This window comes from Pseudonaja textilis, chromosome 1 (assembly GCF_049901715.1).
Source record: "Pseudonaja textilis isolate UNSWEBS1 chromosome 1, rPseTex1.2, whole genome shotgun sequence".
Taxonomy (NCBI): Eukaryota; Metazoa; Chordata; class Lepidosauria; order Squamata; family Elapidae; genus Pseudonaja; species Pseudonaja textilis.
In genome coordinates, this window is record NC_141990.1 from 155,020,284 (window position 1) to 155,308,641 (window position 288,358).

Below are 288,358 nucleotides of genomic sequence, written 5' to 3' on the forward strand. Positions count from 1 at the left end.
TCGAATTAGAACGCTACAGCAAGTGAAAGTCGGGCGCTGAAGCCGCAGCCGCCCGCGCCGCAAAGGAGCGCCAAATTCAAACCGCTGTCGTTTGAATTCAGCCACTCAAGCGGTTCGGCACTGTAGCCCACAGTCGCCAACGCTCTCTAGGGAGCGCGAAATTTGAACTACTGTCAGTTACGGCGCTGTAGCCACAGCCTCCAAACGCTCGCAGAGAGCGCGAAATACGAACTGCCTCCTCGAGGCTGGAGTCACTGAGAAAGTTAAGGGCGCTGCAGCCACAGCCGCCAACGCTCCCGGTTAGCAATAAGACAGGGCCACGCACACCCAGTGAGACAAACCAGTCTGCCAAGAGACTAAGTGATCCATAATGAATGTCAATTCGGCATTCCCACCGTTCAAACCTGATGAAGAAAAATGGGATTCGTACAGGAATCGCTTCAACCACTTTATCGATGCCATCGGATTGGCTGATGCTACAGAGCAGAGGAAGAAATCCTACTTCCTCAGCTACTGCGGGCTGCAGTCTACGATACCGCCACAGCACTATTGGCACCTCGAGAGATCAAGAACGTCCCATGGTCTGAGCTGTTGGAAACACTTTCCAACCACTATTCACCTAAACCATCCCAGATCGCTAGACGTTTCGCATTCAGAATGAGGAAGCAAGCCGAGGGGGAAACCATCAACCAATACATGGCTGCCCTGAGGACAGCAGCTCTTCACTGTGAGTTTAAGAACTATCTGGATGACATGCTGCTCGATCAACTCGTCTGTGGGGTAAGAGATCTTAGGCTCCAAAGACGGCTGTTGGCCAGGAAAGATTTGAACCTGCCCCAGGCCGTTGAGGAAGCTTTAGCTGCTGAACTCTCAGCCCAGTCCGCAGCTGAGATCCAGGGCACTGCACCCAAGCCCAGCACTTCCTCCATACACTCTGAAGAAGTGGTGAGCGAAGATGACCCTACTGAATACTCTGACATTCATCGCCTCAAGCCGGTGAGACAGTCACAGGTAGGAACCAGGCAGAGAAACAACAGCGGCCCGAAACAGACTCTTCTGTGCCTGACCTGTGGAGGTTCCCATGCCCGGGCATCTTGCAGGTTCAAAAACGCCAGCTGCCACAACTGTCACAAGAAAGGCCACCTCACAAGAGTCTGCCTAGCAGCGCGCGTTTTTCCACAAAAATCTCCTCCTTCTCCTGGTTCCCAAAGGCAAGTAGAGAGCTGCTATACTTGCTACCACGCTAATCACACGTTTCATACCCCCAATAAAATAACACTTTCTGTCTCCTTAGAAGGTAAACCCTGCCGCATGGAGGTGGACACGGGGTCAGCGCTCTCAATCATCTCTTGGGACACGCTTAAGGAGATCCGGCCCAGGCTGGCTAGGAAGCAACTACAAAGGTGCAGCCTCACCCTGAGAGACTACCAAGGAAAGAACATCCCTGTCCTCGGGAAAGGCAAGTTCCTAGTCCAATTAAAACCTTTAAAGGCCATCTGCCTTTGGTGGTTGTTAAAGGTGCCCTCCCTAGTCTTTTGGGGTTGGATTGGTTCCCCTCTCTTGGCCTTAGTGTAACGGGGTCCATGCTGTCTCAACTTCCGATACTGACTCCTTATTCTCAGACTACGCTGACATTTTTAGTAGCAAGTTAGGCTGTTATAATGGCACGCCCATTTCCTTCTCAGTAGACCCCAGGCAACTCCCATCCGCCTAAAACCACGTAGGGTACCATTCGCCATCCGCCCAAAATTGGACGCGGAACTAGACAAACTCCTCGAACAGGGGTGATTGAACCCACTGATTTCGCCAAATGGGAGACCCCCATAGTCACCCCACTTAAAAAGACGGTAATTTGAGAATTTGTGCTGATTACAAGACATCAATAAACCGTTATTTACAGGTTAGCGCATATCCTGTTCCAGTTATTCAGCACCTATTGCACACATTCGAACCCGGCAACATTTTCGCCAAACTGGACATGTCACAAGCGTACCAACAGTTTCCTGTTGACAATCAAACAGCTGACTTGCAGACAATAGTAACACACAGAGGAGCATTCAGGTGTAAACGCCTCCAGTTTGGCGTAAGTGTAGCCCCAGGTATTTTTCAATCGCTGATGGAGCGTATACTCCAAGGCCTCCTGGTGTAGTGCCATACTTGATGACATTTTGGTCTCACCCAGAGACAGACCCCAGCTCATCCAGAGGGTCAGAGCAGTGTTAGAGAAGTTCAGGCAGCATGGCCTCAAACTAAAGCGGGAGAAGTGTGCCATCGCCACTAGACAGGTGGACTTTCTAGGATACAGGCTAGACGCCTCAGGCATCCACCCGGTGGAATCTAAAGTCAAGGCAATCCATGAGGCGCCCACGCCCACCAACAAAGCCGAGTTGCAAGCCTTCCTGGGTTTATTGAACTTCTATGCTTCGTTCCTCCCACACAAAGCCTCAGTCGCGGAACCACTGCACAGGCTTTTAGATAAAAACTCACCATGGCATTGGGGACATAAGGAAAACCATGCATTCGAAGCAGTAAAGTCCCTACTCACCTCTGAGGCTGTCTTAATTCAATTTGACCAGCGCCTCCCCCTCATACTTGCTGCAGACGCATCCCCTTTTGGGATAGGAGCTGTCTTAAGCCACAGACTTCCCAATGGCTCCGAAGCTCCAATTGCCTTCTTTTCACGAACCCTCTCGGCGACTGAGCGTAATTACGGCCAAATTGATAAGGAGGCCCTGGCTGCAGTAGTCAAAAAATTCCACGAATTTTTGTTCGGACACCATTTTGAACTAGTAACAGACCACAAGCCTCTTCTGGGCCTGTTATCCGGGGACAAGCAAACCCCCCAGGTGTTGTCCCCCAGGATGACCAGATGGACCTTGTTCCTGGCAGCTTACTCGTACAAACTGGTCTATCGTCCTGGCAAAAATCTGAGCCATGCAGATGCCCTCAGCCGCTGCCCTTTGCCAGCACCAGTCGAGGACCCAGCTCCCGTACATGCTATTTTCGAGATCAACGAGCTCAAACTGCCAGTGACTGCCGATGACATCGCTGCCCATTCAAAAGCGGACAAAACAATCGCCCAGGTTCTGGACTGGGTGGGAGAGGGTGGCCGAAACTAACTATTCAGTTGATTTCACCCCATTTAAAACTCGCAGCAGGAGCTATCCAAGCTGCAGGGATGCCTGTTGTGGGTACCAGAGTCGCATCCCAACCACCCTTCGCACTTCCATCCTGAAGGTGCTGCACGAGGGCCACCAAGGCATCGTGCGGATGAAGGCGTTGGCTCGCAGTTACGTCTGGTGGCCAGGCATGGGCGACCAGATCGCCAAGTGGGTAAGCTCGTGTCGTCCCTGTCAGGAATCCAGGGCAGCCCCGCCAGCCGCCACTCCCACCAGGTGGGAAAGTGCCAATGCCCCATGGTCAAGGCTTCACATCGACCTAGCCGGGCCAATGCATGGCAAGACCTTCTTAGTGGTCGTAGACTCGTACTCTAAGTGGATCGATGTGGCATTACTTCCGACGACCACCACTCAAGCAGTTGCCAAAGCACTGACTCGTTTTTTCGTGACCCACGGACTTCCTGACACCCTGGTCTCCGACAACGGCCCCCAGTTCACTTCAAGTGAATTTAGCAGGTATGTCACCAATCTGGGCATCAGACACGTCCTCACGGTCCCCTTTCACCCTTCTAGCAACGGGCTGGTGGAGAGGGCAGTCAGATCGGCTAAGGAGGCTCTGGCCCGGTTCGGCCAAGAGGACTGGCACTCTAAACTGTCTCGTTTCCTCCTGAGCCAGCATACCACACCGTGCACGGTTACTGAACAAATCGGCCGAACTGCTTATGGGGAGACGCCTGAGGACCACTTTAGACAGGCTACACCCCCACTACTGCCCGGGCACCCTTTGGGGTCTGATAGTCTGGCCAGGGATTTCGCATTACAGGACCTGGTGTTTGCCAGGAACTACGCGGGGGACCCACTGTGGGTGCCGGGGAAGGTCGTAGCTGTCACAGGTCCGAGATCTTATCGGGTCCAGCTAGAAGACGGTCGTGCATGGCGGAGGCACCTGGACCAGCTGCGGAGACGACGAAGCAGCCTGACCACCCCAGATCCGTCTCCACCGGACAGCCCTCAGGTTCAGCACCCAGGTCCAGCCGAGAACTCCCAGGGAGACCAGCCGCCTCCAATGGAGCAGAGGGAGCAGGCAGTAGACCGGGACTGCCAGCCGGAGACGCCACCGTTTCCCCCCAGCGATGGCATCCGCCATTCGGGCAAAGACTATTCTCCAACCCAGCCCGAAGGCAGAGACTTTCCCCGGGGTTCAGATCCTGCACCGAGCCAAGCTCGCCACCCTATGTACTCTGACCAGGACTCCACGAACTTGTCATCACCCAATGACTCTCCCGAGTTACGTCGCTCCGGTCGCCAACACAGACCACCGGCGTATCTCAAGGACTATACATGTTCCCATCTAGGGGGAAGAGGTGTTATGTCTTGGGGACCGGTTGGGGTTTCCAACCAGGTCCGTTCTTTAAGCGGAAGCACGAGCAGCTCCCATTGGCTGGCTCTGTTTGACAGTCGGCTATAAAAGCCGGCTGTCGGGCTGAGCCAGTTGTCGTTCGCTAGCCAGGTCTGCCTGTTAGTAAGCAGACGCGACGACCCTTTATTCCCTGAATAAAGCCTGTTCCACTTATGCTCTGGTCTAAGCCTCTCATTACTTCGATTCACAACACTTTGTGAGTTTTATTTCTGTTTTTATGAGTGCTAGAATATAAGAGGCTCACTAACTCCCTAACTGTAATCCAGAATGCCTACATTTTACCATTCTTATACTGTGAAAAAATGGATATAGTAAGTTTCTGTGTCTCTATGGACTTGGATTGGTTGAAGTTTTTTAATGAATAGTTTACTGGGCAATTGTCATGAAAATATGAAGGCAGCTGCAGGATTTACTATGTTTATGGGCCATCAAAGTTGTTTTGGAAGTAAGAAGGAGAAGAAAATCTGTCAAGCATTCACTTGTATATAACAGAAAAATGCTCACAGCAGTTGTGTACATGTGTACGCCTAAAATCAAACACACAGAAAGCTAAAAAAAACCAGCCTCCACAAAGACAACACAAGGACGTTCCATTGGTATACATAATATACAGACTATAATTCCTGTGGAAAAATTTGACCCTCTTTGGACTCTGGAAAATGCTATAGCCTTGATTTATATTTCCATTCTTTTGAAAAATTAACTTTAGAATCAAAATTCACTATAAGGAATAGATTTAATTCAAAAGCTAATAGGACTGAGCATGTTGTTTTTGGAAGCTTGTGACTACTTTGTCAGTATCCATGCTATCCATCTCTCAAAATGAAACTATCAGCCTTTTTTTTCTTGTTGTTTAATGCCCAGTTATAATATTCTTTCGGTTTGTGATGTCAAGAAGTTTAAAAAAAAGAAGTTACTGAGAAGGATTGTGGCAAGTCATTTACCTCAGTGTACCTTAACACACAGTGCTGTGACATTTCTGTCTTGGAGTGAAGATACCACAGAACCCCAAATACTAACGAGAAGTTGCTTGGTAACCTTCTACACTTAGAGACAGGACTGAAGAAAAGGAATAAAAAGTACAATGATTTTACAGTTATCATTGTGACAGAAAAGGAAGATACTTCAGTCTTCAAAATATTGTTCTATTCTATATGAAGTGCAACTTTCCAGATTTAGGGATTTTTTTAAAATCTAACTTGAAAGCCCCTTCTGCCTAAGTGTGGATTATTATTAAATTGCTGCTGTGTGTAGCAGAATAATTGAATAGCTCAATAATGATATAATTAATATGCTATTTTTTTTCATTGACACCTACCAAATAAGTTAAAAAAATGGTTTGTTCAGAGTTACTTTTCTAGTATAGTAATTAAACAATTTAATCAATTAAGTATCCTATTCTCTATTGGGAGCCTATCTCAGGAAAAAAGTAAAGTGACATTTTTAAATTAATACATGAGGGCTTTCTCAATTTATTCAAATTTAGATGTTTATGATATATTTGAAAATATTTGTTTCCTTGTCAATATATTTGTTAGAGGTTCTTTTTAATAAATTATTTTCCATTCCTGAATTGAAATGTAGATTCTGTTCTAACTGAAAGCCAGAAATGTAACTCTTCTCTTGGAATTTGATTCCCAAATCTGATATTTTATATTTTGTATTGGGAAAAAAGCTTTATCTAGTACTTCATCTAAATTTAAATGCCTAATAGATGCAAACAGGGAAAAGCTAAACTCAATTTAGTAATATTCTAAGAATTTAATTTAATTTTGAATGGTGATCAGTTTGTTTTACTATGGCCTGAGAAGAACAACTAATGAGCCCTTTTGTAATTATTATTTGTTAATCTAAGAATGTTCTAAACCAGGGGTGTCAAGCTCAATTTCATTGACGGCTATATCAGGATTGCATTTGACCTCGGGGGGGCAGGGGGGGCATGGCCTGCATGACATCACTCATGTTGGGGACGCCTGTGGTGGCCCAAGTGCTCTGACAGCAAAAATGGACTCCTGGGCCCCGTTTTTGGCAGCAATGGCCTCCTGCAGCCCTCTGCCAGCAAAAATTGAGCTTCATTTTCATTGGCAGAGGTTGTAAGAGGTTGTCGCGGCTGAAAACAGAGCCTGGGATAGCTGCACATGGCATTCCCGATCTCCATTTTCACTGGCAGAGGCATCGTGGGCTGGTCCTTAACTGTTTCCAGGGTGGACCCATGTTTCCAGATCTAAACACCCCATGATTTGGCCCGCAGGCCTTGAGTTTGGCACCCCTGTTCTAAAGTATATCCTTTCAAAGCAATGCTGATATGACAAACATGGCAGAAATTACAGGATACTTCATCAGAACAATTGTCCAGCAGCTGCTTCTAAATAATTTATTTATTCTATGTAAGAGTGATGTCTTATATAGAAGTAATGACTGGTGTCTTATTTATAATAGACAAAAAGAGTTGTTTCAAATCTCACCCTATTTTATGAATTAAAGGGTCAAGATATAAGTTGCACTGGAAGAAAATCCAATGAGTTGGAACCATTGCTGACAAGGCACATATTGAACTGCACCATCAGACAGTGAGTGTTGACTTTTGTTTCAATAAATAATAATCTGTAGTTGTCCTATGGGGAATGGTAGGTTTATTTGAAATAACTAATTTTGATATTAACCTAAGATATTGGGAAAATAGTCTTCCTTTGAAGCTAATTTCTGTATAATTTGCAATTATAGCACAGGAACTATGAGATACTTCCCAAATGATAACTAAAATGTATATATTTTGATGTCATGATCCTATTTTGTAGAATTTTGATTTTGAAAGCAGCTACGAAGTACCATATGTAGATTGAGCACTGCAGGATAAAAATAAGCACCTCTGTACATTAAGAAATAAAAAACTACACAATTGAGATTAGTGATTAGTCATGATATGTGGCTATTAATGTGAAAGCAGCTTTGTTTATTATTTGAAGCCAAACAATGTCATGAGAATAATATAGAATGGAGCAAAACAATGAATCTGAATTTATTTCTTTGTGTTGATTTGTTTTACTCTCAAAAATCCATTAGACTTAAGGAATACTTCATTCTTACCCAAGTGGGTGGTTCCAATCAGTGGTCTGGGAGGAAGGGAGGGAAGCCCCTGAGTCTATGTGAGCTACAATGCAGAGTTCCACAGAGCTCAAAACTCCCTCAACAGGAAGTCCCTAGTTGCTAGTAACCTTTGCTTCCAGTAGTTATTTGTGTTGGGATTGTTCTTCGCTTAAAAGCAATAGTCCATGACATGAACAACCTCCTGCTCTTTTAACTCCTACTGTTTGCCATTTGCAATCTTATCTGGATTTGGATGCCTTGACATCACATCCTGATCACTACTCAAACAGGACTACTTCAATGTGCTATACAAGCACATTGTATAGGTCGCCTTTTGAGGTGACCAGGAAGTTGCATCTGGTACTGTACAACATACAGTGACTAGATAGCTCATAGAACCCATAACGATAACATATGGATAAAGTCATTGGAAAGAGTTACAGACTCAATTGAAATTGTTAGTCATTGCCTTTAAAGCCCTACATAACATAGCACCAGATATACTGTACCAGGCAATGCCTTGATGAAACTGAATATGGATGTCCAATTCAGTTACCCAGTCGAGAGTGCTCCTTTTCTCTAGGTATATGGGATATAGGCAAAACCACAGAACTTTTGTGTGGCGGCTGCCATTTAGTGGAACATTGGGGTCCAGAATTGTTGACATTCCAAAAGGAAGTTAAATCTATATTGTTTTAATGACATGTCACCCCAGATGACTGCTAGATGGCATTATCTGTTTTTTTAATTGAGGCTCTTTCGTTATTAAAGGTTTGTTTGCTTTGCTGTTGTTTTCCCAAATCCTTCAGGATTGTGGCAGATTACAAGCATTGTTAAGAAATGAATAAATTATTGGAAGATAACAAGAATGGAATAAAACATAATAATAGAACATTTAGACTTAGGATATAATTTTTCTTTGATATTATTTTTATAAAACTTTATTAAGATAGATTTGGTATGATCTTACGATTCATTGCAAAATAAATTAAGTAAATTATAGTTATCTCGTTAAAGTATGAATTAATAAAATTATAGATAAATGATTTCTTAGTGATGATATTAGGTTATACAATTATTGATTGATAATATGAGTTATTATGTAATATAATTATATTAGCATTTAGGAAAGGGATGCACAAAAAAAAGTGGTAAACCAACCGATACACTGTTTGTAAATTTATGAAGAAGGATGATGTTTTTATGTTTTATGTTGTATGTCTTATGTTGTTTTGTTTGTTGTTAAAATAAAAAACTTTTTAAAAAAAGAATGGAATATCATTAATTAGCGCACAATTAAACATTTCACAGATTCTAGGTGTTGCATACCATCTTGCATGGATGCATGAGTTAATTCACTTATGAAAGACCTTTCCTGTTGTTTTTTTAAGGAAGAAAGGCACTATAGGATAAGATGTGATTCTTCCTCTGGTTTTACTTCTTTAGAGTATGTACTTCAGCTCTCCACATACATTCTGAAGAAATATGTTTGTTTTACTGTTTGGGACTAATTAGATCTGCTAGTGACTCCATCATACTGCAACTCCCTAGATGCTCACACACTTTATCTGAATACAACACTCAGAGTGCATCAACATATAAGGTAAGGCTTTACAATCAAAGTAAAGCATTCAATTTTTCCATCTAGATTTTTTTTTATTTGTAGACAGAAAAAAGAGGGGGAAAATAATAGAAAACCCCAAAAGAATAATAAATGGGAAAAAAAAATATTTGGACCACTATCCTGTAAATTTCTTTGCATGGGATAATATAAAGCCTCAAATACCCCATAATAGAAAATTTGAAGATTAGTATCCCATAACAACAAATAAAAATGAGGCTCGTGGTAAGCTCTCTGCAGTCCCCTGGGCAGTATATTCCCTCTAAAAATTAATGATTTAAAGCTTCAGCCCACGTATGGCATCATCCAGGGATATACATCAGCACTTATGTGGGATGGCTGGCAGAAAAGGCTAGCCTCACTGCAGGAAAATTTTACATATCCCCAGAACCACAAGGCATCCCACATAACCCTTCAACTGTGCTTCATAGTCATTCCCTTCAGAGTGCTAAGCATCATCATTTGTAGTCGAGGCTTTCCAGACACTGGAAAGAAGGGTTGCTATTCCAATATGATCTTGGAAATTATTGGGAAAAGATCGATGCATTCCCATGATCATGGCACTTCGAAAGAATCCAGGCAGAACACCAAATCATGACTACTGGTGCTTTTATTGTAAGGTTGCAGGAGTAACAGGTTCTTGCAAGTCTGAAAGCACTTTCCCTCCCCTGACTTTATGCTCCAGTGAACTAGAGAAGGTCAATTCTGAGATGCTTTCAGTCCATCTGGCTCTTCCTCCAGTCTCCAAAGGTTAATCTTATAGTCCATTATACTTTTGGCTTAGAAGCTCCTAAGAAAAGGGTGCGGCTGGGGTAGCAGCACGGTCCCTCATCTGGGGTGGGAGGGCAGTGTGATGCAAATATCTGTGTACCATATATCAAGATCCAAGTGATCATTTACATGATTCACAAAAGTTCAGGGCTTCAAGGGCTAGAAGCTTATCTACACTGTTCCAAACAAAATTAAGCAAAAGCTCTAAGAAGAAATGCTAAAATCATACATCTATAGCGCCTCTAAGTGCCTATGTTGCCACATAAGTGTTAAAATAATGAAATGATGGGGATGATGAACAGATTTCCAATCTGTTCTCAACAACAGCATGGAACTCCATCCACAGTTCTGATAATTGTACTCGTCATGAGTTAAATATCTAGGTATATATTCTTCTGCTCCTTTGTCTTTGCATTTCTTTTCCAACTTTAACAAGATTGTTTGCATGCCAGGTGCTTGACTTAACAATTTACATGGCATGTGCTAGAAGTTTGGTAGGGAAATGGAGCAGAAGGGATGTGAAATTTAACAGCTTGTAAAGTTTTAAAAGTGAAATGTTTAGGGGTGGGGGAGAGAGCACATTTTGTTCATTAAGAATGAATGAAGAATGCAGTGTCACTTCGTAAAGAATGTATAAGGCTAGGTGTTGCCTTGAAATTTGGATAAAGACAAATGTAAAATAAAGTACAAGGTCAGCCAATTATGAGTGACAAATGTTCTAAATGGTCAAAAATTCCAGTTTAAACTTTGGTTTCAGCATAAGAAATGAAAATGTGCATATTATATACAGCTAAATACCCTTGTTTCTTTAAAAGGGATCTGGGTTTTTAATACTGTGAAAATTAAGAATTCAGATTGCAAAGTTCTTGGGAAAAGCCAGAAAAAGCTTTAAAAGACAAGTTAAAGCTTGTATTATAGTTGTGTCCTGTGAGCATTTCAAAATTATACAATATTCACATAAATGTACAGCTCAAGCTATATCTACTCGTTTCAGTTTGCATATAATGAATCACCAATCCCCCCTATCATTTTTATTTGCATCATTCTTTTTTTTAAAGCAAGATAATTGTCACCGAATCTGCCTATAACATTTCTTAATAAATGCGTTTTATGTGCATTTTTCGCTGAATATAAATATTTTTATCTGCTGCTTATTATATGCAACCAATTCAATGGTGTTCCAGCTTGCATTGGTTGTTCAGAGTATTTAGTTTGTCTTCCTTTCAGAAGCCATTTTTTCAGTGAAATCAATCTACATAATGAGCTGGCAATCACTGAACATATAGCAATTCTTTGATATGTGTGTATGTATGCTTGTGGGTACATGTAAAAAACAGTCTGTGAGGAAATGAATAATATAATTAACATAAGAATAAATAGGCGAAACTACCATAGAATAAATACTGGTAATATGTGTCCAAAATCAAATATCCTATTTATCTGATAACAAATATCCTTTCATTAGTCTTCATTCTGATAGATAAATACCATAAAATACTAAATGATTAGGTATAAAACACTACATTGGTTTGTTCGTTTGTCTGTTTGAAGTTAGGCACCACAAAACAATGTTTGCGTTTTGATTAATTTTAAATAGAATCATGTTCAAAGCTGGACTGGTTCGAAAAATTCCAAATGAAGCTACAGGTAATAGAATACTGTCTGTATGCCCAGGGGTGGGATTCAAATGTATATATGGGGAAGATGGCTTGATATTTTTATGTTTTGTTTGTCTATGTTTGTTTTAAAAACCAATAAAAATTAAAAAAAATTTAACAACCAGTTCTGTGGGCATGGTTTAGGTGGTGGGCATGGCTTGGTGATCACGTGACTGGGTGGACATGGCTTGGTGATCATATTATTGGCTGGGCGTGGCCAACTCAATATCACTCACATCAAGACACACATCTCCTCGCCTGGCCTCTCATGATTGTGGGGATGCTGCAACAGTCGTAAGTGTGAAAAGGGGTCATAAGTCACTTTTTTCAGTGCCATTGTAACTTTGAATGGTCACTTCACACAAGCAAAGTACCAGCAAAGGAGGGGGAAAAAAACCTCCAGAGAGCTTCCTGAGACAGGAAGTCTAGTCCTGCCAAGAATGTAATAGGGGTTAACGGAGAGGCAGTTTCTGTAAGCAACACCAGAATGTTTCCTTCCTGCCTTCCTTACAGGATTAGGCCAGTAATTTCTTCTAACAACCTGTTCTCCGAACTGCTTAGAATGTTAACAACCAGTTCTAGTGAATAGTTGCAAACTGATAGAATCCCACCCCTGTGTATGCCTAAGTGAGCAAGCATGTGTCTGATTTTAATAAGTGGGAAATAAAAGCCTCCGTTCATCTTGCTGTGATATTTTTAAAGACACCTCTCCTGGCATGAAGGCACTCCGAAACAAAGGTGAAAATGATTGCATACCATCACACTGAAATATTCACACTTCTATGTGGAGCCAAATGGGGACAGTGATCTGTGAATGACTGAGCCATTGTGGAACACCATCTGTAAGAGAATTCGGAACAGCAACAAATGACACTTACAGTCTGACACTTTTTTAAAGATTTTTTTGGGGGGAGAGCTGGGATTAAGGGAGAGCTACTACAACATGAGTAACAGAGAAGTGTCTAATAGTGTATGTATACAGTACTAAAGTGTATTATTGAAGACAGATGACAGAAAGTCTTTATGAGACTATGGATTTCCTCCTCACTTAATCTAAATTTTACAGGATTGGACAGGATCAGAGATTATATGTATGAATGCTTGACAGTGCTTGTCTCTTTTTAAAACACAGGTCTTTGTGTATAAGTTTACTTCATTGTAAATCTTTGTTTTTCATTGTTAGGCTCATTATGATTTTATCTTTATCATATTTCATAGCCAGCATCAATCAAGTGAAACTGTCATGGTTTCTCAGGTAGCTTAGGTGCTCTATACAAAGTAGATGATTCCAGATTCCAGATGTGATATGTTGTCTCAGCCATGAATATAGCGTCTAAAGCTACATAATACAGGGTTGAAAAAATTCATGACAAAATTTTCTCAGGTGTGTATAATAGGAACTATGTTCTAGTGTAACCTCCGTCTTTCATGGTCTTGTTATGACAACATTACCTTGCATGCTCGATGAATAGTTTGAAATGTGTAAAGTTGGGGGGTGGAAGACATTTGTAATAGAGACACTTAGGGAAGGACATCAGTTAGAGAACTCCCTATGGTTGGGGTGGGGAGGGGAAATTTCTGCTGAACAAGATTCTGAGGTGGTCTTTGCTGTGCCACCCTTCCTTCCCTTCCTTTAGGGACCCTTCCATTGTTTACAATAAGAACAAGGCATCTGAAAAGCTGATGGCCTGCCATCTTTTTTTTCTTCCAGAGTCTTGCTGACTTCACATTCACTGAACAAATCCTGATTAAGGGTAAATCTTAAAAAAATGAAACATTAAAAACAATATCACCAAAGAACAAGGAAATCAGAGGGAATAACGGGAGGGAAGGACAAAAAACCTTGAGGGAGGTTTCTGGATATATTAATGGTAAATGGCTACTGATAGTATTCATGGTTTTTATTCTTGGAGAAATATATATATTCTTCACTAGTAATGGAAGGGATATGTTTTTGGCATATTCTTAAATGTTGCCAAGGCAACATGGAACTCACTTCCAAGTTCAAGCAACATCAGCCATGGATTTGACTTAGCTTTTCCCCACCCACCCCTCCAAATAGTATATTTTTAAATAAGTATTTTTTAAAATAAGATATCACAGTAATACAGACAGACAAGGTTTTTCTTCCTAATTTTCTGATTTTCTAATTAGAAAATTTCTAATTTTCTTTTTTAGAAATAAACCATGTTAAATTCAAAGTGTATTTGTTGTGTTGTAATTCAGCTTGAGATATGTGCTCAGTGTAAATGATTAAACTATGATAGAGGGTGATTACATCAGAAATGAATCAATGTGGTTCACTCTGAGGATTGGTCTAAATTTTTGATGGATACAATTGAATCTTCTTTGAGTTGGACTTGAGCTGGACAGATCCTTCTGAGTGTATTTTGACCAGTCTTGCTCTGTTAGCTGGGAGAATTTGAGCCTATAAATCTCTAATGGAATGTTCCTGGGGCTGGGGATCTACTGTATTTGTTAGATACATGCAGGGATGGGATCCGACTGGTATAAGAGTCACATGAGTCGTGCAAGTGCAATTTACAACCTGCTGAGCTGCCCGGACAGCTGAGCAGCACTGCATGCAAGTGCTCAGCAGTTGGAAAAGCCCTTTTTACCTGCTTTTTCAACTGCAGCTGTGTTGTGCAAAGCAGGTGAAGTTGAAAAAGCAGGAAATAAAGGTCAGGTAAGAGCCTGGGTAGGCGGGTGGGCAAAAACATCAGCAGACATAGAACCGGTTCTGTTAGATCTGGGAGGATGGTTCAAGAACGGAGGCAAGACTCAGATAGCAACAACAGCTCTTTATTTGTGACTTCAGATCTGAGCAACTAACCCCAGCCACAGCAGCCCCTTATATAGGGCTGGCTGCGGCTAGGCAGCCAATGAAGGCGATTTGAGTTTGCCACTCTTGGCAGGGCCAATCGCGGCAGCCCATTTACTGGCCAATCGCATCAGTCTATGGCGACCAATCACGATCGGCTTTCAGCAGGCCAATCAGATTTGCAGGCTACGAGCCTGCTAGTCCGGAACACCCCTCCCCTCTCAGTTCCGCTTAAGGGGTGGAGTAATATAGTCTCGCAGGTAGGCAGGTCTTCGCACCTGTCTGCCTGACTTACACAGTTCTGCTTGACCCTGTTCAAACCCGGATTCAGATGGACTGCTTGCTGGATCAAACAGGAACAGTGAACCGGTGTCATGGTTAGGGCTCTCCTCTGGTGCCCCGGGTGATGGAGTCCTCAGCCTCGCTGTTACTGCCATGGCTCCGGGGCTCGCTGAACCAGCCTGGTTGCTGCTTCTTGGCGAAGCGCTCGACTGTCCAGTCTCAGCTGCAGCTGGTGAGCGTTGCCAACCATGGTGCGGTGATCTCGGTGTTAGCTCGGAATAAACAGGTGTTGGTTCTAATTCTGAGTTCACTGCTTCCCCTCCCCCCCTAGTGTCAAAGTTAGGGTCAGGGTTGGAAGATGTGGTTAGTCTGGAGCGCAGTTGGTCAATATGGCGTTTCCACACTCTGCCATCAGTGGTGAGTAGACGTAGGAGCGGGGTCCCGTAACTTGAGTTACCTGGCAGGAATCCAAAGGGGATCCCCAGAAAATTTTTTTGCGAAAACAAGGTCTCCTACCTTGAAAACACGGTGCTTGCTGCTGGAACCCAGAGGCTTTTCCGGGGTGTAGGCAGGGTGCAAACGATCTAGAGGTGATCTGAGTTTCCTGGCCATCAGAAGTTCAGCTGGGCTCTTGTTGGTTGTGCTATTTGGTGTGATGTGTTGTAGGAGCAGCATTCTAGTGACTTTATCGTGGATGTTGCCTTGATCCATTTTCTGCAGGGTTTTCTTTGTAAACTGAACCATTCGTTCAGTCCGGCCATTCGCCGCAGGATGAGCCGGCGATGTGAGTGCGTGTTGGATGCCCCGTTCCGCTAAATACTGTTCAAAGGCTAAGGCAGTAAATTGGGGCCCATTGTCAGAGACCAGGACATCTGGTAACCCGTGTGTGGTGAAGAGTCTGTTCAGTTTTTTAATGACCGCCTCAGTAGTGGTTGCTTTCATTTTATTGACCTCAAGCCAGTTTGAGTATGCATCTACAGTTATTAAGAAGATGTGTCCTCTCGTAGGTCCCACAAAGTCAATATGAATGCGAGACCAAGGACCCATGGGTGTTTCCCATTCTGCTGGTGGGGCTTTAGGTGGAGCTGAGTGGTTTTCCTGGCATTTGTTACAAGAGGCGACCCAGGTTTCGATTTGTTTGTCCATACCTGGCCACCAGGTGTAACTTCTTGCCAGCGCTTTCATACGCACGATGCCCGGGTGTCCATCGTGTAGCATTTGCAAGACCCTTTTTTGTAACTTAGTTGGTACAACAAGTCGGTCTCCCCACAAAACGCACCCCCTTTTGTGAAAAAAGTTCCGTTTGTCTGTTTTTAAATGGCTTAAACATTTCCTTAGTGTCGTAATCTGGCCATCCCCTCTCCACCCAGCCAAGAACTTGTGCCAAACAAGAGTCTCTTTTGGTTTCAAAGGCGCTGTCTTGAGCCGTTAGTGGAGGTGTTGGCATTGTCTCTATTTGCAGTACCGGGAGTGTGGGAGCTGGGTCTTCCTGTGGCTCGGGTAGTGGTGAGCGGCTCAAGGCGTCTGCGTGGGAAATAGATTTCCCCGGGTGATACTTTAATTGATAGTTGTAGGCAGCGAGAAATTCTGACCATCGCATCATTCTGGGGGAGAGAATGTGTGGAGTAGGTTTGTCACCCGCCAGGATCCCAAGTAGTGGCTTATGATCTGTTATAATAGAAAATGGTCTCCCATAAACATATTCATGAAATTGTTTTATTGCAGAGACAATAGCAAGGGCTTCCTTATCTAATTGGCTATAGTTTCTTTCTGTTCTTGATAGAGTTTGTGAAAAAAATGCAATTGGTGCTTCTGAGCCATTTGGTAGGACGTGGCTCAGGATGGCCCCTACCCCAAATGGCGAGGCATCACACATGACAGTCAAAGGTATTCGTTATACTGAATTAGTACTGCCTTTGAGGTAAGGAGGTCTTTTACTTGCTGGAAGGCGTGTTCCTCCCGCTGTCCCCAAATCCAGGGTGCCCTTTTATCGAGTAGTCTATGAAGGGGCTCAGCAACAGTCGCCTTCTGGGGTTTGAAGATGTTACGAGGAAGTCCCAGGAAGGCTTGGAGGTCGGTTTTGTTTTTGGGTCTTGGGGCATTTTTGATAGCTGCCAAATTTTTTTCTGTGGGGTGGATTCCTTGCTTGTCAAGGAGGTAGCCAAGAAACTCCACCCTTTCTGTGCAAAGCTGGCACTTTTCCTTCTTAACTTTGAGGCCAGCGTTTTTGAACCTCTGTAGGACTGTTCTGAGGCGTTTTTCTAATTGGTTTTTTGTGGGTGCTGCTATTAATACGTCATCAAAATAGGCACGACCCCTTTTATCCCTTGTAATAATCTCTCCATCAGGCTTTGAAAGATGCCTGGGGCTACGCTTACACCAAACTGGAGCCTGTTGCATTTGAATGCACCACGATGTGTGACTATAGTTTGGGCTTCTGCAGTCTCGGGATCAACTGGCAGCTGTTGATACGCTTGGGCCAGATCTAATTTTGCGAATATTTTGCCACCCCAAGTGAATGGGAGATGTTGAACAACTGGTACTGGGTAGGCGCTCTGCTGTGCGCGTGATTGAGGGTGGCCTTGTAGTCACCGCAGATTCTTATGGACCCGTCAGGCTTTATGAGGGTGACAATTGGTGTCTCCCATCGAGCGTGGTCAATAGGTTCTAACACGCCTTGTGCAATTAATTTGTCCAGTTGCTCGCCAATTTTGGTTTAAGAGCAAAGGGAACTCGCGTGGCCTTAGGCGAATGGGTGCTATGTCGGGCGAAGATTAAATGAAATAGGGGACCCTTGTACTTGCCTAGGCTTTCGTTGAACGCTTCTCAGAAATCGTGGATGAGAGCCGCCTCCCAGTCATTGTCTTCAGTATGATGGATGCCAGCCATTCCGATTCCTAATGGCGCAAACCACTGAAGACCCAATAGACTTGGCCGGTCTCGGTCTACGACGGTGAGTGGTAGAATTGCCTTATGTCCCTTGAATGAGACCTGCACATGCCGGGTACCTGCGACTGGAATCCAGTTGCCTTGATAGTCTTTCAGTATGAGTCTCTGACTGCTGAAGTCTTGGCGTCGGATGTTGGGGATTAGCTGTTTGAGTGTTCTCCAGGATATCCTGGATAGTGATGACCCAGAGTCGACTTCCATGTTGCAAGGTTTGTTTTCAATCGTAACCTCTACTCGGATCTTTTTAGCATCAAGTGATGAAGCGTGGCCGATGGTGATGGTTTGATGAGCCTCTTCTCATCTGGGGGTGTCGTTAAACCTTCGGGGTCTGCTGTACCGGTTCCACTGGTTGCTAGGGCAGTCCCTCTGTGTGGTGGTGTTGCCATTATTTCTCATTGGGCTGCTCCCTCTCCGTCTGGGGCTGGAATTTCTCTTGTTTCTGCATACCTTCGTGATGTGTCCCCGTTTCTCGCAAAAATGGCATATGGCATCTAAGAATCTGCATTCGGATCAGGGATGGTTTCCCCCACATCCGGCGCATTGGTAGTTGGATTTGCGACCCCGCTGGTCCCGTTGCTCACGTTCTGACCGGAGCCTGTGGACTTCTTCTTCCTCGCTGTCTGAGGATGACTCGACGTCTTCGTGATGGGTGGTTGATGCGTACTTGTCTGAAGGTTTCCCAGCATCGTTGGTGGGTTGGCGGTTGGTCCCGCTGGTTCGACGCATTCGTGCTGCCGATTTACGAGTGGCTTCGGCTGCTGTGGCGTCTGCTATGGCATCTGCAAGCGAGATGTCTCCCTTGGCCATAATCTTGCTCTGGACGGTTGGGTCTCTGAGGCCAAGGTCGATGCGATCTCTCATGGCTTCTTCGAGGTTGGCGAAGCCACACAAACCACCCAGGTTCCTCAGGTCTGCCACAAAATCCCCAACACTCTCACCTTCACGTTGGTCCCTCTGGTAGAACTCATGCCTGTGAATGAGAGTTGGCACGGCGGGGGCGTAATGGTTGCGCAGGATGGGAGCAAGGGTGTCCCAATCCATGGTTTTAACTTCAGCTTAGCCATCTTAAAAACGGCTGGTCCACAATGGGTTAGAAAAACGGCTGGTCCACAATGGGTTAGAAAAACGGCTCGTTTCTTGCTGGGTGTGGCATCTTTGAGGTTGTTGGACTCCAGGAATATTTGAAATCTGTCCATGTATGAGTCCCAATCTTCGCTAGCTGGATCGAATGGTGCGGGTGGTATAGCGCTGCTGGCCATGTCGCCGTTGTTGCGCTCTGTCAGCCACGTGCTCTTTCGGCTAGCTCAATTCAATAGCTTCTGTTGCCTCCGCATCCCATCCTCGTCGCCAGTGTTAGATCTGGGAGGATGGTTCAAGAACGGAGGCAAGACTCAGATAGCAACAACAGCTCTTTATTTGTGACTTCAGATCTGAGCAACTAACCCCAGATGCAGCAGCCCCTTATATAGGGCTGGCTGCGGCTAGGCAGCCAATGAAGGCGATTTGAGTTTGCCGCTCTTGGCAGGGCCAATCGCGGCAGCCCATTTACTGGCCAATCGCATCAGTCTATGGCGACCAATCACGATCGGCTTTCAGCGGGCCAATCAGATTTGCAGGCTACGAGCCTGCTAGTCCGAACAGGTTCTATGTTTGCTGCTCTTCAGAGCAACCAGTTCTACAGAGGTGGACAGAACCGGTAGAAACTCATCCCTTCCTGATGGTCAAGGCCCTCTGGGAGAAGATATGTGGTTGGGTCCAAGAAACAGTGAATTCATCTTTGAGTGAGGAAATGATCTTGCTTGCCTTGGATAAAGTGATGTTATATCTCCTCCTCAAGGAACTATCATTGAACCCAACAATGCTAGTCTCCAACTTCTCTTTTTAGGGAAGATTGAAAAAAAGTCTAATGGTCACTTAAGTGAAATGGGTGGTACAGAAATTTAATAAGTAATAAAAATAAATCCTTACAAATTTGGGAGGCTCTGGATCCCATCAATTCCATGCTATTTTACATGACTTAAGAGTTATGTTTTCTTGGTTGTTGTGCCTGCCCTATAGAGCTCCATTTGGTCCTACCCTGGTGATCTTCAGGAAGGAACTCATAACCTGGCTACAAGTCTTAATTGTAGGTGTGATTCTAAATTAGGTGTGATTTTACTAAGCACTACACCTGATTCATTCCTTCCTGGCATGGTTGTTTGTTAAAGCTTAGTTTTATTGTTTTAACCCTCTGTAAGCCATTGTCAGTTGTTGACAAGATATTGAAGAATGCAGCTAATAGAATAAATATTATCAAAATAGGGTATGCATTACAATTAATACATTTAATAATAATTGATTTAGCAAGTCTCATATGAAATATCTATTCCCACATATGCTATAATGGATTTTTGAAAAGGCCATTGTTAACAGTAAGAGAAGAAGAAAAAGGAGAAGGAGAGGGAGGGGGAGAGGGAGGTAGAGATGGAAGCAAACATGTTTCACACAATACCATGAGAATTTCTTTTGATTGATCAGAAATTGAAATGAAAAACCATAGGTTAACCATAAATGCAAGCCATTTCAAGTTCATACAAGATACTAAATGTTAGATAAGCTGCAAAGAATTCCAAAAGTATTGAGTGGGATATGGTAAGATGATTGCATAATATTAAACCTTGGGATGGCTGCTCATATCATACAATACAAAAATTCTCAGATTGATCTTCCTCTATTTCTTCCCAATCACCTGCTGAAAGAAGTCTACATGTTTATCACCCTACCTTGATTTGACAGGCATTATTAAACAAGTACTTTGCTTTTTAGATGATCTCAGTTGTTATATCATCAACAAATAACTTTAGTTTATTTGATTACTTTTGCTTTCTATTGCAGTTTATTTTAATTATTTTTGCTTTCTATTATTTATTAATAATTTATATATGTATGTATAACATATGTTATTAATCAGTTACTTAATTTGATATGCTTGTTGTTCAATTAAGGTTTTGAGACAGCAATAAGAATTTATATATTTTGGCCTACAAATCACCCTTGACCTATAGCTACAAGTCCCTGCAGTTTTCTTGACAAGGTTTACAGAAGTGGTTTGCCCTTGCATGCTTGTCAGGGGAGGCAGGCAGGCAGGCAGGCAGGGAGGGAGGGAGGGAGGGAGGGAGGGAGAGAGAGAGAAAGAGAGAGAGAGAGAGAGAGAGAGAGAGCAGGACTGGAATTCATGTTCTCCTGGTTTCTAACCTGGTACTTTAACCACTGCATCGAACTGGATCTCTAATAAGAATTTAGACATATTATTCATCCTTCTGTTTTTCTGTGTTTACAGATCCAGTCTTGACTTTGTTCAGATTTAATTGGCTAACCTGAATCCAACACAAATTTGGGGATTCAGATGAAAGAAAAAATGGATTTCAGCACCATAGCAAACAACCAAAATTCAAACACTTAAACAATAATATGCTGATGTTCTATAGAAAGTTTTTATAATTCATGGCTATGAAATTTCCCTGACACCCCCACAAATCATAATTCTTATTAGAGTGATTAATCCTAAAATGGAATTGATACTAAAATGATGTAAAATGGCAATACCTATAATTATTTAATTGTAAAACCAGATTTTCTTTAAAGAAAGGTTCAATAAATTTGGAAAAATTGAACTACAAAAATGTAGTGGCTTCCAATAAAGATGACAATCATATTACCCTAAGAATTAATTTGATGCCCCAAATTGCAAGCATCTAATTAAAAATGTATTTACCTGGAAGGAAGATGACCTTGAATTGTAGACAATCCTGTTTACCAAAAGGACGAATAGACAGGAGGAGAAAAAAAAAAAGCCTTATCTCTCTCCATTTTCACATTCTCAGAGAATCTAAAATGTTTCTCCTATTTTAAAGGTAAATTATTTTGGAGGAAAGGTAGCATTCCTTTCAAGTCAATGCATTACCTTGGGAGATAGAGGTGGAGAGAAGTCCTCCTTTAGAGCTTTCTCACCTTTCAGGTTTCAGAAACCAAAAAGTCATATGACAGACAACTGCCTGTTAGGATTTCCCATTAGGTTTGTGTGTGTGTGTGTGTGTGTGTGTGTGTAAGACATACAAAAACCTATTCATATTTTTTAATAAACACAGTCACACGATAACCGAAGGAATCCATTAGCCTTTCAAAATAAAGTATGTGCGATTGCCTTAATGGTGCCATTTTAAAAGCCTTATGCATTAAACATTATGGAAGGGAGTAGAACAGCTCCAGTTCAATCTATGACTTGTGAGCTATCACAGGGCCTCTGACTCAGGGTGGTGAAGAAATGTTCACTGACTGTCACAGCAAAGGTAGGAGAGGGAGACTCCCTAAGGACCAATTAATGGGAATGGAAGAAAATTCTGGTGGATGGGATGCCAGTCGGGAAAGGCAAGGGAAGAATGCTGAGGAGTAACTATGTTTGTGGTTTACTTATTAGTTCCAGATACTGAAAGAAAAAAAAGTACTGGATGCCAAATGAGAGATAACGAAAGATCCTTTATAAAGACCACTTTCATTATTTAAAGAATGTGTGAATAGACTGTCATAATCATTCCGTTTTCCTCCCTCTCTTGCTCTCTTCCACCCACCCGCTTACCCACTCACCCACACACAATAAGGGCTTTATTGCTAATGAACTCCAAGGTCTTGCTGTGTATCACAAGTTAGTAGTATTCTGCTGCAAAGGAAGTTTATCACTCCAGTTTCTTACCACTTCTAGCCTTTATTCACTGCTGAAATCATGGCAGCTTCAGATAGAAGTACTTGTAATGAGATTTATTATTTGGGGCTGTTTTCTCTTTTTAATTTTTTTAAAGTGCTGTTGTAGCATTTTTCTCTAGCTGAAGGTCTTAGAACTCCTAACGAACACTAATTCATTACATTACCTGACACCTGTCTAAGTGCAACTTGCTGAATGAAAGAACATTATGTTGGAATCTGACAGAAGATCATTTTGTACAAAATGAGCATTCTGTTGTTTTGTGTTCATCTGGTTGTTTATGTACATTTTGATCCCAACTTTTCCGTGATGTAATTTAGTGAGGTTCTTTGTCTCAATGCCAGAAATGGTTTAGAATATGTCCTTCACTGATGTTCTCAGTCAAGCTAAGAAATTATTCTTCACTTAACTCAATTTAACCTCAAAATTAGAAATGTCCAGTTTTTGGATTTGGTTTCTTTAATCCTTTGAGTGCCTTCCTCGCACACAAGTCATTAACTTCTCATTCTCTTGTTCCCTTAAGTGTGCCAATGAGAATAGCGTGGAGCAATCTGCATCTGTTATAGAAATCAGTTGGGAAGAGACAGGAGTTAAAATATAAAAATGTGAGAACTCGGAAGAACTATGATTCAAGCTGTATCCCACGCCCTGTATCTATACAGGCTAGAATTTTTATATCATGCCTGGGTTTACAGAATGAACCTGAGTCATTTCATGATCCCATGCGTTGTATAAACAATGCACTCAACTACTACAGGGGCAAGAGAATCTATTTCAACCCTAAACTGTAGTGGATCAATTAGGGGTCAAATTGTGCTCCCTCCCTTGTACTTACTTAAGTCCCAAACAACACTGAGTATCTGTTGTGGCCGCCAGCATCCAGCGAAGCTGGCAGAAGACTCGGAGAGTGAGGAGGTTGGGGAGGAACATGGGCCATCCGGGAGTCTGGGGAAGGCTCTGATGAGGGTTCTGCATCGCAGGCAGAGTGGGGCCAAGGCTGTCCGACAGTTGCCTTCGGAGTCGAAGATCAGTGGGGCAGAAGAACAGCTGGAGCCTTTTCCTGATGTGTGCATGTGCAGAGCTGCCAGGAGAAGGGAACAGTTAAGGAACAAGGGTCGACATGGAAGTAAAGGCACAGGTGGATGGTGAATGGCCCCTCCCATAGGGAATAAAGAGGAGCAAAAGGCAAGTGGTGTTTGCAAGAAACAATTAGTTTGTTTAATTAGTGTGAAGATTTGTTTATGACTCTCAGAGACTCTTTGCCAAGAATTTTCTTGTACAGTGTTGCATTTGGAAGTTATCGGCCTGGCAACTCTCCAAGCCTGATAAGGTCTGTGGTTGTAATTCACCCTTGAAAGACTGCCAGGACTTTGCTGGATGTGAATGATAGGAATTCACATTAGCCTAATAAAAAGGGGTTTTGTCAGGACAAGGAGTCTGTTTCATGATTTTGTGAAGCCTAGGTCAGAACAGTATCCAAGGTTCACTTAATCATTCATTTTAGAAAAAAAGACAGGAGTCTACAGCAGCCATGGGACATATGTCAGCCTAGCCAGGTTGTCCAGACAAGACGCATGACCAGATGGACTAATTCTCCTTTATTTTAAGATTATTTTCACTGAATCTTGTAAGTCTGACAGTACCTTTCTCCCTTTTCATCTATACAATGCAAGGAACATGGAAGGGTTCCTTCTGAGACATTTGCCTCATCCACATCAGTTAAGTTTCTTCTTGTCCAACTGGTCCTCTGGCCATGGCTGCTCCTCATGTCTCCCAAGGCCATTCCACATACAACTACAACACTTCCTTATAAGGCCTAGAAGCCACAGAATATACTGCCTAAGCATTGCTTAGAGGAGCACACCCACTGCTTCCTGTTTGGCCAAGGGGAACGGGACATTGGTGCAATGAAGTGATGCAATACCAGATAGACAATAGAAAATAAGTGGGCATTTTTGTTTCTCAAACTGCAGAGCCTTGACTCTGTTAAGATTCTTTCAAAGAAGCCACCAACAGCCTTGACCTTCCGGAAGGCTGTTGAAACCTGGCTTTTCCCCCAGGCATTAAGGTGGAATCTAATATACATGTATCTGTTTTTGTGAAATTACTATATAGTGCCTCAGGTTTCCTCGCTTGCATAGGATTGTTTTAATTTGTTGTGTGATGGGTAAAGGAAAGGAAGGAGGGATGGATAGATGATTTTTGTAAGAATTGTTTATTACCCAGAGTTACATATTTAAGATGGGAGCTATTTCATAAATAAATGTAAATAAATAAAGTTGCTGCCACATGAAGGATATAGTCACATGACTATGTGAATGCTGGGACAGCCAGAACTTTGGGGACTTATCATAATCACCCATACAGCACCAGTTGCTGAATAAATGATCCTATACTGAGCACTACCAGTATGAAGATAATTTTAATTCTATCAAAGTCAAGCAATGTGTCTTTACATATGTACAAAAAAGTTTGTGATGGTAAGTTTATGTCCAGAGTACTATTTTGTATCATTGTATCACTGACAATATGATGTAAAACATGGAAATAAACTAACAACGCACATATCCCTCAACAGGTGGATGAACCAGTTTCGTGGAACCACTCTGCATCAGGAGATCACCACATGTGCTCCGGATGGCTGCTTCTCATGAGAATACTTGCAGAACAGTGGTTTTCTGTGCATTTTAGCACTGGGAAATGATGAGATTAACCATCTTGTTCATAACCACAGCAAACATTTAAAGGATAAATTTAAATTTGCAAGCATCACTTTCTAATCACTTTCATAAATTGCTCATTAACTACTTGTAAGCTATTGGAGATTTTTGAAACACAGAGTTTGAAAATGCCATCTGAGTTTGCCCTCAGTCCTGAATAAAAGAAAACTTTAAATTTTAAGTTTAAAATTTTTTAAAATCTGAAATAAACAGCAAAAAAACTAAATACTTTGATCTTGGAATGTTATAAATGAACTAAGGGCCCAGATAAAATTGGAAAATTGAAACTTTTACAACTTAATTTTGGAACTAATTATAAACGAAAAACTTTGTGTGGGAAATAGATTCTATTTGGCATAAGAAAGATAAACAATGTAATGATTTCAAAAACTGGACACTAAAGGGGACAAAAGATTTTACACAGATACATAGACCCGCAAAATAATATAAACCATTATAACAACAAAAATATTGAAGGATTTGAAGAGTGGATTTAGAAAATAGTAGCCACAATACTGACAATGCTAGTACTGATATCTGCTTCTATGGTTAGAGTTTGACATAGATGTTCAACTGTGAGATGTTCAACTAAGAGAATATTGGAGAAATGACAGATGTAGTACCAATTTTATCTGACAAAAGAGAGATAGTATTAAATGAATATTTACAACTAACTGGCCAAGAGAATTATCTAGAAAAGAATGTTTCACTGGATCTACAAAATAACCTGGCTAAGGTTTCAAAATTTAAAAGAGAAATACAATAACAAAAGAAGAGTCCATCCTGGATAATTTTTTCCTATTGGATTTATAAAAATAAGGTTTGTTAAAGCCTTGAAGAGCTGTGTATAATGGCACAAAGAGAAACTCAAGAGAAATTAAATCCTATAACGATATTTGAATAAACTAAAGTTTAAGACTGTTACAAGTAAAAGGAAGGAAAAGTTCAGTTATTTGATTGAATTTAAAACGAACTATGTTGTTACTTCTGCCAACCATTTATGGACTTTCCACTGATACAAGGATTAAAAAGATTGTTTGAGGAATTTGCTTATAGAAAAGAGACGAGATATTGGTCCTTGGGTATAAAACAAAATGCAAATGTTTAAAGTAAACCCAATAATGTTTCATATTATATTATCCCTAAAACACAAAATTAAAGCATAAGGAAACCTGATTTAAAAGATTCTTCAGATGCTTTTAGAAGTACGCTGCTCAAAAAAATAAAGGGAACACAAAAATAAGACATCCTAGATCCGAATGAATGAAATATTCTTATTAAATACTTTGTTCATTACATAGTTGAATGTGCTGACAACAAAATCACAAAAATTATCAATGGAAATCTAATTTAGCAGCCCATGGAGGTCTGGATTTGGAGTTATGCTCAAAATTAAAGTGGAAAAAAACACTACAGGCTGGTTCAACTTTGATGTAATGTCCTTAAAACAAGTCAAAATGAGGCTCAGTAGTGTGTGTGGCCTCCATGTGCCTGTGTGATCTCCCTACAATGCCTGGGCATGCTCCTGATGAGGGGGCGGAGGGTCTCCTGAGGGATCTCCCACACCTGGACTAAAGCATCCCCCAACTCCTGGACAGTCTGTGGTGCAACATGGCGTTGGTGGATGGAGCGAGACATGATGTCCCAGATGTGCTCAATTGGATTCAGGTCTGGGGAACAGGCGGGCCAGTCCATAGGATCAATCCCTTCATCTTGCAGGAACTGCTGACCCACTCCAGCCACATGAGGTCTAGCATTGTCTTGCATTAGGAGGAACCCAGGGCCAACTGCACCAGCATATGGTCTCACAAGGGGTCTGAGGATCTCATCTCGGTACCTAATGGCAGTCAGGCTACCTCTGGCGAGCACATGGAGGGCTGTGCAGCCCCCTAAAGAAATGCCACCCCACACCATTACTGACCTACTGCCAAACTGGTCATGCTGGAGGATGTTGCAGGCAGCAGAAGGTTCTCCACAGCATCGCCAAACCCTGTCATGTCTGTTACATGTGCTCAGTGTGAACCTGCTTTCATCTGTGAAGAGCACAGGGTGCCAGTGGCAAATTTGCCAATCTTGGTTTTTCTCTGGCAAATGCCAAACATCCTTCACAGTTTGGGGCTGTAAGCACAACCCCCACCTGTGGACGCCGGGCCCTCATACCACCCTCATGGAGTCTGTTTCTGACCATTTGAGCAGCCACATGCACATTTGTGGCCCACTGGAGGTCATTTTGCAGGGCTCTGGCAGTACTCCTCTTGTCCCTCCTTGCACAAAGGCAGAGGTAGCGGTCCTGATGCTGGGTTGTTGCCCTCCTATGGCCTCCTCCACGTCTCCTGATGTACTAGCCTGTCTCCTGGTAGCGCCTCCATACTCTGGACACTACGCTGACAGACACAGCAAACCTTCTTGCCACAGCTCGCATTGATGTGTCATCCTGGATTAGCTGCACTACCTGAGCTACTTGTGTGGGTTGTAGACTCCATCTCATGCTACCACTAGAGTGAAAGTACCACCAGCATTCAAAAGTGACCAAACCATCAGCCAGAAAGCATAGGAACTGAGAAGTGGTATGTGGTCACCACCTGCAGAACAACTCCTTTATTGGGGATGTCTTGCTAACTGCCTCTGCTTTCCACCTCTTGTCTATTCCATTTGCACATGTGAAATTGATTGTCAATCAGTGTTGCTACCTAAGTGGACAGTTTGATTTCACAGAAGTGTGGTTGACTTGGAGTTACATTGTGGTTACATTGTGTTGTTCCCTTTATTTATTTTTTTGAGCAGTGTATATTATAAACAGATGAAATACAATTTTTTAAAAAACATACATCAGTAAATCATTCCAATAGAAGTTGCCACCTGGAACTGAATATTTGTTTTCTGAAATAAGAAGCCAAATCTCTATTTCCTAAGAATTTTGATGATCAGTATGACAAAACTCTGATGAGTCATAAATCATGCAAATTTATTTCAACCAAATAATTATTTTAATTAAACTCCTAGCACTAAAGTTATAAATATGTTTAGCTTTTGATTTAGTATCCTTATTATACTGGGAAATACTATTTATTTTAGACTAAACTTATTGCTTGGAATCCAGAGCATTGATTTTCATGATATTAAAAGAGGTTTATCCCCGACAGCAGATTTTAGGAATTAAAATACTAATCCTAATCTCTGGTAACTGGGATAGATTTATTTGTTAGATTCCTTAGCAATGGTTGGATTGCTAATTGTACACCATGAAATGGGTTATTCTAGCAACACAAAAGTTTTCCTTGCAAATACTGAAGCCTAGGAAATGTCAGGATTAGCCTTATTACCATTGACAACCTGAAATGTGTAAATATTTTTCTTTTCAACATTAAGGAGCTGAAGACAGAACCTTGAACATGAAGACATTGTCTGTTCCTTTTCTCATCTCCACTTAAGATTGTTCTGTATAATGGCGATCCAGCCTTTATTATTATCTGCATCATCACTTAGTTAACAAAATAATTTGTAAAGCTATTCACCTCATGTGTAATTATTTCAAATTTAATTAGCCTAAACAATTTCTTGATAATAAGGAAGGCATTTATTTAATGATAAATGATAAAATAAAAAATAAACCCAAATCTACAGGAAATCTTAATAATTTTACTGAACAAGTATGGTATACACACATAGAAAAATCCTCAACCCTCCTCTAAATCTCAGTGGTTAAATTATACAGAGTAATAACTGGAAAATAATTAGCTAATTTATTACTGCCCAAGAATCTAGTAGGGACCAATAGCTTTTCTGTGCTCATCTCACTGTCCCACATCAAAATGCATGTTTATGTTATTTTGATTGAAAGTTAAAGAACTGGAAATAATTGTAATAGGGTTGGGTTGCAAACTGTGAAGTAAGCACGTTCTACTCAGCTTATTAGATTATGGCAGTGACTGCTTTTAAAGCTGTCACAAAGAAGTGGCCCATAGGAAGCAGAAATACTGCAATGGTTATTCATTTTTCCAACTACTATAATTTCAATTATATCTTAATTCATTCCTGGCCATTTATCCTTGCTTCACCCATTACAACAACCTCCTGTTGGCCAAAAGAGCCATCTGGAACATGTTCATGAAGGGAATATTGACTGTTGGGAACAGTGCTTGTTGCTCCCTGCCTTGCACAAAAGCTTTCCAAAAGCTTCAAATTGCCACAATTAGAAACAGTGCACTGTTCAATGTCAATTTGCTTGCTAAGACCACAAACCACCTAAAAAGAAGCTGGTTTGGTGGCTTGGCAAGGAACACCAAGCTGACATGTGCTGACCATTTGATAGACAATGCTAATTGATGCTAAAAACATATCCAAACAAGTGGATTGAAAACTAAGAAGATGTGGAATCAAAGTCCCATGATCAGATCAGATTTCTCCCCATTCTTCTTCATATATCATCTGAATTTCACAGATGCAGGAGTAGGAACAATTTCTGTTTTATGAATCAATTTACCATCAGACAAATAGCGCTTGTTTGTTTGTTTGTTTGCTTGCTTGCTTGCTTGCTTGCTTGCTTGCTTGCTTGCTTGCTTGCTTGCTTGCTTTTAAGAATTCAGGCTTGGTCTTAAAGATAGTTCACAACCAATAAGATTTCCAATACTGGGATATCACTGAAAAACTCCAAACTTAAAGGGGGAAAACTCTCTTTCCTTCTGGAACCAATCAACCAACTTCTGACTCCGAGATAAATCAGAGAAGAAGATCAAGTTTAATGAGGTTAATGAGTGGCAGGTTCAAAGCAAAGTCATTAGAATCATAACTTTAAAAATAGGGAGCTTAAACCTCTGTGGCTGTATTTTCTTCCTTGTTTCCATTTTCCTGAAAAGAGTTTTTCAGTGTTGTTGGAACACAAGAGGATGTTTACAATGTTGTATGTTCAATCGCACTGGTTGCTCAACAGTATTCTTGCTTCTCTTACTAAAGAATTTTCTTGGTCTATATAACCCATTTAACCATATAAATGCAGCTTGCGTTTATATTATCATTTGGCTGACACATTTATTTTGACAACATTACTGCACTTCCTGCATTTTTCCTTTCCTTCCTAGAACTCTGTTTTTCCCCCCAGCCCTCTTTTGAAACAATAATGTGTTCCTGCAGATGCTGCAAAAGATCAAAAGCTGTTTACAGCGCTAAAGGCACAATGTGTGTCCCTGTAAATGACATGTAAATTACGGGATGAGGATCTAGCTTCAGTCAGGTTCTGAGAATGAACTGAAAATCTACTTTAGCTGGGAGATATGGTTATTCTGCTGCTTGTACAAAATCAGCTTTAATTCCCTTTAAATGTCATTCAACAGGTTCTTGCTGTTCAAAAGATGCAGATGATTTGTCTTTAATATTTTTTTCTACTTTATTTTTCTTCCAGAGAACAGAGAGTTTAGGAGTAAATTAGATATAGAATTGCCAGGCATTAAACAGGTTAAAAGAGATTGTGGGAAATTGTTCTATTGGCATTTTAGACACTTTGGAACAGCTCATATTTGATTACTTCTTTTGTGTTCCTTTTCTTGATGGGACATCTAAGCATGTTAGTGTTAATAACCAGACTCTGTGAACAGTGATTACCATCAAACTGGAACTGAATACCATTAAAACATTTAATTCTTTTTAGTATCTACATTGAGATGGAGCACTCGTAGTATATCACACAGCCTTCTCTAACTTAGTATCTTCCAGAAAGTGAGAATAACAGTTCTTAAAATTTCTAGGCACACTAGCTGAGAAATTTATCTCAACATATCTGGAAAACATTAAGTTGGAGAATCAAAGTTCGGGATATGTTTCAAGAACTCAGATTTTTCTTTTTTTTCACTTAAGCTTGTCCATCTTTTAGCTGATGAAGCATATGCCTTGTAAGCACTGAAAGTGCACTTGAAAATTCACTTGGAGAAATTTCCTCCAAACAAATGGAACAATATCAGTCATAATGGAGTTGGTCTAGATGATTATTTCTCTTTTACAAATCAGCTTTCTATATATGACTATATGAAACTCCCATGTGTTACTATCAGAAAGTAACAGACTATTCTTTTACAGAATATTGGAAGTAATTGAAAATAATAAAACAATAGATTTCTAAACCATGGCATAGAAATTAAAACATGCTTTTCAAAACTTTATCCGTTCTTTATGCTTTATTTTATTTACATTTCAAGGCAGATCTTAACATGCAGAACATCCTAATCTTACTGGGAAAGCCATCCTTAGCCCGATACTTTCATTTTGATATGATGTGACCTGGGTTTCTGCCCTCTTATCTAGTCCATAAGTCTTTCCATGGGGAACTCTGAATTCAAGAAGCATTTTGGGGTTTTAAGAGGGAAAGAAAAGCACAACAGTGGGATTGAAAAAGCTTCAGGGCAAGTGCTGAGTTTATTCCTGCGTATTCAAATGTCGAACTCCTCTCTCCCTCCATCTCTCTCCCAGATATTTGGAAACAAATCTAGCACATTATACCCAGAAGCCAAGGAAGGAAGACCTGCATTCCAGTAAATCAGGGGCTTTCCACCTCCATCAAACTCTACTACCTCCAAACCAGCAGTTGTGGCAGGATAACTGGGCAACAGACAAATGAGCCTTGTAGAAGGGGCAAAGCCCCAAGGCTTCCCAATCATTGTAGAGGGTGAATTGACATGCCTGAGGCAGTAGACTTTGAGATATCTTTAAATGCCAGCAAATTGTCATTTATTTAACGCTCCAATGAGAGAAAGTGTCTGAAAAAGCTGAAAGGCAGGGAAAAGAGCCTGACACATGAGGAGGTCTCAACATTTCATCTAACCATGGTATTATCTTGCTCCCTTTATTTTGTTCCTCTTTACAACTACTGGAGTCATCATGAACTATCTCATTCAGCAGTTTTAACTTTGGCAGTTTCCAGAGAAATCCCTTTCAGTGGTGGTTTATTTCTAAGCAGGTGTTCATTCTTGGCAACTTTAAGACTTGTGGACTTCAACTCCCAGATTCTCAGAATTCCTCAGCAAAGCTGGCTGAGGAATTCTGGGAGTTGAAGTCCACAAGTCTTAAAGTTGCCAAGGTTGGACACCCTGTTCTAAAGTATCTTTGGGGGGGGGGGCAGGGGCTTAGTACTAACTAACATGAATGAAAAACGTGACTCAAAACATGCAGGATAATGCATTGTGCTAGACAGCATTGTGCACTGATCTGGGGAAAAGAAACATTTGGGTCTATCTGAATACTGTTCATTTCTGTTTTCTCAATGTCTCACAATGAATGTAGCTAGAAAGGAATGAAATGGCATTAGGGGAATCCTAATGCTCCTTATACAGTGCTGTCTGTATAACTGTTTGAGAACTTGTTTGAGAATTTTCTTAACAGATGTTTTTATCCACTGTTAATGTATTATAATGTATCAGTATTTCTTACGTATATTGTAAATAGTGATGTCTATTGCTGGTCTAAGACCGTAATAAAGTTATATTCATTCATTCTTATACAGTGCTGTCTTTTTTTTTTTTTTGATCCACAATAATAAAATTAGATTTATAGGTGACATTCTTCTGTCAATGCTATTTTTCCACACCTGGCTCTGCTTGGCTTGAAGGTGAGATGGTAGCAAAGTAGAATTCTTGGAATAGGAAATCTTCTCCCAGATGTTCTCTCTGAGACCCATCTGATACTCCTTCTGCTGTTGCTTCAGAGGTCCATAGCAGTGTCTCTCAACCTTGGTCATTTGAAGATGCATGGAATTCCCAAGCCAGTTTTTCCCAAGTTCTGCCTGTAGATACAGGAAGACTAAAGCTAGGACCTTTTATACCAGACACGTGCTTTACCACTATATCGTGGTTATCCTTTGCTACCAATGATCCTTAGTGAATGGATTATTTTTAGAAAAGTGTCTTAAGTAGCACTGGGCATCCAGCATCCTGGCATCCTGATTATAATTTGACACAATTATTGCAAATGCAAGATAAATCATATGTGGTGGCTGTGTCAGTTTAAGATGTAAATATGTTGGAAAGATGAACAATATAGGGAGCCTCAGTGGCGCAGTGATTAGAGTGCAGTACTGCAAGCTACTCCTACTGCAATTTGGCAGGTCGAATCCCACCAGGCTCAAGGTTGACTCAGCCTTCCATCCTTCCAAGGTGGATAAAATATGGACTCAAATTGTTGGAGGCAATGTGCTGACTCTGTAAACCGCTTAGAGAGGGCTGGAAAGCACTATAAAACGGTATATAAGTCTAAGTGCTATTGCTATTGCTAAACAATGCAAGATGAATAGATAATTAAGAAGATACTAGACTATGCAGAAATGGACAGACGTATTGAAAATCAAACAGAAAGAAGACACAGAATATTATCAAACTTGGAACTTATTTTACCAATGGTTGGAAAAAGGGGGTGGAGAGTAAGAATGCCATTTGTATTGTTAAGCAAATTAAATACTCAGACAACACGATGTCTATTAAGCACTAAGAAATGTAATTAATAGAAAATTAATAAAATTTATTTTTCAAAAAAGATGTGAATATTGATGAGATTGCATTAATGCTCAGAATCTTGCTCAAATTCAGTGTATTAAACAGCTGAATATCCTTTATGTGAAATTTGGGGAGGGGAGGAAAAGAGGAGTTACTAACTCTCCTGTGGTAAGATGGTGGAGCAACAGCCAAATTTCCTAACATTCCAAAACTGTTCTAACCACTGAGCTCCACTGCCTCCCTAGGCAACTTTTAGAGATCCCTAGAATAATCAGTCAGAGTCAGTCTGCTGTAGGGAACAGAAGATTTCCCCCAACACCTTTTGTTTTACTTGAAAAGGCCCTTTGATATTTCTATGCCATTGGTGAGCATCCAGCTCATTTTTTTTAAAAAAAGAAAAACCTCTTCCCTCTGGATATATGGGATATATTAATATGATCCTTATAACGAGCAGCAGAAGAAATAAAACATCTAGGTAAATACGGCAAATGAGATTAAAACCCTTAGCTTTCTGATCAAACTCTGTGACACAGAGTTTCGAACAAATTAAACTAAATGTGCCAGTATTTAACGACTAATCCCTTTAAGTAGTTTAATGCCCAAATGAAGATTTCTTGGGTGGGGGGGGAGAGGGAAAGCATATGTGGTTTCCGTTAGAGCTTGCCTCCGGGCGTAGAATTGAACAGATTGCTCCTCTCTTTCTTTAGCTCTCTTAATTAATATTTCACCGCTTTTGTTTTTTCGCGGGCAAGCACCACGTGGCTGTCTGGTTCTGAATGGACAGCTCCCTGCTGAAGTGGGGCTGACAAACAAGAGGCCATGTGCTGCAGAGGGCTGGGAAGTTCAATAAAGGAATTGCTCCTGAAGAAGCCCAATGGGGCTTGTGGGAGGGAGGCAACAGAGGCATCTTCCAACGACAAAATTTAAAGGCAAATACGCCAAGCGGACTTCCATCTACCTAGCTACCAACCAATTTGCTTTTCCATAAATCTCAACCAGGGGTTTTTGGAAGGCCATGAAAGGAAACAACTTTTCACATTCTGGGAAATATTCTTCCGGAAATGAAGTGACTTGATGGAGTCTCAAAGGCAGGCAAGGGTGTTCCAGAATGAGCAGATTGCAAAAGAAGAAGAAAAAAAGTGGAGGGGGAAGGGTTTTGCACACTGACCTTTTGTTTTGCACTAGTTAATTAGAAGTAAAGTTGCTTTTCCCTAACCATCTCTAATCAACAAAGCAGGAGAAAGTAAAGGGGTTGGAAGAAACTGGTTGTCAGATTAAATTATCCACAGCTTGACTGTTGCAGCGTGCTCTGTCTGGGGCTTCTCTTGAAAAGTCCCTGAAAGTTGCAATTGGGGGGAAATGCCATATGGCAAGTTGGGCTGCTAATTTCTGCAAGGTAAATTGTCTCATGAAGTCTGTTCCAAAAGATATGCACTAGTTATCAAAGGTTTGTCAGGTACAATTTAAGATTATTGATTTGAAAGGTGAGGTAGAAATCCAAACCATAACAGTTGATTCTCTTGAGAGTTCCTTTTTTCCTTCTATCTTTCCCTTCTTCCCTTCCTTTCCTTAAGCTTTCTATTGTTAAATGATTTCGCTAGCAGTATTGCCTTAGTTTTAGTGTGTGGGTGTGTATTTGATAGTTTCCTTGAGCAAATGCTACAGCAGAATTGTGGTTTATGAATTAAATACATAAATAAAGGAAAATACATAAATAAAGGAAAATATGGACAATTTTAAATTGTATGAATTTGATTTTTGCTAGGGACAAAATGAATACCTACCCCCACCTCTCTCTCTCTCACACGCTAGGGACAAAGTGCACCCCCCCTCTCTCTCACACACACACACCAGAAGCATGTGATTTTATCACTTATCTCCCAGTTCACTAAGTAAACCAAATTTTGTATTCCCAAGTACATAAACTTAGGAGCAGGTTTATACTTGGTCTGAATAATTCACAATGACTCACTCTTGAGGAAAGTGTCACAACATTTCCATGGAATTAATGTAGACAAAAATAACACCTGGTTTTTAAGTGCTATGTTGTTGTTGTTTCATAGTGGGAAACTGTGGACAATTTAGCTAAGAAAGCATTTGTGTTGGTTGAAATATGAATCAAAACAATCATCTTGAAAATGATCATGGAGCTTTCTTTAATTTTCATCCATTAGCATGATCTAATTTTTTTAAAAAATTCATTCACTCTAATTCTGAACTGTAAGACCACCTTCCCATGCACATTGGACACACCATGTAAATAAAATATAGTCATCTGAATAGATAGTCTGTACTTATGATAATTCTAGGATTGCACATGTTTATCTAAATTTCCAAGCTTTATTAAAAAGCTGGAGTTATTACCATTTAAGTGAGAAAGCTACAGATTTCTAAATCTGTATTAGACACAGAAATTACTAAGATTGCATATTACTTTTGCTTTTAAGATAGATCTAAAGGTAATTCTATTGAATCTTAGAATCAAATTGACTTTCCAAATCAGATCAGTGAATCAAATTGAACATTCTCAGATCAATGTAATGATTCAGAGTGGTTTTGTGCATATGCAAAAGATCCTTGTTAAAATCTATTTGAAAAATCAAATCACTGCTTCAAATTGACTCAATTTCTAAATCAATTCAATTCAAATCAAGTCAACAGTTAAGATTAAAATGGAGGCAATCCACACATCCTTAAAATTATAACATCTTCCAAAATATTTACCCAAACTGATTCTTTTTTCCCCTTGGTGGTCACTTCAAGTGGTAAATGAATCGGAATGTCCAAACACTACCATAAAATATTTTCTTTTCCAGGTTTATAAAAGGCTGGTAAAACTTTAATGCTGATTATTTTGGTAGGAACTATAGCTGTCTCTAGTTTATAGCTCAGAATTGTAATATATGCGAAATAAGTACCCTTTTCCCATTTGGAATGTATTATCTTATGACATTTACATTTCTTAATGTCATATATATCTTTGTGAAATACCATCTCTGTCAGTAATGTAATTTTCTCTCCTATGAAAATATTATACTATGTTCAAAGCAAACAACTTTTCTAAGATGGAAGAATGCATCTGCATTCTCAGTTGCCATCTCAAGTGATACACTTTTAAATATACCTATAGCATAGGAAATTAGAGATCAAATATTTCTGTTTGTGTGTACGATGTAACCTGTTCTCACCAGATGGCATCATGTAAAATTACTTCCAAATGATGCGCCTGATCTCCTTAAAAATCAATTTCAAATATTTATTTTCTATTTCTTCATTCATTCTAGCACAGAATCTCAGACATGTTTGGGACCTCATCTTGACCCCATCTCAAATCAATGGAAAGAATTCTATTTAATATGAGCTTTGGCCAAACCCTTCAAGACTGAGATTTCTAAAGATTTAAATTTTGATCATTCAGCCTTCATTCATGAGAATCCACCATGTTGTCAACACAACAATTGGTTTATTTACTGACACTACAGAACTGACTCCATAGTATGTGTTGTCAGCACACACAGTGAGATATTAGATGTTAGTTATTACCAAAAAAGGTTATTTTTGAAATTCCTCCTTTCTTCCTGTTAAAACAAAAACTCACATTCAGTAATGATCACTTGCTGATTAAAAATGAAATTTTATTACCCATTTTATTGCTCAGTTGCTGAAGATGTGGTTTTTTCCATATCATATTTAATTCTTAATTTTAAGCGGTAATTCTCAGGGAATATCTTGATTTTATTCATGAGTTATGATCAATGGGGAAATTAAAATATGTTTTAAAAACATAAATACATATCCCCTGATGGATTCCACTATCTCTGAAGTAGCTGGTTTCAGTCTGGGGAATGCAGCATATGCATTTTAATAGAAAAAAGTCAAGGAAAATATGTGCAATATATCTTGGATTCTTGAGTCAATAAAAGCCTCATGTTTCAAACCATGAATAAATATGTATTCAAATTTTGACAAAAACACCACCTTAATCATAGATTTATTCAAGCTGCTCATACCCTTGGGAGAATAATAGCTTAAAAATATTAATAGCATTGCCCTTCATGTAGTGAGCATTTACTGACAAATCCTAGATCTAGAGCAAAGCTACAAAAATCTGGTAAAATACATCCTTGTATGAAATATTGCAAATGAGTTATATGCAAATTGCAACTATTTATCTGAAATGAAGAGAACTCTGAATTTAAGGTGATCCTCCAAATAAAAGATTGGACAGGAAACTGTCAATAAATACAGACAAAAATCATGTACAATGCCTATCAACTTCATCAACTTAGCTTGGCCAACTTATGTTACATGTGTGATCTGATGTCTATTGAACCTATAACAACCTGTACTTGTTAGAAGCCACTGTCCAGAGAGAAGAGAGATAGGGAAGGAGAGGAGAAGGGAGGGAGGGAGGGAGGGAGGAAGGAAGGAAGGAAGGGAGGGAGGGAGGGAGGGAGGGAGGAAGGAAGGAAGGAAGGAAGGAAGGAAGGAAGGAAGGAAGGAAAATTGACTTTAAAATAAGACAGCTAATTGATAAAATTAATTAATCCCCATCTTTCACAAACCTGGATTACTCTTACCAACAGAAATACACCAAGACATTGTATTCCTTTCTTCTAAGAGAAACAGCAAAAGCAACAAGGAAGTGAGAGGAGGGTGGGAACCCAGAGGGAAGGAAGGAGCAGCTGCAATGAGAAAGAAAATAAAGAGAAAGGGGAGAGCAAAACTGGATGGAAATGAGGGGAGAGAGAAAGTTAGTTAGATGGAAATGGAAAGACAAGAGAGAGAAACCCTCTCTTTAGGGATTACAAAAAGGGTTAAAATTCACTAGGAAAGCAACCATTCCCAAGCAAGGGCTAATCTTCAAGCAAATCTTCAAAGGCATCTATGCTTTTCATCATCTTTGCACTTACAGCCCAATCCTTTCTTTTAAATAGCTTCTCTATTCTTATCAGGCAATGTAAGATGACCCCCTTTCCCCAAATCCAATTCACAGGTGATTGGGAGGGAAAAAAATATTTATATGGCAATATCAACATTTACGGGTGACTGATAATCTCAGACAAATTATGAAATCATAGCATTCTTTCACTTCTCAAACTGGATCTCAGCTACTAGATTTATATTTAGGTGGATCTAATTATTCACTGAGGTTCCTTTGATTGCTACCACAATCACCTGCAGTTGCCAACAAACCTTTGTGAGGGCCAGTGCTGAGCTTTATCTTCAAATGAATTATTTTAAATTGATGCCATAATGTTGATGGTGTATAAGCATACCATAGTGCTATGAATTTAATTAGGTGTAAGGTTTGTTATTACTAGTAGGCATAATTCTCAATAATGTAAAGAAACTGATGTTAAATCACAGTTTACAGATGTTTTCCTTCTAAAATACCACAGAAAAGTGTAAAAATTGGATCTTAAAATGCATCTGGAAAAATAACATAAGTCTAGTTTTTTTTTTAATGAAATAACAGCTTGTCATCCAATCTGATATTTTTTTACAGAAAAATTTATTATGAGAAGCATGATCAGGTTCTAACTGAGAACTTGGAAGAGTCTGTGTGGAATCTTTTGTGATGACCCTTTGTCAGTTTTTCATTTTTGAGCAACTGGGCCATTTTTTTCTTTCTTAGTGAATATTAAATAAGTCAAGATAAGAGCAGGTTCTCCCAAAAGAATTGAAGGCCTTTCTAAATGAAGGTCTTTGAGAATTTAAGGACAGTGAATCACCACATCAGCATCCACAGATCAGTTTCCTCTGCTCTTTCTTTCTAGGTAAGTATGGATAATGTCAAATTCTTTTATTAGTTGATAATCTTGAGTGACACTTTCCCTTCTACAAGTATAGCTTATGGATTGGTATAATGGAGGAAGTAGTCATCCATTAGTGGGCTTCTTAGAGCATGCCTATGTGAAAATTATGAAAAAGACTTCCATATTTGATGTATATGGACCTTCACAAACCTTGAGCAGATCCTCTGTCATTCATCACTATTCCAAGCCTCAGCTACTGGATAATGATGTCAATCTGTTATGCAAACTGAGAAATGTCAAACTCTTCTATGACTTGATAATCTTGAGTGACACTGCTTTTTCTACAATTCCTCATGACTTGGCATAATGATTTGCTATTCCAAGTCTTATCTTGCAAATTTTGGACTGACCTGCATTTAACACTGTCATAGAAAAGGCTACATTATGAATTCAAGGGAGTATGATTTAGGTTCTGTGAACAGATTACCAGTAGTTTCTTAGAACCAGTAATTTAGAACCTTAGGAAATATTCCCAAAGTCCAGAAGATTGGGATATATTTTTAAAAAGTCTTATGCTGAAGGAATGGAGTCCTTAGACAACCTTCGTAGAAGATGCCAAGAATCACATGTAAGATGAACCATGAAGATATGCACACCAATATTTGCAGCAGAAGAAAACAGTTCAGGGTCATTAAAAGTGAAGTAATTTGACAGTAGTTTTAAGGAGGGGCCTTAAATAATACAGGTTAAGCAAAGCAGTGACATAAGCAAGCAAGTTAATCCAACAATTGATATAGATGGAAAGATGAACAAATGCAGTTCCCCACCAGCAACATCTATGTAGCTGCTGTGAAACCATGATAACAGTCCTAACACACTGAGAGGGCATTAGCATGGGGAAGGTTGAGCAAATGCACAAAGGAAAGATTTTTCTTTACTTTTCTATCATTATTATATCTGAAAACTATTTCTGTCAATCCAATCTGCCACTGCTTTAATGTTGATTTGCATTCAGGAATAGAATTGTATTTTAGCTGTTATCCATGGACTATGCTTATGTCAAACCTGCAGGAGAGAGTAGATGCTAACCACAGCCAGCATCAGGCCATACATTCTGGATCTCTCAATATTCCTAAGAACAACATTGTTGAGAAGCACTCTAGAAATTCCAGACTAAGAAGAAGAGCTATAACCAGCAGAGTAACAGATGAAGAGATACGGGTTAAAATTGTTTGTTTCTTCACTGATACATTCAGTGTGTTGGAAGTTTAAAGTGTATCTTCTTTGATTCATTGTAGTTCCATTCCTCTCAACCATTTTTTCTTTCTCTATATTGCATAGACCTTCTCAGTACACCACACACCGTCCAGTGAAACAGGCCCACCTGATATGAATGTTTTCATTTCTATGATGGCTCTAGTTAGATTTTATATCCTGCATTGTTTTGCTCTTTTTGTGGGTCTTGGCTTTATTGTGCACTATTCTCATCCATTTAAAAAAAAAATTCTCCAGTTGTTGACTAGAATAAGTAAGCCACAAACAAATAAATAAATACTGCCACAAGTGATGATGTGTGTTATTTTCCCCCATAGGGTGAACTCATGGGTCTGTGCATTTTATTTAACTGAAGCAAGATCTGTATAGAGTAATTTCATTGTAAAGCCTATAAAATAAATTCCAGATGTGAATGACCATCAATCTTAGCATCACGTTTCTCCACATCACATTCTCAAAAGAATTTTAACTTTACTGTGCATCATAAGTCATGCATGTCTTTCAGTGAAGTACTGTAATTCATACATTATTCCATTTGTTCATCATACAGCATACGATGTGACATCCCTTTGTGAACAGTCTGTGAAATACTTGACGTAGGGCAGAGATAGCAATAGGTGAACCTAAAGAAAAATACTGATTTTTCACATACCTATCCAAAGAAGAACAAATGTTATTGCGAAGGTATTCATAAGTTACAACTATTACTCCTAAATAAGATATTACTGATATACTAGTAATAATTAGGAGAGAAAATCCCCTTTTCTTTCTTGGAAAAACGGAGGGGAACAGTCAGCTGGGGAGGAAGAATAATCCAACTGTAAAATATAAAGTTATTTTTCTAGAGTTACAATTAATTTTATTTCTAATCTTTTCTCTACTAAACAAACCTCACTTTTCTATCATAACTGCAAATATATATTTTCCCTTCCATTCAATTGTGTCCTATTTTCTAACCAACTGGAAAGGATCCTGCAGTTTTCTTGGCAAGGATTTTCAGAAGTGACTTGCCATTGCTTCCTTCTTAAGGCTGACAGAAAGTGACTGGCCCAAGGTCACCCTGCTAGCTTTGTGTCTAAGATGGGATTAGAACTCATGGTGTCTCAATTTTTAGCTTGATGCCTTAACCGCTACACCAAATGTGCTCTCCAAATGCATTTAATGGGACACATATTTCACCAAAGACATTTGCTTAAAGAGAGAGCTCATATATGTGACGTTATTGAAATGGTGAAATCTAGAAGGGCCTTAGGGCTAGATGGATTAAGTATGGAGTAGTGGAGAAAATTTAAGGAGAGAGTGTACCCCCTCTAGTGCTGGAGATACATCAGGTGTCTTTTCAAAATGAAATCCTGCCAGTTTCATATTATGAAATTCATATACTTGTAATTTTGAAATAGATCGTTTAACGGATTATCAACAGCCTCGATAAGAAAATTGCAGAACCTATTACCTAAATTATACATCTGGTATAATCTGGTTTTATGAAAGGGACATCAAAACTCATATAAGACTCTTGGGCTTTAGAATACCTTTTTTCCTGCTAAACGTGAATCAGCAGTTTTAGCATCACAGAAAACAGGAAAAATCTTTCAGGTGTTAACAATTAACTTTTGGGATGAAGGGACGATGAAGTTTAAATTTCTTATGTATTTTATTTCTCGGATAATAATAACTCTTCCAATCCCTTTATCTGAGGATTTCCTAACAAGACTATATCATTGCTAATCAAACTGCATTATGAAATAAATCTACAGTACCCTTTATCTCCTTTAATTTTCAGTTTGGTGTTCAAGCCTTTGGCATGCCTAATAAAGCCAATTGGTGGTAACTGGAAAATAGAGGTAGCTGAATTTAAACATAATTTGCTGCCATACGCAGACCACATTTTAGGTCTTTTATATCTCTCCATAAGGGACGCAATGGCTCAGTGGCTAAGATGCTGAGCTTGTCGATCAGAAAGTTCGGCAGTTCGGCGGTTCGAATCCCTAGCACCGCGTAACAGAGTGAGCTCCCATTACTTGTCCCAGATTCTGCCAACTTGGCAGTTAAAAAGCACATAAAAAATGCAAGTAGAAAAAAAGGGATCACCTTTGGTGGGAAGGTAACTGTGTTCCATGCACCTTTGACGTTTAGTCATGCTGCTCACAGGACCATGGAGATGTCTTTGGACAGCGCTGCGCCCCTTAGAGCCAGAAACAACTAGCACATATGTGTGAGGGGAACCTTTACCTTTATATCTCTACATAAAACCTTCCAAAGATCTTTACATAAGTTTATAATTTCTGTTTTTAAATGGCTGGTTTTGCTTTTTTTTCTTTTAATTGTTCCCAATCAAAGCATATTTGCCAGCAGATTAATGGTCGCCATTACAAAAGATAATAGGAGGAAGCCAGTGGACCTGTTTGCCTTCTTTTATTGGAGTTATTTTCTCTTGGGCAGGGTGCTTGGATGTGCTTAGGCCACCACCCTTAGACCTAACTTTCTTTTCCTGGATATTGGTCAGGAGGGCTCCCTTGAGGGAGGCCTCATCTTTGATTTTTTAATGCCTCCTTCAGTCAAAGGAGCCTGCTATGTTCTCTGTTGAAGGGCATCCTTGAATCCCTCCCCTCTTGACAATTAAAACGTGGTTTCAGTTTTATTATTCTTGGTGAAGATGGCCAAGCAGAAGGTGAATGCACTGCTCCAGGTAATTCTGGATGAAATGTCTGGAATGATCTTTTAATATCCTGATTTCTGGTCAGGGCGTGGTACGGAGCAGCATTGATCAGGTGGACATTTTTGTTCAGAGAGTAATGTGTCCTGACCCAGCTCCCCAAACATGACAAACCCTCTGACATGAGCTCAAAAGGTTCCTTTATTAGGAATGTCGGCAGCCCCGGCAAAAAGTTTTCTCGCAGGCTAACAAGTCCGGCCAGCTGGAAGATAAATAGTTGTCTGCCGCGCCTATTCATCTCCACCCCCTGCCTTTTATCCCCAGAGCTAGGGTGGGGCCTTGCTAGCAGTGGTAGCTCTTCCTTCCCGAGGATCGGCCCATGGCTTACCACTACTCTACTCTCCTCTGCCTTCTGCACAGCTGCACATCAGGTATTGGACCCAGCTGTTCCTCCTCTTCCTCATCAGTCACCTCCAGACCTGTTAACTCTCCATCTGAGGGCTGACAGATGGCCAAGGCTCTACCCTCCCCGCTCTCCCTCCCCCCACCCTCTCTACCAGCTCCATTCCCTCTTCCCCTTTGGAGCTCCCAGGATGCCCTGCTGAGCCTGACTCCCATACCTCCTCCTCTTCCTCTGATTCGGCTGCTGGAGGGGCTGCGGCTGATAGGCCACAACAGTATGAAAGTGGTAGTGTTTTCTGGCTTGTGCTTGAAGCTATTCTTCGGACAGCTTTGATACCATTGAGTATAATATTCTCCTGAATTGTCATGTGGAAATGTGTTGCAGTTAGCTGGCAGCGGGTGAAGATGGCTGAGGAGAGCGAGGACTCAGATGAGGGGCCAGGTCTATTAGGGAGTGGACTGCTGCCTTCAGCGATTGTGGGGGCTAGCAGCAACGATGGGGTTCCAGAGGAGCCTGTGCCAAGTGCATGTGCACGCAGGATTGCTCACAGGAAAGAACAGTTGCAACAGCACAGGCAACTCAGGAGTAAGGCTGCAAGGTAATGGCCCCTCCTTCAAGAAGATAAAAGGCAGCTGTGAAGTGAACGTTCTTTGCAGGAAGCAAAGACGTTTTGAAACTCAGCCTTGTGGACATTACAGTTGGTATTTGAAGACTCCGGTGTTGTAAAATATTTCTTATCTGCTGTTTTTTGGCAGCCTTGCAAAAACTTGACAAGGCTCTTTCTTGTTGGAGCTAATTAGTTGGAAGCAGCCCTTTATCTATGAAGAAACAGATTCATAGATGAAACATTAAAAGGTTGTGCTGCTGCCTTTTTCTTGTGTTTGCTGTCTTGGAACTAGGTTTGGGTCAGAACAAAATGTGTGTGTGTGTGTGTGTGTGTGTGTGTGTGTGTGTGTGTGTGGTTTTATAATGATTTAGCTTCTTCCATGAGGATAGGCTTTCTGATGGAGAGGATCACTGCTCCACAGTCCTTGAACCACAGAACCACAAGCTTCCATCCTGTCCCACATGCTTTTTAATAACACTATGAAGCTACTGGAAGTTGTTAGTGTGGATATAGAGTTGTGTGCCATTTGTACAAAGATGACTCTTATGTCTACTCTATTCCATCTGAATTACAGTAAGTATGGCAATTGTTAGCTGGGTCAGCATGAGACCATGACTGGTTTTCTGTAGCAGACATTAAATGAACACAGCATTCATTAAACAAATGTGGTGATCATTAAGGAAATGCTGCAGTCATTAAATGAATCCATCTTATCCAATGGCCCTTTTTGGCTAGAAACAGGGAGTAAGCACCGGAAACTGGCAAAAGTGCAGAAATCTTTTTTTTTTTTTAATGTTCATCTGATACTTTTAAGTTTGAAGCGATTTAATGTATTGTCTTGATATTGCTATTATTTATGGATTGTGTAATGTAGTCTAGGGTTGTATTATATCTTCATAATTTTTGAACTTGTAGGAACATTTTTTATTTAGGTTGCTAATCTTCTCAAGGAATCAGTTATTATAAAGAAACATAATAATCAGAAAGGAAGCAAAAGTAATATTTTCCCCACTTAGAAAGACTACTTAGATCTTCCTTTGGTTGTATGTTGATGTTTGTTTGTTTGTTTGTTTTATCTTTATGTTTAGTTTATCTTTATTACTTTATAAATAATTGAAGGTGATGAACATACTTAAATATGCCTTCCTCTTCCTATTTTCCCCACAACAACAACAGCCCTGTGAGGTGGATTGGGACTGAAAGAGTGACTGGCTCAAAGTCACCCAGCAAGCTTCCATGGCTAAGGTGGGACTCAAACTCACAGTCTGCTGATTTCTCAGCCAACACCTCCACCACTACATCAAACTGGTTCTCACACGTTGTTCTGATAAGAAAAAGCACACCAATGCCCTTTTCCTCACCAACAACCAACACCTTGTCACCTTGTAGCACAAGACTCATACCTGGACCATGCTGCTTCCTTCCTCATCCCTTCAAAATCCTTTCTCAGAGGATGAAAGCTGTGAACACTTTGGGAGAGGTTGCTCTGAAGTAGGCCACTCATTCATTACCTCCCATCATGTCCCAGTTTTACAGAACTGCTCTTGTAAGCCAGGACAGCACAGAAGGGAATCAATTAGCTATGTGAAAACTGTGATTAATTTCTTTAGAAAGATGGCTTTGAGGTAGCGAGTGAGAAGCCATTCTACCATTGTGATTAATTAAATACACTTGGATGTGGACAATTTTTGCATGGGGGGAGGGGAGTGTGTATGGGTAAGTTTGGATGGTTTCCTTGAAAAGGTACCACCAAGCACGTTGAAAGCATGGTGAATGCAGTTGGCATAACAGAATCTTCCTGTCCTCTTCAAGAGCCCAGATTATTTGTTTCAACCGCTGATTTCCCTGATGATGGAAAGAGGCTGTTGCTCTGCTGGACCAAAGGGGTTACACTCGCTGGAGGAATCTGTCTTTTGCCAAGAAAGCTGAGGAGGAGATTGGCAAGGTCTGTGCACTTCCTCTGCCTTGTTTTGGCTGCAGGGAAGTGAAAACTGCTAAGCAGCCTAAACGAAAACAAGGAAGATTAAAATGTAGCACTTTCCCACTTCCTTTCCAGTTGGCCCTTTCTTCTCCCAGCTCCCCCACCCCTCCCTCCCTCGCTTTTCTGGAGGCAGAAGGAAAACTTTCAGTGACAGCAACGATTGTTATCGGAATCAAATTGAGAGAAAGCTCAACTGCAGGTTGGGGAGCAGATTTCTTCTTCTTAGAGTTGCAAGGACGCCGAAAACGTTGGGGCACCAGATTTAGTACTCTGGTGGTTTCATCTGATCCTACTCCCAAACCTTTGCTCTTAAGGCCATCTTTGGGTTGATCTGACAGGGTTTCCTTTCCATTCTAGTTGAGAAGGAAATCGGAGTATAACCGCCACATCCCGAGCTTTATTTTCACATTTCTTTTTTTTTTTTTGGGGGGGGGGGAAGGAAATTCCTTTGAGATAGATGGGGCTTCTTTCCAAAGGGGAACAGCTAAGCGTCGGGGATTTAACTCCATATAAGATAGCACCTCTATTTAGCCAAAGAAGGATTTACAAAACTGTATGCAAAGTTCGGAATTTCTATGAATTCAGTCAGAAGAAAATGCTTTAAAAAAAATCAGTCTGGGCTGGGGAGGAGAAAAGCCATAGGAGGCTGAGGTTTGAGTTGGGGCCCTTTCAGCTTTCCAAATTGGACTGTGGTACCATTGTCATTATTCTGAGAGGCAGGTGGCTGCCCAGGTTTGGAAGAGGAGGCAATAAGAAACGAGTCCGCGCCAGGTCGGGACGGGGGCGGGGGCGCTGCATTGTGGGACTGAAAGAGCCAAGGACCTTTACACGGGAGCAAGAGGACCCAGGGGTTGTCCGCTGGAGAAATGTGCAGAAAGTGGCTCTGCTCGCAGAACACACAACGGCCGTAGAAGCGTCCTAAAGCAGGACAGCCTTGTCGATGCACCGATTTCTTCGCTCGTCTTTATCAGGCGAAACTCGAGCGAGCGCCCGAAGGCTGAGAAACGACCGTCGGCGTCTCATTAATACATAGCTTTTCAAGATCAAAACGCGAGGCGGTCTCATTGTCTCGTGTTTTTTTTTCTTTCTTTCTTATTAAGCGAGAAGTCCTTTCGCCAGGATCTTTCTTCGGAGAAGTCTGGCGAAGCTTTAAAAGGGTCCTGCTTGGAAAGGCCCCGTCTGGAAACTCGCCTTGCCCGTTTCCCGACAACGCATTGCCATTCCGGTCGTGTGCCCGGGTCCATTTGTAGAAAGAAAAGCTGTCTTGACTGACAGCTCCTGTTAGCCGACGCAAACGGATAGCAAGAAACCCTCCCCTACCTCGGACCTTCAAACAGAGCCCACCTGTCTCTTCGCCCGCGGCTTCTTGAAAAAAAAAACACCAAAAAAAAAACAACCCTGCGCGGTTTAAAACACTTAAAAGCCAAGGAAATTAAATGGCAATTAAAAACCAGTACCACCCGCTCCTTATCGCCACGGCTGGCAGTATCAGCTGGCCGGCAGCAGAAGGGAGACGCCAAGGTGCCCAAGCGCCTGCCTTCTCGCCCAGGCGCGGCGACAGCGCTGAGCAGGCTGGCAGGCGCCTCGACGGGGCTGGGGTGCTTCTGCCGGGCTACCTCCCGAAAGGAACTTGGCCGATCGTAGTAATAGGGGGATTTAGGGGTGTCGGGGAGAAGCTTTGATTAGCGTTCCGCCAAACAATATAAAGTCTGTGGCACTGCCGGGATATTTGTCCCGTGGAAAATGTCCACCTTTCTCTTACAGGTGTTCCACGTCCCGTGTTATTTCCACTCTATGTCAGCGCGTGTGAGACTGCATGTGCAGTACATAAATAAAACGCACCGCAACAGCAAGCACCCAGGTTTCCGATAAGTTCTTCCTCTGAAACGCTTTCTTTCAAAAACAAAACAAAAACAAAAGACGATTTCATTTAGGATGCCCCACATGAAAGGGTTTGGCTGTGGTGGGGGCCTAATTTCGATTCTGTTCTTTTTTAAAAAAAAAACACCAGCTCGACTAATTGGTTTTCTGTAATTTGGGGTGTTGGGGGGGGGGAAGGAAATTCAATTACGCACAAAACAATTTTTTCCACTGTTCAAAAGTGTGTGGAGGATAGATACCCAAATACAAAGCAAATACAGTGCGCTAAAAGAAGCAACTTACCAACTGAAAAAGATAGTTTAACTTAAATTCATCTATATTACTTGGTTGTAATAGATCTAGATCTTCCCAATAATACGAATTTTAAAAGACCGGTATGGAAGTGCTGAATGTGGGGATCCCACATTAGCCTAAGTACGGGTGAGAAAAAAGCGTTCTGAAAGAGCGAAGAGGAAAATGTATAAAAACGTTGAAAGAACCTCCAGTTCCTTATTAGGCGAAGATACAATATTTATTCCTTGTCTCCTGGGATGAAGCTGCTCTATCTATTGTCCTCCCAGTTCTCAGTGCTGATGCTTAATTTTCAAAACTTCTATATTACCAAGGGACCTACGACATCAGCCAAAGAAATACCCAGCAAGTACAAAATCTGATCCGGGGAGCCGCTTTTGTGCAGAGGGGGAAATTGTTCCTACAGGTTTTTAAAAGGCTTGTATGGCGGAAAAACGGGCTGGCGATCTCGACAAGCAGATTGGGGAACACCTTTGCATTTAGACAGAATATATATGTGTCTCTGTTTTTTTTCCACATTTGGGGGAAACGGGAGACGACGGCAATTTTCCTAATTTTTTTTTTTAAAGAAATTATTCTTGGTTTGATGGTGGCTTTGGTTCTTTTCTTTCCTTTTAAATTTGGAGAAGGAATTTAATTTTACGCCTCGTTCGAAGAACGCAAAATGTCAACTACCTTTCCAGGACTCGTCCACGATGCGGAGGTATTTTGGGGGGAGCGCGGGTGTGTGTGAGTGTGTGTGTGTGTGTATGCTTATTGCATGTGTGTGTTCGAATGAGCCTCTGTGCGCGCGTGTGTATGGCTGGGTTTTCTTCTCTTTCTCTCGCGCACGCTTTCCTTTTTTTGTGTGTGTATGTATGTTAATCCACATTGGACCGTTACATTTAATTATAATCCGGCTTCAGAAAGAACTTGGGGAAGTAAAGGGCGAAAATTCGTTATGACATCTGTCGCTGGGAACAGGCAAGGGGGCAAAACCACCGCCGCATTGAAACGGCTGCCCGGACCAAAACAGACTGAGCGGCGCGAGAATGTGCTCTGAAATGTTGCCAACGCTGGAAAAAGTAGTCCAGGAGACAGCTGGGAACTTGGGAGCTCAGCGATCCACAACTCCCCTTCAGATTGTCGGAAGGGGAGCTTTGGGTATGGGCTTGTTTACGGGACGGGACGGAGATCTTTTTAACCAGAAAGGGTAAAAAGACGCGTCGAGAGCCTCGATGCGGAGCCGTGGAACCTGCGCTCCGAAGTGAGGGGCCTGGGGTCTTTAGCCGAGGAGTCAGGATCCGAAAAGGTGCCGCTTTGCGTCTGACACCGACGGGGAACGGAGCGGCTTTTGTGTGGGGCGATTTCGCCAAAGCAACTACGGCGAACACGGGGAAAGAGCGACTTTGGGGCCAGTCGGTGTTGATTCTCGCTTTCAGGCGCAGGTTTTACTCCCCTTCTCCACCCCCACCGCCCACCCCCCCCCAAAAAGCAACAACGCTCACACTTTGGTTTTATCTCCCTCCTTTAAACAAACAAGAAAGAAAGAAACCAAAGCAAAGGGTAGCTTAGAAGCTGCCCGGCACCAGCCCGAGGTGTAGGCGAGAGGGCCAAGCCTAAGAAAAGCGGGCTGGGGGCGGGGAGAGCGTTAGGGACAGGACGGGGTACTTCGGGCCGCCCCGCTTTTTTCCCCCATGCCCGGCCTGCCAATTCTGGGTTACCTTTTTCCACCCTTCTGCCTTTACAGATACGCCACGATGGATCAAACAGTTACCGTTTGATGCAGCTGGGATGCTTGGAGTCTGTGGCCAACTCCACCGTCGCCTACTCTTCCTCGTCTCCGCTCACTTACTCCGGCACCGGCACTGAGTTCGCCACCCCCTATTTCTCGGCCAACCACCAATACGCTCCCCTACACCACCAGTCCTTCCACTACGAGTTCCAACACAGCCACCCGGCCGTTAACCCCGACGCCTACTCCTTGAATTCGCTCCACCACTCGCAGCAATACTACCAGCAGATCCACCATGGAGAACCCACCGACTTCATCAATTTGCACAACGCCCGGGCGCTCAAATCCTCCTGCTTGGACGAGCAGAGGCGCGAACTGGGATGTTTAGACGCTTACCGCCGGCACGACCTCTCTCTTATGAGCCATGGCACCCAATATGGGATGCATCCAGATCAAAGGCTCCTGCCGGGACCAAGCCTCGGGCTGGCGGCCACGGGAGCGGACGATTTGCAGGTAAAATGGCATGCGCTTCCTGGGCCGTGCGGAATCGCCCCGATTCTTCTCCACTAACTCTCCTCGACGCCTCGCCTTTCCTGCCCTGCCCTGCCCAGACAGACTAGTCCTCCCTCGTCCGCAGCCCTCGCTCCTCCAGAGAACCCAGTGTAAGTGTCAGGCAGGGCAGCGTTTCCCAGAAAAGGGAAAGGGGGAAAAAAAAAATCGGCTTTCCTCCAGGGAACGTTAAACACAGGAAGGCGGATTTCCTACTGAGTCCCGAGATGAGGAAACCGCCAAAGATTACAGAATAAAACCAGAGGTGTAGCTAGAAGTAGCTGGGAAAGTCGTCCCGGGTGTGAGTATATCTGAACCCACGTCCAGTTCATTTCTTTTGCTTTTAATCTCCTTCCAGGCCTTTACGGCGAGGGGAATTTACTTCTATGGGCGCTTAGGTAAACAACAAAGACTTCTCTAAGTTTAGGCTTACCTCTCAGCTCTGCCTATCTCGAAGCACACGATTATTTTTCCTTACAGGAAAATATTTTTCCCGCCGTAAAATGTTATTTCGGTACGTACAGAGATGGGGGGAGGGAGGGAGAAAGGGAAAAGCAGGTTTCGTCAAAAGAATGATTTTCCCGGCTACCTCTGATAAAGTGAATTCTGGTTACCGCTCTTGACCACCGCGATCGTTTAATCTCCTAGTTTTCTTGTCACGGTTTCTTCCCTCAAACTATATAGGTTATAATATCTTTACATTTAAATTATTCCTTCTAAAAGTGTTTAAAAGTGGTTTTGTCTTTTCAGTGAAAAACAGAAAAGACTTTTTAAGCCAAAATTGAAAACCGACGGGTTAACTAAATGCTAACTGAACGAGAGCCTCCCACACGCCTCATACAACACGGTGGAATCTCCACAAGAATAAAATCCTCAGGGGCCATAAACTCCTTAAAACCTGACTTTCTGCACTGAAACTCACTCAATAATTTTCTACACGTCTGTTGCCCCCTTCCGACCCACCCACCCCCGTTCCGTTTTCAACAAGAGCTTCCCTTATGTTCCTCCTTCTCTCAAATCTGCCATTCACTGTTTAGCTTCACTAAGACCTATTTACTCCCCTTTTTTATAACCACGTCTGCTGCTGATTTTTTTAGCTGTACATTTTTTTTCTACGCCCAAGCACAAAGCCTTGTATCTTTTTTTTTTTCAAAAGAAGGGATTAGCCTCGTTTGCAAGGAAACCCACAATGCGTAAATCCTGTGCGAGAAAGCACCATAGTTTATCCAATTTTCGACTTAGTGCCATTCAACTGGTCACTTGTGCAATGTCATCCGACCAAACAACGTTCGCCCCCCCCCCTTGACCCTCCCTTTTCCCTCTCCAGGCAGGAAACAGCAGATTCGTTTTGAAGAGAATCATTTCCATTTTTTTAAAAAAAAAAATAAGATCAGTCTCCTCTCCTTTAAATAAGTATACTTCTCTCTCTTTCTCTCTTTCTCCCTTTCTTTCTCTCTATGTGTATGTATATGCATGCGCTCATTGGGTGTTTGACTGTGCAAGACTGTTAAAAAGATCAGTTCAACAAAACGTTTCTCTGATTCTTCCATTATACTTGCAGCCTGGCCAACTTTTTAATAGGGTATCCAAAAAAAATGCTGGTTTGTTTGGATCATGCCATCATGGCTACTTCCTTAGTTGCAAATCAGGAATAGAACTATACAGGACTCCTGTAACTTATTTATGCAGTTCTACCTTATTGATGCTTTGTTCATTTCATGTCAAGGTTTTATAGGAATAGATGATCAAATGTATGACCCAAAGTGAAAGGACCACTCTAGAAGAGTGTTACTCTCAAGCTTTTCAGCCTCTTTCTTTTTTTTTTCCATCTCCTCCCTCCTTTCTTTTCCACTTTCCTCATCAACATATGTCTCATTTCTAATGCAACAAATGTAAATATACTTTCCCCTGCTCAGAATGTTAAGTGAAAGTCTAATAGTTTGGAAGGCTGTTTAAGTCAGCCTAACAGATGCAAGGATTCTTGGAACCATAGTGGACATCTTTCAGTCCCCTAAAAAGATTTTCCATGGGCAACAAAAGAAACTGTCACACCTTTTCCCATCATTGCTTTAATTTATGCTCAGTTGCCCAGTTTTGTCCATATTGATTTCATAATCACTTTAAGGCAGAACATTTAAACTCAAAAGGGGCCTTGGAAAAGGAGGGGGCTTTAGGCCAGCATCGAGAGGGTGAAAAAAGAATGGGGTGAAGGGCCATAAAGATTGCTTTTGTAAAAGGGTTTTTTTTTTTCCAAGGGGCGGGGTATTACGATGATTATGTACCAACTCTTTCTCCACATGAACTTAATTCATCACAGACTGCTGTGTAGGTGAAACACCTTTAAAGAGTTATTCCATACTTAAAACCTCATTTGTTTGTGGAGGGAAGTGTGTGTGTTTGTTTAAATTTGTAGTACTGAAAAAGAATTGGAAGATGTAGCTGGACAGAGCGTATAAGAACACATCATGCACACACATAAGGAAAGGTTTTTTTAAAATAATAATAATAATAATTCAGAGTTCTCCCTTTCATCTTAAGACAGGCAGTAATGCTCACTTTATGTACTTCTGTGGCCAGTACCTAACAGGCCTTGGTCATTTTCCTATTCAGCTTAAACTAGAACTATATTGTTTAGTTAGAAGCATCCATTTTTATATGGGTACATCCCTCCAACTTAACTCCATCCTCAGATCTGTCCATTGTCTTTCTCTAATTTGATTCACTGGTAGCAATTTTGTGACACAGAGATGCTACATTTCCAGGGGCCGTGAATATTTTATATGCAGAAATAGGCAGAGTGTCACTTTCATTTTTATTGTTTCTTTCTTTGTTTTCCATGTGCCAAATATCCCTTTGGCAAGTTCTGTCTGTGTCCATGCTACTCGCTTCCTCTTTGTCTGCCTGCCAATCAACCAGTCCGTCAAAGAACTGTCATATTTGAGAACAGGGGGGGAAAAAAGAAGAAAAAATGAAGGGCTTATTTGTTTTGAGCACAAGCTGTGCTTTTCTAAGGTTTCTCCTTCCCATCTCACAATTCCAAAGGAGAGTTATTATATCCATTGCAAAGACTGCAGCTTCTACTAAAATCCCAACCATTTCAGCCTTGCAGCCATGCATTTTACCTGTGTGGATTTTTGAATCTGTTTTTCTCTTCTTTATTCAAGGGTTCGGTGGAGGCCCAGTGTGGACTAGTATTGAATGGACAAGGTGGGGTGATAAGGAGAGGTAAGCACTTTTAATATATATATATATATATACTCTTCCCCTCCCACTAAAAAAAGAAAAATCAAGTTGTTTGCCTATCACCTGAAACTTGGGGCAACCTTTGTGGGACAAGCCATGTGTCCAAAATTTAGTCTTAAAAAGCGTTTGGGGTTCTTGGCTGCCTTTTGTATTCCTGTAACACTCTCTCCCACTCCACTTCCCATCGGTGGAATCTTGTAAGGAACCTCAGCAGTCATACTGAGGGAAGAAGCAGGTTTAAGTGATCTGTGCTGCTTGGAGGGCTTTTGAATTCAGACATGGCCATATTGAAGTGGAAAGTTCAAGAATGAAAGACATGGTCTCTTTGTGACTTAATGGTGATGTTGCGTGAACCTTTTCTTGCCTGCTGACTACATTTCACTGTTTGGTAAGTGTCTTGTAGCCTTTCAGCCATGCTTCTGGTTGGAACAATTTGCACCAGAAAACAGAAAGCCAGAGGAGCAAACATGATGGCTGTTAGCAATTCGATCAATTCTGTTTAAAATCGATGGTGGTGTTTGCAATGAAAACACTGGCAGGTGCAGGAAAAGTGCAGCAACGGAGACCAGTTGGGGAGTTTTCATAGTCTAAATTCTATATTCTTATCATAATGATTTAAGTGTATAGAGATATATTTGTTTGAATGGGAGGTGTCAGTTTATGTTCCTATGTCACCATTATTTCAATAGGCACAAGAGTTACTTTGTCAGGATCAGAAGGAAAATACCAGGGGAGTACCTTATTCAACTTTATCATGATGTGAAATGTATGAATGAATAGACTAAACTGAAAGTAAATGATCAGAAATACGTATGTTGCTTTATCGTGACCTCCATTTGGCTTATGTATACAAATAAGTGAATTCCAGTTTTGCTTTTGTACTATGTATGTTATGCGTTCAGTTTAATGTTATGGTGGAAGAAATTAGTGGATTGAATTTTAATTTCTACGAAGAGTGGGCCACAATGAACAAGAGGAATATTGGTTTAATGTATAGATTTAGATCTATGAAATTATGATCATTCATAAAAATAATATGAACTATGTTATTCTAAAAGAAGCACAAGCTGAGGCTGGCAATTAAATCTCCTTTAAAACCGTGGAGCTGGTTCCAAAATCGCATTGATTGGGGAAAGACCATCGGGATAGCTTTTGGTGCTGAAATGGACAGCGCCTTGACTAGATATTCTCTGTCGAAGACCGGTTGACGGCTTTGGTAAATAAGCCTTCAAAGTCGGAGTTTTATGGGTCTCTCAGGTCTCTCCGCTTTAGTCCTTGGAACAGTGGGAATCTACAAGGCTTATTTCTAAGTATGTTATGGCTTGCATGTTTCATTTCCCTAACTGTAGGCTGATGGAACCATCCATTCTAAACCACAATCTCAATTGTAAATTCCTTCCTTCTTTCTTTTGATTTTTCCAAAGACTTCCAAAGACTTTTGATTCTTCTGACTCTTCTGCATCCAAGTTTTTTGTTTTTGTGTTTGGTGATCCACAAATAATTTTATTTGTACATCATGCTGTTCAACTACATGAACATTGAAAATCAATAGGAAAAGGGAGTGGCTTAAGAATAAAATACTTTTTCCAAGGGTTAGTTGCAGTTTACATGTGAAAGAAAGGGTCATTTATCTGGCATAAGCCACTTGAAATAATTAAAAACGACTTCGTCATTCTCAGTGAAATAACTATTTCCCACCACAGGAGGGAATTTTGAGTTTCTAGGAACTCAATATATCAGAGATAAACAAATGCTTTTGTCTTTGGAGCTAGATCATTACTGCCAAAAGAGAAAGAAGTTGTGTTGCCTTCAATTGAGGTGCTGCGCTTGTAGTGCTTGACTGCACTCTAATCTCCCATCTGAATGAGATTTTTCACGTTGAGTCCTTCGGATGCAATTTCTTTAAACTCTTTCCTGGTAATTACTGGAGCTACTGGTTGCAGGAAAGAAAAACTGTACTCCTTCTTTCTCTCTCTCCTCCCTCTTCCTTTTAAATGGTGTAACGAATGATAATGAAGAAATCCTGTCTGAAAATGGAACGCTCTTTCTTGACTAATCTTAAAAGTTCATGCTCTGGCTCTATGAGCCATCCATCTGCCTCGCTAAGGAAGACAGCTCTGTATGTTTTAAATGTGTGCTTAAAAAGCATAATAAATACTGTATACCTTTTTTAAAAACATGATAGAAATAATCATAACATTTAGACTGCTCGTGACATTTTCAGTATGGAATCATTCAGATTGTCTTCACTCTGGCCACTAATACCTTAAAGCATATAGATGGGGTGAGGGGGCACCTTATATTTTGAACTCTTTGTTAAAACTCTCAAAGGCAGGTTAGGATTATTTGAAAGAAGGAAGGTACTGTAGGCTTAGAAGGCATATGGTAGGAAAAAAAAGACAAAAAAGACAATGCTTTCACTTAGAAACCATCAAGAGGAAAAGAGAGGGAGAGAAACATCTTGTTTGGTTTAAGAAAAACAAGTAAATTGAATTCCCAATTTGAGGTGGGGGGGAGAGGAAAGAAGGAGACAAAGACTTGGCTTTAGAAACGAATAATTATTAAACAGATGGGGGAACTGACAAGAGTGAAGCATAAGCTGCTCATGCGAAATAAAATGGTGGGATATGATAGATAGAGTGGAGACGACTTTTCCCCTGGATTTATCTTGGCTCTGGGCTGCTGCACATAAGACTTTCCTGGGTTCTTGGAAACCCGTTTTCCGGGGGCCCCAGCACCGCCATCCCACCCAAGAAGTTGCCTCCTGCCTGTCTCATCCTCTGACTTGGCTGCTCCCGGTGGGCAATTCCTGGTGGGTTTTTTTATTTTTTATTTTTGGCATGGCCAGTTTGTTGCTTTCATGAGAGTCGGGACAGGAGGATGTTTTCTTTTTGAAGATTGCAATGGGGGAGGGGCGATAGGGACGGCAGGGCTTCAGCGTTGGCGAGCTAATTACCAGCCAGCGCCAACAGTAGCCAACTAGGTGGCCCAGCTCCCACCCCTATCACTTCCAGTTAATGACGTGCAGGATTTCGCCTGGAGCTCCGCTCCTTGCACCATCGCAACCAATTATCTTTACTTTACCTGCTGCGGGCCTATCGATAGCTTCTCTAGCCTCAGGCATCAAGCTTTGATATGGTAATGTTTCTGAGGACCCAAATTCTGCAGAGATCATATTAATGTTGTACATACAGATTGGCGCAGCTTTGCTTTGAAAGTTGAATATTCAGATCGGTTGTTTCAAAAGGAATCACTTGCAAAGATACGAATTTCCTATTTACAGTGGAGGGGTGAAAATATATATATATATATATATAGTATTCAGCTTTGTTCGGGTATTTTCCCACATCATTGTAGTTGTGCTTTTAAAGTTGTAGCAACTTTTCGGCAGAATCTCATCTGCCATCATCAGGCTTCTGTATAGTGTCCGCCTGATGATGGCAGATGAGATTCTGCCGAAAAGTGCTACAACTTTAAAAGCACAACTGCAATGATGAGGAAAATACCCGAACAAAGCTGAATACCATACAAAGCTGAATACCATACCGCGAAAACTTAAGAAAACATATATATATATATATATATATATATATATATATATATATATATATATATATATATATATATATATATATATGTGGATCTTTGGTTGTTCGGGTTTTCTCCCATAAGATTCAAAGTGTCTAGGCAACGTTTCGATGAAGTCTCATTCATCATCATCAGGCCTCTGACTTTGGCTCTTGCTTTTCAGAGTGATGTGAGGTTGCAACCTCACATCACTCTGAAAAGCAAGAGCCAAAGTCAGAGGCCTGATGATGATGAATGAGACTTCATCGAAACGTTGCCTAGACACTTGAATCTTACGCGGGAGAAACCCGAACAACCAAAGATCCACATACAAATACCTGAGAACCTCAGAAAACATATATATATATATATATATATATATATATATATATATATATATATATATATATATATATATATATATATATATATATATATATATATCTCCCCTTTCTCTTCTCTTCCCATTTTTTTAATCTTCTCATTATAAATATAAGTGTGTGTGCTCATGCACACACATGGTTATTTGTCTGTTTGTCTTCCTGTTTTCCCTAACCTTTTCCTTGGTTCTGTTTTAGTTCTTCTGTGGAGCCAGTCTAGGAATGGGCAACCAAATGCACCAAACTAGTAGTCTCTTAAAGAAAGAAAGAAAGAAAGAAAGAAAGAAAGAAAGAAAGAAAGAAAGAAAGAAAGAAAGAAAGAAAGAAAGAAAGAAAGAAAGAGGAGGGGAAGACAGGCCAATGGTGATACTTAGCCCTCCTGTGTCGTTTTATGGAATGGCAATCTCCCTCCCCCTCTCCTTCCCCAAAAAAGAAAGGGGGGGAACCCTACCTCTTGTTTCACTTTGTGATCGTCTATCTTTCCCTGCCCCAGGCTAATTTCAGCAGCTTAAATACTGCTATCGCCTCTGGGCCATAAAAGAGGGACCGGGGCTATCCACACTGCCTCTTTCCCGATTGCCGTTGGCAACGTGAAATACAAACTACTTTGAATCAAAACATTTTGGAGAAATTAATATGATCTGAACTCTTCCAGTTTTAAGAGATCTTGAGTTTGTCAAACCGCTTAGAGGTGACTGACATGAAAAAGCGGAGGTATTAAGGCAGAGCTAGGAGCATTGTCAGATCTTATTTGATTATAACTATCTTAAAAAAAAAAGAGGCGTAGAAAAGGGCTGCCCGCCAATCACCAAAAAAAAGCAGGCTACCCAATAAAGCTCCTCTTTTGGACAGCCCCTTCTCTCCTGCCTTTGATGCGTTTACTGAAGGCGCAGCCTATTCGGTTTTGATTGTATATCTTTGATCTGCAATTTTAATTCGAGGCACTTAATGATGAAAACTAAGCCTAATGGTTATTCGGGATGGGGGTGGAAGGTTGGAAGAGAGGGAGAGGAAAGGGAATTAAGGGAGTTTTTCAGCACGGGGTGGACTAAAGCTCAGGGGAGGGGTAATATCTCAGACCAAGCATTTTATCAAACTTTTTTTTTTTTTGCTTATGCGTTCATTCTGATAGGATATAGCGCGACCATGCATTGCATATGCCGCGTGGGGGTGGGGGGGAAGAACTCCGCTTCTCCTCCCGGCCGCCCCCACGAAGCCCGGGCGTGCAAGAAGAGAGGATTAAGAAAAGGACGCAAGGAAGGGGCAGAAATTCGTGGGTTTTCACCGAAACTTTCCAAAGAAATTTGGGCGCATTTTCCCCACCAAATCAGGGGCTGGAAAGAGGAGGACAGCCGATGGCGGAGCTGAAGTTCGAAGTGACCCCTAGCTTGGCCTGTTTTCTCGAAAGGCTGTGCCTGGTTCCTCGCGAGTAAGGCGGGGAGGGTCAATTCGCGCAGGTACACCAAGGCGCCGCCTGCCGCCCTCTATTCAGACTCCTTTTACTCTCAAGACCCTACCTACAATCTGTGTGGGCCGGCCTTTTAATGCCCGCTTTACTGAACGGTTTTGTAAGGAATGGTCTGTCTCTCTGCCTGCCTGCCTGCCTGCCTATCTACCTACCTTCCTACTTACCTGCCTACCTGCCTACCTATCCATCTATCTCCCCTCCTCCCTCCCTGTTGTTGGGTTGCGCGCTTTCTCTTCTTCTCCCGTCCGCGACCCCGTCTTTCCGTTTCCTCGCCTTCCAGTTTAGCGCCACGCTCAGCCGTCAATCTAAAAGCCACGCGGGAAACAGCGCCGGTGCCCTGGCTGGACTTCCAACTGAGAAAGCCTGCGTCACCTTTAACGGCGAGGGCCCGGAGCTCTTTCCCCTCTCGCCGTAGGATCCAGGGAGCAAGGAGGATCGCCGCCCAGCTCTTGCTTGCGCTGCCAGGAAGGTTTAGTTACGACTCGGCGGAGGCCAGGAGGAAACAAGGACCCTGCCCCACTAGTTCCACGCTTTAAACTGTAGCCTTTGTGCCTGCCATCCCGATTCCCTCCTCCTCTTTTCAGCTCTTGGCTACCCGCATCTTGATAATCCCATAATAATACAGTAATTGCCCTTACTGTATTGTCCTTAACGCGGCGGCCTCTTTTTCAAGAAGCTATTAATCTGCGTCCCATGTGGGCGGGGGGGAGCTTAATGCTCTAGGTTAATTAATAGCTCCAGACGAGCAGGTTTCAAATGGACTCACACAACAAGGCAGGCAGAAAAAGAGGGGCGTACGGGGAACTGACCGGCTGTTCGTGGGGGTGGGTGGGTGGGAGGACGGGTAAGACGAGGAATGGAGGACGACCTTTGCGAAGGGAGCGGGTGGCCGGCTACGATGCCGCTGCTGGAAGTTTCCGAGGTGGTTGGGCTGGCAGGTCAGGCCAGGTTGGTGAGTCACGTGGGCCTTCTGAGTAGACGCGGCTGATTCATTGGATCTCTTCTTGGTATGTAGCATTTCCAGAGAGGCCTTTTCACTTTTGAGCCCAAGGGTCTAGGGCTTTTCCGCTCTAAATCCCCTTATGCAGGCAAGTCCGTCGTTGGAGGGTTGCAACCTGAAGCGAACCCAACGCCTATCAGAATTCTAGCGCTTGGATAAATGACTTTCCGAACAAATAGACCCTACTTCATTCACATTTAGTGTGAGCTGGTCGGGGAGAAAGCATTCTGTATATTGTGTGTCTGTATGGTTATAGATTCATATATAGTATGTGTATATAGCTAAGAATGGAAAATAAACCAGATGCTTGTTATCTACAATATATTCTCTTGTATGGGAGGAATTCAGAGGAAATGTCCAGATAAATTTCTGCTAAAATTAGTAAAATAAAATAAGGCGGGGGGGACACACTCAGGGAGTTCACCATGCTCTCTACTTCCACCCCCCCTCCAAAGTACAGGAAACTCTAATTTCTAAGAGTGCTTGATTTCCATAGGATTGAACCTTCTCTAAATATTGCCCAATAAAATCTTAGAAGTCAATAGAATTTAATTAATGGCAAGGCTGCATTTAAAATGGAGGGTTACAAACTTTATCAAGAGGCAAGTTACGAAGGAATTGATTACACATTCAACCTAATTTGATGCAGGTAGGATTCACTTTGAAACAAAAAAGACGCCACATTAGGATTCAACATTAAGGTTGAAATCTATGCACTGTTATTCTGATCCACGGTGCAACTGGGGTGGATGAGATCAGGTCATATTAGGTAGCAGCAAATACCTGCATGTATAAATGTCTATATCCAACCTAGAGAGGCATGCTTCCAAAATTCTCATCTGTTTTTGTTTTCCTTCAAATGTAAAAGTTTGGAATGAGATGGACTACTGCTTTGTATTTGAGAAAAAACTTTTGCTTATTCCAAAAAGTATTCCACAATTTTTAACAGGTTCCAAGTCCTTCAGGTCCCACATATCTTGGTATGCATTTCATTCCACGTGTGCATATTGATGAAGCACGGCAAGAAATAATATTCATGGCATTCAACTATGTATGATGTGTACCAGCAGGTCACAGCATAAAAAGAACCTCTGTGCCATCACCAAAAGATCATATCAAGGCTGTTCCAGACAGTATTTCATTTCTGTTTGCCAGTATATAGCTGGAAGGGATCTATGATATTACACCCCACAGGCTAAGTCCATTTAAGGTGATCTCTACTTTTAAAAAAAAAGGAATAGGAATATCACAGGCAGAGAAAGAGTCAGAAGGAAACAATTTTTTAACTGATCAGAGCATTGAGTTCTTCCTTATAAAGTAAAATCAAGAGGTCAATCCTTTTTATTTAGAATAGAGTTGAGGATTTGTGACCTTCCAGACATAGTTGAATTTGACATTGTTGAATGTTGAGTTCCCACTATCTTGCAGTATTGCCACAGTTGATTGAGACTGTTGGGAGGAGAGTTCATCCACTCCTCCTCACCCACCCACCCCAAAGAATGATCTCAGTCTTTATTGAACTGTTTTGTTATTACTCTAATAACCACAATGCCCTTTTTTCCTTCTGCTGTCTCTCTCTGTCCCCTGGATCAAAGGGAGACAACAAAGTGAGAGCAAACATATTTTGCCCCTGCAAATCCTGATAGCTGTGATAAAAGTTTGAAATAAAGATCGGAAGCATCTTTCTGAGCCACACAGGATGCATCTTTGTGCCTGATCAAGGTGATCTGGCATTGAATGGCCTCTTTCCCATATCTTGGCGGAGGAGGAGGAGGAGGAGGAGGAGGAGGAGGAGGAGGAGGAGGAGGAGGAGGAGGAGAAGGAGGAGGAGGAGGAGGAGGAGAAGAAGAAGAAGAAGAAGAAGAAGAAGAAGAAGAAGAAGAAGAAGAAGAAGAAGAAGAAGAAGAAGAAGAAGAAGAAGAAGAAGAAGAAGAAGAAGAAGAAGAAGAAGAAGAAGAAGAAGAAGAAGAAGAAGAAGAAGAAGAAGAAGAAGAAGAAGAAGAAGAAGAAGAAGAAGAAGAAGAAGAAGAAGAAGAAGAAGAAGAAGCAGCAGCAGCCTTTGCTGATGCTAGAGAAAATTTCAAGGGCCAGCTAGGCTTGGGCAGAAAGTAATGCATCCACTGAATTAAGTTTCATACTTAATTATCATTTCAGTTAATTATTATATCAGTTTCATACTTAATTATCTATTTCTGGGCATCCTTATTGGCAGAAAAAAAGTCTGGCACAAACAATGGTGGATGTAGAAAGCAACAATGTCACTTGTAGAGATTTCTGCCACAATCTTTTCACTCATTCATCCTTTTTATTGTTTGTAATGCTGTGCGCCAAAAACATAAACTGAAAAAAAAACCCAATTCTTAAAAGAAGTGATTGAGGACTATTGCCAAACAAATAACAATAAATTTGCAGTCTTAATATCACATTTTAATTCACCCAATTGATTCATTATAGAATATTTTAAAAGACTTTTCTAATTCCTTAAAATGTATTGCCTTCCTAAATATACTTTCCTTTGGAGTAACTTTAATTATAGTAATTTATTTCAAGAATTCCTTAACGATGTTTATTAGACATGTATGGCTGCCCCGGTTTGTACTCTTAAATGGGTGTCCTTACAAATCTTTTAACTAAAAGAAATAAAACAACTGTAAGCACTAGGTGATGCTATATAATTTAACTTCTATTCATCATTTAAGCTAATGTGAATGTGTGTCTTAGAGTCAGCTTGATCCCCAAAAGTGCTTGGACAAATCTGTGCAGTTTTCTTAGGAATGGTTTGCCATTGCTTCCTTCTTAGGGATGAAAGAGAGGATCTGATCCAAGGTCACCCAGTTGGTTTTGTGCCTTAGGTGGGATTACAACTCAGGGGCTCCTGGTTTCTAGCCTGGTGTCTTAAGCACTACATCAAAAGGACTCTTTCTTTTAAATTAGTGCATTAGCAAAAGTAGCATCTGACTTTGTTTGCATGAAGAAATTATCTTTCTCTTTACTTCTCCTCTCTACATATCTACCAACTGGATGTAGAGGAGAAAGTAACTCTTGATAACAGAGGACTGGATGGGACAGAGGTGGGACACTGCCTTTCCATCTTTGGTAACAAAAGCAGCTCCCAGCAGGGATCAATTCCATCTTATGGAAGGGTGAGCTGCTCCATTGGGCAGGAGATGATGGAAAATGGTTGCTTCTGTCACATTAGTTGCTTAGAAGCTTCCTGCTTAATTCAGACACCTGAGAGCAAACATAATGGACTTCTGATGAAAACGTGTGAAAGGGCAGAAGCGTTAGGCAATGCAGGAGGTTGTTGTTGGCTATTAGGCATGCGTGGTGGAGATGCTGTGTGAACCCAGTCACAGCTGGTGGAGGAATCTGAAGCTGAGCCTACTGCACAAACCTGATTTGAAAGTGCTCCACAGGGTGGACTGCAGCATTTGGAAAGGATAAATCAGACGTCATTAAGGGCAACTTGACAAAAGTCCTGGAATTCTAAGAAACTCAAGAAACTCAAATTCTTGTTTCTTCTTTCATTCTCCTCTCTAGACTCAAGGCAAGGCCAAGAAATGAAAGTGATGAAGCTGCCTAATGGAGTGAGCATATCAAAACTGGGATAAGAAACCCCTTTGTGAATCAGGGAGGTAGGGAGGAAAACAATTAAAAAGCAGTAAAAAAAGATCCCCATAGAAAATATCTTTATAGAAAAGTCTGCATGCTTTTAAAATAAGGCCACTGTATATATTAGCATTATTAAGAAACAATCATTTACTGTATCTCAAAACACTGTAAGAAATAACTGGAATTGTAATTTAGAGAACCATAATGTCCCATTCCTTTTTCCATTTCCTTCCCTCCAACACTTCACAATTTTTCTTGGGAATGTAGGGCTACAACATTTGATTAAATATGAGTAAATTTTATTTTATTTTTGTCTTCCTCCACTGCTTTTTTTTTTTAGCATATTCTAGTTTGATTAAGGTTTCTAGCGGATTCAAAAATATTATTTTAGTCAGTTATAATAAAGAATTGAATGAACTGGAACCCATATTAATTAGAAACATCATTTGGAATTTAGAAAATGTGTTTCAGTTGAGCTTGGCTATTTAAGAATAGGGAATGAAATTAAAAAATGTATTGCAACATAGTAAGCAAAAGCAGATGCACTGACCATTAGGGAAAAATCCAAAATATTTTAGTAGACAAACAGAAAATTTAGAAAATAGCTATAACCTTTTGAATTTCCAAATGGTATTGATTACAATTAATTGTCTTTGTCACAATTAAAATCCAGGAGACCAAGAGCTTGGGGAAAAGTTTATGATGACAATTACTCCATAAGATGGAAGGCACAACTGAATGTTTCTTTCTTTCTTTCTTTCTTTCTTTCTTTCTTTCTTTCTTTCTTTCTTTCTTTCTTTCTTTCTTTCTTTCTTTCTTTCTTTCTTTCTTTCTTTCTTTCTTTCCAGTTTCTTCCTTGTATGTCTATTTCTTATTTTCTATTTTTTGTTCCGATTTATTTTGTATATTGTGTTATGTTGAAATTTATAATAAAAAAATAAAAAATGCCAAAAGGAAAAATGTGTAGAAAAAAAAAAATCTATGGCTGAAGTTCAAGCCATGAGTCAGTTTTGCAAAATGTGCTTATCAGGTGCAAAAGTACCATTAGGGTCATCAAAGAGGGGGTTTTTTGTATGTTATATCATAAATTAATAAAATAAAATTAATAAAAAAGTCAAAGTTTTTTAGGAATAAAGAACAAACAAATAATTGATTTTCCCATTTTTGAATATTTTTTAAAATCATATTTTATTTGGGTGACCTATTAAATCCCCATTAATAGCTGAAAATTATTCAGCTCGGTATCCATTATAGCAACTGCTACTTTAAGATGTGGAACTGAATACATTTAAAGAAAATACTAGAGCTGAAGTAGAGTTTTTTGGCAGACAGCTGGAGCTAGTAAGATTATGAAGTAAGTTTTCCACTCATTGTCAGTTGTTGCAAATCAATTGGGCATTGCTGTAGTATTTCAAAATTTGCATACAATTTGCTCACTCTGCTTAGTCAGACAGGGAAATGGGACAAAAAAAGTGACATATCCACTTGGGGCAATTGTGTTTTTGCTGTTAAGGGGGAAAGGGTATGTGTGGAAGACAGGGAACTGGTGCACTGTCAATTTTGCCAGGCTAGAATTACACTTGGAAGCATCTCTGCTCGTAACTGCAAAAGAAGCCAATGCCAACATCTTCTATATCTTGACATGGAACACATGGTAGTCAAATAAAAAATCTCTGATTAAGGAAAATAAAAAAAGAGAAACTTGAGAACTGGGACTGTTACCACCATGTATGGAGGGAAGCAGCCATATTCTGAAAGCCATTATGGTGGGCGTGCTCAAGAACTGCTTGTTTTTACTTCCAGAGGCACCGACCCCCCCTTCATTCAATGGCTGAGCTCTTCGGCTGATACTCTGCTTGCTGAGTAACAACTGCATGGTACCAGCAATCATAAAGGTTGCTTAGAACTTCAGATCCCAGTTTACCAACTTAACTGGTGAATTGCCTAAACGGAGAAGAATTTCCTTTTATTTCAAGCTGGGTCTTTGTTCTTGCTGGCTGAGATCCAAGGAAACGCACAGCTGGTTCTTCATGCCCAAGGCAGATTTGGCCTTGAGCTTCTCAAATAGTAGCAGTAGTGGACATTCCATAAGGGAACTGCCTTTAGAAGCTGGGGGAGGGCTTTCAAAAGAAGTTTGTATCCTACAGCTGGGGGCTGGGGCAAGAATATGTGAGAGAGAAAGAGAGAAATGCAGAATAGGTCATGTGAGAGGATGGTCCAAAATACGGTCCATAAGCCCACTAAATTCTGGAAGTGTACCCAGGACAAGAGTCTTCAAACTTGGCAAGTTTAAGACTTGTGGACTTCGACTCCCAGAATTCCTGAACTAACATGAGTGGAGGAGGAATTCTGGGAATTGAAATCCACAAGTCTTAAAGCTGTCAAGTTTGAAGACCTCTGACCTAGTACATTTTGGGGGGTTTCAGTCTTCTATTTTCTTTTTAATCTTCACTACTTGCTACCATTTCAAATGATACTGCGTTATGCGGCAGTTGTGTTTTAAAATTTTGCCATAGTGCTTCGCGCAATTGGTTGCGTTTTATCAAATGATGAAGTTTTCAATGAAAAAGGCTGGAACAAAGTGAGGTTAATAAATGGTACAATTATGTATTCAGGATACCTTGTTTGTAGAAATAAGGCCAGATTATAGCAAAGAAATATTAATATTTAATTGATTCATTTCTACCTTGTCTGTGAAATCTGACTTAATTTGTCTTTGACATTACAATATAAAGAACCACACTGCAGGTAATATTCTACTTGCATGCAAGTATGCAAATCAACTGTTTTGTGAACTATATTGTGCCTTCAACTAAGTTCATGAAATACTTTTTGACTGAATGAAATCCAGTAAGTAGGCTAATGTCAGCATGTGCACAGTATAACCCTTAAATATTTATTTATTTATTTTGTTTATTTATTAAATGTATATGCCATGCATCTCACTGTCAAGCAAGTCTGCTTTTCTCTGAAATGCCAATTTCTATTGCAGATGAATCAAACACACATTGGTGAGAGATGGTTGTTGCATTTACACTGTTTTAAAGTCATTGGAATGCTATGTTTTACTAACTTGTTGGTTTTACTGGTTTTACCTGTTTCACATTCAACCAACTTAATCTGGAACCAGCATTTGTATCCCTTTGTAAATTTTTACATTTATTAAGAAAATTGGATTTCAGAAATCATTGTTTTTATTTATCACATAATGCAAGAGGTGTTGCATTTTAGGAAATATCTTTTTGATCATTCCGTATGTTTGTTTATGTGTCTCTTCAAAGTATATAAGAAGTTTTCTTATGCTGCTTCTCATTATAGAAATTCCTGAAACATTTACAATGACCATGAAGTGATCCTAGAGTAAAACAAGGTAGAAGTAAGTAAAAACTACATAGCTATAGACTAAACAAAGTTAAAAACAATCGCTTAAGTGGAAATGATAGGGGAAATTAGGTTGGGGAAGGCCAATGTCAAAAGAAGGATTTTTCAGGTGAAATTTATCAAATTTGTCCTTCTGGAAGGACATTCCTAAATAAAAAGAAGTTCCATCTCTGTATCATATCATAACACAGAGAACAGCATCCTTTCCCCTAAAAAAGACTATATGTGATTGGGAGTCTGTTCTTTAAGGTCCTTCACACTCACTATTATATCTGTTAGAGATTGCAATGCTATCATTGTGATAAAGTAAGCTAGATGAGACCTATATACTAAGGACCAGGGAAGTCCTCTCAGGTATGGCCATTGTTTGGTCTCAAATAATATCCATGCAATTTTTCAGTGGAAACTCTGAAACAAACCATTAAAATAGCTTCACCCAGCATGGCCAAAAGCATGAGGTATGTTGGGATTTGTGGTTTAGCAACTTCTGGAGGTCACCATCCAAAAACAATTAGAAATTGCTATCTTCCAGAAGTTAAAATATGTCAATAAATCAGTGAAAATGCTCAGTATAAAATAATAAAAATAATTTTAAAAGGCAGAAGCCGTCTATCAGTGCAATATCTTCACTGCCAGTTCTAAGGCTGTTGGTTCTAAAGTATGCCTGGAAACTGTTGAGCAGAATTCTGATTAACAGCGTATGAGAGTCTGCGAGCACAGCAGAGCGGAGTTTACAAAGCAGATTTTTGCTCTCCACTAAGTTACCTCAACTTGTGAATGTAATTGGGTTGTGAATTATGGTCGTAAATTGTTGGGGTCAGTAAGTGAATCAACATGTGATCAGACTCAATTTTATGACATTTTTGTGGTGGTTAGGTAACTGCCACAGTCATTAATCAAATCCATTTTATCCAATGGATGGTTGTTGTTGTTTTTAACTAGAAACCAGAAGTAAATGCCAGAAACCAACAAAAATAAAAAATCATGGTCACATGACTGTGGGATGCTTCAAATGGCTGTAAAGATGACCCAGAGGTCAAGCATCCAAAATACGATCATGTGACTCTGGCAGTATGACTGTCATAACTTCAAAATTGGATCATAAGTGGGTTTTCGGGAGTCTGTCATAACTAAGTGAAGAACTACCTGTATTGAAAATGTATGAATGAGAGAAAATTTAGTTTAGGTTGTTTTACGTGAAGTGTGGGAAATAAATAATATCTTACTCTTTCCTTATATTTCTGAAGTATATATTAACAGAACAGATGGACTGAAACAGCCAGATGACTCTGGTGGGGAAGGAGACTGATAACAGAAACTGGATTTTTGCCTTTTTCCTGATATATAAAAAAGACATGTATATGGGTACAATAAAGGACATTGTACATATTAAAAAGTGCTAATATCAGCAGTATAAGCAGATGGGCTTAGAACATTTTTACAGGCATCAGGTCAGACCATAAGCTCAGCTACAAAGGTCATAGAATAATTTACATTGTTTTCTTTATTCCTGTGGAACAGTCCCCAACTGACATTGTTTAGTTTGGACGGTTTTGCATTCTTTGGGCCAGAAGTCAGTAATCACTAGAGTTTTTATGCCATGTATCTCCAAACACCTTGGTTCCTTTATTTAAAGTGAGCATCTTCCCACAATGAAAGTGAATAGCTTGAATTATAAAATATTCCATTTGAATATGGAGTTGAGTTGAAGGTTGGTTGCCATATGTAAAAAGAGCAGTATGCAATGGAAATGGAGCATTTATAAGAATGAGTGGAATCTTATGAAGCAGGGAGGGTGCTAAGAAAGTACTATACCTCTTTGGTTGTTGAATCTATTCATGAATAAAGCATAAGGAATTTTTGCAGTGATATTAGAAGTACGTTGTTTTGAGATATGAAGGTACACGTCACTTTGCATGGAGACGATCCTTTTGCAGAAAATGTTAGTTAGGCAGTATGAGGTAATGAGTTGTATGGATCTGGAAAGTAATATATCGACACCCAACATAGTTGTGTTGACAGAGCGAAAAGAGTGAACATTTGAAAGATATTCAAAAAACTGGGAGGAAAATAGATGAAATAACTAAAGTCATATTTCTTGATAAAATGTTTATTGGAAGGATGGAGAAATTTGAAGACATGACTATGTTGATAGGCAGGCAGTAGATAGCATATGGCCTATTGCGAGGAATGAATGTTTGTCAAGAGAAGCAAAATGATTGTTTGTATAATTGTGCTTCCGCTCACTTTTGCTATATAACCTGGAGAACTGGACATAAATAAATGTAAATTGAGGGCAGTGGGAATGAGTTGCTTAAGTATGAATGAGGCAAAAAGAAGAGATAGGTTGAGAAATGGATGTGCGCGAAGGAATGTGGTCCAGATAAAATAAACAAATAAACAAAACTATGACTCAATCGTATCGTGAAAATGAATGAGGATTGTACCACAAACTAATAATGAAGGAAGAGTGAATTTATTTATTCAATTTGTATAGTTGCCCCCTCAACCAATGGTGGTGAATTAAATATAAACCAAGTATAAAAACAATTATAACAATAATGAATTAAAATAAATAGCAGCTAAGAAAACATCGTACTCCATAATTACTAATACAATGAAAAACGTGCACATACTCAGGGTCTCAGGCTCAGTCACAAAGCCAGATCTTTAGGGCCTCGTGAAAGGCCTGTAGGGTTCTGATCCCAGTTAATGGGACGCAAGGAATCCCCATCCCGATGGATTGGATTGGACAAGAAGGAACCACTGGGGAAAGACAGTCCCTCAAATAACCCAGTTCCAACCCAAGAAGGGCTTTAAAGGGGACAAATTATACCTTGAATTGCACTGGAAGCACACCAAAAAACATTGTAGGTGCCTCATGTGCTGAATATTCAGTGTTGTTTTTTATTTGTGCTGCTGCATTCTGCACCAGTTGAATTGTCAAGAGGGAGGGAAGACTGGGAAAGCCAAGAAGGGGTTTAAGAAAAGAGAGACAAGAAGATGAGCAAACAAAAGACACTGTATGAATTGATTTGTTGAGTACAAGGATGGCTTACAGGAATAGAAAGCTATGGAGAGCTATGGTTATATATGCAGAGGTATGATATGGAGTGGCACTGGTTAGATTGGATTTAGGTAAATTTTATTGTCTCTTCTCTTTAGCCTTTAACTTCTTTATCTTATTACTTGGAACTCTTTTTCTCTGCTTTGCATAATATTGCTTATTCCAAAAGGGAATAGCATTATGAATTTATACGAAGCAGTTCAGTATCACTTCCTATTAAAAGAAATCTCAAATCAGCCTACAACAATTAAAACATTAGGTTAAAGGAGTTGAAATACATATTAAAAATTTCTAAAGGACACAAAAAATAAAGGAAATACATAAGGTGAATGATATATAACAAGGCCATTCTGCATATGATGTCCCAAATGTGGAACTTTTTCTGTGAAGAAATACATAAGTTATTGTTTCATTGATATGGTGCTGAACCAATCAATGATTCAGTTTTCATGATTAGTTAAAAACTATGATAGCAAATGTGGTTTTACTGGTGCTCATTTTATTATTTTTTTTACTTCATGCTATTTTTAGTTTTTAATTTGTTTTGTCACCTTTTTAATAGAGGATGGGTTGCCAAACAAAGTGAACAAATGAAATAATAATGTAATTGCTTCTCTTCTTTTAAATCAGTGATGTCATGGGAAGAGAGGAAAGAGCCATCAAATGTGCATTTCTGTGATCTTTCTCACCATATTGGAATTTTAGTATGTAACTATTATTTACAGCCAAGAACTGGAGCAAATATCTGAAGTCAATGACAATGAATTGTATTTCTTTATTTACTAGATTTATACCCATCACAATAAAAAAGATTCTTAGCCACATATAATACATCAAAATAAAATAAAAAAGATAAAATTGATCCGACCAAACATCACACACTTCCAAACCGATAAAAAAGTGGAGTCAGTTCATATCTCAAAGATTTCTTGAAATAACTCAGTTTACAAAAACTTTCAGAATGCCAACAACACTGATTGAATTTTTAAAAGGAGGCTATTCCTGATTGCAGAAGCATGATAGATAGAGATGGCATAAATAAAGATGCACCTTTCAGTCATTCTTGACTCCTGGCAACTTCCTGTACCGGATTTTTAGAAATGGTTTGCTTTTGCCTTCCTCCTAGGGCTGAAAGAGAGAAATTGGCTCAAGCTCACGCAGCTGGCTAAGGTAGAACTGGGATGGATAGTTGGATTGGGGTACTGATTGTTTTTAACCTAAGGAGCCATGGATTTGTGTGCCACATCCTTTAAATAGGCATATGGAAATTTACGTCCCTGGTTTATGGATCCATAGAGGAAGTAAGGGGGAAGCAAATAACAGTGCCACCAGACTTGAAATTTTAGACCTAAAAAACCTAGAACTATGCCGCCTTCTGTCTGATCTAAGTATAGTACATAAAATTATATATTGCAATGTCCTACCTGTCAATGAATACTTTAGCTTCAACCATAACAATACAAGAGCACACAATAGATACAAACTCAAGGTAAACCGCAACCAAACTTGATTGCAGGAAATATGACATCAGCAACAGAGTGGTCAATGTCTGGAATACTCTACCTGACTCTGTGGTTTCTTCCCCAACCCCCAAAAACTTTAACCTTAGATTGTCTACTATTGACCTCACCCCATTCCTAAGAGGTCTGTAGGGGGCGTACTTAAGTGCACCAACGTGCCTACCGTCCCTGTCCTATTGTCTCTTTTTATTTTTTTTATATGTATTCATTTCATGTATTCATAACTATGTTTATACTTATACCTGTTATCTTATAATCGCTTGACAAAATAAAATAAATAAATAAATTAAAGGGTAGTGACAGCATCCCATAGTTCAGGGGGTTGCACCAGACAACTGGAAACAAAAATTGTAATGGAAGCATTTGGATTATGGCATCATTGTGCATATGACATTATGTGGGCTGAATTGCAATTTATTGTGGATATTGCAGTGTGCTAGGCATCTCTTCCCACCCGCATTTCTCCCTTCTTCTGCGACCAGCAGTTACTTTAAATGGAAGCACACGTGTGTGGTTTTCCTTTGTAGGGACTCACTGTAAAAAAATAATAATAAAGATTTCCCACCACAAATTTAAATTGTATCTCTATTTATGAATTATGAATTACTTTTGTTCTTTAAAAATATCTCAATTGTTCTGCTTATTGAGATGAGCTTTTGAAAGTGCTGCAACTGACAAAGATTTCATCTGAGAAGCTCTTGGCCTGAACCTCTTACAATCTACTTTAATCTACATTTCAGGTGGTACCTGTGTCGTTAATCCCACAGATCTTTTTTGTTCAGTTCCTGGTCGCTTATCATTACTCAGCTCCACTTCCAAATACAAAGTGACCATTGCAGAGGTGAAAAGACGATTGTCTCCACCAGAATGTCTCAATGCCTCTCTTTTGGGAGGGATTTTGAGAAGGTAAGAAACAAAAAGCAAAATGCATGAGGGCAAATGAAGATCTGTTACATTAGACGAGGGAAGAGCATCCATATCCTTGCTTATTGTTTCATTTTAATTATTCTTGTAGAAGAAAAGTTGTTAAGTTGCAAACTGAAAACATGCAGCTCTTAAGCAGAGATTGGGGATATTTGTAAATAACCAAATAATGGAAAACAAATGTGAGCAAAGTTAAAGAGAAGATTGTCTTCACCTTCCTCCACATTCCTTTCCTAATAGAGCAAAGTCCAAAAACGGAGGGAGGTGTCTAAGAGAGAAATTGGATAGACTGGGCCTCAATCTTCCTGCCGGAAGGAGAAAAGCAGCCAACGTCACCCTCTTGACGTCCTTGGTGGAAGGTAAGATTTGTTTTTCCTGTGATGTTAGACTTTTTGGTGTCTGCTCCTGGGCTACACTTACATTTTTGAGTACTCTGGAACAAACGAGAAGACTCTTAAAAATCATTAGACAAAGACTGCAAAACCAGGAATTTAATATAAGTGGCATGATTTCTGAAGATTCCTATGCAAATTCACTTCTAAATTTTTATGTCAGGTGGGGAAATAATTTGAGAGAGAGTCATGCTAATGTTTATTTGTAAAACTTTAGCAGGATGTACTCAATTACAAAAATTTATGGACAAAATAGTTCTTGTGGCACATGAATGTATTTTTGTTGACACATGTCTACGTTTATGGTATCAAGCAATATGTAGGAATAAATCAATGGTCAGCCTCCAAAATAGGTCTTAGAACACACGTATAATTAACACTCAGATTATGTTTTAGCAGTTTAAAGAATATTATCCACTTTTATTAGTGGAATTATCGGTTAACCTACATATGAGAGAGACTGTTTAGGCACCAATGTGTTGCTCTTATAAGAGCAATTGAGGAATAAAAATTCAAGGATGATGTTTTGTCCTAGCAATATGGCTAGATTTTGTTTCAGTAAGGTAGCATGCATTTTTTTTCAGTCCCTCACCACAGCCTCAGTTGGGTGAAATGGTAAAAAAAAAAGAAAAACAAAGTGTTTGTAAGCTAGAAATAATGTATAGCACTTTTGCAGCTTTAGTTTTGCAGGAGGATGGGTAGAGAGTAGAGAAGGGTGCCTTGTGTTTCTCTATCATTGTCTATGTTTTCCTCATAGAAGACAGGAGGATATGAAATACATCCATGGCTTAGGAGAGTATTTTAACATTTCAGTCTTCTCCACAAATCAGATTGTGGCTGATATGGGCTCTTAGGGTTTGATAAAAAAAAAAATCAGTGCACAACTCCAGAATATTTGTAGGCAACAAAAGTCTTTTAGTCTCACTCGAAAAACTTAACTAACTGTACTAGGATTCCATTTTGAATTCCTCCTCCCTTCCTCTCAAGTCTTGATAAGATGCCATTTGCATTTTATACTACAAAGCAAGATCATTTGTCAGGTTATTAGCTGGCTTTTCTTGGGATGATAAAATAGTTTTATTATCCCCTTTTATCCTTTACTTTTATCCATCTGAACAGATTAGATCATACATTGCCATTGTCATCCTCCATAGAACTCTAGCTTTTTCTCCACATCAACAATCTTCAGCAAACTTCTTCAGATTTTCCTTGGTTTAACAAATCTTTAGCACATTGTTTTTATAACTTTAACTATAAATCAATAGCTAATTTCATCTGGGTTGCCAGCCACTACTTCCATTCCAGCACAAAGTGATATGGTGACTACAGGCAAGTATGATGAGCCAGAAAACAGCCATAGTAGCTAGAGGTACATCCTATGAGTGCCTCCTGAGGAAGATTTGCTTGCCTTACAGAAATCATGGCTTGCCTTCAGAAATTGTGGGCGTTCCACCACTGGAGGATTTTAAGAATAGACTGGACAGTCACTTGTCCGAGACGGTATAGATTCTCCTGCTTGAGCAGGGGGCTGGACTAGATAACCTCCGAAGTCCCTTCCAGCTTTTTTCCATTCTATTCTATTTATTATTCTGAAGTCTTCTCAATGGTTCATTTGTTGTTCTGTTATAGATGGCAATCTCTAGGTCAGTTTCCTATCCAGGCAGGAAATGAGTAATGTGGTGCTGTTTTCCTGAACAATGCAACAGAACAAATTTGTATGATTACAGTGTCAAATACCAGTTTGCCACTCCTCAGTTAAGAGTATTTCATTCTTTCTAACCAAAGTTGAAGTTTGTGAACTGTGATTGCTGTGAATTTTTGATCCCACTTACCCCTTTTCCCTTGCTAAGAACTTTTTCAAAGATAAAAGGTTCAATATACCTCATTTTAAAATTATTGCATAAACACTGTTCTCACCCTCACATCAGAAACATCAATGCACAGAACAAAAGAAAGGTTCCTCTTAACACAGGATGCCTACACAAAGCACTCTTTAAATCTTGAAATGCCTGTTTACACTTGGGAGTTTCGTGAACTTTATTGAGCTGCCTCCTTGTTACATATAAAGAGGTTTTGCATTGTAGCAGGGATATCCAGCATCAAAATGGTGGATGCAGCTGGGTGATTGATGATTCCCACCCTGCTTTAAGGTGAGTCATGTGCATCATGGACACAAGCATAAAAGAGGCAGGGTTTGATCACCTAGATGTGTGCACCATTTTGATGCCATTGGCTCTATACACACACACACACTGAAAATATCCCTGCTTCGATTGAAAAATGAGGTACTAATCAACCATAGAACCCCACAGCTCTGAGGAAGATCTTACTTCCATCTGGGATGTTGGAGGTTGTTGAACAGTTTGCACTTTCTGCTCTTTACTTCTTTACATCTTAACTTCTTGTTAATCTATAATGTAACCTAACTAAGAGATCAAGCCAATGGTGTAACCTAAATAAGACTTCAACCATCAACAGACACATAGAAATAAACCATATTTATGCATTTTCAAAAGAGGCAATAAAAAAGCTAAGAAGAAAAAAGAAGACCAGAACACATTCACTTAGCAACCAACATGCAAATAAATAGGGATTAAAACAATACCCTAAGCAGGGAACTGCCAAGGAGAACACACCTTCACCAAAACTAGCAGGGCAAGCTATTCTATATAAATGGAGAGCAAACCCCACACTCACTTACATTGACTATCTCAAACAATTGGGTAATGAACCATCTGCAAGCAAGCAAGCTCAGAGAACACCAAGGAATCCCAAGTAAGTTCAGAAAACCCCAATTGAAATTTATCTAGATTAATAGTTACGTTGGCTACTTTAAGACTGGAAAAGTACCATCCTTCAATTGTTCCTCATGTTCTTCTGAAGTAAATCATATCATCCAAATATGGTTCATAGCTTTTTCCCTGGCCCACAAATATTTATTCTCTGGAGTAGGAGGTGTTCTAATATATGAAGTACAGGTAGTCCTTGTTTAGCAATTCCTCATAGAGCAACAGTTTGCAGTTTCTGGGGATGAAAATATATCTTTGCAACCAATCCTCACATTGATAAGCTTTGCTGATCTGTAAAGCAGAGGAAAGCTGAAACTCATATGTGAAGTCATGGATTCACATAGTAATCATTTTGCTAAATGACTGAGTTGCGGCTCCCAGTTGTGATTCCTAAATGAGGACTGCCTGTACGGAAGAAGCTTTCACTTTCGGAATGTCTACGGAGATTCTCAGTTATCCAGGCAGTGGTGGGATTCAAAAAAATTTACTACCAGTTCTGTGGGCGTGGCTTGTTGGGTGTGGTGTGACTTAGTGGGTGTGGCAGGGGAAGGTTACTGCAAAATCCCATTCCTTCCCCACCCCACTAACCTGCTTTCCGGCTCCGTTCTCCTGTGCAGGGCAGCAAAAGAAGACCCAGCCGCTCAGCTGGGACTCGGGAGGCAGAGAATAGATGGGGGCGGGGCCAGTCAGAGGTGGTATTTGCCAGTTCTGCAAACTACTCAAAATTTCCAGTTGCCTCTTGATAACCAGAAAGTCCAGTTGCCTCTTGAAAAAAGCACCTTTAGTTTCACTTTGGGAGTTTCCCTGAAAGAAATTTGTCAATAGGCCTTACTTAAATCCAAAATAAATAAGTATTTTCCATATGCGTTTGTTAGATTATCTATTTTTGGGCCAGGCTAACTATCGAACAGCTGCTTGCTTAAAAAGTCTTAGATCTACACAAAATTTAACTTCTTTTTTGCCTTAAGAACTAACACTATGTGAGAAGACCATTTTACTAGGAGATAGTTCAAGAACAGATTTTTTTTTCTTCTTCTTTCCTCAGGGCAACTCTGTAATATGATATGTAATATGATCTCTGCTTCTGTGCTCTACTAATGTAGTAGCACCTGGCTTATTTGTAAAAATATGATTGAAGACTTCTTAGATCTGCTTTTTGTTGGGAAGATAAGCTGAATTCTACCCATGTCTCAATGCATTCTGTATGAGTGACAAGCAGGTTTATAATTGCTCTGCTGAATAATCCAACCCATGAGCTCACAATTCTAGACTTGGCTGTTTTCTTTCAATCCACTGGTTGACATAACAGGCTGTGGTTTCTTCACATCTCAAGTCCATTTTGCAGTTGGCAGGTTTGCATTCCTGGCAGGCAACAGAAGCCACACTCTATCTGCCCCCCTTCTAGTGATTTGTTTCTGGCTTTTATATCATGCCTGCATTTTGCATATTTGGCAGAAGTTTTGGGTGTTCTTTGCCTTGTCACCTAGCTTCTGCAGTTTTTCTCTTGGACTGAGAACTTTATTAGGAGCTTTATTAGTCCAACTGTCCTTCACCCCATCTATGACTCTTCTTGATCATCTTCCATGCAGCAACTTAAAAGGGCTGGTTCCAATGGAAAACCTGTGACTATTCTCTGTATAAGGAAGGCACACGTTCCAGTGTTTGAATCATCCTGCACAGATTTCTGTTACATGTTTTTTTCAGAATCTGATTTAATCATTCAATTAATCCATCTGTCTGTGGGTTCTCCTGCCAGATATCCCCAGTGCTATATATATATAAATGCTTTAGCAAAGCAGATTGGAAGTTTGGGGCTTGATCTGTGAAAATCTCATTAGGTACACCCACTCTACTGAACAGTTTAAGCAACTCATTGGCAATGACTTTTGTGGTAACTGCAGAAGGGAATTGCCACAGGGCATCTCATAGCATAATCAGAAATTACAAGGCTAGACTGATTTCCTTTGGCTGACTTTGGCAAGGGACCAGCAATGTCCATAACAATTCTAGAAAATAGAAAGTGGGACAAAGGGATTTTTTTTCCATGGGTGTTTTCTCCTTCCTGGGGGGGTCTCCCCTAACTATAAGAAAAACCCAATTTTTCTCCGCAAATCAGGATGTTCTACTTGCTCATCACCATTTTCAACCACTGCCCTCCTACATCTTATCAAATAAGGGTCTTTTTTTCTTGGAGAGGTCTAATGTCTACCTCCCATATGTACTTTAAAGACTGGGTTTTGTGCCTCTTCATCTATCAGTCTTACTATATGTGGCTGCTTCTCTGGATCAAAGATGTGGCTTGCATAGCAATACATCGGGTGGGGGAGGGAACGTATTATCATGTGTGGTGGTGCTGCAATAAAGTGCAGGAGTATTGGCTTAGGACGGGGAAGCGGCTGGAGGAAATGTTGGGTCTTAAAGTAGATCATCTACCAGAATGCTTTATGTTAGGAATTATGTCAAAAACATAAGAAGGATAGCTTTATTTGATTATACATATTATTACTGCAGCAAGGTTAACATTTGCCCAGAACTGGAAAGAGACAGTTATACCGAGTGAAGAAGAAATAATAAACAAAATCTTACTATACGCTGAAATGGACAAGTTAACTCTAGAAATGAAAAACAAAGATGAATCAGCATACTACATAATTTGGGATAAATTCTATCATTGGTGGGAACAAAGAGAAAGGTCTTAAGTTAGAAAAGGAGTTGTTGAAGGAGTAGATGATTGGATAAGATGAAAAGAAGACGAATGATGTTAGAAATATATTATATGAATGAACAAATGTATATAGGAAAAGAATTCTGCTCCTCATTGTTTTTCTTGTTCTTGTAACTCTTTATTATAAAATTTCTTTCCAGTCATTATAGCCAACATTTATTGTTCTAGTTCTTTGGGCTGAATGCACCCTATATCACCCCTTTCTCAAGTAAGATTGCAATCTATTGAAAACTGCATGAGTTTCATGATATATCAGAGGGGTTCCTGATTAAGCTATGGAATGAGGAAATAAGCCCTCTATGTTCACCCATGTACTCATGCATACATACATAGATCATATTGATTCATAGACCTGTAACAATAGAGAAGGAGAAGGAGTGATTGTGAACTGGCACTTCCACAAAATTACCACCATTTTATCAAATAAGCCCAAGCTAGCAAGCATTAAAAATAGCAGATGTTGTTTAAATGTTCTGTCAGCAGTTTTTTCTTCAATAAAGTTCTTTCACATTAGTTATATGTCAATGGATCACAAGGCCGCACCTCTGACTGTGCTAAGATAACATCAAAATGTGTTTGTCTTATATTCAGATGCAGAGTTTTCTACTTTCACGTTTATGACTAAGCTCCTGAGCTATGTTAGACTTAAAAATCCACATATTTCTAAAATTTTCCGTGAAATTTTCCAATTAAAAATGTATGTAAGATAGAAATCAAATATATCAACACATACACAGTGGTAGAAAATATTTTAGAAGAATTGGGTATATAAGGCAAAATGCTAATTTGGGCTGGGCAAAATGCTAATGTTAGGCTGAGCATGCTACGTGTCCTATCAGCCAAGGAATGACAGAAGATAGAGACTAGAGGATGAGCCTTCTCTGCCATTGTCCCTGCCTTCTGGAACATTCTCCATTCAGAGTTGAGGATAGCCCCAACCCTGTTGGCTTTTTATAAGAAGAACTGGTTTTGTGCCCAGCCTTATTTGTTCTGTTTTCTAGCTGCATTGATATCTATGATGACATTTTTTTTCTTGGCTGCCATATATATTTAATTTTGTCATTGTTTGTCATTGTTTTATGATTGTTTGCTGCCCAGGCTCAATTCTTTGAGATAGGTGGCTATGGAACAAATAAATAATTATGCAAAGAAAACTGCATTATTTGGAGACTTATGAATTAACATAAATAAATACAAGTGCTTAAACAAATCTTCAGTATGGTGAACTGAATTTGAGTCCTCCAGATGAAAAGTTGAGGAAAAATTGAATTCATCCAATTTATATAACTAAGAAATAGTGACAAGCTAATATTGGCATATAGTTGCTTCACCCACTCCTGTTGTTCACATAGTATGCCTCTAACGTGCATTGGCTTCTTCAAAATTGGATTTCAATCAGGGGTGGTATTCAACCGGTCACATCACACCTACTTGGGCAAACCGGTAACAGTTATTTGGTGTGGGTCACTGAACCGGTAGCGACCCCTGGCTGGCCAAGTCCCCAACCTGGTCGCCCGGTCACTCATTTGTGATCACTCTCCTAGCTTTCCGTTCCTCACATCCTCTTTCTCCCTGCGGGAAAGGAAGAAAGGCATGGATGCTGCAAGTATCGCTTTCCCCGTGTGAGTTAAAGTGTCTGGAGTGAGAAAGAGTGTGGTCTGACAGAGGGGGTGAGGGAATCCACTCCAGCCTTGGAGAAATTTAAAGGAGCTGCTTCCAAAATGGTTGTCTGTTAAATGCTCTCTGTGTGTGTGTGTATGTGTGTGTATGAGAGGGAGACAAAGAGAGAGAAGAGAGAGAGAGAGAAATAGGAAGACAGAGAAATAAAACTCTGTGCTATTATTTTTAATTGTTCCATTATTTATCATGTGTTAATATTTTACACTGTCCCTACACCTAGAATGATTTTTCTGCCTTTCTTTTGCCCAGGGCTACCACATATTTTTCAGGGTTTACATGCATTCAATGTCAATAGTCCAGAGCATAAAATACACATGTGTTTAACAAGAGTTGAAAGGGACCTTGGAGGTCTTCTAGTCCAACCCCCAGCTCAGGCAAGAAAACTGAGGATGCCAAACTCTGAGTAGAAATCCTGGGAAAGGTGTCAGAATAATACTTAGAAGGGACCTTGGGGTGAACCCTATACCATTTCAGAGAAATGGCTGTCCAGTCTTTTCTTAAAAACTTCCAGTGATTGAGCACCCAGAACTTCTGGAGACAGGCAGTTCCACTGGTTAATTGTTCTCACAGTCAGGAAGTTTCTCCTTAGTTTTAGGTTGCTTCTCTCTGTTCAGTTTCCATCCATTGCTTCTTGTTTGCATTCCGCTTCTTTGGAAAATACATTGTCCCCCTTTCTTTGTGGCAGCTCCTTAAAAGCCTGTTGCCTATCACACTCTTGAGTAAAGCATGTGAGCCATTTCCTCCTTTCAGTGGTCCATGAAAGTACATCTATAGTATGCAGATAATAAAGTCAAAAAAAAGGTGAACAACATTTTTACAGAACTATAGATAAGTTGAGGCTGGGTAACAAGGAATGGGTGGGAGGGGAGGGGCCAGATGAGGCACCCCTTGATGTGAGCGACATTGAGTTGGCTGTGCCCACCCAGTCACATGACCACTAAGCCACACCCATCCAGTCACATGAATTCCACCACTGATTTCAATTCTCAAGGCACGGAGTACATGCCTGACACCTGGGTGATGGGACGAATAAAACCATGTAGCTCAAGGTTGGCTTTAAAGGTGAGGATTTATTTTTGGTCAAGCCACGGGCCCAACCTTGAGCAAACCATCCAGTATCTCAGTTCCATTGGCCTATGGCTCAGTGTAGAGACCCTTCAAATGAATAATACGTGAAAGATCCAAAGGAAACAAAACAGTGACAAAATACACAGACTCGCAAAGAGCTTGTGAGTGCTGAAAAGTAATAGAAAATAGTAGGAAAATCCCGTAGAAATATGGTAACACCTGGGGAGGAGGTAATTGTTTCTAATTCTCTAGCTGGGAGTACTAAATGAGCATTACAAATCATATTCTCTGTGGGAGGTGATTGAGGGAGTTTTACTCCCTCTTTAGGCACCATCTATTAGATCCCTCTCTTAGCTTTTACTCCATCCGACTGTATCACTGGAAGAGCTGGAATGACAGCAATAAATCAGCAGAGAAGTTAACTCCATTTCTTTCTATTCAGGTGAAACCTCCTAATGTTAAGAACTGCTGCTGGTTTTCCTCCTTGCTGTTTATGGATTTTAAAAGAATAAGGGGTTGTTATCTTCTCATGGGCAGCGATATTCCTGAATGATCCATCTCAGGCAAAAAACTAAGAGTCTTTTTTTAACTAACCAAAGTTTTAAAGGAGCCCACTTAGAACACAGGCTGCTTGTATAATTCACTGTTATTTTGTTTGGTCACAGGAGAAGCTTTGCATTTGGCCAGGGATTTTGGCTATACGTGTGAAACTGAATTCCCAGCCAAAGCAGTTGGAGAACATCTTGCTAGGCAACACATGGAACAGAAGGAACAGACAGCAAGGAAAAAGATGATCCTAGCAACAAAGTAAGTTGTTTAAATGCTACTTTGCTCACCTGTGAGTCGAGAAGCTAACTTCTTATTTTAACACTACATTGGGCTTCCAAGGCAAATGGTTTTGAAGTTGAGTGGATGTAACAAGTCAAATACATAAATAATAAAAAGAATAAAAGCATAGAAGATAAAATGTATTTATAGCTTGGTACTTTAAGGTGTGCACAGACCCAGAGGGGATGCTGAGGCCCACATACATGCACAAAATAACATTCCTTGCTTCATATTTATCTTAATATAGTCATCTAATATAGGGCATCTGTAACTATTCTGACCATAGTTACTAATAAATCCATTTACATTGAGCTGCTTATATTTATTTGGAAAGAAATAGTACAAGGGGTATGCACTATAAATCATTTCTAATAATATATTGGCAATCCAAAGAAAACTTTTTGAAAGGTCTATGCAACAATGTCAAATATAGGATGCCAAATCGCTTAGCGGGGTACTTTTCCTTATCTTTAAACTATAGAAATTCATTCCTTTTCTTTCTCTTGATTTTATTTCCTAGGGGGGGAAAGGTGCAGTTGCATCCACCATCATACCTCTACTGTTTCACTAGGCTAATTGGGTGTCAAAAGACAGTTGAGACAGAATTAGACTTCTTTTCCCTCACAAACTTGCTGATGATGCCTACAAGCATCAACCAACTGATGGCTCAAGTGTGTATTCCCCCCATCTCTAATGACTGGTATTTAGGGCAACATTTTGCAAGCAAAGAAGCTTTTTGTATTTTTGTACAGGTAATCCTTGACTTACAACAGTTCCTTTAGTGACCATTCAAAGTTACAATGACACTGACAAAAGTGACTTATGACCATTTTTCACACTTACAACCATTGCAGCATCCGCACGGTCATGAGAGGGGTGAGCGAGGTTAAGCACCCCTTGACATAAGTGACACACCCATTCAGTCACATGACCACCTAGACATGCCTACCCCACCGGTCATTAGGGCAGAGAACCAGTTGTTAAAAAATTTGAAGGCCACCACTGCTCATAGTCAAGTGATGAATGATTGGTTTTGTGCTCTTATATCATCATTACTCTGTTACAGTTGATTAGAACTTGGCCAGAAAGAGTCATTTTTATTTCTTTCTTGGAAAGCTTTATTTAGAAAAAAAAGTCTGTAAATGATGTAAGAATACAGCTTCAGAAAGTTCCCCATAGTTATGTCAATTGGGGACTCAAAGTCTATATAATACAAAAGTTGTTTCAAGTTCAAAAATGGGTTGTGCCACCTTTATCATCCTTCTAATACTGTACATATTGATCATTCCAAAAGTTTTCTGAGCTTAAGCCTCCTTTTTATTCAGAATTTTTCTGGAATATTTGAAACAATTCCAATAAAATTGGAGCAATTGGTTTGAACTTTGAGTTTTTTGGATTCCAACATATTGCACATCATTAATGTCAGCATGTTATATGAAGAAATTCTAGATTCTGCAGTTAACAAGAACAGTGAGGGACAAACCAGAGAGCTGGGTTGTTGTCACAGTGATTTGCTCTTGCAATGAAACAGAAATCAATTATTTATCTATGGAATTCTTATTATGTAAATTAAGTATTTAAAACAGTTTAAGAAATACTGATAAACTGTGCACAGGTGTTCTGGATTTGAGATGTTCTTGGGAAAAAAAATTCATACATGCTTTCTGTAAAAATATAATCGCAATAGCAATAGCACTTAGACTTACATATCGCTCCATATTGCTTTACAGTCCTCTCTAAGTGGCTTACAGAGTCAGTTTATTGCCCTCAACAATCTGGGTCCTCATTTTACCCACCTCAGAAGGATGGAAGGCTGAGTTAACCTTGAGCCTGGTGAGGTTTGAACTGCCAAATTGCAAACAGCCAGCAATCAGCAGAAGTAGCCAGCAGTACTGCACTCTAACTACTGTGCCACTGTGGCTCTTTTAATCAATAATAATCAATCAAATCATCTTAATCATAGATTTGAATCTAGTCTGATTCACAAGTAAATTCTACCGATAATTCTTAGGCCAATTCTAGAGATTATGAAATTGTACAGTGAGAATTTACTCAAACAAATATGCCCAGGTCTGCTTCATATTATTTTTTTTCTTTCAAATTTGTACTAAGTCATGGGACACATAAGGTGTATTTGATCTTCTAATTCATCCTTTTTTATAGTACCGTGGACAAAATGTATTGGTTGCATTGAATGAAATCATGCTGTTGGCATATAAACAAAAGAAGTAGTTTCATTGACTGCAACAGTGAGTGATTAAAGTGATTTTTTCAAAATTCCGTGGTTCATTTGAGGATTATAATCTGATCCACAAACCATTCAAGGTGTATGACTCAAACCAGATTTCAGTACTCTTATAGGACTGTATAGGGCTTAATTTATAAGAATCCAATCCGATGTGTTTATCAATCAGGCTGCCCACATTATATTGCACTAGTTCTAAGCATATGCTCCAGTAGTGGAGTTCATTTTTTTTTACTACCGGTTCTGTGGGCGTGGCTTGGTAGGCATGGCAGGAGAAGGATATTGTAAAATCTTCAGTCAGAGGTGGGATTTGCCAGCTCTCAGAACTACTCAAAATTTCCACTACTGGTTCTCCAGAACTGGTCAGAACCTGCTGAATACCACCTCTGATATGCTTATACCCAAGGACAGAGGACAGCCATGTCCACTAAGGCATGTCTTTGTCTTTCTTTGTGGCCACGGCTTGAAACCCGGTGACAAGAAGGAGGTTACTGCGAAGAATTTATACAGTATCAAAGGGTTTCATGAAAGTAGCAAGCCTTCTGTTTCCTTTGAAAGGGAAACCTCTTTCCTACTTGATGTGTAACCCCTCTTCAAAGAATCCCCTTTGGCTATATCAGCATGCCACAATCCAAAAAAAATAAAAAATTAAAATCACCAAACTGACTTAAAGTGGCAGAAAACAAGCTTCCCCCTTTATTGGGCCACACGCAGACATTACAATCAGAAGTTCTAAAATGCACAAACATACCAGAGGCAAGCTGCCCTTATTATAAAGGGCTCTGTAGGTTCCCAAAGGAGCCATAAAAAACAATTACATTGCCATAACCAAAGAGAATCTTAAAACATTTACTAAGACAAAAGCAAGCCAATCGGTGCGCCTGCATATGTGGCAGTCTACCCTTTCAAAGTAAGCCTTTTCTGCCAAGAGATACATAGCTTTGCTTAATCTGCTATCTCTTAAGGAAGGCTCATTCACTCTACTTTTCATTACAGTTTTTCAAAATGTGAATAGTAGAACTTATGTGCATCCTACTTTCATTTTAAAATAGTACCAGGCCTATTTAATTTGTATTTTTTAATATATAGCTTAAGAGGTAGTAGTGAAAAAGACAAGGAAAGCTCTTTACCGGGCATTTAGAATAGAACAGAATAACAGAGTTGGAAGGGACCTTGGAGGTCTTCTAGTCCAACCCCCTGCTTAGGCAGGAAATCCTACAGCACTTCAGACAAATAGTTATCCAACATCTTCTTAAAAACTTCCAGTGTTGAAGCATTCACAACTTCTGGAGGCCAGTTGTTCCACTGATGAATTGTTCTATCAGGAAATTTCTCCTTAGTTCTAAGTTGCTTCTCTCCTTGATTAGTTTCCACCCATTGCTTCTGTTCTGCCCTCGGGTGCTTTGGAGAATAGTCCTCTTCTTTGTGGCAGCCCCTGAGATATTGGAACACTGCTATCATGTCTCCCCTAGTCCTTCTTTTTGTAAGACTAGACATATCCAGTTCCAGCAACTGTTCTTCATATGTTTTAGCCTCCAGTCCCCTATTTATAGGATCCCATTTCTGGGATGCCATCCAAAAGTGTTGCCCAGGAGAAGAAGGCCAAGACATCTTGGTGGCTTCTGACTGAATAATGTCTCCATTTGATGGTGTGGGTGTGCATTGTGTTAGTTAGGTAATCTTTTCTGGTGCACCCTACCCAGTAACTCACCATGCATGAATGATGTTTCTCAAGCCAAGAGTCCCACTTGGCTTTTAAGTAGCAGGTTCAGGAGCAGGGAGGGGGAATTGGAGAGGAGGGGAGAAGAAGAATGCATACCCAACAAGGAATGGAGCCAGGATAATGAATGAGCAATGCCCTCCCAAGAATTAATTTTTTCTTTACATTTACACAATTGATATGACTCCTCCCCACCTCTTTAGTAATGTCTGCCTTCTGGCACATTAAAAAAAATGACAATCCAGTGGCCACTTTTGGAAAGGTTCAGAGTAATTTGCCAAAAATGCTAAGGATGCATACTTATTCTTGGTAATGTTAACATTTAGGTCATCCAATGTTTTTTTTTTCTATTGATCATTGACAAAGGAAGAAAGTCAGATATTCTGCTATGCAAATAGCATTCATTTGCCTCTAGTGCAATTCATTCTTCTAGTAGAAATTTACATAAAGTGGTATTAGTTATATATTATATTGGTATAATTGTGCTGAGGGAAGCATGTGTGGTATGAAACTTACAGAATTTATTCAATGAATATGGTAAGTAGTCTGAAAGAATATGCATCTATTTTTATTCTAGGCAAATATGTAAAGAATTCCAGGATCTCCTAAGCCAAGACAGGTCACCTTTGGGTTCCTCAAGACCTACTCCAATATTAGATCTGGATATTCAGAGACATTTAACCCATTTCAGGTATGATCTCCAAAATCTATTGAATGGAATAACTATTTTTAAAAAACTGCTATTAAGTGTTAAGAATACTTCCTCTGTGCAGAAGTATTTGATGTGTTCTTTATATGAAGATTTTGTCCATAATTGACTAGCTCCTGCTATTGCTTTATAAAAACTCTTTAAATCATAATCTGATATGTTGCAAAAAGTTTGTGCCAGGTTCTAGCCTCTTCTGTGTGCTTTCAGCATGTGCCCACATCTGTAATCCCCATTGAGCAAAAGCAAGCAGGAAGGACACAGATCTGATAAGATTGAGCAATTATCAGTAATAGGTACATGGTAGTTCAGATACACAAACGAGGATGTCCAAATAAACTTTTCATTGTTTGAGCATGGAAGACTGAAAAAGTGCACACTACTTCATTGCTTTCTAATGATTGGCGGGTTCCTGGAAACCTGGACCCATGTTCAGTGGCTGGCAATATGTGTAGCTCTTTGGGATATAGCAAAGGGGACATTTTGGCCCTTCTTGCACACATCCTCTTCCAAGACAAAGATGAGAAAATATTCCAGAGACTAGCGATCCAAGGAAAAGCTAATATTGTTCAGGACCTATCCAACATCTTATAGCAAATCTTTTGGTTTAATAACGTTTGCGACCATGAATGCTATTCAGGCTGCTCTGGTGATCTGCTGTTACTGCTGGAAGATACTCTTTTAGTTTAATAATAAGATTGTGTTTATGTGTCAAGCCATTCTATTATATTTCTCTTAAATTAATATTGTTGGTCTCCTTGGTTGTGGGTTTGTGGGTTTTTTTTTTTTAAGAAATTGATTCTTCATTTATCTCAACTGGTTAATCGGGGTGCATTTTTTACATAATTTGCATGGAGTTTTGATGAAAAAATGTCTAGTTGAGCACACAGGGTTTTGTTTGTCAGAGAACAAAAAAAGCCCACATACAGGGAACTTTGCACTCAACTCACATAGACTAGGGTTCCATAGAGAAGTCGTCCTCAGGTTGCTTCACTCAAGGATGAAGCACCCAAAGTGTGTGAGATTGTGGCACATTTGAAGACTCCACAATTGAGGAAAGCTGCAGAATAGGTTGCCCAAATTATTCATTTAATCTCAGACTGCAATTTTGCTAGAAATAAGAGGTCAGGTGCCCTCTAGTGATCCTCGAAAGAACTAAATGTTTCTTGTTCAAAGGAAGTAGAGTTGGTGTCACATCCTAAGGAACTATAAAGGGAAGGAATATTAACTTATACTTTCACTGTTGCCTCTAAAAGAGCATTCTATTTCAAATACAGTTCCACTTTTGTCAAAATAGAACAATGTGAGGAAAATTGCTTAGTTTTCCCCAGATATCAATTATGTAAATATGGTGGAACAGTACTGTGGTTGGAACAAACACATATGAAGCATTCTCTTATATCTATAGTGCAAAGATGGGCTTGATTTTTCTAACAATCGTTTTATAAATTCTAGAAGACTTACAGTTTTTAATTTAGTCCACATAGAATATGGTCTCCCTATCCTATAATAGCATGTAAGTTTCCCCCCAATTATGTTTTATCTTGTCTTCAAAATGAATAGGAATATAAGCACTACCCTTAGAACACCCATATTTTTTCTTGATTTAATTGAATTTCCTGTGTTTATTCTAATAACAGCCAATAGAATTTTTGTCTAAGATCAAGTGAGGTACTATAAGAATAATTATGAGCTCTAGCTGCCAAATCTCCCTAGTAATCTCTTTATCCTCTTAATATCATTTTGGTAATAATGGCATTATTAAAATGCATAATGTTTATAACTTTTGTGGGTCATGTCAACATCCATATAACCCCCAGAACTGCATTTGGGGTTTAAGTAGCTTTTTTGGGGGCTTCAGTCAGAGTTTTTGTCTAATTGTTTTTGTCTAATGGTTGAGCCATTTGAGTTCTAGTCCTACCTTCAGCACAAAGTTTGCTGGGTGACCTTTGGCTAGGTCACTCTTTCAGCCTAGGAGGGAAGCACTCATAAATTTCTTCCAAAAATGCTGCTGATAAATTTTGTAGACTAGTCCATATAGTTGCAAGAGTCAAGACTGACACAAAAGCATTCAATAAACAATTCATTAAATAATTTTGTATGACTTCTGCCAAAGAGAATGTCAAGAGGAAAGGATTCCCATTAGTAGCCACAAAACCGGGTTGCACAGTTGACTGTGACTTTACTTCCAACATCAGGGTAAATGCCTGAAAAAGAGATGTCTACCGTTTGTTCTCTAAACACATAGGCTTTCACAGTAACTAATTTTTTTTTCCAAAAATCTATGTTTCCTGCTTATAAACACAAGACTATCTAACCTAAAAACCAAAGAAGAGCCCAACTGGATCATGTTATTGGCCATTCTGCATCACACCATAGCCCGTTAAATATTTCCAAGGAGCTAATAAGCATTGATAAAAAGATGATAGCCCTTCTCTGCTTTGGTTTTTCTAGCAGCTAATATTTAAGGTATGCTCTGTGTAATTCCCCCATTATATTTTTCTAGTTCCCCCTTTTGAATCCATCCTAATTAGTAGCCATTACCAGGGATTGGCAGATTTCATATTTCTTAAGTATACTGTTTACATACCTACTTCCTTTTTTTCAATACTGAAATTGTCTGTCTTTAATTTCAGTGGAAAACCTTATTTTTTTCAGGATTAAAACTTAATATAGATATTGCATTATTTTTCTTACCTTTAGCCCTGGGTAATTTGTACATGATTTCATGCACCTGTATCGTCTTTCTTTTTGCCCATCATTTGTCTAAGGTAAAAAGTACAAGCACGAGATAGAGCCATTCTAGCCACCTCATCATGTAGGTTGCCCTTTTTTGTGTCTATGCTGCTCCACTAGACACCGTATGTTTAATTATAATTAACCATAAGGACTAATCTGACGATCATTATGTGATGAGTAAAACATAAGCATGACTGGTTAAAAAGGCATTTGTATTTTTTTTATTTTAAAAAATCTGAAGGTGTAGATTACTGTAAAGAATGGAGTAGTTTACTGCAGGTTACCATTTTATCAACTCCATGGAATACTGGTAGTTTCTCTGAAGTTGAGGCCTGAGATGAAACACTACAATTATCTTTTAAGAGATTCTATGGCATGCACATAGACTCTTGTTGAAATCACATGATTCATCCCTGGGGCCAGATGTTTTTCACATGAACAAGTCATAGCAGAAAAAATAAAGTGATTCTCTTTGAGTATCATCCACCATCCACAGTATGCTGTAAATATTTGATAGCAACTTCTGCTGCTAACGATAGCCAGACTTAGCCATGGTTGGAAACTGGAGACAGACAGATGGCATCTTCCTCTTCTTCTCCCCCGCTTCTCTGTGGAAAATGAAAGTATTTCCTTTGCAGAAAGACTAAATTGTGTCAGCCTTGAGGGGTGGGGATGGAAGGGTCGGAGAGGATGTGAGATACCTTGTGGGTGCTGTCAAAGAAGAATCCAAGTCTTGAGGCCAGTTTGGTTGCTTTGACATAGAATGAAAGAATATCATTAAAACATAACAGAGGCATCCCTTCCATCAAACTCTGAGAGAACTGCATAATGACTAGAAAAGACTAGCAGTAAACCCGACCACCCCTCTCTTTCTCTTTTAAAATCTCTGAAGATTCTTTGCAAAGGTGAACAAACTGAGTTCATGACATTCAGGACCTTCTCTATAATTAATCTCAGTTTTATCCAGGAGGGGAGAGTAGACTTCTAACTTATGCTGAGAACTTGCTTGGCTCATGGAACCATTTCAGTATAGCCAAATAATTAGAATGCTTTTTTTTAAAAAAAAGATAATATTCAATGGCAGTGTGAGGATGGGAGGCCTTCTCTGCCCAGGAGAACTAAAGTGGGTGAAGATCGGTTTGCTATTTCTATACAAGAAATGATACCGTGTTTCTCATATAATAAGGCCGGGTCTTATTTTTTTTTTGAGCCCTGAAAAAATAGCTAGACTGTCTCTTCGGGGGTGACTTAATTCTCCTCCCCTTGCATCTTTGGGTGGGCGGGCGGGCGGCGACGGCTTGGATGTTGACCTCAGCGTTGGTGAGGCACTTAGTATTGGGGTCAGTGCAGGCAGCACCATATCCGGGTGTGCAACAAAAGTACTTCCTAACGGCAAGGCCCCCCCCCCCCCACCATTCCCCCCCATTTCGCATGTTTTAATATAGGCCTTAATTTGGGGGGAGGGGCTTAATTTCATTTCATGCCTATAAAACATGCTGGGACTTCCTATTGGGGAGGCCGTATTCTTGGAGAAACAGGGTAGTGGCCCAGTATGGATCTGGGCATACTGAATCATACAATATATCAGCCAATATGGCCCATCAACACAGACAATTTCAATAAATTCTGGCAGCAATTTCCAAAGTAGTTCTGAATGGAGAAAGCCTAGGGCTCATAGATTTTGGTTACACAAACCCGGATCATCGTTAGAGATGTAGAAAACACAAATTCTTACTAACTGCAAATGGTCATCCAGCGTTTGAAGCTCTAATCTAGCAGTCTTAAGAATTCCAGTCTAGGAAGTTTTTCCTAAACTCATCCACTGGTTGCAATGCAGAGTCATGTCTTGCTGAAGGCCATGGGCTTCTTGTTGGCTTGTCAGCTGATTTCCTAGAAAAGAGGCCACACTCTTTAAGGGAATAGCCATTGGACGCTACAAAAATGTTCTATATATTCAATATTTAAGCAGAATATGATTTATTCTTTAACATATTTCTGTTCCACCACAACTGAAAAGACTCTTGGGAAATTGCCACATTTGGGGTACCTTCAATCCTTTCCCTGTAGATGGCAATGCAGACATCTAGGCTGGGATGCAGCCAATAGGGTTGTCAGCTCCTTTTCAAGGAGAAATAAATAGGCAGATATCTCACCTGGCCATTATAACTATTTTGTGCTTCATTGTGATGCATTATGTACCTCACTTGTAGAGTGCCAAAACATTTACTCTTTTAATCCTATTGTTTAACAATTACATAGAACCAATGAGGGAAATCCTCCATCAGTTCAATTTTATCACTGCACTAACAGCCTGTTGTGCATCACCACCCTGGGCCTTGTGGTCGATGCTATGAAAATTTTGCCTTGAGGTTGTAACAGTTCTGCATGGGATAAAATTGACTGAAATTGAACCCAGGTAAGATGGAGCTACTGTTTGTTCATCAAGATTCTCAATCAGCTCCAATGTTATCTCTCAAGGTTAGGATTGGATCAGTTACTTTAGGTCCTCTTGGGATCAGACCTACTACTGGATAGAAAGGTGGAGGCTATGGCCAGGTGCCAGTTTGTGCCAATAATCATACCCGAGGCAAAAAGATGTCACAAGACTGACAAAAGACTTTATTGATTGATTGATCCATCCATTCATTCATTCATACATTCATTCATTGATTTGATACCCATCTCGTCTAGAGGTGACTCTGGGTGGTGCTATGACCAGGTGCCAGTTTGTGCCAATAGTCATACCCGAGGCAAAAAGATGTCACAAGACTGACAAAAGACTTTATTGATTGATTGATCCATCCATCCATTCATTCATACATTCATTCATTGATTTGATGCCCATCTCGTCTAGAGGTGACTCTGGGTGGCTTACAAAATTATGGTTAAATGGAGAAACTTCATTACACCACCACTGGTCTACTGCAGTGCATTCTACATGAGGCAGCCTTGAAAGCAGCCCATTTATTGGCAGGTGCTCCCTGCAAAGAGCCCGTGATGATATGGGCTTCCACTATTTACTAAATTTCTGGTGCAGTCCAACAAGCTCATTTTGACATACAAGACCCTATATGGTGCAATGCCTATGTATCTGCTGGACTCCGTTCTCTAAGCAGAATCATTCTGTCCAGTGTGGTTCTCCTGGAAGAAGCTCTTAATTGTACCACATTCTCTGTTGCATTCTCTGTTATTATAACTTCCTCTTAGAAGTGGGGTTTGTGCCCCTTCTCTTACAATATTCCAGTGCTTTGTTATTAGTTGGTTTGATTCTTCATTTAATTATTTATTGTTTTGGTTAATATTCCTCCAACAATGTTATGATGATATGTTTTATTACATTAATTTTAGATCATTGTTATCATCAATTAATCGGTTATGTTGGTTTGCAAACTGTTTCAAAGTCAGGCAGGGACCTCATGGTGGTGGTGGGTTTGTGAAGAGGTCAACCATTTGCTTGGAATCAAGTAGCATCACTATACTGGTGATAGCTAAATGATTACAGCTCACTGTCTGACCATCTCAGCACTCACATGCTTTCCCAGTACCTGGAGGCTAAGAGGGGAAGAAGCAGCTTTGGCATAAAGAAGATTGCCAGCCCCTCCCCTCTGAGAAGATGAACTGGCTGTGGGTCCGAGGAGCCCCACCTCAACCCCCTGCACCTAGTTCTTTGCCATCTTTAATTCTGGCTGAGGTTACACTCCCTCATATCAGAGTTGGTGCACAGCTGGGATTTCTCTTGGGCTCACAGCTCCCGCCTGAAGACTGTGCAGCTGCTGTGGCCAATACACATTTCACAAATACTTACCCCTTGCGCCCTTTGTATCTAAAATAAATGAAACACGTTCACTTTGAGGGTGCGGATTATTTCTTTCATGGAAATGTAACCCTTTATCACCGGAGGAGGCAAGCCCAATTGGTAACCATATGTCATTTAGGCTGAATTTCTCAGGCAGCATGCATTTATGCAGATTTGCACCCATCGGAGTTCACAGCACCTCCATTCAGAAAAAGGCATCTTTGACATCGTATCTGCCTTGATGTGTTTGTTGGGGGGAATGGCGATCTTCTTTTTATCAAGAGTAATAAATGTATATAAATAGTAAATAAATAAATAAATAGTGCATGTGTGTATGTGTGAATGAAACGCGCACACACCTATACATATAGTAATGTTTCTCTCTTTTTTGCCTGCTTTACAGTTTGATTACTCATGGCTTTGGAACTCCTGCGATTTGTGCTGCGCTAAGCACTTTCCAAACTGTTCTAAGTGAAATGCTGAACTACTTGGAGAAACACACAGCACACAAAAATGGTGGAGCAGCAGAATCCGGCCAAGGACACAGCAACTCAGAGAAAGTCCCACTGAGGAAAACGTCAGAGGCAGCCGTAAAAGAGGGCAAAACAGAAAAGACAGACTAGCAACATCAGACAGAATCTATTTCCAGAGAACTTTGCTGGTGTTATTTTTTTTAAAAAGAAATATATATCTATCTAACTATATCTATGTATGCCTGTATATCTCATTGAAGATGATCTCGCTCCTGTGGGCCAAACTGAAGGGGGGGGGGGAGAAAAAAGTTGTAAAAATCTACCAACCCGAACAACTCTAAGGACATCAACCCAGTGATGAGACTATCCATTTTTAAATGTTGCTCTTGAAACTGGTGTGTGTGTGTGAGTGTGTGAGTATGTGTGTGTACGCCTGTGCGTGCACACACATTCATTCAATCATTCCAAACATTACATCAATACACATTTTCTTGGCGTTTCCAGACTCAAGAATGCCATTCAGGATCGCAAATATACACGATCATTGGATACACTTGTACTAGTGGGAAAAATTGTATCGCACCTCCCATCTGATGGATGAAACACAAAAGAACGCCTTTTTTCACTTCTGGCATCATATGAAAGACCCCTGACTGAAAAATAAAAAACCTCAGAGCTCTTAAGAGTACAACCACAGCATTGGCAAGACGGATGATTGGAGGCCTGGGAATTTATAAATAATCCTCCTCAGAGCTATGGTCAAAGTCCACCAAGGTCAAGTCCTTCTCATTCAAGGATCAGCCTCAGGATGACATCACAGATTAGAATGAATGACCCTGGACTTTAATCTATCACCTTTTTAACCTCTGCTTAGTAGAAGTCAAATGATACATTCAATGAATCCCCTTTTTATTTGTGTTTCCAGTTATTTAGCCCATTTTCATCTCAGCAAGAAATGATATACAGTCACATATTTTGCTGGTCCAAAAGAAAGGAGTGTAGAGGACTATTGTATTATTTTGATATTTCTGGGGGCGGGGGTTGTCTTCTTTTTTATAACAGCTATGATACAACACCAGATGTTCTCCAGGTGCAGGTAAAGGGCAGGCCCAGGTTATTCTTCCTTGTTCTAGTTCTCTAGGGCAGGGGTCTCCAACTTTGGCAACTTTAAGACTTGTGGACTTCAGCTCCCAGAATTCCTCAGCCAGCAATTCTGGGAGTTGAAGTCCACAAATCACAAAGTTGCCAAGGTTGGAGACCTCTGCCCTAGGGCATATCTCCAGGAACGCCTGAAAGAATAATGGTATGTGTTGAGTTATTGTAGGCTCTGGGCATCCTTGAAAAGGCAAGATTCCCCTAGCAAAGTCTGCATAAACGGTGCCCATTGCTGCAGTTGTCTTGCAATAGACAAACTAAGGATGTACTAAAAATAAACTATGGTGACTATCCTTAGAAGACATACTCATATACAGGTTCCTGGCTCTCATACTGCCATGGTGATATGAGTGATATGCTTACAGAAGCAGTAAAGATTTCTTTTTAATCCAGGAAGGAAGTAAAACTTCAAAAGGTCTGCTCATTCACCCATGAAATGTATATGATAGTAATATAGAACTCGGTTGCCATTGCCATTTTTGGAGGTTTTTTTAATATATTTATCAGGAAATTAATCCCCAACTTCTTGTTTATGGCAGTTTATAACTATCTGATTTAGTCTAGTCTAAAAGCCTGGGTTTCCTACCTAAGTACTGACCTAACCTACTCCCTTGTCAGGACTGAATCACAAATTAGCAGTATAGGTAATCCTAATTTAGCAGGCACAATTGGGATCAGCAACTCAATAATTAAGCAAAGCAGTCATTATGTGAAACTGCTACTCTGCTTAAGATCTTACTTCAGTTTTCTTTTGCTTTATAGATCTGTGAAGGTCACAAATGCAAGGATTGGTTGTAAAGTTACTTTTTCATCACTGTCATAACTATGAATGGTTGCTGAACAAGGCAGTAATTAAACAAGGACTACCTGCATTGAAATATCATCTAGTATCCTGGCAAAGTTCATCCAAAGCCTTTGATCAGCCTAAGCATATTACTGCCCTGTTATACAAAGCAATTATGGGGCCAATATGCTGCCATATAGACAGCATATCATTTCAATAGGAAACATTTATCTTCCCCCTCCCAAAAAAACAACCACACAATCAAAATTAAAAAAGGCACAAAGGTAGTTCCATCAAAGTCAATGATGCTATAGTAGAATCTACACACTAAGCAATAATTGTAATTTCCCTAAAATATGGCTAAACATATGATTGTTTAAGTAATGTCCGGTAAGTCATGTCCAGTAGGCGAATATGAATGTATTATTTGTACCTGAGTTTAAGAAGCTTATCCTTGTTAGGTAGAATTTCATATCTCTGGTATGGGTAGGAGGCACAAGTCTCTAGTTTGATCTGTTATTTGTTGGTTTCTGGCAGCAACCAACAAACGAGGATAATAAGATCTGTGGATGACTGCTTTTTCTAAGAAATGTTATTCTACATTCAGGAACAAGAAGATGTTTTCAGTCAGAATGGCTAGGTCACTTGAGATTGTATCTTCAACATTCAGGGGTCTACTTGTCATTAAATGATTGCCTATTATTTTAGATGATAACGATCAAGGCCTTTTCTCTAATTGTGAAATCCTGGTAAAAGCTTTATTGCAACTTTTCAGTCCTTTGTTCAATTCATATTTAAATATCTCACTTGGTCTTTAAGGGACCAGTTTGGCTCTTTCTGTTGTTGTTGATCAATAAGTAAGCTCAGTATCCAAAGATCTCTTTTCTCTTGTCTGTCATGCAGCCATGCTTAGGATGTCCTTCACATATTACATGTTTATCAAATGCATATCTAAAAAATTAATAGTGTGGAAACCACCTATCTGAGACTAGGAGGTAAGCTGCAGCAGAATATAACATAGCCTGAGATTTCATATCACAGAAAAAATTATTTGTTGCTGTCTGGCGTGTAGTATGATTGTTTCACCTATAACTTGATGATCTATCAAATACAAAGGGATCTAGCAAATGATCTCGCTCAAACCTCTGTGTAAATATGGCATCCTGTTCATGCCTTGCTTTCAAGACTTCCTTCACAAGCATGATTGTTTTGTAGAAGCACTAATCTGATGGCATCTTGTTTTGTTTTGGGTTTTTTTTAACTTGTATTCTTCTCTACTCTTGGTGATTTTAATAAAAGAAAAGGGGGGAAACCCTTTTTTGCTCTGGACACTAATCCACCAGAAAGGGGTGAGGATTGTTCTCCATCAACTGATCTTCAAAGATGCTCCAACAGTTCTCCAAATGCTCCAACAGTTGACTTATAAAAGGGGAAGAGAAACTGGCAGCGAGAGATTTCAAGCCAATAGCAATGCTCTGAGAGGTGATTTCCAAACCATTTTTCTCCTGTCTGCATTGCAGATCAGGAGGCTGAGAAGAGCAGGTGGTCTTCCCACATCAGATAAAGGTCCAATTTCAGTTCCAGTTTAAAATGATTGTAATTCAAACCCATGGCTTTCCTTTTGTATGATGGACTCTGTATAGCAATCATTGTACTTGTATTTAAATGTGAGTGAGCACATGGACACAAGCAAGACTTCGTGGTTTTCCCTCCCATTTTGATGGGATCCTTTATAATTTGGCAATGAAATGCATAGCTCTTTTTTCTGTTTCTTATATGACTTGTCTATTAGACATGACCCTAAGAAAATATGACCACATTTAAGTGAACATTTCACAGCAATAAAATCAATGCTGATTTATGTACTTGGAAATAATTTCTAAGCAACAATAACATGTGAACAGCAGAGGGGCTGCCTTTACATCCGTCTCTCTGCGTAAGGTAAATGTAGGCAGAATTGTGTTGTCTATCAATCCATCTTCTTGCCAGGTTAAACTGCTAACCTTTTATACAATGGCTGTGTTCACACAACATATAAAACTAGGGTTTGTGAAATCATCTAAAGAGAATTTGCTAAACATTGTAAATTAGTGTTTAAAAACTACAGTGACACCACAAAGAGGGTTGGGGGAAGCACATTTGGTTGGTTTAGCAAGCTGTGAGAACCCAAGCAATGTAAGGACATGCAGTTCATATTTATTAAGCTGGTATGTGACTCATTTCAATATAGTTTAGCAAGACATGTGAATTCAATTACTATGGCTTAGGGAGCAAACACTACTTCAAGTAATCAGTGGGGTGTGTTAATCTCACTAGAACAGCTTGTACAAAAGTATCAGGTAGAACAATGAGAAGTTCTCATCTTATTCTTCTGCATTCAAGAGTTCACTAAATAGCTATAACAATAGCACTTAGACTTATCGGCCACTTCACAGTGCTTTACAGCCCTCTCTAAGTGGTTTTACAGAGTCAGCATATTGCCCCAACAAGCCAGGTCCTCATTTTACAGATCTCAGGATGAGTAGTGAGGCTGAGTAGTGAGTCTCACTTCTAACTAACTACTTAGGCATAAAGGCAAGGGGTTTCTTGACTACTCCCAGCCTTGAAGTCCCTGTTACAGATACCAAAAATAGTAGTCCTGGGAAGACTTGAAAGTTTTCTAAGATAGAAAATTCCACCTATTGGGGACTGATATCTTTCATGATCAGGAAACCGTGAAAATAAAATAATGAAATTATTTTCGGGGAGGTATGTGTATTTACAGTACAGTCTGAAGATATACCTCCAGGCACAACAATAAATTTAATCACATCACTTAATGGTTGTATTAACACAACCTACCACATACTGATGCTCTTTTTTTTCAGTGGTTCATTTCTCTAAATTACCACTTGGGAAGGTTGACATCCATCCAGAAACAAAAGATCCATTTGATTTCTGAGCATAAACTAGGTCAAGGTGGCCTTTTGGCCCTTTGTAGATACACAGTGTTGCAAACTGGCCATGGAAATGGTTGTGGAGGGAGAGAAAGGTACTTTAGAGATATTTCAGATAGAAGCAGGGAGGGGAACCATTTCATGTTCACTTTTATCCCATATAATCACTGTTTTTAAGCAAAAGACCATGCCATAGATCTAATTTGGCCCATTTGCTATTAGTATTAGTGGAACTTTAGCAAAAATGTTATTCTCCTAGTACAAAATTGGTTGCAGGAAAATAGCAGAGGAAAGGACAGTTTTTTTCCTACTTAGTGCTTTATAGCAGGGGTCCCCAACCACCGGGCTGCGGACCGGAACCGGTCCGTGGAACATTTCCTACCGGGCCACCGGTTTGCTGGGCGCCGCCATCTTGTTTGACGAGAAAGTGCTTCCGGGTGAGCTTTTCCGGTTGGAAAGCGGCGTTTGGGTCCTGAAGGAATCCTCGCGCCTTAGTTTCATCAAAGGGGGGGGCTTCAAACAAAACTAAGGCGCGAGGATTCTTTCAGCACCCAAGGCAAGGCGAGCCGAGTGACCGTCCCGAAGCCGTCCTGAAGCAAAGCCCATCGACAAAGGTACAAAGGAGGAGTTGAAGGTGGCGGGGAGAAGCGGGGGACGGCTGGCTGGCCGGTCGCTCGGCTCACCTTGCCTTGTCATGCGTGCTGATGCCGGTACCGGGCCGCGGATCATTTTGTGATGCCTGTACCGGGCCGTGGCACAAAAAAGGTTGGGGACCACTGGTTTATAGGATGCTCAATGGGCCAAGATCCTCCATGATACAGCTGGCAATGGGACATCCCCTTGTGTTTCCAGTATACCATGGACCATAGTGTCACATTTTTTTGTGTAATTCCCATGCAACTCAGTTGTCCTAAAGCAGTGATGGCTAACCTTTTTGACACCAAGTGCCCAAAACATGAACATGAGCATCTCCAAAATGCAATACTAGCGCATGCCCCATGCATGCGCCCCATCCCATGCATGTGTGCATGTCCCCCATGCATGTGCCCTGCCTCCCTGCATGAACCCCACCCCCACACATGCACAGCAGAGGCCCGAAGACCAGCTGGCCGGCGGGAAGCGCATGCGCTCATGGGCGGTGGAGCTGAGCTGGGTCGATGGCTTGCTTGCCCACAGAGAGGGCTCTGTGTATCGCCTCTAGCACACATGCCATAGGTTTGCCATCTATGTATCTGTCATCTATCTATCATCTATCTAGAGATTTAGTAGTCATTATGAGAAATATTTTCTGGATATAGTGATCAGCTCCTGCACTTGTAAAGCCCAAGAATGCTGACAGTGCAAAATGAAATAAAGAACATTTAACATGTATATATGCTTGGGGGTAGAACATCTCCCACTCTTGTCTGGAACCAACCAGCATTCTAAGTGCTCCAGCTGACATGAATGAGACAGGTTTCTAGTTTTTATGATTGCCTTGTTGGCTGCCTTTTTTATTCTGAGATGACCTTATGAATGGAATTACTCATACTGATAGCTGAATAGTGAGTGATTTATCCCCAAACAGAATAATAGAATAACAGAATTGGAAGAGACCTTGGAAGTCTTCTCATCCAACCCCCTGCTCAAGCAAGAGACCCAGGGGTGGGATTCTACAGGTTCGCACCTATTTGCTAGAACCGGTTGTTAACATTCTAAGCAGTTCAGAGAATCAGTTGTTAGAAGAAATTACTGGCCTAATCCTGTAAGGAAGGCAGGAAGGAAACATTCTGGTGTTGCTTACAGAAACTGCCTCTCCATTAACCCTTATTACATTCTTGGCAGGACTAGACTTCCTGTCTCTGGAGTTTTTTTCCCCCTCCTTTGCTGGTACTCTGCTTGTGTGGAGTGACCATTCAAAGTTACAATGGCACTGCAAAAAGTGACTTATGACCATTTTTCACACTTACGACTATTGCAGCATCCCCACAGTCACGAGAGGCCAGTTAAGGAGATGCGTGCCTCGATGTGAGTGATGTTGAGTTGGCCACGCCCAGCCAGTCACATGACTACCAAGCCACACCCGCCAACTAAGCCACACCCACAGAACTGTTCAAAAATATTGAATCCCACCCCTGAAGACACCCTATACCATTTCAGAAAAATGGCTGTCTAATCTCTTCTTTAAAATCTCTGGTGATGGAGTCCTCACAAGTTCTGAAGGCAAGCCATTCCACTAGTTATTGTTCTCACTATCAGGACATTTCTCCTTAGTTCTATGTTGCTTCTCTCCTTGTTTAGTTTTCATCCATTGCTTCTTGTCCTGCCCTCAAGTACTTTGGAAAATAAATTGACTCCCTCTTCTTTGTGGTAGCCTCTCAAATATTGAAAGACTGCTACATCATAGTTCTTCTTTTCTTTAAACTAGACATACCCAAATCCTGCAACCGTTCATCATATATTATAGCCTCCAGTCCCCTAAATATCTTTGTTGCTCTTCTCTGCATTTTTTCTAGAATCCCAATATCTTTTTTTATATCATAGTGACCAAAACTGGATCCAATATTCCAAGTGTGGTCTTACCAAGGCATTATAAATTGGTACTATCACTTCCCATGTTCTTGATGCTATCTCTCTGTTGATGTAGCCTAGGGCTGCATTGGCTTTTTTGGTGGCTGTAGCACACTGTTGGCTCATATTTAAGTAGTTGTCCATTAGGACTTTAGATTTCTTCTCACAGTTATTCCCACTGCTTCTTAATGCTGTTGTAATTCTCTGAGCTTGTCTTTATTACATGGATGCAATGTTATTGTACAATATGCATCATAACATTGACATCGTTTCAAACTAACAGTTCTACTCTAGATAGGTAGCAAGGGAGGAAAGCTGGAGGAGCCAACACACTGTATTGAAATTTCAGAAAAGGAGTGAGGTTCTCTTCCCAATCTCTGGTGGATTAGAAAACTTTAACAGTTTTATTAACTTCCAACGAATCCCCATCTCAGCAAGATCAAAATCAATTAATCTTAAAACTCCAATTGATTCTTGATATCTGGTGGTAAATTTACAATAAGTTTGGAAAGTGGCATATCTAGGATCCATGAAATCCAAAATCATGAAATACCAAGCCTTTAAATTTGATAAAGATCTGGAAGGTTGAAGAGCATTATTGCTATTTCTCTTGAAACTATAATTAAAACCTTAAAGGGGAAAAAAAGAATCAATCCCCTGATAAACTCATTACAAATTTACAAACTGCACTACGTACAGTGCAGGGGCAACTCACCAGAAATAATTTAAAAATAATTAACCAACCTTTAGACATCAAGCAGCAGAAGCTGTTGTTAAATTATATAGAAGGATGCCTTCAGGAAATCTTCTCACTGCTGGCTGGTTTTAAACTTGAAATAATGGATGCTTACAGATTAAGGGCAATAGGTAATCCCTCACAGAGACCTGCCCCAATAATTGTTAAATTTCTAAGATCTAGTACTAGAGGTCAGCTCTTACAACTTTCAAGTCAAGCCACCAAACTGAAAGACCATGGTTGAAAAATTATGATTTACCCAAATCTCTCTTTAAGTGTTCCAATTAGAGCAAGACTTATATTTGGTGCTTATGCTTGCAAGAACGAAGAGAGTGAGATACTTTTTCCATGTCTGTCAATCAATCTGTCTCTCTTGAGGATGAGAGCCAAGTGGTCCATATGAACAAGTTCGCAGCTGCTGTGGAAGTTTTATATACTCTGGACCAGGGGTCGCCAACTTTTTGGATTTCAGGGACCGTCAAACTCAATATTTTAAATCCCACAGACCACTGATATGAATTTTGAGTGACGGTGGCTTGCTGACATTGGTGGGGAAGTCGGTCCCATATTCCAGAGCTGCAGTAGTCACAGGACTGGCCCTTTGGTCATCCTGGAGCAGCTCCTCCAGTCTATGGCAGGCCGGTGCACCCAGGTAGAGGAACAGCTGCTCCACGATGACCAAAGGCCAGTCCTGTGACTACTGCAGCTCTGGAATATGGGACTGACTTTCCCACTGTCAGCAAGCCACCCTGGAGCAGATTTCCCTCCCCTGCCATTGGTCTTACCTTCCACTTCCAGCTTGCGTGGCTCAACTCAAGGTAAGGTTTGCACTTGTCCGAAGGGTGGGGGCCAACAGGTGGGTGGGCCATGTGTGCGGCACAGCCTTGCGTTCCCGCACAGCCTGGATTAATTGCTTTGGGGGAAGTGCTTTGTGGGGGGGGGGACATTTCTCTGCGGACTACCAAAATTTTCTCATGGACCATCAGTGGTCCCCGGCCCACTGATTGGTGATCACTGCTCTGAATGATGAATAACAGCTTTGTTTCCCTTTCATCTTCTTCTTCTCTTACTACGTGAATTGGAGTTGCTCACTCATGACCACTTGGCCAAAAGATACACTTGCAAACCATGTGCTAAGCTACACACACCTTTTAGAGATGTTAGAGTAGTCTTTGAATTAATTTCCCAGTCTAAGCTCCTTCCATTTATTTATAAATTATATGATAATTCAACTATAAAATTCAAATTCAGTTCCAAGGGTAATTATACTAAGGAGATTCCTGTCAATTGTGGAGTCTGGCAGAGATATATTCTTCCACCATCACCGTTTAATTATTATATCAATCCTTCAGTTGCTTGAATAATTGATCTCTCTTATTATTCCCAGAATTTGCACAGAAACAGTTCTCATATATGCAGAGGATGAAGTTCTGCTTTTTCAGAGTTCATCAGGCCTAAAAAGAACATTGTGTAGACCCTGGCTGTATAGTATAATGCAGAGACACTAGTAACTAATTATAATAAAGCAAATGGGTTTGCCCTTTAATTTGATTCTACCAGGCAAGTCAAGTGGTTTTAAGCATCTCAGTATCATATATCATATCACAACCAAACACCGGATTGGGTGCATAGGGAACATGCAGTTCCAAAAGCCTGAAGATCTGCCACAGCCAGGCAAACACTTTCCTGCTGTACTTGCAGTACATTCAGGTCAACTTCATGCACAATTATAAGATACCCAGTTAGGTCTATAAACCTCTTTTGACCCCTTGCAAAAGCTCCAGGCTAAGTTTCTTAGGAACATTTTGGAAATTCCATGTTACCCTTCAGATGTAACTATACATCTCAAGTAAAATGAATCTATGTTCAGAGTATTGCAGCATAAATTCAGTGCCAGAAAAGTAAACACAGATGACTGAGGCTTCATTTAACTTCTTTATAAACATATAAAGTAAATTTTACAAGACCAGTTGTAGATTGCTCCAACATGGAGGAAACTCAAACAGAAGCAGACATGTTACAGGTTCAGAGCAGAACAGCAACTCAACTTCAGCAGAAACAGACATCAGTTTCACTTTAGTTCAACAGGCAAGCAAAACACACAGCAGAGGAGAAAAGCAGTTTTATTTTCAATAGACAGACTCAGAGCTTAACATAGCTGCAGAGCTTACAGCTTAATATAAAGCCATACCTAGGCTACTTCTACTTTCAGTTTCCAAACAGTCCTCGTTGACTGACTTAGTTGCTATGCCTCTTCATTGGCTGACCTTGTTACCATGATCTATTCCTGTTCATGAATATGCTCTGACAATCTAATGCCTAGATACATGTCGTCACATGCTGGACCAAGTCGCTTTTGTCCCAGCATATATAACTTCCTAGGTCCTTACTTTAGTAGGGAGAGATGAGGGCGTTCTATTCAAATATAGACTACACCCATAGGGAGAATAATAATATTGGAATTAATAGATATTGGGAAATAACTCAAATATGCATGTGGCAAGGATTGAATGTGGTGGAGGTGGGCCTGGCTGCTTCAGTGGCAGACGGTGTGAGCGACTTACTGGAGCAACTTCTGACTTTCTTTGCCACCTTCCTCATTGACTTTGTTTGTGAAAAACCAGCAGAAAAGGCTGCCATGGACAATTCTGTGACTGTGGGACAGTGCAGCTGTCGTAAGTGCAAGTCAGTTGTCAAGTATTCATATCGCAATCACGTGACTGTGGGAGGGCTGGGAAGGTAGAAACTTCAAGGACCAGTCATAAATGCCACTTATTCATTGCCACTGTGACTTTTAACAATTGCTGAACAAATAGCCATTAAACGTGAACTACCTATATCACGGGTGTCCAACTGGTAGCCCACAGGCTGGATGCATCCTGCACAGGCCACGCCCACCCCAGTTCTGCGAATGGGAAAAACATCACAAAATGTCACGTGATGGCAACGTGATGCCACAAGTTTATTATCATATGCACATTAAAATGTTTCAGCCTTAAGATTTAGCTTTTTTTGGTTTTTTTCCTATTTTGGTAAATCAAGTTATAGACTCTACAAAAGGCCCTATCATAATCTTGGTCCATGTTCCAGTGACTCTTAATACTAAAATTTAATCATCATAAACCAGTCAATTCCAGGTGGTACCAGAATATTTCCCTCCTAAGAGATTGTCGATTTGTGGAATATATTAAGAAGGAAATGTATTCTTTTTCTGAAAAATAAACCAGGCACAACCAACTTGTTAATTCTCTGGAATGCATTTAAAGGATTCCCCTGATGGATGCACCAAGGGATCCATTATCACTTGTGCCTTAGCAAAGGAGAGACTCTGAGACTATAATCTTATACAGATGGAAAAGATGGTTAAAGATTCTGTTACATGTTAGAAAACCCACCGATGAGCCATATCAAGCATTTATAATAGCAAAGCTTAAATTGGGTGTTCCAAAGTACTGAGCACTATATGTTGAATTAAATATTTCTAAAAGTATAAATGCAATTTCAGTAGCTATAACCCAATGGTTTAAAAAAAATCCATCCTTTGGGGCAAATGTAATGTTATCAAAATGAATGTTATATCAATCTAAAAAGAGGTTCTAATGTTACTTCCTATTCGATATCTTAGGCAGATAAGTAAGCTAATGAGAAAAATTTTATAACAACCTAATTCGCTCAAATACCTTTGGCCAAACCCAGGTTATTTTATGATGATGGCAGCTTTAATCTTCCAGATTTTCAACTATATTAAAGGGATATTATTATAATGTCTTTTTCCCCTTTGGAGTTAAACTTGTATTATTTTCTTCTTTGGGAATCATATGAAAAGCAAGTATAACATTTTTCAGATTTTGGCAAGTTTATCATCTAGATATATTAAACAGGGATGATCATTTTTAGTTTTGAAAGCTGACAGGCACTTCTGATTTATTGATAAGTAGAGGTCACTTTTTGATCCAGATTCACAAAAGAAATTGACATTGTAGAAGAAATAGTTGGAAGATGGGGGGAGGGAGTTGTATGTTTGAGCTAAACATTGATCAACATCTTACATTGGTTGATTTCTAATGGTTGTTTTAAAGACAATTGAGAGATTGCATGTTGAGTATACCAGTTACTTACAATATTCATTTAGTAATGCATACAATTTAATTAATATGGTTCATCTACTCTAGCAGACTCCAAGTTTTTACCATTGGGTAATTTATTGAACCTCTCAATATTTAAAACAGAGTGGGCATTACATTTTTTTAAATGTTGGGACTTTAAGCAAGTTGCAGGAGTTTTTAAAACTTGTAATGATTCAGTCTTGTGTAGCTGTAATCTTGTTTGATTTTAAATAGCTACATATTGTACGCCAGTACAATTTTTAAAATAAATATTATGGTTAAGACTCTCAGCGTGATGTTGAGTATATTAGTAAAACATGGAATTTACTGGGAAAAGAACTCACTTTCCTGTTTTTCAGGAATGGATCTAGGCTATGAGTTCGGTACCTATTTGTGAAAAGTTTCTGTGTTCTAAAAAGGGGGGAAAGGTGAAATATCTTTCTAGATTTAATCATAACTTTCAGGACTGAGTTGACTTTATATTGTTATCTGTAGTTATTACATGGGTCCTATATTGGTGTTTTTTATTTTAGTTTCAATCACTAAATACATTTAGATTTCTTTTCTTCTTGTGAAATGATTTTTTCTTTTGTGTGTGTGTATGTGTGTGTGTTCTTATTCATACCTTTTAAAAAAGTGTGTGTGTATGTGTGTGTGTTCTTATTCATAGCTTTTAAAAACGTATGAATACGACACAGGGGACATCAAGGTCATTTCTGAGTGGATGTCTGCTTTGATAAGTGTAGCTTCTTTCTACCGGGCAAGTGTAGATCTTTCATAGGGAAAGATCGCATGCCTGGTATCATAAAGATCTCAGATTTTTGTTCTAAAATATCATGGGAAGATGCTAGCAGTTTGCAGCAGGGGGCAAGCGCAAATGCCTTCCTGGATCCTGATAAATTACTATCAAGTTTCTTCCACACTGTGTGTGTGTGTGTGTGTGCACATGTGCACGTGCAAATCATATATACATATATACACATACACATATACAGTATCCATCCTCTTCAAGTCATATTGCATTATTTACTTTTGCAGTTCTACCTAATTTCTCCTTCTATGATTTCATGTATTTTTTCCTATTTCCTTAACCAAAATTGTGACGATCTTTTCTGGCTAAAATATTTACAACCTTCTTCTTGCTCACAAAATATTATTTCGAGATTTTCAGTGCCCCCTAGTGGTTAATCTATTCATGAAATGAAGATACATTTTGGTACAAAAGGCAAGCATTGTACTACTGAGTCTATGAGACGACTTACTTTTTGCTGAACAGCAGCAACTGAGAAGCAGTTATTACATTATTATACAAACAGGGTTGGATTCTTCAGGTGAGGCTGGAGATACTATTCCGTATTATAACATTTCATTTTGTAGATTAAAGTCTCCTTCATCAGATGCATTGGATTAAATGGATTACGGGGCACTTCAGTTTACAATATAAAAATGTGTACTCTTTGAGTTGTCAAAAAACTGTTTATTTTTATTGCAACTGAGGGACCTAAGCAAAGACATTCTAATTGCATTGCTTAGTATTTGGTGACATGTTGTCATTAACACTATGCTATACAGGTTTTTCTATACAGGTTTTCCGGCTGGTTTATTTAAAAATATTAATGGAGGGGGGTGACTCGGGAATACAACTGTGAAGGTGTTTGATTATGCATTTAATTTTAAATTATCCTAAACTTTAAAAAAAAAAATAACCAGGGAAGGTACATAACAGGAAATACAAATGGATAGATGGCTTGGAGTATTATTTGAAGGAGAATAAAATGGCAAAACAAACAAGCAAAACTATCTCCTCTGTAAAGCAGCATAACCTAAACAATAAAATTTAATGTTTTGTTCCAAACTGTCAAGAGTCAAGCAATGGCATTATCTATATCCTAGAATTAATCATTGTTTTTGAAATGTTTGTGGCTCCAGTTCCCATGCTCAAAATATACAATCCCCTCCTCCCTAAGCAGATTAAAGGCATCACCAAAATTTGACCATTTTGACACCAACTTTCAACCATGCAGTTTTTGAGAACTTTGGTGCAGTTGAGGAACAGCCTGAGAGGGAGAAAGAACAAATTTCTTCCCACAAATTTCTCATGTCTGGCTTCCGTGCCCACCATTAAAATTTTGAATGCTGATTACTTCTCTCCCCGCTCTCCTCCAGTTGTCACCTCTTTGGCCTTCCAACTGTTTGGCGTTGGGGAGATGGCATGTTTTCTGTCTCTGTATTAGTCTGTAATGTGTAACCTCAGCATTGAAGCTCACTTTCAATTGACTATGCAGAGGATGAAGATAGAAGCAAGAGAAAATAATGGTTCTGGGTTGGATAGTGTGTGCGCGCGCGCGTGCGTGCGCAGGAGTGGGTTTCTACCAGTTCTGTCCACTTCTGTAGAACCAGTAGCTCTGAAGAGCATCAGACATAGAACCAGTTCTATGTCTGCTGATGTTTTTGCCCACCTGCCCACCCGGGCTCTTACCTGATCTTTATTTCCTGATTTTTCAACTTCAGCTGCCGTGCGAGGCACAGCTGCAGTTAAAAACGCAGGAAAAAGGGGCTTTTTGAAAGGCTGCTTCTCTGCACACAGTGTGCTGATGACGATTTACAGGCGTGTGCTGGCAGCATGCAGGGAAGCACATCATAAACCACCGAACCTCGTAAATCACCGAACCGGTAGTTAACCCTGTAGGATCCCATCCCTGGTGTGTGTGTGTGTGTATGTGTGTGTGTGTGCAGGACATTTCTTCTGAAATCCACTATTACTGAAATTCGGTTGTCTGTAGATGGAGAGAGTCCTTTCAATGAAGACAAGAAGCAATGGATGGAAACTAATCAAGGAGAGAAGCAACTTAGAACTAAGGAGAAATTTCCTGATAGAACAGTTCATCAGTGGAACAACTTGCCTCTGGAAGTTGTGAATGCTCCAACACTGGAAGTTTTTCAGAAGAGGTTGGACAACCATTTGTCTGAAGTGGTGTAGGGTTTCCTGCCTAAGCAGGGGGTTGGACTAGAAGACCCCCAAGGTCCCTTTCAACTCTGTTATTCTATTCTAATGAAACAGCACAAATGTGATCATGTATTCAGGGCTAGTTTGGTCTAGTGTTGAAGGTGCTGACCTAGAAACCAGAGTTTGTGAGTTCTAGTCCCACTTTAGGTATGAAAGCTGGATGAGTGACTTCCAGCTAGACTCTCTTTTTCTCAGCCCAATCCACCTCAGAGGATGGGGAAAACAGGAGGAGTATTAAGTATGTTTGCTGCCTTGAGATACACACACACACACACACACACAAACACACAAAAGTTGGGATCAAATAATAATAATTCAAGTTGATCTTCCTTCTTGACAGTTTTTCAAAATGATCTTGTCAATCAGGAACTGGTTTTTCTGTTTCTCTGCTTTGGGGGCAGTTTTCTTTCTGTTCACGTGGAAAGAGCTTGTTTTCAGCTAGATGTTGTTGGGCTGCATCAGCCACTACACCAGTTAGCAATTTGAAAGTTGTTAGTAAGCAGAGAATTGGTTGCCTGGTGCTGCCTTTTTGCTGGATCTTCCATTATCAGATATGTTTTACTAGATGTTAACCCGTCTTCAGTTACATCTTCTTGCAGTATATTAAACTACATGACAGTGAATGGGTGTAGACCAGTCAGAAGTTCAACCAAAAACCATGCAGTTCATCTTCTGTGCCCTTTTCACCATCATTTCTGCTGTTCAGCTTCTTCTTCTTCTTTTTTTTCCATCTCCTTTATCTAAGCTGCATTTGTGTTGTATTTCTTTGGGTTGTCCCATAGCTGTGCCTAGAATTACCCTGTTCCTTTGATTTTGCAGCCAAGGTATTCAGCTATAACTTCAGCCATGGTTTGTTTCTTACAAAGTGCATGTTTTTGATATTACAGCATTCGCCGCTTTTAATAGTTGTCTAGCTGTGTCTTTGTATCACGTTTCAGTGCAGTCAACCTTATTCTGTTGTTTTCTGTTATTTTAGGTGCTCAGTTATTCTTTGTTTCCATTTCTTTTGCTTATGTAGGTAGATGCTGTTGTCCTTTCTGAGGAAGAGGAGGGGGTGCCTGGTTTAGAAATGAAAAGGGTTCAACAGCTATGATGGCTTTCTCAAGTACCAACTATCCTGGTTTGCTTCTGAGTTACTTCTGGCAAAGTTTCAGTTTCTTAGCTCTGAATAGATCACAGCAATTCTTCCATTTCTATTTCTCTGAATACTTTATTTTGTATTATAAATTGATGCTGATGTGCTGGTCACTGTCCTGTTATTTTTTTCTTGTGGGTGTTGTTTTTTTAGAGCGCATATGTACAGAGCCACAAAAGACAGCAACTGCTGCCTCTGCAAAAAAACAAAAAGGCAAAGAAACAGTGGACCACGTAGTTAGCTGCTGCAAGAAAACCATATAGTTTGATTACAAACAGTGGCATGGAAAAATAGCAGATATGGTGCATTGGAATGGATGCAAGAAATACCATTTGCCTGCAAAGCAAAGAACTGGTGAGACCACAAAATAGAGAAAGTAATAGAATATGAAAAATCTAAAGTGCTCTGGGACCTTAGTATTTAAACAAGAACCTGCCACATAACATCTCAGACTTAATTATTGATCAGAAGGACCAAACAATATATCTGGATAGTGGACACTGAAGTACTTGGACACGGCAGAAGAAAAACAAAATATTGTTGGGGGGCTGTGTGTCACACGAACCTGCAATTAGAAATAGAACAACTGGGGCAAAAGAAAGCAAAGATAGATGTGCCTTGGGTGCAATGCCAAAATATCACCACTGTGAAGCATCACTGAAATAAAATCACGAGTTGATTGCAAAAGCAGCTTTATTTGAAAGCTTACATCATGTGACAATACCTTTACTATTTACCTTTACTATTATTAAACAATACCTGCCTAACCTATGTCCAGAGGAGGATTTCAATGCCTGGTCTCGTCTAAGTATCCGGCTGTCTGTGCACAATAATAATCATAATAATTATGAGTGTTCCAAAATAAACACTAGGGATACACACACTAGCCCAAATATGTTTTATTGCAGAGAACAGGACATTGCAGTTCTCAATATGGAAGCAAAGAAGAAACGTAATTTGCTTCAAAGGATGCTTGGCATGGTTTTCCAGTCTTGACTGGCATTTGCAACAGCTCATAGAGGCTTTATATCTTTGTACCGGAATTTCTTTGGCCATTAGCAGTGCCAGTCAAAATTGCTTTGAGAAGGTAGCAAAAACTGCTAAATTGAATAGGCTACAGTGTCTTATAACTATATGGGGAATTTGGAGAAAACTCCAGGCTGATCTCCTTTACAGAGACAGCTCAGTGATTTAAAATTGATGAATTCCATGAACTCTTGTGCAGGAATGTTTGCTTTAGTGGTGGACAGAAAATCCGGTCCTGGGTTTACAAAGTGGGAGCAGGATAAGGCAGTGCCTTGATTTATGATTTGACTTTCAAATATTGCCCATGGTATCTTCTGAATCAGCTTTTGGGAAGGACTGCTGAATCGCTTGATGGGACATAATCAGTCAAAAATCTTTTCTTCTATAGAGATAACTAATAAAATGGTTCTAAGGGGGACACACCTAATCTTTAGCCTGTGCTTGTGGCCTCTTTTACTTTTCAATACTTGGTGGGGGGGCACTGGATTTTCATCCTATTGAAAACTAACACCACTGTGTTTGGTGTTCCACAGGAGCCGTAGTGGTTAGAGTGCAGTACTGCAAGGTACTTCTGCTGCAGCCAGATGCCTACAATTTGGCAGATCGAATCCCACCAGATTTAAGGTTGACTCAGCCTTCCATCCTTCGGAGGTGGGTAAAATGAGGACCCAGATTGTTGGGGGCAATGTGCTGACTCTGTAAACCACTTAGAGAGGGCTGTAAAACGCTATAAAGTGGTATATAAGTCTAAGTGCTATTGCTATTTCAATTCCATTGTATTCCATGGACGTTCTGAGTCAGCACTTGAAATGTGGTGGATATTTGGACGGGAGTAAACAAATTGAAATTTAATCCTGGTAAGGAAAGGGCATATTGAATAGGAAATTGGGGCAAAGCTGCCATGTCAGCTGTTGTACTTTGGAGATCAGACTCATAGCTGGAAAGTTCATTCAAATGCTCAGTGATTGATTGGTATGAAGAGCATCCAGTTCTTGGTATACTTAAACCAGTCTGGTGCTTTAGTTATATCCACCTTGAATTATTCTCCTAGATTTACATGGGACAGCTCCTGAAAAAGTAAGACATGAGAAAATCCTACATTTATTTTATACCAACACCACATCCCATTCTTAAGTAGCCCATTCCCACTGCTTTCAGTGTCCACCCCCTGTATCACATTTCTAATGCACCCCCTTCTCAATTGTATACAATGAAGTGAGAATATATTCTTAATCTAAGGAATTGCTATCTGAAATAGAAAGAGGAGATTCTGGAGTTTGAGACTATATTTTATACAATCCCACACATTTAATCGTTAGCCTCAGCCTTCCTTTAAAAATTTTTTTAAATGTCTTCTGCTAAAATACTTTTTAACATTTTGTATCTAAAAATCAACTTTGCAGATGAATTTTATGTTTCTGTGAAAATCATATGACATATAAAAATATAAGATATAAAGAATAACTCTGAGATGTTTAAGATTGAGGGACATACAAGTTAAACGAAATAATTGTACGTGTACAATCCAGTGGCAGATTTTTGCACCCTACATATACATGTTTCTGAATGAAAAGCACGTTGAAATTTCAGTGTCACTATTTCCTACATTTTCTGGAATTTTTAGTAGTTAAGATGTTCGATTTTTTTTTTTTAAATGTTATTTTAAAAATGGCGCTGAGGTCCGGCTACTAGTTTAGAAATTTGGCTCTGTTAAATCGGATGAGCTCCGATAACGCCTGCGCCTGCTTCCGTTAAACCAAAATTGGACCATCGTGCTAAAAAGGAAATATACAGCTTCTGGACAACAGAAGAATACAATTGCTCCGAATCCTCTCGTGATCTGTAAGAGATTTAAAATCGAGCCGCACTGTTTCAAAGAGCAGCGCGGGAAAACGCCTAGGACCTCCAGCAGAGGGCGCGAAAAGAAATTGTTTCAAAACTGAGGCCGAATTAAACGCCCAACGCTCAGGTGACCCCGGGCTCTCTCTCTCTCTCTCTCTCTATTATTATATTATATTATATTATATTATATTATATTATATTATATTATATTATATTATATTATATTATATTATATTATATTATATTATATTATATTATATTATATTATATTATATTATATTATATTTATTATATTTATTATATTATATTATATTATATTATATTATAATATAATATAATATAATATAATATATTATAATAATATAATATAATATTTTTCCATCCTTCCGCAAAGTAAGGGACAGGGCGAAGGAAAGAGCGTTAGAGACGCTGCTGAATTGCGGAATGGCGGCCACAGGTGTCTTGGGTTAGTACAGCTGAATAACGAGCGGTCCTCCCAACCTTTACATAAGCCAATGTTCTTCAGCCACATCCATGGGCTGCAACTCGGATCGCCGTACCATTATATTGTTTCTATGTCAGATTTCTACCCCGCCCGTTCCCCAGGGACGCAAGTCCAACATGCACAGTGCTCCCGCTTCCATGTCCCCCCCCCCCCACACACACACAACAAACCACTCGATAAAATGGATTGGCTTCTTCTCTTGCGGGGAAGGGGTTTGAATCTAAATAGTCCCAACTTAGTCAAACCGCCTTACACCCCGACATTGTTAAAATATCATGTTCGCTTTAATCCAGGGGTCCTCAAACTTGGCAATTTTAAGACTTGTGCACTTCAACTCCCAGAATTCTGGAAGTTGAAGTTCACAAGTCTTAAAGTTGCCAAGTTTGGAGGCCTCTGCTTTAATCTTTCCTCTAATAGAGGACAGCTTCCTGCCGCCGCCCCCCCCCCCACACACACACACCCGGTGCGCATTTAATAAAGCGAAAGGTTGGTTTCAACTGTTTGCACCTTGTAAGAGCCCATAGAGGGCGCTGTTGTCCTGTTGAATTACAAGTCTCTCCCCCCGCCCCTTAGTTTCACACTCCAGCTTCCCCTTAATAAGGGGTTTGAGGATCTGTTGTAGCCTTTTGTAGAAAGGCAGGTTCCCTCGACTAATTTTTTCCGCCGCGCCAAGTTCTCTTTGACATATTAAACCCTACGCGGCTAAATTGCCTTCCACGGTGTGTTGGCGTTTACCCACACCTTACATCACATTCTAGGGACAGTGCTTTGGATGTTTGGAATATACGGTAGGAGTCCCAAGGAAACGTGCCTCTACTACGATCTTAATATGTTTAAATCCCACCTTTTATTCGCGCCCCCCCCCCCCCCCAAAAAAAAAATACCTGGAGAAACATTTCCGGGGAGGCGAATTTCTCTGGTGTCTTCACCTGAATTGGATCGTGCAGTGTTCTCGGGCCTGTCGAACAGCCAATGAATACCCGGAAGCGAGTGAAATCGCTACCTGCGTCCAGTAAAGCATTTGCCTGAGAAATCTCCCCACCCCCACCCCCCAGTCCGAAGGAATCCCCAATTCGTTCCAGGCATTTCTTCCCAGGTTCGCGATGCGTTAAGATTGCAGGGTGATCCGGGCGGATAAGGAAGAGGAGCGTTGCTCCATTAGGACTATGTTTTTCCTACCCTGCCGCGCCTAAAGCCTTTAAACGCTCCTATTTCCTATTCGACCGCCCTGCACGTCTAGTTGAGCTGCAGGGGGAAGTTCGACCTGACTACTAGCTGTCTGCTTCAGTGCAAAACGGGCCTTTCCCGCCCGGCCCCCTTCGGGGCTCTAGAGAGAAAGGTTGGAAGCCAGAAGGCTCGCACGCTTAAATTTAGCACCTCCGGGGCACAGTTTCATGGAGGAAAAGGCAACGGTTTATTCTTTTGTTGGCGAACCAGCCAATAAGGTTACAAATCCGGTTTACCCTTTTTTGTAGTATTTTTACGCACGTGGGTTTTCCCAACGGGACCAACCTGACCTCCCCGCCCACAAGGACAACAGGGATCACTTTGCACCCCAGCGCAGCCCAAAAAGGGGATCGGCTCCCGTTGCAACCGGAGAAGAAGCCGCGCTAACGATTCGGAACCGGGTGGAAGGTGTGGCAGGTTGTGTGGGAGGACACACAGGGGGCCCACAAATCGCCCTTTTCCAGTGTGTCCTCTGCCGCCCGATGGCAAGGTCATGATCCTTAGCTCGAAAACTGGGGACTCCGTTCCGGGTGCCAAGGAGCGAGTCCCACTTATTTGGGGTTGGCCCCATTGAAAGCGGCAGGAGTAACTCCCCAGTAAGTACCGGTAGGAGTTGAAGAGGCCAGAACCCAGATTTGAAGCTCAGGGGTGAAGATTTCCACTTACTGTAATATTGTCAGCTTTGGGAAAATGTTCATTCCGTGTGTGTGAGGGAGAGAGAGGAGAGGGAGGGAGAGAGAGAGAGAGAGAGAGACTGTGTGCATTCTCTCCTTCCTCACCCCCATTCCTCACCAATTAATGCGCTCTGCTTGGAAGCCTGAAATTATTTTCTCTCCCCCCGCCAAGCTGTGCGCGGTGTGTTCGGGGCTGCGCCGCTCCCGTCCTAACGCCGCCGCCTCTTCTTCCTCCCACTCCTCCTCCTCCCGCCCAGACCCGCTTATAAGACAGCAAGCTTTGCTGCCGCGGCTCCCTCTTCCCAGCTTTCATCACTTCCGTGCAAAGGCCAACCTGCCTTGCTCCTCTTATTCCAGCTACCTGCTGGCTGCGAGAGCGTCTGACCTGCTCCCTCCTCCTGCCCTTTCCGACAGCTCCTGCTGGAAAGGTGCATTCTGAGGTTACGGGCACCGGGAGGGGGGGGGTGAGAGGGAGAGAAAAAAAAAGTTGGATTTCTCACTGTTATTGGGGCGGGCAAGGACACCTGGATTCTTCGCTGAGTAGCTCACCCCTTTCCCCTTCCTAGAAGGCGAAAAACCGACGGCTAGCTCACTCTTGTAAAGGACCCCTAAATCACTTTGGAGGCTTTTGCGGAACTCGCAAATCTCTCGAAAAGTGTCTGAAATCCGAGCGGGAAAGGCCTGTTCCCGCACCCAGCCAAGGCTCGTCTTTTTCCCTCCGCAAGGGGCGAAAGCTTCCCAGCTTGTCTCGCTGAGATGGGGCTCGTTTTAAAATGTGCAGGTCGTTAAACGTCCGCTCTAAAGACCAGGCAAGTGTGGAAACAAAAGAAAAAGAAAAAAAAAACAAAGAAAAACCGCTTCATGAGAGGACTCTTTGAAATAAGCTCCCCTGGGTTAAATACGGCCAGAGTAGGGTGGTCCTAGTCTTTGGGACTGCCTTGATTTTCAACCGAGGAAAGAGAGCAAATCTGTCTGAAACGAAAGGACACGCGGTGTAAACTGATGCAGTTTTCGCCTCTGTGACCCTTGCTGCCCCTTTGTCTTTGCATTTGTCAGTGAATCAGAATTTATAAAACTCGGTTTCTCTCTCACCTCACCCAAAAGGAGGAACTTGTTTATTTACATCACAAATAATTCTGGGTGTTGTATCTGCCTGGGTGTGCGTGTGTGGGTTTTTTTTTTTTAGTTGTAAATTTCACACCTATGAAATACATGTGTGCATATTACAGATAATATAAACTTATACCGTTAAATGATTTGAAAGCGTGCCTGGATATACTGCATAAACAAATCGATCTGTAGAAGTGAAATGTGTGCAATACACACTCCTTGTGGTCAGAAAGTTGAGATCCACATTTGCTCCTTTCCTTGAGTGTGTGTACCTACATGTATTTATATATATATATGTGTGTGTGTGTGCAAAACGTGTGCACACACATCGGGGTGTTTACCTACAGAAATATCTCCAGCGTTCTTTTTCATAACTTGCCTGGGTGTGCGCGCGCGGGGTGTATGAACATATAGCCGTATCCAAGGGTGGGTGAGTAATTATATGCATAATCTATGTGTGTTCAATATGTCTATGTGTTCTATATAAACTCCACAGATGGGAATGATTTTTCCTCTCTGTCTGAGGCTTCCTGCTCCAGCCTATTGTTTCAGACAACAGATATAAGTTGCGATGGGAGAGGAACGTCGGATTTGGTGTCTGTCCCCCATTTCCAATTATAGATGGATCATTACAGACAGAGAAGTCCTGAGAATCCAGACATCTGCTCTTCACATGAATGCACTCACCTCCTAGAGGACAGCCCGCCATCATGCTCTGGAAACTGGTGGAAAATGTGAAATACGAAGACATCTACGAGGTCAGTATGGAGAGAGGAGGCACCTTGGCGGGGCAGAAGAAGATTTACAGAGCCGGGCAAGAGTCGGAGGGGCAGGCGTGGAGATCTCGGGAAGGCAAACCAGAGGAAGGGGTCCGAGGCGAGCCGGGCGCTCGACTCCAGGAGTCCTGGCGCAGTTGCCTGCCTCGCGCCGGGGAAAGGGAAACGGGGCGGAGGGGGACAAAGCGGGAAAGGATTTCGGAGGCTTCTTTTAACCTCTCGCCTTAGATCCAAAGAGGAACTTTATTTTCTCTCTCTCTCTCTCACACACACACACACACATATATATTGCTTTCGTTTCCTTCTCCCTCTGAAGAGGTGAAAGAGGCAGGCACGCTGCACTCAGCTGGCAGGTAAAGCGCGCCGCGCTCGCTTTAGATCCACCGGAATTCGATTAGACCGCAGCCAGCCACGCTTTCCTTTTTTCTGAATATTTTCACAAAGGCGGAACCGAAGGGGCTCGCTTTTCTTTGTGAGGCAGCGCGAAGTAGGGCGGAAAGGCACAAGTCCAGACGTGCCCCGGAGACCTCCCGCTAGAAGAGCCCTCGCTGTGATCTCGGCTCTTTTTTTTTTTTTTCCTCCCCTCCCTTGGCTTGGCAGGCATCTTCCGCGCCCGAGAGAAAAGAGAGAGTCGGCTCGCTTACTTCCCCTTCACTTTGGGCTCTCTTTCTCTCGAACCGCTCGTCTAACCTGGCAGGCGCTAAAACCCGGCTTTCTCCGAACCGGGCAAGCATTGCCATTCAGTTCCATTTGCCCTGCCCCGAAATAAATCCATTTTGCTCTAAAGCGCTTAGGTTCCACCTTAGGTTAAGCTGTAGCGTCCATTCCGGGCTGATAAAAAGAGACTTTTCTTTCTAATTTCCCTCAACGTTTGGACTCCGGATAAGTTTCGGGTGGTGGTCGTGGTTGTTGGTTTTCCCCCAGCCCCTTTTCTTTCGGGTGGGCGACCAGCTGGCGCCCTTGGAGAAAGCGTCGCGCCCGAGGCCACGGGACGATTCGAGTCTCCTCCAGCCAGTTAAGTTGACCGTTTCTTTCTGAATGAACTCAAAGTCTGTCGCCGGCTTTTGCTCCCTACCAGTTAATGTTTGAAAGCTTAAACTTGGGGGAGAAAGTGAGACTGCCTCGCCTCGCCTCGCCTCCCTCCAAGGCGCTAGGCTGCGGTACTCGGTTGTCTTGCAGCTCCGGGACACCTCTCCAGACTTCCTAAACTAAAGCGCCCTTCCTCAGGGCGGGGATCAAAGGAGCGCTGGCAAGGGTGCTCAGTTCTGTTCCGTTTCCCCAACTGCAGACTTCTCTTCCCTCCCCGACGCTCTCTGGGCTCTTGCCCTCGGCATCCCGCTTCCCAATGACTCTCACTTAAAGACAAGGTTCAAAGTGAGCTGGGTTTTTCTTTATCCGAGGGAAGGTGAGCCGGCGAGGCAAAAGGTTCTGCCTCTCCATTTCTGCCACCCTTCAAGATCAAATTATGGATCCTTCAGCCGGCTAGCGAGGGTTTCTAAGTTTACGCCGAGGTATTTCCTTTTTGGTCAACTTCGCCTTCTTTTTTTCCCCACACCCGAATAGTGTTGAACTGACTTTGGATGGATCGAAAGATCCTTGGCAATTCTAGAAAGGGACCGAAATATCTCAGAAAGACTCTTAAAATCGCTCCCTTTAGAGTTTTCTAACTGTGCCATTAATTTTCTCTGAAGACAGGTGTGCATGTGTGTGTGTGTGCGCGCCCGCCCGGGCGTGTAAACGCACCCACCTTCGCGTAGGGAATCCTTACGCTTTCCCTGCGTACCTCAAATTGGCCAGGGCTTTAAAATGCAGGATTAAATAGGGGTAAAGTAATGGTAATTTTTCAGAACTCGGGCATCCCAAGTTTCTCCGGAAAAGTGAGGTGGAACTTTGCCGACCGAGAAGGCTTTAGGAAACAGCCTTCGGTTGGACTTTAACTCTGGTGCGGTTACCAGGGTAGGGCAGCAGCTCTGAGAAAGGTTTTCTGTCGCCTCTGACTTTGCCAGAGAACTATAAATTTGGTTTTTCTTTTTGAATCATTGCATACATGCTCGGTCTAGGACCCTAGGTGGCTGCTGGGCGTCTTTTTGGCACAGCAGCTGCCAGAGGCAAAGTAAATGTATCTTGGGCGGGCGCGCAAACTCCGCTCAGGTACCCTGGCTGGCCCGTTGCAAAACCTTGCCAATTTATAGGAGGGTTCGGTTGAGTTCCATTTCTTTCTTTCTTTCTTTCTTTCTTTCTTTCTTTCTTTCTTTCTTTCTTTCTTTCTTTCTTTCTTTCTTTCTTTCTTTCCTTCTTTCTTGCCCTTTCTTTTCATAAGCTTAATTGCTTCTGTAAAGAAATCGCTTCGGCTGCCTTTAAATGTTAAAAAAAAATGACAAGATTGCAGAAGCTCTTATTTGCTTTAAAAATCAGAACAAAAGCACCGAGGGCAATCGATTTTCCTTCGTATTTGGAATCTATAATTAAATATAAAAAACCGAGAGGTGGGGGGAGAGAGAAGGGAAATATGATTTTCTCCCTCTTTTCTTTTTTTGCCTCTAGCGTTTCTCCAGATCACTTCCTTGCTTTAGATCAGTAGCACCTCGTTTACACGTCTTCCCCTGTTCAAATTAATAGAAGTTCTGCCTCTTGCCCGCTTAACTTTTTTGTCCCTTCCCTCTCGCTCTCCCCCAACTCTGCCTCCGCCAGCCCCCTCGTCTGATTACATCTAGTAATTCTCCACTGAATGAACGTCATTTACAATACGAGGGGAGCTCTCGAGCTGCCTGCAAAGCCTTCACGCTCCATTTGGTCTTGCATTCTCCCTTTAAAGTAGTTGTGTAATATTAATAGTCATGAATATCAATTATTATGAGGCGGCGTAGGGAAGGGAAAGGAGAAAGGGGCACTGGAGCAGTCTGAAGCTTGCCTTGGGTTGAAGAGGATTGCTTTTGGAAGCGGGGAGGGGGGGTCCAACACAAGGACGCTCCTCGGTGACCATAGACACCCTCCGTACATATTTTCCTCCAAATTTTGGTTTTGATGGATAGACTCGGAAATACCTCCAGCTGTTCTCCTGGGTGCACCAAGATCCTTTGCAGATTTTCTTGATACCGCCCCTCTCCTTGTTACTAGAATTATTAATATTAATTTATTATTAGTAGTAGTGGTATTCTACTGCTATTTTATTTTTACCTGTCTCAAGATTTTTTAAAACAAATTTCCAGATGTTAGTCCACACCTATTCCGCTATGGTGAGTTGGGTCTGTGTTATGATTTAATATTGCCCTATTCTCCTTGCCCTTGCCTCTAGACCCCTTTTCATTCCTTCTCTCTCACTCTTCCTCCCGGTCTCTCTTAGCCTCCCTCTCTCTCAACCGCCTTTGGCTTGGTAATTTAGCACAATAATTGGAAGACGCTTGCAGCTGCTTCTCCATTTTGCATTGTGTGTTCTTCATTTGAACTGGGAATGGGGAGGGGGGAATCAGTGAGGGGAAACTTTTTCAGGGGAGGAAGGAGATATCGCTGTTAAGAAAAGGAGCTACATTTTCTTGTGTGTGTGAGTCTAAAATTGCAGCTTTGTTTCAGTTATTCTATGTACCAGTGTTATAAGAATATTCATTGACATTTTAATTATTTTTTTCAGGTCGTTAGGGATAATCGTTAATATATACTCTTTTTAAATATATACTCTTTATTTTTTTTTCTGTCAGAGACAAATGTAACTTGGGGGGAGAGTGTAAAGAGATCAGGACCAAAAACAGACTTATTTGTCCAGGAGACCATTTTTTTTTCCTTTTGAAGTTGAGTTTCTTTGGTTAATGCTGTTTTTATATCTTCCTGCCCTTAGAATTATAGCCTCCTGGTCATATGTCCTGCCACCCAAAACCTAAGTGGGTGGCCCTTTGGTGGATTTCTTCTCACGTTTTCATTTCATTTTATTTTTTTTTTCCCCTGAAGCAATCGATGGTTTTATATATGCTATCCGTTTGCTCAAGCAGCATTATAATGTTGTTGTTATTATTGTTGTCATCACCCTTCCTGGTACAATGAAAAAGCCTTTTGGTGAACTTTTTTTTTTTAAAAAAAAGAAATAATCCATTTTATCCTCATCCTCAACCTCATGGCTCATTCCCCCCCCGCCCTTGAGTTGAAGGCTGGGCTTGAAAGGACCGTTTAGGTGCGTTAGGATTCTAGCTGAATGTATGCGGAGAAGATAAGAAACAAACAGTTATTAATCCCGGGGAAATATTTAGATTGACTCCTATGGGTGGCACATCACCGGCACGTCACTACATTGGGGGAAACAGGAGCCCTTTAGGATGTTATTGTATTTTAATCCTACAGGGCGACTTTTTAAAAACGCCTCTCTCTTTCTCTCCGCTTCTTTTGTTTGTATCCCTGCCTGCGGCCTGAACTGCTCCCTCCAGGACCGGCACGATGGAGTCCCCAGCCACAGTTCCCGGCTGTCCCAGCTGGGCTCGGTCTCGCAAGGCCCTTACTCCAGCGCCCCTCCGCTCTCTCACACCCCGTCCTCGGACTTCCAGCCGCCCTACTTCCCGCCGCCCTACCAGCCTCTTCCTTACCACCAGAGCCAGGATCCTTACTCCCACGTCAACGACCCCTACGCCCTGAACCCGCTGCACCAGCCCCAGCAGCACCCCTGGGGCCAGCGACAGCGACAAGAGGTGGGCTCCGAAGCCGGCTCGCTGCTGCCTCAGCCCCGGGCTTCTTTGCCGCAGCTCTCGGGCCTCGACCCGCGACGGGACTACCACTCCGTCCGGCGGCCAGACGTCCTTCTCCATTCGGCTCACCATGGCCTGGACTCCGGCATGGGCGACGCGCTTTCCCTCCACGGCATCGGCCACCCCGGCATGGAGGATGTGCAGGTAAGTCCTCGCCGGGAAGGGCTGGGGGTGGGTGGGTGGGGGACATTGGGGGATCGCGCTCCGGAACCGGCTAAGGAGAGGCTCGTTGCCCCGTCAGAGTTTCTGGGAACCCCCGCGAGCCTTTTGAAGGCTCGAAAGCCACCCTGATATTAGCAGTGAAGGCTGGGTTGGATCCCACGACCCATCAAGTCCGGCGAAGTGGCCTAAAAAAGGGCTCTTCTGCCCCAGGGGACTTTAGCGGGCCGGGCTCCGTTTGCAAGAGGCGCCTTCGTGCGGCGGCCAATTGCCGGAAGCGCGACTGGGTTCCTCTGGAACTGCTGCGCTGCCTTGTTACAGACCCAGATCCAGCCAGCGTGGGCAAAGTTTCTGCCCACCCTAGAAGGCCTAGCCCTGTCACATTTTCCCGAACCGCAAAAAAAGGGACTCATTTCTAAGTAGAAGCGGCTCTCAGAAAGCTGGCCGACTCCGGACTCCCGAGGATGGTCAAAGAAACGGCGAAATCCTAACTCCCACCATGCTGGTCCCTACCACGCTTATCCTCCCCTATCCTCCTCGGCTGGCTTAGAACACCCGGGCCTTTGAAGGAAAAGGCTGGGCAGGAAGATGCACATTCCTGGCCAGCTTGGAGAAAGTCCAGGACTTTGTGTCCCAGTCCATCGCAGCACTGGGGGCTTGGCTCAGTTTTAGTCTGGCTCCCCGCCGCCCCCCGCTCCCCCACTTTCCCAATTTAGATACAATAAGTCTGAAGAACTGGATAGATTAACCTGACCGAAGAAGCTGGCAGTGTTAATGTGGTGTCTTTTGGTGGGGAAGGAAAAGAGAAAAGGTGTCGCCTTCAGCCTATATTTTGGGACTTCTTAGCTACTGAGCTTCAATGGAAGTTGGCCTTGAAGCCGGACTCTGGGCATACCCCTCTCTCTCTCTCTGTGGTGTGTTTGCTGGCGGCTGGATGCCTTGGAGTCAGCACATCTCCTGGATTTGGTTGCCCGTGGCCGGCTTTCTATTTGTGTATATTTTGTGTGTGTGTGTGTGTGTGTGTGTGTGTGTGTGTAAGTGTAAATAACCATCCAAAGCGAAAACTGGAGCTGTGAAAAGCTGAGGAGCAAACAGTATGGGAAAAACGGGTTGTTTTTTTTTCACCGCATATTTTGCAGCTCAACCTGTAGGAAGTGGGATGCGGGAACGCACGAAGGTTTTGCGTTTCCCCGCAATCGGGGTGGTTTTGGGCTGCGTTTTCCGCTAACCCCTTTCCGGATTTAGGCCTTCTACTTACTGCCTGAGGCAAGGCTCCTCCGATTTAACAGACACGATCCTGGCTTTTCCCCTGAAGGGCAACCTCCGCCAGGGAAAAACACGGAGCCTCCCCTTTTCTACTTCTTAAAGCTGCCAGAATGAATGAGAAAAAGCAGGAAACCGAGCCAGATCACAAGAAAGGGCCTTCTTGAAAAAAGAACCTGACTCTCCACTTTGACCATAGATTCTGTCCCAAATCTGGAGTCCGGGGGGGGGGCTCTAAGCGGGGGAATCGATATTATAATAATAACCAATGGTTCCCTTGCTTCCCCAATCAGGTGTGTGCCTTTGCAAAGGAAGACAATTTAATTTTGAAATACACTTCTTATAAAATTTCTGAAACTATGCCTTTGCAGAACAGAAAGTGCTTAGCAGGAATGATCGGAGCAAATCAACACGCCCGCCCCGTTTAGAGATCACTTTCTCGGGAGCAAAAGCAGAGAAAGGGAAGGAATAGCTTACATTTTCAAAGCATGTTTGCCCGATACCTTGTGTTCCCTTCTAATAGTCGGTGGTTTGTTTGTTTAGAATTTAGCTGAATGGAGATAAGGAGAACCAGGGGTGTCTCCTATATTATTATACACGACTTTATTTGGCCCTGATTGTGGGGTGGGGGAGAGAAAATGGAAAGAAAATACATCTTCGTTTCCCTTCGCTTCAAAGTCGGCTGAATAGGAATGTATCTGATTGGGACCCAAAGAAATCGGGCAAGTAGAGGTGGAAGAAATTAAGGAGAGAAATGCGCATCCGGAGCCCATCATTTTCTGTTCTGCTGAGAGAAAGGCGGATCTTCCGGTGTGTAGAATTCTGCCCCTGGCCACGTGCTTCTGCGGGCTTATTCTAGAGAGATTTTAATTGCGTTCCAAGCTACTGGCTTCTAAGCCAAAGGTGCCTAGAGTGGCAGAACGGAGAGAGTGCCCCAGAGTAGATCCAAGAGGGCCTTTGGGTTGCTGTAATCAAGACTGGGGAGGGTGTAAGTTGCAGGGTCTTGGGTTAATAAGATTGGGCCCTCCACACGTTGCCCCGGTCAGTCTTCTTCTTTTTTTAAAGAAGTTGGATTTTTCTGTGAGAAGTAGTGGCAAGCAGCTCTTTAAGTCGGCTCAAAAACTCCAGATTGACTCAAAAACACACCACCACCCCCATTTGAGATCGTAGACTAGGATCTTCCACCCATCAATTCGGTGGAAGTTGGGTTCCTCTAACAATGACTGACCTGTAAGGATGAAACCCTGTTGAAAGAGCGGAGAACAAGATTGTCCAAACATTCCGTTATCCCCTCAAGAGATCCGGTTTTAAGTTGTTTTAGATGATTTTTTTTTAAAAAAAGTATCTTGGTGTTAATGGGTTTGAAGCAACCATTCCATTTATTGTGCTGTAAGTACTCAGACTTAAGTGAGATTGACAGGTGCCTTAGCTAAACGGATTAAATTAGCTGCATCTACAGATCCCACTATGACCTGTCCATTCGAAGTTGGATCCTTTACAGACCTGGGTAAGGAGTTCACGAATGGTTAACAGTTTCGGTCCTTAGGTGGAATTCTTGTAATTTTCAAAATAAAAAATTCACTTCGAAGTTCAGTGAGACTTATTTCTAAATATAGGATTGGACTCTTCGGGTATATGTAACAAACATTATACCAGGAACTTGGTATTTGTTTCATAATTTCCTTTGTAAATTAAAGTTAGAAGGGGGAACGTTATAACACACCCACACCCACACACAAACACATATGAAGGCCAGGAAGATACTTGCAATTTTGGAAATTTGGCTGGCTTTTAATTAAAATATGAAGGTCAACTTATCAATGATATCAAGTTTGATATATACCCATGCAGAGTGCTGTCATGACAGTGTGTCTGTGTGCGTGGAAGAGAGCTTAAGGTAAATATGTATGAGATCATTATTAGAAACCTTGGATAGTTCTCTCAGGTACACATCGCCATTCACAATTCCATGTGAGCCATGCACTGGTTTTGCTTGGCTTGCCACTTCCACTTGCAAATTTTATTACCTGGAAGAAGGTGAAAGGGAAACCAGGATGCTTACTCCTCACGTCACAGTTTTCAGCCGTGGGCCCTGCTTCCCAAGTAGATGGTGTTGAAAGTTTGCATTTAGGCTTCTCTCGTTGTGAGTCAATTTTGTTTTAAGAGACAGGTTCGCCATCCAATTGGATGGAGCCTCGAGCCAAATGCTCATTTTGCAGCCTTGCTCTCTTTAGCGTTGAGAATGGGAAGGGTAGCCCCAGGAATTCCCTCTGCCAGAAATCCCTTGGCGGGGCGTTCTCGTGGCACGTGCCTTCCACGGGGCTCAAGGAGTGTGCATCAGGCTGCAAACCCACTTTGGCAAATTTGATGTGATTCCGAGCAAGCGTTCAAGAGGAAGCCACGGGCTAGAAATGCTTCCCCTGGCCCTCAGTCTGATTTTATTAAGTCGATTGGGGAGAAATGTCTTCGATTGGCAGTGGGTCATCAGTGATCTCTCTTCTTCTCTGCTCCAACCTTTACCTTTCTCCGTCTTCTCTTCTCTGCCTCGCAGCCTCTCTTAACAGGAGTTGAAACAGATCAAGTTCTGTGGCGGGCGCCAATCCACTGCCCACTTCAGCTTGGACTTCAGCTCCCATCGTCCCTAGCCGGAAAGGTCCAGGGAAATTCTGGGAGCTGAAGTGCCTCAGGAAAGGAAATCTGGAAGCAAACCCCTTGCAATTAAAGAAACCCAACAATTAAAAGTGTGTGGGGTGTGTGGGTGTGAGAGTTTGTGTTAGGTGGGTGGGTATCCATGCACGCGCATGCCTCTTTCCACGTTTAAGCGCGCAGTCCTAATTAAATCTTTACGATTCTCTCTGTGACTATTAACTGCCGGCATGCTGCGCGAATATCCTGTACAAAAACTCAGCAGGCGGCCGTAATTAGATAGAAAATCAGACAAGACTCTTCTCATTAACTACAACAGCTCAACCACATTGTGGAGTGAGGGAGAGGGGGAGTCGGAAAGGAGCGGAGGTCGTGTGGAACCTTTGTCCGAAGTTAGGACCATTCGTCCGCCTTCCCATCTCCGCGAAGATGGAAGGAGGTTAGTATAGCCGCGAACCCAGAATAATGCCAGAGTGGCGCATTTCATTCTGTCCCGGAAGAAAATGACACCTGCAGTTGAAAACCCATCCTCTTCCTCAAATGCTACCGGCATAAAGTAAACCTCCCTATGGAGAAAGTGGGATATGTTGTTTGGAGAACTGTGGGTCTTCGAAGAGCCACAATACGACTGCTGAAACTCTGGTTTGCTTCTCCATGTTCTTAAAAGCTGAAACTATAAATGTGAGGAGGCGGAAGGAGCATGGCAACAATCTTTAATCACTTTATTGGGATCTTCTAACTTTCTCCCAGCTGAGAGGTTGCTGTGGGCAAGTTCCACCCACTCCCCAAGATTTAGATAGTACTGCAGATGCAAAAGTGACTGGTGAGGTTCATCCAACACACTCTGACTGAGTGCTGGGGAATGGGATGTGGTGTTTTGTCTGAGTTTAGGGGTCAGTGTAGGATGCAACCCCCCCACTCAATGATGTGGACCTATGTGATGAGCAGCTCTAGAAATGGAAAGAAGGAAGTTTATGGTGCATTAGTTCCGTCATGACGATGTGCCACTGCCAAAGAAAAGCCACAAAGTAAAATATAGCCCAAGATCATAAATTCTCTGAAGGCAGTGAAATTGCCAGGTAGTGGGTGTGAATCTTTTGACATGGGAGCTGGAAGAAGGCTGCTTAGATTTCTGGTCTATTCTGGACTGTTTGATCTCTCCTGCCTGCTTCCAACTCAATGTGTTTAGGACCAAATTATAAGGGACTGGACCAGAGGTGGTATTCAGCAGGTTCTGACCAGTTCTGGAGAAACGGTAGTGGAAATTTTGAGTAGTTTGGAGAACCGGCCAATCCCACCTCTGACTGGAGATTTTACAGTATCCTTCCCCTGCCGCACCCACAGAACCGGTAGTAAAAAAAAATTTGAATTCCACTCCTGGACTGGACCTCAGAAAACCTTGAGTGGCATGATATGGTGGCTGCCAGCCAAATGGAGAGTCAGAAATGTGGGCCTTGGTTTAGGGCACAAGGTGCCTAGAACCATACTTGGCCTCTTACTGGCTCAGCCCCAAAACTCTGGGATGGGTTGATTTTCATAGATATGATCAGTTGCCAGTTTTATGTTGAATCTTGTTCCTTGACTACCATGCATAATTATTATTGGGAGTCCTGCTGAGAGGTTTCTTGTGTTCTCTGAAGCTCTGGGGCAACTGAATGAGCCTAAGGCCTTTGGAGGAACAAAGTTAATTCCTTGGGTTTCTGCTGTCCTCTTCTGAACTAGGGCTGTTGGTTACTCAAGACATTTAAGGTTAATTGAACAATGGTTTACTCAACACTATCTTCGGAATTTCTAGGATGCACTGCATTAATTACCATGGTCGGCTTCACACAGTGCCTTGATCTAAAATATATTAACCATTTTTGAGATAATGGGCAGTGCGAGACAGCCTATAACTTTTATAAAACAACAACCTAAATTGATGTAAACTTAAGGGAACTTAATATTTAACTTGGGCTGAGAAAGTAGAAGAGAAAGGGTGTGACCAGATCAGGTTCTTGCCATGTATAAGAAAGTGAGGGGATTATATGTTCTAGTTTTTACTTTCTATTTGTTCTTTATCACTGAACCGCGATAGCTAATTTGTCTATTTAATGGCAGAGCAAACAGGGAACCTACTTCTGAAATTAAGACTCTCTTGATAAACTGAGGCAGAATTCAGACTGAAGGTGTTCCTACAATTGTAGCAGGAAAAGTTTCTGATACACATGGGAGGGGCTTAAACTGATTGCAGGGCGGGTGGGAATCCCCTACTCCTTTCAATCCCCTGCTTCTATCCACTGTGAGTTGCTGCACATAAGGAGCTGCAATTGTCATTCAGGAGAATATTAACAGCAAAACCCCCTTGTTTAGCAGCCGAAGCCCCTTCATCCCGTAGGACTGGTTCCCAAGACAGTACGGTATGGTGCAATGCTGCATTTGCCAACCTAGAAAGGACAGCACCCCGACCTGACGCTCCTCTGAAGTGTTTGGAAGCATTTCACCAAAAGGCCTGAGCTTTACCTGAGCTGCATGTCATGAAAGCTAATGCCCTCTAATGAAATGCATTAGTCAGGAAAGATGCTGTCAGACTCCTGTTGTTGTTTTTTTGCCACCTTACACTAACACGGCTCTCCCGCCCCCAACGTCCATCATCCCTACTGGCTAGTGATTAATCAGAGTTTACCATTCTTTGATTTGCATTCTAGCATACTAGAGACACGTGTTTGTTTGTTTTTAACCTTCGGTAAGTAACAAGATCAAGCTACCCAAACCAATATTAAAATTAAGCCTCATTGGAGCTCTAATTCTTTTTTTTTCTTTTTTTTTGTATACATGGCAGTTCTCTGTAAAAGCTGAGGGCCTCTTGCTTCCTTGTCCACAGGTAGCAATCATAAGGTAGTAAGAAGCCTCCAGTGCCAAAAGTAAAAGTTGCCCTTATGGGGAGAATGATCATTATGCCGATCAGTTACCCATCCCATCTATTCTTTGCTCCCTCTCAAGACTCCAGAAGGACAGGAGTCCAACTGTACAGAAATAAATGAAAACTGAAGTCACCTCTTTATTCCCAGTATTTGTGGTTCAGTGTCATTATATATTATATATAATAAACTCAATAAACTCAAAATGGTAATAAACTCAAAATGCTGAAATAACTCTTGAAATAACATTTTATTTGATCAGTTATCTGCTTTAAATGAAAAAAAAAAAAGAACTTCAACGCTTGAACATGTTAAATACTGAACTGTGTTTGGGGTGACACCTCTCCCCCAGATAGTAATCCTTGAAGTTGGTGAACTGGAGAGACTTGAGTAACTTTTAAGTAAGTTTGCACTAACTTGGTTGATTTCAAGATCGAAGTCAATTTCCAACATCCATCAGAGACTCAGCTGCATAAGTTGCTCAATAAATCTATAGCAAACCACTGATTCCTATAAGGAGGAATGCAAAGAGTCCCCACTCCCCCATTTATATTCTCCCAGAGCAAAACTCTGTACCTGTTTTCTTGGGACAAGTCCTGCTGAGCACAGGGCAACACCAAGAAAAGATAAGTCAGAAGAAGATAAATTCAGCGATAAATTCAAGAGTTTTCTTGCCCAGCAAACTTGCACCCAACTGCTAATTTCTTATCACCTGTCAAGCATCTAGTTGCAGGTGCTAGTGGGCTGCACAAATACCAAAGCTAACATTGTAAGGCTCCAGGGAATAAAGGCTGAGCACCTTGAATGGGTTACTTGGCCTCTTAAATCATTGGAAACAGAAGGATCGCGCCTTACATTTTCTTAGATCCCCCCAAGAAAAGGAAGCTTCGTTTTCATACCTTTTTAACATGGGGAAAAAGTATATTAATTGTTCTTCCTGGAAATCATGGGGGTTCATTAATGAATTTGAGGCGGTGTGGGACTTCGTCCAGCTCTATGCTCCTCTTTGTTCTTTTGCTAAGGGCTGGGAAATTTGAACAGTGATTTTTTTCCCCCCCTTCTTTCTCCCCCTCTGTCCTTAGGCAGTAGAAGATGCTAATAACAGCGGCATGAACTTGCTGGACCAGTCGGTCATCAAAAAAGGTATGGGTAACTTTTCCAATTGTTGCACAGTTTTGTTGAGTGTTTGTGGGCACTTTACAGAGGCGATTTCAGGCTTACTTGGAAGTAAGCTTCATGGGGGGGAGGAGGGGGGGTTTTCTTCCAGGTAGCGTTGTGGATGGGATTGTGTGCTTTGTATACAGAGAAAGCTATTCGAGGAAAGCCCTTGTGTCCTGATTTGATTCAATATACGCATCCTATTGTACCATTCTGAAGCACTGTAATCGGGAGCAGGAAATAGAGATATTGAACGAAGCAGCCAATTGGCTGGAAGAAATCTTTTCCCCCCCACTGCTTGTTTTGGAGCCTTTTTCTCTCTTTCTAGGAAATACCTTTCCCTCTTTCCTCATAGTCCTGGTGGGAATTAGCTCAGCGTCACCTGCAGGAGACCGAATTCTTGACCAGGGTGCTTTCGGTTTTGCTGGAGCTTCTTTCCAAGCATTAGAATAGGGGCAGCTTGAATATTCCAAGGCTGTATGGATAGGAGCAGAATCTGCTTGCACGTAGGAGGTATGATTTCCAGGAGGGATGAAAATCTGCCCTGTTGTTAGCTCCTGGGAGGGGAAGAGAGAGAGGGGGAGGGAGGGAGGGAGAGGGAGGGAGGGAGAGAGAGAGAGAGAGAGAGAGGGAGAGAGAGAGAGAGAGTGTACTCTTAGCACTCATGGAAAAACCTTTCATTTGAAAGGATGGGGATTTCCCACCTCCCTCTTGTGCTTAAGTACCTATATCTACCATAGGTAGAAAAGATCTGATCCACCCTCCCACAGCAGAAGGCTGCACTTAGGGGTACAGTTAGGGTTGTAAGCAGTGGTGGGATTTAGCCAATTCGCACCAGTTTGGGAGAACCGGTTGTTCACTATCTGAGCAGTTTGGTGAACTGGTTGTTGGAAGAAATCAGTAGGGCAGAGGTCGTTAAATTATTTGAATCCGATCACTGCTTGTAAGGGTACAGTCTCTTCTGTGTAAGCAGGCGGGGGATGGAGGGAGGCATTGGTCTTCCTTGGTGGGATGTTGGATTTTTATTTGTTTTTTTAGCCGCCCAGGACTTGTGGGCCAGAATTGAGGGGACCGAGCCCCTCAGGAGGAAAAGGCGAGGAGAGTGGGATTCCCCCCTCCATTTGTCTACACAGACATACGTGATTTAGTGTAAGTGTGCGGCTTCGCCCCACTCTAGTAGAGGGAACGCGATCTTAACAAATGTTTGCAATCTCTTGTACAGCTGTAAGCAAAATAATTAACTAATTAAACTAATTAAATGTAATTACAATAACTCATTTTGGGCGTATTGCAGCTGCTTCGTGCCCCCTCCTCCCCGTTTTGAATTTCTTTTGACAGGCTCGGAGGGAGACACGCCCCCACCCCCTCCCTGCGCAAAGCTGCTGGAGGAGGGAAGGAGCGAGCTTTTAATTAGCAGCAGAAAGGCAGCGCTGCAATTCAGCTGGTCTCCCCGAGAAGCGTGAAAGCTCATTCCTGGTTATCTCTGTGCTCACCCCACCAATAGGAACAACCGGATCCAAACTATTGGGATTTTTCTTCACCTAGAATGCCTGTTGGAGAACAAATCAAGCAGCTCTCGGGGTTTGGGCCAGTTCGAGTGTTTCCCCACCACCCCCGTTCTTTCGGCCCTCGGGTGGAATTAGAAACTTGCCTTGTCTCACGCGTGGGGCGTTTGCATGCTCCGCAAGCTGACCTGGATGCCCCCAGACTGCAGAGGTCCCCAAACTTGGCAACTTTTAAGACTTGTGGACTTCAACTCCCAGAATTCTCCAGCCAGCTATGCTGGCAGTTGAAGTTCACAAGTCCAAAAGTTGCCAAGTTTGGGGACCCCCTGCTCCAGAGGTTTGGGATCCGGCTGGGTTTAGTCTGGGGCCAAAATCTGCGCTCTGCTTGGGGGGGGGGCACCTGTCGTAAGATCCCATCGATCTCCTCAGGCTTAACTTGGGATCTAGTTTTCTCGCCAGTCAATTTGGAAATCAACCTTCCAGGAGAGTTCATAGAAACGCCTGCTTAATAAGGGGCGTTGTTCTGGAACGAGGCAGAATTTGAAAAATAAATGCACTAATTCAGGAACGCTGGACAGAAGTACCGTAGCTCCATTCTTTTCAGATCCTTAAGTAAACGAGAGTTGGGCACGAAGAAATTAGCTTGAAACTAATATAAAATAAAATAAAAACTTGACATAAAAAAAAGAAATCGGCTTGAAACTGATTTTTGCTCATCTGCTCAACAATTCAATCTTAGATACGCAATCCGAAGTGTCTTCACCCATGAAACGCTAAGGGTGTTTAGGATTGGAAAATGGGCCTTGAGGCATTTTCTTAGAACTGATTTATAGCATCGCCCTAACTATCGGTGTGGCCACAGAAGCCTGCCTTCATTATTATGTCGGCCCCGCGATGGGTGGATAATGCTATAAATCACGAGTGAAGAAATGGCCTTCGTGGAGCTTATTTTGGAATAAATAGTCTAGGAATAGAGTGTTTCTCGGACATCTGTTTCACTGAAAGCCCCCCGGGGTTAATTTCCAGGTGAGTAAGTTTATTATCCTCGTCTTGAAATGTATTAACTATTCTTTAGAATAGCTCCTGGGAAGGTAACTCCTTCTCTAGCTTGAGAACTTCCCTCACCCTAGATACCACCTACCAGGCTCTATTGTCCACTAAATATCAGGTCGGGGGACTTCAACTTGGTCAACTGAACCGTTAATTTGTCTAATTAACTATGTTCAGCTTTGCACAATATATTTGGCTAAAGTACCTTGGCTAATTTACGGTGGTTTCGTTGTTGGGCATTTGCTAACCACGAAGGGGAGCATCCCTACGGATAAGATGCCTCCGATGGCTTCTTGTCTCTCTCTCATCCGCTGAATCCATGGAGAATGGGGGTTGGATCCTCTGTTACTCAGACCTCTCCCTATTTTCCTAGCACAAAAACACCCTTGACCAAGATACACTAAAGAGATAAAGTATTAATACAAATAACCCATCCTTTAGACTGAGCCTTGTTTTTATGAGCGCTGGGGCCTCTAAGAAATGGCCGTATCTGCCTTTTTAAAAAAATGCTTCTTTGGCCTCAATGTGTGCCCCTCCTTTCTCTCCCACATCACCTTTTCTACATCTTAACAGTCCCCCCCCCATTTCCTTTCGTCCTCTTCCGTTTATCCACTTTCATCCCTTCTTGTCTCCCAAATTAGAGATATACAGCTAACCGGGTTAAGATTCAAGTAAAAGCTTAAGATAGCAACCTGTCCTGTAATCGGACTGAGCAACAGTAGTTCAATATACCTTACATTCTACCAGCCACCACACACCAAAAACCTCTCAAGCACAAACTCCATTTCAAGAGGGACAGCTCACTCGTGGCTGCCTTGGCACAAAGAGTCCTATTAATCATGGTTAACAAACCTCAGTGGTGGTGTTTAGTATTGTCTTTAGCATGCTCTTATATCTGAGCCCAGGACAAGATCTGTTTCGCTTCAGACAACAGCCCTGCGAGGTAAGATAGCCGAGAAAATGGGATTGACCCAAATCATGGCCGAGAGTCTCCCCCAGTCACAATCTTAAGATCTCCTACCATCGCCAGCAATAATAATTATTTTGCCTGGTTTGCACAATTTGCTGAGCCACAATGAACAGCGTGGTAATTTGGTTCCAAAACGTTTACTTCGTTGGGTTTTAGTTAAGCCAATGCGTTTTGGTATCGTATTGCGTGAACCCAGCCACTAAGTACGGCGGGGCACTTACACACGAAAGAACAGGAGATTCGGATCGAAATGCTAATTTACTGCATTCTACTGGAAAATAAAAAATGCCTTTTCCCATGGCATCCAAAATCCAGCTATCTAGAACTTTATTCCTTCCTCGCCCTAGTCATAATTTACAGCAGATACTTAAAAATACAGGGCCTCTTTCCTAATAAATCCATGCTAAATGACAGATTTTTCTGTGTTTTAAGACTTGGTCTTGCGGAGTTCTCTCTCTCTCCCTCTCCCTCTCCCCTCTCTCTCTCTCTCTCTCTCTCTCTCTCAAAAAAAAGGTGGGTTCATTGACTCTTATTTTCTGCATCGCTACCGGGTTGAGATGCAATATGACGCGGCTGCGCAGCCCTCTCTTCACCCCCTCCCTCCATGACCCCTCCCGGTCTGGTGATGTTTGCGATCCGGGCTTCCTTGACATTTCTGAAGTAATTTAGTTAAGGGGAAATGAGTTGTTCCCAGTAGGGAGAGCAAACGAATGGAGGGGAGGTAGCCAGCGTGATAAACGGCGCTTTCATTTGGAGATCTCCAGAGCTCGTTTAAAGGCTCATTTTCTGCATTAGCCCCCTTTGAGCTATTAAGGCACCAGGCGGCGAGTTTGCCTCCTCGGCTCGGGGCAGCCCTGCCAGGAAAGCCGCCCCCCCCCCCACTCCCCAGCACCTGAGCTGATCCCTGGCCACCGGGCTGGAGCAGAAGAGCGAATGGCTCTGTCTTGGGGGAGGAAGACACCCACCCTTCTCTTAATCTAAAGTGGCGAGGGGGAGGGTTAATACGATTTGGAGGGGGCTGGTCAATGAGCAATCAATAAAGTAATAATGAGAGGGACGCGCTACATTAGCAGGCGAGAAATCCAACGAGACATTAAAGAATCATTCGGAACTCTCGTTGCTACCGTATTAAGGCGGGAGGCTCGGCGAGCGGGGGCTAAAGGCTGCGCCCAGAAAGAGAGGCACCCCAACCTCTGAGCCAAAGCTGACCGCCACGGCGTGGGGGCGGGTAGTTCTAGGGCGACTTCCCCCTGCCTGAAGGGTGTTTCCTTTGGGTTTAATAGTTTATGCAAATCCCGTCTTGGTGGCCTGTAAAAAAAAAAAAACCCATAGCTGGTGGTTTAGGTATTGTGTGAAGTCACTTAACCTTACTTCAGTGGGTGGGTAAGTTAAGCCCCGGCTTGGTGTGGTATCAGACCCCGATCGCAGATATATATGTTTGCTTGGCTTGTGGAACGAAGTTTGCCGAGAGAGAAAAGAGGTATTAGTAGCTTCACCTATTCAGAGTGTGAAAAAAGAAAGCGACTCCTGCCAGCCTTTACCTGAATTGGCTTCACATAGTTTCCAATGGAGCTTACTTCTGAGTAAGCATGTTTTCCAGCCCTGCACCCTTAATAAGTAACTAATTCCCTTAAACTAATTGTATGTGTTTAAGGGAGAACTAATCTGACTTAAGCGGGAGAATTGGTTCTCCACTCAAGCTTTTTTTCTTGCAATTATCTCTGCCAGGTCATGTGCTGCTTCTATCCTGGGATAATTTATCCACCTCCCCATTCCCCTTCTCCAGCTCAGATTCTACATTGATTGTATGGAACTATAGACTGGGACCCCCTTCACGGAATAAGTTAGGTGTGGGGCAGCCCTTCCAGCCTTGGATTGGGGTGAGATATTTAGGCTGCAACCTCCATACGCTCTTACATTGTGGAATAGAATAGAATAGAATAGAATAGAATAGAATAGAATAGAATAGAATAGAATAGAATAGAATAGAATAGAATAGAATAGAATAGAATTCTTTATTGGGCAAGTGTGATTGCGCACACAAGGAATTTGTCTTTGTGGAAATGCTCTCAGTATACATAAAGGAAAAGATACATTCATCAAGAGTCAAGAATCATAAGGTACAACACTTATTAATAGTCATAGTGTACAATAAGCAACCTAATCATACTAGGAAACAGTCCATATAAATTGTAAAGATACAATCATATAGTCACAAGTGGGAGGGGATGGGTGATAAGGAGTGATGAGAAGATTAACAGAAATAGTAGTGTACACTTTATAAAGAGTTGAACAGTGTTGAGGGAATTATTTGTTTAGCTGAGTGATGGCGTTGGGGGGGGGGGGAAACTGTTCTTGTGTCTAGTTGTTTTGGTGTGTAGTGCTTTATAGCCTCGTTTTGAGGGAAGGAGTTGAAACAGTTTATGTCCGGGATGTGAGGAGTCTGTAAATATTTTCACAGCCCTCTTTTTGACTCTTTCACAGCCCTCTTTTTGACTCGTGCAGTATAGAGGGCCTCGACTGAAGACAGGTTGGTAGTAATTGTTTTTTCTGCAGTCACAATTACTCTCATTTGGAGTGGTTCGCTTTGGGGATGCCCCTATCTGATCTATGAGCGAGGGAAGGGTCTCTCGTGGAAGGATGGAGGGTGACCTTGGATATTTGCCCTGGCCTAGGTGGGTTCCTTCAGACAGTGCAGGGCTTTTGAAGGTAGTGGCATATCGCCGTTACTCTCCTAAGCAATAACAATAGGCTGGATGGTTTAATCGTTCTGGATGCGGCAAGGGTGCAATTATTCCCGGCCAAGTGGAGTTACCGCTGGAACTGGCTTTAGGGGGAAATAATGTTATGTGGATGACTGACAGGGGGAGGCAGCGAAGCTTTAAAGGCATCCCAGCTCCTCATCCGGAGGCCGCGGGTAAATCAACACACCCCGGGAAACTGAGTGTCTTAAGACTTGCTATTTATTCACTTCCCCCAGGGTTTTAAAGAAAGCTCCTGAAACTAGCGTTGAAATATGGGACTCGGTGATGACCTCCGCATAAGCAAATGAGAAGCTTACTCCTAGGGTGGCATTAACAGCCCGAGGGCGTAAATGCTGCCTGCGGACAATACGAAGGTTGCCACCTTCCAGGTCAATAAGGAATACTTAACTCTAGAGCTACATTAATCTGTGTTGTCAAAATCTGAATGATCGCTAGTGGGCAGCCTAGAGTTCGCGTTTTCTTTAGTTTCATGTAGAGTTCAGGTATTCTGTAGCCCAGATATAATCGGCTTCATCTAACCATCGGCTTCATCTAACCATCGGCTTCATCTAACCATCGGGATGGGAACTGTTTAAACCAGGGGGCCCCAAATTTGGCAACTTTTAAGACTTGGGAACTTCAACTCTCATAGCTGGCTGGAGAATTCCGGGAGTTGAAGTCCACAAGTCTTAAAGTTGCCAAGTTTGGAGGCCTCTGGTTTAAACCTAAAACTGTTGAGACAGAAATGAAGTTAAGTCTGCCTTTTCGGGTTCACTGCAGGTGAACCCGGAAACTAGAACATTTTATCTTCCATCCACTCCGTGTGAAAAGGAGCAGACACAGTTCTAACATGCCATTTTGAGATACTTATCTCCTCAAAAAAAAATAAATAAATCGCAGTCCCTTTAATGGCATTTACTCTGAAAGGAGCTGGTATAGGATTGCAGCTGTGGTTTTTCACGCAAGTAACAGGCCGTGTACCCCTGTGTCCTTTCCCCCTGGTTTGGTTGCTTACCGAAAGTGGCTGAGCTGAGTTTCTTCCAGCTAGTCAGAAGTGCCAAGGGATGGGCGAAGTGCGAAAAAGGCCCCCTTTTGTGACAAAGACAAACTCAAGTAAATCTGGAGTTTGCAAGCCCAAGAAGGCATCAAGCTCTAATAAACCATGCACATTTCTGCCCATTACTTCCCAACCTCTTCCACAGGCTTACTAACCAAACTGAACTCTTTATAATCTAGAATTATAGATCAATTCTAGTTCCTTGCAGTGTTTGTGGCAGGAGGGGGAGTGGAAGCAGCTTTTTTTTTTTTTAAATGGTAGTAGAGATGTGCTGAAAACTTAAAGCATCTTCCCCAAATTGTCTGTGTGCTGAGAGGACAGACTAACATAGCTGGGGATGCTAAGAAGGCACTCCAAGCTACTGAGGAGTAAGTGGCCTGAAAGGGTAAGACTAATCAAATCTTGGTTCTTACCTTTTAATCTTTTTATATATATGTAGCTAGGGCATGTAGATTCATTATTTTCCCGCTCCCGAGGACATATATTTTGAAACGCTCCTTGAAGCAGCACCCCTCCCTCATATGAAACCATCAAATCTGACTCATACATAGGCAAGACTACGCCCCCCGTCTATTTCACTGCCTATTGTTTATTTATTAAATTTATATGCAGCCCACCTCACAGAGACCGTTACTCTGGGCGGCTTACAATAGAAGTTTAAAATTATATATATGTGTGTGTGTGTGTGTGTGTGTGTTTTCTTAAGTTTTTGCGAGTACTTACATGTATGGTATTCAGCTTTGTTCGGATATTTTCCCACGTCATTATAATTGTGCTTTTAAAGTTGTAGCAACGTTTCGGCAGAATCTCATCTGCCATCATCAGGCTTCTGTATAGTGTTTCATGGCTGTGAAAGCCGGACTCACAGACGAACACAATACAGAAGCCTGATGATGGCAGATGAGATTCTGCGGAAACGTTGCTTCAACCAGCATTTCAAAATATTGTATTTCCTCGGGAGCGGGAAAATAATGAATCTACATGCCCCAGCGCCATCCCTATAAATACAATCTCTGTCGGATCCCATTCTTGGGGGAGGGGGAACCAGGATAGGAAACTATTTCACTACTGCACACGTGAAGGTATTCACTTGGATAGATTAAACGTTTAATGTACGAGTCAAAGCGCAAGCCAACACCCCCTTCCTCTATCCCCCTCCCCCGCGATACGCGGAGCCAGAGATACACTGCGATCCTCTGAGGCGCAAACTGCTTCCTGGGTTTCTGCTCTGCCATTGGGGGAAGCCCCACCAAGAGAGATCCGTTTGCCTTTTCGCCTTCGCCGCCGCCTTCCAACCTAGCTGTAATATATGCGCGGAAAATGGTAAACATGTCAAGGAGCGAAAAGCGTCACGCTGGGTTGCTCTATGCTCCATTTCCTTGCTATAATCCCGCTGTTGTCGTTGTAAAGCCAGCCTCGCTCGACGACCAGCTCTCCTTTTCGGGAACAACACTGTTCGTAATTACTAACGAACCAAGCGGCGACTGTGGTTAAACTTAACTTTCTCACTTTTATGGAGAAGCTCAAGAGAAATATGGCGGGGGGTGGGAGGGCAGAGGGGGACGGCCGGGAACAAGAACGGGGGCTGTCCCTAACGACTGAAGAAATTAAAAGTAGCCTATCACAAATTTGCCATTTAAAAAAGAGGAACGGAGAGGAGGAGGAGGAGAAGCAAAGCAAGCATTTCCAAAGTGAAGGGAAGTTTGAATCTTGGCATGAAAGCGGCGAGGATTGATGAGCGGTACAAAGGAAGTTATGGGGATCGAGCCGCCCTCCCCTCCAGCACGAATTATTTTCAGGATTTGGGGGGGGGGGGCGAGGGAGCTGCCGTTGCACCCTGTACAAGGGCCCAATGATCGGGGTGTAAATATTCGTCACGATCTCTTCCACGCATAAAAGCGTTGCGGAACAAGCCCTAGCCTTGAGTTTATTCCGGGATTAGTGGGGATACAAGTCGTAGGCTTTGCCTAAACAGGATGGACCTATGGATCCCGTGCAGCCAGAGGAGCATCAATGCCTTGCAAAATGGGGCGAGAGCAGTCTGGATGGTGGATAGAGTTGGTGTTTTTGAATGCGACCCCGTACACAAGGGGTTGTGAGATTCCTGGCAATCACATCACACATTCATTGGGGAGATAAGAGATCATCGACTACTTTTTTTTCTTTTGGGGCGGGGCGCGGGGGGCTGCTGTGCCGTTTCAAGAATTGTTGGAGACAGCACTGAGAAATTCTAGTTTTGAAACTGAACGCTTCTGAGTGCTGTTGCCTCTTTGGTAGAATGCAAAGAACAAATCTTAATAAATCGTATTTATTTGGGATTTTAATCTCGTGTATATGGATGCGTTTGTGCGTGACCTTACAGTTTTAGGACAGGAGCATAACTTATTCAGCCTCTGGAACAATTGTCATTATTTCCCATGTTCTGGAGCATAATTCTAGGATTTTAAATTGGATCTGTAGCTTCAGCTAAATCTAGACGTCTGGAATCTTTGCTGAAATAAGTAACAAAATAAATGTCCTTTGATCTTAAAAAAAAAAGCAAGAGAGACATGTAAATTAAAATGAAGCATAAATTACCAAATGAGCCTTGTTTTATAGCTTTATCCTATTATACACACCCTTTGCTCTGATCTATACACCTAATGCATGTATCTTGTATTGCATGTATTATACAGATCTATAGAATTTGATCCCACCCTTGTTTCTTCCATGGGAAACTTGCTATTTTTTTTTTGTTCTTTTAAGAAGCGTTAAGTAACGTACAAAAGATGGAATACAGATTAGAGCATGTATCCCTGGTGCTATGAAGTAGCAGATATGAGGCAGAGACTTGGAGGTACTCTTTGGTATATTTGCACAAGTCATCAAGCTGTTTACAAAAGAATTGACGGTTTTGGGGTTTTCTTTCTCCCAAGGTGCACAAAGCAGGAAGCAGGCAGGCACAATCTCATCTGTCTCTGTGGAAACTATTCAGTAAAGATATATATTTGACAAAAAAAAATAAAAATTAAATGCAGCCTGTAAATATTCAAAGCCAAAAAGCAGTGTCTGCAGTACTGAAATTTCCCCTTGTCCTCTCAGCCCAAAGCCATTAACTGGTTAGGATCATAACCTCTGATTCAGATGACTCCTGATTCAGCTAGGAGCTTGCAGTCCTTCAGTAGAATGGTTTGCGGGGGACGGGACTAAGGACACCTATCCTAGCTTACATTACCCACATTTTAAAAATGTAAGCCAGTTATTTGTTTTGAAAAAGCTTGGAACTCCAACACCTGGAGCTCACACCAGATTTGTTGGAGCATCATATACTGTAACTCCCAAAATTGCATGAGGATTTGAGCTTAAATGTAGAGTGCCACATTGGAGAAGACTGATATAAAAACCAACAGAAGTTAACATTTTTGTCTGCTGCCCTACATAACAGGCATCTGGCTAGAGACCTCTGTCTGGGGGGAAAGAGAATATGGACTGGATAGCTGTTAGCCTTGCTATATGTTAATTTTGGCCGGCAGGATGGGATGGATGTAGGTCTTATTGATTTAACTAGACTGTTTCCTTTTACATGGCTGCAGATAAGTTGTACTTTGATAGGAAGATCCACATAGCACAATTAGGAGTCAGTCTGGACAGAATCAGGCTGCAGAAGTGTAATTTCATTGTAAATAGCAATAGCAATGTGTTAGTAGCTAAGAATTTCTCCTGTTTCCCGTGTAAACCTTGTTGAAGGCAATGGGACTCTCTCATTAGAAATAAATAGGCAGCCTCTTTGAGTGTCCTCTCTCACAATTGTCAGTGGCAAGGGCAATTAGCAAATCCAGAAAGAGTGGTTTCATAATGATTTCAATGATCAATGCCTATTATGATTTCATAATGACTCCAGTGCCTATTTTAACAATGATTAAATAATTTTGCGATGGGAAAATCCTTTGCTATTAAGCTCACCTAGCTAGTATGAGAATGAAGGTAAAGATGACCTCAGACTGAACTCAACTTCAGCTACCTACAACAATACGGGTTTTCTTGACATCAATCCAGAAATAGTTTGCCATCTTGTTCTTCGGATTTTTTTTTTTTTTTTTTTTAGAAAAATGTTCCATCCAGCCTAGTAGTGTTCTGAATATTTAATCAAATCAAGAACTTTGGCCATGGCTGCTACAATTCAGAATATGCTGACCAGGGATTAAAACCACAGCAAAAGCCATATTTCAGCAACCACGTTTGCAGGTCAGGCACAGGCTACCAATAGTGTTCAGAAAGGGTACTAGTTCCATGATGTTCAGTGGTCAGTTTAAGTTGTGAAAGAGAGCTAATTTCTGCCAACTGCATGTTGCCATTTCTGCCAGCCCAGGTACAAGTTTTCTGCTGCCTCTGCCAAAAAAGTTACATAAAACCATGCTATTTATTATTATTATTTTTAAATTTCTCCAAAGACTCATGGAAGAGTGCTATACTCTACCTATTACCATGACCTGTTAATTAATTCTCCCTGGTCCGATCTTGATTCCTATCCCTCTTTCTATAACACACTGTGGTTATTTCTGTCCTTGATATGTGGATACCATTTTACCCATTTCATTTCAACTATATGCAGCAATCTGTTGCCTAATTTCAGAAATCTTTTAAGCCATTCCTTGGCTCTATCTGGACACAGCTGGGCACAAGATCAGAACTGGAGTCTTTGGTCACTCATTGCCACTACCACCTTTGCTTTCCAACATTAGTTGAGGACCGAGTTTTCATGCTATGGATTGTGCTTTCAGTGATCCTTCTTCTTGCTTCTCCTTCCTTACCAACGAGTTATCTGGCAGTTGGGCTATTTCTGAACATAGGTTTAGTGCTGCACCCGTGTCCTGAAATAGCCTGACTGGCAGGTAACAGATGCAAAGAAAGGACTGAACTTAGCAGGGGCATTGAGGAAACTCCTATTCATTTCACGCTTCTTTCTATGCCTGTTACCTGGTCTATAGAAGAATATGGTATTGAGGATGGTGGACAAAAATAGCCTGGGTTGACAGGAGCAGAGACTGGAGGAAGGATTGCAAGAAGCATTCTGAGAGCTCCCTAATGCCTGCCATTTGTTACTGAAACTTGACAATGCTTAACTGTCTAGATATTGGTGCCTTCATCCTAGATACTGATTTGAAAGTGAATGCTTGATGGAGATCAGAGAGGTTGGCCTCAAAATAGTTTAGAATGGAGAATGGATTGGCTGAAGTTTCAAAGTTTCACCCTAGAAGACTCAAAATTCATATGCTGAAGTATGAGATCACAATCAACAGCAATGAGAGAACCAACATCAGAAACATAGCCAACTTTCTATGAAGAAGGCCCATTTGGTCAGATCTAGGACATTTATCTCAGAGCTGGGGTTTCTGCAATTGTCACAGGGCTTCTGTCATGGTAATAACACAGAATTTGTATAAAACATAGTGGAAAGTTTGTTTTCTGCTTAGATGTTCTAGTACTGCTATTCCACACCACTTGCACCTGATAGTTTTTAAGCTACTTTGTCTTCTGGCAGGAGTACCCAGGAGGTGATGATTTTTGTATGCAGATATTTGACTACTTATCTTACAGGACTTTCATTATTTTGTTTATCAAACACATTTTTGAAGAATCAGTAGTCCCAGTTAAATAAGTGGGACTTCCTTCTTACAACAAGGCCCATGCTATACTATACTATGAAGATGTTGGAGGAGATTTGGAAATCCTGTTGTAAGGGCTTGTTTCTTTGCTCTGTATAGACTGGGACTCTAATAAAGGTACACAAATATACCAGGAACTTGAATACTTTGTATCACTGACTGGAAGAAAAAGAAATAAGGAGAGTGAAGATATTCAGGGAGGCTTTATGTAAATTAAAGTGATTTGTTGGTTGATCAGCATACTTGCTGTTAAACTATACATGCCTCCCAAATGTGACAGGGTTTTTTTTTAAGATTCAATTGTAAATAAAACTCGTCAGAAATAAATTGCTTATATTTGTTTTTGGTGGGGTTCTTTTTTGAAGGGGAAAGAGAGGACTACAGAAAACTTTATATCTAAATCATCTTTGAAGAAATAAATTTGTTTTAATGTAATTGTCTTAGCATCCATTGTTCCTGCAAGAAACATATTGACAAAACCAGATGATCTTAAGGAGTATGAACAGTATATTTTACAATTTCACATATGCCACAAACAATTTTTATTCATTTTGTATAATTAAATTTATTCTCTTTGTTCCCCTTCCCAATTAAATATATACATAAGAAAGAATGTTTTCAAAGGAGATATATTGGGTTTTTTGGCTCATTAAATTAAAAGAAAAAGAAAAAAATATTTTAAGGCATATTAAGTCAGTATTCAATGAAAAATGATCTAGCTGGATTATTCTCACTCAAATTTAAATTAGAAGCTCTTTGGGTTATTTTTCTTTGCTTGTTAGTGGAATAATAAACAGCTTATAACAAAATGTGTTTTTTGTCAGTACACATTAACCTTTACAGTCTATATCATCAGCAGAGATCCCTATTTAGACAGAATTCTTATTCTTATTCTTATTATCCTTTTCTCTGATAGTTCAAGGCACTATCAGTTTCCCCCTAATTTTGTCCCTACAAAGACAACCTCTTCTGAGGAGGACTAGATTGAAAAAGAATGAAGATGCCCAGGGTGCATTATGGTTATTTGTGAACTCAAAATGGCTCTGCTGGTCTAAGAGCACACTTCAGCTACTATACTCTACTGATTATAGCTTGAGTTTAATACTTTTAGTATCATACTTTTTTTTTGCATTTGTTCTCTACATTATCTTCTAAAGCAAAATACAGGTACCCCCTCAACTTATAACCATTCATTTAATAACTGTTGGAAATTACAATGGAGCTGGAAAACGGTCCTTTCAGGGTCCCTGAAATCATATGATCAAAATTTGGGTCGTCATGTATTTATAATGGTTGCAATGTCCTGTGACATGATTGCTATTTCCAACCTTCCCAGGGGACTTCCGACAAGTCAATGGGGGAAGATGAATATGCTTTACTTAACCACTGCAGCAGAAATTGGGCATGTCTCACTTAATGCCTGCATTGTTTAGAGACAAAGTTGCAGTCCAAACTCTGTAAGTTAAAGGTTACTTGTAATGAATTAAACGTTTATGGTTTTTCCTATTTATTACTTGTAATGTTCTAAAAACATTACCCAGATGCAATGTAAATAGGTACATGTTTGATAAAAAATATATATTTAAATATATAATTAAAAATATAACATAACCAAGATTAATTCTGGCACAGAAAAAAAAAGTCATTTCAGACCTGAAAACTAGCAGTTAAAGATGGGGTAAGTTTTGTTCTAACCATGTGCTGAGGAAAGTATAAGTTTGGTCTAACATTTTAATTCATGTTGCTGAAAAAGTGCGAACATTGTTTTTATTATCAGAAACACCTTTTCTCTGCAATATTCTAATATATGGAATATATTCTTATATGACTAACAAAAAGGATTGTTAGGGCCACCAGTATACACTACTTTCTCTGTTAAGCTAAAAAGGTTGCTATACTGTAAGAAAAAGATGTAAGAGGTTAGCAGCCACTAAGATATCAACATAGCATATCTTTTTAATGTTTTTGTATGTAACTGTGAGGCATGGGGCTGTATCTGCACACCTGCTAATTTCACATATGCTAGCACAGAATTCAAAATGCAAAAAAACAAATCTCTAAATCTGGGGCCCATCAGAGTTGTGATTTCCCCTATTTTTTTCCATGGCAAAATCATAAAAAGCTTTCTTCTTTCCTTGTCAAGTGCTACTGAATTAATTTTATCAGATGGACCAGATGGGAGACATGACCAGATAAGCTAATTCTCCATTACATTAACAATATCTTGTAAGCCTAAAAGTAAAAATTTCCCCCAATCACTTTTATAGCCTGATAATTTAGGGATGGCCCCTGCTGAGAGCCTTGTTCTGCCTACTATGTAGGCTATCTTCTCTCTTATCTGGCTGCTCCCTAGGCAGTATCTCTTTATTGGTCTCCCAAGATCATTTCCATATACTATTACATTAGTAGAACAAGATGACATCTACTTTACCTACCTACTGTTCTTCCTGAGCAGAGAGCAAAGTCTTCAATAGGAGTAAGTGCTTGACTCCCTCATACATAAAGAGAAAAATTACTTTGGGGTAGCTTACTTTTCCAAATGTATGTTTTCTGAGGTTATTTAGTCTGCTGGGAGAATTAAAAAGCTGAATCAGCATTGTTTTATCTTTTTTTAATTACAGATAGTCCTTGACTTATGATCACTTGCTTAACAACTGTTCAAAGTTATGAAAGCACTGAAAAAATGACTTAGAACCAGTTCTTGCACTTACGACCATTATAATATCTCCATTGTAAAATTCTGGTGTTTGGCATTGATTTACAAGGGGGTCACTTGATCCCATTTTGTCACCTTTCCAGGGTAGCTTCTAACAAGCAAAGTCAACAGGGGAAGCTGGATTAAAGTGAATCTGGCTAAGTGATTTGCTTGATGATTACAACAAAAAGGTTGCAAAATAAGGTGTGACTTATTTAGTAGTGGTGATCATAAGAACTACCCGTATACTTTCAACACATGAAGAAAATGCTTACATTCACAAATGTAAACTTACATTCACAAAGTGCTTGTTCTGTAATTCTAAACCGGTAATTGCTTTTTAATATATTTGTAATTGTAACTATTTCTTTAAATGATGTAATAAATTTATTTTGATGTTAAATGCTACTTGAAGATGTTTTCATGAGAGGTGACATATAAATAAATGAAACCTGAAATGAATGACAGCCACTCCTCTAAAAATAGTTTGAAATCCTTTTTATCAATAGGAAACTCTTCAGGATGAATGCAATTATGAGTTATGTGGGCTGCCTTGACAAGCTGATCTTGCCCATACTGTGTTCCTCTCTTTCTAGTTCCAGTTCCTCCAAAATCTGTTACTTCTCTGATGATGAACAAAGATGGCTTCCTTGGTGGTGTGTCTGTAAACACAGGTGAAGTGTTTTGTTCAGTACCTGGGAGGCTCTCCTTGCTCAGTTCGACGTCCAAGTACAAAGTCACTGTTGGAGAAGTTCAACGGCGCCTTTCACCTCCTGAGTGCTTAAACGCTTCCCTCCTTGGAGGAGTCCTTAGAAGGTAAGTCATGAGGCAGGCCAATCTGTACTTTCTGATGGGATTAAAACTGCATTAAGATTACTATAAGAAGCCATTGAAATTAAGAGATATAAGTGGATGCATATGAGATATACTTAACAGTCTGGAGGTCATTGCCACCGGCACCCATTATATTATGCCAATCATGTTATATGGTTCATTAATTCTGTAAGACTGGCCACTTTCTTTAAATAATAAACTGGTTATTTCTGTCTGTTTATAATTCAGATCAATATCCTGGAGTTTATATTTTAAAGTTTCTCGCAGCTTCAAGAATATTCTGCCTAGATGTTAAGCAGATATAGGTAACAAATGGCAAAAAAGCTTTTTCACTAATGTCCAACCTCTACTGTTCACCCAGGGTGGCTCAGTACTTGTGAATGGAGTCTCTTAGGTCAACTGGATGTTTATCTGCCTTAGAAGGAGGTGGATGTGCTTCATTACAATCTTCCTCACTTTAGGATTATTCCTGTTTGCATTTCTGAATGTTGTTAAAAGCTATGCTGCAAACTGTCTGGAAGTTTTAACTGAATGTTACAATTGAATTAGTTTTAAACAATTAATGGTTATGAATTTTATAATTTACCATTTAGTTTGGTATATTGCACTAGTGAAGAATGAAGGAGCAGATGAGGTTTCAAATGCTTGAAATGTCTTAAGCAATCATTTAAAATTTTGTTCCTCTTCGCAGTATGAATTTATAATATTCATTTATTTTACATAATTGCTATAAGAATTTATAAGATCTGTAAAAACTTAAATATGATTGGAAACGATGAAGAAGGAATAGGTTCCTGATTTTTTTTGTACTCCCTTAACTTTAAGGATAGCATTATTGGGCAAATGTTATTATTGGGACTTATAGAATACAAGGCTTTCATGAAAAGCCCTTGAGTAAACATAGACACAATATTTGTCTTAAAAATAAAAAAGAACGGATAAAATAGGGATGAACAGTTCCACAATGGAAAAGAGTAAAACAGTGAAGACTGGTACTTCCCAGTTTGTTCAAAAACAACGTATAAATATGTGACCAAGCCCAGAAGACCCAAAACTGAGGAAGATATTAAAACAAAAAGGAATTAATAAAAAAATCTGAATAGGTATTTTTAAACTGGAAAAATGACTATACAATGTTATTCATTTGCAAGTAATGGTAAAATGATGCACACGAGAGTGAGGAAGATTATTTTTGTATAGAAGATCAGAACAAGAATACAGCCTTGTTTCTGTGGTGAACAATTTTAAAAAAAAATCAGTTTAATGTGAAATAGCTGAATTCCAATGCTAGGCAATCATTGGGAAGGATTCTGAAAATAAAATTTCCAGTATCAGTTCATTGATAATCTATAATACAACTACATTTGGAAAACCGCATAGTTTTTTTCAGTCGCAAAAAATGATATTGTAATGTTGGAGAAAATAGGGGGGGAAGAGGAACCAGAATAAGTGAAGGACCTGAAAGCATTATTAATAGCATTATTGTAAAGTATCAACTTAGGTAAAAGTTGAGTAAAGCAGAAATAACAAAAATATAAAACTACACATGATAAGGAAGAAATTGATAGAGAGGAATTATTTTATCTTTCTCAAAATGCCAGAACTTGGGATCATCAATTATAGTGGAATGATAGAATATGCAGCAGAAATAAAATGGAGGCACTTTTTATAATGCCTACCCTAGTTGAAGTATGGAATTCTCTATCATAGCACGGGTGGCTTGAAAAGACTTTAAAAAGATTTATTTCTTAAATGTTTATCCTGGAAATTTTATTTTTTATTAAACAAACATATATTGCTGCCCAACTGAAACATAGGTGACTCCTGACAGCTTACAATATTTATTTATTTTTTTAAAAAAACCATCATATAATAGAACTGCTAAAAAGAAAAATCTACTTCCCTACCCTACCTCCCATGGCAGCAATGATACAATTAGATTACCCAACTGGATTTCCTTCAGGTAGTATACACCAGCTCTCTTTCCTCCAAATTTTTTCACAACAACCCTGCTAAGAGATTGATTGGCCCCAAGTCACTTAGTGAAACTGAATCTCCCTGGTCCTAATTCAGCGCCTCAACCACAACACTGTGGCTATTAGTCATGATAGTAGCTATCTCCAGGAACAGCAGCATTGAAGAGAAGCCTTTGCTCCTATATGCTGGCTGGGAATTCTCAGTGTGACGTTTGAAGGCACAAGGTCAGAAAAAGGTTGTCCTAAAATTAACACATCCAATTTCAGAAAAAAACTGTAAGGTCTTCCAGAAACAATCACAAATTTCCAAATCTCTGTTCTCTAGTATATCTGGAGCTATGCTACTCAACCATTTTGACCATTTGCAAAAAAACCCTACATGCTGTGAGAATGAGCATATCTCCCTAATTTTGCAAGGCTACGATCATTTCCCCACTAGTGACTTCTAGTATTTTTCTGGCATCACTCAGACAATATAAAGTCCGTCATAACTGCTACATTGGGCCAATGATGGTTGGAACAGGGGTTCACCTGGGATTCACAAACATTAAGATCCCTTTACATACTTAAAAATGATTGGGGGTCCCAAAGAGTTTTGGTTTATGTGGGTTATACCTATTGATTTTGACTGTTAGAAATTAAAACTGGGAAATGTTAAAATATTTGACTTTGAGGACCCCTGAAAGCCCCCCCGACTACCCTTAGAGAACCACTGCTCTAGTCTAGAAGATGCTAGTAGAGATCCTGTCTGTAGCTCACAGGCCATGGTCAGCCAAGCCAGTGCTCACTCTTGTCCTTCCAAATGGATCAACCACTGTCCACCTCACTAGATTTCATTGGATCCCTGCCTTGGAAATCAGCTCTGCACAAAAATAAAATACAATGCTGATGCACCCCACTTTTCTCCAGTAGTCCCCTACATCTATTTGTGATTATTTCATTCATTTGCCATAAAAAACAGGGAAATGGAGAGGCAGGGGGTGATGCTTATTTGAAAAACAATACACACATGGCACCCTAAACACCTCTCCTGGTGGAGGCCTAACAGCCATGTTGCCTTTGAATTCCTTCCTCTTCCTGTGCCAGGCAGCTGCTACAATAGGATCGCATCTTTTCAGGCACTTGTAAACCCTCATTTCTGAAGTGGCATTTGTTGCCTTGCATCATTACTGTTCAAAATTATTACTATATTATTACTATATTATTACTATATTACTTCTTATACGAAAGCATGCAGAACACTTGCTGGGTTTTGTTATTGCACACCATTAAAGCATACTTTCACAAATCTGCCTTACATTGCTGGGGGTGGTGGCACAGTTCCCTTTCCACACCACGTCATTCTCTGGCTCCAATCCAGTCTTTTTACTTCTTAGCCCCTTTGAGTGTTTTGTGAGCAGAATTACAACAGAAACAACCACAAATCACCACCCTTAAATGCTGCCGGTGACGCAGCTTTCCAAAAACCGCCAGTTTGTTCCTGGTAATAGTAGGGCCAAAGCTGACATAATCCTCCCCCCACCCCCGTTCACTTGCAGCCAGCAAACCCGAGGCCCAAGGAACAACGGGTTCAGGTTGCAGCGGGCTCGGCGAGCCTCTCTTGCCAAGGGGCGGCGTTTCTTTCTTTCTTTCCCGCCCTCTGGGCACCACGAAGCTTTCCCTGTGCCCGTTGCTTGCACACCAAGCCTGGTGCCCAAAGCCAGGACTTTGGTGCCTCCCACCCCTCAGCCCCCTCCTCTCTTTCTCTCTCTCTCTCTTTCCTGACATTCGTCGGAGTTTTAAATCCCCGCGTTCCTTTTTTCGTCATTGCAGAGCCAAATCGAAAAATGGGGGGCGATCGTTGCGAGAGCGGCTAGAAAAAATCGGTTTGAATTTACCAGCCGGCAGGCGCAAAGCGGCAAATGTCACTTTACTCACCTCCCTGGTGGAAGGTAAGCAGACTTTCTGTCCATTTCGATTTCTTCTCACTCCCCCCCGCACCCCCGCACCCCAACCTCCTCTGGCGACACTTCTGGGCGAGAAGTGACATTTTGTAAAGTTGCATCGAATCGTTGTTGCTGTGGCATGAAAAATCTGCCAAGCAGAAAATCAAGGCTCATTACTTATCCCAACTGGGGCTGTGTTTAAGATTCAGCAAGATTGGCATTTCCTTTTAAGTAACAGTATTACATGAATTCTGCAGTTGCCAGCTTAATTTTTTTCCTGTTTAAATGGTACTTCCAAAATTAAACACTGTTGTCATATATACTTGTTAAGACATACTAAGGAGTGGTTACGATATCTGTCCTCATGGAAGAGGAAGATACTTTAATTAAAACATTTTGAGGAGTGGGGAATAACACTCCCTTCAAACTAACTTCTCCACCAAACTTAAATGTATATACAGCATAGAAAAGGAAGTGTCACTGTATTTGTAGATGTGGAATTTGTTTTCAAATAAATATATATAGAACTAAAGAGTTCTGGAAAATATTTATTTTAAAATTTATTTGCAATGGGGTTACTTTAGGCCACTTAAAACCAGAAATGAAAAGACGTGTAAACATAACAGTAGCAAGATAATAAACCTATAAAATAAACAATGAAATTAATAATGAAAATACAGTACAGGAACATGAGATTAAAAGATTGGCCAGGGGAAGCAGGGAATTGGAGGGGGGAGGGGAGGTTGCTATCAATCTAGTAGCCAACTCCAGTGTGGTATTCCCCCTTTGGGCCCCCAATAAAACAAAGTTAAAAGAAATAAATGTTTATGTCATATGTTTTCTTGGACAACAGAACATTTCATCAGACTGATAGTTAAATATTGAACGTACCAGAGGTTAAAAAGAAATAATAATGAGAGAAGATATAGGGCAGTGAAATAGAAGTGAAACCAGGACGATTTTTTTATCAATAGCAACTACTTGCAAAACAATTGAAGAGAAGTGACATGCTATCATGTCACTCCTAGTCTTTCTTTTCATTAAAGTAGACATACCCATTTCAGCAGCCGTATTTTATATGTTTTAGCCTCCAGTCATCTTTGTTGCTTTTCTCTGCACTCTTTCTAGAGTCACAACTCCAGAAAGAGACTAGAGTGACTGGCCCAAAGTCACCCAGCTGAGTTTTATGTCTAAGACAGAACTAGAACTCACATTCTCCTGAGTTATGGCTCATGTCTTAACCAGTAGAGCAGACTAGCTCTATTATGATTGTTAATATATATTTTATAACAATGTTATTTCTCATCTGGGCCAACCAGTTTTTCACTGTAAAGCTAAATGTCAGTCCATCTGGCAGAAATTGGTACTTTCTATCAGTACTATTGAATCTGCTTCTAATAGTGCCCAAATATTTACAACCTATATATGAGTTATAGAAAGAGAGAAAGTTAGACAAGTGATAGAATATGAAATAGATATCTTTATAGTTTTCTTTCCCTATGTTAAGGATTCATCAGAGGTAATAGAATTGATATCACTTTTCTAAATTTTACTACAATAATTAAATATTCATGAGAAATTTGTTTCTCTCCAATTTCCTTATCTGTTCAGAACTGAATGTTATTCATTTATCAATCAAATAGTTACTAAAATGTATTTGCTTTTAAAGATTAAAATTCAGAGGTGTATATGGTGTTTACCTTCTTTCTTAGATTTTAAATTACAATATAGTATCATAGCTTGACAGAGCAAAGAAATATGAAAATAAATAGCAATGTAAGTTTTTAATTGTATACTTACCTCATCTTTTGTATGTCAAACTAATTCCTACTAGCAAGAGTAGGACTTTGGAGTAAGTATGTCTAGGATCATGGCTTTTAGATTAAAGAGTTGGCATAAGCTGTGTATTGCAGTCTACAGAGGCAAAGAGAATGGAATAGAAATAACTTCAGTTGTATTTGTTTATAATTTATCCAGTCAATTGAAATATACGATTTTTTCTAAAAAGAGTATGTTTCAGATTATACCCTTAATATTTGTGAGAGGAAGATGGCAAGAGGAAACAGACAAGAGGCAAAAATAACAAGAGGCCAATGTCAGCAAATTCAGACATGTATTGTATATTTAGATTTCACATGAATAACCTGGCTATAAGATTACAGTGATCTCTGTATTTGCTTTAGAATTAATCATGGATAAGATGGTTATCCAGTGAACATATACTACACAGGAAGGCTTCTATTCCAGGCGTATGTGTGTGTGTGTGTGTGTGTGTGTGTATCTGTGCGTGTGTCACTGTGTGTGTTTGTTTGCTTACATAACAGCAATAAGCCTGTGCTGGCAGAAGTGAGAGGCACCATGTGTTTTCTCCCATTCTGCTTCTGTTCTCTTTCCACTTCCCCCATTTCCAATTAACCTCTGGGAGATTAATAAAGGAGGATCAGTAGAGGTTCTGCTTGGTAGCTTCTCACACATCAGACATAGTTCTCTTGGAGGACGGTTTGCTAATCAGAATCAGGCCATGATTATACATTATGGTCAAGGTGTTCTAATTAACCATTATTTGATCCAAGGTTTGAGTTGAGATGGCATGCTAAGCCAAGCCACAGTACTGTATTATTTAGTAATTCATATGATCCAGGTGTGTAGTAACTCAGTGAGATAGATAAGATGGATTAATATATCACCAACTTATTTTATAATGGATGAATAGCATGCCTAAATATTCTGTTGTGTGCATTTATGCTGTTCTATCATTGCATTTCACGGCATCTTGTTTCTAATTATTGAGCTTCTGGGAACTGCTGGGGAGCAGTGCTTGGAACTTGTCCTTTAATTTGTTATACACTGTATGGCCTGACTTGAATAATTCAGAATATGAATTACTTGAATTGTGCCCAAAAAGACAAATGTACAGTATGTATTCAAAGGCACTATTTGTTTTTCACAGTTTTGAAGCCACATCCTAACTGGAATTGTTGACAGCAACAATTAATGAATAAGTTACATTTTATGTATTGATGTTTACTCAGTTCTTTATGTTTACTTGTTATGTTTCCTTCATTCAAAACATGTTTTATAATGTTGATATGCCTTGAACATGTCAAGATCTTTCACATTAACTGGGCCTCCTTCATAACTTTTTTTAAAGCTGAGGACTGAGGATTTGGAAGAGTGAGCTAAGGCCCACAAATCTGGATTGGGAGGTATTTTTTTCAAGGTAAAGTTTAATTGAGATAGTAAACACTACTGTTGGCTTTCAGGTAGATTGCAAATTGTCCTGAGCTGGTTATGGTGACCAAAGCTGCTTGTTTGTTCCTAGGAGAAGCTGTACATTTAGCTCGGGATTTTGGATACATCTGTGAAACTGAATTTCCGGCCAAAGCAGTTTCTGAATACCTAAACAGACAGCACACAGACCCTACTGATCTCCACTCCCGAAAGAATATGCTGCTTGCCACTAAGTGAGTAGAAATACAGTCCTTGAACAGGCTTTGATTTCAAGACCCTGGCCTAATTTTATTTTCTCTTGCATTAACAATCCATTTGGTTTCATTTCAAGGTTCAGTCTAAATGTTTTTGTTTTCATATATAAAAAGTAACTAGCCAATACTGGCCCAAATCTATTTCAAACTAAAAAAAGAAGAATGGGGAAAAAGAAGAATAAATGTGAACAAAGAGAGAAAAGACAGATAGAAAGATTTGTCAAAGAAAGTCAGATGTAAAAAGAATGAACAGAAATATAAGAAAATCACTTAATTAATTAATTAATTTCTTATAATTAATTACTTTTCCAATTCTATTCTGTGGGTACTGAAAATCCCTCCCCAGAGTATAACTGAATAAACACACTGGATGGGTTTACAATCTGGAAAATTTACCTTAAAGAAACAAATGTGTTGATATTTCAAATTATCATTACAACATATTAGAGAGATAAATGGAGATTTAGCATAAAATGACTTGTCAAAAGTAAATTGTGGTTGCCTGATATTAGCAATTTCCTGCATCCCAGGGATACCATTTATTATTGTATCTGATTGTCCTTCATTTGGTCTGCTGAATCTAGTGCCTATCAAAATAAATGTGTAAAACTTCACCCACTGGGTATGAATAAGGAGCTGTTTTAGTTTTTGGAATGTCTTTGAGGTGTTATTTCACCATCTTGGAACTCTCCAGAGTTGTAGCAATGTAATAAACATCTTCTTCATGGATAAAATATTCTAGGACATATTTGATAATTAGAAAATAATTCTGAAGCAATCCTGGGAATTATGCTAGGAGTCAGCCTGGAGACTATACCATGCTATAACTGCTCTACAGAAAAGGAAGGAGTATTTATGAAAAGCTCCAGAAAAGGAGATAGGGCTCCTTTCCTCTCCTGTGACAGACTGCAAGCTGAAATGAAATAGAATGCTAAATATTACTGAATAGATGAGCATGAAACCTTCAGTTCAAGGGCTGACAAACATTGTGGCTGTTGAAAATGCTTTTGCATCACAAGCTGCCAAACTAAAGTTTGGACACTACTTTTTGGGTCAGACAAAAAATAAAAATAAGACACAGACAAAGAGACCCCAACAATCTGGGTCCTCATTTTACCCACCTTGGAAGGATGGAATGCTGAGTCAACCTTGAGCCTGGTGAGATTCGAACTGCCAAATTGCAGTCAGCAGAAGTAGCCTGAGTACTGCATTCTAACCACTGTGCCACCATGGATAGCGACGATGCTAGCCAATAAACTTCACCTGCCAACTGAGTTTTTGCAGCTATCCACCTTCTTATAAATGTTATAAATCTACAGATAACAGACCTTGCTGCCAGTCGAATAATCTATGAGTTCTCCCACCGTTATCAAAAAGAAGCTGGAGAACCTTAGTTGAGAATATTGCTTGTAAGTCAATCAAATGTAAAATTTCAAAATATACAGGTCTGAAAGACCAGTTCTAATTTCCTTGAACATGGTCCTAAAAAGCATGGTTATTTTTATCAAATGATCAAGATTATGTTAGCTGTATAACTAATGGTTAAAGTAATTTTTAACAATTCCTAAGTTGGTAATTGCAACAGAATATGGCACTATTTCTAGGTTTGGGAACCATGAAGTGTAGTGGAAGTGTTCAAGCATTCTTATTACTAATCTTGACACCTGTGGAAACTACTATACAGGTGAAACTCAAAAAATTAGAATATCATGCAAAAGTTCATTTATTTCAGTAATGCAACTTAAAAGGCGAACCTAATATATGAGATAGACTCATTACATGCAAAGCAAGATAGTTCAAGCTGATAATTGAGATAATTGAGGTGATTATGGCTTACAGCTCATGAAAACTCCAAATCCGCAATCTCAGAAAATTAGAATATTGTGAAAGGGTTCAATATTCTAGGCTGAAAATGTCCTACTCTAATCAGCTAATTAAGCCTGCAAAGGGTTCCTGAGCCTTTAAATAGTCTCTCAGTCTGGTTCAGTAGGAATCACAATCATGGGAAAAACTGCTAACCTGACATTTGTGCAGAAAACCATCATTGACACCCTCCATAAGGAGGGAAAGCCTCAAAAGGTAATTGCAAAAGAAGTTGGATGTTCCCAAAGTGCTGTATCAAAGCACATTAATAGAAAGCTATGTGGAAGGGAAAAGTGTGGAAGAAAAAGGTGCACAAGCAGCAGGGATGACCGCAGCCTGGAGAGGATTGTCAGGAAAAGGCCATTCAAAAGTGTTGGGGACTTTCATAAGGAGTGGACTGAGGCTGGAGTAAGTGCATCAAGAGCCACCACACACAGACGGATCCTGGACATGGGCTTCAAATGTCTTATTCCTCTTGTCAAGCCACTCCTGAACAACAAACAATGTCAGAAGCGTCTTACCTGGGCTAAAGAAAAACAGAACTGGTCTGTTGCTCAGTGGTCCAAAGTTCTCTTTTCTGATGAGAGCAACTTTTGCATCTCATTTGGAAACCAAGGACCCAGAGTCTGGAGGAAGAATGGTGAGGCACACACTGCAAGGTGCTTGAAGTCCAGTGTGAAGTTTCCACAGTCTGTATTGATTTGGGGAGCCATGTCATCTGCTGGTGTTGGTCCACTGTGCTTCATTAAGTCCAGGGTCAATGCAGCCATCTACCAGGAGATTTTGGAGCACTTCATGCTTCCTTCCACAGACAAGCTGTATGGGGATGCTGACTTCATTTTCCAGCAGGACTTGGCATCTGCCCACACTGTCAAAAGCACCAGAACCTGGTTCAATGACCATGAGATTACTGTGCTTGATTGGCCAGCAAACTTGCCTGACCTGAACCCCATAGAGAATCTATGGGGCATTGCCAAGAGACATGAGATCGAACAATGCAGAAGAGCTGAAGGCCGCTATTGAAGCATCCTGGTCTTCCATAATACCTCAGCAGTGCCACAAGCTGATAGCTTCCATGCCACACCACATTGAGGCAGTAATTGCTGCAAAAGGGGCCCAAACCAAGTACTGAGTACATATGCATGCTTATACTTTTCAGAGGTCCGATATTGTTTTATGTACAATCCTTGTTTTATTGATTGCATGTAATATTTTAATTTTCTGAGATTGTGGATTTGGGGTTTTCATGAGCTGTAAGCCATAATCATCACAATTATGACAAATCATAGCTTCAACTATCTTGTTTTGCATGTAATGAGTCTATCCCATATATTAGTTTCACCTTTTAAGTTGCATTATTGAAATAAATGAACTTTTGCACGATATTCTAATTTTTCAAGTTTCACCTGTATGCAGACTTCTTAGAAGTGAAAAGCAATTTTAAAAAAAGCCAGAGATAAAGAAAGCCCCACTAAGATGTGGCTTTTCTGCATGAAGATGCAAACCTATAGAAGCTGATTCTCACTGTGTAGGATATTTGCTCTTTCATTTAACAGCACATATTGTTTAATATTAAACACGGATGTTTAATATTTGTATCCATACGCTTATGAAATAATGATGTTTATGAAGTCAATCATAGAGAGAAGCTCTTCCTGAAGACATGAAATACATTGTCCTTGAGATATGACAACACTAGGCTGGACAAAAATTGATATATTTATATAATGACAAAAGTCATCAGAAAACTGGATCATAACTGCCTTGGCAGGGAATTTTATGACTACAGAGCAAAAGGGATATGGTTCACAATTAGACAAGTTGGCTCCAAGAAAATCAGGTCTTCCTGAATGCCTCTTCCCTGATTACAAATTGGACAGTCATCAGCATAAGTTAAATATTTGGTTTGGGGACTATCCAGTCTCAAAACCTCCAACCAAAAGAGAGACGGGAAAAAAGAATATGGCTAAGAACATTCTATCCATCGACTGAAGAGCTAAAATGGAATCAACTTGTTAACAGATAATCTGATCAGCATGAGAGTTGACAAATAACGTAGTGAATGAATTTGAATCATGAAGTATCATTTGTAGGGCTTAGAACATTTCCACAAATCAGACTTCAGATTCAGAAGACTTTGAGATATTGTAGAAACCAATTACTTCTGTCTCTTCACAATTCATGCATTTTTTTAAATCAGAAGATTTACTTCTCACAAGTGTTTTTTTTCCAACAAAGAATGTTTTTCCTCCTTGTGTTTCCTTATCCTTCTTTGCATCCATTGAAGCTGATTTATTAATAGCTTAAATTGGCAAATAAAGCACTAAAAAGCTTTAAGATATGACATTACCATTGCTGACGCAGAGAAGCTGACTACACATACATAATAAAACTACAGTATAGAGAAGCCAGAATTTTGTGATACAGTAAAGATGTTAAAAGATACTCATCTCAGAAACAAATGTACTTGATAATACAAGGAGCATTGCCAAAATGTATGTGACCAAAAGAGATATTAATCTTTACTTCAGTGAAGCATTTGCATACCTGGTAATATTAAAAGCCGTTCACAAGTGGTACCATTTACCAAGAGAGTTGGCAGGTTCTTCTTTACTGATTGTATTCAAGTGTATGAAGACAACAATCTCTGGGATGCTTTAATTTGGATTGTTGCACTTAGAATTGGATTGGACTCGATATCCTAGTGATTCATGTGGTTCTGTTTCTAGTTACACAACTGTTTGGCAGTTCAGTAAAACTAGAAGCAATTCAAATCCTCTATTTTACCCCAAGTGCCTTCTGAATACTCCTCTAGCCCTTTAATCTGTCTTCTATCAGTTGCTCTGTTCATGTTAATGGCAGTAGCTACTTATTTCACAGCCTCTTAAATCCTAAAATCCTCTGATGCCTAATCAAACATGGGTGCAACCTGTTCAAAGAGATCCTAGAATTCCCTCCAGGGACCAGATGTCTGGGGAATTAGAAGATGTGTTCATTAGGCATCAGGGCTCTTAGAGCAGCTGAAATCATAACCCTTTTAACCTTATCATTCCATACATTCTTGATGTTCTACCTACTATTTCATCATCTCATCTTTCTTTCTTTTCTTTCTTTCTGTGAAACCAACATCTGTTTTGAATTGAAAATATCTTCATTTGCATTTCTGCTGTACTATGCATCAATCTATTTAAGGTTGTTCTTATAAAACAATAAACTTAATTTTGGGTTTTAATACACTGGAATGGAATGAGTGGCTTTTAATTTAATTTAAACACATTTAAAATGTCAAAAGAATATATTCTTCTCAGTTGAGAAGCGATCACCTTCAGCCTGGCAGACTTTTTATAAAGTTTTTGGGAAGCAACTTCACTTTGACAACATCAGTAATGCTCAGATGATGACATTCTCCTATTTAATTAAGTACCTTGCATTATGTGGCATATACAAAAATATGAGTGTTCATTAAGATTTTCTGGTAGCAAAGTCTGACAGTTACATTTTCAGTATTAAGTGGAAATCTATCAGCAAAATTATGCATTAAGTTGAAGTCAATCAGTAGAAGTAGACTCTGTTGAGCAGAAAACATGAGCTTTCTATGTCATACTTACTCTTGAAAATGGTCCTAAAGCATCAGTGATCATATGGATTACAGAAATGGAGTCCCAGATGCAAAGATATTGAGAGATCCGAAATGTTTAAGAATACTTTTACAGAGACTTAAGAAAATAGTTCATACTAACCAGTCACTGGTAGTCCTAAGACATAAGATGGGGTTCATCCCTAGGCAGGTCTGTTGTCTGATCCATAATCCATTGATATACTAGAAAATTGAGGGTCACTCAACAGATTGTTCCCTACATGTCCTAAATATCCTTGCCAACATTGTATTTTGGCAATGTAGTACATCCATTTAAGATAGGATTTATTCCATGCTAGATAATGGAGGATATAGTTTGAGTTTTTTTGAACACAATGCTTAGATGGCTATGTGATTGTCCTCTGGGTAAACAGATCTAGATACTTCTGGAGTTGATGATCAAACAAAAAAGGGGGTCAAAGGGTTCCATCAAAACTGTATAATATATAGCTATATGAGGTTTAGTGATAGTTGACAAATGCATTTTACTCGTAAGTTCTATAATGTATGATATTTATGAGGAAAAAGTGAATATGGACAATATATACAATTCTCTTTCTTCATAATACAGTGAAAGCTTGATAGAACAGAATATGCATGCAACAAACCCCATTTTGATTTGCAGTATTTGCATACCTTTATTCTTATGCATATGATGCAAAATACATAATTTGGCATCATTAAATGATGTGATTTGTATCATGCATAATGATGTCATTAGACAAATGACATATTTTGCATTGTTGCCATGAAATATAATGGAACCAACCATCCAATGAAACTGTTAAAATAAGTTTTCAGTGCTTCTCCTTATTTCCTGAAATTGACAAATGCCTTTGTGCAAAAATATTCTTCATACTGAAAACATAGTTTTGAATACTTTACAAATTGTTCAGTTGTACATTAGATTTAAATGCTATGTCTTTTTATGGAATAATAGAATAAGTTATTATAAATTGATTACAGCTTTACAGTTAATACAAGTTCGTAACATTTACATACCCAATAACTGAAATGTTAAATGTATTTTATTTGTTTATTTGATCTTCAAAGAGGTTTACATGTACTGCTCAGTATATGTTTACAGATCACGCTTGATTAGTTTCAGAAGATTGTATTATGTACTTTCAGTCTGTGTTCTTAACATGCTACAGTGCATTCATGATGCTGATAATATACTGTGGTTCACTATTTGAAAGAGGGAATTCTGGATCTTTATATTATAGCTAAAATTAGTATCAAATTAAATTGCTGATTTAAGAAGGGGGCAGGGTGAATCCTGGAAAATCCTGAAAAAATCCTGAAAAAATAATTTGGTATGCTAATTCTAACAGTAAACTAGTAATAAAGAGTTATTGGGAAGATATATTTAGCCTTTGAAAAGGGTCTTCTACTATAGTGTTAGTCCTGGGTTTCATAGTGAATCTGTTAACCCAGATATTTGCTAATGCTATATCACCTGATTTGGTCTTGTGTTGCAGTTTTAAGTGTCCTGTTTTTACTACATTTTTACTGAACTGACATTTATAAACAGTGAGTTTTTAATGTTCCCTCATAGAGACTTGCTTTTAATTCTAAAAAAGTGGAGTTCAGATATTACAAATGAAATACATAATAAAATGTTACACGTGTCATAACTCTAACAGCTTATAAAGATTAATATTTTTATTTTTCAACATCACTTTCTAGGCTCAAATGCATTAGCAAAGGAGTTCTAGAAAGTCACTGTTTTGTAGCTCAGATTCTAGATAAGAGCAGAAAAAAATAGCGTAGAAGACCAAAACAAAACACTTGCTTATGGAAATAGAAGAGAAACAATTTATTACCATGGTTAAGGTACCAGGCAAGAAGCCAGGAGGCTGGTTACCAATCATGTTTTAGGCATAAAGCCAGCTGGGTGACTTCTTAACCATAGGAAGAAGGCAATGATAAGCCACTTCTGGAAACCTTGAGAAGAAAATAATGGGGGCTAATCCATGCAATCACCAGGAGTCAACAAATAAGTAAATGAAGGAATAGAACCTAAGTGAGTCATGAAACAAAGAGGTTTATAGCAAATGAAAGTTGGAGCTTGAGTAAGAAGAAATGCTCTGGAGAAAGTAGAAGATCAGTGGAAATCATCTTAAGAAGAAAAAGTACAGCTGGAAGAATAAAGGGCTAGAGTTCAGATTTGACCATTTGACATTACAATGGTGTAAAACAAAAAAGCTTTGTGACCACTTCTTGCATTTGCAACCCTTACATCCAACAACAGTCTCATGACCGTTGTTTGTGTGCTTTCTGAGTGGCTTGTGAGAAGCAGAATTAATGGAGAATGTGAAATTAAAGTCCTAAATCAAAGTCATGTGATGTTTTGCTTAACAACCACAGTAATTCAGTTAATGACTAAATGGGAAGTGAGTTTGTAAGTCAGTCACGGGGTTATGTGATTTTTCTGCTTAGTTATTGCTAAGTCTCAGTTGTAGTTACTAAGTGAGGACTTAAGACTGGTTACTTAGTGACCATTCAAAGTTACAATAGACCCCCCCCCCCCAAAAAAAAAGGGTATGTATGACCCAGATTTGAACTTGCAGCAGCTTCCCACTGTGTTCATGTGATTGCATTTTGGGTGTTTGGTAACTGGCCTGCGTTTAGGAGTTTGCAGTATTCCACGGTCATAAGACTGGGAATTATGTTTTTTTTTTAACCAGAAGCTTGTTTCCAGCAAAACAAAAAACCCATTGCAGACAATGGTTCACTTAATGACCATGAATTTATTTAACAACCATGATGATTTGCTTAATAACTGCTGCCAAAAATATAAGATTGGGTCACTCATGTGAAGGCCTACTTAACAACCAGCACAACTTATAGCCATAATTCTGGGCTGAGTTATGGTCATAAGTTGAGGACTACCTGTACTAGCAAAATCTTTGGTTTCAGTCTTAGAGTAGATCAGCATAATATATAGTATATTCCAACGTGTTCAAAATCTTTTAAGTACAGGTTCATCTGCTTGTTCATCTGCTTTTCCGAAGACAGCAGCTAGAATTTAATAGGGGCCTGCACAATAGGGGCCATGCCTTAGTACCAGGAATTCTTCTACAATGCTGGTGAAATAAAAGCCAGAAGGAATTGTCCCTTCCTTTCCATACTTATCCTTGGAAGAAAAACTTATTTTCAGGGAAGATAACATGTAGATAAACTTAATAAAAGTCTTGTAATATTGGCTGTGGAAATAATAAACATGAAAAACTTGGATTATTATTCGTGTTATATGAAACTTTTGGGCGGTCTTTTGAGGCATGTATTTAGGAACAATGATAACTGTTCTTGGCCTGGTGGCTGAATTTCTCTATATCTTTTCTAAGAACTGTAGATGCTATGGCTCATGATGTTCAAGGTTATGACAACAGGTGAGGAGGCTTATAACTGGTTCTTGTAGCCTTGTGGTCAATGCAGCATTCTCACAATCATGATTGTGATTTGGGCAATTTGGCAATTATGACATTGTAACATCCTGTGATCACATGATCTCCATTTGCAACCTTCACCTCTACCTTCCAACAAGTAAAGTCAATTGGGAAGCTTGCAAATGGTGATTACCTGATGTCATATCTAATGACAGAACAGAATTTGGAATTGTCATTGTCATTGTCAGTCAGTATGGTCACATGACATTGTACTTTACCATGGGTTGCTTAGCAATAGAGCTCCCAGTCCCAATTACCATTGTTAACTTACATTGTTAACAATTACCATTGTCAACTACTAAGGACTACCTACACAGTTGTCTGTGAATTGGTTAGGTTTAAACAATATGCTAAACCAAAACCAAACAAATCAGATATTGGATCAGTGTGATATGTAAAAAGTGTGTTATGTGACTCTGGATTATTGTGCGTTGTTAAACCCCTAATTACAGCTTGTTCAATAAAAATGATTCGGCAAAATGGGACCAATATTCACATTTTAATTTGGAGTTTTTATAATCATCTACATCACTTTTACAATAATTCCTTAGCCACTCCAACATTTTGTTTTGTTTTTTTCTGAATTACTTCAGTTGTTGTGTAACTGGTGTTTTGCTTTGTTATTCTTTCCTATGTACTGAAGAATTATAAAATCATTTACAATTTTGACAACTTTGATGAGATGATGATTTATCCCACAATGTTACCCTTGTTCTTGTATTATGACTGATGTTGCTTAATTAAATGTTTTATTCATATGAATAACTTCATTCTTTGTGAACATTATTGCAGTTTCCCCTGCTTTTCTGCTTGAGTGTGTTAATTCATTTGGTTTGAGCTGTGAATAATCTGTCTCATGTATGGATGAGATTAACACTACCATAGTGAAATTCTGGGATTGTAACTAAGTAGACCTGGCTTGTTCTGTAGTCACTGCAAAATGAGTGTGTCAGAACTGACTTTAACCTTTTCTATACCTGAGGCAAAAAGGTTGAGCAGTCCTATTTGTATGGTTGCAGAGAGCATCCTGTTTCTATTATTGCTGAAGTAACCTTTGCACCCAAAGTTTCTGATCACTGCTGTCTCATCCAGATATGGATGTTGCAAGAAAATATATAATCCTTTACTGTCCTATACTATTGCTGCACTGAAACTTTACCCTGAGGTAATGAGGCAGGATAATGAGGAAGGAAAAAACATATTCCAATTTGTTATCAGGCATATAAATATTCTACAGTGGTTGTTACTTGGACATTGGAACAACCACATAAGCCAGTTTTAACGTATTTCAGCATGCCAGATGCCATCATGGAGGACATATTTATCAAAACTGTAAGAGTCCCATGCAGCTGGGACAAAAATGTATCACAATTCTATCTTATTACATGATTAAAATATTTCTAAATAAAGTGATGACAAATGTGGCTTTAGCTACTGTACCATTCTTGTATATCACTTGAGGTATTGTTAGGTGTATTGCTGTTATCCCAAATGTATTTATTTTTATTTTATTTTGTTTATTTTGATTTGTCAATCGCTTACAAGATAATAGGTATAAGTATATACATAGTTATGAATACATGAAATGGGTACATATAAGAAAAATAAAAGAAACAATAGGACAGGGACGGTAGGCACGTTGGTGCGCTTATGCACGCCCCCTACAGACTTCTTAGGAAAGGGGTGAGGTCAATAGTAGGCAGTCTAAGGTTAAAGTTTTGGGGGATTTGGGGAAGAAACCACAGAGTCAGGTAGAGTATTCCAGACATTGACCACTCTGTTGCTGAAGTCATATTTCCCGCAATCAAGTTTGGTGCGGTTAACCTTGAGTTTGTATCTATTGTGTGCTCTTGTGTTGTTATGGTTGAAGCTGAAGTATTCATTGACAGGTAGGACGTTGCAATGTATGATTTTATATACCATACTTTTTGTATTGTATAGACCTAGGAGAACATGCTACTTTCTCTGCCCCATTTTTCTTTAGGAAGGTTGACCTTGGGCCTAATTCCCTTTCACATAAAAATCTGCATTTCAGTAGACTTCCTGGCTTGTAGCTATCCATTCAAGATGACAAAATAAATTTTAATGCATGTTTCCCAATATTTACAGTTAATCATCCATAGATCTGATTCTTTTACTAGAGCAGCTGGGAGCAAGCAGGGGGGAATATTAAATCTGTGGTTATATTTAGATGTCTTTCACTAGCCCATTGAAACTTTTACAATAGCTTTTCCGTTTATTTGATTTATGCCTCCCTTTGGCTCCCCTGCCCATATTGTTTGGTGCTTTATGTCAGACTTAGGCCTTTTGTAGTGTGTACTGCCTCTTTCCCTACTTGTTCTATCTTGCAGGCAAGTCCCAAAGAAATCTCATTTATTTTGTGCCTTAGAATGTGGTTGCTTTGTTGACAGCATAATTTAAAGAGATATATGGATGACTGAGAAATGATTTGCCCAAATTTGGCCAGATGTTTTTTAGATGTGATTGGAATTAAATTGCCCTTGTCTGCAGGGTCAGGCAATATTAATGCCTCAAAACTTCAATTGCTTGTGGACCCCAACTTCTGTCTTTGGTCTTTGAAGATGCAAATGTGTTATCATTTGGCATGTAACATTAACATTTTAATTTTTAATTTTTTACTGTTTGAATACTTCTAACGGTTGAGACCAGGGGTGGGATTCTACCAGTTCGCATCTATTTGCTAGAATCGGTTGTTAACATTCTAAGCAGTTTGGAGAACCGGTTGTTAGAAGAAATCACTGGCCTAATCCTGTAAGGAAGGCAGGAAAGAAACATTCTGGTGTTGCTTATAGAAACTGCCTCTCCGTTAACCCTTATTACATTCTTAGCAGGACTAGACTTCCTGTCTCTGGAACGTCTCTGAAGTATTTTTTCCTTCCTCTTCTGGTACTTTGCGTGACCATTCAAAGTTACAATGACACTGAAAAAAGTGACTTATGACCATTTTTCACACTTACGACTGTTGCAGCATCCTCAGACCTGAGAGGCCAGGCAAGGAGATGCGTGCCTCGATATGAGTGATATTGAGTTGGCCATGCCCAGCCAATAACATGACCACCAAGCCACGTCCACCTAGTCACATGACCACCAAGCCACACCCACCAACTAAGCCACGCCCACAGAACTAGTTGTTAAAAATTTAAATCCCATCCCTGGTTGAGACCCACAAGTAGGATTCTCTAAATTTTCATTGTCACCTGCCGTCACTTCCAAACTATCACAACTTAGCCATCATATTGTAATACAGCTTTATTTATAACTTCATTTGATGCTGAGGTTACTATTTATATACAGTGCCTTCCAGTAAATCACTTTTCCCTGTGTAGAAAATTGAATGTTAAAATCAATTGCCTTGCTCCATATTTCTAAATGTTTGTGTAATGGATGGATTACACTGGCATGCACCCATCTCACTGGCATATCTGTCATCTCAGCATCTGGATTGCATCAATTTGTCAATTTTAATCAACTTTCTATAGTCAGCATAAATCGTTGAATGTAGAAAATTTGACACATTTACTCTACTGATTATTTACTTTGGCACTGTGCTTGCCTAATTGAAGTCTTGAGCAACATGGAAGGAACTAGAGTGTTACCAGTGGGACATTAATGAGTAGCATGACTAACATTCTGTCTGAATTTTCCTATGCATCAGAACTAAGAGCAAGGTCAAAATAGTTATGTATCCATTAGTCAATGGGATTTAACATTCTTGATAATTAGTTTTTCATTTAGTATAGAAATTGGGACAAAAACAGTTCTAAGGCTAATCAAATAAATTAAAATAAAACAAATTGTAGGGAATTGAATCCAACAGTTGAATGACCTCTGGTGCCTGCTACTGGTCCTACTTATTACTTACTTACTTTTTATTTTATTTTATATCTTATATTTCTCCCTCAGAGAGTTAGAACTCATGGTCTATGGCCACCCAATTCACGCACAGCTTATTCGGGTGGCTGACAACATTTAAAAATCCACACATAAAAATCCTACCTCACCCAACCATGGCCTCAGCAAAATCAACCACTTGATCAGCTCCATCTCCATTCGTGGCCTCCAGGCCGACTGGCAAAATCAGATTTTTAGGGTCTTTTGGAAAAGTACCTAGGGGGGATGATGTTCTGTAGAGAATGGGCGATCATCAAGAAGACCCTTTTTCATGGTCCCACTAGAGGTACATTCCTAATCGATGGGACCCTGAAGATACTCTGCTCTCTTTTCCTGGTGGGCCAGAGGGATATAATAGGGGAGAGACAATCCTTCAAACCCCTGGCACCAAGCCCTGTAGTGTTTTAAAAGTGGTAACCAGCACCTTGAATTGTACTTCTTTTAAACTGAATGTTTGTTATATGGGTATGTATGCATGCTGATGTATTCTGTTTAGGACTGATAGGTAGCTGTACAGTAATATCAATAAAATATGTATGCAAATCTGTGATATCCAAGTCCCTCTATGCATTATTGACATCAGTGAGAGATATTAAATAAATTAATAAAATGGAAACAATTGCATTTCTGAGTTATGCATGAATTCAACCTGCATAGCTTTCAGTGTCATATTGTATGTGTGTGTATTTAATACATATTTGAGAATATAAGCTCTTTCTGTTTAAAGTTTCTATTCTCATAATGATTCCAAGTCCAGAAGACACACTGAAGGTACAACTTCTGGTATCTCTGGCATTATTGTTTTTCAACTCTCCTTATAAATAGTTATTGTTAAGGAAGGCAATACAGGATTCTAATTCATACATGTATAAACTTTAATGAATGGAAACATCTGCCTTTCATCTTAATGAGACTAGTCCCTAGGAGTGAGGACAGTAAATCAAAGTTGTATCTATAAAATAGTCTTAAAACTTTGCTTGTCACAAACAAAAACAATTGTACCAGTTTAGACTGAAATTGAGGTGTTGTTTGTTAAGTTATTTTCTTTACAAAAATTAATGCTCATAGATACAGATTAACAGAGTTGCAAGGGACCTTTGTACATCATCTAGTTCAACCCACACCCAAGCAGGAGACCCTACACCATTTAATACCTTGTGAGAAATAAGGCTGTGTTACAGTCCTCCCTAGTCTTCAGAGTATATGACATTTTTGGTATTTAATTACTTAAATGTTACCCATACTCTGTGCTACTGTAAATCAGATGTAAGATTATCTCATATGATGTATAGGTCTCAACTGTAGGACTACATTGGACTTTAAAAAAGTTGTCTTAACTACAGTTTTGTACTGTACTTATGTTTAGTAGTTGATTGAATTACTTTGGCCATGGCTATTGGTGGCAAAAGTCTGCAATCAACTTCTCTTTCTGGTCTTCAGATAGACAGACAAAAAACAAGGAACAGAAAAAAATGGACTTGCTTTAGCAACAGTATCTTAGATCTTCCTGTTTTCACCCATCCCAAATACATGGAGGGTAAACTTGGAACAGCGAGAGACATCAGGAAAGATCTGATTGAATTACCACACTATTCTTTATGTAATTAAACCAAAGTCCCAATAGAGCAGTCACAATTTAGGTGGCAATATATGGCTCACTTAACATCTTCAATGACTCTGAGAGCTTTAAATCCCTGTGTAATCTTTGGCTAGGCTTCCTCCTAGCACTTTTCCCAGCCCCAGTTCCTCTGCCACAGATGTTTTTCTCTTTGCAGAAAGGAATCTGTAGAATCTGGCCATTTGATTAGAAAGAGAAAACAGGCCTTATGATTAACTAAATCTCTTAGGTACATGCATGCAATATTATGCCAAGATGCTCATTTTATCGGTTGTTTTTCCCACAAGTCCTGAACTTATCCAACAGTATGGTGTATTATACATTATTATGCAATGCATGGTAAACAATAATAGTACAATAGTAGGGCTAAATATACTCCCACCACATTTAAAAGATCCCTTATTTCTCTTGCTGTCTAATTAATAATGTTTAGGTATTGGCAAATAAAACTACTGTCATAATAGTCCTGCTCAAATTGATGGTCCAGACACAGGATGTCATAGAAATAACAAAGTACCTGTTAGTTGAAGTTTAAGAATTAATTTGTTTAATTTGGGGCCAGCAAGTTTTGTGAACCAAGCCACTATAGTTTGTGAACCATGATTTATGGTGAAGAGCCAGTCACTAGTACTTTATTTAATGACGGTTAAACAAGCTATGAAACGTATAAACCTAGTCTGCCTTGGCTGATGGAACCAAAAAGCTGAAATTGAATTATAAAACTAAGAACGGCCATTCTGATTAAATCTTGGAGAGACTAATAGGGCTGTGTACTAGCCTGGAAGGTTTTTTAAAAAATGGCCCAAAAGAAGGCAATACCAAACCTGTACTGTTTGCAGAAAACTGTATCTGTATTAAGTTCAGGAGCTTTTACTTTTTTTCTTTAAACTCTGTGCAGGTATGCTGATAAAAGAATTCTAGACAATTGTCCAGCATGCCTCTTTAACCATTCTTTGATGCATTGGTTCACTTGAGCAAGTCAGCTTTTGTATCTCTGTGATCTATAGATTACCCGAAATGTCAAACTTCATAAGGACATTTCTCCTTATTACATTATTATAGCTACCAGAACTGAGCTGCAAAAACAAACAAACAAAAAAACCCAGTTCATTACTAGCAGCAGAGATACAGAATGTTCTAACTCATCACCACTGTCTTATGACTGTCCTGATTTTTACAGTCTAGAAGATCATTAATTAGCTTTCATTGTTCTGAATGCAAAATATATTGGAAGCGAGATATTTGGTTACACAAATTCGCTTTTTAAAATAGAATTCAATGGAAATTTCTTCACTATATTGAAATAATGCTTTCATTGTCAGATTTTGTAGGGTCCCCCCCCCCAAAAAAAAAACAAAAACAAAAACTGATAGTCATCAGAGTTCTCTAATCCTGACTGGTCTAATGCTCTTGTCATCTGCTTTCTTCATCTCTAGGCAAATGTGTAAAGAATTTACTGATCTTTTGGCCCAAGACCGGACACCCATTGGCAATAGCCGACCAACACCCATCTTGGAGCCAGGGATCCAGAGCTGCTTGACTCACTTCAGTCTCATCACTCACGGCTTTGGCTCCCCAGCCATCTGTGCTGCCCTGACTGCTCTCCAGAATTACCTGACGGAAGCTCTCAAAGGAATGGACAAGATGTTCTTGAACAACAACTCTGCTAACAGGCACACTTCTGGGGAAGGACCAGGTAGTAAAACTGGAGACAAGGAAGAAAAGCACAGAAAATGAAAGAGAGAGAGAGAGAGAGAGAAAATAAGAAAGCAAGCTAATGAAAATAGGGGGTAAAACAGAAAGAAAAGATTGAGCGCGATCCTTTGGGAGGAAAAACATTTAATTTTAGCTTTAAAATATTGGATTGGGTTTGGAAGAATTACGCTAGGTAGGTCACATCTGCAAGTAATTTTAAAAAAGAAAATAAGGTCAGAGGCGCACAGTGGAACAGGAAGAGTGGCTCAGTGGCTATGGCAAAGGAACTTTTGAAGATAACATCCAGGATTTTCCACTTCTGTCATCCCACAATACTTTTTTAAAATAATTTTTGGTGGGGATGAAATTATAACAGATAAAAGCAATCAATAATTTATTGGAAGAATCATTTTGATAATGTTGCTATGTTAGCCGAGGTACACAGTCTGTTTCTGTATTATTACTATTTTTAAAAAACCTATCTAAAGTAGAAAGAAAAACCTAAGGGATGGATATATTTTATATTGGATTTTCCATTCGGACCACGTTTCCTGATTTTGTGCAATTTTTTTGCTGTTCCCTCTCTGTGTGGTCTGAGTAGCTGGGGCCTCAAATTGGTCAGTAGCATTTGGCCAAATTATTTTCTAATAGTGGGAAGAAAGGGGGAAATCTGAGTCTGTCCAAACTATGAGTCATTAAGAAGAATTATTAGTAACTACACACAGAGGTGATGGATTCAGGCTGTGAAAATGTTCAAATGTAAACTAACTACAGTATATGGATGAGTAAGTGGAAGAGCTAATGGATTGCTCTCAGGTGCCTCTGCTTGCTCCGGATACCTACCTAAAGTGTTAATCAAATGCTGCCCGCTTAACATATTTAATCCTGAAACTTGGGGGCTGCAAATAATCATTTTTTTCTATCCATAAGGATGTGTATAATTTGTGTATATATGCTCCATTAAGGTATTGGATTGGATCCAGACTTGGTCATATTTGGAGGAGACCCATTGTAATCAATACTAGCCATTACTAACTCTAGACCTACAACTCAGCATGACTAAGTCTGAAACCAAATAACTGACAAGAGTCAACCCTTTGTTTCATAATAAAATACGGCTATCATGAAGTAAACATTTTGTACCTGTGGAAAAAAATGTTGCACAGGCATGCAACAACTGTGAAGAACAGGAAAGGGAAAAGGAACATTTCTTTTTGTGGACAGATATAAAGATCAACATGCCTTTTCTTTTCAATTGCAACTTTTTTCATAACTACTGTTGTACGGAGGGCAAATGTTACTACTGAAATGGCCCTGTGCCTGAAACTGGTAATCTAGTTTGTTTGATAAAAAAATTTCTAAAATACACCTGGAGCTCTCACCTGGAACACTACCTTTTTACATTTCTATGAAATACCATGTCCTATTGAAGGGAGGGTTCGCAGTGCCCCACAAGAGGCACAAATGAAAGTGTGTGCGACAAAAGTGAAAATCCATGTATGGAAGAGATTCATGTATTGCACTGGAGTGCAGATAGGCCTCCTAGACTGGGAACAGTAATGGGAAGAGATAATGTCACAGATAATGATATCAGTCTGTAAATTTTTATACTAAAATTTGAGCAATGACTGACTCTCTTTAAAATGTCTCAGATCACAGACACACTCTTTGTTCTTTTACAGAAATGTTAATAAGAATAATGTCTTGATAAGTATGTTAAACCTTCTCAGGAGTATGCACCTTTTTAATTTTCTTCTGTTTCCCAAAGCTTTGCCCGCTTGGCTTATGAGCTTCTTCAAAGAGGACTAGAGCTCCGTACACATTTCATCAGGTACTGAGATGAAAATCCACAATTCTGACACTTTTCCTTTTCAAATCAAAGTCAGTTGTTTTGGAATTCTGCAGGTGTACTTCTTTAAAGAAGCTCAAAGGGAATAGATTAAATAAGGCTTCACTAACTGAGCAAATGATGCTGATTTAGAAGCAAATACTATGTCCTCCAAAATTATAAAAAGAGAACTGGGAGGTGGGGCAATAGTGTTTGATGCACAGAGTAAAAGCAGATTTGTTAAATATATTTCCTCTTTTAGAGAAGGTAATAAGAATCATGGCTCATTATTCAATTAGTATCTAAATTTAAGGAGATCTATTTCCCCTAGTTATCAAAGGAGTGTTGCAAATTTTGACTTGGAAGATAAATAGTTATCTTGACCCTGGGGTGGAAGAGGAGGAATTGGCCATTTTCCAATAATTTACAGTGATTAAGTATGAATTACATTTAAAAACACTCAACTTCTTTTTTTTTGGAGTAGGTAGGAAAAGAAACCACCCTTAGGGGGAAAATGAATGTCATCCTGCTGTATGTTATCACTTTGCAAAGGTTTTGTTGAATTGACAGTGGCTATGGTATTTCATGCATTTTGAAAGATTGTTTCCCTTTGTCACAACAGCTTGTGTCTATGCTTCATTTTGGCCTCACTGAATTCATTCTAGAAGATGAGAATAGGATAAAGATGTATTATGCCTGCCACCCTGATCCTAAACACATTATATGGCTGTAAGTTCCATTAATTTTGGTGGAATTTAATTCCACTTAAGGGAACATTGAAGGCTTGGGCCTATGGCTACTCATCCGTGAGGAAGTCAATTTTTTTTAAAAAAAATTGAAATGCAGTTTTCAAATGCTATTTGGGTACTTGCAGTTTTCAGTAAAAGTTAGATCATTTGATACTATAAACTGGGATCACTTAATACAGCAGTGGTTAATGTTTCATTTGAAGCAACCACACATATCATATGCCAGATAGTTGCATCTTTTGCAGCATATATACAGAAATGTATCAATGTGCAGATGCTTGAAATATTCTTAATTTATAATTATCAGTAGTTTTTCCATATAGGAAGCTATACACCATAGGTGCTAAATTACGTATTGTAAGCTGACCCTGTGATTCCTAATTCCCAGCCAAGCCAATTAAGATGTACTTAAAACTATTTTTTCACATTGAGTGATTTTGGTGTCATGAATTCACCTTTTTAGTTGTTTTTATTGAGACATGTTCCCAAGCTCTTAAATAGGAGTCTATTGTCTATGGACATCTTAAGGCACCGTTTCTGAGAACATTTATCTAGGCAGGAAAGTTCATCAATCTGTGGAGCTTCCATCCATATATAATATCTAAATACTAAAATTGCAGTTCTATTGACTTTAATAGGAATTGATTTAATGCCAACTATTAGTTCAGTTGTAGGAGCAGCTTTAAATTCTGGTCTTAATTCATATCTGTCCAATTTCAGTGATGTTTTAGGAGGATGAGTTGATTAAGCACAGCCTTTTTACAATAAGATTGTGATCATGGCTGTTGCAGAACTTGAATAACTGAGCTTCCATATGATATTCATTTTAATTAGGAATATAGTATAAACAATAGTTATGAAGACAACAACATACATGTTTTATTTTTTGGAGTGTGATATTAGTGTAGCCATTCTATTCTACTTGAGGGAAAAAAAGTTGGTTTATTTTTGCTGTCTTGAGTACTAGTGTTTTTTTTTTAAAAAAAAGCTGCCCAATTTATCAAGGCAATTAACAGGCTAAATAGTTAATATATTAAATATTGCAGTTTAGTAGGAACTGTCCCTAAGGAAAAAGAAACGTCTTCATCATGAAACACAGTAAATTCAAAACTGCAGTTCCATCTACCCAGTTTGTTAATTTATTTTTCAGAGAAATGAGTATTTGTTTGACTTGATCCTATTAAAACCAGTGGAATTTAAATGTGCTTAATATTGACTGGATTACACAGCATACTTTTAAGATAACTTTCTTTATATGACATACTTGAAAATTGTATCTTGTTTGTATGTCATGTCCTTTCCAGCATTCAGAAAAAAGAAAGAAATGGAAGACAATAGATCTTTATGTTCATACTATTTTAGAGGATCCTTTATAGTACTTGAAGGCAATTGCAGTATTGATTGCTTTTCTCTTTTCTCTGAGTTTAGGCTTTCTTGCCAAATTTTATAAATATAGCAAGTTCCCTATTGCAAAATAAAAATAATTTACTATTTGTCCTGTTGATATGAACATGAAAGATCCAAATTGAATTAACATTAAAAAGGCATGCTGAGGAAATATTCCATTACTTAAAATTCAACTGCTTGTGCCTAAGATACAGATTATCATTAAATTAAACAAGACATTGAGGCAGAAGAATTGAAAAGTTGAACAGCTAATCAGGAGATATTTTGCTCCTAATGGACATGTAACTGATATCGATTACTGAATTGCCTGCCTTTTACTTTTAAATGCTGCTAAAGTTTGTTGCATAACAACCCAGAGAAACCTGATTTGCTGTTTCAGAATAAAATTTGAAAGATTATGTTCGGGTGGGTATGGGAAGACCAGTTATTATTTAGCTTTAAAGAGCAGGCGTTTAGAGGCATTATTTGATAAGCATGTCCCTATCTCAGCTTGCTGAACCTCAAACTAATTTAGTGTATGCATATGAAAGACAGAAAGAAATAGAAAGAAGTGCCAGTGGTTTTACTGGATAGGATCTTCTGCCCCAATAACTTGTTAACTATTCCAGGAGAATATTCTTTCACAAGGTGTTTTGTTTTGTTTTGTTTTTTGGTATCACCAACAGATTCTGTGACCCTGCAGCAGAATGCACAAATGGATTGAGCAGTATTGTCTACACACTGATTGGCATCTTCATATTTTCAGAGATACATTTTGTGCAATCCATCCTTTGCTATGCCAAGCCCTACTCTTCCCCCATCTCTTATTTTTGGTAATTTTATTCATCATCCCAGCAGTGTTCCTAGAAGCTAATAATCTGACCCATCATCTACTTTTAAGTTTTTTTTTTTAAAGAACTTTGTAAATTACTCAAGCATATAAAAAATTGGTTGCCCATGCTACTGTTACATCACAGCTGCAGGACCCAACTTTTTCTTGAAGCAATGTATTAAAATAGCAGTTATCAATACAGTCTTAAAAGTAATTGCTACTATTTAAATCTCATGAATAAATCACATGAGATTAATTTGTGAGATACATTTATGGTAAGATTAATTTATGAATCAATGATAACTTGGTCAAATAAAAAAAAAAAACATGACTCACTTTTCTAATCCCTGTAAAACCATGTAATATTTAAGCACTACCTATACAGTTCCACTATTGATCTGTAGAATTGCATCATAAAGTCAGTGCACAAAATTTTGTCTTACATAGTACATTTTGTACTGTATTCCCTGCTTAAAGGGCAGGATTGTATTACTGGAGGAAACAGTTTGGTATCCCGTGGACTGTAGTTGTAGAAAAAAATATATTTGATCAAAACTCTTTAAAATGTCCAAGGAAAACTGAATGTTTTGATTACATGGGGAAAAACATAGTATTGTCATTTTAATTCATTTAATTTCCCCAGTAATATTGCAGACTTGGGGGAGTAGGAATGAAGTTCTTGTCACAGCTAATATCTAAATAGGAAGAAACGAATTTTCAATATCATTAAAAGTAGCTCACAATATAATCCTTAGCAGAAGAAGCTATTTGAAAATTCCTGTGTATCAAACTACCGTAAAAGAATCTATAGGAAAACCAGTATTCCTAAATTCAGAGAAAATTCTGTTGAAAAATGATAGTTTTGAAATTATATACATCTGTGGCAGCTAAAAGCAGGTATCTACCACTGTTGGTTCTCTTGCCATTCATTTCTGTTCCTTGATGAGAATGTGAAGTTTTGCCATTCTCTGCATTGTGATGCTTCATCTGCTGCACTTACTGGAATTCTTGTAAGCAGCCATTAAAGGCACAAGATTTTTGACAGAAAAAGAAGAATATACAAACTGAATAAGAAGCCAGTGTTCAGACTTTTCCATTTTTAAGATTTCTTGATCAGACTGGAAAAGGGTAAATTAACTGTATTTTAAAGGGTAAATTAAACACAATTTCACCAAAGACTATGACCTGCAATAGATCATAACCTTTGGTGGAACAGGTTCTCCCAGGCATAGAAATGACATGAGGCTTTATCAAGCGCTCCCACAATATCATTTGAAATAAAGTAATTGTCTCCCTCTTTAACAACCCAATTGTTAAATCAACCTTATTCTCCATTATTATAGAATTAAGATTGGCTGCTACTTGGTTGTGTCACTTAAAAGCTAAATTTGGAACACACTGACAAATACTTTGCCAAACACTGTACTCAGGCTTTTGTGCTTCCTGTACATCTTGTTCTATGTTTGGAAATTGTTCTCCTTTGTTTAAACATTCTGTTGTATTGAATAAATACACATATGGCTGGAGTAGCTTTGTTATACCCCCCCCCCCCAAAAAAAAAACTTAAAAGAGAGACCACTGGTAGTTGTTCTGAAGCTAAACAGGTGTGCTACCATGTGTAATCTTTGGGTAATTTGAAATATCCCTTTACATAGCTCTCCAGTTCTGACAAAACAGTTAGCATCATTCATCAATGGCACTGCCCAGGAGCATTCGCCCAGGAATCTTATTTCTGATAGTTACCAGTCTGTTTTTCAGCTACATGATGTAAGAAGAATTGATGCTATGAATAGCAGAGATTCTTGGCACCTGTTGCTTCTTCTGGCTGTCAGCAGCTTCACATTCAACAGGTGCAACTTTTCCTATTACTGTCTTCTGGCCAGTTTTGCAGTAGATAAAGTCTCCAAGCCACATAGTAATAGAATCACCTTACTGGAAACATTCTGTTTGATTTCTAGAGTAATTTAGAGAGGAAGGTTGCATTAGTCATGAGTATTTAAGGTCTGCATCTGAAGGAAAATGGTTTGAAAGGGAATTTCTGAAATTTGTTTTAAGTGAAACTTTCTTTCACTTTAGGTTTAGTATATTGGTGGCCCAGTATAGGACAATTTTTCACATCATTTCACATTCCTTTAAATGAAACCAGCAATCCTGAAAGAAAGGACTCTTTGACTTTTTCCCTTGGGGTGGTTTCTCTTTGAAATGGCCTCCCTTTGCTTTCTGTCCAAGCTCTCTATTGCAACCCCTTTGGTACACCTGGGGAAAAACTATAAGTTATTGTAAGGCATCCGCCATAGACATGGAAGGAAAATGGGAAAGTACAACTTCCCTATGCCCAGGCTGGCAATCAGTCTGAGTGAAGGAAAGCTCTGAATTCATAGCCTTCTCTTTTTACCTTTGCCTCAATCAATTCATCCAGTTAGCTGAGTGAGTTCTCAGCAGTTTTCCAGAGGGGAGTGGGCAATATGAGATAGTAATGGAACTACAATGGCAGCATGACTGCTAGGGAAGGACAATGGGACTGTAGCATTTCAAGACATTTCAAAGAGAATGTGTGTGTGTGGGGGGGAGGAATGAACCATCACCCAACCCTAAATCTCACCCCCCACACACACACATAAAGCCCTGAATGATCACTGGTGATCTAAAAAATACTTTGGGGAAATATCTTCTGTTGATAATTTAAAGGCATCCTCCCATTCCATCCTTGTCCCCTCTTTCCTGCCCAATTATCTGCTTAAATTTTCATTAAAAGAAAAACTTGCCAAAATGGTAGGGATAACTATCCACTAGTGGAACAAACTAGCTGCTAAGTCAATTTACAAGCACTTTGCTCTAGAGTTGCTTGTTAGACCAAGGTGTGATCCCTAGTCTTCCAACTGGATTTACCTTAGAGGCATTTCCATGTATTATTAAAACCTTTGGCTTTCTTTTGCTGTGTGGTAATAGAAATAATGGAGCATGGGATTCTTAAAAAGATATTGTTAAATCAAATATATAGCTGGTTGAAAAAAAATCTGGATGACTAGATGGCAGCAGAGATACAATGAAGATTTGTTAGCTGTTTCTTCCATGTAGTGGATTTTTGTTACCCAGAAAGAGTGTCTCTAAGGGAGTCTCCTCCTTTATCCAATGAGGATGACAACATGTCTTCAGCACTGAATGCCCCCCCCCCCTTTTTTATGGGACAGCTCTGACTAAAATTTTCCACCCTTCTAAAAAACAACTTATCTGCAGTTAACAAATCGATGCTTTAATTGCACTGATGTATGTTCTCGGCCATATGTTTATTAAAATATATGTGTGAGTGTATATTTTCCAGTATTGGTATTTGTTTTCTCCAATTTTCTATCTTATGTTTTTTAAAGAAACATTTTAAAATGAACAATGGTGTGTGCTGAGAAAGAAAACACGGGTGGCTAAGAGCCTGGACCTGTAACCCATTCTAGGAAAGTTTAAACCCTTGTGAGCATAGAAAGGAATCTGTGCTCCCACAGTGAATTTTGAAGAGCTGACAACTCAAAGAGTAAAGCTAAAAGAGGCAAATTCTTATACAAAAAAATAAGGCTGGGAAATCAATTACGTTTTCTTTTTGTGTTATCACAAAACATTCAAAACAGTAAAACTGACTCCTATTCTTGAATAGTCTTTCCATTAACAGTGGAAAAAATATCAATTGTTTTAGGGTCTCTTCCAGAAAAGTAATGGGGTGGGTGAAAAAATGGGAAAGGTATTCAGTGATGAGTTTGTATATATTTATTTATGCTTAATTTAATGGGATTGTGTAAATACAGCAAGCAAGTAGTTTGGGGGTTATTTATCTGTGACTATACCTCTGTGAATGGGTGGGGAATTTAAATCTTGGGAGGGTTGAGATCAAATAGAGAAAAAGACAAAAAAAATATACAAGCGCTTGATACTAGATAGTACCCAATCTGATTTTTTTTCTCCATTCTTTATGGACAAACTGTTATGGTAATGGGTAGAACTTGGTTTCTTGTCCAGTGATGACCTGATTTACATAAATAAGAAGAATAAAAAGATTGTTGTGTTTTGTTGTATTTTCCTCTTCAGATTTTTCCCTCTCTCTTTTTTAACAAAAAACCAAAACAAAACATTGGTGCTGCTTCAGTGCTGAAGATGGATTTACTTCTGCAGCCGAGAAAACAAACAAAAAAGCTTTCCCATTCTGGTCTTCTGGGAAATTCAGGACCTGGTTCTACGGTGAAAACCAAAACAAGCAAAATAATAATAATAATAAACGTTGCTTCTCAGAAGTGTTTGGCCATTTGACTTTGTCTAAGCTTGCTGACCGTCTCTTCCCACCCAAGTAGACCTCCCCTTTCCCTTTCCCCCACCTGAAGAGTATCTGCTTCCGCACCGCCGCCCAGGTGTGCGGAGACCCAAGACAGGGAGCCGGGGGCGGCGGATTGTCCGGGCTCCCAATCCCGCAGTCCTGCTGCCTTTCCAGCCAAACCGGCGTTTACAGGCAGATGCAGCTTTTGTTAACCGCTCTGAGAGTAGTCAGCCTCTCGCTGCCGAAACCGCAGATTATTCCTCGAGTTTTTATTTCGTGTCAGGGAGGACTTGCTACACACAGACACATTCAAGTTTTAAGTGCGGCCCGGCCCACCTCGCCAAGCGGCTACACGGTTGAGCCTATGAACAGAACGGTGACAAAAACACGGAGAGTGGGAAAATTAACGGGGTTGGGTTAAAGACAGCCATTTTGACCGCGTTGGATTTTTGGCCCGTCTCTGGAAATGGGCCTTGATACCTGTCACTTCAATTGGGGCGCTCGGCCGGAACCGCCTTGACAAGCCTGAGCTCCAGGCAAGGGAGCAAAACCTCGTCGAGGCGATGAGGGGGCGGCGGCTAGGTAACCCGAATTTCACCCTGTTTACTTTCTGTGGAGCCCAGCTTTGAATCCCCGCGGGTGACGCAGGAGTAATTCCAACTGAGTTCGATCAGTTTTATTCCCAACATTGGAATCGTTCGGATTTTTTCTTTCTTTCAGTAGACGGGGATAGGATTGAGCACGTTGTTAGAGCGATTCTTTATCTATCTACGAATTCTCTGGGATTGACTCCAGCGCCGAGAGGCTTCAAGCACACACACACACGCACACTTGGAGTTAAACAAAAGATTTGAGTCGTAATGTCGGCTGCCTTTAATAATATATATAATAATATAATATATAATGTTATATATAATATTATATAGTAATATAATAATGTAATGTCGGCAATATCACCGAGTGATACTGTAGTGTAAGAGACTTCCTCGCTAACGGAAGTGGCCTTTATAGAGTGAAATAAATCCTTGCCCGTTTTTAGACGTCTTTCGGGAGGGCATAAGAATCTCACGAGTAAATGAAAAGGGACACGATCCACCAATGAGAAGGAGCCCCCAATGTATTATTTTCCACTGAAATTAATAGTGCGGGCGTATGGGTGAATAAGGTCGTACGCTGCTCATTTGAAAAGGGGAGCGGAGGAAAAACCCCAGTTCAGCCCTAGGATTGCAGTTTGGCGGTTCAATCAGATTGTGCAGAGGATTAAGCCCAAGAGACCAAGCCCAGCAAACTGCCGCATCGGGATGTCTGCCAAAGAAAGCTTTTTTTTTTTTTTTTTGCATTTCAAGGCGAGGGTAAGTTGAGGGCAAAGACTGAAGGAAGCTTTCCGTTTTCATTTCAACGAAAATGTTCGTCTTAATCCTCCCCCCGGTTACGCGGTTTACCTTTTTATTAACTCAGTGTCCCAAATATCGGGGTGGCGGAGGAGAGGAGGGCATTCCTCAAGTTTTATTTGAAAGTGCATCATAGGACTGACGTCATCTACTTTGATGTTCTTGGAAACGATGCATGTTGTAACCGAAGTTTGTTAAAAGGCCCTTCGCGAATCTATCAGGTGGAAGCCTTTTTAAAAGAAAGGATGAAAATATGACCAAACGAAGGGCAAATATTTGGAATAGTACAAATTTGCATTGCATACACATACCGTTTCAATTCTAAACAAAATAATATGCATGCCTACATTTTTTTTATTCTGATGGGAGGGGAGCGGGAAAGAAACCAGAACATTTCACTACTTTTCAACGAATTGTAATTCCTGTTCCAAATGAATTTTCTGCAGAAGTTCTTGCTTCTTCCATATGATGTATCTGTGCAATCTTTTGCCAAGCCTGCTTCCCTGAGATATTCAGTTATAACTCCTTCCTGTCATTTTTTCCCAGCATGGTCTATGATGAAGGATGATGGAAGATGTAGTCCAGCATTTTGTAGGATACTGTGCCAAAATCCAGTCATTCACCCTTGTTCTTTCTTTGAATAATTCTGAGCCCAGTGTTCCAAACCAACCTGTTCCAAACGGGTCTCCAGCTGCCATGGACTACAACTCTCACAATCCCCACTCAACAATCCCTTCGCAGAATTGAAGTCCAACATGGTTGGCAGGCACCAAAATAATGGCATGTTGGAACGCTTTTCTTGAGGTGTAGAGTTTTGTAGACATGATGCTTTCTTAAACGGGTTAGTTAATGAAAACGAATCCCGTTAGAGCTTCATAGAAAGAAGGCTGCTTTTGTGACTGAGAAAAAGTTCTTTTAAGCTTGCAGCACAATAGCACCTCCTACTAGACAGTGAGCAAATGCCTCTTTCTCATGCAGGTTTTGCCACTGTAGCAAATAGAACAGGAGAAACAGAATCAAAAGTACCCCAAAGAACGAAATATCTTTTATCTACAGTTAATTGCCCCTTGGAATGTGATCCTTGGCATAGTGAGGTCATAAAGTATACATTAGAGATTTATAATAGTGGGTTTTTTTTGACAATCTTGTGGCAATATAAAACTGCCTTGAAAGGGTGTAGGGTTGTTTGGTTGAGTCTAGAAAAGGCTTCAAATCAATTAAGAGGAAATGGCCACAGCAACATCACAAGCTGCAGTGTGGATTGTTGAAACCCTAAAACAGGTGGCAGCAACTAGCTGAATGGGGCTCATCTCCATCTCTAAGCTGGACCCAATTACTATTTGAATGGGAGTTGACAAGATACCCCTGGGCTATAGATTATACTGTGAAGTTGACAAAAAAAAAACAACCTCAGAAGGCAATGAGAAACCACAACAGTATTGCTGCCAAGGGCCATGTTGCCAGGAGCTGAGTTCCAATCAGGAGATTTTACTCTTACTGGAAAAGTGAGGCAAAGACAGTTTGGATGTTTCCATAAGTAAAATACAGTCTTGACTTCTTATGACAGAATTGGGTCAAGAGTTCACGATCTAAAAAAGACTCTGCTTTAAGCTTTTCTAGTAAACTTCAGCTTTTGTATTTATAGTAAATGCCCTCCAATGTGGTGGCAGAAGAACTCTTATCTAGCCAAATTTAATCCTGACTTAAGTGGAATAGAGGACTGGTTTCCAAGGAGAACTTGGCCTGAATTATCTTTAATTAAATTGTAGAATGACTATCTAAAGATAATTAGAACAAAACTTTGATTTACATGTGGTGCCCTGTTACAATTTTAAACAGATTTATTAAAAAATGAGTTTATTTCTGAATAGGCATACACTAAACTGTTATTTTCTCTGTTTGAAGTGGCAATTTGGTCATTAAAGCTTTGCCTTAATGTATATACAAGGGTGCTTATAAGGAGCATTTTGTTCCTTGAAAACCTCCTGGAGAATTCTCCTCTAGGCTTAACTTGAACTTAGCTTTTTAAGATTTCCTTGTAAATACTATCACTGAGTAATGTGATGAACAGCCAGTTTGAAATAATTAGGAATTCTGCTTTCATTCTTTGAGAAAATACTTATTTCCTAACTTGTACATTCCATTGAAATCAATAACATTTACTGCTTTGTTGATCTGTTTGCAATGAAGACAAAAGATTGAAAGCTTGGATTCACCAAGTGTTTATTTTATCCCTGAGTTTAGTGGAGCAAATTAATCCTCTATTCCTCCTCCCCCAATCACAGGCAAATGTGTGCTGTAACATATAATTTATATTTGAGAAGTCCCACTCACTTCTATCTGACATGTCTCACAATATGTGCCTCTGGTACATAACCTTATATTTATTACTATTATAAAAGACTTATCTGAAGAACTGTATCAATCGATTAAGCACTCATAATTGGCATTGTTTTAAATAAGGGGAAAGATGTGGTATAATCAGTCCACTTCAGTAAAATGTTAATGTCTTATTCTCATTAGAAAAATATAATCAAATGAATTTTGTTTAAATAGTTCAGTTAAACTACACCTTTTTTAGGATAATGAAAAAATGTTGAATAAATTGCACTATCTAATCTAAGACTGCAGAGCTATGCAGATTTACTCGGAAACAAACAATTGTTACTAGGATTTGTATGATTAAATCAGAATAGTATATTAAATAGGCTGAAATTAGGCTTAATCTTTAAAAATATGTGCCTCTTAGCTCCATCCATTAACATTCACCTTTACCAACAAGTTTTCCTTTCCCTTAGAACAGTCCATTAAAATATATATGGAAACTATCAAATAAAACTGCAAGCTGCAACGCCTTTTAGATTATTTCTAGTTCTATCAGTTATTACCTTGGCATTAATTCTCTCTCACACACTACAATACACACACACAGGGGAGAGGAGAGGAGAGGAGAGAGAGAGAGAGAGAGAGAGAGAGAGAGAGAGAGAAGAGATTTACCACCACCACATAAAATTATCTCCCCATACCAGCACTCTCCAGTATTTTGGATTCTAGACCCCATAATTCACAACCATAATGGTCTCAGCTAGAGATAAGCACAGGAGTGTTGGTACAGGCAACCATCATGCAGTTTATAAATCGTGATGAAATCCAGTTCAACTCCAATTTCCTTTGCATGATAGAAGGGAAAGTGCACTTTTGATTTTCATCCTGCAGAAACTGGTTTCCAGGATTAGCATACTCTTTCAGCTGCTTCCCCCAGTGGTCTCTCCTGGATATTTATTGGGTCCAGGTATCTTCCTAGAAATGGATTGTCCAATTTAAACTTGCAAGACCTGGCACAGTGCCAATAGAAATGACTGCAAATTTAGATAGCAACTTTTATGGAACCCAGTGGGATTTTACTTCCATGACAATATAGGAGGTGGGAGAGAAGCAGCAGGGAAAAGGAAAACTGAATAAAAGTCCAAACAAGAAGACACCTGAGTTTACCTGCATCTCATTTTACAACTACAGACTAAAAGAGCTGGCGATTCACTTTAAGAATTACTGCCTCCAATATGCAAACTTCTGCATCTCTCTGCAAAATGCTTTCTCCTGAGTAGAGATATAGGATTACTCCTCAAAGTTTTGTTCTGACCCCTGCACTATTGTTAGAAATATTAAGTGGAATTAGCCCTTGGTAAGAGGGACATACTTAGAGAGTCTGGTGTAGTTAAATATGACTGGCCACCACTTCCCATAAATCTTAACCATTATGCCCAAAGTAACCTGCAAACAATCTTAGATCCAGGGCCCTACACAGCTTAAACCAAAATCATGTTTCTTAGAGATGTATAAATATCCTTATTTTGACCTATTTTATATGATTATCCATTCCCTGTGCCTTATTAAGTATTACTATCCCACCTCAGCCCTTCAACTTGCCCATTGCTAAAGTTCCTGGAGAATTTTGTTAGTTTTGTAAATAATGGTTTCTCTAGCTAGCCTAGTCTTAGCAGGTACAAGAACTTGTCACCTGAAGCCTATCTGAAGTGTAAGCAGTGTGTTTAAAACTGTGTGGTGTCCTAAGTCTGACCTAATCTTCAAAAGCTCTTATTGAAGAATCCTGCTGTCATCAGATGGTTAGCACTCCTTTACCAAAGATGATGCTTAGGAGTTGGTAAGACTAATATTTTAAATGTTTTAATTCCTTATCTCTTCGTTTTGTTTTCTCTTGTCTCCAGGAATAAATGTTTTCTTTAGAAGGGCAAGGTACCAATGCCTGTTTCTAATTGATATAAACGGGTTGGTCTGTGAAAACTTCCACACTTCTTAATATGCTCCTTGGGAGGCTGAGGTTTACATTTCCATAGATATCTTTATGCAGCTCAAGGAAACAAGCTGAAATATCTTATCACCCACTTTCTGGATAAACCTTAAACCTAAGATTTTCTCTGAGGAGGTCTGTGGATAAACTTTCTAGAAAGCTTTTTCTGTGGAGAATTGAGAAGCAATCCAATGTTAAGAATACACCAAATGTAGATACACCAAATTACTTAGCAAGATGATTTAAGGAAATCTTTGGATTTTTACATGCTTCCTTTTTGATTTCAAGGAAGCAACTGAAATCCCAACTGGCACAGCCTGTAGTTCAGCCCAAATTCTTTCCAGTTTGAATTATGTTTAATGTTTTTATTAGCTTTGAACCTTTCATCTTTTATTGTTGGTGTCATGCTCTATGAGCAGAAAGGGAAGAACACACATACATACACACACATTGAAGAAATTAGGAGAATTCAGCCCACTTGAAAGCTGTTGGGTTGGAGGTTTTTTGTCAAGGAGATGTAAATTCTACTATAAAAGTAACAATAACCAATATCCTTCTTACAAATTAAATTACCGTAGTGCCTACTTCCACCGGCACATTTGCTAAGAAAAAGAAGCCATGTATTGGCTGAAGTCCAACTAAGTGATTTTGGACTAATCAGTCTCCCTCAGCCCAAAAGGATTGTTGTTGCTACTTTGGGGAAAAGGAGGAAGAAGCACTAGGTAGGCTACCCTGAGCTTCTGATCAAAATGTGGAATACAATCAAACAAGTAAAGCAAATATAAATAATAATAAAAAAACTAAGAGAACCGCGTCCAAGCATGGGGATATTTGCTTTGCTCTTTTAGATGACACTGGGACCATGGCCTCACAAATTTACTTCCCTTCAGAGAAAAGTGAAATGGCAGTAAAGGCAACAAAATTGAATTTTGGCTCCGATGTTTAGGAATTGGCAATAGTCAAGGATCCTTATTATTAATTTTAAACAATACAGCCAAAAGTCCCCTGGATAAAAGGAAGTTCAGGGATCAGCTTGCCATTGAATTGGGTGATCTGCTCAGAATCTCAGGAATGCTAACAATGGGATCTCCCTAAGATTTTAAGACAGATGTAATAGATTCGTGAAATACATGGCAAACTGTGACACCAATATAATAACCATGTTGTTGGGAACAGCCAATATTAATTTTGGAAAGATTTCTCCATCGAAAACAATGTTCTTACTGCAATTAATTTTCACTGCAGAGAAGTCTTTTAAGGCTTCCCCATTAGGTTTTGCTTAACAATAATCGTATCTTAAATGAGAGGCAACTTGTAGAAGGGGAGGCCTCACTTTGCCTGAAACTGTCTTGCCCGCAGACATTTCAACACAATCCTGTGTCTCGCTGTGTCCCAAAGGATTAGAAGGAAAGGCCCCATCCTATCTCCTGAGCAACCTTTGAGTAGTATAATCGGGACCAGGGCTGGATGGTCTATTGACAAAGGAACTCAGCGCCCGGGGCTTGCGAATTCCCAATAATCCCTGGAAAATTTTTGCCTCGCGTCCCACACCTCAAAACGAAGGAAAACAAGCTACTAAATCGAAACTTAATTCGCTTTATTTGGATTAGTTCATAACACGTTTTTTATACACACGAACGAAAGAGGAAACGAAGGGTACATTTACGAGGCTTACAAAAGCTCGGCGCCGGCCCTAGGCAGGAGAGCTTGAGAAGCTTTTGCAAGAATTGCTGCAATTCAGGAGCAGTTGCGCCTCCTCAACTCTCCAGATGGAACACGCGGAGCGAGGGAAACCGGGGCGGCCTCGCCTCTAGCCCGGGCTGGCACGAAACTCCAAGAAAGGGCCGCAGCCTTTCCCCCTCCCTTCTACCCTGCGCTACGGCAGCAGCGGGAGCAAATCCAGAATCTGGAAGCCAAAGCTCGACGGCTCTTCCGGCGACCCGCCTTTCCTGCCGGGGCAGGCCGTGTCCTCCATGGAGAAAGGGGCGGGGGGGAGTGCCAAGCCGCGCCTTCCAGCTTCCCTAGGCCGGCTGGGACTGGGCTCGCCTGCGAGCGCCTTTCCCCGGTGGTGCTGATTCGTAAAGCGACCTGCGGGTGTGGATTACTACAGAAAGATCACTCCCGCTTTGCCGTTACTCAAAGCCGGTCTAATGTGGTGCTTTCTAGAAAAGTTGACAAGGGGACGATGGGAGGTTATCTAGTCCCGCCCAGTCTTACTGGCTCCCGCGCCGTCAGTGCGGAAAGGTGCGCCAACGCGTCAGCCAGTACGCCAGCCTCCGACTCTGGCGTACTGCGGAGGCCCGGAGATTTTTGAACGGGTTTGCTGGGAATTGTAGTTTAAACATCCCCACCCCCCCTAAGGTTGGGAAGACTGCTATAGCTGCGAATTATTTATATTTATACGCCTTCCTTCTCTTTCAATGAGACCAGGGACTTAGAGAAAGCATTTAAATCACAGCGTTCCTGTGGTAAAATAATAAAAAAAAACTGCAGGAAAATATACATCGAGCAGCTCATTCTCCTCGGTCTGGAATAGATTCAAGCTTCAGGGTGTTTTTCAGGTAGCTGGAGCAGAATTCAAACTCACAGCTGCTCCCGCTTCTCCCACTCATCTCACCGCCCCATTGCTTGCTTTTTGCAGCATCTATGTCCGCCGGCTCCCCGCGATTGGAAGCAAGGTGGTACTTTGGTGTTGCGCTTCCTCTCTTTCTATACAGGTATGGCCTCGTTCGTTGTTTACCTGCTGCTGCTGCTGCCGCCGCCCGAAGCCTTTTAAGGTTCACTTGGGGGGAAATGAGCTTTTGAAACAAACCTAGGCTTCCCGAGAGCTTTTCCGGCGAATGATGCCCCCCACTCCCACCGCCGTGCGCGCTTTTATCCAGATCTTTTTCTGCCTCGCAACGCCGTGGAGTTTCCCAGTGTTTAGGCTCTTCATTCTTGCGGCAGGCCGCAAAGTAATAATAACTAGACGGACCCGCCGGCTTCTTTCCTCTAGTCTTCCCCCGCCCCGGCTGCTTTCTTTCGGCTACTTAGCTCCCCCCCACCCCACCCCCGCACCATTTCCATCCTTTCTCCCTCCCCGCCTATTCTGTCAGGCAATCGGCTGTAAAATAGTTATCCAGCCCAGCAGACAGGCAAGCGCCGTTTGAAAGTAATTTTTGCCCCCGGCGTTCCGCCCGGGGCCAAGCAAGCGTGCTCTCTAACTGATCAACCTGGATATTTCATTATTCATTAATTTACTGTTTAACCAAATCCCACTCATTATCAGAGGCAACGCTTGGCAGAGCCCAGCGAACAGTAGCAGTTGGTGTCAGGCGTGGAGAATTGGCCCATTTGATCCTGAGCTGTTTTATTATTCAGCACCACCGACTGAGAAAAAGGCCCATGAATAATAAAGAGCCAAAGCGTGTTTGAACTGAGAAGCATGACGCGGGGCCGGCAAAACAGGCACTTCGGAAATGAAAGGCGAGCTGCGTACTGGGGATCTCCCCGGCTGTGGACGCCAGAAAAGGGCGCCGTGATCTTACAAGGGCAACCACCAACTAACTCTTCCTTTTCTTATTATTCTGCAACAGCTACTGATCAGCTTCCCTATCTATATTGCAATGACTCAGCCATTACACGGAGACAGAGAAACCCAATACTATAATAGCTATGTGACTGTAAATAGAATCCAAATAAAATAATAATATAAACAGGATTGAACTATTATTGATGCTACTCTTTCCATCTCATAAGGCAATTCCAACTCCAGATCTATCTATTTTACAATTTACTTCTTTAGTGTATTATCATGTTATTACTCGCATAACTTCTTGCTTCTATTCACTGAGCCCCTATGAAGCAGTATCAGTGATTCTTTATTAAACTATTAAAGTAAAATTTATTTCAGATGGGTTTGCTGTTTTAATGTCAATAATCCAGTAACTATACTGGCTGGGATAATGAGAGTTGTACTCAAACTTATAGTACTCAAACTTACATGTAGCAGCTGAGTGAGGTAGTCCTATAAAAATAGAGCCTCAGCAAATGGTTGTGTCTGGAGTCTGGACCACATCTGTACAAGTGAACTCCATTGGCCTATATCCCCCAGATCACCAGTGGAATTAGTCTAGGATCAAGGGGATGGAAGCTCAAAGTCCCACTCAGACTCAGCCATTAAATTCATTGGGTAACCATAGGCCAGCCACAAACTTTCAGTCCAATAGAACACAAAATGTTTTGAGTGGGGATAGAGAGTGCTCCTTAGAGGAAAAGTGGGAATACAAAAGTTCCCCACACAGCCTCCTTAACTTTTAAATGCAACTTAGGGAACCATAATAAGGAAGCATGTATATTATGTATGTATTGTTTTTTTCAAAAAAATATTTTAACAACTGTACTTAAGCATAATGAGATTTGTATGTATGTTTAAGTATGCTGTTATGAGAAGTTCATATGTTCCCTCAAACTCTCAGTGAGATCCAAAGGAAAGGTAATGAAAAGGTAAAGAAACTCTGCTTCATATATTTGTTTTGCAGTTTGATCCTAGTTCATTTTCTCTAAGATCAAACCACCTGAGTATACATTTGTGCTGGTCATCCCCTTTTGTATTTAATTCAGATTCATTCATCAACAATTCATTCTTGACATTTTTTTTGCTTTACCATATACATTTGTAAGTAGTCCATTCCTGCTGCTGCTGATTCACCAAACCTTCCTATTCTATATAACAAAGTGGGATAGTCATTATACATAGCCATTTTCATTTCTTTTAACAAAAATGAATTAGTTGCAATAGTCCTCTAAAACCCTTTCCCTTTCTACAAGCATTTGTGTATCTTATAATTGCTTTATCCATTTTCCATCTTTAGTAAACTTTCTACCAAAGTAAACCTGCATTTTGTGGGTGATGGGATTTTTTTTGAACATTCATTAATTTAAATAAACAGAATAAAGAAAAGGAAAAAGAATATAAGGGCACCTCATATATATATGCAGTTTTATACAAATATTTCCATAAAGGATGACCATATTTCATGACTAATGTCCATATATAATTTCTGTAAATAACTTCTTTATAAATTCCAAGTAACATCTTTTGTCCATTTAGTAACTAAGATCATAAAATTATCTTCCCAATGTTGAAAAATAAATCTCTTGACAATAATAGGGGCATAGAGAATTGGGATATGTAAATTTTTTCCGGAATGTAAACATGTTAGGATGATGCAAAACCTGTTTGAATGAGTGAAACATTATTTTCTATATCTTCAACATTACTTTTCCCTACCTTCACAATGGGGTCCAGTACTTGCCTTGGGCAAAAGACCAGGGGTGGGATTCAAATTTTTAAACAACCAGTTCTCTGGGTGTGGTCAGATGGGTGTGGCCATGTGACTGGGTGGGAATGGCTTCTTTTTTTTTTTTTGCATCTGTCTTGGGGCCTCCTGGGTTTTAGGGAAGCCTCCTGGGGAGGCATTTTTGGAGTGCAGGGGCGTTGCTCCTGAGTGAAGCAGTAAGACAGCGAGAGGGATCCCAGCATAGCTGATCATTGGAACACCAGCTGATTGTGGGGAGGGAAAAAAATACTTTAAGGAGTGACTGGGCAGGAGAGAACGCAGTCAGCGATGTCAGGCATGTGCGTGATGTCACACATGCGTGATAAGGACTGGCTGGGCAGGGAGGGGAGGGGCAGGTGGAGAGGGAGGGGCCAGCCAGGGGCACAATTTGCTGGTTCTCCAAACTGTGCAGAATCATAACTAGTTCTATAGAACTGGTCCAAACCGGTAGAATGGGAACCCTTGCAAAAGACCCCTTTTTGTTGTTTTGTTACATGCTCTGTTGCCATTTTATTTGTTTATTATTATTATATGATTTTTTTCTTTTGATTTGTTTTTTTGTTTCTTCTTCTGTGTGCTGCCCAGAATTACATTGTTTGAATCAGCCCAAACTGAAATATCAATAAGTGCTGTAATTGTAAATATTGCAAATTGGTTGCAAACAATAAATGATATTTATCTTTATTATGAGAAATTATAAAAATTTATGGAATAATTGTTCTAAAATCCCAGCATTGATTGAAATCTTATATACAACAGAGTACTAAAAAAAATCTTTTAAGATCTAAATTTCACCCTTCAGTTAACAGTCCAGTTAATTGAAGGTGCTACTGAATGAAACTGTACAAAAATTGGTATTAAAATGGCATGATTCAAGATTCAGAATACAAACCCTCTGTGCTATCCTGGAGTAAAACACAAACGTAACAAAATCGAAAACATAAATAAATGTCCTTTAATGCCTCCAACTTGGCCCCACTGTTCAATAATTCTCAGTTGGAGATAAAATGTATTAAAAAATAGTCTTCAAAAGAAAGCAATATAGTCTGGACTTAATGAGCAGATAGAGGTGAAATAAAAAACTAAAACAAACTACAGTGAAGGAATTTCCAGACCAGGATAAGTAATTACCAACTTCAATGAGATAACAAGGCACAGTCTGTTGGAAGGATGCCAACCAAGATAACTTCAGCCCAAACTAACACACACTTTACTTCTGGCAATGCTGTGTTTTAACCGTCTCTCTTATATACTATATAAGAGAGTCCCCAGCTGCAACCAATGAGTGGGATCATGGCCGCTTCCTCAATCGTAAGCCAAGTTGTTGCCTTCTCTGTTCCTCCCTGCATGTCCTAGGGATGAAGAGGGGATGGGCCTGGTTCTTCCTCTGACTGCCCAGCCAGCCTCTGCCCTTTCCCACCCTCATCCACAACCTCCGGAGCCACACCTCCACTCCCTATTAGCTGTTTCTCCTCTCCCTCAGAATCTGACTCTAACAAGGGCATGACACCCTCTAACCTTAACTGACAAAATTAAGGAACCGAGTAGTCTTTAAAAGCAGTAATATTTTTCAGAAATACAGTAATCTTTTATATTAGTGACTGGTAATAGTGTAATAGACTCGTTCTGGCATTTGACACACACACACATATTTACTGTCCCTATAGACAGAAGGCAAACATAAATTTTAAGGGCAGTAGTCACTGTAGATGTTGGCATCTACATCTATGCATTCATTCTTGTCCCTTCATACGGTGCAGTATTTAAGTACCAAACACTTGACAAGAGCAGATATTTTATCTGCAGACTGTGAAAAAAAGTTGTTCCTATTGATTGAACTTTAGGGTCTTATTAAAGGCACAGAAAGATGCCAGGCTGTTTTCATTTTCATTTTATGTATTTCCCCTCTCCCCCCACTTTAGTCTGTTAACAATCTAAGCAGAAGTTATTTGGGTCTTCCGCATTCCAGTCTTGGACAACTGCTTTGAGGACAGAAGGCAATATGCAGCCACAAAGAATGTGTGTGTATGTGTATACAAACACACATACACATGAAAAAGTTGAGTTTGAAATTTCAGATCAAGACCACCCTTACTAATGGAATTAGACCACAATCCTAAAGTTAAATTGAGAGCAAATCCTATTCAACACAGCAGGTTTAACATCTTGACTAAATATACTCCCAGGATTGGGCTGTCAGTCTAGAAAGTTGTGGTTAAGGTCATCAGAAAGGTCTCAGTGTGGGTTTGTTTAAGGTCTGCACAAAGTACTTTTGGAAAAATATATTGCTGCATGAAGCTGTAATCCTTGTTGTGGCCAAAGTGATGAGAGGTTTATATTTCCTAACCATGAAGGGCTTTCTTTAAAGTGAAAAAGATATCCCGAGATTTTGCCAGTCAGTTGGTTCCAAATGTTTATTTAAAAGCCTTTAAAAAACCCTGGGGAGCCTTTTCATTCATTCCTAGTGGTAAGGTTGAGAAAAACCAACTTTTTCTCTGACTTTAATTTTCTGATATATCAAAACCAGGGCTGGGTTTGTTCTGGTAACCTGGTGCAATTTCTGTGACCAGATTATTTATTTAAATATTCTAGCTTCTTGCTAGTACTTCAGGCAGTTTACAAGATATGTGAATGAATCAACAGTCACAGCAAAAAAGAAAAACTGCCACATAAAATTAGACCCTAACAATTAAAAATAAGAAAAAGTACTAGACAAACTATTGTAGTTAAGCTAAGCATCTCAGCTGTTGTGCACCTGCATCACTTCAAAAGAACAATGGACTTTGCACATATTTCTGGAATTCAACAGTGAGGAACACTGGTGGACCTCTCAATTTCTAGGAAATTCCAGAATCATATGGAGATGAGGGAAAAATATTACGTACAGAAAACAAGCAAGTGATAGAGTTTCTAGATCACAGCTTTTTCCTATTAATACCTTATTCAGATCCCCGCCCCCTTGTTCTCTCTTTTTCCATCCATGCTTCCATCCATCCTTCTACAGAAACAGCTTTATCCAAACCAAGTAGCCAAGAATCAAATCTATCTCCTTTTTGCAAGGAAAAGTCAAAACTGAAGGCACTTGGGAGTAGACAGTTCAAAATAAAATGTGCAACACAGTAGCAACAATAGTAGTAGCAAAAGAAGAAGAAAAGGAGGAGGAAGGGGAAGAGGAGGACGAGGAGAAGGAGGAAGAGGAGGGAGGACAGACAATATTCAGCAGATTTGTTTGTTGGTGACAGTATGGATAAGATCCAGCTAGCGAGACTTCCTAGCAAAATAGTGAATAGCAGAATTGCAGCATCAGAAATTAATGCAAACTATGTACATCACTTTTGGTGGTAATAAGACTTCAGTGTGTACTAATTTCTCCGGATGAAATACTAACTATAATTAAAACCTACCTTTTACTCTTTAGCTTCAGAAATGAGCTAGGGACCACGAACAACCATAACACGTTATAAACTGTGACAAAATTGGCCCCACAAATTAAGTTTAAATTGTGACCACTACCCTCCCGTCCTTCTTGCACATCCAGTGGCTCAGCTGATTATTTGTTTAAAATGATCCTCCATGACTTGTTCTCCATACCCTTTTCTACAGAAGAGTGACAGAGTGGTTCTGTTTTGGGGTAGCACACTGGAAAGCACTTGTTTTGTTGCAAAGAATGATAAATGATCAAAAAGAACCTGAAAATTCTAATTAAGAATTCCAGAAGAACAGTTTGTGTGGTCTGTGTTTTATGGTGAAAATACTTTAAGCGGTGGTGGAAATGGCTGAAGCCAATTTTATCTTTAGGAAATACTGTGCCAGAGGTGAATCCTAATTCTGGTTGTACACAAATAACTGTCATGCTGGCATAAGCTCCTTTTTTTTAAAGTGTCAACCTGATGACATCTGTTTATTTGAAACATAAATGAAAGAGGAAGGATGTTGTTCAAATAATAAACCCTTTAATATCCCTGTTACCAGAAGCACATTGTTAGCTGTTAAAATAATCCAAGCTGTTACAGCATCTGATCCCGCTGTTGTTATTATCTGTAAGAAAACTTAAATTATTTCATTGGAAGTGAAATCAGACCATAAATTTATTTAGTGCCATGCCCCATCAAAGAATGATTTGTTTCTTTCCATTCTGCAGTACTCTAATGCAATACATTTCTGTCATTGTTCTCATAGCACCATGCTTCATAAACATATATTCTTGTTTAGAGTTTTTTCCAGTGATAATGAAGGCTGTGCACTTCACAAGAACACTTACAAGGAAATTATGGTTTAACTTTCTGGTCTTTTCTACTTCTGGCCATTGCTCAGTCAACTGCTGTTAGAAACTGGTTGTTCTTATATAGAAGCCTTACTTTATCAGGATACGATTTTTCATCCAAGTATTTCTATGTCGGTAACTAGTCAGAATGACTTTTGAATGAAGGGTGATAAATCTCTAGTAGAAATTCTAGTAAATAAATAACTCATGCAGAGACACAATGGGTAGTTTTGTCACACATCTTCACTGACATTGCTGAAGTTGATTACTACTTTTCAGTTCTCTGCTGGAAGTGATTGATTCATTCAACCATTTCTTGATTATGAGATGCAACGAAAGTATCTACTCTAAGCAGAGACCAGTCCAAGGAGATAACAGAATAGCAGTGCAAGAAGGTAAAAATAGAATCATCATGCAGGTAGATAACAACTAGGATTTTGTGTTAGTGCATTCAATTGCCTAACAGGAAAAAAATTCTAATTAATAGGAATTTCCTTGATGACTTCAATCTACCTTTTATAAATTGGACACTAAATGAATGTACATCCAAACCCATACATGCAACCCTGTACAATGCTGTTACTATACTGGAACTGGATCAATTAGTAACTAACAACACTAGACTCAATAACTGCCTTGACCTTATCTTCTGCAACAGCTCAAACTCAATATATGGCCTAAAAATACAAGAACCCTTTTCAAACAGTGATCATAGTATGATCGACTTTTGTCTTAATTTATGCCCTCACAAAGAAGATCATAATGATGGATCCCCAAAATACAACTTCAAAAAAGCCAACTATGATGTCATAGATGCTGACCTATCATCTCTTGATTGGCACATTCTGTTCTCTAGCTGTAATACTACAGAAGACCATTATAATGCATTCTTGTTTGAACTTGAAAGACTCATTAAACTATATGTACCATTAGGAACCCCCCAAAACAAAAGCAAATTACCCATAACAATAAAGAAACTTCAATTTAAAAAAGTTTGCTATGGCGTAAAAACAAAACTAGCTATGTAGCAAACTTTAAAAACCAATACAACACCCTATGCTAACAGATAAAGGCAGAATGCACAAATTACCACTGCAAGAAAGAGGAAAACCTCCTACATACAAAATCCACCCGTGCCTTCTACAATTTTGTTAACACCAAACTTAAAGAATCAAGAACCATCCCACCCCTAAAAGGACCAAATGGGAAAGACTGCAACAATGAAGCTGTTAAGGCCAATCTCTTCAACACATTCTTCAGTTCAATCTTTCTAAACAGCAATGGTTCATGCCCCACATTTCCTAGTCGTAACACAACTAATTGTAAGATAACCCCCACTCCTTTAACCTCAAACGAACCACTATTGACCTCACCCCATTCCTAAGAGGTCTGCAAGGGGTGTGCATAAGTGCACCATCATGCCTACTGTCCCTGTCCTATTGTCCCCATTTATTCATACCTATTTCCTGTATTCTTACTCATGTTTATACTTATACCTATTATCTTGTAAGTGACTGACAAATCAAATAAATAAATAAATAAAGGAACTCTGCTTTGTGCTCTCAGGATTTACTCTTTTCAACTTTGATGATGATAATGATTTTAATACCGAAAGCGATCATCCAAGTCATTTTGGAAGAAGTGCTGTCAGCAACTAATAGATCTTGCAAAGTCTTTTATGGCTTGTTAGTGAGTACTGGAGTATTAGTAGAGGTCAACATTGTTTGAACAATCTGTTGTTACAGCATCAATTCCCGTAAAAGATTTTGATTATTGCTTTATTTTTACTTCATGTTTTAATTGTGAAATAAATAATATTATTATTGAAATGAAGAAAATGCCATATAATGGCCCCAGCCCTTTGATTTGACATTAAGATAATTTATAAACTTTGCTAACCCCTTACCAGGGTAGAAAGCCATGCAACAACTCACATAAGCAGCAAATATATAATTAAGGGCACTCATTAAAATTATATTTTAATTTGGGCAGCAATTTTAATGAATGTTTTTAGAACATACGCAAGTGAGCTAATTGCATAAACTGCTATATCAATCAAGCCTAAAAAAAAAAAAAGAGAGAGAGAGAGAAAAGTAGCGTATTTCCATATTGGAAATTGGTAAAGTTATTTCCATATTGGAATACAGCATGTCATGTCCTTCAAACATATGTAAAAGAGAAAAGGACTATTATGGGAATTATTTCCAGTAGGGAAAAGTAGGAAAAAAAAACTGAGCAAGAAAGCAGAAGAACCAAAAGTAATAGCTATCTGTGTTTTCAGAGACTGGGTTGTATTCAGAAATCTCCAGTTATATTTTAGCTGATACCGTACCCTCGTACGTCAATGACTTCCGTTATTGAAAAACAAGGCTACAATAATAAAATAAAGAATCCTTTTTCTAAAGGCCTGAATTTGAAATTACATTCATTCATGTTCATGTGGAGAACTTTTGTTTCAGGTGGTAGCTGTCTCTTCCTTTCCGTTCTTTTCTCATATAATTCTGATTTATTAGATTAGGCAAACATTCATTTGTCACTCGTTATATACTACCGAAAAATGCAAGCTATCTGCACTCTTGCTATGTTTATTTTTGTAATGACATGAGCAAAATACTGATGGTCCCCGATCCACTAATGTGAAATGAAAGGACCAGAGTAAGAAAGTAAGAAGAACCACATATATATTGATGAAAATTTATGTTTAGCAAATAAGCCATTATAATACATCATTATAGAAAAAGAGGGTACCTGACTCTCTTAACCATACAACATGGAATCTGTAGTAATAATTGGTTAGAGCTTTCTGTTGTATCTTCTGAAACCCATAGAAATGGAAATAAAATCAAGACTGTAAACATTTGAACATAAGTTCAAACAAACTGGAACACTGGAACTGAAGTACTATAAACACCCACGTTTAGAGCTTTATTCCCAAATATCATAGAAGCTGTTTTGCCTAAGACTGTCATAAACTAGCTAGAGTAAACCAATTAAATAAAATGCACCTGGTTCCTTTATTGTTTGCATTGCATTATTCAGTGTTTGTACCTGGTTAATACTTGTTTGGGATAGAAGACAATCAGGAAATTCTAGGACTGGAAAGTCAAAAAAACTGCCCCCTCCTCACCCAAAAGAAAACAACAGTAAACTATTTTTTTTTGTCTTGCCAAAAAGGAACATGTCCATGAAATTGCCACTACTTGAACTCAGAGGAGATTGCTTTATACCTTTATACCCATGCTTATTTACAAGTGAAGCTTGTTCCTTTGCATTTTACATTGAAGAGGAATCTTCCCCCACCCCCACATTTTTTATTTCATGTGATCTAGAAAGTTTGAATCCGCCTTGTTTTTAGTGTAGAAGATCACTACTGGTGAACACAGTATTTTTCAGAAAAGCTGCTGCACTTGTGGTGGCAGAGGTTAGAATGCAGTATTTCAGGCTAATTTTGCCAACTGCCAGGAGTTTGATTCTGATCGGCTCAAGGCTGACTCAGCCTTCCATCCTTCTGAAGTCTGTAAAATGGGGACCCAGATTTTGGGGGGCAATATGTTGATTTTGTAAACCTCTTAGAGAGGGCTGTAAAGTACTGTAAAATGGTATAAATATAAGTCTAAGTACTATTGCTATAAAAGTTCCTACAAAATAATTCCAGGAGAGGTTTCAAGGAATATTGCAGTTCCAGAATAGTGCTTGAAAGCCGTTGACCTAAATAAACAGGGTTAACTTCTGATAAGTCTTTGTCAAAGAATACAGTCTAGTAAGCTGATTTGTTTAGTCCTTCTGCAGCCTCAATCTATCCTTGTTATCACTAGAGCCGAAAATTTCACATTATTCCACACAAGTCCTACAACTATCCAGATTGGTGGCTGCACTCAAAGTTTTATGGAAAAATGGTTCACAAGAAATATCAGACTTTGGGTTTGAAATATTTTCTCTCTTTTGCCCAAGAGATATATTAAATGGTTAAAAAGGTATCTGAAGTTTGAAGATTCTTTGGTCTTATCCACTTCTCATAGGACTTTATGAGCAGGAAGGAAGGTTAGGGCTGCTTTTCATTTCCTGTGAGAATGTCAAAGCATGGAACAATAATAGAGTCTGGAATTGCTCTTCATAAAAAAGAAATACTGAAATTATCAGCAGAAGAGAAGGAAAGAAGCAGAAAGGGAGATGACAGATATAAAAAATAATTTTCTTATTACAAAGTAGTTTTCTTTCTTTAAATGGCAAGAGAGGGCTAATCCAGTGGACAGCCAAGCAAGGCAATTTTCTGGTAATGTATTTCTTGCAAATAATTGCTTCCAATATTATTATGGTAATACATTTTGAAAACTTTATCTCTTCCTGCACCCCAAGTTGGTTTTGAATGCTAAGGGAAACTATTTCATGCCTTTCTTTTGCAATGTCTGTTGTTTTCTAGGAAAAAGCTCATGAACTAAAAGGTCACTGAACTAGGAAACTCTCTGCAAGGTTAATTTGAATTATGAATTTGGTGGAGAAGAAACAAAACATATTAAACATATTAAAAGGAAAATGTGATGCAGCATCTTAGACGTCAGCAGCAGAGCTTGTCCTAAAATAACACAAATTGTTAGTAGATGCTTTAGTGACTAGTCAATGGTTAATGGCCAGTATAATTAAAAAAGGAAGCAGGTTTTTTAAAAAATTCAAACTTCAGAAGTCATAAAATTTCTACAAAGGGAAATATGTTCTATTGGAACGTATTTGAGGTATTATATAAGCAGAAAGTGAGTGGTTGCTTGGGTAGTTTGTTCAGAATTGAAAACTAACATAAACAATATGGAACTGTCTTCCTCTGAGACAGAGCATGGTTTGTTGCTCCCAGTATTAGAAATTTCAATAGAGCAGAAGCTGTTTGGTAATCTTGAGTGACCTCGGCTTAAAAATGAGATTTGAAATATCCAAATGATGTATTTTGCACTGAGTAATACTTTGTTACAGCCCAAATCCAGATGCAGTGAAAGGCATGGACCAAAGAGAATTCATATTTTACAAATGAATATAAATGGGTTATCGGAGTGCCTGCTGTTAAAATTAGTGGTCCTACTAAGATTGTGAAAGCATCAGTATGAACGCTACAGAGAGAAAGTGGGCAAGGAAATTAAGTGTTTTGGGGTACTATTGAAATCTGGAAAACTGTATGGTATATGAAGGAAACAAAGACAATTCTTGCAATCAACAATAGAATTTCAGCAAAGAATAAATCTTATATTGCTTAGCAACCAATTGGTTAAAAATAAAACAATCACAACTAGTACAGATTTATATTTGCTATTCTGGATATACTTTGGTTTTGGACATCCTTTTGCATTACTAGTAGCTTGCCTTTGAAGCCCAAGAAGTACCTTGCATAAAATGTTCTGATTTTGCTAATCGTGACAAGGACAAAGGCTGCAACTCAACTCAGTCTGCAATTGTTAGATTTTTTTTCTAAGCAGCTCTGCTGGTTTCTGAAGTTTCATTAAGCATTATTCTAATTTCTTTGCATTATAAGGGTTAGTGAGATTGCTCCAGTGTCAAATCAGCCTGTAAACACTTCTACAGAATTCCAGCATTTCTAATAAAAAATTTGACTCAGTGCACAAACACCACGTGCAAATGTCCGTTATGTATGTTCTAGCATCAATTCATTGAATTGTTTTGGTCAAGATTCTCCCGAGATTCCATTCTTAAAATGATTTTGAAATAGAAACCACAGGTCACGTCTATAAAACATGCTTTTTGAAATCAGGTAGATTTTTCCCATGTGTATAGAAACAAATTATAACCTCAGTTATGTGCTTCCCAGAACAATATATGTTGAAACATTGAAACCGATGATATATAAAGTATTAAAAATTATGTCTTGAAATAAAACCAAATGGTAATTATTCAACAGGACTGGAAATGTAATTCACTACCGGTAGGAATTGCCAAAAATAAAATGAAATAATAAAATAAGTTTGCCTATCATCCTAATCAATATGTATTTTCTGCATATCTTGGTTAAAATGCATGCTCTGGGATGCTGGAACATCTGGAACTTCTTATGTATTCATGAAGATCATGGTTTAAATTTGAAATGCTGTTCAAACAAATGTATTGAGACAGAGAAGATCTACCATATAGATATGTCTATTAAAAAGCATCATTGTTAACACGAGCTTTTGAATGACTGCCAACATTTTGCCAACTGGGACACAGTGCACATTGTTGGCATATCTTACAAAAGCTGTCTTTGAAATTGGAACTTCCCTATGCCAGTTCAAAGGTTAAGATGTTGGTTCTGTTCTTTTAATAATAAATCATTTAATGAACCTTGAATAGAAAGACTTTCTTTCATTCTTAAAAAATATCTCTGTGTAGACTTTTGTCACATGAGATATTTCACAAAGCGTATAAGCAATTGCCTATGTAATCCATACTTTTTGTGGAATATTTCCAACAAGGACATTTGAGGGCAGAGATTTGCCTAAACTGTACATATGTTAACATATAGCTAGAAACAATTACTATCATAGAAACATTACTATCACAATGTATTTCAATTTAAGGGGAAAACATGCCTATTCAGTCTCCTTTGCCAGTGCTAAAGTTGAAAGTCCCTCTTTTCCATTCTGTGATCCTTACCTTGAACATGGACTGGATTAAGTAGTTCTTAGAGTATTCTTTGACAACTTCTCAAATATAGAATACCCATTTGTAAAACCAAGTAAACTCCATATATATGACTGGCTTGGAATAATCAACTAGTCCATTTAAATAAACCATGTTTTATTGAGAATGAAAACTCAAGATAAACACAAAGACCAGATTTGCTTCCACAAAGTGGAACAGCAGTCCCAAGTTCCTGTGCAGCCTTTTTGGTAGTTTTTACCAGTGGTGGATTTCAATTGTTTTTACCACCGGTTCTGTGGGGCGCACTTTGCGCATGCATGTGTGCTTTGTGCATGTGCAGAGGGTTTCCTACTAATCTTCTCCTGCAATCTTGCACTCTCCCTTTGTCTTCAACAGCTGATGTGTGGCAATCAGCTTTGCTGGGCAAAGCAACTGAGGTTGAAAAGCAGGAAATAAAGGTCGGTACAGAGCCGGGGCAGGTAGAAGAGCCCAGCAGCTGATTGTCGGAGTGAAACAGTTTGCTCACAGACGATCGTCAGAGCTACCGTTTCGGTTAAACCAGGCTGAACCAGAGAATACAACCACTGGTTTTTACCTCCTTAGATAGTATATTTGGTAAAAAGATAGTTAGGGATTTGGAACCATCCATGGGAAAACATTGCAGAGAGGAAACATTTTTGCCTGGGTGCTCTGTAAAATTTTGAGAATGTAACGGCACTTGCTCCGTACGTCAAAGTTTTATATGATGCATACAATAAAAAACTTCATATGACGCATACAAAGCTTCATTCCATGCATACAATAAATCAGTGGATCTCCTAGGATGGTATTTGACATGGCACAGAAATTCTCCTGTAAAGGAAATGTCACCAAGTCTTCTGGGTTTTCTACTTTTAAAAAACTTATAAGTAGTATTGCTGAAGAGAAGAAGCACTGCTTCTCCACCTGAAAAAAATACAGTTAGACAGTTGGCTTGTTCTGCAAGCCAACTGTCTAAACAATCAATTGCATTGACACTTTCAATATTAACAAATTAATATAAAATCCTGATGGAAAGTTGTGGAAGTAGGCTTTATGTTTAGCTCTAAATAGCCCACTGAATATCCATCCACCATATACCAATCCCAATTTATTTAAAGAATGGCTTGTTGAGGACTGTGACCTGCAATTATGCCCGGAGAGGAAAGCTTTGACTGTGTGAAGGTTTCTTCAGGCATATCAGCACTATGGATTTTCTTTTAAGCACCACTTCAATCACCATTTCCTCTTTCAAAGAACCATCTCTGAAAAGAAGGGCTACGAATCTAGAAAGTTCTGAGGATTCATTACGAGGAGCCATAGTAATACTATATCAAATATAGTATTTAATAAATGATTGTCAAATACAACCACAATTAATAAGGCATTTGACACCATGATAGTAAGAATACTTTTAGTTAAGAATATCCTGAATGGTGTCAATTTTGTGCATCAAGTGGAAGAGATTTATTTTAAAGTTAAACCTAAATGTTGGTCAGTGTAATTTCCTTCATTCAGCATACAGTTGTGCAAGAATGCCTAAGGAAAACAGCTGATCTAAATATCCGTTCTTTTGGAGACCGAGTATGTTATGTATGTAAGTACTGCAAAGGGAAAAATTTCTGAAAATCCAGACCTAAGTTTGCCATATCTTATTGAGGGGGATTAAAAGATGATAATTTCAGCATTTGGAAAATTCTGGAGAATTCTAGTTAGCTTGCATTGGATGTTCTTTCTTAGCAATTCCAATTTGCTTGAATGGGTCTTACAACAGCAAATTATCTGGAATATTTAGTCCCAGTTCATAGGCATATATTAGAGTAGCAAAATATCTTTGAAAAAAGCCTGTCTTTTTATTTTATTTTTTGAACCACATCTGCTTCCTATCCAACCATGAGAACTGTAGGCCTTTTGCTAACTATGGCATTTCCGTTTCCTTTCTTGGTTTTTTCATCAGAAAGCAAAGAACATTTCAGAGTCACAATGCAGATCTGTTTTGAGTTTGTGTATGCAAAATGAACAAATGTTCATCTGTTTCGTATCTTATCTGAAGTGGTAGCCTTCACCAATGTTTTCAGTCAGAATATGACTAAAGCCTTCCAAGAACATCTTGATAAACTGGATTCAAAATGGGGCAATGATATTATCTGAGACTCTATTCCCTCTTAAGGTATTGTATGTCTTAGATGGATCTTTGCATATGCAAATAGAATAACATTTCCACAATCATTTATCTTCTGCAATAACACTGCCCCCCCCATTAATCCATGGAATGATTGTTTATTTACAGTATTTATACTTCCCTATTAAAATACATAAAGCATAAAATACATAATTACAAACATGCATTACGCTAAATGGTTTTATAAACAAAGTTTACAGACTAAGAAGCAACACACGATAAAGCCAGCTGGAAAAGTTATGGCTTAGTAACTTACTGAAAGATTGAGCAGAAATGAAGCCAATCAAAACCTCCAATAGGTTGTGGAGAATTAAGTCACTTAAGAAAACTCAAAGAACCTTTTTCCCCCTCAGTTTCAAACCTTGGCATATTACCTGATGCTCATATGTTTAGTGAGAAAGGATCTTATTAAAATAATCCTGTGGACCAATGTACTATCAAGAGACTACAGTGACAAAACTGTAGAGCTCCAAAAGGATAAATGAGCATCAAACAGAGCACAGTGTATGGGAAGAGGAGATCAATTTGGACCGCTATGCTCACTCACATCCTATCTTCTCTGGAGTCAATGGCCATCAACACTAAAAGATTTGGCAAAAGCACTACACTAAAAGGCAGTGCTGGATAGCTGAGACAGACTAATTGACAACTGATTTCATATTATCTTTTGCCCATGGGGAAGTAACAGGGGCAATTTAATTTTTTAAAAAATAACTTGGAGAAAAAGGGTAATATTTATTACCAAATATAGACTTATCCATGTTTCGTGTTATGTTTTCATGCTCTGGAACCTCATTTGACCTCTTGTAAATATGTTTGGGAGATCCCATCTAAGATCTCCCTCTGCAGCATCTATTTTAATTATAATATAACTTGCATGCACAACTATGCCATAAGTGGCCCATTCTGTGCTGTTAGCCATTTTGCAGGGACTAATAGCAAATTTTTATTTCTGAAAATAGGCAGTTGGGTAGAGATACTTCTAGGAAATTTCTGGTTAGGTTTTGCACAAGTTTATGCTGATCAGTTCCTTCCAACCACATACATTGTCCCTACTTGGCTTTGCTTTAAGTGGTCCTTTATGGAGCTAGCCTCCTCAGAGACTCAGTACATAACCAAATCAAATGCAAAAAGAGGCTATAGATGCCTTGAACCACAACTCCCACCCTCCACTTTCACCATGAGCTGTGGCACTGGCCACCAGCTTGGTTGGTTTCAAAAAAGTGTTGGACCAGTTAATGAAAGTTCTGGGGATCATTACTGCCTATGTAGATCATCTTCTGGTGGACCTCTGCCATTGGTTGGCCACTGTGAGAACAGACTGTTTACTAGATAAGCCAGGCGTCTAATCTAGCTGGGCACTGCTTATATTCTTATGTTCATTACCAAAGCCCCCTTTGACTGTAAAAATAAAAAGTGGTCAATAACACCTTTGAAATTCAGAAGCTTTGGGCTGGCTGGTCCCTTCATTTCTACAGGAAATTAGCCTCGCTTGAATCAATTGCATAGTTTCAATAATATGTAACTTTAGGTGTATATTTATTTCTACAGCCCCTTATGCTCATAAAAACACACAAATAATATGAATAAAGGAGATCCATTTCTATTCAGAAATCATGGGCATGCAAAGAGCTAGGTAGAATTGCCTCTACCTGATGGTATCTGCTTGTTAAGCCAGATCGGGAAGAGTGATAGATAAACTTCATTTCTAGTCCCTTCCATTAAACTTGGCCATCTAGTGGGACCTAGGAACTATGCCCTTTCCCTAGCAACCTTTCAACTTGATATGTAGCAGGTACCCACCTTCTTAACTTTCCAGAAGGCTATAAATCAGGGGTGTTAAACTCACGTCACAGCAGCATCATGTGATGTATTGCGACCCTTTGCTAAACCGGCCATGGTCGTGGCCAGGGCATGACACTTTTGGCCCGTGGGCTGGGAGTTTGACAGCCCTGCTATCAAGTACTGGCTGGTCTCCCAAGTGCTAGGTTAGTCAGTGGTGGGATTCAAATATTTTTACTACCGGTTCTGTGGGCGTGGCTTGGTGGGCATGGCAGGGGAAGGATACTGTAAAATCTCCAGTCAGAGGGGGGATTTGCCGGTTCTCTGAACTACTCAAACTTTCCGCTACTAGTTCTCCAGAACTGGTCAGAAACTGCTGAATACTACTTCTGAAGATAGTGTTGTTGGAGATAATTTGTGACTATCTTTGTTTCTATTTTTAGTATCTTTTTATTTTTATCTTTTGTTTATACAATTGTTGTGAGCTGCCCAGAGTTGTGATTCAAAGATGGACAGCTGTACAATCTTTGGAATAAATAAGTATAACCAACATCCATTGCTTCAAGTCAAGAGGTGTAGAAGACATAGAGAATGATCTTGAAGAAGTGTATGTACATATGTGCCGGAGGTGGTATTCAGCAGCTTTTGAGCAGTTCTGGAGAACCGGTAGTGAAGATTTTGAGTAGTTCAGAGAACCAGCAAATATCACCTCTGACTGGCCCCACCCCCATCTATTCTCTGCCTCCCAAGTCCCAGCTGATCAGCTAGGTCTTCTTTTGTTGCCCTGCACAGAAGAATGGAGCTGGAAAGCAGGTTAGTGAGGTGGGGAGGGAATGGGATTTTGCAATATCCTTCCCCTGGCATGCCCACAAAGCCACACCCACCAAGCCACACCACGCCCACCAAGCCACGCCCACTGAACCGGTAGTAAAAAAAATGAATCTCACCACTGACATGTGCATGTGGGAAGAACATTCAGCCTTGTAAGAGTCTGTCACTGTGGCTGTTCCAATAAAAGTAATTTTAGGCCTTATATGGCCTTGGTTTCTTGACTGAAAAAGGAGGCAAAGAGGCATTAGAGCAGAGGAAGTCATGACATGTTGGCAATTTTTTCTTCCCTCATTTCATCTGAATTTCTCACTCAAGGCCTGTTTGAAACTGCCTGGTGTGTGGGGTTGGTTTCATTCAGTTCTGTTTGGTTTTTGCTTCCTTTTGCAAACAAAAGGTTGTTCTGGATCAGGACTTCAAGCTGGAGGCATCTGAAGGATTATGTAACCAAACTCACTGTAAAGTGAGGTTTTACCCAAGCTTTCAAACAACAGCAGAGCATTTCTAGGACAGTGCAGGAATATAAAAGTCCCAACCACAGAGCCAAGTAATTTGACAATTACTGTCAGAATTGTGCACTGGTAGAAAATAAGAGAGAATAATTGGAGCAGAGGGGCTCTCCTTTCTCTCTTTCTGCCTCAGTTTGCTTGGGTTGCAAATAAAATGAATACATTTTGAAACAAGCGAATGCACACACACACACACACACACAGAGAGAGAGAGAGAGAGAAAGAGAGAGAGAGAGAGACACACACACACACACACACACCCGCTGCCCGAATGCTTTCCTTGTGTCTACAAAGCAGGTTGAAAGAGAAAAAGGGTGCCGGAACAGCAGTATGTGAATTCACTGGGGATGTTACAATTGCCACTGCTGAACCAAACTCTTTTGACTTTGGGAGAGAAGCTTAAATGCAGAGTGAGGGCCTAGGCACTCTTTCTTTCTCCCTGCTGGGTTCATTTAGGATAAAACCCCGGCTGCCCTGCATTTTGAGCTGGAGCCTCACACAGTGGGGGAGATTGGACTTTCTCTGCCCAAGGCGGAACATATGCTACTTCCCATCACTTTAATAGGCATTAGTTCCACAGACAGCACTGGTCAAATGTACATTATTCACAATCACTTTAATGCAAATGTGCAAGGCTGAGAGAAAAAAATATGTCGGAAAGAGACAATCAACTATTTTGTTTCCCCTGTTTTTTTTGGGTGGGACAGGCATTTCATAAATGTATTTATGTGTGCTTTTGTACATATTTTTTTTAAAAAAGATGTAATGTTAGAATCTTTATGTGTTCTTTTTCCTGTTCAGAAATACCAAGAATTAATTCTATCATTTAGAAATCTTGCAGACATTTTTTTTTAAAAAAACATAAAATTCAATGAGGTGCTGCCTGAACTATTTACATTCCCTTAAAAGTAAAGCCACTTATTTTTTCCTGTCAAATATGTTGTACAGAATAAAATCCACAAAGTCAGATTTTAGAGGGAAGTACATGGACAACTACAATTTTAAGTACCATTCTTTTGTATGCAAAAGGAAATAAAATCATGAGGCATGTTGATCTGAATTAACATGCATAAGATCATAGTGATTGTTAATTGCACTCCCCAACTGCCCTAATTATTGTCAATATCAGTATCAGGAGTATCCAGTTGTGTCCATCTGCTGATGAAATGGCATCTGCTAGCAGAACAGAACCCCCTCTTCTTTCACCCCCTACAAATCTTATTCCAAAGCAGATTTGGGGGAATCCTGGGAAGATGAAGAGAAAGACAGTAAAATGAAATCCTAGTGTGGATGAAATTTGCTTCCAATAATGTTGGATGCTATTCAAGATTTGTTTGTCTGCTTTCTTTATTTATGGACATCAAGGGCTATCCTTATTTCAAAATAGCCATTAGGAATCTATTTATTTCTGCATCCGTATTTTTTTCTCTCTATAATAGGTGAAAGACAAGCCAAGAAAGACTTGCAACACAATACTGCAGTGTAACTTCAGTTTTTAATATTTTCTTCCTGTGCAGTGGTAAAACATTCAAGAGTTTTATTTTATAAGGGAAGGAACATAAATTGAACAATGTTATCATTACTATGCTCGAAGATAAAAAATTATAACATCTTTTTTCCTTCCTTCCTTCCTTCCTTCCTTCCTTCCTTCCTTCCTTCCTTCCTTCCTTCCTTCCTTCCTTCCTCCCACCCACCCATCATGAGTTTGCCCTTAACTAAAACATTACTGGATACATTACGTAAGTTATATGACTTTCTCTTATAATTTTATTGCTTAAAATACACAAAAATAAAAACAGAAAACTAAATCATTACAAAAATTAACAAAACAGTGTGCAGTTTTAAGATTTTAAATTGGGTAATAGATTTTCCATTGCAATAAAGCACTCTGGCTACAGTCCATGGACTAGAAATACAGAGTCATTTAATTACAGTAGAAGAGAATATACTGTACGTAGCTCGGGTTGAACTATGGAGTCCTTGGTACTCTCTGAACTTGTTGTTTCCTTGCAGATGATGTTTCATTATCTAATTAAACAACGCCATCAGTACATCATTGGGCGGGGGGTTGGATTAGATGACCTACAAGGTCCCTTCCAACTCTGATTATCTGTTTGATCTGTTTGTCATTGGACTACATTAATTATTTCTTCTCCGTCAGCCATAAGCAACTCTGTTAAAATGCAGGAACACCAGAATCATTGTAATACTATGGAACTGTTGGCATATGGTGAATCAGATCCCATGGACATTTCTCATTGATCAACACACTGCAGAACATTAGTGAAAGACAATCTTATCCTTTGCTTGATGAGGATAACTACAAAGTGTTTCTTCTATTCTGAATTCCAACCTTGTAGGTTTTCCAGCTATTTTCTGACCATTCTGCATGATTTTATTAGCAGTTTCTCTAACAAAAAGTTTGACAGTTACAGTCCTGTTAACCAAGGGTGGGCTGCTAGGGGCTTGCAGGGGTTCAGGAGAGCCCCAGCTAAGATTCTGTGCAGTTTGGGGAACCCCCAAATCCCCCTCCTGGCTGGTCCCTCCCAGGAGTCAACATGTGGTCCGTTTTGGATGCAGGTAAGTGCAGAGCATGCACAAGGCTTGGGGAGGGTGAAAAACAGGCCTCCCGGAAGTTCAGGAAGGCCAGAAATGGGCCCATTTCCAGCTTCCAGAGACCCTCCAAAGCCAAAGGAGGCCGTTTTTGCCTTCCCAGAGGCTCAAGGAAAGTCTCCAGAGCCCGGGGAGGGCAAAAATACTCCTTCTCCACTGTGGTGCAGGAGGCCAACAAGGCTATGCCCACCATGGCCACGCCCCAGCAACTGGACAGATTACCCATTGCTAAAATGTTTGAAGCCCACCCTGCTGTTAACCCCTCAACTCCCTCAGTTGAAAGCCCTCAAACCTACCATTATATATACACATACATACATACATACATACATACATACATACATACATACATACATACAGTATTCAGCTTTGTTTGGGTATTTTCCCACGTCATTATAGTTGTGCTTTTAAAGTTGTAGCAACGTTTCAGCAGAATCTCATCTGCCATCATCTGAAGCCTGATTATGGCAAATGAGATTCTGTCGAAACGTTGCTACAACTTTAAAAGCACAACTATAATGACGTGGGAAAATACCCAAACAAAGCTGAATAACATGTGTAAGTACCCGCGAAAACTTAAGAAAATATAAATATATAAATATAAATATAAATGTTTGTTTTTTAGGTCTAGGTGTGTTCAGGTCTTTTCCCATGTAAGATTAAGAGTATCTTGGCAATGTTTTGGTGAGGTCCCACTCGCCATCCTCAGGCTGGTGCTTTCGGCTTCATGCCAGTGCAAGCAGTGTGTGATTGGAGCTGCTGTCTCTCTATAAATACTGGTGGTGGGGGCTGGTGTGCTGGGCTGGTTGGCTGCACTGCTGCCTCTTGATTGGTTGATGGAGTTGATATTGGTATAATGGGCTGCGTGATGGCCTTGTGAGTTTTGTTGTGGAGCCCCCGATCTCAAAACCAAACAAGCTGACACACGCCAAGAACACAGACCCAGACCCCAAACTCAAAGCCAGACTAAAACCCAGAATGCTACATCACAGCCACCCGCTCAGGACTTCACGTCAGAAAACTCAGGAAATTACACCACAAGAACTCAAGAAGTTGCAACACAGCAAATGACCCAGGATATTACAGCACAAGACCAAGGATACCATAGCAATAAATCTCACAAGGTCATCACACAACCCATTACCTAAGCCATTAAAACAGGAGAGGCTAATGGGAAAAAGATCACTACAAAACAAATGACCCAGGAGATTACAGCACAAGACCCAGGATATCTCCACAACAAAACTCACAAGGCCATCACACAGCCCATTATACCAATATCAACTCCATCAACCAATCAAGAGGCAGCAGTGCAGCCAACCAGCCTAGCACACCAGCCCCCACCACCAGTATTTATAGAGAGACGGCATCTCCGATCACACACTGCTTGCACTGACACGAAGCTGAAAGCACCAGCCTGAGGATGATGAGTGGGACCTCGCCAAAACATAGCCAAGATACTCTTAATCTTACATGGGAAAAGACCCGAACACACCTAGACATATATATATATATATATATATATATATATATATATATATATATATATATATATATATATATTTATTTTTTTTCTTTCTTAAGTTTTTGGGTATTTATATGTATGGTATTCAGCTTTGTTCGGGTATTTTTCCATGTCATTATAGTTGTGCTTTTAAAGTTGTAGCAATGTTTCAGCAGAATCTCATCTGCCATCATCAGGCTTCTGTATAGTGTTTCACGGCTGTGAAAGTCTGACTCACAAACAACACAATAGAGAAGCCTGATGAGATTCTGCCAAAATGTTGCTAAAACTTTAAAAGCACAACTATAATGACGTGGGAAAATACCCGAACAAAGCTGAATACCATATATACATATACATATACATACACACACAAACATGTGTGTGTGTGTGTGTATTAATTGGGTGGATGTCAGCTTTGGAAGCCATATTAGTACCAGAAGCTTCCATGCTGGGTTTGTCTGGAACCCTGACAGTGGATTTGTGTATTATTTACACACACACACACACACACACACACACACACACACACACAAATGAATAATCCCGTTAGCATTTTTATTTGATTACTGATTTATTGCTAAGCAGGAAAGCATCAAACAAAAATGCTAACAGGATTATTCATTCATGTGTGTGTGTGTATGTGTGTCCGTGGTGGGATTCAAACTTTTTTTTTACCAGTTCTGTGGGCGTGGCTTAGTGAGCGTGGCAGGGGAAGGATACTGTAAAATCTCCATCAGAGGGGGTATTTGCCGGTTCTCAAAACTACTCGAAATTTCCGCTACCTGTTCTCCAGAACTGGTCAGAACCTGCTGAATGCCACCTCTGGGGTGTGTGTGTGTGTGTGTATGTGTGTATAAAATCAAACATGAAGTTTTAGTGCAGGCTCATCTTGTATAATTGCATTTCTTTCTTTTTTCTAAAATAAAATATATATTTCCGTTGAAAAAGTCATTCATCTCTTGAACTCAGAGAGAGCCTGATCTTTCCATACTAGTGCTGAGTGATTTATATAAGCAACTCCTACTAATGCTAATGTAAGGTAAGTGTGTAAATCTCTCTTCCCTGGATGGTTAACAGCCTTTTTAAAGTGGCTGTTTTGGTAACAAATCTAAGTAATGATTAAATTAGAAGATGGAACATCAAACATAATTGAATACTTGCAGGGATCGGTACATGTGATGCACAAAGATTAATGAATCAAACTAATCCCTCGTGTAAAGTTCTCTAGAAATACATATTGCATTGTAAAATTGAAAAGACATAAAAGCCTGGATGGGCCCCAATTCAACATAAAGTGCAATTATGAAGTTTTTCTATTGCAGGTCAGCTTAATATTGTGGAGAATGTTCTGAAGTTACACTAAATAAATCTTAGAGAATAGAATACAGTAGATAATCCTAGACTGCTTGGGAGAAATGCAGAAGAAAAATATCAGAAGTCTAGGAACTAAGGGCTGCTAAGGCTTGAAAAATGTATCCAATTGGTGGGTTATATCCACTACTGGTAAACACTCATGAAAAAAGCCTGGGGCTAGATATTCCAACTTTGGCAATATCTGGACTATCAGGACTACATGTTAATTCTGAGCAATAGGTAGGGAGAGGGGCGTTTGTACTAGGCTGTTTCCAGTAGCTGTGAAGTGTTGTGGTTTCCAGTTTTTCCTGACTGGCAAAAATGATGATGTGGATGGGTTGGAAGGAGGAAGAGCCTCTACTAAGTCAATGGCCAGATAAAAGGATCCTGAGTCCAGGGCAAGAATGTAACATGAGGAAATGTGTCAGAGAAGCTTCTCACAAGTTCATACAAAGATAAAGAGGCGGAAAGAGGTAGTGCATTAAAACCTGCAAGACTCTGTTACTATATATTTATAATACAATGCCTACATGGCATTTGTTTCTTAGCCTGATTTGCTTGTTTCTTTCCTATCTTTATTATTTTTAAAAATAACTTAAGGCGGTGAGATACTCATTATTCCTTCCTCCTTCTATTTTCCCCACAACAACCACCCTGTGAAGTGGGCTGGGTTGAGAGGAAGTGGCCCAAAGCCATCCAGATGACTTTTGTGCATAATGCACAACCACAATCCACCCACTTTTGATTCCAAACCTGATGCCTTCATCACAAGATCAAACTGGCTCTTTGACTCACCTTGTAGGCCTGACACAGTAGTCAAGAAAAGAGAAACAGGAAGGCAAGTTAAGAAAAGTCCTTTTTCCCAGAGAACTGTGATTAAAGAGAAGAAAGGTCTTCCTTGTAAGGCCACTTATGAGCAACCAGAAGAGTTCTGGTCTAATCTAGTCCAATCTGCTGTATAGATCCCAATCCCAAAAGAGAGTTCTGATGGACAGAAGGACAATGTTGTCACCATTTTTCTCTTTCCCTCTATATGTAAATGTAAAGTAATCTAGCATTTTTTTTGAAGCAGAATATGTTGTGGGGATAGTTTCCTTCATAAAACAAACTATTACAGCTAAACTGGGATTTACATGTTAGGCCAAGTTCAAAGAGATTTCCAACAGAGTTCACAAGATCTAAGAGATACTGGATTATCAGGAACTTTTTTCAACCACACTCATCTTTTTGCAAAACTTTTTCTACTATATCTAAGCAAAGTTGTCCTTTTCAGCAACATCTCCATTTTGTTTTTGCTGCTAGAACAATATTCATTTTAACGCTGCTTGATCTCCTCTTTGTCTTATTTATAAAGGACTTCACAAGGTAAATGGAAACCAAACATATTCTCATGCACTTTACAAATCCACAGAGTCATGTTGCCCGGAGGGGATGTCACTTCCTAAGATCTGTGTGATGTTTTGCCTGCAGCATTTGGATTGAGGCAATATATGCAAAAAAAAAAAAAATCCCCTGCATTCCAATGGCTGTTTCAACAGACCAGGGACAACCTGCTTTCTCATTCCTTCTTTGTTTTTCTATTTATATTTATTTATATATCCTTATGGACTTAAATAGCTGTAACCTGTGAGAAGAAAACCTTTATCTGCTGAAGACTTTATCCTTACTCAGACTCTGAATATAAGGCATATGCACTAAAGCTTCTTTGGGAATAAATTCACCAGTTCATATTTATTTAATTAGATTAGTAAAAAAAAATCAGGATACTTGAAATTTCCTACTCAGAAATATCAGAGAACCCTGAGAAATCAGAGTATTTAAAGAAAATCCACCTGGATCTGATAACAATAGCAATAAGGATTTCATATATTTCAGAATGTTTATCTCCATATTAAAAGAGTGTTTGAAATTGAGGGATAATGGCTGCTTAATGATCTTGTAACAAAGACAATGTTTGACTCACGATGTTCTGCTTAAATGGCATCTCTGTGTAGAACTCATTTGGGGGACAAACTGTGTTTGATGTGCAATTAGTTGTTCTCTCTCGATAATGCTTTATTTTATTTAAAGGATATTCTGCCTGAGAAGGCCCTGCACTGGAAAAGTTATGTGTGGTGTGAGCTTTTCACTCTTTTGCACTTTTCTGCATTAACTTTTCCTCCCAAGGGGGAAGATATAGTCTTATATAAGAGATATGGTTTATTTATTTGGCCATATTTGCAATCATAGCAATCTACCTTACCCCTCTGCCTACCCCTCTTCAAGAAATACTGGGAACTGCTTTAAATCAGATTATCTGCCCACCTAACATGCAGCTGTATTCTATTCTGAATGACACTGATTTCCTGATATTTCTGGGTGGGATTTTTTACATCACCTGTTCTAGTGAATACACTAGAATTTGGGACTATCTACATGCCAAATATGTCACTGAGCTATGATTCCTCCCTAACAATGAGGAGAGCCTGGATGTTCCTTGTGCACAAAAAGATAAGCTGATTTCCTCTTTGCTTTTAGAACTCAAGAGAACTTGAATCATAAATAGAATATTATAAATCTATCTAGAATGTGGGATCTATTCTCCTTTAGCTCTATGTTGTCATCAGCCATGGTATTTAGATGCTTATAGAATAGGCTTGGAAGGGACCATGGAGCAGTTGTAGGATTCAATTTCGGTTCTGTGGTCATGGCAGGGGAAGGACACTGTAAAATCTCCAGTCAGAGGTGGTATTTGCTAGTTCTCTGAACTACTCAAAATTTCCACTACCAGTTCTCCAGAACTGGTCAGAACCTGCTGAATACCACCTCTGCCCTGGAGGTTTTCTAATACAACCCCCCTGCCCGAGACAGGAATTCTCATTCCATTTCTGACAGATAGTTGTTCAATTTTTTTCTTGAAAAACCTCCAATGATGGAGCACCCAGAACTCTGTGAGGCAAGCTGTTTAACAGTTCTCACTCTCAAGAAATTCCTACTTATTTCCAGGTTGGATCACCCTCTGACGAGCTTTTCTTCTTGTTCTTCCCTCACGTGTTATGGAGAATAAATCAATGCCCTCTTCCCTGTGGCAGCCCTTCAAATATTGGAATACTGCTATCATTTGTCCCCTCAGCCTTCTCTTTTTAAAGTTAAACATAACTAGTTGCTTCAGTTGTTCTTGTAGCCTTCGTACAGTCTTATCATCTTTGTTGCTCTTCCCTGCACTCTTTCTAGGGCCTCAGCATCCTTTTTTTATTGTGGTGATCAGAACTGGACACTGTATTCAAAATATCAACCTCACCAATGCATTATAGAGTAATACTATTACTTCCTTTTATTGATACTATTCTTCTGTTGGACTACATGGGTTATGGAGTGCATTGATGCACTCTGTGTGATTATTTTCACTACCGCAATTAGAGCCACTGTTAAAAATGTTTAATTTACTTAAACGCTAAGAGTTCACTGGTCTTATAATTTTAACAGGGACTTGGGTGGGCTCTATGAAAACAAAACTGCATATGCTGGGGTGTCTTTAATCAATGGAAGAGCAAAGTAGATCTCACCTTAACTTATGGATTCCTTTCACTGACAATCCTTTTACAAGCCTGAATGGGCACGGGAGGAGGAAGAATCAAGAGCTGTAAACATGTACATGATTTCTATCTGTCGCTTCTCTTTTTCATAAAATGCTGGAAAAACAATCTCAGTTCAGAAGAGCAACATACTGAGCAATAAGCTTCCATTGCAGGAAGTTCATTTTTCGCTCCTTCCTTGGCACTTAGCCCAGTGCCATCAGAACTAATTAAAAACAGAACCATGCTGGTAGAATCTTGGCATTGGATTTTTACAATAACAGAGGAGCTAACCAGGGGGATGTCTAATGAGAATAGTTCTCAAGTTTATTTTCTAGCATTGGGCAACTATGTCAATTACTCAAAACTGCCATTTGGGGCTAGAGCTCTTGCTGAGTTGGGGAAGGATATCCCTGCCATATCAATGAAGCTGCAGCTTTGATGATGTGTGTGTCCCTTGCATAGGAGTGTCTTGGCTTTGGACTAAAATGAAAAGAGATGACTGGTGTCTGCTGCTTTGCTCTTCATGCAGGAAATCAAGATCAGGCACTCAAAGGTTTGGCTTCCCTCCTGGATTATTGGCAGCAATATTTCCTGCTTTGCAATGGGCTCTCAACAAAAAAAATGTAATTTATAGAGAAAAAACCTTTATCAGCAAGAGAATTAATTACTAGGGAGGGTGAAGGGTGGTTGCATAAGTAAGAGAAATTATAGACAAATACATATTTGAAGACTATGCTTACAACAGGCTTCACTGTGATTCCATTCCATGTCCAGTGGGCTCAAAGTTCTTAATGGCAGGGAGGCCATTTAGAATTGCAAAACAAGAATACAGTGATTTCAACCGCAGGCAGTAATTTCTTAAAAGTCACCAGTTTTATACTAATTGATATATAAAGAGTAAACATCCCAATATTCTGAAATAGCCCTGCTTTATAAATGTTAACTTAAAAGTCAAATTTTCTCCTTGAAGGTTGTGAAATTTGATTTGCTCTTTACTGAAGTCCCTAAGTTACACATAGGATACATATATCAGGTGGCGAATGGGTGAGTTGATCTGCCCAATCCTACATTGGTAGAAGACAATCTTCCTTAAAGGTGACTCTCTTGAAGTGCTCTCATTCAAGAGACTGTATATCTAGAGACTGTAGAAAGAGCACAGAGAAGAGCAACAAAGATGAATAGGGGCTAGAGGCTAAAACATATAAAGAATGGTTGCTGGAATTGGGTATGTCTAGTTTAATGAAAAGAAGGATATCTCCGTGGTTGCCACAAGAAGAGAGAGTCAAGCTATTCTCCAAAGCACCTGAAAACAGGACAAGAAGCAATGAATGGAAACTAATCAAGGAGAGAAACAACCTAGAACTAAGAAGAAATTTCCTGACAGAACAATTAACCAGTGGAACAACTTGCCTCCAGAAGTTGTGAATGCTGCAACACTGGAAGTTTTTAAGAAGGGATTGGCCAACGATTTGTCTGAAATGGTATATGGCTTCCTGCTTGAGCAGGGTTGGACTAGAAGACCTCCAATGTTCCTTCCAACTCTACTCTTCATTTTCAAAAAGGGAGAGAAAGAACTTTCAATTTGTCTACTATATTGACAGCAGTCTGAGCACACACACAGATCATGTAATGACAATATATCTCGTCAATTTTGCTTTCCACCTTATTTCTAACATATCAATGATAAGCTGATCTGCATCTTTTCTGGACTTAAATGAAAGCATAGTATCCTCAGTGGCTGCTCCCAGATTTTTAGAACTTCCTGTCAATGGGCGTTAAGGTGAAACCTTATTTCTTCTGCTACTGCTGGGAGTCAAGAATCTTTTATATAGGTGGGCCTTTGAGATATAAACTGGTTTGTTGGGTGGGTCTCCTTGTCTTATAAACATGTATTTTAATAAAGTTCAGGGGCTACTTTTTATTTGTTTGTGTTTTTGATTTGTTAGCTCCCTTTAGGATCAATTCTTAGGTAGAAATGTCACACAAATGCCCACAAGCAAACCTGGGACTCTTTTTTTGTTCCTGGTTTTGTGGGATATCCTTTCCTTCCCAGGTATCTGAAAATGGGCCAAATACTCCACAAGTTTGCTGAGAAACAAGATCCTGCTCAGAGGGGTTTTTGTAGTCAGCGCACCTAGCATTATGCCTTTGTCTCTCTTTTTTCCTCAAGTAACAGCTTTGTCTCTTCCCAAACAAATAAATAAAAGTCTTGAGCTATATTATATTTCCAAGCTGTGCTAAATCGGTCCCTTGCCTATTCTGCTAAACGGCATTTTATGTCAACAATGTATTAAGAAAAAAAGCTCTATTAAAAGCAATAGGATACTATTTCTCTAAGGTCAGGAGCAAGCAGCAATGAGTGTTCAGGGGACTATAATGTTGTCAAGTGAAAGCAAAAGCCATATCTTTCTGAGTGATCTTAAAATTGCAATGTCACAGGGCAGCCATTTGTAGAAATCGCTGCCTTTATTTCAGTGGCTTATGAAAACGCGAGGAATAAATAGGAGCACTTTCACCTGAAAACAGTTGCACTGTCAAGTTATGTGGTGGGAAGAGAGGAGGGTGATTCTGCCTGCTGCTTCGGCCTTGCTGAGCATAAAGTGCTTCTTGAATTATGAAGTTGTAGCTACTTGGGCAAATTAGGCTGTAGGAGCTTGTAGTTAAAAAAATTACACATGGAAAACTGCAGCCAATCACTTGTGTTGCAGTCATGTAAAGACCTTGAACTTCCTGTTCCTTTGAAGGCTCTTTAGAATAATGTCTGAATTGGGAAGCACTGAGGTAACGTGGCATGATACTCATTTTATTCCTGCCCTCCATCCCATATGGTTCAAGGCATTAGAATTGCTTCTGCCTTCCTAGGCATGTTAGAGCAGAAATAACCGAGGGAAATTTGCTCACAGACTTAATATGGAAAAATAAAACCCATTGAGCTCGGGCAGTTTCATCTTTTAGATACACTTCAGTTGCACCATTCATGACTAAGGAAGAAAGACGGCCTTTGTCCAGGCATAAGCAGCATTTTATTGTAGAGAAGGAACAGATAGATTTATAATAGAAATAATACAATGGATACCTGTAAATGAGCTCCTCCTTGGCTGCCCATGCCTATATCTATGCAATTTAAAAAAGAAAAAAGGAGGATTGAATACTTTATATGGGGTTTAATTGTAAACTACCCAGAGTCACCCTGGGAGTGTGATGGAGTGGTACCTAAAGTTGATTAATAAACAAGCAAACACACATGTCTCCACCCCAATGAAGTTAATCTAGGTGGGTGTCTGACTCTTTGCTAATGTTTCCATCAATTGCTCTGCTCTGAACAGTAAGTTGAATCCCACTAGGTTGCAGGATCTTGGCTGAGGCGTTCTTCCAGTAATAACACTGCAGCCTTTGCTATATTTGACTCATTGTGACCCCTAATTCAACAAGTGGCTTCAGAATGAGAAATAGAGAATCTGTAGTGTTTACACTTTTATAGCTAGGATATCCTCATCAAACCAATTATGACTTAAGCAATTTCAGCCCCAGCCCCCTAAAACTGAGTCCACAGCCTGAGATCATTATCTCATCAATGTAGTTCTCCTTACAGCATGAACTGGCAACCCCTTGAAAGCCAAAGTCTGCTTTTAATAATATTGTTTGGTGACCAGGAACTTGTGACATTACTTGGGAAGGTATAAAATGATTTTTTTGGCTCACACTTTTCATTTTATGAGGTGGAGAATAGTAAACATTCATAGATCCTCCAGGCCATTGTTGGAGGCCTCATGCTTCTGGACCCTTCAGAACACATAGCTTGTAAGGCAGCAGTTTCCCGCCAAATGAGAATGTATGACCTTTTGGGGGCTGCAAAAAGGGGAAATTAGTTGTTACATATGAACACAGGCTGCTCAAGCTTGCTCTAGGACTCATCCTAGATGTAAAATATTTGGCATCAGGAACTGATCATGTAACAGAGATGTCTATAATTGTTAGGCAATATATGAGGAGCACAAACAATTAGGTTTCTCTCTTGTCAGAAATCCTAGATGAAAAAATGGTTTGAAAAGCATGCATTCGCTTTCAGCAGATGGCAGTACCTGGTCCATCTGGTCTCAACTTGGAATCTAAACAGTGTTGGGTCTGATTAGAATTTGGATGGGAAAATGCCACAAAATACTATTTCTAACACCAGAAATATGGTGACCATAAAGTTATCAGGAGTTTAGCTTGATTCAAGGGCATCTTTTTTTTTTTTAACATTTGGATAATAGGTCAAATTTTGATTGTTAGAACTTTATATGTTCCTTCTTGTAGAAACAAATTACTGCTCTTTTTTTTTAAAGTTAGGTTAGCCTTGCTTAATTACATTTACTTAAAATGAATTGAAGTAAAATTAGTTTCTTTCAAAACTGGAAAAACTGACTAAAAAACTTTGGAAATCTTACTTTAAAAGAATGTGCTATTGAACATTTCCATCTGCAACGCTCATACCCATTCCTGTATAAAGCAAAATAGAATCAAACATACAGTTTTAAGTGTTCGAGCTGGAGTGTTGTGAGTTTCAGGAATATGCTGTGGCCTGAAGCATTCTTGGCCACTGTTTATCTGATTTTTATTGAACCCATTCATCCTGTCTCCTATGAAAAGCTAGCTTCCTTCTGCTTGTGATTTTATTCAGTTGCCTCAGGTAGAAATCACTGTGCTATTGCTTGCACACTCTACACAACTTTTACAGAAGAAATCCATGTAATAATCCAAAGGAACTTAGATTACTGCGACAGGCACTATCTTACTTTTCAGCACTGCTATTCCTGCCATTTAATTCTGAACTGCTATGATCTGCAAGGATAAAGCTGCCTTCCAATGCTACTACTGAGCTTTTAGGTGAAGGGCTCTGTCAATTGCCTCGATTTCATATACCTCATTTGTTTAGCATGCATGGTTATTCAGACATTTCCCCTACTCATAACTGAGACTGAGTGGGTATTTGCAAATTATCGTTGTTCCAATGTCCATATAATACTGGCATTCATGTGAGAAGCTCTTGAATAAGCAACTGGGAAAGTAGACAAGGCAAGAATGAGTACCATAGGTGTGCTGTCCAGACAGTTTAGAGTTAATGGGATTTGGGATAGTTAGTTAGGAATTGTGAGCTGTCCCCTTAAGGGAATGCATCATGGTAAATGTAGTTAAGGTATCCTGGGAAATGTAGTCCATGTCGTGGTCACATCTGTAATCCTGATTGGTCACTAAATTGACCCTTGTTGGGTTGGGGGAGGCTCCCTCACTCTTGCCTGAAGCCATTACCATGCAGCTTCTTCAGTCATCATGGGGTTGAGACCTTATTATCTTCCTACACCACAATTCAGATATGCAAAGGATTGGACATTCAGAAGAACCTCATCATAAATGTGAGGTGACAGGATGCCTGATGAACCAATAAAAAAGACTTTGTGTGGATGCTTTGTGGAGTTGATCTATCTGCCTTTGTACAGTATTTGTACAGTATTTGTACAGGACAGGCAGAATAGTAGGAAGATAATTTAATCTTGATTCCTGGAAGCAGTAAAAAGATAAAAATAAAGTAAAAAGATGGTAAATCTTGATTCCTGGAAGAAGCAGCATCTGGAGTCCCAGTAAAATGGCATTGTTTGATTTTGATACCAGGAGGCTGTAAAAACAAGATTAATTTGGACTCCCAAAAGTAAAATTTGAATTCTGCTATAAAGACTAAGATATTTTGAAGCCAGGAGTACATGTGCATGCTATTCCTTTGTACTTTGGTTCTCTCTCCCTAAAACCTCCCATCACGGCTGCAGGAAGGGGCAAATTCACCCCGCTTTTCTCTTCAGTGAAAGAAGTGCTGTGTCTCAAGTTACAACTCCTAACTCAGAAAGAACCAATTTGTAAAACAAAGGGAGGGCCAAGTATTTCTCATTCATCCATGTATTCATCCAATTACAAACCCTTTCCAAATGCAATGAGAAAATTTCAGAAATCTTGCTGATTTCTAGAAAGGAAAGCTAATTTTGCCCTGTTCATTCCAGCTGAAAGGCTTTGCATTTCCCCAGCTCAGAGGCAATAAGAGAAGCCTCTCCAGTTATTTTTACAACTAATATGGCCATTTTATTGGGGATCGTAATGACAGGCAGAATAATAGGTATTTATGATGTGTCTGGATTCAAGCTAAAGGAACATCTAGTTGCTGATATGTCTAAAGTTTTATATTTTAAAGATACAAATATTACATTGGTAGACGAGACCAGAACTTGAAATAGTCAAAACCGAAATATCAATACTGAACATTGACATTCTGTGAATCAACAAACTGATATAGATTGGAAATGATCACTTCACATCAGAGGAGCTTCAGATTTTCTACTGCAGAAAATAAAAGAATGAAGTAGCCACCACTACTTAAAATAGAGTGTACAAGTCAGTGGTTGGATGTCCCCAAAGCATCTGAATAATCTCAATTTCATTTCAAGGCAACCCAATCAGCATTAATATGATCTAAGTCAACATTTCCAAACAGGAACTGAATATGTTGAATAATTCTGTGATGACTTGTGGACAAAAAGCATCACTGCAGTTATAGGACATAGAAATACTACCACTGGAAGAAAAATTGCACCTGAAATGATGGGAAAATATGGTAGAGGGACACAAACTAATTTCCTGCTAGAAAATTTCAGTGTTGTAGCAAATATGTTCTCCAGCAATGTAAAAGATCACTTTGCAGACGAACATCATCAGATTGATTATGTACTCTGCAATGAAAACTGTGTATGTTCTGTTCAGTCAGCAAATTGAAGACCTGGTACAGCTCATGAAAGTCTCTGTGGAACAGCTCATGAAAGTCTTCTTGCACACTTACAACTTATACAAAGGAAAGCAAATGAAATCATCAGACCAAAAAGATACATGGCAATGTTTATAGGATAATGCAGTAAAAGTAAGAATATTTAATAGGTATGATTTGATAAATGGAGGGTCTGGAAAACTGTGGACTAAAATTCATGACATTGTTAAAGATGAAACAAGTATACCTATCCCCCAAAGCCAAGGGGGCAAAATATCTGTCTGCTGATATGTTGAAAATAGCTGAAGAAAGGTAGAAAACAAAATGCCACAGGGATACAGCAAAAATTTTCCCATATAATGTGGAGTTTAAAGAGTTTAAACAAGAGAAAAAGAATTACAAAAAGTATACAAAACATTTGCTAGACCAATACTCGAATACAGCTCATCAGTCTGGAACCCACATTATGTATCTGATATTAGCACAGTTGAGAAAGTCCAGAAATATTTCATAAGAAGAATTCTCCACTCCTCTACTCATTGTAGAATACCTTATGCCATCAGACTTGAAATTCCAGACTGAAATTCCGTCTGATCTAAGTATGGTATATAAAATCATACATTGCAATGCCCTACCTGTCAATGAATACTTCAGCTTCAACCATAACAACACAAGAGCACACAATAGATACAAACTCAAGGTTAACTGCATCAAACTTGATTGCAGGAAATACGACTTCAGCAACAGAGTGGTCAATGTCTGGAATACTCTACCTGACTCTGTAGTTTCTTCCCCAAACCCCAAAAACTTTAACCTTAGACTGTCTACTATTCACCTCACCCCTTTCCTAAGAGGTCTGTAGGGGGCATGCATAAGTGCACCAACGTGCCTACCATCCCTGTCCTATTGTTTCTTTTTATTTTTCTTATATGTACCCATTTCATGTATTCATAACTATGTTTATACTTATACCTATTATCTTGTAAGCAATTGACAAATCAAATCAATCAATCAATCAATAAATAAATAATATCTAAATAGGCAATCCAAAGAAATGGGAAGGAGAATATGTGCCTTTATAAACATTTGAGATGGCAAAAATGGGGACTGTAAAAGATCAAAGATCTAACGGAGAAAGGAGATAAAGAAAAAGAAGGCATGAATTTACAGAAGAGCTATATAGAAATATCCCAAGGTGATGATATCCATGAAGGTCTGATAACTGAATTAAAGTCAATCATTTTGTAAAAATGAACTTAAATGAACCCTAAAACTATTTTTTAACATCAAAGCTGCAGGAATTGATAAAATACCACCTTAATTGTCAAAAATCAGGCAAGAGGTTACTGTTACATACTTGCTGCATGTAATCAGGGATAGAAGACACTCTAGTGGAAAAAGGAACTGGAAAAGACAAATATCCAAAAAGGGGAGTGCACAAACTATCAAATAATTGTATTTTTCTCCCATGTTAGTAAGGGATTTTAAAAAAAGATTTTGCCATTCAGATTCCAACAGTACATGGAACAAGAACTGCCAGATGTAAAAGTTGGCTTTAGAAGAGGCAGAAACTCTGACATCTGCAGCAATATTTATTGTCAGGGTTATGGTTTCCCACGCACAACATACGGCAATGAAAGCTGGGTCATCAAAAAGACTGGATGAAGAGAAACAATCCTTTGTATTGTGTTGGTAGAGAAAATAATTGAAGAATACCTTGGACTGCAAAAAGAACCAGCCTTTAAATACAAGATGAAATAAATCCAAACTGATAACTGAAGTACAAAAGATAAATATAAAGCTGAAATATTTTGGACAAATAACATAAAGGTAAAAATCACTGAGGAAAACTCCAAAGTGATAAAAAAGAGATTATCAGAAGGCTAGTCACCATTAATAATGACACAAATATAAGTGTCAGGATTCCGGCAGTTACTCCAATTAAATCATGAGCCTTGAGCCACACTCCTAAAACTAAAGAGGATTTATTTGAAGTTAACATTCTACGTCTGGCACTAACCTGGGTGTAGCCAACTCTGAGATGCGTAATTCACTGTCACCCTTGATCTTGCTTACCCCCCTCTGGGTGTATCATCCAACGAAAAACGTCCATAGCCAAGAGTCATCAATCATGCTCTCCAATTAGTTTTTTCCACAGCAGAAGATTCAGCCATCTAATCAGCCTTTGAAGAAAATATGAATGGAATGTACTTTCGATTTCACACTGTTGCCTGCTCTTTGAAACTCCCCCCCCTTCTTTCTGTTGTCAACTATAAAATGTGTATACAAAATGTTTTATGAGTTGACAGTAAGCTTACAAGAACACAGAGAATTAGTTACAGACAGACAGTCCTGGTGAAAAAAAGTCGATTGGCTCATAATAAGTTGAAAAAAGATTAAATGACAGAACAATATTTAAGGTCTAAACAGAACTTTTAGACAATGCATATTGAAGATACAGACTTTAAATATTGTTCTGTCATTTAGTGTTTTTCCATTCTTTATGAAGAAATCAACTTTATTTCACCAGGACTCTGTCCTCTTGTACTTGCAGTGGATAATTATTTTTGCAGTTTTGTAATTGTATTAAAAATAATTTAAAAGGATTTTGGCTGCACATTAAGGTTTCAAGTTCTTGAGTAGGCTTTATAAGGATGATATTCATATACTGGTGCCCAGTGTGAAGTATCTTTGACAACTTAAATAACTGCTTGGTGTTAGGGACATATTAAGAACATATTTAGTATTTCCAAAGCATAAGGTAGATAACCTTATGAAAAGGTAGTGATATGTATGTATGTATTCCATCTACATTATTTTTACAAATAATTCAAAGCAATAAACACATCTAATCTTCCTTCTGCCTCTTATATTTCCCACAACAGTGAGATGAGTTGGGCTGAGAGAGAGAGAGTACTGGCCCAGGGTCACCCATCTCGCTTTCATGGATAAGGCAGGACTTGAATTCATGGTCTTTTGCTTTCTAGTCTGGTGCTTTAACCACTAGACTAAACTGGCATCTATTTAATAGACAGAAAGTATTCCCTAAAATGTTCTTTATAATGTTCTTGGATTCTAGTGGAATCCAAAGCTCTGAGGCTTATTTATTTAAATAGCACGCTGGAATGTCATGTTGGAACTGTAAGCTGCCCAGAGTCACTTGGTTCAGCTGGGCAACTATAGAAATTGATTGATTGATTGAATAAATAAATAAACAAACAATATTTTGCTCTGCACTATTCTAACTCCCTATATTTATTTTTATGTTTTAACAAAAGGAAAGGAAAAAAATCAGAAGGGACAGGAAGCTTGATAGGCACATGAGTGTGTTTCAGAGAAGGCTGATGCCCACAGGCATCATTTTACCTTCCCTTGATATAGAAGAAAGTCCTCATGCTGTACAGCAGGCAAGCACAGGTCATGATTTGACAAGTAATCACCAAGCTTGTAAAAATCTTGAAATTCCAATGCATATTGGTGTTTTGCTTTTGGCCAGCTGGTTTCGCAGTTTTCACAGGCAGGCATTGGATTTTTGAATGCCTTTGCAAACCTGTGAGTCTGATAGTCTCGTGAATTGACTCCGAACCAGCACCCCAAAGAAATTTGAAATAACGATCCCAGATCTGTGTTGCAAAGACATTTCTACCAAAAGGCTGCTGGCTGCTTTGTTAAAGTAATCCTAACGACCACTGAGAAGTGGATAAACTTATTTACTGCTCTGGATGGCATTCTGATGCAAATGGGCAGTTATGTCAACACTGCAGCCACAGTTAATGTTGCTGCTGCTGTTTCAGCTTTGGAAGAACAACCCAGCCTCCTGGATTAATATCAGACACTGTCCCAGCACACCCTGGAAAACCCAAATCAATGTTCTCATCATGCTTTGGAAATGTGCTGCTTATTGGACCTTGCAACTTGTAGAGCCAAAGCCCTGTATGCAGCTGTCTGGGTGTAAATGTGCTTTTTGGCACACACAGAGCACTGGCAAAAGTCCATGTGTTACACTAAACCAAACCTGCTGACAGTTAATGGGCATGCTGTTTCCCTTGCCTCAAGCACCACCATAATAATTTGGAATGGAGTCATGTGACCTCTGTTGCATGGCAACATGTGCCTAGAGTGATTCCTTATTCAAGATGGCTAAATACCATATTTGACCACTCTGCCTGCAAGTCAACACATTGTGCTCACTGAATTGAGCAAAACAAAAACAAAACAATTCCCTCAGTGTTTGACAACCCCCCCCCCCCACACACACTATTTTTTTGACAACTCTTAAACTGAAGATGATTTTTCTGAATCCACGTCTTGGTCAGCTCTTCATTCAAAAGGCAGAGAGATTGCTTATATGCCGTGAATTTCTTTTCATATGGCACTTTCCAATTCCACAAAGTCAATTCTGTGAGGCAATATATAGCCCAGTTCAAGTTTTTGCCAAGAGATTGGAAGAAGTTGCATTTTTCAACACAAAATAAGTGTTCCATCTTTTTTTTTTAAAGGATCTTCATTCCTTTCTTTATTTTTTTTTAAGCTGCAAAATGAAAGTCCATAAAAAGCTGATATTTTGGGAAATCACTATGCCAGTGTGACAGTTTAAATAACTGAGAATATCAAGATGATACTTATGATTACCTGTGCTTTGATTTCTAAATAGAAGTTTGTTAACTGATTCTGGGAGACCTTTTCAAGTGTTCATCAGACACAAAAAATGTTTTCATATCTAGAAAGCCCAGGAGAACTTCATCTTTTTAAACAAGTACCATAGTCATCTAAAATATTTTTTTAAATGAAGGGGACATATAAGACAAAACATAACCGTGACCAAAAATGCATGTAGATGAGAAAAAGAACTCAATGAATGTTTGATTTATTTGTTTGAGACTCTGGGCAAAACTCCAACCTGAGGTAAATCAGAGCAATTGATTTTACTCAATTGAGGTGGGAAGTGCATCTCCTAGCTGCCCTCTTTTCATTCAAAAGCTTCTGGTAAAGCTGCAGCCTCAGAGTTGACTTAGGTAGCACATGGGTGCTGCACCAGAAAGGTGATTTTTTTTTTAAAAGTTTACTTGTATAAAATAACTTAGTGTAAAAGACAGAAGAGGGAAGCATTAAATTAACAGGGTCATCCTCAAAACTGACTGCCCATTGTCACTAGATCAGTATTGTTCAAATCAGTAGCTTAGGATTGGAGACATTCCCCAATCATATCAAATTTCCTCAAAACAGGGTTGAGAACTTTGGCTAACTTTGTTTGGTTTTAGGTTGAGTTAAGGACTTTGGTGACCATCATGGTTTGCCCTCCACTCTCATAGACCAAGATTATTTTTATTATTATTTTTATCAATGTTCAAGTCCCTCCATAAAAGTTACCCATTCCAGCAGCATGGAGTGGGATGGGAAGAGAAATATGTTGTTACTGTTAAAACTTTTGGAAATAAAAAAAAAATCTTGCAGTATTCATCCAGAGATATACCAGTAGATTCATATCTGTTTCATTTTAATACATTTCATAAGGGTTTGGTGTCCCTTTGTCATCTAAATAAATTCTTTAAAGTAGCAGGATCCATCCATGTCCTTCTATGTTTGTCCAGGCCTCATTTATTTTAGAGCAGTTGGGAATGTTCCTCGCTATCTGCAAAACCAGTAAGTAAGATGAAGTTATTAAATGGTTGTGATGGTCCTGTTATAAATGCTTTCCTCTCTTGCTCATAGACACACACACACACACACACACACACACACACACACCATTCACTGGCTGCAACTTGCAATTGAATCTCCATATTTCATCCTGGACAATATCTCCTTCTTTCTTCTCCTTGGACAGAGACAATGTGTTGAGCTATGCTTCAGCTTGGTGGAACAAAGGGGAGAAAGGATAGGAAACTAGAAGTTCTAAGATCATTTACAAAGTGGAAATATTTTTAAAAAATATTTGGAGACAGTGAAAACGCTTTTCAGGGCTGATATAATAACAGCAACAGCCACAGCCACAATTTATTAAATTTATATGCTATTTGGGTGGCTTACAAATTGTTTAAATCATTAAAAACAAGAAAACAGCAACAAAAAAAATCAAAGCTAAGGATTTGTACATTTGCAGTCCACAAATATCCTTTTATACTTCGGTAATCAAATCACAATATTGAAAAACAGTATATGCCTTCAAACATAAAGATATACATATTATTAGCCCTTTGGTTTAATAATATGATATGAAGCTGATTCATTTATGCTTAAAAAGTCCAGCAAATAAAGCACTGATTAACCACTCAATTATCAACTAGGAAATGTTGTTGAACCTTGTATACCTCATGAATTTAAAAATAACACTTCCTCCAACTAATGTTTATGTTAATAGTTTAAGTCAAGTTTTGGCTGAGGAAGGTTGTTTTCAGGAAGTCTCTTGTGAAAATATGCCTAATGTATGGGTGCAAGGCAAAATTCCATCTGAGCTAATATTCAGCGGGTGGAGTTAATTATTATACTTAATAATTATCAAATGGATGTTGACAGTTGGCCCCTATCATGGCAGCAGTATTGTAAATGCTATTTCATGAAAGTAGCAGTAATTGGAGGAAGAGTTGGGGGAGAAGGAGGAGGAGGAGGAGCAGGAGTAGGAGCAGGAGGAAGAGAAGATGCAGAATGAGGCATTATATTGAAGAGAGCAAACAACGTATCTTTGCAAAACAACCACTACACTGTTATATTGAGGCAGGATAGTAAAAATAAAGGAAGGTTAATAACTATTGCATGAACGGAAATGGACTCCCAGTTGTACAGTGTTCACAGTTATTCTCTGTGTAGTTAATCTAAGAGTGATATGAGACCTCAGATTTCCAAAGATTTTGCCATTTTTGCAATTAAATGGTAGCACACAGGGAGTTAATGAACTAGTGGAGAGCAGAAAAACCCATAGAACTGTAGACAACTATGTTACATCAGAAATAGAGTTGGCAGAAAACATTTGAGCAGAAAACAGTATAGCTGCATTTTAATACACTAAATGTTTAAGTACACTAAATGTTCTTCACAAGTTACAGAAGTTCCTCATTAATGGCAATAGATATGTTAATCAGGTCAGTTGTGCAAGACAACCAATGCGATATCAGTGTTATTTCTTGAATATGTACTGCTAATAAACTTGCTGTTTGTTAGTTGCAAAATCATGTCCAACCCATCGCGATCCCATGGACTATGTTCAGGGGTGGGATATGACAGGGTTAACTACCAGTTCAGGATTTATGAGTTTCCCTGCACGCTGTGAGCCATGCGCCTGTAAGTCGTCATCAGCATGCTGTGTGCAGAGACACGGCCTTTGAAACAGCCCTTTTCCCCTGCTTTTTTAACTGCAGCTGTGCCTCGCATGGCAGCTGAAGTTGAAAAAAATCAGAAAATAAAGGTCAGGTAAGAGCCCAGGTGGGCGGATGGGCAAAAACATCAGCAGACATAGAACTGGTTCTATGTCTGCGGCTCTTCAGAGCTACCGGTTCTACAGAAGTGGACAGAACCGGTAGAAACCCACCCCGACTATGTTCCTCCCGGCCTTCCTGTCTTCTACCATCCTCTGGAGTCCATTTAAGCTCAAGCCAAGTGTTTCAGTGACTCTATCCAGCTACCTCATTCTCTGTCATCCCCTTCTTCTGTGGCCCTCAGTCTCTCCCATCATCAGGCTCTTTTCCAGTGAGCCTTCCTTCTTATTAGATGGCCAAAGTATTTGAATTTCATCTTCAAGATCTGGCCTTCTAAAGACAATCAGGGTTGATCTTTTCTAGGCTGACTGGTTGGATCGCTTTGCAGTCCAAGAGACTCGCAGAAATCTTCTCCAGCACCATAGTTGAAAGGCCTAAATTCTTTGGCACTCAGCCTTCCTTATGGTCCAACTTTCACAGCCATACATTGCAACTGGGAAAACCATAGCCTTGACTATACACAGGTTTGTTGGCAGGGCAATGTCTCATCTAGATTTGCCATAGCTTTCCTCCCCATGAACCAGTGTCTTTTAATTTTTTGGCTGTAGTCCCCATATGTGGTGATCTTGGAGCCCAGGAAAATAAAATCTGTCACTACCTAAAACCTTTTCTTTTAACCTCCAACATTTTTTGTTTGTCTTAAGCAGATACTTTGCATATCCAAAGTTATCTTTAATAAACTTTAAGAAAGAAGACTGGGATTATAACATGAAATGATTACTCCAGATGAGGATTATTTATATTTTTGAAAAATTTTCTGAACACATTGAAAATATTAGGTGCTGTGAAGGAAATTACTCATTTTTATTCTGAGTCAAATTTTAATATCTCTAATGAGAGGAAGAAAAACATAAGAATATGTTTGCCCTGCTCCACTAAAGGAATTAAAATTGGATATGAACAAAAGGCAAACTGCATGGCTACCAAAGCATTAAATGGGGCTGGGAGGAAGATGGGGGAGGAATTGACTTTTTTATGTTATAAATCAATTGTCATCAACTTTAAGTGTGATAGAAATATGATCTAAATGTATGAACATTGCTTAAAAGCCACTCTCCTTTTCAACAAAATCAAAGGTGCCCTTTTATTTTAAGATTCTGTGCTGTTGAATGACATCTCAGACTTTGGCTACATAAGTGACATTATAGGCTACTGTCACAGGCAGGAAATGGTGTAATTCAACATGACACATGGCAAGCTGAGATGTGTTGAAATACCTGAGTCTATTAGACCCAGACAGCCTCCTTCTGAAGTTTTTTACTGCCACATAAATATTCTCCCAGCGAACTCTTGTCTCAGAGGGATAAATACTCCATTACAGCAAATACAAGAGCACAGGTGAGGAAGTAGAGTTCTATGCAGAGTACTGAGTAATGGCCACCCTCCTAGAGACGCCTCTTTCTCTCCTTAATTCACCTCAAGCTAAATGGGGGGAACTGCTTGTACATTCCTAATGTGCTTGGAAATAATAGAAACCACATATATTGATCACACATGGCCAGACTGAAGTATTCAAAGGCCAACTAAGGCCTTCTGGGTAAGTAGTGCAGCTTGCTCTGCCTCCATGCAATTCTCCTTCAGATTACTTTGATGTCCTTAGGCTACTTGATTGCAACTCTTTGTTGGCCCAACATCCAAGAAGAAATAAAGATTTGGGAGCCTTGAGAGGCGGAGCCACCCTATAGGTTATATGCAGATCAAGAATGTCAAATTCTGACCTGTACATTTCCCATTAATCTGATATTTCTGAAAAATAATCTGATATAGTGAAGAGAAGCATAGTACAGCCTTCTCTTTAAAAAACTGCCTTGTGATAATTATTTTATCTGAACAGGGCTATGTTCAGTTAACAATGCAGAAACAAGTTCTAGTAGGATCTAGTCTGACATCTGCATTTAAACAAGGACAGAAGGTTATTTTCAATTTGTGTGGTGGGGGAAATGATGTAAAGGAAAGAGGAGGATTGGGTCTGCCTAATTTGAGTTTCTATTTTGCAGCTTGCTATTTCATTTGGATGTACAGTAAGAATGAGTGCTGCTAACAAATAGAAGGTGCTTGTATGTAACATTTGGATGGCATTGTTATTTGTGGTACAACAACATCAAAATTAATGTTGATTTAAAAAATCATTATCTTAGATATGCCATATTGAGAACAGAGTAGATACAAGCTCAGTTGTACCTGAAAACCCCTGAGCTCAAGAAGCATTTTATAGACAAGAAATAACAGGCAAACACAAATAGCTAATTTATTATGAGATACTAGAATTTTGTCAAAGGGAATCTAAAATAAAATCAAGAGAAAAACTGGTGGGAGAGGAATATAATTGTCAAAGGTTTTCTTAATTATAGTTACCAGAAAAAAATAAAGAAGAAAAAAAAGATGATGTATGGTTTTGAACATTGTGAGACTGAATTTGAATAGAATTGTGTGTAATGATGAACATGTAATTATTAAATTGCTTTTATTGAAATTGAAAAAGAAGAACAAGTGAAAGAATGTATGATAAATTGGGTTAAAATCCTGGTTATAATACACAGATGAAACAATGGGAAAATATAGGCTGTGTTATAATCTTAAAGAGAATTTTTATAGAATGATGTACCATTAGTATACTGTATATCATCACAGAAATGGTCTGGGCTATATAAAGGCAAATTTATGTTGAAAATATGAACAGCAAGGAGACATATTTGGTGGACATATAAAAAAAGCTCAAAATTTTGGATTCACATGGATTCAGAGCATCTTAATAACTATTATACATTTGAGGCCAGTGGTTTTTCTTTTGAGATTGAGGGACAAACAGTTGGAAAAAAAAGTCATAGAACTTTGGTTTTGTACATGATAACTACAGCAAGTTATTGTATGCACAAGATGGAAATATTCTACACTACCCACAATGGAGGAATGGTTGGTGACGATGACGGAACTTGTTGAGATAGCTAAATTGGCTTCATTCATCAGAGAAAAGACAATGTCTACATTTATTGCTGACTGGAAACTCCCTATGGACATTTTGCAAAAAAAAAAAATTTAACTCATGATTTATGGCTTTGATGATTAGATAGGCTAGATTGTAGAAAGAAGAGAGTTATATTGTAACTATAGATTAAGTGTAACTGCTGTAAAGAAAATCAAAAGCTATTTTTAATATACTTTTTCTTTCTTTTCTATTTTTCTTTTCCCCTTCTTGCACCTTAGTTTTCTCTTTGATTTTTTCCACCTTTTTCTTAGCTTGTTTTTTTTTATCATACTTTTAAAAAATATTTAATAAAATGTTGCATGGAGAGAGGGCGGGGGAGGGAGGGAGGGAGAGAGAGAAAGACTAAATGATAAGGATTTTTATGTATATGGAGATTCTCAGCCACCCAAGTCATGGTTGTTTCAAAGGTGCTTTTTTCAAAAGGCAACTGGATTTTGTTTTTCCTTGAAGACATTTCGCTTCTCTTCCAAAATGCTTCTTCAGTTCTCATTGAAGAAGCTTCTTGGAAAAGAAGTGAAATGTCTTCAAGGAAAAACAAAATCCAGTTGCCTTTTGAAAAATACCTTTGGAATAAGGCTTTTTAATTTTCTTTTCCCAGTTTCTCAAACATTTTGAAATGATTTGGAGCCATTTGGCCAGGCACTCAATTAAATTGTAAATCTATTGAGACTATTGTTATGTTTCATTTCATATACCAGAAAATGTTTTTCTATTCTTTGTTTTGTTGTTTTTCAGTCATGCAATCACTTTGTGACTTGCTGAAAAGCAGCTTGCCAGGATTCTCCATCAGTAACTGAGTTCTTGTAAATATAAGATTTCAGTGATAACACCTAGGCCATCCTACCTTCTGTCACACTCTTTTTCTGTTGACTTTGATTTTTCAGAATATAAGAATTCTCTCTAAAGTCTCTTGACTGCAAATTTTTTTTTCCATTTCTACCAGTTAAAAACATTAGTTTTTAAAATTCACTTGTTTTTAATTGTTTGGTTTTCACAGGCTTACATTATGCTTAGGTAGACTGTGGATTCCACAGAAAGTACCTTTATTAGCAATATGCTGTTTCTACCTGTTAGATCTGGGAGGATGGTTCAAGAACGGAGGCAAGACTCAGATAACAACAACAGCTCTTTATTAGTGGCTTCAGATCTGAGCAAACTATCCCAGCCGCAGCAGCCCCTTATATAGGGCTGGCTGCGGCTAGGCAGCCAATGAAGGCGATTTGAGTTTGCTGCTCTTGGCTGGGCCAATCGTGGCAGCCCGTTTACTAGCCAATCGGATCAGGCTGCGGTGACCAATCACGATCTGCTATTCACGGGCCAATCAGAGTTGCAGGCTTTCGAGCCTGCTAGTCCGGAACACCCCTCCCCTCTCAGTTCCGTTTAAGGGGTGGAGTTATATAGTCTCGCAGGTAGGCAGGTCTTCGTACCTGTCTACCTGACTTGCATAATTCCAATTGTCCGTGTTCAAATCCAGGTTCAGATGGACTACTTGCTGGATCTAGCTGGAACGGTGAACCAGTGCCATAGTTGGGACTCTCTCCTGATGCCCTCGGGGTGATTGAGTCCTCAGCTTTGTTGCTACCTCTATGGTTTTCCGGGCTCGCTGAACCTGCTTGGCTGCTGCTTCTTGGTGAAGTGTTCATCTGCCCAGGTTCAACTACGGCTGGTGAGTATTGTAAGCTATGGTGTGGTGATCTTGGGGTTAGTTCTGAAGGAACAGGTGTTGGTTCTATTTCCGGGCTCATGGCTTCCCCTCCCCCCCTGGTGTCGAGGCTGGGGTCAGGGATGGAAGTTGTGGTCAGTCTGGAGCATAGCTGGTCAATGTGGTGTTTCCACGCTCTGCCATCAGTGGTCAGTAGATGTAGGAGCAGGGACCCGTGACTTGAGTTATTTGAGCAGGAATCCAGAGGGGGTCCCCTGAAAATTTTTTTGCAAATACAAGGTCTCCTACCTTAAAGGCGCGATGCTTGCTGCTGGAACCCAGGGTCTTTTCCAGGGTGTAGGCAGGGTGCAAGTGGTCTAGAGGCGATCTGAGTTTCCTGGCCATCAGGAGTTCAGCTGGGCTCTTGTTAGTCGTGCTGTTAGGTGTGATGTGCTGGAGAAGCAACATTCTAGTGACTTTATCGTAGATATTACCTTGTTCCATTTTCTGTAGGGTTTTCTTTGTGAACTGAACCATTCGTTCAGCCCTACCATTCGCCGCTGGATGAGCCGGCGATGTGAGTGCATGTTGGATGCCCCATTCAGCTAGGTATTGTTCAAAGGCTAAAGCAGTAAATTGGGGCCCATTGTCGGAAACCAGGACATCGGGTAGGCCGTGTGTGGCAAAGAGTCTGTTTAATTTCTTGATGACTGCCTCTGTAGTGGTTGTTTTCATTTTATTGACCTCGAGCCAGTTAGAATACGCATCTACAGTTATTAGGAAAGTGTGTCCTTTAGAAGGTCCTGCAAAGTCAATATGAATGCGCGACCAGGGACCTCTGGGTGTTTCCCATTCTGCTGGTGGAGCTTTTGGTGGGGCTGAGTGGTTTTCCTGGCATCTGTTACAGGAGGCGACCCAGGTTTCAATTTGTTTGTCCATACCTGGCCACCAGGCGTAGCTTCTTGCTAGCACTTTCATACACACGATGCCCGGGTGTCCATCGTGTAGCATTTGAAGGACTTTTTTTTGTAGTTTAGTTGGTATGACGACTCGGTCTCCCCATAATACACACCCTCTTTGCGAGAAGAGTTCTGTCTGTCTGTTTTTGAATGGTTTAAAGGTTTCCTTGGGCTAGTATTCTGGCCATCCCCTCTCCACCCAGCCAAGAACTTGTGCCAAACATGAGTCTTTTTTGGTTTCAAAGGCGATGTCCTGGGCCGTTAGTGGAGGTGAGGGAATTGTCTCGATTTGTAGTATTGGTAACATGGGAGCTGGGTCTTTCTGTGGTTCGGGTAGTAGAGAGCAGTTCAAGGCATCAGCATGAGGAATAGATTTTCCAGGGCGATATCTGAGTTGATAGTCGTAGGCAGCTAGGAATTCCAACCATCGCGTTATTCTGGGGGAAAGAATGTGTGGAGTAGGTTTGTTGCCCACCAGAATGCCAAGTAATGGCTTATGATCTGTGATAATGGAAAATGATCTCCCATATACATATTCATGAAACCTTTTAATCGCAGAAACAATAGCAAGGGCTTCCTTATCTAGGTGGCTATAGTTTCTTTCTGTTTTTGACAAAGTTCTCGAGAAAAATGCAATTGGTGCTTCGGAACCGTTTGGTAGGACGTGACTCAGAATGTCCCCCACCCCAAAAGGTGAGGCATCACAAGTAACAGTCAATGGGAGTGTCTCGTTATATTGTATTAACACTGCACCAGAAGTGAGAAGGTCTTTCACTTGCTGGAAAGCATGTTCCTCCCATCGTCCCCAAATCCAGGAGGCCCTTTTATCGAGTAGTCTGTGAAGGGGTTCAGCAACAGTCGCCTTCTGGGGTAGGAAAATGTTATAAAAGTTAATGAGTCCCAGGAAGGCTTGAAGGTCAGTTTTGTTTTTGGGTCTTGGGGCATTTTTGATGGCTGCCAATTTCTTTTCTGTAGGGTGGATTCCTTGTTTGTCAAGAAGGTAGCCAAGAAATTCTACCCTTTCTGTGCATAACTGGCACTTTTCCTTCTTAACCTTGAGGCCAGCATCTTTGAACCTTTGTAGGACTGTTCTGAGGCGTTTCTCTAATTGACTTTTTGTTGGGGCTGCTATCAGTACGTCATCAAAATAGGACACGACCCCTTTTATGCCTTGCAATAGTCTCTCCATCAGGCTTTGAAAAATGCCTGGCGCTACGCTTACTCCAAACTGGAGCCTGTTACATTTGAATGCACCACGATATGTAACTATAGTTTGGGCTTCTGCAGTTTCGGTATCAACTGGCAGCTGTTGATATGCTTGGGCCAGATCTAGTTTTGAGAATATTCTGCCACCCCCAAGTGAATGTAGGAGATGCTGGACAACTGGTACTGGATAGGCACTCTGTTGCAGTGCGTGATTGAGGGTGGCCTTGTAGTCTCCACAGATTCTCAAGGACCCGTCAGGCTTTATGGGGGTGACAATTGGTTTCTCCCATCGGGCGTGGTCAATGGGCTCTAACATGCCTTGTGCAATTAATTTGTCCAGTTGATTGTCAATTTTGGGTTTGAGAGCAAAAGGAACTTGGTGTGGCTTTAGGCGAATGGGCGCGATGTCAGGGCAAAGATTAAATGAAATAGGGGACCCCTTGTACTTGCCTAGCTTTTCGCTGAAAGCTTCTCGGAAGTTGTGGATGAGGGCTACTTCCCAGTCATCGTCTTCCATATGATGGATGCCAGCCATTCAGATTCCTAATGGCGCGAACCACTGAAGGCCCAATAGACTTGGCCAGTCTCTGTCGACAATGGTGAGTGGTAGAATTGCATTATGTCCTTTGAAAGAGACCTGGAAATGGCTGGTACCTGCGACTGGAATCCGGTTGCCTTGATAGTCTCTTAGTATAAGTCTCTGACTGCTGAGGTCTTGGCGTCAGATGTTGGGAATCAGTTGCTTGAGTGTTTTCCAGGATACCATGGATAGGGAAGACCCAGAGTCTACTTCCATGATGCAAGGTTTATTCTCAATGGTGACTTCTACATGAATTTTCTTTGTATCTAGCGATGAAGCGTGGCCGATGGTGATGGTTTGATGAGCCTCTTCTCGCCTGGGCATGCCATTAAACCTTCGGGGTCTGTTGTACTGGTTCCCTCTGTGTGGTGGGGTTGCCATCGGTTCTTTTTGGGCTGCTCCCTCTACGTCTGGCGCTGGATCTTCTTTTGTTTCTGCATACTTTAGCAATATGGCCACGTTTTTCGCAAAAACAACAAATGGCGTCTAGGAATCTGCACTCAGATCGAGGATGGTTTCCCTCGCATCCGGCGCATTGGTAGTTGGATTTACGACCCCGCTGGTCCCATTGCTCATGTTCTGACCAGAGTCTGTGGACTTCTTCCTCCTCGCTGTCTGAGGATGACTCGATATCTTCATGATGGGTGGCCGATGTGTACTTGTCTGAAGGTTTCCCAGCATCGTTGGTGGGTTGGCGGTTGGTCCCGCTGGTGTGGCGCATTTGTGCTGCTGATTTATGAGTGGCTTCAGTTGCGGTGGCATCTGCTATGGAATCTGCAAGTGAGATGTCTCCTTTGGCCATGATCTTGCTTTGGACAGTTGGATCTCTAAGGCCAAGGACAATTCTGTCTCTCATGGCTTCTTCGAGATTAGCGAAGCCACATAAACCGCCCAGGTTTCTCAGGTCTGCCACGAAATCCCCAATGCTCTCACCTTCATGCTGGTCCCTCTGATAGAACTCGTGTCTGCGAATGAGAGTCGGTACTGCTGGGGCGTAGTGGTTGCGCAGGATGGGAGCAAGGGTGTCCCAATCCATCGTTTTAACTTCAGCTGGTTTCGCTAGTGCTTTAGCCATTTTAAAAACGGCTGGTCCGCAATGCGTTAGAAAAACGGCTCGTTTCTTGCTGGGCATGGCGTCCTTGAGGTTGTTGGACTCTAGGAACATTTGAAACCTGTCCATATATGAGTCCCAGTCCTCGCTAGCTGGATCGAACGGGGCGGGTGGTATAGCGCTGCTGGCCATGTTGCCGATGTTGCGCTGTCAGCCACGTGCTCCTTCAGCTAGCTCAAGTTCAGTAGACTTCATTGCCTCCGCATCCCACCTTCGTCGCCAGTGTTAGATCTGGGAGGATGGTTCAAGAACGGAGGCAAGATTCAGATAACAACAACAGCTCTTTATTAGTGACTTCAGATCTGAGCAAACTATCCCAGCCGCAGCAGCCCCTTATATAGGGCTGGCTGCGGCTAGGCAGCCAATGAAGGTGATTTGAGTTTGCCGCTCTTGGCTGGGCCAATCGCGGCAGCCCGTTTACTAGCCAATCGGATCAGTCTGCAGTGACCAATCACGATCTGCTATTCGCCGGCCAATCAGAGTTGCAGGCTTTCGAGCCTGCTAGTCCGAAACACTACCTACTATAATTTTGTCTAGCTTTGCCATAAAATTTCTCTAATGATCTGGTGCCTGTTTTATATTTACAGTGTGGATTTTTGAGCCTTGGAAGGTAAAGTCTGGTATAACTGACAACTTATTCATTTAGTTTCATTTGGTTGTCAGCAGAGTTGACAATGATCTTAGGTTGTCTGTCTGTTTGTTTGTTTAAATATTGTGCATCATATTGAATTTTACTCTCCTATCTTTCACTCTCAACAAATGAGTCCTTAAGTCTTTCTGACTTCTAGCCACCAAGATGGTATCACCAAGCTATCGAAGGCTATTAATATTTCTTCTTTCAGCACATTTAGTTTGCAAGTTCAATTTTATCTTAGTCCAGCACTTCTCATATTATATTCTGCATGTAAGTTAAATAGTGTGATAATATGCAACAGTGACACTATTCCTTTCTCAATTTACTTCCTCCCTATTGAATTATGTTGTTTCTTGATTAGCATACAAAGATTTCAGCATTTAGATGAGGTAGACTAAGATACCTATGTTTTCAAGGGTTCCCATGATTTGTTGTAGTTGGTATGGTCATATAATTAATAAAGCAAAATTAAATGTCCTTTTGACAATCTTTTGCATTTTTTGACATTCTTTTGCATTTTCCATTATTCATCCATTGTTTCCATTGTAATTTTGGGTCCCCTGCCTTTTCTGAAATTGGATGTACCTCTGGTGATTCTTGGTCCATTTAAAACAGAAGTCTAGCTTACAAAACCTTGAGCATTACCTTTCTGGTATGTGAGATAAATACAGTGCATTCTTTAGCTCTTTTTTGCTATTGGAATATAGACTGATCTTTTCCACTTGTCTTGCCACAGCATGTTTTCCATACCTGCTTACAAACAATGAGCAGCATTTTAATAGCATCATTTTCCAAGATTTAAACAGTTCAGTTAGTATTTCATTATCTCCTGCAGCTTTGTTGTTAGTGATATTTTCCAGGGTTCATTCAACTTTCCAGAACAACCAGCATTATTAGTTCAGTGATCAAACCTATGTGCATTATGATATTGATTTTAGGATTATTTTTTTTAACATTTCTTCCATATATTCATATCCTCTCTTTTTTATATTCTTTTCTCTCTAAAACTTTGGGTTTGTTCCCTTTTCTTATGCTCATCTTTGTATAAGTTGACTTTGATTAGTATCTTGTCCTTCCTGTTTGTTGTTCTCAGTTGCATTGCCTATTTAGACATACAGTATCACCTTGTCCTTTCTTTTCCTTCTCTGGAACGCAGCATTCATTCACTCAGGCAAAATTTCTCTCCTTTTGCTTTTGGCTTTCTGTAGATATTTTCATTGTATTACTTGACAACCATGTTTTTTATTTTTGCCTTTCTGCAATGATTTTTATTTCATATTTAATAATACCATGACTTGGTTCTTCAAACACTTTTTTTAACCAGTCCATTGATACTTTCATTGCATACACATTGGCTGAGATTGTATCTTGTTGGCTTGATGGTATTGTTTACTTTTTAAAAGTTGGTACTTTGCAACCACAATCTGACCACAGTCAGAAACAAGTTTTCTTTAGGTTGAAGCAATAGAACTCCTCCATCCTTGCTGTAAAGTATGTGCTCAATTTGATTAGTTGTTGCTGGTTCACCAATGGCTGTGTTTAGAGGAATATTTGAGATGGTTGGAAGGGTATATTTTTTGTGAACATTGAAAGAACTTGATTTGTTTTGTATACCAAGGCCAGATTTCTCTGTTATTTCAGATGTTATTTTACTTCCATATTTAGCATTCCACTTGCTGGTAAAAATGTATTTTTTGTTTGTTTTGTATCAGTAAGATGTTGTGTCACATAGAACTCTTCAGTTCTTTTGCGTGTGTAGCTGGAGCACAGATTAGGATTACTGTAATACTGAGAGATGTGCCTTGGGCTCAAATGGAGATCATCCTCCTCATAGGGAAGAGGTTATATCCAAGCATTTACTAGCATTTTTTTTATTAATAACAATGACAACTCCATTTCTTCTACATATTTTTGTCCAAAGATCTTCTCTTCCTCTGATGTGAAGTGACCCATTCCAGTCCATTTCAGTTGGCTGATTTCCAGAATGTCAGTGTACAATCTTGACATTTCTGCCCTGACAACATCAAGTTCGCCTTGGTTCATGGTTCTGACATTCCACCTATCAATGGTGTGTGTGTGTGTGTGTGTGTGTGTGTGTGTGTGTGTAAAATCAAAGTTTCCTTTTGCCTCTGGGCAGATCAGCAGCTGAATGTCCTTTTGCCTTTAATCCAGCCACACCATTAAAAAAAAAAAGACTAGTACTACTCAGATTTGCCTTCTGTTTTTCCCCAGCAGTGGCATACTTTTTGTATTGGGTGTGGTGGGTGTGGAGGGGTCATCTTCCATTATTAGGTTGTCATTGTCCTGATCCTGAATTTAGTTTGGTTTGGACTGTGGAGGAGGAGACATGATAGCAGTTTGGTTTCCTTGGCAGAGTATTGGAATGAGTTGCCATTCGTTTTTCTAGAGAACTATATTTAGTCTGACTTCTCTATAACTTTCCCATTGTGGGTGGCCCTTCTAATAGTCTATACTCTCAGGGATACTACTCATAGTGTTATTGTGCTGAGAAGGCATCATCACCACTACACGGTAATGATTTACAAAGTAGAGTGACTATTACAATATTTCTAATTTGGACCCAGCATTAATAAAACAAGAGATCTTATGTTATAATATTTTTGGATCCATAAATATATGCAGTGTGACAGAAGACTTTAATCTGAATGTATCCAAAGAGTTTATACTACAGTCCTAAGATGTTCTAGTCTCTCTCTCCCCCACTCTCTTTGTATTCCTAGATATTTCTTTTAAGAAACCTACTGGGGTATAGATTTGTCCTAGCAGAAATTAACTTAGATTTTATTTAATTTTTTAGAGTTTCCTAATTTTCTCCCATTTTTATTTAATTTAATTGTAAGATTTACAGGGTGCTTTTAAATTCACATTTCAACAGTGATAATAAATAATCCCAATATCAACATCAAAGCTTACCTGCTGAAGAATAAGCATATCTTATGATAGTTAAATGTTCTTGCTTGGGATCTCCTGGATGGGATCAGCTTGCACAAAAACACAAATATCACAAAAACAATGCCCTGATTACAAGTATTGAAAATGTCATTGAAGATAGTATGTTGTTAGTTGTTTACAGTATCCACAAGGCAGGCAACTGAGTTCTTGTTTATACTGTTTTGAGGACACTATACTCTTTTTAAGGTTTAGTTTCCTACAATGTGGAGAATCAAAACTGTAGTGGAAGATCTCCCTTTTGACCCTAGAAATAATTTTCGGAGAATAAGCAGGATGAATATGATATGGGTGTGTGTGTGTGTCATCAAGGCATTCTCAAGAACACGAGAAGTTATAGCAGGGCTCTATCCTGCATTAGTGAGGCCGCATTTGGAATATGCATGCAGTTTTGGTCATCAGAATACAACAAGATCGTGAGGCCCTAGAAAGAGTACGGAGAAGAGCAACAATGATGATAAAGGGCCTGGAGGCTAAACTGTATGATGAACAGCTACGGGAAGTAGGTATATTTAGTTTAACAAAGAGCAGGCTTAAAGTGACATGACAACTCTCTTCAAATACTTGAAGGCTAAGAGAGGATTGGTTTATTCTCCAAAGCAGAAGGACAGGACTAGAAGGAGTGGGTGGAAGTTAGTCAGAATGAGCCTGGAATTATGGAAAAACTTCCTGACAGTGAAAACAATTAATCGGTGGAACAGCTTGCCTCCCAGAGTTATGGGAGTAACTTCACTGCTGGTTTGATATCCGTGACAAAAATTATAACAAAAAAATTAGTCTTATATGAATATGAAATTACTTTTTCCAGCTTCAGAAAGACTGATTGTTCAGTTGCAATATTTCTCCAACAAATCTTTATTTTCTAGAATATAGCTAACAATAATATAGAATCAACAATAACATGATTTCCCAATTTCACCATAGAAATAAATGTGTGATGAAACATGCGATTTACAGAGTACAATGATCATAGATTTGAAGGGACTGGGTTAAAGCTGATTGCAGGAATCAGGAGATAATGTAAATCTAGTCAAGTCCGTAGATGTATGAGGGAAAAATAGAAGCAGACAATTTACAAGATCACAAAGTATGAAAGTCTGAATGGCTGGTGTTATGAAAACAATGCAAAAGAACAAAGGAAAAACAAGGTACTCAAAGGGCCAGACAATATTTAATCTTGTTAGGCCTGCTGAACTTTGCCTAATGATCGTAGCTCTAGTGCTGTAATTGAGACCACTCCTCTTCCTGTTGATTGGCCTCTCCCTTTCTCTCCTTTCATATTTAGCCTGGGCATTCTGCTAAATTGTGACGTTCTCACTGCACCAGTAATAATTGTTAGGCATATTTTATTTTGTGTTTCTATCCCTGCAGAGAAAATTAAACCATATTGTTAAGTATGCCAAAACGTTATAGAAAAAAGGATTGGCATTCCCCATAGCCTGCTTTTCAGAAGATGCTTCTGAATTCCAACATCATTTTGGAATCTCTTGTGGCCTAATAAAAGAGGAGAAGATATTTCTTTTAAATAGCTGCCAAAGGCCCCGTAAGGCAAGTCTTCAAGGATTCAGACCAGGCAGAAATAGCCTGTTGCCCTTCATATCTAACTCCTTCTTTTGGGCCAGCATTAACAGAGGAATCAACCAACCAGGTTGAGGAATGGGGAACAGCTGCCGGTGGGTGTTGGGAATGGGGGAGAAGAAGGACCTACAATACCTTCAGGGCTTGCTGCTTTTTCCTGCCATACTTCTAGTAATGACTACTGACTTAAAATGCCACCCGATCAACATTTGCTTTCTTTTAAAGTCAGCAACATCCTTGATAGGAGCTGTCCAAAGAGAGCAGGAGAGAAGCTACCTGCAGCAGGTTGGAACTTTTGCCTGACTCACATTTCCCCTTCCTGCTTGATGATTTGTGTACTGGGGGATTCAGCCAAAGCCAAGCACTGACTGTTAAAGAAGAAGAAGAAATCCAACCTCACATAAGGAGCTTATCCCCTACTATCATCTCCCCAATCTGCTCCGCTTTTTTCAACCTTCACTTTCCACCCTGAGATTATCTAGATCTGGTCACATAAACTCTGTTGCATTCATGCAGTTGTTTTGAATATTGGGGGCATGAAAAAGAATAAAAGCAGGAATCAGGATTGCCCTGTTAGATTGATAAACAGATGCTGAGTTGATGTGACACAGCTGCTGTTGCTGAGCCAGGAAAAACAGGTCAAGGTTATTAGGAGAGAGTGCAGAACTGTCTCATAGCTGTAAGCAAAACGCCCCTACATGGTTCTTCCCCGCTCTCTCTCTCTCTTTCTCTCTCTGACTCTCTCTCTTTTCTCTGACTCTCCCCTCCCCCTCTCACTTTCCCTTTGGTCTTTTCTGATGGGCAAAGAATAGCACTGTCTGTCTTGGGGATTTTAAAAAATTGATTGCTGAAAAAGTAGAAATGGCATATTTTTATCTATGTCATGTTGGGGCCCGTGTTTTCATTTTTATTTTCCAATCAAGGCACTATGCTGAGGGGCAGAATTTACAGAAGAGATATTAATATTAATTACACGTCATTGTAAACTTTGCATTTCAGAGGCTCTGATTTTCTTCTGTAAAATAAAGTACCTATCCCCCATCCCCAAAATCATTGGCCTACAATTATCAGCTAGCAAGGAAGTATGAAGCATGTCCTTTAATCCTATCAAACCTGTGCAAATTTTTGTGGAAACTCTACAGCCCGTGCTATGCAGGAAGGGAGATTAGACTATTCTAATGGTTCCTTCTGACCTTAAATTCTGTGAAATTTGTAATATAATCCACTGGTGGGAGCGTCTTATGTAAAGCAGTTTTGCTGTAAAAAGGATGAGGCAATATTTAACTAGGGATACAAAAAAAAATCTTACATATTCAGTGCTATCTATATTTTTCCTATCCATATGCAGGTTGCACAACATAAAATTAAATACAGTTTTAGCATTCCAAGTACTTCAGCTTCTCAGTGTCTATTTCTGGGAGGCAGAGAAAATGTGGAAACATATCTCATGCTCTCAATTTGAATCACCAATAAAAAAAATTCAAATTATTTACTATTGAACAGAGATACAATTTTATGATAGATTAATTCTGACAGAATTATTGCCAACAGATCTCATTTTGTTTTGAAATTGGACTGGCTAGCACTCTGAAACCTGTGAGAAGACTTTCAGTTTGAATTCTCTTTCCAGACCCATGGAACCATGTCTATAAAATAGCATATGATGTCATGACATTTATTAAAATGAAATGTATTATTCATACAAAGCATGAATCCTTACAAGTGTTTTGATTCTGGACAGTACTTCCCATTAACACTCCTAAATCTTTGATAGCCCTGAATGTGACAGCCAATCAACAAGAAAGCAAATGAATACAATGAACAATTTTTATCATGACAAAATCTTTTTATATTCATAATGCATTGTTTATATCCCAAAGGTGCTTTATCAGAAGATAAACTGGACTTCCTTTTCTTTTCCTTGAAGAAGTTTCACTTCTCATCCAAGAAGCTTCTTCCATTTTGACTGAATGGTGGAGAATGGAAAAATTTATATTCTTTGCAGTCCTCTGGTCATTAGCACTCATTAGCAAGTATTTTGTCATTGACTTCTTACTAGATTGTATTATGATAGAACAACTGGCAAAAAGTCTCTCTATTGACTTCCATGACAAAGGTAGAACTAGATACAATACAAATACCTCATGGACCATTCACAATAATGGGCTAATTTCTTCTCTCAGACAAGCTTGCCTTGAGAGCCTATGTGACTTTAAATCTTTCATAAATGCTGATCAGAAGTGATGATTCAATGCATTGGGAGTGAATGGTGACTGAGAAGGTGAATATAATCTAGTATAGCCTCCAATGCCATATTCCTCAGTGGAATTTGTACATTCAAGTCACTAGTAATAATATTTAGATGATAACATATCCATGACTCCTAAACATAACTCTTCTTTGTCTGGTTAAATTACATTCTGCATGACCTATTAATTAAGCAATTGAAGAATTATGGAAATGACAAAATTGAACATTCATGTACTAAAATAACTTTGAGAATTACAACTGAACAATGGGTAGAATACATTTTTAAATATCATTGCTTTACACAATGAGCACTATTTAAGTCAAATATATACCTGACAGAATTCTATACTTCTAGGTACTTTTTTTTTTAAATGAATCATTAAAATGTCTGTATCAGATGTACTATATATTTGATCAGAGTTATGGCTGAATGCATGAAAACACAAGCCTTAGAAATGATTATCTTAGAAAAAATAACATTTTGTATATTTGATGTTTCAACTCTCTAAAAACAATGCAACTCACAACAATCTTTTGTATTACCAAAAATACTGTATATAACATTCAGGCAATGCCTATGGAGATTCTCAGTCATTCAGGTCATGGTTGTCCCAAAGGTGATTTTTCAAGACAGTTCCAAGAAGGTTCCAAACCCATTTGCATTATTCAGGTGTCACTGCAGGCACAGATAACTCCCCAAGTGGCCTCAACAACTCTCAGAGTGGAAAAAAATGACAAAAAAACATATAGATTTGAAACCAGAGATATTTTTATTGGGAATTTTACCTGAAATATATAGTAAAGACTTGAAATACCTGATTGTAAATGTATTAACAGCAGCTAGGATTGTATTTGCTAAAAACTGGAAAAATGAGAAAACACCATCACAGGTGTTTTCTTTTTGCTAAAAACTGGAAAAGTGAGAAAACTCCATCATATTTTCATTAAGAAAATATTGGAATGTGCTGAAATGAGTAGATTGACATTTGAAATTAGAGAACAAGATGATAAACAATTTTATAAAATTTGGATCTATTCTATCAATGATTAGACAATAAAATATAGTAATGAAATATGTAGACTTTTAGAAAATAATGAATATATAAAGATGTATTCTTTTCTTATTATATCTACAAAATGATTCTAGATAGATTTGGGATGATAATATGAACTGTCATAAAACAAATTAAGTAAAATATGATTATTTCGTAAAACACAAATGAATAAAAGTATAGCCAAATGATTGATTAATGATATTAATGTATTTAATATTTGATTGAAAATACGAGATTATATACAATGTAATTGTAATTGAAGACTACAAAATGGAAGCACAAAACAATTTGTAAACCAACCGGCACACTGTATGTATATATATGGAAGATGACTTGATGTTTTTATGTCTTGTTTGTTTATGTTCATTAAAAACCAATAAAAATTTTTTTTAAAAAATAAAATAAAATATACAATCTAGAAAAGATATTAGTGAGTAATAGGTAGTTTTTGCAAGAAAAACCTCTTTATCATAAGAAGTGAATATTTTGGTGTAAAAGAATGAACTTTTCCCCACTTTATTATGTAAAAATGAGAGTTGAAAAAATAAAATTGAGCATAGGAAGAATTGTTATTTAAAAATGGAGTATTTGTGTGGTGAAACAAATAGAGATAGGGTCAAGAAAGAATGGTTGCTGAATGCATACCATATAAATTGAATACAAAAGGGACTAGTGTAAAAGAACCAGTTTGGTCTACTGGTGAAGGCATCAGGCTAGAAATTGTGAGTTCTAGTTCTGCTTTAGACATGAAAGTTGGTTGTGTGGCTTTAGGACAGTCTTTCACTCTCAGCCCAATCCCCCTACAAGGTGGTGGCTGTGGACAAAATAGGAGGAGGAAAGATTTTTGCCTCCTTGAGTTATTTATAAAAATAATAAATGTGGGATGAAAATGTATGTATGTATGTATGTATGTATGTATGTATGTATGTATGTATGTATAGGTATGTATGTATGTTGTGGTAGTGTTATTATATAGAGAGAATGAATGAGGATCAAATTTCCAAACACATATATTAAGAAGTGTTGATGGATTGGAAAGAATGGAAAGATCGTGGAAGTCATTGTTGGAAGGACATAATATTTCAGAGGAAAAGGGGTGAGATTTTTAAAGAACAAAGATGATATATGAAGTGGTATACAGTGGATTGTAAGGATAGAAAGGCACTAAGAAGAGTGAATTGGGTTGGTATAACATAGATTTATTACATTTTTTTCTATGATCTCATGCCTTCAATGTCTTTTGCTTACTTCATTTTCCTTTCCCCTTTACCCCAAAAGGAAAGCAACTGTTCAGTCCTTTTGGGGGCTATTAAAATATTAATATTAAAGTAATGTAAGAAACCTACCTCAGTGGTTTTCAGAGTCCTTACCAAAGCGACTTTCATAGAAGTAGCAGTGTTGAAAGACATTCCTGGTTTTTGTCTTTTGTGTCTTTTATCCCAATCCAAATCAATTTTTCCCCAAATCCAATATCTTGCATCCTAATTAGTTGATGTCTATTTGATCTGTATTGTTTCTATGCACACATATTGAGTGTCAATTGTTAGATCAGGCCTCCTTTCCCCAGAGAAGAAGGATCTCTTAAGAATGCAAATTTTGTCCAATTTTGCTGAAAATCAGCAAAGTTGTAAAGCAGTTCCTTGAAGAAATAATGTAAAGCCCTGAACCTATTTTACAACTTTCATCCATTCCAAAGAATCTAATTTCTGCCTAATAACAGCAATAATAACTTGATTTTTCTCCATCAGAGTTAATGGGAATTATCATAAACATTAAAAACTGAAATCAAACTCCATGTTCATTCTGAAGAAAATTAGTTTTGTCCACACTAGCTTGAAGCATTAAAATGGGTTCCAAAATTATTTATTTTCCCACCTGTGAAATCTTACCAATGGAGACTTAAAACCAACAAAAGTACAACTGTATTGCTAGAAAGAAAATGCATTGTAAATATTTTTCTTTCCTTTAGAGTACATGAACTATTTATTGTCTTCATGACAGTATTAAATAGCCTTAAGGAAAAGTTTTTTTAAAAAACAGTCTTATTGGGAAAGGGCAGGCTTAGAAGAGACACATCAATGCTGATCTTCAAATGAGTGTGGCCTGTTTATGCTGCTTTATTGAATTCTCACTGAAAAGGAATGCCATTTTATCAGGTTTCCTCTAAGTACTCTGCACCGTATAAAAATCCCACATCAAAAGCCGGCTGTTCTCCACCTATTAAACTCAAAATATATGGGACATTTGGTCATGTGAAGGTTTTCCCAGGAGATTTCATGTCGTCCACTTTTCTTTTTCATTCAAGTACCCAGCTTTGGGAAGACCCAGTCTAAATCAGATATTCATGTGGAGGGAGAGGAAATATTTTTTTCCCCTTATCTTAATTGTATTCTGGGTGGGTTTTTTGGCCTACAACAGAAAATACATGAGGATTTGTATCTTTTTACTCCTGAGACATTTAAAAAACAAGAGCACTCCTTTCCCATCCCCTGGGTGAACTTATGTTCCAGATTTCAGTTTCCCAACATTTTTTGGATGGCATAAAAAAAAGAAGCAGGAAGAACATTCACAGAAGCAAATGTTGCATGTAGTTTGAACTTGAACTGGGAAAAAGGTTGAATCCCTTTGATTTCTCATCAGGCCACTTAAGATTTGCAAGAACCAGAAGGAGTTTAATTTCTTTCAGGCCTGTTTCTCAAAATCTTATTTGACATATTTGATTCTCCAACCCCACCTTCCCTCCAGACGATCTGAGCCGAATTGGTTTTAGGAGCAGGAGTTTTGAAACAATTCTTTCCCGACTTATTTATGGTTTCTAACTGCAAAACAAAAGTCGTAGCCAGAAAGCTCTCACAACTCAACAAAATAGTTGCAGCCAATTGAGTAGGTAAGAATGTGGCTACTACACAAAATTTTTTGAAAGGAATGCACTACTTCAAGGAATCTTGTTAAATGGTGGGTTGCTTTAGTGATAAAATGAGTCAATTCTTTAAAGCAGGAGCCAGGGGATTATTTTTTTAAAAAAGAAGATACAGCTGCTTTAATAAAATGCCAGATTCACTTTCCTAAGTATCTTTTTCAAATAATTTCCAAAGTATGCACAGCAGTGGTGGTATGCTACTGGTTTGGCTGAACCAATAGTAAAGAAGGCCTCTGACGATCAGCTGAGAGGAGGAAAAAAATCAGCTGAGAGGAGAAAGAAGAGAAAAGCACAGGATCAGCCCTCCCACCCGTCCTTGTGCTTTTCTCTTCTTTATCCTGTCATCTGATTGGTGCTGCAGGCCTCAGCTGGTGTGTGGAAAGCTGCCTACCTGCGATCACCAAACCGGTAGTGGAACAGGTAGGATCCCACTGCGATGCACAGCCCTAATGATAAAAATCTCATCCAATCACCCTAGGCAGAAACTTTTACTTTCATTTTAGAAGGGTCAGAGAAACTGCAGAAGCGCACCCATTTAAGAGTAGTATTCTATTTCCTGTGTAAATCACCATTTCAAAGTACTTCTCCAAGCAAACTGATGGTCATTTCTACATTTTGGCTTCTGATGCAGTGATACAGCTGTCTTCTAGGCCATTCATTTTACTGGGACCAGATTCAGAATTATAAAATTATGAGTAGTGAGAAAAGTTCTACCATGATCTTAAATACTGGAAGCTGATGTTATTGTATGAGAGTCACCAAGTGCACTAGCTCTTCCTACTCCTTGGTAGAGAACTTTGACAAGGAGGACATCACTAGAGCTATCATATTTAAGCTGCTAAAATGCCTTCAGGTTTTTGTCTCTTGCTTTCCTCAGGTGGTCATCAGGACTTTTGCAATTCAAAAGATAGCCCTAACCATGATCAGAAACACTTGCAGCTTACTACAAAGGAATTGTATGTAGGATTTGCAGCTTCCATGAAACAAATTCCAAAGTATTGAATAAAAGTTTTTCAATAAAAATATGCTTTTGTTTAATAAGAGATAGAAATCTTTAGAAAAGACACCAAAATCCTCAATCTCCAAAATTCCTCATCGTGTCTGACTACTTGACATGTTTCTTTGATTTTGTGGCAGCTTCATAGCTCTGGGGAATGCAATTTAGTGAAGAGACTGACATTTGTAAGTCAAGGATTGTTTGAAAGCACTACGCAGTTTCCAGGAGAAGAATTAATGATCATTAAACTGGCTTAAGCTGGTGATATAGCTACTGACACATTAAAATAAAAATACTTTAGGAATTTAATGAAAAGATGTATAGAAAAGCAACTCAGGTTTAACATTCTTCTTCTGAGACTTCCTTTTAGCTAAAGGTCTTTAAGATGACCATCATGGGTTTAGTCATATTTTGGTCAACTTTTTATTTTTTAATGAGAAGCCACTATAATGGTAGCTCTTGTTTTATCTTGGTGTGTGCCTGTTTAGGTGGCATTACTGACAAAAATAATGGAAGCTGCCCTCCTAAAGTGTGCAGAGAGCTTGGTTGGCAAAGCTGGCAAGTCCCAGTGAGTTTGCACTTGAACTGTTTCCAGGACTCTTTTTAGAGACCAACAGATCTGATTCCTTTTGTTCTCCGTAGTCGGAATCTGAAGGCATTTAAGATTCTGCTGCTGGTGGAATCTAAGGAATTGTCGATGTTCCAATGAAGGAAAGTGACAATCTTTCTCTTTTGCAATATCTAAAAAGAACACAGGCCTGTAAGACAGTCAGAACAATTTTCCTGGAAAATATATATATATATTATATATATATATATATATATATATATATATATATATATATATATATATATATATATATATGTTTTCTGAGGTTCTCATGGTATTTGTATGTGGATCTTATGCGGGAAAACCGAACAACCAAAGATCCATATATATATATATATATATATATATATATATATATATATATATGCCATATAATTTTCTAAACTGCTATTTTTAGGGGCCAGTTCAATTATATTGCTACTGCTCTAATGTGATAGTTCAGCCATTTCAAGTTAATTGTTAAGCGAGCCCAGAAATAATCTCTCTTACAGTGAGCTGTGAAACGAGGTTGATAGAAACGAGAAGAGGGAGAGAGAGGGAGGGAGGGAGGGGAGAGAGAGAGAGAGGAAGAAAACAACAATTCTTTTATTACTTTTGTCATCTAGACAATCTGAAAAAGGTCTTGATAATAACAACTGGTACAGCATTAAAGTTGTTATAAAAACAAAACAATATCAGCAGCTTGCCTGGATTCCATTTATATATCATTCCCCTGTTAGAAAAAGGAGGTGGGGGGAGCATATCATGGCTCTCCAACTTAACCCACCACACACACACACAACCTGCAGTCTGACAGAATTATTAACTCTTGCAGCAGCAAACAACTGAGGGTGTCTGGAGAAAGCCACTTAATTTACAATTATCAAACAAGTTAGGTGGAAATATAATAGCAATTAATCAGGATTTACAAAGTTACAGTGCTCAGTCAAACTAGTAAAGAACAAATGATCAAAAAGGCATGCCTTCTCATTTGTTATTAAAAATGTGGCATTTTTTCACATTTAAGGTATTTTGGTATTCATGTGAAATGCTATTCAGTTAATAAACACTTCATCTTTTTATTACTGGTTCAAAACAAAGGGAGAGGGGAAAAGATCCACCACTTTTGAAGAACTTTTGTAGAAAAAAGGGGACTCTTTTTAAAATAAAAAATAACCTTGGTAAAGATGGGTTGCACCCTTTTGTTCAGCATTCAAAAGTGGGATGTTCACAGTTGTGGTTAAAAACGTCAAGATGGCAGCTGCAATGTTGTAATCAATACTTCAGGTGGAACTTCAGTTACACTTTTGCAACACCATCTTGAGGTGTTTTTTTTTAACCACTCATTGTAGAACTCCAGGATTTAGAAGCACAGTTTAGAAGCATGGGGAAAGAAATCTATGGGGCAGCTTGGGAGAGGTACTTTGAAGAAAACTTCACTGAAATGAAGCAAACCTTTAGCTTTGCACTATGTCTTTATACTTAGTGTTGAAGTAATGGCTGGATGCAATACAATAAGCAAAGACTTTGTTGTCCTGACAGCTAACAGATTGGAAGGTGGGAGGAGGATGACAATATTTTAAGAGGACTGACTGGAATAATACCTATTTTCCACTTTGTCTCCTAAGATATAAGCTGAGAATCCACTAATCACTGATCAAGGGTGTCAAATCACATGAAGATACCTCCCTTCATGTGTGTGTGTGTGTGTGTGTGTGTGTGTGTGTGTGTGTGTATGTATGTGATGTATGAAAATCTAAAAAAATCCCAAAGTGAAACACAAAATAAATTGTAACTGATGCAATTGTAAATTGTATCAGAGCTTTGTAAATTTGTACACTTGTAAATTGTAACACTGAAAAGTGATTTGTAAATAACAAGAGGAAGATGGTGATCCCAACCTTAATACTTTTACTGCCTAACAGAAATCCATTTTGTTTTAATTTCTTATTTATTACTAAAAGTTTGTTAATAAATTGCAGAACTCCTACTTGTCAACCTTCTCAAATTATCCATAACTAATCTTTTCATCATCTCCTTCTGACGTTCCTTTTTTTCTGGCAAAGAGAAACTTGCAGGATGACTCAAGTACAAATTCACAGTGCCTAGGACACTCCTAAGCCTGCAAACGGCTGGAATCCAGCTAACAAGGAAGAGTTGTTTTTGAACAAGGATACACATGAACTGTTTACTCTAGCAGCCTCAGGAAAAGTAATATTTTAAACAAATAAATTGCAGACAATGCGGACTTGCAAGGTTGCAATGACCTGAGCAGAGACAAATTATGCACTGTTTATACTGGTTGAATGAATTATCCCAAATATTTCCTTTGCCATGATATGATTTAGTATGGTATACTACAGTATGGTATGGTATAGTGGCAGCTACTAACAATAGCTGATGATTCTACTTAGTCCATAAAATTTCATCCTCAAGAGGAAGCTCAAAATATCAAGTGTGACAAATACTCAAGACAGGACACATCATTTCTGGAAATGATTTGTTTATCTACGTGAGAGCCACGTGGAATGAGAAAAGTTTATACTAATACAATACAAACTAAACTGGCATATCTTATTTGCATTTCAGTAAGGGATTTCGATCTTTGGCATTTTAAAAGTACTTTTTAAAATTTTAGTTATATTTCACTTAAAACTAAAGAGACAAGATAAAAGCTCATTTAATTTGTAGGCATTTGTAATTTCTCAGACAGTGAATGCTTTCAAAAATCATCTTTTACAGGACCTTCAGCAAGTGGTCATCCTCATGAATGTGGCCAGTAAAAAAAAACACACCACTTTCTCAAATGGCAAACTGGTTAGATTGCTTCCCATACTCCCATGACCAATCCACTTAGTTTAGTTTCTGTTATGGGGAGAAGGTTAAGCACAGTTTCATGATAGGCTTGGAATATATATACTGAAATGCAAGTAAGATATGCCAGCTTAGTTTGTATTGTATTAGTATAAACTTTTCTCATTCCACGTGGCTCTCACATAGATAAACAAATCATTTCCAGAAATGAAGTAACAATAATATCAGAAGGTGGTGATTTGCTTGGCAGTATGCTCCAACTCCATTTTTTAAAATGAACTGTTTATAATAGCAATGCAGTTAGCTATAGTAGAGAGATGACAAAGTAGTTGTCTGTGGACAACACATTGCCTGTTCTGTCCTCTGTGTGCATATTCACACACAGATACCCCCCCCCCCCACACACACACCAGTGGTGAGATTCAAACTTTTTTACCACCGGTTCTGTGGGTGTGGCTTGGTGGATGCACTTTGCATGTATGCACGCCAAATGCATGCTTCGTGTGTGTGCAGAGGGTTTCCTACTGACCTTGTCCTGCAACCCTGCACTCTCCCTGTGTGTTAAACAGCTGACACATGGCAATCCGCTGTGCCATGCAAAACAGCTGAGCTTCAAAAGCAGGAATAAAGATCAGTATAGAGCTGGGGCAGGTGGGTGGGCCCAGCAGCTGATCATTGGAGCAAATTGGTTCGCTCACAGATGATCCTCGGAGGCAAACCCAGCCAAACTGGCAAAATACCACCCCTGACACACAGGCACTGTTTAAGTTATGTAGAAGTTATTTCCCCCCTATTCATTACACACACATACCTGCCCTGAAATATTCTCTAGATCTCAGCCAGCATCCAATTTTCAATGTACATTTCAGAATAACTGGAAATATAGGTGTATGATTTTTGAACATAGGTCTCAATATTTGAATATTTTCCACCTCTGTACTTTAGCATGAAAACCATCTCTATTTTTTTTAGTATCCATCCACTGTCCTATCTATACCTATTGCATGGAGCATCTTTTAAAGCTATTTGAGGTCCAGCCAAAAAGAGATCCCAGTCCTATGCCAGTTTTAAGAAGGCTTTTAAACAGGAGAGAGTGAACTGTGAGCTGTCTTTGCCTTCTTCCTCCAGGTTCTGAGCCAAGCACAACCCAGACAAGGAAAATGAAGCTACCCTGCAGTTTTATTGCTTGCCTCTAAAAGGTATTATCTCTGGCTTAGTATTCTTGGCACCACAGTATTCTCATAACCATCAATCATAACTTTTCATGTGAATGAAATCAGAGAAAGTTGAAAGTACCATCCATAGCCATTGCTCTGTTCTTTATGCAGAGATAAAAATTACTAGAGGAGATGCCTTTCTAAAGACTGCTTTAGAAGCTGACAATTAATTCTTTCCCTTTAAGCATTGGCCAGTTTTCTGGAATAATGTTCTGTTTGCCAGTAAACTAAACCAGAAATGGGTATCAGGGAATTAACTTGGCATAGGGATGGGTACGTTTTAAATTTCAGACCGGTATAATTTCAATTAGAGGAGGGCCTGTATATTCCCAAAAGATGTTCCAGTGTTAAGTGAATGTCCATGCAACTTTGTTAACATCTTCTAGTTTTGTGAGGAACCTCTATGGTTTCTCTGTCCAGTCCATGAAGCTTTCATCTAACACAGCACTGGGATAAAAAGGATACCATACTTACATTATTCACTCTTACTGTGGACTGATTATTCAAGATTGTAAACTGGATGTTATTAATAATTGTCTCATTCCAATATAATCTATCTACTCTAACATCTTAACTGCTATACCACTATGCCTTTCATCCTGGTATATTCAACCTATTTTTCCAGAGATTACTTCCCCTCCCTTTTCCATCTATATTCTGCCAACCTCAAAACATGTGGCTAAATCTGGATCCAATCCAGGGTATAGGGTTACTGTCTAATGGCTTAGTGGATATAAGCATGTTAATAGGAACAAATTTAGATTTATTTATACTTTACATTTAAACTAAAGCAAATGTACTTCATATTTAGAAACTGCCGAGAGTTGCTCTGTGAAGGTGATGGACCATATTCAAATGTGATACATAAATAAATATTAATTAATTAAGTAAGCTTGTTGGGGAATCAGGTCATAAAATGGGAGAATATGGGCTCAGGCAGGCATGTATCTTCCAATAAACTTGTCCAGGAAGCCAATGTTTTTGAATTTCTTTCTCCACCCCTCCCCATCTTTTCTTCTCTACTTTTTTTAAAAGAGAGCAATAATGTTTCTCACCCTTTGGCACCCAATATTCAAACTTGGTAAGACTATTATTGCAAATGAACTATGATTTTAGCAGAGCAGCAATCTTTGCTATGGAGCTGAGGTCTGTTTGATGTTATGTTGAGTAGCAGAATGGAGGGAGCTTATTTGAGGCCTGACTTGGAATCCGCTGTCAAAGACAGCCGAGTCAGCTGATGCTGTGAAAGACACGCATTGTCAATTCTTGCTGAACCTTAAAACTGGTGCAAAACATGAAATGAAGGGATATTAAATGAACTGACAGTTTTGAGGCTTCTCTGTAAACCTTCAGGAAATAGTTATTTGAGTTTATAATTTTAAAGGAAGATAACTTTCAGCAGAGGAAAAATAGAAACTTTCTTTTATGAATTGAGTTATTATCCCAGAACCAAAGGAAAATAAAATTGTTAAAAGGTTCCCCCCTCTTTTTAAGGAAAATGCATTTTAAGAAAGAGATGACAAGAAAGATTTATGAAACTTTCTCTAAAGAACTAGTGTAGAGCCGATGGCAATTTATATGACATTACAAAATATCACAGATGTGACAGTAAGCTACCTAGAATAGTGGGGAATTTGCTGTGACCGAGAAAATGCAAACTGGGTTGTGCAATTGTTGCATGAGAAGTAAGAATGATGTCAGACAGTTTCTTTGCAGACAGAATATTAGATAACATGGGTTAATGAGACTTCTTCCGCACAATTTTGAATTTGTAAAAAAAATCACCAAAAGATCATGTATAGCAAACATCTTACTGGAATAATTAATTAATAACAGTAGGTTATTGGCATAATTGTGGCTTTTTCCACAACTTTGTGTCACAGGCTAAAATGTAAGTGTAAATGTAACATCTGGCCATGGATATCAATAAAGAATTGAATAATCACTTAAGTTGTCACTTAATAAGTGTCTTTTGGGATTAAATATAAGGAAAAATTGAGCTGCTACAGGTACCTAAATTCTAAGAATTCTTAGTATTCCAAAGAAGTACTGTTTCAAACATCAATTGCAACTGAATGTTCTGAAGAAGAAGACATAGCATTTAAGTATGTCTAGCTAAATAATTACAATGAGACAGTAGCGTTAACACTCTTGGCAGAAGTGCTGAAGAATGTCATGTGAGCAATAGCCTTTCAGGCTAGAAAAAAAAAAGGTCATTCCACTGAAAGTCATGAAGCTAGAAGTAGTTGAAGCATACTTTCTTTTGTGATGACAAATTCATGTGAACTACATATTATAACTTCACAATCTATACACTTCTAAAATCTTGTGTCTGTCTCATGCTTTGTAACTCTCAATTGGGTGAAATGATGCATCACAGAACAACAATTTTTGAATCAATGCATCTTAAATGGGATAATTTAAAGAATGCAAACAAAATCTGGGACCCATGACTCATGTGGGATTGAAATTTGGCAACATTGTGTCACTTTAGGACAACTGCTCCTTCCAGTTATACTTCCCAGGAACTGTTAGATTGTCTGGTACAAGTCAAAATAAGACAGGCATATCTTCACCCTCTTTCTTATTGACCTCTGGCCTCTGCATCCAATCAACTGGTGGCAAAGCCTGATGGGCAAGCATTCACTGGCTGCTTTGGAAGGAAGGCTAACATTTGAAAATTCTTAATGGTGGTGGCTGGTGAGGGAGAAATGCAGAACTGATGCAGATACTTGTTGGCAAGTTAGAGCTAGATAGGGAGTGCAAGTGATGGATGAGCGAGTCCTCTTTGTGTTCTACCACTTCTTTCCCACCTCCCTACAACAAAGTGACAGGTAATTCCACGGATCAACTGAGAAAGGGGAAGAAGAGGTGGCTTCATAGAGGTTATCCTGAATAACCAGGGCATGGTGAGTATTTGTATTACCTTATACACAAAAGGCAGGTTCATGATTTGGGACCAATAACTAGTACATGGTGAGTATTTGTAAGACCTTACACAGAAGGTCATGAGGGGAATGAAGACAATTTAAGCCTATATTATATGTGTAAAGAAGACTATATTATATGTGTAAAGAAAATGGGTCACAGGTTGTCTAGTTATATACAAAAGTAATGTGACATATTTTTTTCTTGCAGTGCTGGAGAATGAACACAAAAGAAGTTAGCCTTTAAATCCATAGATTTTTGACACATATTTTCTCTACCCAGGAATGAACAGGAAGTATAGATCAACCTTCTGGAAAGTTATGAATGTTGTTGACTCAGCCTGGTGAAGTAGCATGTTGAAGACAAAGCTGATAGAAAAGGAGTGGAAATAGACAAAGTTCTAACCCAGCCTACAACTATAGATATATTATAATGACTTTCCCCAAACATGTACTAAAATTTTGCTTAAATAAGAGTGGTAATTTTAGAACTCATCAAGTCAGTTTAGTTTTATAGTAATCACCCTAACAAAATATGACATTAAGAACCTGTAGAAATATACATTTTCTAAATGCTAAATTAATAGTTCTGCCTTTATTTAAGACTGTAAGTGAGCAAGTCATTTTTCAAAGTTTAACTCTGAACATAGTCCATTAAAATATCAAATTATTATGCATATTTTATTTATTTTTACATAGGAAACTAGTGATTCAGATGCAGTGATGGTAATATTAATAATATCCATTTATTACAATAAATATTCATTCTTTTTTGTCTTGAAAGAAGACAGTAAATTTGGTGTGATAGTTAAGGCTTCAGGCTAGAAACCAGGAAACCATGAGTTCTAGTCTTGCCTTATGCATGAAGCTAGCTGAGTGATCTTGGGCTCTAAGAAACAAGCAACTTCCAAAATCTTGCCAAAAACAAAACTGCATGGACTTCTTCAGAAGTCAAGACTAACTTGAAGGAACAAAAACAAAAAAAGAAACCCCAAACAATGAATGGATTAATGAATGAATAGATGAATAAAACAGCAAGATCATAGCGTATTCCCAAATAAATTTTCTGTACTTCCTTAACCATTGCAATTTATCTAGCTCAAACAAGATTTTAGATAATTTTTTGGTGAAATTTTGAGTCTTTACCAAAAGCTAATCCATGTCCAGCTATTTAAACTTAGAACTAACTACTACAGGCATTTTTTTCAGTTTATAAATCTGGATAGAATATGGAAGATCAAGTTATGAAGAAAAAATTACCTGTTTTGGAAGTGAAATTAAGTCTATTTGTTCTTAAAGTACTCACCAAATAAGTTATCTATAATCAACCTGTACAATGCTCTTATTTTAGTTGGCTAAGTTAACTTTTCTCTTTCAATTACCCATTCAATTCATTTTAGTTCATCTGCTGATCATCCAGCACATTGCTTTACAATATAATCAGAACTAGTTCATCAATTCAGATAACTGAGAAAAAAAGTTTTATTTTGAAGAAAGGTAGCACAAGAAAATGGAAAAAAGTATATTTAGTATTTACTTGCGTTTTGTGGAGCAGCCCAATAAAGACATGCTCATATCTGTAGGTAAATCACAAACTGGCCAACACACATTACTAGAAACATAATATGGACTTTTACAACTTGCAACCATAAGATTCACTAGAACTTATTTCATATCTGGTTGTCAGGAATTGCAAAATCCATGGATCTGCTTGTCATGTAAATAGATAAATTTGCTGCAGGCAGGACTGAATGTAGTTGGTTGGTTGTATTGAATTGCTGAGCTAAGAACGTATTTAAATCACATTATTTGGTTGTGATATTGATTTTCCAAAGAAAGAAGTATGAAAGATTCTTCATTGGATTCTGCATTTTTAAAGATTTTTCCATAGGAAAAGAGTCATGGCCAATAGGATTTTTGAGAATAAGCTACATGTATTGAAAGAATCATAGTTGTGTTTTAATATATAATATTTATTACTGGGGTAAATAATAATCATTTATGAAAACCATAATGAATCAGACAAATTAGTCACTGAACTCACTTTTTATATTTAGATGATAGGTAATGATTTTTCAGTGTCTGAGCCAGCAACATTTCTTAGTCCTACTTAAGTGGAAAAGATGTGGAAATTAGCAGAGAAGATAAAGTGCAAATTTGGAACTTTGTGCCAGCAAGGTAAATGCTCTGTAGATCCTTATTCCCTCTCACCCCACTATTTCTTTTTCAAATCCCAGTATTTCAAGACTCACAATGTCATTTTTCTAAATACTAAGAAAATCTCCTGAGATAAATGGAGTAAATCCAGAAGTTTGAGTAGAATAAAAGTTATTTTCCAATCACCTTTGGAAAAGGAAAAAAAAAAGGACAGGAGAAAAACAGGATAACAAATCTAAACAAGTACAGCTAGGGCTCTCTATATGAAGAACCTGGTTGCCAAAGAGGATTAACGATTGGGCTCACTGAGTCTGCCCCAAGGCCTTCTTCTCATGCTCCAACTGGCAGAGATTGGGAGATCTACTGCTCTAGTTCTTATCTGTGTTTGGGATGCAGAAAGAAGAAATGTTACCATTTTTAAACCATGTGTGACCATGTGTGTGCATATGTATTTCTTTTATATAATAAAACAAAGTATTTCCCTGCTTTATAAGGGAAATTGTAAAAACATTTAAAAAGTCAGAATTTATATATTTGAAAATCCTCAGGCTAAGAAATATACATTTGAGCCAAATATCATTAAATGGTATGAATTATGATTAAATGGATGAAAAAGCAGTTTCTTAGCAAAACCCGACCTTGAAACAAGAGTGAACAATTCATTCTGCTTTTTTTCTTTATGCAGATATTTAAGAATCCCAAGGTTCTTTCCACCCCATTTCATTCTGGTTTCCCTTGTGTTGGCTGCAATTGTGTACAAAGAGGGTCTCTATGAAGTCAGAGGAATTTGTATCTCTCTTTGTTATCATTATCATTATCGCTTTGGAAATATCTGCTGATTCATGTCAGGCTGTAGGGTTAGAGTTAGGGTGTAGCAAAAGTGGTATTCTAGTAATCTTCTACTCAGTTATTAAAGATGACCAATCCCCCCCCCCAAACCCAAACCAACAACAAACCCAAACCAAAACAGATAAAGGTTTAGGAATTTAACTCAAAATATTCCAATTCAATCCCTGGATGTATGCAATTGTCCACGTTACCTGCTATGCAGCCAAGTTTGTTGGTTTATTCAAATTTGTTAGAAATCACTCAAATCCAACCTGGACAGTGTACAGAAAGCAAAAAAAACAGATAAAGCATAAAACCATACAGATTCCCTTAACTAAAACAAACTTAAAAACAACACAAATCAAACAAAACAGACATCAAAAATACCACAATATGTTAACTGGGAACAAAGCCAGGTTTTAAGAGTTCTCCGGAAACCTCGGAGAGAGTGCACTTTTCTTATCTCTGAGAGGATGCCATTTCAGAAAGTGGAGCTACAACAGAGAAATCATGCTTCCTAGGCCCCACAAGATGGCAATGATTAATAGAGGGGACCTAGAGAACACCCACTGCTGGAATGTATTGGCGAGCAGAAGCTGCTGGAAAGAAGCAGTCGCTCAGATATCCAGGCCCAATGCCATGTAGAGCATCATAGGTAATAATCAACAGTTTGAATTTCACCTGGAAGCCAAACACGCAGCTTGTGTAGCAATGATGACACATGGGCACATGTAAAGGTCCCCATTATTGCTTGCACCACTGCATTTTGAACCAGCTGTAATCTCTGTATTATCTCCAAGGGCAGTCCCATGTAGAGTGCTTTTCAACTGTGAAGTGGACAGGGCATGAGTAACAATCTGAAGGGCCTCCTGAATGATGAAAGGACACAACATCAAATGAACCCATGCAAACAAAGGCCCTCCTAGTGACAAGCACTAGCTGTGAGTCCAGATGGACTTCCAAATTATGTACCAGAATGGAGAAGTGTAACCCCATTCAAGACCAATGATGGTAACATCTCCAAGAAGAAAAGATGGCTATCCTAATATTGATCGTAATGAATCCCAGAATGGCAGATGACCTCATGCAGTGGTTTCATGTAGATGTTAAATAAGAGGGGAAAGCATTGATCCCTAAGGTACCCCATACATGAGAGGCATAGACATTATCTCTTTCGTGCTGTCAGTATTGATGGGAACTGACTACTCAGGAAGGATGTGATTCACTCCTAACACCTGCAGATAGTCCAGAATAATATTCTAGTTGATGGTATCAAAAGTTGCAGAGAGATCTAGGAGTGCTAGGATATCTGTACTACCTCCATAAAGATATGGTTAGTGGAAACAGGAAACAGATATTCTGAAAAGGCATTAAATTCTCCTGAAGGTATGCAAACAAACACAATGTCAGCCTTCAAGATTTTCTCCCTTTGCTTTGCATCTTTTGGCTGTCATAAGTAACAGGGGGAGGAGGGGGGAGTGGTTATGGGAAGTGAGCTGGAGGTGTTGCAAATCAGAACTCTATAAGTTGGCGGGGGGTAGATTCTTGCTTAGGTTTCTATCCTATGCTATGTGCAGCTGCAACTCTTTATCAAACTATGTCAAGGTCAATGGACAGAGGCCTCATCACCACCTGGAGATACCCACATGATGATTTACACAACTTTTAATTGGATGAGCCAATTGAACTATTGGGGGTGGGAAAGTTGCCATTACTTTGTATATGTGATTTACATGCCCATTTTCTCAGATTCAGAATTCTTTTGTTGCTACCACTTGATTTCCAGTAAAAGATATCTTTTCTCTGATTAAAGGAGTCTAAGTATTTCTTTCTTGGATTTTGAATGGAGCACCAGCTGGCAGCATGTTTCTCTCAAGTTGAGTTTTGTAAAAATTTTCCCTTTGGCCAAGTGGGCCAACATATCCTTCATCAAGGGGAGGGGGTACATGTTCTCCACTGAAATAGCATTCAGGTTTCTATAATCAACACATAAACAAAGGGAGCTATCTTTCTTTTCATGGAACAATACTGGGGCTGCTACCCAGGGTCTAGCAGGTTGGATGAAACCACGTTCCAAATTCTTATCGATAAATGACCGCAGCTCTTCTAGCTCCCGCGGTGTCATCGAGAACAGTTTCAGTTTTGGGAGTTTCACCCCGGGTAGAATTTCAATACTGCAATCTGTTGAACGATGTGGGGGAAGCTCATCCGAGGCCCTTTCACTGAATACCTCCTTTAAGTCCCAATATTCCTCTGGAATGTTCTCCTCCTCCTTCAGGTTCTCGGTTCTAGTGGAGGCCAACTTAGTGGGATTCTTGAGTTTTGGTTGAGATTGCCCCTCCCCTTCTGGGTGCTGGTCAGTACATATGTGCAATGACCCTCTCCTCCAATCAACGTGGGGGGTTCCATTTCCGAAGCCAGGGCAACCCCAGTATTAGAGGCCGCTCCATCCCAGGAGCCACAATAAAACACAAAGTCTCTCTATGCTTCCCCATTGTCATTTCTATTGGTTCCATTATGAAATGTGCAGGGCCGCCCCCAGCTACCGATCCATCCAATTGGCAAAAGGCTATGGGCGTTTTTAAAGTCTTCAGCCTTAAGCCCATTTTCTCCACTACCTCCGAGCTGATTACACACCTTGTGCACCCAGAGTCTAACAAGGCCAGCATTTCCCCTTCAGCTCCCGACATGGGTACCTTTAATCTCACTCGAATGGTCATAGGGCCTTGTTTGGACTTACCAGTGAATCGTCTTCCAATTTGGATTTACTCTGTTCAGAAGAGGTTGGAGTTCCCAGCTCCTCTCCTTTTGGAGGGGTGATCTCTACAACCTCCTCTGCTTTAAGCACCATTTTGCAAGGCTTTGCTGGTTTTTTTTCCAGGTTTTCTTCCTCCTCCTGGCACCCCCTTTGGTTCTAGCTTGGCATGGCGATCTGCAGCCCGGTGACCTTCCTTCCCTCATCAGAAGCAAGCAATGGTCTTGGGTTTTGCCGCCATTCCTCCCTTTTGAGGTTTTAAGGCTTCTCAAGGGCTGGTGGGGGAGGATTTGCTCCAACCAAAACCCCCGGGCATCTGTTTTGGGTGAGATCAATTTCCACCTCTGCTGCCAGCACGTACCACAGCTGCAGCTCACTGGAGTCTCTTCTGGAAATACAGCTTTGATATACATCTTCATTCAACCCATCTTTAAAAGCTTCTATCAGGGCTCCGTGGGACCAACCTCAAATATGACACGCCAGCTCTCTAAATTCTTGGTTGTAGTCGGCCACTGATCTCTGCCCCTGATTTATGGTCTTCATCCTAATTCTGGCCTTACGTTCAGCAAGTGGGTCTTCAAACCTGGCCCACATCGCAGTCATGAACAGGTCATAATTCATCAGCTGAGGAGCATTATCATTTTGCAAAGTCACCACCCACTTTGCAGCTGTTTCCTCCAGAGCCCTAGTAACACATCTAACTTTGGCTGCTTCTGAGGAAAAAATCCCCTCTGTATTCCTCCATATGGCTCCAGACTTGTGCCAGGAAGAATCCTAACTCCTTGGGATCCCCCCCCCCCATATTTTACTTCCAACAGGGGCACCTTTGGAGTTCTACGTCTTCTGGCAATTACTCCTCCTGCTGGGGGCCCCTGGGCTGCTGCTGTCTGTTGTGCTAGCCCAGGTTGATTTATTGGGGTGGCTGCTCTGATTCTTCTGGCTGGGGCTGCCTTCCCCTCCTCTCCCTCACCTTTGATCAGTTTGAGGTTCTCCGATAGCTTCATTTAGAAAATGCATGGCTTGAGTTAGTAAAAAATTCTTTATTTCCTTCTCTTGCCATGGCTCCTCTCTTCCACGCTGATGGGCAGTGGTCACTCCTGGAGGAGGCTTTTCCTCAGGATCCTTCCAACCAACTCCCAGGGACCATTTGGGTTTTACAACTGTTTTTTCCCCAAGATTTAGTTCTGCTAACAAGTTGGCTTCCCCTGCTTCCTCTAGCAGCAGAGAATCTTGTCCTTTAGTTGCTCCCAGGTCTTCTTGGTTGCTGGCTGGATTTGACATAGTGTTCAGATCCCCTCAGAAGAAAATTTATTATTTCTCCGGGTGGGCTGGTAATTTGGAGATTCAGAATAATGTCAGCTGGTGCTCCATTCAAAATCCAAGAAAGAAATACTTAGGCTCTTTTAATCAGAGAAAAGATATCTTTTACTGGAAATCAAGTGGTAGCAACAAAAGAATTCTGAATCTGAGAAAACGGGTGTGTAAATCACATATACAAAGTAATGGCAACGTTCCCACCCCCAATAGTTCAATTGGTTCATCCAATTAAAAGTTGTGTATATCATCATGTGGGCATCTCCAGGTGGTAATGAGGCTTCTGTCCGTTGACCTTGACATAGTTTGATAAAGGGTTGCAGCTGCGCATAGCATAGGATAGAAACCTAAGCAAGAATGTACACCACCCCCCAGCTTATACAGTTCTGGTTTGTAACACCTCCAGCTCACTTCCCATAACCATTCCCCCCTCCCCCCATTACTTATGACAGCCAAAAGATCCAAAGGGAGAAAAATCTTGAAGGAAAAATCTTGAAGGCTGACACACACTTCCAGGTTCGAATTAAGGAAGGGGATGAATGGAAAGCTGCTTTTAACTGCCCAATGGGTTATTTCCAATTCAACATTCTTCCATTTGGCCTACAGGGGGCTCCTGCAGTATTCATGCAAATGATCAATCAGGTGTTGCATGAACATCTATACAAAGGGGTGTTGGTTTATCTTGATGATATTGTTATCTACACGGAGACTCGTGATGATCATGTGAAACTAGTGCGGTCAGTTCTGGAAAAACTTTGAGCTGCTGAGCTGTATGCAAAGTTGTCCATGTGTGAATTTCACCAGGAAAAAATGGACTATTTCGGTTATTGCATCTCACATGATGGCATAGAAATGGATCCGGGGAAGGTTCATGCCGTTTTGAAATGGGCCCCTCCCCGCACCAGGAAACAACTTCAAAGTTTCTTGGGATTCGCCAATTTTTACCGTCAATTTATCCCTGCTTTTGCAAAGATTGCCATGCTTATCACAAATCTCCTAAAAACCAAAGGGGAGGTGAAACCGAAGCCTAGTAAACCACTCGAGTGGTCCATGGAATGTCAAGCCGCTTTTGAGAAGCTGAAATGACTGTTTGCTGCTGAACCAGTACTCAAGCACCCAGACATGGATGCTCCTTTTGTAATCCAAGCCGATGTGAGTGACGTAGCAGTCGGGGCGGTGTTACTACAAGCAAACGAGACGGGGACTCTGAAACCATATGCACATACTTCCCGTAAACTAATGGAAACCGAAAAAATATTGGCCATCTGGGAAAAATAAGCTTTTGCAGTTCGTTGGGCTCTGTTAACCTGGAGGCATTTCTTATAAGGGGCAAAACACCCATTTGAGGTGTGGACGGATCATAAAAATTTGGAGCCTTTGAAAATGCCTTGGAAGCTGTCTCCCAAGCAAGTTCTCTGGGCTCAGTACTTTAAGGTTTATCTATTTTTAAGAGCCATGGTGGTGCAATGGTTAGAATGCAGAATTGCAGGCCTGCAGCCTGGGGTTTAATCCTGATAGGACTCAAGATTGACTGCACCTTCTATCTTTCTGAAGTCAGTAAAACAAGGACCCAGATTGTTGGGGGCAATATGGCGACATTTATAAACCACCCAGAGAGTGCTGTAAAGCACTATGGGGTGGTATATACGTCAAAGTGCTATTGCTATTAAGATTTATTTCACAGGGACCTGAAATATTTTCTTGAATTTGTAATCTCGTAATAAGAGATGTGCTGCTGATTTTAAATTTTGAAAGGGCTTCCTATGCAAAGAGCAAATGATAAAACCACAAGAGCAAGTCTTTGTGGCTGGGAATCTTTTCAGTCTGGATTTTCAGGCTGTTAACATATCTGCCTGGGTAATAACTTATTCAAAAAAGGAAAATGAAAAGAAAGGAAAAAAAAATCTCACCTGACATCAAGGCAGCTTTCATTTCACATGGGTGTGCACGTGTGTATCTTCTGCTTCATTTTCTGTGTGCAGTGTGGGAAATTCACGGATTTTCAGTCCATTAAAACACATTTCAGAATCATGTTGTTTGAAGTTACTTTACTTCAGAAACAGCTCTTTTCAATTAACTCTGAAACCTCTTTCAACAGCCGTTCATAAATAGGCCAACATCAATGGCATGCTCTGAGTCAGTGTGTATCTCTAATGGAAATGCACAATGGGCCGAGCTCCATGCCTGCAGGGAGAACATCTTCCATTTCAGACACAGTCAATGAGAAGTTTTGCCAGCTATTCTGGGTCTTTCTCTCACTCTGTCTCTCTTTCTGTCTCTCTCTGGCCTCAGCTTCAGCTCATAGCTGATCAATGGCTGTGCTTTTTAATTACACTGTACAGTAATGATTTGTCACTCATTGAAAGGGGATGTTCTTTTGAGTCAGCATGAGTAGAAACAATCCAAAGAAGGAAGAAGAGTTTCATTTTTGTAGCAAGTGGCAAAGTGCATGGCACGAGGAAGATATCCTCTGGAAGGCCTATCCCATTAGGTGAGATCTCAGATAGAAAGAGAGGATGTGAAAGACTGTTGGCTTTAAAAGAGAAACAGGAGATACAAAAGAAGAAGAAAAATCTGTAAGGGCTGCAATTGAGACAGGTGCTAGCAAACTGTCCCTCTCTGATATTTGAATTACAACCCCAGAATTCCTCACTGGACAACATGCTGGACAACATCTGGAGAAGAGAACCACATGTGAGTCAAAGGGATTAAGTTAGATCTGGCTGGGCTGGGTACAGCATGGGAAAGGGCTCATGATAATAACATGAAGTTTGAAAGAATTTGATGTTTATACAATGTACCATCTTCATTTAATTTCTCAGTTTCCCTGTCCCTTCATTGTAATCTTTACTTTTTAAAAATTCTCATGAAAATCCCCATTTTCTATTAAAATTCCCCCCAGCTCACATTTTCTATTCTAGGGCAACATCATAAAAACAAAAAACAAAATATACCATTAACGTGGGGATGACATTAAAATGAAAGAGCCCATCTTGACATGATGCAAGAACTTTGGAGATTTGGAAAGATCTCTCTTTCAGGCTGGAAGAGTCCCCAGCACAAGCCATAACTGTGGTATTGGAAACCCAGTGCAGTCTATCCATCCAAACTCAGGAGATCTTGAAAATTGTGTATTTTCTCATCCACCCATCCTTTAAACTATACTAATAAACAACCATTAAGAAACCATTTTGACTTTTCTTAAGTTCGAGTAATCCCTTTCTACTGTTTTCTCTGCAGGTTCTCTCTTTTACCATCTAAGGGTGTTAAGAATAAGCAGAGAGATTCAAGGACAGGAATGGCGGTTGATGATAAAAATATCCTGAGGGGATGCCATTGTGAATCAATACCATGAACACATACATTGAGCTTTCTGCTCACGAGAGTTAAGTGGGTACAAGACATTAAACTCCATCTCCCAATTTTAAAAAGTAGGCATCTGTTTTGAAGAGATTACAGTGGTTTGCTGTCTTTGGTATTAAAGTTCATTTTTAATAGGCCAATTCTAGAAGCATCGCTACTCCATAATATCCAAGAAATCAGAAGAAGAGAGAGAGAGAAAAGAGAAAACTATCCAAACAGGGGAAATTTAGATTAGGTTAGAATGAGCGGTGATGTTTCTATTAAATTAATTACTGAAAAATATTAATACTAATGAATATTGTCCCCCAATTAACCAGAAATATTTGTTTAATTTAAAAAAGCAATACAAAAGAGGCATTATTTCACAGGAGAACAGAAGAGCAGGCTGCTTAGCAACATTACAGGCACCTGTGCAGCTTTCTTTTCTCCCAGCTGAGCCTTCTTCCTAGCATCAGCATGGCAGAATTGCCAATAAAGCAGTAACCTCGACACAGGTTTAGAAAGAGATGGGATGGTGGTGGTGGGGAGAATGGTGGAAATGCATAATTTGCGTTCTGCAGCCATCAGCAGGGTACAGTAGCCAAACAAAGGAAAACATTTTTTTTCTTCAGAAGGAGTGGATGGTCCAAAAACAAAAGAGAGGAAAGTAAGTATATTAGTCTAGCAAGACAAAGCACATCAAAAAAGGTGCAAGAGGTCCACATGTTGGCTATTAACAGAAAAAGAAAAAAAATGCAGAGAGAGGGGACTTAAGACAGAACTAGTTTAAGAATATTTTTAATGCTAATAATGATTCTTTATTAGTAATAGCATAAGGTGTAGTAAATTGATGATAGATTAATAGGTCACAGAATAATAGGTAAGAATAAAAGAGTATAATATACTATAGTAAAAGTATATAGAATATGATATAAACATCATCAGACTAATCGTAACTAAAGACTAATTGTATATTGTAATATAATTATAGAAATAGTATAGAGATAGCAATAGCACTTAGACTTACTGTATATACCGCTTTATAGTGCTCTTCAGCCCTCTCTAAGTGGTTTACACAGTCAGCTTATTGCCCCTAACAATCTGGGTCCTCATTTTACTGACTTTGGAAGGCTGAGTTAACCTTGAGCCAGTGAGAATCGAACTGCTGAACTACTGGCAGTCAGCAGTCAACAGAATTAGCCTGCAGTACTGCATTCTAACCACTGTGCCACCACTGCTCTTAGTCATAGTAGCAGTAGTATAAAATATAGGAAGCTTTTACATCACTTTAATATATTTGTTGTTTTAAGAAAAATGAAAAACCCTTATAGGGAGATATAATGATGTAAAGAAACCATCTGTCCAGAGTCCAGTACTTTTTTTTTCTCTTAAGAGAGAGACTGGGGCAATATAATAGGGTACAATTTAAAAAAGAACTTATGATAATATTAATAATATTAATAATATAACAAAGTTATTGTTTTGGTTTGTTTCTTGAATCACTGTATTATTCTTGATACAAATAGTACTTGATAGATTAACAGAGAATACTATATTAGACTATATTTTTTCAGATGTGAGTCCCCATGAACTCACAACCTGTAATGAGCTTTTAGCAAATGTTGGCAACTTTTTTTCCTTCAGGGATTGTACTTTTTTAATTTTTATTTCATTTATTTGTTTGTCAAACATGTACAAGATAACAAGTAGAAGTATGAACAAAACAGGAACAAAGGAAGTAAATACAGATGAATGGGGACAGTAAGACAGGGACACTTAGGCACACTGGTGCGCTTATGCACGCCCCCTTTAAGGACCTCTTAGGAATAGGGTGAGGTCCACAGTAGACAGTTTGAGGTTGAAGCTGTGTGGGGTTGAGGCTGTAACAATGGAATCAGGTAGGGCATTCCAGGCATTGACCACTCTGTTGCTGTCGTCTTTTTTTTTGCAATCAAGTTTGGAACGGTTTACCTTGAGTTTGTATCGGTTGTTTGCCCGTGTATTGTTGTGATTGAGGCTGAAGTTGTTGTTGACAGGCAAGATGTTATAGCAGACAATTTTGTGAACTATGCTTAGATTGGACCGAAGGCGGCGCAGTTCCAGATTGTCCAGGCCCAAAAAAATTTTGAAAGAAAAAAATAGTAGAGCTTCTGAGGATTGAATAACCAAATAATATAGCAGCTTTATTAGAGTGGACAAGGCTGAATTTTTCAGTCTACTATTTCATTGAAGGAATTTAAAACCTTCCATATTTTTTTTTAAATGAGTGGGGACTCAGATACAGCCTGCTGAAAATTGTGATTTTGCCACCAATTCTAGTGGCTATAAAAATCAGGCAGGTTGTCTACCCTAAATATAAAGGAATCCATTCTATCTATTATTCATATAATCAATTGATTTAAAAAATCCAGTACAGCTGCATGCATGTCTTCTCAAACTACAACAGTAGTTAATATGAGCTGAAGATAATGAGGTCCACAACATAGTCAGGTATGTTTTGTGCCATTATTCCATAAATATTCTCAAAAGAAGGTCTTGGATAGTCTTCCCCAACTGGATCCGCTGAAGTTGTGTTTTGTGGATTTGAAGCCACTGGTCTAGGGAAGACCCTCCATTAAAAAAACAACACAAACCTCCCCTGCTTTTCTGCACAAATACTGAGCACAGTCTAAGTCACTTGAGATATTATGTATATCAGGGCAATCAGAACCTTTTATTTAGCAAATGGCCTTGCCAGGAATCATTTGATGAATGAGAATTCAGGATGCATAGGAATAATAGGCACTTATATTGCTTTCCTTGGGCTTCATTACAATTTCATCCTAGGAAGATAAACTGTTGTATATCTGTTTATTCATTGTCATTTAATCCAGAACTCTGGTTTCTCTTTCCTTTCGATAATGGAAAATACGCCAATTACTATGCCCTATTCCTATTCCCATTCCCATTCCATTCCATGCTGTTTAACTGCAGTTCTTCCCCATCAATAAAACTGGTTACATAATCATGATTATTTTATATTCAACTTTCACTACACATTTCTAAAACTAGATTATAAATAATAATTGCAACCTCATGTCCTTGAGTTATATCCCCTTGGCAGGGAATTCTGTGGATCATCCTAACAACACATCTCATGGGCACCAGGTCAGAGAAAGGTATAATACAGTAACTTAAAGCTGATCTAGAGACCTTTCTAAATTTCAGGACTGGGCCCAAACCAAAATGGAAGATTGATTTCAACTATCAATCCGCTTGCTAGATTGATTGCTATGCTATGTCTTCCAATTTCTTAAGGATACTAGGTAGTGGAAACAAATCAGCAGAACAATAAAGGGTGATATAGTTGAATGTTTCTTGGCCATGATAGTATTTTATTCATATTATGAAACTTCAGCACTATATGTTCTAGAAATCTATATGCCTGGGGATCCTGGAGATTTGCAGTGCGATAGTGTTCAGCAAGTTTTAAGTCACATGCATCCCCAAGTCCCATTTACTGAAACATGGCATCATTAAAATCCAGTAGCAAAATGGCTGATTTTTGGCACTGGAATTTGTTTATGTGTTTCTCCTATTGCTATAAGACTTGGAATGGATGTATTAAGCTTATGTATGGCAAAACCCACCCAGTGATACTCTAGAATTCTTCTGTTTCTCAACACTCATATATATATATAGGAACAAAATGTCATTTTTGCCCATCTGGTGATGTCACCATGTCATTTGAGGCACTCTGCTTTAGCCTAGATGCCAAAACATGAGATAATGTGAAAATAATTTTACAATAGCAACAATAACACTGATCATCTTTCCAAGACTCCTTGTTTTTTAAGGTGATCTGACACTGATTACGACTGTAATTTCTAAAGAGATTTCCTTTAAGTTACTTATGCAGCTAGAAGCATTAGAATCACTCTCATTCTCTTATAATGGAGTCAGCAAGGATACCAGTGAAGATGAATCAACTGTCACTTAATGAAAACCAATAAAGACAACTGTCAAGACTGGGGTGAGGTAGTTTGTTCATAGGAGGGGATGCTCTAGTATTTAAAAGTTGCATTGAAAAGCCAAGTAGTTTCTGTGGCAAGGAAAACTCCAGGTTCAAATGTCCCCAAATCCACTTGGCCCTATGAAGATCACATTTGATCCTGTTCTCAGCATCCAGGTCCCTGCAGACGTCTAGACCACTGTTTATTTAAATGCAAATGGGACTACCCATTCCCTCAAGGATGAATTCATCACTATCATAAGCCATCTCTTTTGCATCCCAGGAAGACCATGGATTTAAAATGTAAGTAAGTACACTCAGAGTTTTTTGGATCCTACAAAAGTGTTGTAATTCATCAGATCAACAGGAGCAGACTCTCACCAGATCAAACTCTTTACATCAGACAGTGCTTCAGTCAACCTCATAGGACTTGCACAGTTAAAGTCCAAATCTTAGTGGATACAAGCAATTTATCCAACAGATGTAATGAGAAATCCTCTCTTGCAGAGAGCAAATCATCTTATGGTGGGCCACCAAGTTGCAATCCATGAGAATAATAAAAGCAGCAAAAGCACTATGGCTCTTTTTATTGCCACATTGCAATATCTGATAAAGGCTTTTACTTATGCCTTCTTGGATTTTCTCTTTGTTTTCCTCCAAAGTTACTCTAGCACTCTCTTCTTCTGTCTCCTAGAATTCCCCTGAAAATGAAGTGGAATGTGGACAGCTGGTGAAAGATTAATCTGTCCTGCACATGTGAAAAGTAGAACTCTAGTATATTGTAGACTCAAGAGTACCGAATCCTTAAATTAATGATGCTAATGATCATCTGAAGACTGCACTTTCAAATGATAATATATGACTAAGCCTACAACAACAATCCATACTTTACAGTTTATAATGCCATTCTTCCCAATAAATTTCCTTTCAAGAAAATGACTGCCTTGTATCTTCCCTACCCCTAAAATAATAATAATAAAAATTAGCAAGAGGATTAAAAACCACTGAGATCTACAAATGCAAAGCTCTGGGCCGTTGGCTCTCTGAATGGAGTAAATTTGTTAATTGAGGCAATTGATTTTTCTTAGGAAATTGTAGCAATGTCTAATTCATTAAAGCCTAAAACAATATCCTTTGGGCAAAATGGGGTCACTCCATTCCTAACCTTTTAGTGAAGTATTAACAATTTGGAGTCATTTTGGTGCATATCTTAAAAAGTGCTACATTAACAAAAACAAGCTTGAATAGAGCAGAGAAAGAAAAGTTCAATACATAGACACCCACTGATGGTAGGTGTGTATGCACACTCCATACACACATACAGATGCATACATATACTGTATGGCCTCCAGCTCCTGTCCTTCTTTTCTGCAGCATTTTAAGGTCTGTGTTTAATATTGCCAAGCCCACTTGAGTGATAAATGCAACTGTATAAAATTACTTATTACAAGCTGTCATGTTGCCTCACTCACACTGCAAGGCTGGAGGCACTGGTACATAAAGGCTTAGCATCTCCACCTTGACAGCACCGGCTTTAAAATAAAATGCTTTCAGTCATGAATACAAAACATAATTTACCTACTCATAATACTTCACTTCAGAAAGCTCGTGCCGCTACCATCAAACCTTTACTGGGGCAATGCACCATCAAGCCAACTCATTCCAGCTTGTCAGTTTACCTGACAGCAGTTTTCCCTTGACTCACCTTTGAAGAAAGTTAAGTAGTTTGCTTTAATTATCCAACCCTCCCTCCCATGTTGTTTTTGCTTTCTCTTCTCCTCAGTTGTCTCCCCAGTCCAAAGTATTTAACTAGTGCTATAATCTGCTCTCTATTCTACTATTGGTTTGGCTACCCAAGCATACCTGGCTGGCCACTCTCCTTCCTTCCTTCCTTCCTTCCTTCCTTCCTTCCTTCCTTCCTTCCTTCCTTCCTTCCACAGGACTTTCAAGCTTGTGCATTCCTCCCTGAGCATGGCACACCATGCTGAAACACAAAAGCTCCCACTGAGCTCTTGGGATGTCAGCTGGATTGAAATAGGATGTGAAGGTTCCCCGGACCCCCTCTGGGGGAGAACTGATTCATTGTGACTCTCTTTATTGTTGGCCATGATGCGTATAGGATGTGAAGTTCCCATCTGCACTGGTGTCTGCCCACCAGCCACCCTACTCTGGTGCTTGGTGCCATTGGAACAGACCTGCAGATGCCTCCTGTGAGCCCAAATCCTTTTGACAATGTTCACATCCAGTTAAGGCCCAAAGTGCTTGTGCTTGTCAGTTGGGATAAAGAAGGAAGAAAGTAATCTCTCTTCTCCCTGTCCCCCTGCATGCTTATTTTCCCCTTCTCTGAAAAGAAAATCTGAATTGCCAAAGGAAATATTTTTCTTGTTCTCTTTCCCCTCGTAGCCTGACATTTCTCAGTCCCCCAGGCCCCACCCGCAACACACCTCTCCCCAGAGAGGCAATTGATGAAGAAGTTCAGACAGTTAGGCCAAACTATGGCTTTTTGTTTTGCTTGGTTTTAGATTGTTTCATCCCACTGCTCCCGCACCTTCTTTTACCGGATAACATAGAGCTGGAAAGAAAAGGAACAATTTGCTGCCTAGGCATAACCTGATGATGGCAGAGATCTACTTCTGGGAGCTTTCTGCTGAAGATCACCTCCTGCTGTCTGAGTTATAGACCCTAGAACATTTGCTTATCTCTTTGTGAAAGAGAGACTCCTTTATATTTTTATCTCGAGGCCTCCATAAGCTGGGAAGCAACTTCCCAAAGCAAATATACATATTTTTTTTTAAAAAAAATATATTTTATTCAACTCAACTTTCTCTTTGCTATTGTCACTATGTCTGTTTATATCAAATATTTTTTTATCATCTCTGTAAAACAACTAGAGGGAAATAATTCCAGGGCAGGGAAACAGGGGATCTCTCTTATCTGTGAACTTTCCTTTCTCTAGGCCTCCTTGTACTTGAAACCTCAACATAGACAATGTCCTGCTCGGCAGGACAACCTGCTAAGAAATATATTCAGACACAATGATAGCTTGACTATGTGCACCAAATTGTGAAATGGAAAGAATGAATGTTTTCCACTTTAGCTTGGTTTAAAAAAGTGTTATCTTTAGGCAGAAAGCTTTAAGATGCCAAAGAATGTTAGTGCCAAATGAAGATTGAAAAAAAGAATTTTTTTGAATTGAATGTGGAGGTTATAAAAGAATTAATTAGTCTCCACTGGGGCACAACTGGCTATAAACTGAGAAGCCAGAACATCTAGAGGAAGGCAAACAGCAACAACTTTAAGGGTGTTAATTACATTGCAAGGCAAGCAACTATTGTCAACCATGAAAGATTTCCCCAATTTTAACCAAATCCTAACCAAATATGGAATATCTCTATGAATTACAGTAGAAAAATGAAGTATTTGAAGAATGAAGCATCCCTAGATCTCCAAATATCTGATAATTATAGACAGTTCAGCAGGAGGCTTTATAGAGTAGTATTATTATCTCCCTTGATCGTTTCCTTCTGTTAATGTAATTTAGGATTGCATTAGTTCCGTGGTGGTCTTGTAAAACTACCCAAAAATTTTGGCAAAAAATCAGAAAATGGTTGGAGGAGATAACTAAAGAACAAATAGACTATAAACCAGAGTTCTTCCTGTTAGGGATCTCTGATAGATATTTATCCAAAAAGACAAAATATGTAATAATCCATATTCTAACTGCGGCTAGATTAGCGTTTGCTCAGTGTTGGAAATCACCTCATACACCTACAGAGCAAATGGTTATTCAGAAAATTTGTGAGTGTGCTGAAATGGATAAACTAACGATAGCGTTAAAAAACAAAGAGTCCTCAACATTTTACGACAACTGGGACTCATGGTATAATTGGCTTACACAGAGACAAATTATGTAAATGATAAAGAGTAACTTAAACATAATGGAAAAGAGGAGTAGATTGGATATGACGAAGAGAAATGATCCTTACAGACGGTCACAAAAAGATATCATTCGTTTTTAATTGTATTTTCTACCCTATTCTCCCTAACCTCCCTTTCTTTCCCCCTAGCCGTTTTCTTTCTATTTTGTAAATGTATTGTCGATGTGTTTTTAAATTGTAAATTCAATAAAATCTATTTTTTTTAAAAAAGGATTGCATTAGTTTTTTTGACTGCCACCTCATACTTTGTGGCATATTGCAAGCTAGATACCTCTGTGGGAACAATTAATAGCTGCAGCCAAGAAAGCCTATTTCTGAGATAGAAGTCCATCTCCTGTTTAACTGTGGACACAGAGCAGTTGTGGAAGAATCCATTAGGAGCTTAGAGGAACACCTCTTCAGGTCTTTGTGGTAATCTAGGGGTTCCGCACCAAGGACCAGTCTACAAAGATTTATTTATTAGATTTATATACCGTTTTTCATTCAGGAGCTCCAGATAACGTACATAATGCTCCCTCCTCTGATTTTTACCCATAACAATCCAGTATGACAGGTTGTGATGAGGCGTGTGTGTGTGAATGACTAGTCCCAAAGCAAACTTCTCTGGGTGAAGGCAGACTACAACCTGGGTCTCCCCATTTTTAGTCCAGCACCTCAGCCTCTACATTACGCTAGTATAGTATTGTATAGTAATATTGGACTTCAGTTATAACAGTTTGTGGTGCCTAGGTGAGCATTATTTGCATGGATCAGAACCCTTGTTAAGAGCCTGAACTATATATTTTAGAGATCAACATGTAGCCCCAGAAGCTTTTTAATGGGGGTGTCCCATCTGCCAGCTGCATGGGCAAATCTTCCTCTGCTCAAGTTTTGCCATATACTTCATGGAACTGCTTTGTAAATGTTGGTTTCCTCTATTGTGCGTTTACTTCTTAGGAATGTGAGAAGTCGTGTTTCTCTGAGGGAAAAGTGGAGAAAGGGCTGAGCTTGGCCCATCAGTTCAATGTTACATGAAAATTATGTAATTCAGTAGAAAACTTAAAATATTTACAATTTCAGATGAAAACATGTGATATTTAAATTGTCTTTTCTTTTTTGTAAAACAAAATTGGTAACTAGGTTAAGGTTGCTATTTGTAAAATATTACTGCTAGAAGATTTACTTGCAACTCCAAGTAGATTGAAGCCACTCTTTAATTTTAGGATGTTTCTATTTCAAACTGATAAAGACTCCAGCATATGAGCTTGGCATTAAAAAATATTAATTTCTCACCCAAATTTCTCTAAATGATACATGCAAGACTATCATGCAATTCAACAATATTTGACAGCCTAAAATCATCCACCCTATACCTTCTAAAGTGGAAAGTTTTTTACCATATTTCAGCAGAGAGGTTTGTGGTACTTATTTCCTCTTCCTCTTACAACAATCTTTCTAGGTAAATTTGACTTGAAAACAATGACTAGACAAGACTTATATTACTGTTCTACTTGTATACATTAAGACTTTATCAGGAGTATTTACTGAGCAAGTCTCCAACCAACATCTGACTAAACAACTACTGTATTAAAATGGAAATATGTGTATACCAAGCAATGTTGAAAGCTGTCTCTCAGTATGTAACCCAAATATTTGCCAAATAATGAGGAAATCAATGCCTTCTGAGAGTAACATCCACTTTAGCTATTGCTATCAACCTACTGCACTGCAGTATAATACTTCTGAAAATTCTATAATATATAATATTATAATTATAATATAATTATAATATAATATAATATTTGATTCCAGTGGTGGAATCAAATTTTTTTACCACCAGTTCTGTGAGCATGACTTGGTGGGCATGGTGTGGCTTGGTGGGCATGGCAGGGGAAAGATACTGTAAAATCTCCATTCCCTCCCGACTCCTGGGGGAAGGTTACTGAAAAATCCCCATTCCCTCCCCACCCCACTAACCTGATTTCCAGCTCCGTTCTCCTGTACAGGGCAACAAAAGAAGACCCAGCTGATCAGCTGGGACTCGGGAGGCAGAGAATAGATGGGGCAGGGCCAGTAGAGGTGGCATTTGCTGGTTTTCTGAACTACTCAAAATTTCTGCTACCGATTTTCCGGAAGTGATCAGAACCTACTGAATACCACCTCTGGATAAGTCCCTCTTCACTCTCTGAATGGATTTAGACCACAGATGGACTTAAAACAAAAACAAAAAGCAGAAAGCAGCACTGCTTTCATTTAGGATATCTAGAAATATTTCAGAAAGGATTATTGCCCACTGTATTTTTGCAATATTATTATTGCCAATGCTTTGCAATCATCCAGATTCAGTCTCAGGTCAAAATGTTTACATAGCTAATAGCTTCTTAAAAGTTCAGTGCAAAGTATAATTGAACAAAATAAAATACAGTTAATGTGGTGCATAAAATGTTCAGATGGCTTTTAACGAATCACATCACAGGGGAAGATCAAGCATCAGATCTGAACACTATTTTGCTGTGGATTTACAATCTCCCAATATCCTCTTAAAAGAGAAATTTTATCAAAAGTTTATCACAATGGCAATTTTCTATACTGTATATACATTATGTTATGAAGCTTGTTCAAACTTTGGTAATGGTATTGTTTACAAATGTGGATAATGAAAACTTTGTGATAGTGAAAGAGAGGGCCTGCACAGAATGAAATAACTGACAGGCCTACTTTCTAATCATGAGGAACAATTACAGATGTGGTATTCAGCCAGTTCTGACAGGTTCTGGAGAACTGGTGGCAGAAATTTTGAGTAGTTCAGAGAACCGGCAAATACCACCTCTGACTGGCCCCGCACCCATCTCTTCTCTGCCTCCCAAGTCCCAGCTGATTGGCTGGGTCTTCTTTTGTTTGCTCTGCACAGGAGAACAGAGCTGGAAAGCAGGTTAGTTGGGTGGAAAGGGAATGGGGATTTTGCAGTATCCTTCCCCTGCCACGCCTACCAAGCCACACCCACCAAGCCACACCACACTCACCAAGCCACATCCACAGAACTGGTAGTAAAAAAAAATTGAATACCACCACTGAACAATTAATCTAGAGCAGTTGTGTCTCAAACTTGGCAACTTTAAGATATGTGGATTTCAACCCCCAGAAGTTACCCAATTTGAGAAACAATGATCTAAAGCTTTCCTATCATGGAACTTTTTGCCTACAGCAAATGACAATGTACTGAAAAGGAGAACATTTAATTTCTACAACAATGGATTTGTTTATTCCAAATGACCATAGAGATTATGAGGAAAATTAAAATGTTGCAGTGGATAAACAGGTTTTTTTTTGCCACTATCTACAAATCAAAACAAATAGGTAAAAAAAATGAAGTATGTCTAAAGCAATAAGAAACACCTACAGTACTCATTGTTTTGCAATTTGGCAGCTTTTTGTATAAAAGGGCACCTCTACAATGTTTGCTGTCTTCATCAGTACTGCACACCAAACAGCAAGTAATAAAGAATCCTTTTTACTCACTCCAATTTTGCTAAGGCAGTCTTTTACTGAAAAATATGAAGCCTATTCATCTGAAAAGTGAAACTTTCCCCCACAACTTTTTCAGCCTGGTATCTGGGGTTTAATAGTTGCCTATTTGGTATACAAACCTAATTTGATTTAAATGAAACAAAAAACTTGAAACATATCACACGTAAGCCTTGCCTTTTCACATATTCATAACTTCCTGTATATTTATAAAATAATTGGCTACTGACCTGAACTATTGTTATTTACTAAATTGATACAAGTGGGACGCTATCTTGTCATCTCTCCCACAACTCCTTGCAATTATATGTGTTCATTACATAATACAAAACATGAACTTGATGCTAAACATAGAGCAGATGTCATGCCAAAACCACAATATCATTCCTAATTTATGAGACATTATACAAAGCCCTCTGAACGCATTGAAAGTCACACCCCATAATTTCAGCCAAAATGGCCTTTACTGAATGAAGGCAAATATATGTATCCCAGGATAATGTTGCAGGATCCAATCTGAGACGGTCATTGGGACCAAAGTTTTAGTCTTCCAAGCTTTTGGACTCATGCTGGAGTCCATCCTATGTGTTGCATTTATATGATACCTGGTTGTGTGTGGCTTTTGGTGGCCATACTAATGTCCTTTGGCCATGTTAATTGGGGATTATGGATGCAGAAAAATGGAACCTCACTGAAAAATGATGTTTTCATCTTCCTTCTGTATGGAAAACGAGGCCATCTATGTTAGTCTTAACTTTGATCATTCCACTACAATTGTCATGTCTTCAGGCAAAAGTTTGTGGAATGCACAAAGAATCTTCCACATAATTTGAAACCCTGCATAGTTCATTACCCCAAATGTGGAAATGAATTATAAATGCATTCAATCGAACACACCAAGAACCTTCCTCTTTCCATTTCATTTCCTGAAAAGGCAGCAGGGGATGGGACTAACCTAAACAACCCAGGTTTCTGGAACTGTGAAGCTCTTCGAATTGTTAGCTCCAAACACAGTTCAGAGAGGCACAGATGTTGTACCTGTCAGCAACTCTTTGAAGCAGCCCTCCTTCCCTTGGATTGTGCAGCAGCTCCGAAGGGCAATGAAACAATCCAGGGAAAAGAAGCTGATGCTTTAGGGGGCTGAGATATGGACTAGAATAACCTGAGCATCTCTGAATGCTCCAAAGCACATTCTTGCCTTCACATCAGAAACATTGCACAGTCCTACTGTTTTTCCTTGACATATTGTGAAAGTATGAAGGAGAATGTCAGAAGAGCACACACTGTGTGGATACCCTATGCCTTTATTTTTATTTGATGTAAATTATTAAGCTTTGGGACTTTCAGTTTTCCCTTCCTCATGTTGTATTTTGGATGAGAAAAGACGTGCTGTACTGTAGGTGGTATTTCTTTTATATGCAAAAATATATATTGACGCAAGAATTTATTTTGTTGAGGCATGTGGTCCAATCCTATATGTAGCCAGGAAAACCCCCATCACACTCACTAGACATTATTCTCATGTCAATTTGTCTTGAACTGCATCCTTTTTCATTTAATCCTATTTTATATTCATTCACCTTTGCATTCCACATTTATATGCTTTAGTAGATATGAATGCCTTCACCCAACCATGTTATCAGTTCACCAAATCACAAGGCAAAGGTGTAATCATAATTTTAAAAATGACTTCTTTTTGTGTCCGTTCAAAAGAGCAAAAGGCAGTCAATCAACCAGCTGGCTGGCAGAACAGAAAATGAAATAGGATCTTAGTTTTCTTTCACATTTCACTGTATACATAATAACAAATACTTGCAAATTTCAAGAGGCAATGCAACAATGCACATGTGCAATGCATTGTAATTGGCCATATGCAAGTATCATAGTTGCTCCAGTTAAAGACTCCCATCTTTTCCCATCTGCCTGAAGAATTGGCACACTATTACTAAGCCACCTGGCTTAGTATGGGTGAGTGGGTTGGGGAAGGGGAGATGCTCACCCCATCATCATTTCTCATTATTGTAACCCTATGACTATCATTAAGTGTTGTACCTTATGATTCATGATGAATGTATCTTTTCTTTTTTATATATACTGAGAGTATTTGCACCAAGACAAATTCCTTGTGTATCCAACCACACTAGGCCAATAAAGAATTCTATTCTATTCTATTCTATTCTATTCTATTCTATTCTATTCTATTCTATTCTATTCTATTCTATTCTATTCTCATAGCAGTTTTTACCATCAGCAGAATTAGTTCCTTGAAAAAAGAAGGATTAATTTGTTTTAATTATTGTATGACCCTCTTTGGATTTGCTAAATATGCTGTAGCTTTAAAACTGTTGGTTTTTAAAGCAATAACTGCTTTCAGAAAGTTATACATTTTTAAAATGGGATCAAACTTCTGGAAAAGTTTGCATTGTACAGCATGTCTGACTTGATCGCTCTGTTTCCAAGGTCATTTGAGAAATGTCTATTTGTGATTGGAATAAGAACTAGGGTGTTCCCATCCTCTATGCCACCATAGGTTGAAATTGACGGATCTGACATTCAGGATCATGACAAATGGATTGTTTTGCCAGTTATTTTCACTGAGATTAGTTCCTGCTGGGATGATCAGCTCCCACACTTGCTTCTACTTGGCACTTGACCATTTTCTAGGCTCTTTCTTGAGCATGGCACATCTGCTGTAGCCACATAAACCCATTCTGCTGGTTTGAAGGGCCATGTATCCTGCTTTATGGAAGTTGTCCAAGCATCATGCACCCCTGGGTCTATATAGCTTAGCAATTCAGCAGCCTTGGTTACACTTGATGAACAAGGCTGCCATTAGTGATCTTGCCTGCTTTTCTAAAGGCACACCCACAAGCCCAGACACACACACACACACACACACACATGTGTTCCCTGTTTACTGAATGCCTGAACAAAAGGCTATGTCAGATGGCTGTCTTTCTGGAGACATATTGGCTCTTTTGAATGTGTTCAGTTCAATGTGTTCTTTAACTACCTTAATGCTGCACTGCATTTTGAGGCTAACCATTACTTAAGGACAAAAAGTATAAATTCCTGTAAATTACTGCCAATGCACTAAGAGTACTTCCTCTAGTGGCCTGAGAAAATGAGATTTTATGCATTTTAGTTTTATTTATATGACTCCCTAGTACATGGAAATCAGAGCAAATCTCCAAATTGTGGTTGTCACATCTATGATGCTGGGGCAATAATTCTCAATGAGACCAAAGGTTTGCTTGTTTGTGTTTGGGTATTGTATAATGCCTTTAGCATGAAGGCATTTCACAAAATTAGATTACAGGGGAAAAAAGAAGATAATGTGAGAATCTCATCCTGTTCCATGCATTATGGGAAAAGAGATGAAAAGCTTGGTGTTGTTTACCACAAAATATGTCAGTTGTTACAATGATTAGAGTGTGATGAAATGGGAAAGGAAATTATCCTAAGCCATGTGGGTTAATACATAAAGAAATCATTGACAAGAGTGTTTTATAATCTAGCTACCCTGAAATAATCACATGTTAGTTCACAATTAGCAAATTGTAGGAAGGCATGCCATGCTCTATAGCTTAGAAAAACCACACACTATCTTTCTCAGCATCATAAGGCTACCAAAAACTCATGACAAATATATCATTTGAAATGCCTCAGTGGGAAATGTACATATCCCAGAGTCTGCATGAGTGAGTACATATATGCATTCAGCAATGAGCAGTAACTCAATATTCTAAAAATGCTTCAGGATATCTAATAACTTGATTTGCTGATGCAGTCCTGAGGCTGATCAAAATTTCATCCCCATAACCCACAGAAGCTAAATCATTTGACCAGCTGCTGGGACAAACTGCATTATAGGTTAAATGCATCCTTGCCAAAAGTAACTTTCCTCAGTAGCAAATAATGTGGTGTATGTGTATGTGTGCATCATTTTTCATCTGGCTTATAGTTTCTATACTAATTACATTGCATACACAAATATGTTTTTTTTTCTTATGCTCTATTCATTAAAAATTATGTTAAGTATAATAACATTGTTTTCAATGCTAAGCATGGCTTCGGCTTCAGGAACTCAAACATGGAGCCATGGTGACACAGTGGTTAGAATGAAGTATTGCAAGTTGACTCGGCCCACTGCCAGGAGTTCAATCCTGACTGGCTCAAGGATGACTCAGCCTTCCATCCTTCAGAGGTCAGAAAAATGAGGACCCAGATTGTTGGGGGTAATATGCTGACTCTGTAAACCACTCAGAGAGCTCTGCAAAGCACTATGGGGTGGTATATAAATCTATTACTATTTCTATAAAGTTCTTCATTGATAATATCAAAGAAATGGGGCTACCGTCTTATGAGTGCAAATGGTGAGACACATGGGTGCTACAAGAATTATAGGCACAGCTTTCTTCATGTTGACAAATGATAACTTTGGCTGGAACCTGGCTGTTGTGTAAAATTCAGATGAGATTAAGCTTTCTCCTTGCATGCAGGGGTTAACACTGTTCCAGGTATAACCTGCAATAGCTAACTAGAGCTATTCTAATACTTGTGAAAATAAAATTTGTAAATGTATCTCCCTATTAAAAATTACAACCACCAGTAAATAGCCATAAAGTACTAAAAGGATGAATTGGTCAAGTACAATTTTTCTCACAATTGGTTTTTCTCTAGTTTGTATTTTTGGAAGTCCTCAATTATGCTTTGTAAGGATTCAATTCTAGAGTTTCACTCTTTAAGAAAGAGATCAGTTACAGCAGTCTTTCTCAACTGTGGCAGCTTTAAGATGCATGGACTTCAACTGCCATGCTCTTGAAGCTTCATATGCTGATTAAGAAATTATGAGAGTTGATGTCCAAATGTCTTAAAGTTGTTAAGGCTGAGAAATGCTTAAACAGCTAACAAAAATCTATCCTTGCTAATAAAATGTGCCTGAGTAACTATTCAATAGAATGCATTTAGCACCTTTCTTCATACAAGGTCCCTAGAATTAAATAAAGAGAATACATGTTTAATTGAAGTGCAATGCAAAATTCCCAATCCCTTTTAATCATACCTTTTAACTTGAAGCATATGGAATTTCTGCCACTCGGTTCCACTCGTCAAAATCTTGATATTTTTTCTCTTAACCTTCTCTGTCTCCTTTATAACTTTCCAGCTCCATCCATTTGCAAACCCTTTCTTCCCTAATGACACGTCTCTCTTAGCATTCTGTCATCTCATATCTTTCCTTACCATCTTCTCTTTTGTGACATAATGCAACCAATTTAATTTGACTTTTAAATGAATACTATCCTATAAACCCTTTTTCCTCTGGAAAAAAAAATCTGGACTTGCTTTATTTATAAAGTGAATTGTAGGAGTCCTCAGTTACTCTGATGAAAGTTCCTATAATTTAACTCACCTTGTCTTATATATAATTTTTATAATTTATAATACACCCATTTTTGGGCCAACTCTATTAGACAAATAGCATCCAACTATGTAGATCTAGTCCAGGGTCCTTGAGTGTGGACATCCTTTTTCAGTGTCAGGAACCTGTTCAGGTCTGAATGGGGTGAAACAGGCTCCAACTCAACCCTAGCAAGACTAGAAGTGGCTATGAATTTTTGGATCCTCCAGAGACAAGGCTCTTCCATCTCTAATTTTGGATGGGGTGGTACTATCCCAGACAGACTTGGTATACAATCTGGGAGTCCACCTATACTCAGAGCTCCTGCTTGAAGAGCAGGTGGCAGCTTTGGCTAGGAAAGCCTTTGCACAACTTCAGGTAGTGAACCAGTTACACCCATTCCTGGACCAGGTGGCCCTGCTCACTGTTACCCATGCCCTTATAACCTGTCACTTAGATTACCTCAACATGCTCTGCATGGGGCTGCCCTTGAAGAATATTCAGAAACTTCAATAATAAATAAATGGTGCCAGTTACATGACACTTGTAACACCACTTTGTGAGCCACACTGGCTGCCAGTGTTTCCTTGTCCAATTCAGGGTGTTGGTTGTCAACTTTAAAGCTGTACATGGCTTGGGATGGGCTTATCAGAGCAACTGTTTTTTTTTTCTCCAAGAGTTTCTATCCATCCAACTTGATCTGACAGATTGGGCATGAGGCAGATCTAGTCAGCCAAAGAGTGGCAACTGGTGGGAACTAGAAGATGGGCTCTTTCTGCTATAGACCTTGTTTTATTGGACTTTTTCCCCTCAGAGATTAGAATTGCCCCATTCTTGTTGGCCTTTCACAAGGCTTTAAAAACATAGCTACGTACCCATGCCTGGGGTTCAGAATGTGTTAAGAATGCCGTTATTTGGCTTTTTCTATTAATTAATTAATCACTATGGCTGCTGTTTGTACTTATTTTATTGTTTTAAATTGTTTTACAATTTTAAAATCTTAAGTCACTCAGAATCACTTGGTTGAATTTGAGAGCTGTAGAAATTGAATAACTAAATAACTAAACTATGAAACTAAAGCTCCAGCAAAGAATTCTGAAAGGGTCACTTTTTGAATATGTAAAACAATGATTCAGAATTGCGGATAGGTGCATCTTAAGCAAATATATTAGGATACAACTTACCTATTTATATCTTTATATTCAGTTATATATAAAGCTAACCAGATTGCAATTTAAGCACTAATAAAAACTTGGCTTTTGCTTTATTCTTCACTTCATCTCTGCACATTTGTTTCTTTGCTTTGCTGTTGACTAAAAAATTGTTGGGGGCATTCATTAAAATATATTAGCCCATTGAGCATTGACCAAAAACCTGGATTTCACATCAAACTTACTACATAATACTATGGCTTAATCTAATGTGTGAATCCAGGCTTGTAATTTGCTGTTATAGTTTGGCCATATTTAGTCCTTATTATTGATAGGATGTAGATTATTAGCCAACTGAACTATGGCAGTGGTTTCATTCTAAGATATCTTAGATACTGTGCTAAATCTAAATTAGCAAATTAGTATTTAAGTTAGGTATTCCACTTTCTCTCCCTATTTCACCTCCTCATCTGAATGGAACTCACAGATCACACAGATCGCAGTTAAGATGATCTGGAAGATCAGATCATGTTTTCAATTTGTACAGAAAAACCAGAAAAAGAACTGGTGACCTCCAATTGAGCTTATGCAAAAATACACCACACCATACCAATTTTTATATCATAGCCTTTATTGCCTATGTGACATATTTAGATAGTGCAGCTGTTGAATGGTCAGGAGGGAACTAAATTCTATTGCCGTGAATCAGAATAATAGTACTAGTTAAATATAGCTGTATCTTGCAGGGCTGTTTAGCATTCTTTTGTGTTGTAATAGACATGGCATTTTATAAATGAAAGTATTTGAATTTCTTCTGATCATGTTTCATCTTTATCCATAACGTGCTGCCTTCAGCTTGCATCGTAATTTAAAAAAGAAAAAGAAAATCTAACCATATAGATTTGGATCTCATCATAAGAATCAAGAAGTTAATTTAAAGGAATCCTATGCAATACACACTAATAAAGGAAACAAAAAAGAATGAACAAAGTCTTACCTTTGGAGAGACCTTCAAAGTTTCCATTTTTTAATGCAGAATTCCTTCATTTTGTGGGGCGGCTCAATCCTCTTTCTTTTATTAACTTTATATACAATCACTCAGATGTTGTTCAGTCTCACTGATCTTCCTTTGCCAATTGGAATGCTGATCCCTTTATTTCCTGAAGAGGAAATAAGAGCTCCTTGTCCTGGGAAAAAATGCAAATAAATAAATACACAGTGGTAAGAATGGTAAGATTTCTTAGCAGACTTCCCTATATTACCATATAGTCACAATATTTGACTTTATTTGTGTAAAATAAACTCAAATGTTGCTTTGATTAAATTACTTAAACTTTATTATCAATCATGTTTTT

The 288,358-nt window shown here is 39.6% G+C and overlaps 2 protein-coding genes and 1 long non-coding RNA gene across 18 annotated transcripts; 2 read left to right on the forward strand and 1 right to left on the reverse strand.

The window, feature by feature from the left end:
* Nucleotides 1-48,884: 48,884 nt before the first annotated feature.
* On the forward strand, nucleotides 48,885-94,290 carry TFAP2D (transcription factor AP-2 delta). 2 transcript variants are annotated; one of them, XM_026712890.2, is made up of 8 exons: nucleotides 48,885-49,216; nucleotides 50,243-50,740; nucleotides 53,941-54,001; nucleotides 72,755-72,920; nucleotides 73,179-73,297; nucleotides 82,258-82,399; nucleotides 86,963-87,076; nucleotides 94,030-94,290. In XM_026712890.2, exons 1-8 carry the CDS (start codon nucleotides 49,178-49,180, stop codon nucleotides 94,247-94,249), a joined length of 1,359 nt encoding a protein of 452 aa, XP_026568675.1. In that variant the 5' UTR covers nucleotides 48,885-49,177; the 3' UTR covers nucleotides 94,250-94,290. The 2 variants fall into 2 exon arrangements, with proteins under 2 accessions (XP_026568675.1, XP_087775471.1); XM_087919345.1 differs by lacking the exon at nucleotides 48,885-49,216 and adding an exon at nucleotides 49,295-49,656.
* Nucleotides 89,717-114,883, reverse strand: LOC148127881 (uncharacterized). Its single transcript, XR_015740671.1, has 3 exons — nucleotides 114,766-114,883; nucleotides 91,570-91,720; nucleotides 89,717-90,581 (listed from the first exon to the last, which is right to left on the reverse strand). It is a non-coding gene; the product is annotated as an uncharacterized LOC148127881 (long non-coding RNA).
* An 802-nt stretch (nucleotides 114,884-115,685) lies between these two features.
* On the forward strand, nucleotides 115,686-179,652 carry TFAP2B (transcription factor AP-2 beta). 15 transcript variants are annotated; one of them, XR_015740670.1, is made up of 11 exons: nucleotides 116,080-116,210; nucleotides 117,389-117,650; nucleotides 122,081-122,539; nucleotides 130,446-130,506; nucleotides 146,784-147,003; nucleotides 150,810-150,928; nucleotides 154,245-154,386; nucleotides 170,326-170,585; nucleotides 172,353-172,415; nucleotides 173,035-173,141; nucleotides 175,234-179,652. XR_015740670.1 is itself a non-coding variant. In XM_087919332.1 (10 exons), the coding sequence occupies exons 2-9, from the start codon at nucleotides 117,570-117,572 to the stop codon at nucleotides 172,391-172,393; spliced, it is 1,383 nt and encodes a 460-aa protein (XP_087775458.1). In that variant the 5' UTR covers nucleotides 116,080-116,210; nucleotides 117,389-117,569; the 3' UTR covers nucleotides 172,394-172,415; nucleotides 173,035-179,652. The 15 variants fall into 15 exon arrangements, 13 of the variants coding, with proteins under 13 accessions (XP_087775463.1, XP_087775458.1, XP_087775459.1 ...); XR_015740669.1 differs by having other exon boundaries at nucleotides 172,353-173,141; XM_087919332.1 differs by having other exon boundaries at nucleotides 173,035-179,652.
* Nucleotides 179,653-288,358: the final 108,706 nt, after the last annotated feature.

Bases quoted from the DNA above. Each gene is read 5' to 3' on its own strand.
- TFAP2D (XM_026712890.2), top strand. From the start codon at position 49,178: ATGTCAACTACCTTTCCAGGACTCGTCCACGATGCGGAG. The intron at 49,217-50,242 runs GTATTTTGGGGG...CTGCCTTTACAG, and splicing joins GACTCGTCCACGATGCGGAG to ATACGCCACGATGGATCAAA. The intron at 72,921-73,178 runs GTAAGAAACAAA...CTTTCCTAATAG, and splicing joins TTGGGAGGGATTTTGAGAAG to AGCAAAGTCCAAAAACGGAG.
- TFAP2B (XM_087919337.1), top strand. From the start codon at position 117,570: ATGCACTCACCTCCTAGAGGACAGCCCGCCATCATGCTCTGGAAACTG. The intron at 154,387-170,325 runs GTGAGTAGAAAT...CTTCATCTCTAG, and splicing joins AATATGCTGCTTGCCACTAA to GCAAATGTGTAAAGAATTTA. The intron at 170,586-172,352 runs GTAGTAAAACTG...TGTTTCCCAAAG, and splicing joins CACTTCTGGGGAAGGACCAG to CTTTGCCCGCTTGGCTTATG.